Source organism: Accipiter gentilis, chromosome 30 (genome assembly GCF_929443795.1).
Source record: "Accipiter gentilis chromosome 30, bAccGen1.1, whole genome shotgun sequence".
In the NCBI taxonomy this organism is placed as follows: domain Eukaryota; kingdom Metazoa; phylum Chordata; class Aves; order Accipitriformes; family Accipitridae; genus Astur; species Astur gentilis.
The window spans coordinates 5845833-6126843 of NC_064909.1; the positions used below are offsets into that span (position 1 = coordinate 5845833).

A 281011-nucleotide genomic window follows, 5' to 3' on the forward strand; every position below is an offset into this window, starting at 1 on the left:
AGTCTTTTCTTGCATACCTTGAAACTGTTATTTGTTCATACAGTCAGAAACGTTCAGCGATAGTTTCCCTAGTTTGCCAGAGCAAAAGGAACAGCAAGTATTGGAAGAGTGGAACTGTGTCTAGCTTTAATCTTATGTTTCATCTGCCTTCCTCCCTTATCCCGCATCCCTTGTTTCATCCCTTTTCAGACTATTACACTTTGTAGGAGGGACTGTGTCTTCTAAGGCCAGCATTTAGTACATTGTGAGCACAGCAATAACATAAGCAATCAATAATAATTCTACCATGGTGCAGCTAATCAGTAGAGTATGTGCTGCAGCTCATCCATAGTAGATGTAGGGTTTTAATTCTGAAAACATTTCCACAAAGTTGTCTTACATAAATCAGTTAGAAGGTCTACGGTTGTGAAGAGCAGCACATGCATATGTGCTTTTGGGATTAAGACCCAGTAAGCAACAGGGTATTTTTTGTTTTAAGCCTGCTCATTGCATTCAGTAAGTAGCAAGACACCATGATTTTGCTTTGCTTTGGTTTTGTCATCACAGCAGCTTCCAAGAGTTTAGGAGTGAACTGCTCGTGCTGTTGAATAAACTGCAAGCTTTTATTGACTTCAGCTAGACCTTTTAATCATAGTGTTTCTTACCACTACTGCTCAGAAATACTGAATTTTTCCACACAAGAACAAAGACAAAAGGATTTCTTCAGGTAACTTCCTTTACCCCCAAAACCCCAGGAATTACAATGTGTATTTTTAACACGGTGATTGAAATCTGGGCTTTTGTTATAAAGCAAACGCAGCTCAATATGCACCTCTCCCTTCATCCTCTAAAAGCTGGTTAGATGTACCAATCAATCTTTCTGTTGAATATACAATGGATACTTGTTCCACTTGTTCACAAATGCTTGATCGGATTCTGAAAATACAAATTTTTATTACATGGAGAGAGAAAACCAGAATATTAATTTGGAGATTTGAACTAATAACCAGTAATTCTCCATGACTACAGCACTTAACCCACCAGAGTCCTGGGTAGTGGTCCCTTGCCATGGATTCCCTCAGGTATCATTGTTCAAGGCACAGCTCCCACATGCTGTCTTCGTATTACCTCCTTCAGCTGTTCTGTCAGAGCTGATGCTAAGTTATTGTTTTTCAGCATGACACCATTTGAAAATATATCCAGGGCTGTCTAAGGAACCTTTATTTAAGTCAGACATTTCAGCTCAAGGTACGCTAGGCAAAACTGGCCCCTTTTCACCTGCAGTGAACAGTTTTGGCCATCTCTTATTGAAACATCACACACAGTCATGAAGCTCCTTTCATAGTAATTTGAGATCTCTGTAATTGCAGCTGTGGGAAGGCAACATTTGTGAGGAAGAGGTGATGTACCTTATCAAACCAACTGACAGAGTTGCAGGAAAAAAGCAGACAAGCTTTTGGTCCCACAGGGCCTGATCTCAGAAGTCTCATATGGATGGAATGAATTTTGTGCTAAGCAAAGACTGAGCTGTGTTAGTGCCACGTAACAAGGAGGTCTCACAAAAGTCTGTTCATTTCTTGCACATTGCTACAGCTTCAAAAAAAACCCCAAAACCACCAAAACTAATCAGCTTTCTTAAGCATAAAAAAACTAGGATTTCAACTACCCTTAAAACATGGAGGAGACATTTAAAAGTTACAAAACGTTAGCTATTTTGAACAGAGTCTGTGCTTATGATGCTATTCACAGTGTAAAAACTTGCCTAGTTCTGTATTTTTTAGGTTATTTCATATTATTCATAGGTACACAGATGAGGTTTTGCTATGATGAATCAGCTACTCAAGGCATAGTATAGTTTTAGCATAGCATAGCAAGGTTCTTTAGTCTTGAGATGAGGACAGTTTCATTTAATCTCCTACAACACTTGAATGAAGTAAAACCAGATTCTTTCCAGTGGTTTATAAGGTGATTGCTAATGCAAATGATATTATCTCGGTTTCTTCCTACAGTTCATCGATATAGATCAGCTAGGTTTTCCTTGATGTCTTATCCCAAACTGTGTAGAAATTCTCTATGGAATTCTCTACAAAAAAATACTTCTTTACAATATTATTCAAGAGAGCTGCCCTCTCAGAGAGAGGGATTTTGAGAACAACTGTGGAAAGTCAGAAAAGAAAAGATGAAAAAAAGCATTTGTTTTCTAAGGACTGCCTCTACTGATCATAGTCCCGATTTCTTTGCAACGAAGCTCCCAGTCTGGAAGGCTGTGCGCATGTGCAAAGGTCAGGACAGCGTGTGGGAAGTTTGGGCTGTATTTCTTGGAAAGCTTAAGATGAGAGAAGAAGTAATGATGCGGCTCCAGACCTTCCACCTATAGATACATTATGACCTCAGACTTTTCTACACAGTGTTTCAGGAGGGTCTAGTAGGATGGTGGAAATGCAAGAGTTTTGCTGCTTCAGAGTGGAAATACATAGCTGCATGGAGGGGCTCTCTCTCTGTTCACAGATTCTCCCCCTTACTTTGTATCATCCTTTTCAATTCATATGTTAGGGTGTACACATGTGTGATGTACACAAAACTGTGTAGCAGATTTCAGAGGGGTTTGTGGTTTCTAAGGCAAATTGCAAAGTATAATCCCGGCTATTTTTTAACAAGTATTCCCTGACTACAAGACTATTGGCAGAGCCTGCACAAAAAATATTGCATTTAAATGCCTGTGCTTAGACATAAAGAAGGCATTTTGCCAAAATTAAAATGAAAATCATTGGCCAAATTAGCATCGTGTGATCTTAGCTTTAAAATGACCCTGATACTGTATAAACAAGATTACATAAGGGTTCAGAGGTATGTGAAGCGGTTCAGTAGTGCCATCTTGAGGGAAGCTCCTAGATGTCATCTACAATTCCAGATTTCAGATCATCAGCATTTGCCCATGTTTCATTAGTTGGAAAGAAGTCAGTGAACTACCCCAGAAGAACGAGGTACAGTAGATTCCGATATGCATTAAAACATGCCCTTATTTAGCAGAAGGGAAGTCGAAGCCAGCACTAATGCATTTCTATTGCTGCAGAAAATTATAGTCTGGGAAATAAAATTGTAATATTTTGCACTTTTAGCTGTTTATCGCAAAGCCACTTAGTAATACGAATTAAGCCCTACAAAACATTAACACTAATTTAGACCATAAATACCTTTGTGTCAGAAGGGAGCCAGTGGAGGTAAAGAGCTGATGCCAGAGTCTCACAGAATTAAGTTTATTTTCTGTAATCTTTATTTTCATCTGGGATGCAGAACAGGATCCATTTAGCCTAGTCTGTTTTTCAGTAAAATTATAACTATATGTAGGAAATCAGACTGATTAATTTATGAAGTGGCAAATGGTCAGAATTACAAAAGAGGATGCTTACAATTATGATCTGCTTTGCTTTCCATCCATTCCTATCCTTCCCATCACATTGGTCTGGAATTGCCATATACTATCTGGTAGACCAAGATCAGTAAATGTCTAAAGTAGTTTTCATTTTTCAGATCTGTCAGCTGGTGACAAGTAGGGTAGTTTAGAGATCATGCAGATTTTTATTTTTTTTTTTTTTTTTTTACTGGGGAGGGCTCTCTCCTTATTCATAAACATTTCTGCATTTACTGACCAGAGCCAGAAATGGCAGCAAGTGATGGTTTGTATATGGAGTTTCTTTTTTTCCCCCTCCTGTTTCCTTCTTTTAGTCAGAACAGATTTACAGCTCTTAAACCAACACAAAAATAGTGCACCATCTTTAATAGCTTAGATGTAGATGACTTGTTACTTGACATGCACAATCACCAGAGCTGACATATGATTTATTGATTGTCTATGAAAGGACAGGCAGCTGCGAACTTTGATGCTTCTGTAAATATCAACATCACCCTAGTGCAAATGCAGGCAGTGTGTGATCTTACAGCCACACACAATTCCTCTGGGCCCTGCCGGTGGGACTAAACATACAAATTCAAGTCACCTCTTCACAAGATCCAAGCATTTTCATTTCTTGCTGAGTTTACCAGGATCAAGGGCATTTTGCACCTTTAGGAAGCCTTGACAAGTCATAAGACTCTTTGGAAGAAGTAGGAATGGAGAAGGAAGGAAGAAACCTTTCTTTTCTAGGAAGATTAAAGGGAGAAGTGAACACCCCCTTGAATGTAAGTGCAGATAGCCTCAGAGCAATTGCAGACTGAGATCCTGATATATTAGCAAGATATTAATTTAAAAAAAAGATGGCTCTTTGCATAAAGAATAAAAGTTGTGGCAAGGTAAATGCCATCATACTGTAGTGGTAAGATACCTTGCTGTGACTTTTTTGTATCTTGTCATTCCTCAGAGCTGGCAGAGTAGTCAGTCCCTGTATGATACTGTATGCGATTATGTTTTACCCACGTTCTGATGTCAAGTAAATGATTAATCAGCTGAAAAAATAACAAAGACATAGAAAACTGTGGTTCATGAGTCTCCTGGAATCAATTCTTGAAAAACTGCTGAGGAACAATAGTTTTGTGTGCATTCTTTTGAAGTATAATTTGCTTGAAAGATATGCAGAAAATGCATATTTCTGATGAACGGGGAACTGTATATTGACTGTGCCCAGGGTATCAGCACATGCCTTCCTTTTTTTCGCTTCCTCCTGCCTTACATCTGTTTCACTCTTCACCCTGAGTCAGATTCTTGGGAATAAAATGTCATTGGTAGCCTCTGAGCTATAGCAGTTTATGAAGATGAGGACCTGCCTTCTGTCTTCATTGTCTTTTATACCTTATTGTTAATCATTCTAGTGTTTGAAGTTAAATTTTAAAATCAATATTACTATAACAGTGTGAAACTGAAAATTAAGTGAAAGAAATAAAAATGCTAGTGCTTATTAGAAGTGGATACATTTTTCATTGAGAGACATTTTCCTCATTTTCTGAATTTATTAATAAATCTAATTTTCTCTATTCGTTGTTTCTCTGGGAAACTGTCAGAAAAGATGAAAGGACTGTGACTGTGAAAAATATCTAGGACTATATTTCGAAGTCATTGGTATGTGATGATCACTTATATGTGTCAAATCATTATGAATGAAAAGGCTAATAACATTTTTGCTAGGATTGAGATAATGCTTTACTTTTTTCTCTGTGGAACTAAAAATTATTTCCATCGTATACTTCTCCATCAATACAGCATGCGGATAAACAATTATCAAAATTAAAAAACATTAAAACTAAAAAACATTATGTAGTGTTGCTTTTTCACACGGTCCTCACTATAATTAAAAACTCTACTTAATCCTGCTCTGGGAATAAGGTTTGAGTGCATATACCCCCCCCACACATAGAAGGAGGAAATCTATGGGAAGGCTCTCTATTTCTGTACTTGTTCCTAGCCTCCCTATACACACACACACGTGGAAGGAGGCAAGGTAGAGTTAATTTTCTTCATAGTAGCTAGTATGGGGCTATGTTTTGGATCTGTGCTGAAAACAGTGTTGATAAATCCACAGGGATATTTTCGTTACTGCTGAGCAGGGTTTACACAGAGCCAAGGCCTTTTCTGCTTCTCACCCCACCAGCGAGGAGGCTGGGGGGGCACAAGGAGTGGGGAGGGGACACAGCCGGGACAGCTGACCCAAACTGACCACAGGGATATTCCAGACCACAGGACGTCATGCTCAGCATGTAAAGCTGGGGTAAGAAGAAGGAAGGGGAGACGTTCAGAGTGATGGTGTTTGTCTTCCCAAGTCACCGTTAGGCGGGATGGAGCCCTGCTTTCTGGAGATGGCTGAACACCTGCCTGCCCATGGGAAGTGGTGAATGGATTCCTTGTTTTGCTTTGCTTGCGTGCGCGGCTTTTGCTTTACCTATTCAACTGTCTTTATCTCAGCCCACGAGTTTTCTCACTTTTACCCTTCTGATTTTCTCCCCCATCCCATCGGGGGGGAGTGAGTGAGCGAGCAGCTGTGTGGTGCTTAGTTGTCAGCCAGGGTTAAACCGCAACAGGTCTGTATTTCTGCACTTTTTAGTAGCCTCCTTGTTTCAGAAGACTAAAAATACTGTTCAGAAGATCTTTTGTGCTGCACTGGACTGCTGGTCCATCCCTTGGAAGAAGGAAATTTATTGATGGGGAGGGTATGGCAAATTAATATGGTTTACTATGCATATTTGGGAAAACAGTTCATGGATTACAGCTGGATTTCTAGCCCTCCTTACATATGCAGCCTGTCCACAGAAGGCTTTCTAGAGGGATGAATAGGGAGGTGCAGTGTACACTGGAGCTAGCCTTCTGTCCTTCTGTGCCCACTGGGGTAAGGCTTTTGTTTACCTCTGGAAACAGAGGCAATGATTTGCCATTAATGAATAAACTGCCTCTGTTGTTGTTTACACTTGCTTTCTTTTTCTTGTATAAGCAAAGCAAAAAGACCTAAAATGCAGGTGTGAATAGTAGCTGTACGTATTTATTCTATTTCTTTTTTTAACTTGCTCTCTTCTCCTTAGGTCCAGTTCTACAGCCCAGATCCTACCAAAGCCTGATACTAGATCTATGGTGGCCAAGGAAGTATCACAGGGCAGGGGCCACTCATCTCCAGCAGAGCTGTGGAAAATACTTGCAGTGAAACCTCTCAAAGACTTTTCCTGTTTATCATTTTCCTGTTTGTTTTTTCCTTTTCCTGTTTGTGATTTTGCACCTCTATGTAGAAGTGTCTGCATCTGAATAAATGGTCATGACTGAACCCAATCTGCATGCAAAAATGGCTTGTGCCTTGAAAACACACGGAAATTTACATTTTCAATTTATCCTATCCTAGAAATTACCAAAAAAAAAAAAAAAAAAAAAAAAAAAAAAAAAAAAAAAGAAAGAAAAGCTTAGGCTGGGGAGACGACACTAAATGCAACAGAAATACTTTTTTTAAAAATACACAGAACAAAGAAGGAGCTTTTTTTCAGTTTAGTATCTTTATGGGTATCCCTCGCTGCATTTCCCATTATATGCTATCTGAATAGACTGCTACGAAATTGATATCAAAGGAGTATTTGTATCATCTGAGTTTCCTTTAGAACGTTCTTTCTCTTCAATTTCCAAATAACTGGTTTGTGATTTGGCAGTTTCATTTAACTGCAGTTCTTAAACTCACCAGCCAACTAGTAGGTGAAATGATTTTTCTAAACTATAAAATACAAGGTCCCTGTAGTAGGGAGTTCTCTTTATGCTTCTCTTGGCATTTATTTTTCATATTAAATGTCCACCCTCAAAGGAATTGGGTGAAGGATGAACATGCCAATGTGTTTCCCTGACCTACAGTCCAACATCACTGCCTGAAAACTGAGAATCATCTGCTTTATGTTAACTGCTCCCACTGTAGCACTGTTTCCCAAAATCAAAGTCTGTCACAGGTTTACTGTTTCAAGCAGCAGCAGGTGTGTCACTGCAACAGTAAAGTATCTGAACAAAAATTAAGCTTGCACTGATTTTATGCACGAGAAAGTCATTCTGCATTAGTGCATTAATTTAGGAAAACCATTTTTCGATGGATTTGTCCTACTGAATGCGTGGTTTGCACTCCCCTTCTACAGAATTCCTGTGAAACTTAGGGCACTGCCCGTGGGACTCCTTTGCATCATCTCTCCTCAGCCTGACAGATATCTTTTGGACTCCTTATGCAGGCAAGACAGCCGAGTACATATGCTGGACAAAGTAGCATGTATGCATACTGCTTTTTTTCAAAAAGGAGCTACAGACCAGCTTATCCCCTTGCTAGGCCATCCTTTATCTCAAATGGTCCTCCTGCAGGAGGATTACCTCTGTTGTTGGCATGATGTTCTTCTATTCAGCATTCAGCACATTTGCAGTTCTATAACAGCTATAAAGACAAGAGGTGTCTTCAGATTTACTTCAACCAACCTCCTAAACCACTTTTGGCAGCACAGAAAGATAATAGCTAGATGTTACTCATAATTTGCAAAGGCAAAAAAAAATACAAACCTTCTTTCCCCTAAAAGAAAAAAAATCAGGTTGCCATTTCATCTTATTCATATATTTATGCTACAGCCAGAAATTCATACACATGGTGGTGATATCTATTTTGTTGGTACCTAAGTATGACTTTCCCTTGCAGCCAAGAAGCTATTTCCCCTAGAAAGGATCCTGTTGCAGCAAATTTGCTGTGCCAGTGCTGTGCTTTGCAGCCGTTCAGAAAAAGTGCTGAACAATGTGAGAAGAGAAAGAGAAAGCACAGGGACAAGAAAATATTTAGAGCATATTCTAAAAGTACAATATGATAAATACTCCATTTTACCCAGTGAAATATACAGATTTTTGAATAACCCAGAAAACTTCATAGGACTTTGTTTATATCTGACTGTATCTGCAAAACATAAAATTCAAGATTTCCTTTACTAAATGGCAAGATACAAACAGGCACTGTGATTCACTGCAGGGAGGAGTCTACAAGGCTGTACATAAATCTGAACAACAAAATTACACACATGTTTAAATGAAGACTTAATTAGACATAATGTTTTAACTGTCTCCGTGAAATACTGTATTTGATTTGCAATTGCATTTTAACATCAGTTATTTCTGACTCTACATACATTAAAGCCTTATTCATTCATGACTGGTTGCAAACAATAATCTGATAAATATCAGCTTTAACCCCTTGCATGACAGCCTAAGAAAATAAGACCCCGATCTTAACTAAGGTCTTAGTAGGCTATAATAAGACAAAATGATACAAGTTTCTCCTATAATTTTTTGTCAGAGGTCATCAATTTCTATTCAACAAAACCATTATTGATATTTGATGTCGATGAGTTCCTAGTTTACTAGCTAAAAAAAGAATCATATGACACATTAGGCCTATTCTTTTTCTTATGTGAGACCCATAATTAATAGGGCCAAATCATTCTCCACAGATAATTAATTCTCATATAATTCCACAGGGTGACTGACATTTCATGTAAATACTTCTTTGCATAGGAGTATGCAAAGAAAAAGGTCTTAACCGCAGGACACAATGTATTTTGCATCTAGCTAAAGCTTCACATCAGTGTGCTGTTGCAGAGATGTACCAGCACACATTTCCCTACCGAGTCCTCCCCCAGTCCCTTTGCAAAGGGCCGGAGAAACAGTCTGTAATTTGGAAGAGGAAAGGGTTTTAAAATGCTTGAAGAATCTGAATGACCAAAGCCCAAGATTGCTGGAGTTCTGAAACCATATCACGAAGCGTAATGTCTGTGTAACCCTCCCGCAGTGATAACATCTCAACACAGTCTGTTGCTGGTTTTAAGCAAGATGGCTGAGCCAATCCTATACACCAGTGCTACCAAAATGTGCAATCCCGTTCCCTCTTCCTCTTCTCTGGAGCAAGCTCTGGTATACATCAGACTCTTCACTGAGCCGATTGTGTTCACCAGAGCCATAAAAAGTAACAAAAGGTACCTAAAATGTCATGTTAATCAGTACAGCACACTGCAGGAGCAGAGGAGCACCAGAGTTTGCCACACACGTGGCAGGTGTGAGGAGAAGGGGATGAGGGCTTCCCCTCCTGCCAGCCGTGACCTGGCCACAGAGCCTACCTCCTCCAAACCTGCCCACCTGAACCTAATACCCAGGGAACACATTGACAACCACCTTTCCCTGCCCCGGAGAAGAAAAGGAGGCTGGAGAGGACACAAAGCACTCACATGCTTTCTCGTCCCATCTGTCTTCAGAAGCAGATGGCAGCACTTTGCTTGCACGCCCTCACAGAGCGGGCAGCTGTGCAATTAGGCAGTTGCTTTTTCCGCAGAGCAGCTTCAAGTTGAAGTCCTAAAAACGGCAGGAGCATCCCCTCCGAGGCAGTTTGTATGGGCTACTCTTGCTGTGGGAGAGAGAGATACTCTGCCTTACCTCCTAGTCGTCTGGGGACAGAGAGCTTGTAGGTGCAAATTGCTTTTACTACAGGACCTGCAATGAAATCACAGCAGGTGAAAGCTGAGGGTCTGAACCCATTTTAGCCAGTTCTCCTGAAGAAACAAAGTTAGTGAGATCACACAGTGTGTGTGCCTGCACGTCTATCTGTGCTTCTTTTTACCTTTTTTTGACGACTTTCAACAACATTTGGGTGAGGGACAGTGGTCTCAGGGATGTTGAATTCCCACAGCCTCAGGCTAGCAAGAAACAATAGTGTGGCTATTAATCAAAGGAAGGGCTGAAGAGTGAACATTGTTAGACACGGCTGAGGCCTTGTGAAAGCTCAATCTCAAAATACAAATGCAAATATGAGGGTTCATTGGTTCTACTGACTGCACCAAACCAGCATCAATGTAAGTCTTCACAGAGGCTGACTATATAAGGCTGACTGCAATATAAGTCAGCATTTTAGCTCTATAGACCAAGAGGGTTAGTTTCCTGCTTACAGGAAGACAGGCAAACAAAGTAATAAATTATAATATTGTTCACCTTTGCATACAGGTTCTTTCTTTTCCTATAAGATATATGAACAAAATACCCCGTAGATAAAATACAAAAGCTTCATCTCAGTTGTGTTTTTATAGAGCCCCCAGGATTCATGCAAAATGATAGCAAAACCCAAGCATAAATCACAGGTTTTGTGACAAGTCTGCCTGGTACTTAATGTGTAAATTTTTGGTAACAAAGAATGCTGGATTTAGCACCATCCTGGTCAATATAGAGCTTTACAGTTTTACTAACTGCCTTTTGGAAACTATCTAAAAATTGATGTGAAACCATGGGAGTAAAAAAGTAAAAATACAACAGACCTATTAGGTCACCAGATCCATCTATGTGACAGACCAGGACAGTTCTCTGCGACAAATCCACCCAGCCGAGTTTTAGCAGTCTTAGGCAATTGGACAACTAGCACTTTCCCTTACATTATAATTTTTTCAGACCGTATGTTGTGTGCTTCATTTCATTAATTCAACCATATTTTTTCCTCTTCCTTTTAAATAAAGATTGCAGCACTCACATGTCAAGCTGAAGAAGACATTATTCTAACAGTAACATCTAACATCTGTTTTGGCAGGCACTATGGGCAGTTGGCAGCAGCTCTGCAGTTCCCTCCTTATGTAAATGATCATGTGCTGGTGGCTGTCTAAGCTAACGTTGCTGGAAGACAAAGGAAGAAAAAGTCCTTTTCCTTTTACTTGATGCTTACTGTTTAGCTAGAACATAAGGAGTTTTGCATGTTGAGCAGACAGCTTCATTTTCACTGTATGTGGGCCAGATCTGGCTTCAGGGGAACCAAAGAGAGCCCTGTGCAAGCAGGAATATTCACTGAAATATTTATGAAAGAGAAATGATTTTTAGGGTCTTATTTATGCACAGATTTATTTACTGGGAAGAAGGAATGCTAGGGAATGCTGCCTGACACAGGGGCAGGGAGGAAATCGCAATGTGCACCCTTCAGTCAACACAGCAGATGTATCAAACCATTCAAAGATCGGAATGCATTTCTAAAAGGTAGATTCATTGGATGCACAATGATTGTTCAGACCTTTTTTAATATGCCTGTAAAAGATAGCAAATATACAGCCCCACTTACTGTGAAAAATATGGCCTTTGCGGGGCATCACATAGGAAGTATATTATTTACAATTCTCCCTCTCATTTTGTGTGTTGACCACTTGGTATATGGAATAAAACCAGGATAACTGGAGAAACTCTGCCCTGTGTTGTACAAGAAGACAAACCAGAGGGTCCCTTCAGTTTATCTCTATAGATCTCTGACATGCAGCCTGTGAGATCTCAGCACTATAGCTCCTGCAGGGATACAGTTCCTGAAGATACCACTTCTCTGAGGTGTTTTGGGGATTCTGGAAATGCCTCTGCTCCCAGACATTGGGACAGTGCTGTCCAGCCTTCATTCAACTGAAATTTTATCGCTGGCTGCGGTGAGAGCTTGAGTAGACCTAAGGGACTTACCAGGACTGCACAATGCGGTTGTAAATGAGGTCTTCAGCTCAGGAGCAGGTGTTGGCCTGAGACCACAGCTTCACGGTCATTAGCCCAAGGTGTTCTGAGGCATTACTTCCACGCTCCTGCCTTCCCCTCTGTCTTGCTGCATCCTACCACCTTGTATTTTTGTACCTGCACTGGCACTTCCTCAGGTGCATTTTAAACTGGGGCAGGCAGCTCAGATGGCCAAACACTGATTCTACAAGAAACATGGGCTATTTAAGCCTGAGCAAAGCTCTGTGCTAATGTAGCAATACTGCTGGTCCTTAAGTCATTTCAGCAGCTCGCATTTCTTGCCGCAGAACTGCATTGTGCCATGCTGATATACCTCACATGTATTGAGGAATACACCACTCCACAGCTTCAGACTCTGGCTAAGTACCTCTAATAAAGACTGTGCTGTCAGCTACAGATGTTTTTCCCCAGGTCTCAGCATACAGCCTTGCCATCACAAAAAGACCTCAAAGCTGTTACAACCATGACTCTGCGTAGCTCTGTGTAAGTGCTGCCATGCAGTTCAGTCAATCTTGTTTTAAACAAAACCAGGCAATCCTAGTGTTTGACATCTGAGTGACATAAACGTCAGTATGAGAGGCCAGTTGTGATGCTATGTAGTAGTAAGAGCCCCAAAAGAAAGAGGAAACCATGGGGCTTGAAATAGTGGATGAAGGTCTGTTTAGATTTGAGTCTTTCTATGATGCTGCTCTTTGTAAAAAGAAAATCAAAACATTTTACAATCTGGTAAAGTTCATACTTCACCATGTTCATACACAGAAATTTAATCTAATGGTTAAAAAGATAAATTTGATGTAGGTTTAGAGTTGAGGTCTGGGTTCTGTTTTGGCTCAGTTCTAATCTGCAGGTTAATTTTCAACCCCAGATATTCTACATAGCGGGAAACTGAGTTTCTTTGGTTAAGTGGTCAAATTTAAGAGATATAGCTGCTGGGTATGCTCTGTTCCCTCAGATTTCACTGGTACAGTAAGAATGCCCAGTCACTTGTAGGACTAGGCTTTAACCTGTTTGCAGAAATTAGTTTACCTCTTCAGGTGAAAATGCTGCTAATTTCTCCATTTTTCATCAGGGATGTTAGGACACTGTTGCTGTCTGTGCATTGGAGAAGCCTGGACATTTCACTGTGAACTTTTTCTGCATGTTTACACCAATCTTTCTATCTTAATGCCATCTTAAACTATTCTGAACAATAGTGGGGACATGCTGTGCATACTGCTGCGAGAAAAGAGAAAAGAACGAGCAGAAGGACAGTAGGATGCTGAATGGTATGTGAAAACGAGAATATGACTAAGTGACTTACTATTCAAATTGTCTTTTACCGAACGTGTGTAATCAATTCCAGTGCAGTAGGGATGGTTAACATTACAAAGGCTCTAATCATGGATTTCTCCAATATCATCTTTCCCAAGAAGTGGCCTCAGATGCCTGAAAAGCATATGCATGAATTTAGTAACAAAGGCTTGAGGATGGATCACTTTGCCTTTATAAAATGGTTTGTATTCCAGATCTTAGGTGTCCCTGCCATAGTGATTTTATTCTCAGGGAGCAAATGACTTCTTAGTACTTGCAAAACTATGCCTACAAATTGGACTGAAGCCAGTTCTTTGCAACAACTGAGATAACAGTACTAAAATAATTTTGTATTTTATTGCATTTGAGTTTTATATAGAACATAAAATAATAACAGTCACAAGTATGCCTCACAAGGAAATGAAACTGTATTTGGAAAAGTCACCAGGAAAATGATCTATTGCTTTCCAAATTAATTCATGTCCTCTGGCAGCACAGGAGACAACCACTTCAGATTTTTTAGTAAAGAGGAAAATCCCTGTATTCCAGGTTGAACTAAAAATGATAAGCCAAACATTTGTAGCCTTTATATTTAATTTAACAGGGCCAGAAGATCTGTGAGATCTTCACCAGAACTGGTCTAAAATACATTAAATCAGCAACTTTTATTAATTTATAATTTTATAACTATGTATTCTCCCTTTTGGGGAATTTTTTGCTCCCTCAGAAATCCAATTCTCCATTAGTTGTTTCAGCAGAAAAATTCCCACCAGCTCTAGTTCACATCCAGAAATTGCAAACCAGCTCTGAATCACCAAAAGAGGAAGCTTTTTGTGTAATTTCTAATTAAATGTATTTGCATTTCTACCTTGAACTAGAATACTGGAGAAAAAAGCCTCAGGGACATCTAATCTGTCCCAGCTTGTTCCAAGCAAAGAGAAGATGTATATGAGGCTTTAGCTTGCATATAAAATAGTCTATAGAAATGAAAGTTGTTTAGAAAATATGCTAGTTTTCTGAAAAACTGAAAAATAGAGGCTCTAAGCACTGAGCAACTATAGGTATTCCATAACAATCTAGAACAATTCCTTTGAAATTAATGGAGTCTCTCCATATTTATCACACTACAAAGTAACATCAGAACTTGGCCTAATTTCTGAAGTACTTCCAGTACTCATTGCAGAGGGAAAAATCTGTCATTACAGCTCTTTTAAATGAGTTCAATATAATTACATCACAACCTTAATAGCATGTGTCTCAATAATTTTCAAGATTAGTGAAAAACATGGACACAAAAAAAGAAACCTGAGCTTCCTTACATAACTCTTCTATTGCCATTTTTTCTATTGTCATAAGTAGCTGCTTTTCGTTGCTGCACTACAAAAGAAACCTCTTTAGACAGCTTTCTGCTGACTACTTCTTTTATCTGTAAATGCTTTCAGTGACTTGTTCACATATCTTTTTTTTTCTCCAAGCAAAATAATCTTCTATAGCTTCAATGAACCTGACAATGAAAAGCACTAAAGTTGGACTACACAGGGTTGTATCACAGCTTACTGAGAAACACAGGGCCACCAAAAGGAGGTAACTGTAGACAGCACAAGGGTCCAGGATGGCTCCTGCTTTGGTCCTGCCTCAAGGTAGCATCTCATGAGTACCCACTTTCCATTTCAGTAATCCATCTTTGTATAATATGCTTATTGTTTATGGCCATCAAGTAAGGCAGGCAGCCCTCATCCCATTACTATTTTAGCTCCAGGGTAAGGCTTATTTTTCTTATCTACAAAGAGGATATTAAGGAGTGGAATACATACACATAGTTCTCCATAGGTTTATCGTGTTCAGCCTACTACCCTGTCAATCATGCTATTTTTGTTTTGTTATCACTTTTCTTAGTTTAGTGCCATAACCTCGGGCTCTGATCTCATCAGATCTCACAGGCGAACTAGGGTCAGGCCAGGTCAGTATGGGAAACTTCCAAGAAAACTCAAATGTTTGCAGGAAGGAGCACTTTCCCACCCCTGCTGTATTTTTCAGTCTCAGTCAGCACCCAGCAGTACTGAATCAGCAGCAGCAAATGAAGTTAGAAAGTTACAATAGAAGATTTCAACACAATTTCAGTGTTGATAGACTTTATGTCTAGCGTGAAACCCAGCTTGAGTACACTCAGTTTAAAACAACAACAATTATTTCAGTGAGATGGTTCATTTTTCACTTACCCTAAAAGTCTGTGGTTGCCCTCATTACCTGTCTGCAGACCTTTCTGCCATTACTGTATTTTCCCTTCATTGATAATGCTCACTGAGAGCTCCTCGCTCTGACCCAGTACCATCCCTCCTTCTCCTCTAGGTCTACTGTAACTCCTAATGCTTACAGGATCAGGTTCATCTTCCAATTACACTATCAATGACTGCCTTCCTCTCAGGACAATGGCATTTCACTACATTTGCTATACATACTTTTATTCCAGTAGCATATTTTGGTTCTCATTTTATGTCACCACCTGGTGTTCTGTTACTCTGAACTGCTAAAAGCTTTTTGTCCCATTTCTAAGTTGACTAGATTTATGTGGCAAATAAAATAATTTCTACAGAAGTAGTTGTTAAACTATATTGAGACCTTTCTGAATGGAAGTAAATTACCTTAGTTATTAGTTTAATTGTGTATCTTTTTATCATTAGTAGCTTTTTAACCAACTTTATGTTTTATTTGGTTAGGACACCATCCCATGACGATCTATGGTCGGTAACACCACTACAAGGTAAGGAGGAATGAAGCGACATCATCTGCCCTCAGTTTTTGTGTCACTGATTGTCTTTTATTGCCATTCTGAATATTAAGCTCTACACTTCATGATCCTGGTTATGACCTTCCCACCTCATCAGCATTAATGTTTGTCTTATTATCATGTAAGATTCCCCCCCCCCCCAAATGAGAAGTATAAGTCAGGAATGATAGGTCAAGCTCCTTATGACTTGCTGAGGAAACTTGTACAACTCAGTGTTTCCCTTAATATAGTGGATAAGTCAGTTGGCCCTTTAGTGATTTATTTGAAAGTTAAAGCCATTGTGGATAATTTGGAAAGCATATACCACCTTTATTCACAAAGGGTAGTACTCTCTTCTACGCAGGAGTCACGGGAATATTCAGTAAAATATTCTTAACGAAGTAATAGTAATAGAACCTGTGCTTCTGATACCATGACCTGATGCTACTTATATACATTATTCTCAGTTTGTATTTTCAAAGGATAAATAGATGCATGAACAGTAATGTCACTGTTGTCTTGGACAAATCACTGTTTCAGACTATGACTTCCAGCTTCTGGAGCTTTAGTTACTCACAAGTAGGTAGTCAGAGAGTTGGGGAAACAAATGGGCTCATAGGCCGTGCTCTTAGGCACATCAGCCTTAGCCAACATCCTCACAACCTTCCTTCAATTACACTTAGACCATCACAAGAGAAGAAATTATGTAGTGACATAATCTGCCATCAGTTTTTATGTCACTCGATATCCCATCTATAAAATGAGTCTAAATATACTAAAAAAATACACGTTGGAAAATCCTGTGAATACCCTAAATCAACAATTCTGTGTAATGTAGTTTGTGCGTACATAATACATCCCTTAGAGATAGATGTGATGTGTTCATGTGCTTATTAGCATCTTACTCTTTGGAAAGCATTACAGAATAAAAATAAGAGAGTGGGGCCAAATACAGAGGAAAGCACTTCCTAAATAGGTGCGAATTTAGATAACATAGGTTGAACAATTTGCCAAGGATTGCAAATATTTTTTAGAAAAGAAGCAGGACTACATTAATTTCTTTTAAAATTGATTCTTTGCTTGATTTAGATTCTTTCTGTTGAGTATGCAGTAAAACCATGATATTAAAATGTTACATAAATTTTGAAATTTCTGGAGTTATAAACAATGAACAGAGTACATCATTTGAAAACAAAGAGGAAAAATGGACAAAGTACAAAAAGCTTTGTAAAATATTTGCATAGACGTTATGCAAAATGTGCGTTAAAGAAGGTGCATGTAATTTCTTTTCTTAACTCAAGTTTTCTCAGTATATAAATCCTGCTAGAGAGCTTATTGTTTGTTTACATCAAAATTCTGACCCAGTAATGGAACTTTACACATTGCCACAAACAGAAATAGTACTGAAAGATGTAACACTGGGATTTATATTTATTCTAAATAGTTATATACTTCAGCATCAGTCTAAAGTTACCAGTTTTTATCCATTAATAACCACCGACTGTTAAAATGTGTCACAGATTCTGATAGCTTCCACACTGCAAACATGCTGCCTTCTTTTGTCAAGAACCACTTTTAGATAAGGGCGTGTGGCAGATTACTGTTTCTGCTGTTCCTTCCTTGCCATTATGAATCTCAGCATGTAGTCCTCATGACTTACAGAATTTCACAAGATCCTCTGTGTGATGCAAAATTTTCACTTTACATGAACTAAACTACCCCACAACAATTCCCAAGGGACAAACCCTCATCAACTGACAACACTTAAATGTGAGATACAGAATGGAGAAAACTAATACAGCTCCCATCTTATTTTCACAGCTGGACCCTTATGAATTTTTGACCTCAGTCTGTTAGACATTAACAGGACTGATTTTTGATTCAGTGTTTAAGCTTCACTTCGACTTTTTATTCCCACTGCCAGGTGATTACTATCTCTGATCACACTATGAAAGTTTACCAGTCACAAATCCCTATAATGTGTCACCTTTATACTCCCTTGATTTACATTAATCTGATCTACCAACAAATGGACTTATCCGTTTCATTCTGACAAAGTTGATTTATGTTGACCTGTTGACTTTTGTACTTTCTAATGTTACATTCCCTTTGTTAGGGTTCTGACTTTGTGTCAGCTAGAGAGGGCTGCCTTTCCTGCATTTTTTTATCCAGCTGGGAGATATTTCTAAAAATTAGGATGCTGAACTACTAAAATCAATACATTTGTTATTAGTGTGGACAGTACAATAAAGTCCCTTTTCACTTCCTAAGATTTTAGTGGTTTGATTTCCTTCTCACTTTGGTTCATGTAAATCATTAACAGTGCAAATAAAATTATTCATATTACACTGGTGGAAAGGCAGAAAGTTAGAAAGAATTGATGCCTAATTATTTTAAAATATTTAGAGCAAACTTTGGTACCGAGTGGCACCAGAGTGCAAAAAAATAACTCTGCACTCTGTTCAATGCCTGCCTTTGCCCGAACGGGACTCCCAGCTTCCGAGTCCTGCTTCCACTCCTTCAGAAAGAAGAAACATCTGAGCCAAGGCTTTCACTGGAGAGATCATACCCTGATAATCCCAGTTGAGCAGAGATTTATAAGAGAACACCAGAGGTCTGCACTTGGATATCATCAATGCAGCATTGGGATTGTGTGGCCAGGCCTCCCACGATGGAAAGGGATGAGGCACAAATACCAGAGATATATGCATTTTCACATAAAAGTGAAATAAAGAACAGCTAAAAATACTTTAGTGAGATGAGGACTTCATGAAAGCGTCTATTCCTGGTAGCTAAGTGAGATGAATTTTTCCACAGCTGAGTGATGGAGAGAAGTACAGAGAAACCGAGCTGTCTGTACGTTGTGTTGATGACAGCAAAAGCAGTATTTTAATTTCTAAGAACTAAGTACTATACATGGAAAAGGTAGTATGTGTTTTTCAGGCATAACCAAAACAGGCTTTGAGCAAGATTTTGTAATACCATGGTCTGGAAAGCATCTCAAGAGATCATCAAGGCCAATGCAATTAAACCAGAGGTTTTGCTCCAAGACCTCGCCTGATGTATGGGCATTCAGCGCACAGGACCAGATCAGAGTAGTCAAAGTAACCTCCCTGAAATTCATTTTGTATGGACATTGGATCCTTAGCTCCATCCATTTTGCTTTTTTCTCCCAATCCCCTTATGTCCCACTAGTTCCTGACATAGGCAGAGTTTAAATGTAACACTTTGCCCTAGGACTATTGAAATTGTGTATTTTTGGTTCAATGATCAAATCAAGAATCGTCATAAAACAAAGAAAATTTTTTATTTTAATTAAACTGACGTGAAGCAATTTATTTTTAGCTGATGTAACCATTTTTAATCCACCAGTATAAGAACAGTAGATGATGGAGATGGAATAGAGGTGGAGGAAAATGTCTGTTGAAAAGAGTTTTGCATCCCCTTTCCCATTTTTTTGGATGAATTACTGTTTGCTTAAAAATGTTGCTATTTTTAGTACTCTGTTATCTGCATTCCTGTTTCTCCTTTAATTTTACTCTTTCAGTGTTATTTTCTTTCAGGGATTTCCTGAAACTTTTCAAAATCTGTAGAAAAAGCAGTTTGGGGAGGATCACAGGACAGAGGCTTCAGAATTACTCTACTAGGATCACCCAGCCGTGCTCTGTAACCTCACCTGCCTTTCTTATTTTAACTGCAGAAAAGAAGGACCAAACCGGTAAGGCACGTAGGCAACGCCAGGACATGCAGAAGCGGCTGCGATCCTAAAGCCAAGCGTGCCATCTAGTGTTGGGTATGGCTTGTCAAAGGGAAAGCGTTAATTGCTCTCCGCAATGTTTACAATATTTGTAATATTTCCTTCATCACTTACTGGACAGGCTGCTGATACCACGCTTGGGTCTTAAATGTAAGTCTCAACAATAATAATAATAATTTTTCACCTCCAGGATGTCCGGGCAGTATGTGAGACCAGTGTGTGAACGCCCCGTGTTTGAAAGCTGCCAATCAACATCTGATAACAAGCACATCCAAAGAGTAATGACTCTTCTGCAGAAACAGCGAAGCGGTATGTTTCGGCGAATAGAGCTGCCCATCATCACAGTAAATTACCTTGAATATACTGTGGACATGCAATGATCACTTATTTCAGTAAACTGCCGGAACTGATAGCCCAGCTTGCTGTGCAACAGACTGTGACAACATGCTATACTGTTCCTGAAACTCCAGTAAGGAGGACAATATAACCCAATTACCACCTTCATACAACAGCAAAATAGATAATGAAAGTTGAAGACGTGCACGCTGGCATTTTTTGTTCCTTTGGTTCTTGTCAGCTACTCCATATTCAGTGATGAGATAGCAGCACACAGACATTGACGGCCAAACCCACAGCACCACTTTCATTCTGGCAGTTCTCTCCTAGCACAAATACTGTGTTATCACTGAGGAGCATAAACTTCTAACGTACGTTACCATAAAGTTCTCCTAAACAATTGAGAGAATCTCTCACGGCACAGTAAGGACAAGTATGAACACCTGAAATCTGGTACGTTTCCACAAAGATCAAAATGTAAATTCTTTGGGATATGGTGTCATTTCTTCTTCCACTGTTCCATTTTGGGGCCCTCAAATAGAGATGCCAGGAAACATTGTGGGTGAGCAGGGTTGGAGGCAAGAAGTTGTATCGCAGTCAGAGGTGTAAAAAAGGTTGTCTGTGAAAATCTATGGAAACAGTTATCTCAAGAAGATCTCTCATCTTCTTGATGTATTGCTAAAATTAAGGGTGATGTGAATGCAGGCACTACACTGGTGGGCAGAGTAAGGGGAGAAAAAGGAGGGTAATTCAGAGTTACTAAGTCACAATTCCCCGGTTTGTTTAGTGTAATAAACCAGCACTTTTACTAACGGCAAAGTGACTTCATGATACATCTTACCCTGTGTGACTTAGACTGTTGCCAAAAAAGTCACTCAGATTGCCCTCCTGTGGTGCTGTGCGCCCACCACTTTCCTCATGTCAGGTCCAGTGATCCTGCAGCATCAGATTTTGCCAGGTCAGTGAGCTGATCCAACTGAAAACTAACTGGGGGGAAAAAGTTTTCTATCAATCAGATAGCCACCAAAAATGACACCCTGCAGCAGATACTGGGGCAGGAACAGCAGCTTGATCATTCAAGGAAAATCACCCCTTTTAGCAGCAGCCCACAGTTCAACTGGTTTAAGAACAACTGAAACGACACCCAAGACTGCAGTACTACAGACCAAAGTATTCACCAATGATCGTGAGGTGTAGCCCCTCAAGAAGCATAAAATATCAAGGCAGGAGAGTAAAGTTTATTTTGATACATCAATACTAAAATCAGAATTATTTATAGCACAGTGAAAGTGATATTTTTAATGTTTAAGCTGCATCCTTTGAAGAAAAAAGCATGCCTCTTCACACTAAGACTAAATCAAAAGACAAAATGTGTGTTTATTCTCAACACACACATTTTTTAATTTCATTATGTGCCTAAAGGTTTCCTTGGTTGTAAAAATGTGTAGAATAGTGAAACAATGGACAATTAGAAGTTTTCTTCTAATTGAGGGACATCAGATTTATCATCTTCGGTTCAATAAATAATCACTCAAGACTCTTGAGTCTGAAGCTGAAAGCAAGCAGACACATTGGGAGACACTGAATCTGCAGTGATCTTCTCTGATTTAAAGAAGACGTGCCTCCATACAGCTAGGAGAGCACCCACACTAACAGCAGCTTTATTCTCCTGCAGGAACAGGCTGGGAGCCCAAATCCCTCCCTCAGTAGGTTGGAAGTTTCTGTGTATCCTTTTCCCAGCAGTGATCCAGTTCGGAATTCCTTACCTGTAGTAAGCCTGCATGCCAAGGTCAAGTAGGCAATGCACAGCAATTTGTAATGTTCCTCCCAGCAACTATTTTTGAAACCTGTTACAGCAGGACAACTCTGAGAGCCGCACACCTCCTGTAGGAAGCACTGTTTCAGACTTCGATGTGCAGCAAAGATATAGGAGAAATATAATCTCCTTTCTCAATTTCACCACTGATGATCACAGTAGTAATTCAAAGACCAAACTGAGGACTCATTTGCACTGAATATTAATGTAGGTGTAATAGATTAAAAAAAAACTGGCAGGAGTAGTTTTCAGAACAATGTATCTGCCAGGCACAATCTTTGAAACAAATCCAAGTCTAACAGCAGCTTCTTTCCCTTTCTTGAAAAAGGGACTCAATATGATCAGCTACACCTTCTCAAAAGAAAACATTTGGACTCTTTTCTTTTACAGACTTTGATCCAATGTCAGAATGGCAATGATTTCAGTGGGGGTAAGCTCTTAAATAAGGCTCAGGCATTTAACTGTCTTTGAAGCTAGGTGTTTGCTTTTGTGAAGGGACGTACTTGACAGTCTGAAGACGAAAGCCTCTTTTCATGCCAAAAATAGAATAAATGCACCATTTTGGAAAACTGCTCGCAAGGCCCTGCCAGGTTGCCTTGACATTTTGGGGCAGGCATCACCCTGAGTTTCACAAAGGAGCTATTTCCCGTGTTGTTTGGCTCCTCAGTTCTGCTAAAAAGGCTAGTGCAGGTGCTTACATTATAGCGGGGGGGGGGGGTTGCTTCAGATCTAACTGTTTGCTGGACAGAAAGCAGGCTAGTAAACCATTTGTTAAATATCAACAGTCACTATCGACTTATAACCAGATCCTGCAGAGATATAACTCCACTGAAGTAAATGGAGTTCTGCAAGCAAAACACTTGACCTGAGGACTGATTTCATCAATGATTTTAAAGTAGTCTAGTATCAGTCTTCTGAGTCATTCAATCCACCTGGAAAAAACTGCTTTTAACCCGAAGAAACTATGGAACTAAACCTGCCTACAATTTCAATTTTCATGTGAACATACATGTTCAAAAAGCTACAGTGTTTAAATGTGCAATTTCGATGGTAAAATAGTGAGAATTAAATTGCCATTTTTATGCATGGATCCCTTAAGATAATACTTCTAGCAAAACAAGACACCTTTTCCTGTCAATATCCTGAAGTACCCTTTCTCTCTCGTTATACTTCGCTGAAAGAACACTTCATGTCCTCTCCATTACTTTCATGCTTAATGGCATTGCAATGAAAGAAATGACACCTTACAGAATTAGGACCCAGACTAGCATCCCTTGGAGGCTGAGTTTGAGATCATTATTTCTGCTGACACTGTGCAGCTGTTGCAGAGGGTCTTTTTTCTAGGAGCAACTTGGGGTGTTTTTTCATCTTTTTTTTTTTTTTTTTTTTTTTTGCCACAGAAGTCTTTAGTGGGAAGAGGAAGGCATGGCTTGTTGGATCAGTGATGTAACACCAGCTGACAGGTGGGTTTCAGGGAATTCTCTGGGGCCATGGCCTCTTTAGTGGTTTTACCACTCTAAACTCAATTACAGTGGAGTTTCACGCTCCACAGCAAACTCCAGTCCTTTTCTGATAAAAACTCTACAAAGTAAATAAGTCATGATGATGATATGGGTCTACCATTTAATATTCATTGAAGTACATATGTTTGAAAATTGGAAGCAGAGTTTAATCCATTTTCATATTTATATCAACATGAAGCTTTAAAACAGATATCTTTCCTTTTCTCAGAGAATCTTGACAATTTCTAGTCTGACAAGATAAATAAAGATGTACAAAACTCACTTTGAATATGAGGAGAAAACCCAAGGAGATTTAAAATGCAAATCTTAAAGTATATATCCTGAATCTACTCACTTTCAAGAGGGAGCACATCTCCCTTCTGTGTGATTTTCAGTTTGATTGAAATGACATAAAATACTTTAAAGGATCCATAATTCTTGACGCTGTGTGCATAATTTGATCACAATCTACTTACACCTTATTGCACAGTGCACTGATGGTATAACAGGTAATACATTTTATAAAGAGAATTCTACATTTATGACCAATTTCTTCTCTCATTTAGATATATCAGCTTGAAGTAACTTTTCTGTCCTTGATATATGTAAAGTTACAGCAGTCACCAGAATTTGGTTGTGTATAGCTAAGACAGTTAAATCAAAACATACAAAATGAGTAGTCTATAAGAGAACTACATATAAAACTGACAAAATAAATAATACCTCGGTCTCAAATAACTTAAAAAATTCTAATTTGCAAAAAACCACCTCATATAGCATTAAGTTTAATCATTATTTTATAACATCAGACAGGTTTTCCTGCCCATGTTTATGCACTTTAAAGAGAAATTAAAAGAAAGGTGTAGCAAAGTTTTCTTTGTCTTAGGATTTTATTTCAGATAACTGAAAGATAAATGAAGTTGGTGAAAAAAGAGTTAACATAATGATGTCGTCTTTTATTTGACTGAATGTTTAAGCATGGTGTTATGGCTGATGGCACCTTGTTTAATAATGCAGTACATAGCTTCCTAAGGGGACAGGGCTTGATCTGAAAACTGAATATGGTGCACTCTAAATTCTCTTCCCTGAGGAAGGCTGACTAACTGATAAGTGCCATGAGCTAGCGCAGGGACTGATTCTGTCAAATCAACCTCAAATGGAAGGCACAATGTAGACTCTTCTCAAGTCTTAGTGAAGTAATTTGAGCAGACATTTGTGACATTAGACAGTGCATCAACTATGGAATGCTGTAAAAGTTCACTGTCTTACTACAAGGTGGTCTTTAGATGACAGGATAAAGAAATCAGTGCAAATTTGTTAATGTAACAACTTGGAAAAGCATGCTAAAAATGTCACTCTATTGGGATATGTGATAAAATGTATAGGGAAGTGACTGCCAGTTGGGTTTCCTTGTGAATCCTTCATTAGAACTCATGTAAAAGGCATAAAAATAGGGAAATGCAATAAATATAAAATTTGTGTTAGTTGCTATCAGCTAAACTCCTGTTTTTCCTGAGCTAAAAAATTCCAATTGACAGCTAAGGCAAGCAACCAAGAAAATCCATTGTTCAGCTATTTATTTCTCACTTTGGGACTATGTAGTGCTTCTTTTAGTTAAGTCATTAAATTCAACCTTCCAGTACTGAAGTCCTCGAACATCTTGTCTAAATGGGGACTGAACAATAACAGTCAGGAAGAAAATTGAACAGGTTGAGAAGGAGATAAAATCTGTTAATCGGACATAAATAATATGATAGCATGCAAGGACTAAAATTCAGCAAATCAGCAAGAAAGACTGGAAACAGATGGAAATTCCTCAGTAAATACAATGGAAAATGGCAGAAAAAAATTATTTTTTCACATTCATGTTTGCCTCACCTTGTTTTTTTTCTTCAAGTAAATAATGGGTTCTAGTTATAAGAAATGAGGAAAATCTCTGCCAGGTTTCCAGTGAAATATTTGACAAATTGGTACCTGTGAAGGAAAACATGTTACATAAGGAACTGATCCAAGTGGATATAATAGTAAACAATGTTGAAAATAAGCATTTCAAGTTGTAGAGAGGTTATTAGTGGGTATCTTCCAGGATAATTTTAAAAACAAACTTTGTCAAATGTTCTGTGACCTTAACAGAGAAATGACAGTGTGCTGATGAGATGCATTGACAATGCTCAGCTAAAAGGTACAGTAGTACAAAAAAGAGTCCACATGTCTCAGAGAAAGACCTGATGACTGGAATAATAAAACTGTGAAGAAATGGTGTATCACAAAATGCAAGACTGTGCATTTGGAGACTAACGACAAAATCTTTGTTGTAAGCTGGGAATCCATCAGCTGGATAAGGAGAAAAATTTTGGTGTAATGAGTGATCACAAGAGGAGTTGCAGGTGACAATCTGATGTCAGCATGAGAAAGGCAAATGATACCAAGATGGTCTCAGATGAGATTTTTCTGTTGAAGAACTACTAATAGCATTGCGCAACACAGCTGGTGAGACCCCACCTGGAAGCTTTAGGTGATACCTCACTACGAAGCTTTCAGGTCACCTGGTTCAGGAAAGAACTCCTCAAACTGGAACAGTCCTGCAAGAAGAGGCTATCTGATGAGATAATATGAGAAGAGAGTGACCTGTTGAGGCTGATTACAGCTATCATTTCCTTGTAAGAAATATATCAGTTGGGTGCAGAAGGAAAAGAATTTCCATTTAACACCACAACAGGCAAATGAATGACTGGCTGTACACAAGCCAAAGGGCTGCTGGAGGAAATTCCCATGGCCATCCCGTTCTGGAATGTAGCTTCTCATCTGACCGGTGGAAGCGAAAGGGCTGCTACCCAGTACAATGAACTTTGGCAAGGTCAGGAAAACACTTATGTGGTGTGGTATGTGCAGTTGTGTTTGATGCGAAGACCTAGGAGGTCCTTTGCTTATATTATCTTGAGCTGTATGGAGCTCTATAACACCATTTTTATCAGCAATATGCTCAAAGGTACAATTTAGGCCACTATCTGAGAAGTGTCCTCAGCCCAAAGTACTATACAAGTAAATACATTAATAATTTTGTATTAATGGACCATAGGGAGATTTTTCAAAGGCATTCAGCACCTGTAGAACTTCACAACCAGCAATATTAATGGCATTAAATAAAAAATTTGGAAAAGGGAACCTCAGCCACCTTGTTCTGCAGAGACGGAGTAATGATCCAAGCACACTTCCAGTGCAGGTGACACTGACAACTTTTGATTCACATTCAAGCTTTAAATCTTTGAATTCTACAACTTCAGTGTGCAAAAATGGCTGTTTTTCATGGTGATCCTGACCACTTTTAATCCAGGGAAGGGTCAGTAAATCATACAACCTTTTAGGAACAAGACAGACCTATACTAAATCTACCTTTTCCATTTATAGTAGATATCACCTTACTGTAAAGCCAATTGTGTACAGATACACTGAGAGGTGGGGAGAGAGGCTGAGGAAGTGATGATCCCCTAGCTGAGTCTAATTATTAAAGGTCTAACTCAAAGCGCCTACAAGTCGTGATGCTTATAAACGGTAACTGGAATGCAACAGTTTAATTAATATAGATAGCGAGTCACATGAGATAGGGAAATCTTTCTTTCTGCATTGTATTGCAGGATAGTTACTAATATATATTTCATAAATTAATGCAATACATATACACCTATTACACTAATTTTATTCTGTGAAAACAGTTCAACTATACAGCACTTTCAAGATTTCCATAGATTCAACAGAGAGTATGATCAGATTAGCCTGGCTAATCTTTTGAAGGGAGTTGCCTGACAAAAACTTTAAATCCTTATTTTCAGAATAAGGATTTATATTGAAATTGATCAAGGTTTCATTGCACTCAAAGCTTTCCTGTCACTGAGTCTTAAGGGACAAATACTGAAATCCAATATCCTTTAAAAAAAAACAAACACCAAGACTCTTCTATCAAGCATTCTTGCGAACACCTGAAAAACAATTTGATTAAATAACTTTACTATAGGGCTCAAACTCTGCTGCTCAGCTTTTACTTTAATGCCTTCCTCTTCTTAGACCATCAACCCAATGGAACTGAGTCCTGTCCAGCCAGAATGGAGGATACTCAGCAATAGCTTTCTTAGGAAGCTAAAAAAACCCACAAGCAGCTTTCTATTTAAGTAGGAAAAGATAAGAAAATTGCGGTACTCTCCAATCAGAGGAACAACAAGGGGGGGGAAAGACATTCTGATTTTTTGGGGACTGAGGTGGTCTCTCTGTGAAGCAATATGAACCAGTTTTTATTCCACATTTTCAGGTTCCGAAGCAGGATTCACTGGAACTGGTTTCACTGTTTCACGAATAACATCTGTCCTGCAAGCCTCACTAGCATTTGCAGCATGGTCTCAATATGAAAAGAATAAAATAGTCCTCAGATGCCTAATATTTAAGTTAGTAAGATTTCCTACCCCAAAAAGCTGACAGGCCAAGTAATTACATTGACACAGAGCTATTTTTAAGACCAATGAGATTCAAATAAATCAGAATTGGTTCTACACAGACCCCTGCTTTCTATTTTCTTTAATTAATTTACTTTCTTAATTCTGTTCATTCCCTGAGACACAGTGTATCAGTGCTAATGCTCAATTCTAAAGTAAATGCTCAGTTTCAGGTAGAGCATTCTGACTTATATCTGCAGCAAAATGAACTGTAAGTTATGCTGTTACCTAGTGTCAGGATTTCCAAGGTAATTATATTTGGAAGTACCTACACGGCAACTGGTATTAGCTAGGGACCCATATTGGAATTTGATGTGTGATCATTCTACTGCCAACTAATTTATTTAACTTACTTAGAAATGAATTCTTAAATAGCTGAAATAAGGAGCATATTACAAATCATGAAACAACTCTAATTACTAGATGATAAAATAAGCATGCAATGCACAATAATGATATATTTGTAAAGAACAATTTCTCATGTTTGAAGTAATTTATGAATAACTCGTACATTAAATTTTCCTTCTTTGTTTTGTTGCAAAGAAGGATGTCCCATGGAGCACAGGCAGAATTCTAGAGCTGCAAGTCTATAAACGCTAAGTGATGCTATATACGGGAAACCTGAATCAAAGTTCTCTACAATAAGGGCATAAGGCAGTGTACCTTCTACAAATGAGATGTATATTTTACACTGATATGTAACCATGCCACAGATACTTTTACTAAGGGCTGCCTTCTTCAGCCCTGACCAATTTTAATATCCATTCTTACACCTTCTATAGCTTATCTCAGACTTTTTGGTACAAAGAAATTGCAGTGGCTTTCTAGTTAATAAACCCCATCAAGACTTTCTTCCACAGCTGGCTGAAGCAGAAGCCAAAAAATCGAGACAGCTGGTACAATCAAGTTATAAATATACCAACCCCATTTAAAGCCAAAGGAACTTCACATTATTGTAAAGATCCATCAGCTTTGATTAGCTTTCTCATATCCATGGCGCAGAGTTTAGATCAAACTTTGGATGCACCTATGGGCTACTGTTATAATAGAGTCCGGTGTGTGATTCTTATTGCTTATTATTCATCAAGACTGCCAAATCTTTTAGCAACTCATGCAATGTCTCTCCTTTGGCTTTTTGCTTATGAAATAAGACTTTTCTTCTTGCACTAGCAAAACTGAATATCTGCAGCAATGGGGAGAACTTTTCTGTACCTTTCTGTTTGTAATATTGTGTTGGAGGTATAAGGATACTGACATTTTAAAATATTTCTCTGCCCATTTAAGATAAATGCTTTTAAATGCATATCTAGCAAATTTGGAATGGACTTACCATCAAAACTGAAAATGTTCATTATTTATGTTAGAAAGTCATCTAAAAGTTATGTTCACATATGATTGTATGTTATTACAAATTATAAGGGTCATAATATTTAATGCACTACATTACGCAAAAGATCTGATGATGTTCACATCAGCCCTTTCCAGCTAACCTGAAGTGATTTTCTTTGAAATCCTGAACATCCTCCTAGACTACCACTCATCTTCCAAGGAAAAACAGTGCAGAAGTGATGACAGCATCATAAAAGTTTTTCCTCACACTTTCACCAGTTTGATAATGTAGTGTTTGATAATGTAGTGTCATTTTCTTTCACCGAAATAAAATGGAAGCATCCCAAAGTGATGCCAGTGGCTACCCTTGAGGCATTTTGCTTTAATATTTCTATGCCTCAGTTTTCCTATTTTAAAAAATGTACATAATATTCATTCACACCAGCAGGGTGTTGTAAAGTGAAATTTATTATTGTTTGTAAAATGCTTTTAGAGCATCCAACTGGAAGAATGAGAGATATGCAAAACAGAACCTCTTGTAGCTATTATTCTCATACAATTTCTGTTGAATTTATAGAAAAGAAATACTGAATATTCTCAGACAATTATTCTCAAACAATTTGTGTTGAATTTATATAAAATGGCATACTATTTTTTTAACAATATAAAGAAAACTTGGCCATTAACCATTAAAATAGTATGATGCCCTCAGATTTTTTTGCAAATAAACAATAATAAATTAAATTGAAAATACATCAGATAAACTCAGCCTCTGTTAAGATGTAGATGCACTGAACATCTATGTCATACTGACATGTGTTACACGAACACAGGCCCACAGTCATCCTTGCCTCTTCTTGTCAGTAAAACATGTACAAAGCTTTCTAAGCATGTTTTGCTTTGTGCACCTTTAAGCTAAGGAGAAATACAAGACACTGCCCACTAGTTTTTCTTTCTGGTACTTGTTTGTGAATGCTGTCAAATTCACACTTTAAAAGGAGCATCTGAACATAGTTTTCAGAGCGTGAGGAGACCCTCACTTGCTCATTCCAGTCATGTCTGGATCAAATCAAAAGAGGCAAGATCTGCTCTGGTATATGGGACTGGAAGTCAAACCAAGTCTGTGCTTAGCGCTGCCATCCATTCGCTTTGCAACTTTAGTCACAAAACTCTGAATTTTCATTCTGATGACCATAAATTTACTGCTACAGTTCCCATAAGACAGCACAACCTCCTCCCATACAAAACAAGAGAGTCCAGCCCTCTCCTCAGGTGTTGACATTTAGGGTACTGTGAATTAGCCAACACCTGGGCTCTGCATTTTAATCACTTGCACCCTCCATCCTTACCACTCCCAGTTCTGCGCAGGCCCGGAATGGCTGCAGTTTGATCAAAACTGAAATTTGTATTGAAGTTTTTAGTTCCTTCTAGGCCAATGTGTAAACAGGTCAGACCAATATAGAATATAAACTATTACGGACATTCAGAGTAACACATGAGTTTCTGTAAGGTCTTACCTGGATCAGAGCTACTTGCTACCATAACACACAAGAACAAAAGGAAATGGCCAGAATGAATATATGCACTCCCAATACTTGCAATAAAAGCTGGTGATCCAAAGGAAAATGTGTTACTCCAGACCAGAATAAGGAGTTGTGACATTTTCAAGAAATCTGAGTTTAGAAAAATCTGAATAGCCTTATATTTATCTACAAATGTAATAATTAATGTAAAAATAAATGGGTGAACAAGACTCATTTTTTTAACCCATACACCATGATCTCAGTACCTGCAGGTCTGAAGATCTGGACTGGCTTGTGTCCGAACCACAACCCTTCTGGGACTCTTCATACACTTAATGAGCAAGAGATTCAGCTCTATAAAGCACCCAATCAGCCAGGCAGTAGTAATTCTAATGTGATCCAGGGTTATCCCTTCCGTTCAAGCTCTCACTCTAAGCTGGGTACAAGATGGCGGACGCGTGCATGTGGGCACATGTGCGCAGATGCCTCTTCCTGCTCTTTCCTGGAAGACCCGTGTGTGATGCTGGTGGCAGGAGTGGGGAGGAACCTGTGCCAGAGGGACTCTCTCTGCTTGGAGCTGGAGAGAATAACACCCTGCAAAGTTCTTAATTTAAAGACGTTTGGGGAAAACCGATAATGAATCAGAAGAAAACTAAGAGATAAACCGTATTTCTTAGTCCCCAGTCCTTTTATATATTTACACAGTGGGGACAGGCAGTGGCAGCTCTGAAACCTTGCAATCTAACCCCAGGCTCTATTGACTTGGCACCATACTACTTAGTTTTCCCTAAGACCTAATGAAATGCCTAATGCTTGCCAAAATGTTTATGTTTTTAGCTTCACTCAGTTGTCTTCACATTCAGACCTATTTTCTTCTCCTGACCTACCCCTCCGATTAGATTACATTCCTCTCAGTTGTGGGAGCTGGGATTACGGCTGAGCTGGGAACTGGAGGGAATACGGTAAAGCAGTCTAAAAGGGAAGGGGGAATATTTCTGACATTCCTCCTAGTGAAAGCAAGCAGCAATTGACCAAACACGCTGTACATCCACACTCGGCACTTACACACTGGGTGAAAGGGTCAGCCCTTGATCTCTCTGTGTTGCCTTATTGCATTTCCCACAAGGCATTACCTTTGCTGACAGATTCCATCCTTCTCCTCAATGAGGACTGTCATCGGGTCCCTCAGGCTACACTCTTGACTGCTTCAATTGATCCTTTAGTTTGCTTTTATTTCTCAATGCCATGTTATCACTGTTGCTGGGAGTTTGCATGTGCAACTGAGTATTATTATAAGCCTAAATCACAGGTCCTCAGTTTTAAAAAGTAAATACAAATAATTAAAGAAAAAAAAAGGCCATGCAAAATCCTCTAGCTTTTCTTTTGATTGTGTTTAATGTTTCTAAACATTATATCCCTCATTCTCTTCATTCCCCACCCCTCGCATCAAGTAGCTCTGAGTGACTTTCAACCTCACTGCCAACTACTGCAAAAAGAATAAATCAGGTAGCAACTGGTTTCAGCTGAAGTCTACAGTGATTCCTACTGGCATTGCAAAGCTTACTTGAATTCACAAGGGGCTTAAAAAGCACTGAGATGGCAGAGATTGTTGTGGCAGAAGCAACTGGAAAATGTCCTGAGATTGAAACACAGACATATTAACATCACCCTTGTGGACGCTAATGACTTGCACTTTAAAATGCCAGAGGCTCATACTGCCAGCTAAAACAAAGAAAAAAACACATTTTTAGTCTCCAAAGACTTTAGATCTTTCCAAACTCTGAGGGCAAATTCAGCCATAATGTATTTTTGCAGTAGAGCAGGGCAGCTCATGCATGCCACTGGGGGAATCATTGCCTGGAGTTGCTGTAGGCAGTGTAGTCGGTATAGCTAAATAAAACAGCAGCTGAAAACCTTTGAGAGGTTAAACTAGTAATGAAGCATTCTATAATGCAATGCAATCAAACCTAAACAGTTTGAAGGCATATCTTACCGCCACTTGCAACCCTTGTCTTTCTTACTGAAATGTATTTAAGGAAACGCCCAGCAAACACAAGGATTTCAACAAGAGCTTTACAATTTAAATTGACACAGAATTAGAAAAATATTTTAATCTTTTGATGAAGTAACAATGTCCTACTTAGATGTTTCTAGATGAGGAATTCTTTTAAGAGCTTAGTAGTAATGGCAGATTGGAAACTTTCTGAAACTGTAAATGTTTAAAGAGCTCTACTCAAAGAAATGGAAAGGTAACAGGAAAGGAGGAAAAAACCAGATGCTTACAATAAAGAAAAGTCTAGGAAAAGGCTTAGAAGCAAATGCTTGGAATAAAAAGTGAAAAAAAGGACTGGTTTGAGTGGGAAAATAAGTGTAGGATAGGAAAAATACAGAGGCCAAATTAATCCTCAGTATAAATCCAATGATGAACCAAGCCCAAGAAACTTTAAGTGGACTGGAAAAAAAAAGTATTTTTTTTTTTTATTCTTTTTAATTTGTAAAAGAAATAAATGCAAAGTTTTGTTTGCTCACATTAGAAATGTGAGCCACATGTACCTTTTTTGCCTTGCAGATTCCATGAATGGCTAAACAACAAGCAGGGTAAGATCTGTGTGCTGTATGGATTGCATTGAACCTGAGCAACCAAGAAAGTAATTCATACCTTGCCTAAGTGAAAATACATTTTCTTCTTAAGGACAAAAAGTACTGATTAACTAATGTTTCAGAGTTTCCTTAGGGATCTACTCTTACCTCCAAAAATTAAACAAAACATTCCCTTCTATAAATTTTATGACAAAGCAAAAGTACTAAACCAAAAGGGCTTTCTTTCATTTCCAAATTACATTTAAAGTAACAGTAATTCTCATAATAGAACAAGTCTGAAAAAAGAATGTTTTGTCAAAGTCAAGTGAGAAAGTATTGTAGAAGAGGTGAAAACGCAAAAAGATACAGAAGAAAAACTTTGTATGGTCATCTCTGTATCAAATATTCATAATGGAATTCAGTGTTGGTAAGGGAAAAACGTTTGCTCAATGAACTTCTGCATCTGTGCCCCACAAATGCTTAGGCATGTCTCTATCCTCACATACATCTTAGTAAAGATAGGTACATTTAAGTCAGTGGCTGGAGTTGTCAAGTTAGTAGTTAAAAAGTTGAAATTAAAAGGTGAAATTGTGAAGTTTATAGGCAGAAATGAAAACAAAAACCAAAGCCGGACTAAAACAATTAACTTCCTTCCCAAAATGACAAAATAAAGTGTAGTTCAGGGATAAAAAAAGTAACACATACAAAAGACTAAAAATCAGAAGAAAACAGTTAAATTCTGATGGCTAATATTAAGGGAAAAAAAAGAGACGAACTTGCCAAGATCCTTGATATAACGGACCAGCTCCATTCCTCTTTTGACCTATTCTGCCCACAGGTAAACACCCTCCTATTGGAGTCCTGATGAATTCCAACAAATTCACTGTGCATCTTCTAAATTCAAATTTAGAAGTGGTCTTCTAGGTAAAAAGTTAAGATTCCATTTGTTCTTGTCAAAATCTTTTATAGATGCTTGAGCTTGAATTTTGTCACGTTCAGATAACCTTTACTAAAAACTCTGGCAAGATGGAGAGCCTTGACAAAATAATGGGAGTTAACTGTAAATGAACCTGCAGGAAAGCAGGCATGCTTAACATGGTTGTAATTCTAGTTGGTCTTTAAACTGCAAATGAACAAATTATCCAAGATTCAAACACAACCTGGCCAGAAAAACATATGCTAGTACCAAACTGAAGCAAGTGAAGTAATTTAAACAAATATAAATGTTACTGAGCTGATCCATAAGTCCTTGCACACCCTAAAACGCTATTGAAATCCTTACATTGAAGTTCTACAAGGACCAGAAACACAACTTTGGGCCATGACCATACAGATTTCTCTGCATGTTTTAACTTTTTTTTCAGAACAGAGAATGTAAATTTAAAGCACTGTATATATCCCTGAATAAATCTTTGTGGCGTCCGCCTTATTCTCTGCAAAGTGTGTTTTTACTCTGAGTTTAAGCTTTGTATACTTCAAGGAATTGTTACTCCAAAATAAAATTTTTAAAATTATATTGAGCTTACCTCCAGAATTGTGTTCAATGCTGAAAGAAGCAAAGCAAGAACTATTAATAAAGATCATGCTGTGTAGCCAGGGAATATCTAACACAGGAACCCCGGGTACGGATAGCTAACAGTCAGCAGTGAGATCCTTCTCTTCAGCTCCCCTTCTGCTCCCTAGCTAAGAGTCAGGAAAATATTCTACTTGGCCTGAGCATTATAAAGCACTGGAACCTGTCAGCAGTATTTGCATCAATTTTAGTATTGTTCTACTAAAATTTGCTCTTAAATAAGGACTACTATCTCACTAGATCATATTTTAAATACTGAATTTAATATCTAACTTTAGTTTCATGAGCACTTCAAGACAGGATAAAACAGCATCATTGCTAAAACAAGACGTCTAGCCACCATCAGTCTCTTAGCTTCCCACGTCTGCACAGGCCCACTCCTTGTCATCACCTTGTGTTGGCACAAACATTTGTGTGGCTGTGGAGTGTAAAGGGCTGGGGAGATGATCTGGCTTAAAACTAATCCAGACTGATACACCCATCTGGTTCATCAAGCAGCTATGTAAACACTTGTGTCAGCACAAAAGGATGGTGCGGGTGAGGACTCAGAAGCAAAATACGGGTTGAGGGAAATATTTTTAATATATCCTTCTTGCTACGCGTCTCAGAGGGTTTCTCAGCTCTTGGTGACAGACTGATTCCCGCACAGATATCAGACTGCGTTCACATGACAGCCTCACACTTCAATACATACTCCATTGCCTCGAACAGAGCAACCACTTTTTGATGTATAAAGATCAGGCTAAGCTTATTTATTTGATTAATCAAAATTCTTTCAAACTTTCATATATTGCCCTGACTCCTGCTCTGTCCTTGCCTGTCCTCCATGAATTTTTGGGGCTACACAGTAAAATTGGACGGTAACGTTCATTAAATAAGAAGTGTGTTGAAGAAGCGTTTAAGCAGAGAACTGGGGATAGATGTGGCGTGGCAATGTCCTAACCCACTCTCTAAGCAAAGCTACAGGAGCTAATACACGCATACATCAAGCCAATCACAACACATGATGGTGCTCTCAGTGCCAGCAACATCGCCCTCCCCATCACCTAGTGCTGCCCTGACCCACATGGAGGACAGTCACAGGCAGGTCTCTCGGAGGTAACTCTGCATCTCTGGGGAGGGTCCCCTTCCAAGAAAGTCCTCTTGAGCAGCGACAACTCATTCCAACACATGTGAATTTACACGTGCTGAAATAACTTGGTTACTGTTCGTCTGTATCAGCTGACAACACGATCCAAGTAATTTTTTATAAGTGAGCCATTTCCATCGCTTCGTGCTCCGTGACTTTTCTCACTAATTCAGACCGTGAATTAGTTTAGGTCTTACGTACAGCTTTTTAAGAACAGTTTAGGTTTTAAGTAAAGTACTAAGCTGAGAAGGATCTTTATGTAACCTCACTAGATTATAATTTATTTTGCTTGCTATTCCTACCAAATACATTTTGAGTATTACTAGTTAACCCATTCTGAACTTACTGTTGTTGAATAGCAATCATTTTTTAATTGGTGTCACTCACTAAGTCACATGAAGTCACATGCCTTACAAAAGTGTGCCAACACAGTTGTCACCTTTATCAACCAGACTCATAGTCCTGTCAAACAATACCAAATTCATTCAACAAGACTTAACTTCCATGAAATCATGCTGGTTAACATTAACTGTATTCTCAGCATTCAATTCTCTACTGATGAAGTCCATCATCAGTTGACCTGCTACTTTCTTGAGGCTCCATGCTAAATAGCTGTCTTATATTTCATTTCCCGAGTCAACCATCTTATTACTTAAAACAGTGGCAGATCATTCCCGATTCTTTGGAACGTCTCAGATTTTCATTTAAAATCAACGTCATTAGTCCAGACAGGTTTGTTAAGAACCTCTTGGGATGACTTGGTTCAACCTGCTTACATAAAAATATTTAATGCTAAAAAGTAATCCTTTTATCCTCTTCACTGTGGGGTAAAAAAGTTTTATTGTTCATACATACACGGAGGCATCCAGGTTTGTTGTACATTACAACCACAACAATACTAAGTACATGTACATTTTCTGTATCGTAGAAAATTCTGCCTTTTATGCTGAGAAACTGACCTTTTACTAACAGAATTCTTCTTTTTTTCATGTAATGAAAAAATTCCTTTTCCCTACTTTTGTGTTTAATGAGAACAGTCTCTGGGATGAGAGTTTTAATACAACAACTGGATCCCAGCCATCAGGTTGTATAAGCAATCTGAAACCTTTTTGGCTAGATAAACCAGAGAAATGTCTTCATTCTGGAGTATAAGTAGTTGAACAAAATCTATGTTTAAACCTGACAGTTATGTTGCTAACATACTTCCTTGCTTTTTGTTTGCAAATGGTGACTACAGAGTACCTGCATAACAATAAGGCACTACATCAGGTATTGGCCACTGAGAAATTCTGAGTAACTGAAGATTATACAATGCCTAACCTTCAAACAGGATTCAAGGCAACATAGCACAATTTTCACCAGAGCCGCAATCCTAGCACAGTGCATGTTGGAGAGACATCTGGTCCCTTGGATGGAAGAGAAATTTTCCAGGGATCAGATGTAGCCAGAAGCTCCTTTGCATAAAGCAGAAGAGTGGGAAGAATCCTTCAATCTCAGTTTGTCCTGCAAGTTTATATACCTAGTCATACCACTTAAGAACTGGTTATTTTGGGTTTTTTTTCCTTGCTAATGTTTATTCAGCTCAAATATAACAAATATGTGGGAAGAAATTCTCACTGTGAAAGATGCAATATGCTCTTCCCTCTGAAAATAAGCAACTTTTACTGGTACTTTCCAAAGAACAGCAACAATCAAGAAACAAAACAGATGAGGACAAAGGTCTTTTTAAAAATTTTATTTTAAGGCGAATATTCAGTGTATAAAATCAGATTTAGTGGAGCATGAAATTCTTGTCTGAGTCAATGATTTAGTAAAATAATCAAAAAGTGTTTCATGGCTTCATCATGTTTGCCAATAATAAGCAGACGATTTTGCAGAGTGAATCCATGTTTGTAATATTTCTTTCCGCACTGCTAAAAATACCATCTCTTTTGTGTGCTTTCGATTAATGCCTTTAAAACACAAGTTTACAGAAATACACAAATACTTTCATGCCACAAAGTCATGTGTTTAATTTATTAGACAAGTCAAGGAAAAGTGAAAGGGATTTTTTCTTAGGAGATATGTTCAATATGTTAATAATTTTTTCTTCCTTTGCAGGGATCACTTGTGTTGCACCTTGGATAGCCCAATATATTCGACTGCTATTTTAACTTGATTTATCCAGACAGTACCTGCCCTATGGGAAATACTTGAACTTTCCAGCCCTCACACATTGCAGCCATGGGAAAATATTAGCAACACAACCCATGTTGCTGAAACAGGTTACTCTCTCCAGTTAAATGATACCCATTCCAGTCATCCTAATTGAAGTTTATGAAAAAAAAATCTGTTTGATACACTCTGCAGTATTTAATGATAAACATTTATTTTGAGTAGTATAAAAGTGAAAAAGTTAGGAAAACATAAAGTACTCAGAAACCACAAAGAGAATTCAAGCTGTTTGTTCAGCAAATTTGGAGTTTGCACTTGGATTTAAACTTTCATTTGCTGAAAATTTTATTTCAGTTGATCTGACATTCTGTCCCTAACTCACTGTGTGCATGCACAGGTCTAGCTAGAAAGGTGTTTTACTATAAATGTGCACTTCTTGAGAAAAAACGGTTTTTTTCCATGACACAACATAAAAATACAAAACCCATTCAAGGGCCTAAAGCAACATGGACAAGGCAACCACTGAACCCTGCTTATGGAAAGTATATTTACTTGTTTTTTTAAAACTCAGCAGCTCTCACATTCAGGAGGAAATGCTTTCAGAAAACAATTAAAGCCAGGGAAATATACACATTTCCCCTTAATTTAATCTGCCAAAATTCCTTCTCTTTGAAGACAACGTCTAGCAAGTTGTTCAATTTGTGGAAATTTTCTACATGACTAATGGACACTGGAGTTATAAATTCTGCCTCATAACACAACCAGTACTTGCGTTTGAAAAAAAAGTAAAAACTGAGTTGTTTCTGTCCTGCTTTTACAACTGGAAATATTACTCCTCAGTTAGAGGACAGCCATACCACCATTTAATTTGGCACCAGTGGGGCAGAAATGTCCAGCAGGGATGATGGGAAAATAAGCAGATCAGCTGCCAAAAGAACTGAAAACTTTTTCCATCAGTGGCTGATCTGCTTTAAGAGGTTCTTGCTCTCTGCCCTTCCAAATGCTTGTTTATACCTCACCAGGTATTTCTGTCTTCTCGGTCAGTCAGGTTTGCGGCCTTACTCTGAGGGAAGAGAAATAAACAGAAAAATGGGAGTTCTTAACACAATAGAAGCCAATTTGATTATTGTTCATAAAAACAATCTAGCTATCATTTTAGACACCCCTATCATATTTGATTAACCTGAATGAAGCTAAATCAAGTGTTGTGCAGACAAACGAGCTGTATAAGTGTATTGTACCATGCTTTATCTGTCCCTGGCATGTATACCAGTGAGATAGATAAGACATGTGTGAGGTATACATATACTGTATGCATACACCAAGGGACTTCTTAACATTTGTCTTAACGTTAGTGGATTAGGTTTTGCAGACTCTAAGTGGTCTCTGGATTAGCCCTTCTAGATCACCTATGACTAATTGCCCAACTCCTAAAAAAGTACTCATTAACCATTAGGATAAATCAGAACATCCATAAGAGAACCTCAAATATTTTGAACCAAAGCAGAAGCCTAGACTTTAGAGGCTCTCACTTGATCTCTCTTATATTCAGAATTACAAAATCTTTTCATTGTTTGGGATAGGGGGAGATTTGGCAGAAAGAATCAGCCAGCATGCCCACTGATATAAAAACAGCATAAGGACTCTTATGTAAAATAAACCCTGTAAGCTTAGGAATCATGTTTTGTTATAATTTCTCAGTCCAGCTAGCAATCTGAATGATCTCTGAATCATTCCATTCTTGTTTCCAACCAAAAGTTAAAGCATGCATCAAAATCTGAAAACAGTTTATTATATATGGGAGCTCCAGGCAGCTGAAACAGTTTTACCATTCCTGAAATTTGTCTTACTACTTTTCCCCTGCAACATTCATAACAGGCAAACCCTGGGACATGATATTATTTGCAGTACAGCATGTCCACAATTAAACATGTAAAACAAAGGCAACAAGAGAAGAAACTCAACATGTGATGCACATGCATATATATCTTAATCATTACTTCACTATTATTTAAAAGCAACAGATTTAAGATACTGAAGGACTACTAATCAGTTACAGATTAGTTACAGATATATGACTGTTTTGCAGTTTTCAGTAAGAGTACAATATGCAAATCTCTCAACTATATGATTCACTACAGCTCTAAGAATATACCTTCTGACAAAAGCAGCTACCTCAACTTCTCATTTTATGCAGCTTATAGAAAAATTTCAGATGTGACCCAGTTATGTCACAACCATTTTCAAATTGTGATCCTCTGAAAAGTAACTATATAAAAAAAGCACCTTCTTACTCATCATATCTACTCCCCATAGATAGCCAGGATAAGATATGCTGACTTGGTTAGAAAAATAAAGGCTCTACTACTTATTAAAATTTCTACTAACCTTGCAAAACTAACATAGCTGAGGAGAACAGGGAGCTAAATTCTTTTGCATCTTCAGTGGAAATAATTATCCTATACTGCAATACAACTCTAAAAGAACTCATAAAAGATTTTTGGGTTGGATCAAACAATAGCAAAGGCATGCTTTTGCCTGCAGAAACATTTTAACTAACAGATACATACAGTAAGGAATTAATTTACCATTTTATTAGAGATTAAGTGAGTACTGGCCTTTGGAAAGGAATTGTTTTACATGGAAACTGAGCACAATATATGGAAATCAGCAGGACTCTCAAGCAGCAATTCTCCATTTAAATTGTCTATTACCCATCTTTCTCCAGTTCTTGGGTTTGCCTTCTTACTTGTCTTTTTGACAAGACACTTAGATATTATCCTACAAACCTTAAGACTTGGCTCTTTGATTTTTTTCCTTACTACTGCTTGTTCCTGTACCAGTACCTCAGTTTGATTTTATCACCCTGCCAGACCCAGAATCCAGCAAAACAATATGCCATACCATCAAAGTATGCAGTTAGGCTTCCATAAATTCTGAGATTGGCTTAAACTTAAGCAAACTTAGAGCATGGATAAGGGGAGCTTTTTTTCTTGGGGGGGGAAGAGGTGAAACAGTTGAAACTTGAAAGACAAACAGCCCCCAAAGGCATCTGAGCAACAAAATTTAATCTTAAAAGTCCATGAAAAACCCTGATGGATCTTCCCACGAACTTCCTGAAAGTGAGCTGTGCTTACTTTCATCTTGTTTCTGGGAGTTGAATGGGAATCCCTTTTTGTTGTGGTTTAACCCCAGCTAGCAACTAAGCACCACACAGCCGCTCGCTCACTCCCCACCTCAAGCAGGATGGGGGGAAGAGAATTGGAAGGGCAAAAGTGAGAAAGCTCATGGGTTGATACAAGAGCAGCTTAATAATTGAAATAAAATAATAATGATAACAAAAATAATAATAGTAATGAAAATAACAGAGAGAAATAACAAACATGAAAGATAAGTGATGCAAATGAAAAGAATTGCTCCCCACCAACTGACAGATGCCCAGACAGTCCCCAAGCAGCAGCCCCCTGGCCAACCTTTCCCCAGCTTTCTATGCTGAGCATGACGTCCTGTGGTCTGGAATATCCCTGTGGTCAGTTGGGGTCAGCTGTCCCAGCTGTGTCCCCTCCCAACTCCTTGTGCCCCCCCAGCCTCCTCGCTGGTGGGGTGGGCTGAGAAACAAAAGGCCTTAGCTCTGGGGAAGCCCTGCTCCGCAGGAGCGAAAACATCTCTGCTTTATCAACACTGTTTTCAGCACAAATCGAAAACATAGGCCCATACCAGCTACTATGAAGAAAATTAACTCTACCCCAGCCAAAACCAGCACACTTCTCCATCCACAGTCAGCAGCCTTACCAGTTACGTAGCTACTCCCATATCACAGATCTCTCCTTCCTTTCTGTCAAGCTATTCTGTTGTCACCCTTGTCCACTTTCCTTGTGAACAATGTATATATTTGTACCATCTCCACCTCACTTCTATAGCTCTGGAACGTCTTACTTAATTTTCACCCTCTCAAAATGAAACCTGACTAGTTCAGAAAACTTGTTGACTTCAATCTTATTTGCAACTAGAGTTTTCGTGGAGCACCTGCTTTGCTCTATGTTAGGTAACACTGGCCAAATTACAAGACCTGAAAGACACTTAAGTTATAAAAGCTGGAAGCAGTTTTGGATCCTGGAAAATGCTTCAAACAAGGAAATCACATTATTGCTAGCATTAAGCAACTCAAGCTCTAAAAATCACACATTTGTTTTAAAAAGCACTTTTAACATATTTTTTCTCTAAATTCATCAGATGTCCTCAAGTTATGCTGTAAGTTTTTTTGCAAATGAAGCTGAAATACGCATTTTCACAAGTTCTGAGAAATATAAAGAGATTCAACAGAAAAATATGAGGGTTTGCAATAGCAACCATGAGAGTACTTCAAGCTGATCTCACTTTCTCCTCTCAGAACAAAATGGAAATAAGATATTAAACGTGTACTAAAACTTCAGCAAGCACAGATTTAGACTTAGGTTTTCTTCGCTGTCACAGAAAAGTATCTGTATATATATCTGTCTATACCCATAAACATACAGAGAACCACATTCATTATTATCCTTCTTTTACTACCTTGACAGTCGTCTCTTTCAGAGGTGCTATTCCTTCAGCCTGAACTGCATGCCTGAGATTAGGCAAGAGGCTTAAGCCAAAGCTTTCAGTCAGGTTTAGAGAAGAAACCATAGGTTTCTTTCCTGTGTTTGTTCAAGATATATTAAGAATGTATATTCTTCATACCAGAATCTCTTAAGTACCACATTGTCTGAAATCTAAGGTTGTCCTTACTCAGCCATCAGAAATAAAACCAGTATTGATACTAACAATACAAATATGCGTGTATCTCACCATCTTCCCAATTCCAAGGCCTACCTTCCCCCAAAGTCTCAAGTAAACTTCCCAAATTATTCTCTCCATGGTAAACCTTCCCGATAGTCCCATTTCCCAAGATGAATGCAGCCACTAAATGAATGCAGCCACTAAATGAATGCTGGGAACTACGTTGCCTCTCCCCATTGTGCAACACAGACCGTGCACCACACTGAATTATGACCTTAGTGGGAGGATGGATTGCTTACTGCACTGGTGTCATCTGCACAAGGCTGCCTCTAGATGAGGCCATGTTAATTTAAGGAATGGGAGAGAACAGGCAAAAGTATCAGGAGGTTAGGAGCAAGAGGTCCCCCCCCCTACACACCACAAGATGTTTTGTGCCCATCTTAAAACCTCCTGCCCTGAAACCTCTCGAAATGAGGCCCACCTTTCCAACAGGGATTCAATGGCTCCATCAGACAGCTCAAGCGAGTAAAGGGCATCTCAGAGACCCCCGAAGGAATCATGGCACTCACCCAGACCCCACCACACAGCCTGCAAGCACTGACCACATTTGACTTTTTCAAAGTTTAACATCTCATAAGCCTCTTATATGAGACAAAGGCAATTAGCCACAATCGCCGTTATCACCTTACCCTCTGACACACAGCAGACCATCCAAACTGCCTAAAGGCAGCAGTCCTAGGCCAACGTTGATTCTCTTCTGCATGTCCTCCTATATTTCCTCCACTGTTGCAAAGGCAAACGCCTTTGACACAACTTGGATCATTCACTCCGAAAGTTTTTACTGCTCTGATTCTGGGGACATGTGTATAGTGTAACATTAACTTTGGATTTCCAAATTTTCCCAAGCCAAATGCGGCATGAGCTACTTTCTTTGTCTGTTTCATACATGCGGGGTTTTATTTGAAAGACAGGAGAGTGAGCAAAGAAAACTCTAATTACTGCATGTTATTTTAAGTCTTGCTTTGGCAATTTCCATGTCACGCTACATTTCAGTTTTAAAAATTATTAAGAAGTGTTTATAATAAACTCTCAATGAAATTAGCAGAAACCTTATCAGAAATTACAAGTTCCAGCAGAGGCAGCATGCACGTAGGCAATGCTGATCTATTACCTTAAATAACCAGAACCATTCTGTGGTCTTCAAGCTGACCAGGAGGGTTTGGCCCGAGTCCTTACTTTTAAATCCTCCCACCCTCCAGCACAGCATGGCCACCACCAAACCACCTACTGACAACAGGCCCAAGATGACTGATGCAAATTCCTCAAACTATGCCAGGTAATTGTCTGGCATGGTCTGAAACTGTTGTAGAGAATAGAAATTCAATACTAGAGACACAACTCCAGAACCCTGGAACATAACCCGCCACTGCTTAATTATTATCCCCAGGGACAGTCTCCTGGCAATTATTAACGGTAGGAGTAAATTCCCAGGGCAGAGTGAATCAGGCTAAGCAGTAACCTTACAAATACTGGCTCACTAGCCCTAACTCATGCCTTACAGCTTGACAAGCGTCGAACGTCCAGGACGTTCTTACAAATAACGTTCTTACAAATGGGTGCTTGTAACTTTTTAAAACTGGGCCCATTGCCTTTTGATGAGGAGGCTTTGCAAGTCTTTCCAAGTAAAGTGTGATCAGCAATGGCCGATGGTAGTTGATTTGATAAAAATCGACCTGTCCCCCGGAACAAGTATTTGCAATCTACGGGAAAAACAATTCCAGAGTTTTTGCAAGAAAACATGCACTTGACTTGTAAGTACTTATCTAAGTTAATGTTTTATGTCACGGGAACCAGCTTAACTTGCACGCCAAAATGAAACACCAATGCAGAGAGCATCTTAGTAGACATAACCCAGCTCAGGCAGAGATTTACCGTCGGAGAGTTTTTTAACCAAGGTCCTTCCCTCCGCCCCCCACTCCCCTTTTGTTCCCAGAAGGAAGGAGGGGGTGACAAGATTTCGGAGCCCCCCCCCGCAGCCCAGGGCCGCCACCAGGGGCTCCTCCCCCCCCCGCCCGACCCCACGCAAGTATTGCTTTCTCGAAGCGGCCCGTGCCAGCCCACCAGCGGCAGGCCGAAGACGGAGTTTTTCTTATTGCCGACAGGAGCAGGCCGAGCCGAGGGGTTTCTTGCGGGCGCCGTATTTCCACGCCACCTGCCGCGTTTCTCGGGCCGTCCGACCACCCACAGGCGGCCAGCCACAGCTCCGCCCCGCCCCCAACCCTGAGCGAGCGGGAGCCGCCGGGAACCGCCCGCCCCTCCCCGCACAGCCGCCGCCGGGCTCGGGGGGAGGGGCGGAGCCTCCGGGGGGCGGAGCCCGCGGAGGCGCGGGCCGCCCCTCCCCTCGCCACTCAGCCCCGGGAGAGGGGCGGCGCAGCGGGGCCCGGCGGGCCGGGGCGCGCGCGCCCCGCGGCGCCTCGCCGCGGAGGACAGCGCCGCGCGCCCGCGCGCGCCCCGTCGCCCACGTGACTTCCTTCCGCGGGCGAGGGCGGGCGCCACCCGCCCGCGAGACCCCGCCGGGCCAGCCGGAATCGCGCGGAGGAGCCGCGTAAAGCGGTGCCCGACTCCCGGGAGAAGCTGCTGGGAAAGTCGGTGCTTCCCCCCTGCTCCCTTCCGCCTCCAGGAGCGCGGCGAGACGCGCCGAGCCCGCGCGCTTTCCGCCCTGCCCCAACAGCTGACGGCGCCCTCCCGGCCGCCTTCCGCCGGAGCAATTCCGGGTTGGTTGCCGACCGACCCAACCCGGGGTTGGGGCTGCGCCGCCCGCCTTGCGTGGAATATCCCAACAGTGGCGCGGGGTGGGAATTGGAAGCACGCCTGTGCCTGAGCGGGCCCGTTCCGATAGCGGGGCCCGCGGCGCCCCCCCTCGCGGCGAATGGTTCCTCCCGTCACGTGGGCCGGCGGAGGAGGCGCTGCGGCGCCTACCGCCCCCTCTCCCCCTGGTGCGCGTGCGCCGTAGCGCGGCGTCCGGCTCACGTGCTGCTCCGCGTCCGGCGGTCATGGCTGCGCTGCTGAGCTCCGCCGGGCGCCTGCGGGCGCTTTGTCCGCGCCTCCTGCCCCTCCTCCGCCCGCCCGCGGTCCCCGCCAGGTGAGACGCTGCGCCGCGGGGCTGCCCGGCGCTCGCCGGTGGCGAGGCGGCGGGAGGCGTGGCGGGGCCGGCTGAGGCGGCGGTCCCCGTGCCCAAGGGCACCGCCGGCGGGGCCGCCTCGCGCGCCCGCGGCCGTTGGCCCCTGCTGCGCCGCCGCCCCACCCCCGCCCCGGGGCTGCCGGCGGGAGCCCCTCGGCCCGGCTCGGCTCGGCTCGGCCCGGCCCGGCCCGGCGGCCTCTCGCCGCCTGTGCGCGGCAGGGTTAGGTCAGGGTCGAAGGCCGCGGGCGAGCCACGCTTCCCGCCGGCGAGGGCGGCCCGCTCCTTCCGCAGCGCCACTTCCCGCGGTCGGGCTCAAACGAAAGCAGAGTGCGCTCCTGTCTGCGAAGAGCAAAGGGCGCTGTCCTCTGGAGGGTACCGCTGTCGTGGGACCAGCGGTGCAGAGGGGGAGTCGAGGGGGAGACCCGGCGGAGATAAGCAGCGCTGGAGCGCGGGTAGCCGCGCAGTTAGAATCTGGGCTTCTTCCCCGTGCCCGCCAGACTGCGCTGGGTCTGTTATCCGGAGGAGTACCTTAACTCCTTTGCTATGGTTCCCTCTCTTCCATCACGCAGGTAGGGTGGAAAACTCACCCCACCTGTGTGCATCCCTGTCGCTGTTTTGACCACGCTCACGTGTGGTTGGTGCCCTGCAGGAAATCGGGAGACGCAGCCCTTCCTTAACACGAGTACTTTTTTTTTTTTTTAAATGAAAAGAACGTTACTTTTGGGAGAATGAGCTTTCTCTCCAGTGGTGGTGCACTGCAGCTCCACATGTGGGATGTGTTTTGTCTTGAGCACATGCTTCTTGGATGCAGAAGTGCAAAAGGTTCAGCCCTGAATACGTGAACAAACAGGTCAGAATCCTCGTTTGTAGAAACATACGATATTTCACGGTTTTTTGCCCACGCTTTTTTTTAAAATAAATCACCAGGGTGATGTTAGCATTCTGTTATATAGGCAAACTAGTTGCTTCCATGAGTTTTTTCCTTAATTACTTGTCCTAAGCAGGAGGCGCCTTTTGCAGATGATAGCTATGTCAAAGAGTTTGGTATTTATTTTTTGTATTTTGGGTAGCAAGTATGCTGTTACAACTACATGAAGATCTGTGCAAACTTTTTTAACATTAGGGGTTACTTCATTGTCAACAAATTCTCAAACGGTCTGCGAATGACAAAGGTTTGTTTATGATTTCTGAGCCTTGATGGGGTTAGATTTTTGGTTTCCACCATGCCCAGTTTCTAAGCCTTAAAACAGGTAGTTGGGAATGAGTTGAGATGCTTAGCTTTCATTTATGTTAAGTAACTTGCTGTGATTATAATAATGATTGTTAACTAAAAATTTGTATAAAATTAAACAATTAATTATAAATAATTTTAAACATAAATGCCTAGCTAAATAGAAGTTTAGATCTGTTTACTCCAAGGATGTGAATGTTTGCTGTATTTCTTCCAGTGTTTGCCAAACCTACTGAGGATCCAGTGCGAGTAGGTGGGAGGGGGCTTGTGCCTTGTTATAGCTCTGGTGGTCCCACTTAAGTCAATGTAATTTAATGCCTGGTAGAAAACCAGAACAGTGTTCTGCCATTCTAGATAAATAAGTATGTTCAGCAGAGGACTTGTTGAGTTCCAGAGCTGGTTCAGGAGAAAGGATGGGAACAGATGAGAGTCAGCAAGAGAACTGCTAGAGGGAAGTCTCACCAGCAAAATAAGGAGGTTATTGCTACCTGCACTAGCTTTAGTGCTTATCGAACCTATTGTGAGCTGATTTTATGTAGTAGCCTGACAGAAATCCTACCTAAAAAAGTATGTAGTTTTCTGCTGGTTTTAGTGGTTGAAGTGTAACAGATTGTTAAATTATGAAGTTGATGAGAAGGATGCAGCAGACCTGTGCAGGAAGGACCAGGAGCTGGGAAGACATCTGCTGTATGGTTGGCAACAGAACCACACATATAGTTAGTGTCAGATCATGAATAAACTTTTATATGTTGTGGTAATTCAGCTGATTTTTGTTTTCTTCTTAATTTCCTAAATTAGCGTAATTTCCTAAATTAGTTTGTTGCAGGATGTAATGTTCACAGAACTTCATGTATGACTTGATGAAGGACTAACAGCCCTTTTTTTTTTTTTTTTTTTTTCTTCTTTAGAACTGCGTTTCTGGAAAGATCTTGAAAAGTGCTTTATGTGATGATAATTTGGCTCCAACAGCTGGGGTTTGGATTTTAGGTTGATTCCCTGCCCCTCCCCCCCCCTCCCCCCCCCGATACTTTTTTCTTGAAACAAATTATACTCTTCTATATTTTCAAGTATAAATGGGGTCATATGTGGGATAGTTTAGTAATTTGCAGGCTAGGTTTAGTTAACTGTGAGAAAGGTGCTTGGTAGAGAACGCATTCACAGGAAACAGTGGTATTTATTTCATAGCTTTTAGGTTTCAGTCTAAACTGTGAATTATATTGGAGTAAGACTGAGCAGCACACCTAACTTTGTGCGTTCTTTCTGTCCAGTAATTTAATTCCTAAGATAATTTTTCATCTAAAATATCTTTGTCTTACTCTCACTTTACTATATGGATTTAGGCATCCTAGCATGCAAGTGATGCTCTAGGAACAAAGTGTAAAGCAGAGCTAACATTTATGAACTGAAATTGCGCATATAAGCATATACTCTTACTTCATTTTTTACCTTAAGTAACTATTCATTGTTGTTTTTTTTTTCTACTTAAGTTTTACCTTCTGGAAATGGACCTCTTGAAGAACTAGAATGACATATGGACATCATTTAGACTTGCTGTACTTGCTGTTCAGGTCTTCAGATGGTAATTTGAGAGTGAAATGCAGTACGCTGCAGCAAATTCCAAAGACTATTGAAGAAGTTCTAATTGTAATAGGGGGGAAAAAGCCCCACAGTTTTAAGAGTAAATAAATAACAAGGAATAATCCAGCATTTCACAAGAGAACTGGGTAAATGACTATATGTTTATATGCGCTCGATACAGTTGCTTTAGAATACAGTCAGTTCAGAGGCAGATTTGAGACTTTCACAGAAAAGTTGCAAATCTGTTCATTTCTTTAGAGATATGAAACAACAACCATTCACATTCAAGCAGAGATTTTATCAAAGCATTATATTGCTTCAGTTTTTCCAAGGAAGTCCTAACTACCACTGCCAAACTGTAGAGTACAGAAATGATGGTTGGGCTACTTGTTACGCCTGTGTAATTTTAGAGGCTCTCAGAGTATGTTGCTTTTCTGCTCAGAGACGGTATGATACATGCTGGAGAGAGAAGTGGCTCTTCATGCAAATAAGGCTTCAAATTATGTGTCGGTACTTTCAAGTACATCTGCGGTAGAGTGATGACTTTGATCACAGTTGGGCAGAGTGGATATGCTAGAATAAGATAGTCTCCCTGCAGTAACTGATGGTTCCTGTTGCTCTGCTGCGTGTTGCTGCACCGTAGTTGAGCCAATGGAATATACTGTGGGAGTGTTTCCCATTTAATTTTGTGTCAGTTTAATCTAAACTTCTTCTGAAAATGGGTTAGGACAGTAGATGGATGTCCAGTTGCATTGGGTGGTTGAGTAGCAAATTGGATCTAAGTCAAATTTACTATTTCACTTTTCTGCCTCTAGTATGAAATGTGAAATATGCTGAGCTATATGTCATCACTCTCATGCCATGCAATGATAACAAGATAAATAAGCTATGACAGACCAATACAACAAATTTCAGATCTACAACAGTATGCTTTAGCACTGCGCTGATTTATGTGGTACAAATTATTTACTGGAACTTTGTTCATAGAGGCTTCACTAAAGGAAGAGATGGTTAAATTTGCTGCTAGTAGCTGACTGTCAAGAATGCTGTAACAAACCTCTCAGTTGACAAGCGTTCAGAGTAGATTTTGAATTATCAGAATATCTTTTGGGGACTTTTTTCTACATACTCTAGGTGACTGTGTTATGATTTGATGTTACAGCTTGCTGCTGTGGTAAAGCTAGTGTTGGGAAGAATGGTATCTGCTCCATTCTTCCCACACGGACCACCTTCCCATTGCTGGCCAGCTTGTCCTGCTCTAAATCAGGGCGCTCCGTGGACCTATTACTGGGCTGATTTAATTTGCTAGACTGAGGAAAAAGTTTTCTGGCAGATGGCCAGGTTTTATTGGATCAGGTAAGGAACTGATGAAGTCTAGAAGGGTGGTACCACTGGCAAAAGAAGAGGGAACCCTGCGTGATGACTGTGTGATATTAGATCAATTCAGCTGTATTGTTGAACTGCACTTTCAGATGTACAAGTGCTAGGATACTCATCCTGATGTCAACACCCTATCTGTCCTCAGAGAAAAGGAGAACAATTAGGCTCTTAAGGCATAGATCATAAAAGTATAGCTAAGCAGGAAAATCAAGTGAAATCTCTATTTGCAAGTCTCGCAAGTCATCTTTGGCCTTGCTGTCACTTCTATAGTTTGAGATTCTCTCCATTGAATTTAAATACCAGTTTTGATGTGTTCTGTTCAGAGGAGTGATTGCTGAGGAAGTTGATAAGAGGGTACCATGTACAGTGCTTTTCAAGTTGTCTTTGTAAAGACGGTTGACTTTTGGTACGTTGTGGTGTGTTTGTACAAGACTGAAGCAAGTGGGTGAGATGGGAGGGAGAATACCCTTTTAAAGAGTCCTGTTTTGGATCCGAGGGATTTGATTTGAGCTTTGGGTAAGCCATAAATTAAAAACCCCAAATGATTCATGGTTTAATGCATGGTACTTTTTTTTTTTTAATTGGCTGCAAACAAGTTGCTTTTGGCTATCGATTGTCATAGTCAGCAGTCCATCACCAGTGGACAAAAATCTAGAATTGAGTGCTTAATTACTTTATATTAGCAAAATGATAGAATTAATGGGCTTTAAATGCAGAGGAGGTATTGAGTAGACTTGCTTTTGGTAATACTGAAACACTGTTCTGTCATAGTAAAGTTTCACAAGCTGCACTGTTGTTGTAGTTGTATGTGTTTTACCGATGGACATAAAATGTGTAGAGACTTCCTAAGAAATAGCACAAAGCAAGGTTTTTCTGCTTTGCTTCTTGTGAATCACTTAGGCAAAGTTTTTCGATATTCTTCAAGAATATCTACTTAGATATTCTCAGTCTACATAAAGCATAAAATTTTCTCTATTCTTGTAGGATCCTACTGTATCTCATTGGAACAAGGATACAGTGGCCTGAACATTGTGGCTTTTTTTTTTTTGTAAGTGACCATAGCTAAGTTGGGGGAAATACTGTTTAGCAGTCATGTGAATCATACGGGGATCTCAGGTGGTATATTTAGTCTTATGTTTAGTAAATTTAATGACTGTTAAGTCTGTAGTGCTTTTATGTACAGTAGTGAATTTTAAGTTTACCATTATTCTACTTCGAGTATGGCTTGTATTTTGAAAACTATTTCCTACACCTTTTGCCTGTTTAGTTTAGAAAGAACATAACAAAATATTCAGTACTTTTCTTAGAAAAAGTGTAGCAACTACATTAGTGTGGCTCTGATAAGGGGAGGCAAATATCCGTATGGTAGGTCTGTAATCCTTTTTTGAATGTTTGGAATTGGTCAAGTTTTACAGAAAGTAAACTCTCTGCTGCTACCAGGGAGATCACTGAAACCACCTACTTTTTGAGTTTTGGGAAAGACGGGACACTTTTTACTCAGACTGGTGAGTAAGATTTGTTCCTTTAGGGAATCAAAGGCATCGCCTTTAGTCTGCGCTAGAAATATGGATACCATGTAAATACATGTGAGTATGGTACTGGGATTCTCATAAACTCTTGCAAACATAGAAATATTTTACTAGTTAACTTAGTATAAATTTCCCCATGCACACTTCATCTCGGCATGAGTTTTTTATGAGTTTAGCTTCATCTACTTTCCAGACTTTGTAAGCTAAATTGGAGATGAAAAGTTATGGCTAAATGGAGAGTGGTTCTGTGTTGGGATTACAAACATATAATTGGTTATTTTCTTCTATGCAGGCAAGGTCTGAATTTTTAATCCTCACAGTTGTAGAGACAAAGCTGAAAATGGTGTAAAGGTACAGTTATGTAAAGGCTCAAATACTGGAAGGCTACTTCTAATCTTGTGATTGTGGGAGTAGGAGAGAGATCACTTTATAGGGCTTAATGTATCCTTTTGAGCTTCTCTAGGTAGGTACAAAGAAACAGAGTTCTGAAGCATGGTAAAGACAAATTGCATGTGTTGGGAAGGAATCATGTTGCTAATCCAAACAGATCTGAAGTTTATTGTGCAGCTTCACATGCTTGCAAGTATAATGTTTCACATGGAGAGAATCTTAAAGTACCATTTAACGGTAATTTATGAAAGTAAATACTTGGCACCCATTGCAATCCTTGGAGAATTGTCATGCATTTTGCTGTGTAGCATAGCATTTAATTCTGAACAAAGTTAGTTAAAATAATTGGAAAAATATGGTTACATCATAAGATTATATACTCTTAACATCTAGCACTGAGGCAGGATCAGCAATGCCAAGGTCACGTGCGATAGGTAACTTTTTTTTTCTCCTCTCCTAATCTTATTTTATAAGCTTCAAAATGAGAAGATTTGACTGTCAAAGTATCCTATTCTAATATTTAATTATAATTAATATTAGAACAATTAATATTACCAGTGTGATGTCTGATGGATTGGGCACAGTTGCTTCTTTATTTGGAGAGTGGGATGGGGTAGATGGGTCTTTTAAACTTGTGTTTTCCTCAGTAAACACACCATGACAAGCAGAATAATTCTCTCTGTATTTTATCTATGTTGCTTTTGTTAGGAGTTGAAGAATTGTTTTCTTTTTTGCTATGTGGTGTTCATGTTTATCAGTGGCTCATTTTCAGTACTTTTTTTGGTTGGACTGTTGTCTAGCCAATTGTACACAATCTTACATTTCTGCCTTTGTTTTTTGTCCAAACCTTAGAACTTTCTTTGGTCTGTATTGAACTTCCTTTTTCTTGATTTCAGACCATTATGTCAAGTAGTGAAGATGACTCTGAAGTCTGAGGCTCTCCTTCTAAGAGTTTGCCACCATTGTGGTGTTGTCTACAAATTTTATAAGTTTAACTCTTCTGTCATTCAAATTGTTAATGAAATTATTGAATGGACATGGGTTGTACCAGTCTCTTCCCAGTTGGGTCAGGAGATAGCTTAATTTAGAATCCTACAAAATATGTTCCCAATTTTGCAACAAACCCTGATCAGCACATTTTATATATTTGAAAATTTTTTTTAAACAATTACTGCACCCATATTTTTATAACTAAAAGTACATTGTATCTCCATGTTTTGCTTATGAGATCGACAGGTAACATGGTGCCAAAAACCTACACATCAATCTGTATATTTTATTGATTATGCTTCTGTTTTTCTCAAAATTCCATGAGTTTTTGAAGGTAATTCCAAAGGACTGAAGGTTGAGTAAGGCCCATTAATGTGTCTTAAATATAACATATCTTAATGTTTCCAGAAATTATTTAGCTCATTCTTCCCTATTCTTACCTACGCCCACATGTCCTTGTTAAAATTCAGTCATGGCAAAATGGTTAAAATTTACATAGTATGGTTGCAATTAACATTTTTTTGAAAGTTAAACAGTGTATGATCTGTAAATTTTTTTCCATTTTAAGAGGTGTGTGTATTTTCTAAAATCATCTTCCTTGTATTTAGAAGACTTTCTTGCTGCCTTTTTATGTGACTTATGTGACTAAAATGGTTAACATGGCCTTCTTGATTTTATCCTTGGATTTTTTTATTCCCCTTAATTGTGTGTGCTTTCTCAACTTCTAAAACTTAAAGTAGAATCGCACAAGGTTGTTGAAGATTCCTGATGCGTGGATAACTGCTTATTTTGTTAGCTTCTTTTTCTGTTTCTTGGGGAGGTTTTGTCAGTAAGTATGTAGTCTACTGCATTCTTCTGTCTTCACATGATTGCCTGAAATCAAACCTGATCCTGTGTTACTTAATTTAAGTTTGCGTCTCTTTGAAAGCTGTCTTTCTGGTCTGCTTAATCTTTCATATTTAGAATAGTGAGCTCTTAGCATTTTTTTTTTCTCCCAAGTACCATATTTGATAATATCTCTGTGTGTGTGTGTAATTGGAAATGCCCAATTCTGCTGATCTTTCAGAAGGTTAAGTTAGTGTATGAAAATAACACTTCATATAAGAGTATATCATTTTACAGTGTACAGCTGTAGCAATTGATATAGTTAATATTCTAAACTTATAAACAGCATCATGCTAAACGCTAAGCAGGGAGACCTTAGGAACAAATGTAAGTGTAGAGTCCTCTCATGCTGTTAACCAGCATATTTGAGCATGCACATACTGTTTTTATCTTCATACTTAATCTGATGGAGCTATGCAAGTACTTTAAAATGTTTGTGACTTTTGACACATGGAGAATCTTAGAAAGATGGCTTTCTTAAAACAGCTCAGGACTTAAGAATTGTAGATACCAATTAGTTTATGATTACAAGTGTGCTATGTGGCACAAGATATAGTTCAATAATTTGCAAGATACTATAAAACAATAGCCGATTTTTATAGAAAGAGACATTTCAATTTTAATCTGAAGCACAGGAGTTTTTTTCCACTTGTGCTCTGATTGTTAAGGGAAATCAAAGTATAAATTTCTGTGTCACAAAGACAGTAAGCCCTGTGTTGCTGCTTGCTTCCAAAGAATTTTTCCAACCTGACTTGAAGTATGCTGAAAACCTTTCAAGTAGCTTTTTTTAATGGCTATATAAGAGTGGATGGTACCATTTTCTTTCTTTATCTATATCATTAAGATAAAACAAAGATCTTGCAATCTTTACTGTTTGATTCTTATAGCTATCCAGTGGTTAGCTCATAGTTAAGTATTGAAGTTATCTAAATTGTAGACATCTCATTTGGTTTTTACACCAAGAGGACTTAAGATTTAATATCTTACTGTTATTCTTACCTTGTACTACTGGATTTTACTCTAATTAGTCTAATGATTCCTATTTTAGGGAAAGTACCCTGACTGGTTATATGATGAGGTAGGAGAATTGGAAAAGGAAAGAAAGAATCGGGGAAAATGACACCCTGGGAAATACTTCTAGTGAGAGATGGCGTTACTAGTAACAAAAAAAAAAAAGTTTGATAGCATTAATCTGATGAGCTGCTTACCACCAAAAGTGGTGTTTCAGTTTCTTCTTTTTCTCCCTAGTTCCTATGATTCTAGCCATCCATTCCTACTCCATTTCTTTTTTTTTTCTGGTTCATTCTGTTGGGTTTTGGACACTGTGTGAGCCCTTTCCACTCTAACTTGATGGAACAGTAATTGTTTTTTTTGTAGAAGTGGCTGAATTCGTATTGTGCTAGGTTAGTGAGTTAAATAAGCTCACAGAGGGGTCTGAATAAAATGAGAGCTAGCCCAAAGGAATCAGTGAGAACTTGCATCTAGAAGGAGGTAGAACTCAGACTGAAAGAGGGGATCTCTCCTTTTTTGGCAGTCTTTTTTTCCTCTTCTCCAATTCTTTCTTCCTTGTACTTTCCCTAGTCGAAATGCAGATAATTTGCTGGCATCTGGAACATTCTTCAGGAGGAAACTTGAGGTGATTGGGCAGTGTAAAACGTGCCTGCTTGTAAAAGATAATGCCAAATGGTAGTGAGGTTCATCATTATTAAAGAATTTTTTTAATGCCTTCAAAAATAAAACATCTTCTAAACTTTTCACAGCTCTATTAGGAAAGAGATTCTGCTTCAGGCTGGTTTTGTTTAAAGAATTTTACTCCTAGAACTTATGGCCTGCTCAGTTATTAAATCAGGATTTCAAACAGCAAGGAAAAAGGTGGTCTTTGGGCTCCTTCCTACTCACAGGAGGCAACCAGATGGTAAACCACCAGTCTGTTTTCCACCACACTGATACACATGCACCCCACTGATGATTTTTTTCTGCCGTCTAGCAGCTTGCTGCCAATACTGCTGAAACACTGAATTGCCAGCAAGCTTTTTCTCCTCCACTAGGATTCCTCTCCTAGGGCCTTAAACTAGCACTGGTTGGTGAGAAACCAACCAGCAGACATACCTGTGGAAAAGCTCCAGGTGTGGAAAATAACTTTGTAGAGAATGCCAGTACTCCTCACTTCTAGGCTGCCATTTCAACAAAATGTGCAGCTGTTACTACATGGGATTCCTGGAGCATCTGTTAACAGCAGGGAGTACAACTAGGTTTTTTTAAACTACTGTAGAGACCTTACAGAAATTTAGCTGAAGAGGTGTCTACAGAGCCAGATATGAGGGAGGGCAGTTTCAGAAGTTGCTGAATCTTCTTTTTGCCATCCAGCATGTATTACTTCCTTCATATAGGATTCTGGAGGAGGATAGTCTGCTTTATTTTATGCAGTTATAAGGACAATTGAGAAGGGACTTCCAAAAATTCTTGTGTGTAATGATAATTTTACCTGCACAGGCTGATCACAGTTCCATTACAGCACAAATACTATTTTCTTATTCTTATGTACATCAACTTGTTCTTTTTTAAAAAAAAAAGAAAATTGGCAAGCTGTTGTTGTTTTGCTAGGAATAAGAACACTTTCTCATTATGTTTCTGGTTGTCACACTTTATTTTGAGAAAATAAATATTTAAACAAATCCAGTGTTGATGTTTGCTTTACATTGCAGAATGGATGCTTCATGGTCATTAACGTCAATTCTGCAGAATGGGGAATGATCCCGTTGTTCTTTAAGCTATTGTCTAAAACACTGGCCTCTTGTTAGTTTTTGTGTATTTTAATTGAAAAGAAAGGTATTATTTGCTGCCTTGATTTGCTGTGTTCTGGAAGAGATGTCTGTGACTGTTCTTGGAGTGATTTTTTCAAAAGTATGTGAGAGCTTTTGTGAGAAGCCGTAATGGGACAATAGACTTTCATAGCACTTGGATGACTTCAAAATTTTTATTTTTGCGGGAATAGTATTTGAACCATTTAACTCATGAGGTGAGTCCAACTGAAAATCTCAGAGAAACAGTGGTCACTGTGAGAAAATATACGCGACTATATCTTTTTAAGTATAAAGACACAGAAATGAATGACCGGAATTTGTTTGTTTATATCAACATGGAATGTGTTTGAGAAACTGTTCATCAGCAAGAAGTGCATTTTATCTTTTTGACATTGTGTGACTAGTGTAGTTGCAAAATGACTTACAGAAGTGTAAACTCTATTTTTTTGTTTGTTTGTTTTTATTTAAGCAGAAACATTATGTACCAAATACGGTTCCTTACAGTTGCACCTCAGCAGGAGGGAAGTGTTAAAGAAGAACCAATTTCAGAAATTCAAACCAGACGGACCTGGCAGTTTGACTGGGCATTAAATAAACTGGATAACTCTGTCAGAAAAACTGGCCGCATCCCTAAAGTCCTTCTGCTAAAAATCTTCCATGAAATATGCAAAACAGGTAAGTTCCAATTAAAACAAAATAAAAGCTAAATTTAGAGCTGCAATATAATGATTCATCAAACCAAGGAAATTAACTGAAAGAGTTCTGATTTATATTTTGTCTTCGTTGTTTAATCTGCTGCATATGTTGATGAACAGACTTTAAAGGCTGTAGAGATGTTATTTTGCTTTGAATGCACATGCTTACTTTTCCAGGTTTTTTGTCTTTGGGAATTTGAAAGTCTTGTAAAAATTCAGTGTACTTTTAATAAATCTTATCATATTGCCTTGCTTATTGTGGATTTTTAATCTGGTAATGTTACACCTTCCTCGTATAACTGGATTGTGCACTCTGAACAGGGATCATGTCTATCTATTTTACACAGTGTATTTTGAAAATGTCTGTAATAAACCATGCTGTCCTTAAGAGGTTATTTGTTTTAAAATGGAACTATACAGGGAAATGTGGAGGTGATCCCCAAGTTTCCGCATTCCCAGGTAGCTGTGATCATTCAGTACAAGAAAGCTGTATTTTTTTTTTTGATAAAACAAAAATAAACAGCTGAGGCATTGTTCATTCTGACAGATTCAATACCCCTTTGGCTAAAAATAGCCAGACTATATGAATATTTTGCAAACCAGCTACCACAATTGATGAGGTTTGGTACTAGCTAGGATGAATCAATGGAGATATTTGCTAAATATACTCACTAAGTACTACTGCCAATAATTATCAATGACAGCATGTGTTGTTTTGTTTCAAACTTTGCTATGTATTGTTCTGGACTGTTAATGGCTTGTATGCCTGGGATTGTGCTTTTGCAAGTTTTGTGTTTTACTGTTTATAAGCTGAGTCTTCAATTCATGGTCTCTTTCTGTTGAATTTAGTTTTTTCTTTTTGCTTGTGATATCCTTTCGGATTCTGACTGCTTTGTCTTTTTTGGGTATAAACTTATATTTTGCGAGTGCGGGTTGGCAAGATTTTATGTCTCTAAGCTTATCTGCAAATCACAGTTCTTCATGATCTTTAGTTACAGGTTTTAGGAAGTCATATTAACAAAAAAGATTAACTGCTTATAGTGGTTTCCTTTGGCTGTGTAAGTATATTTAAAAAAAAAGCGTAGAACTTCACAAGAGATTTAACTAGGATGGTATTAAAATAAATGACAAATATTTCCATATGAAAAATTCAGTCCTTTTTTTATTAATAATGTTGAAAACTAATTTAGCAAAAGTGTGTGGGGTTAGTTACTGTTGATTTCCTAAAAAGATTTGTCTGTGTTTGTATTGTTCTTCCATTTCTAATTACAACACAAAAAATGCCCAAAGAAGGTTCTTGCTGTAGATCTCATCCTGCATATTTCCATACTCATACTGGCAAACCTTTTCCTGTTTCTTTTGCCTTTCAAGGTATTCAGTCACTACTCTACCATTGGCACTGTGAAACTGGATATGTTGGTGTTGTTATTGCATGAACTAATTGTGTGCAGGGATTTAACAGTTAGTAGAGTATGACTTATCTCACCACTCTATTATGTCTCCAGAAGTTGAAATCCCCGTTTGCAATTTGTACCTATCCCATCTCAATGTTTTAACTTATTTCTCTTCTCATTATTGCTTATTTTTTCCCCCACTACTACCTGTGTCTCTTCCCAGATGAGTTTACTCTGTGTAAGAAACTTTTCTGCTGTACAATGTGCTCTTGAAACATAGTTTACAATAGTCATGTGGTATCCTAGATTTGCTGGTCCTTCTTGGTACCTGAAGATCTAATTCAAGACAGCATATAGCTTTCTGCTGTTGAGTTTTTTTTGGTGTTTGTTTTTTTTTTTTTACTTTATTTTGCCATTATTTTACAGCTGTATAGCTGTTTCTACAGCTCTGTATAATTAAAAATTACACTTACAGTGATCATCACAGCTGGAGATATCTTTATTGGCAACAGCTGCCTCTATGCTGGGTTGCACACAACTTTGGAATACTGGCATGATGATTTGGAAGTAACTTACAAAGCATTAGTGATGCTTTAGACTTCAAGTCATTTTGGAGGTCTTAGTCTTTCAAGTCTGCATGTATGTCTGAGATAGAAAACCTTACAGATTTTTTTTCATTATTTATGTTTTATGTGAGCATTTATCTTGCTCCTTGTTGGATGAAAGTATACCTTCTCTGTGATAAAGGAATAGACAAATTTTTTTTGCCTTTTTTTTTTTAATTTAAAGTATGGTGCTTTCTAAATAAACTTTCCTTTTTATTAGAAATTGCTGGGTTTGCATATAAAGATGTGATTGAAAAAAATGTATGTCTTCAGTTTATTGGGTAATCTGTGATAGATGCTGCAGCTCTGCCTTCCTTTGCCTCAGGAGTAGTAGTGAAGTTCAAGAGAGATGAGTTTATAGTTACTTTTTTTGACATTCTGGGGTTAGTGCAGAAGTCAGAGAAGGTAGACATTCTTACAGCTTCCTTCACTATTCTCTAGATGTAAATTATCTCATTTACTTTATATTGAGCATGGGCAGAAATGGAAATGGAAATTTAAATGTGGAATGTCTCTGAATACCAGTTTTGGAGTAGTATGGAATTGGTATAAAGTATTTTGCCATTTTAGAAATTTACCAGAAAGCTATGTCCCTGTTAGGATGAAATGATCTATGGATCTTGGATTGGGAAATTTAAAGTACGAGATCATCTGAGTTTAGTATTTTGTGTTGTACTTGTAAAAATTTCTGCTCCGCTGAGGTCATTATTGTACTGAATGGCATGTCTTACTGTGAATCTTTCTCATGATAGCACATAATAGTGTCATTGTTTAATCATTTGGGTATCCTGTTCAGTAAAAATCTTCAGTCTTGGAGAAGATTCTTTTTTACACAAAATGCTTAAATGCAGTGGGTCAGTCTTGACTCTTTTTTCTAATATTAAATGCATAATTATTGCATAATTATTTATAAAGAAATTTGTGGTTGTGTTCTACTTGCAGGGTGTCCAGGGAGTAACCAGACCTTGCTTTTGTTGCGAAGTTGTGGTGCTCTTTTACCAGAGGTACTGTCACCTGAAAGAACACAACTAGCCCATATGATATGGGACAAGATGAAAGAACTGGGTAGGTTGGTTTTGCTAGTCCCTCTTGCAAGAACAGCTATGTGCTTTAGTTACTTTCTTTGTAATAGAAGACTGAATGTATTTTAATAGTGTTTAAATGTTAGGTTATAATAGCAAATATTCATTACTGAATAAACGTTAAGTTTTATTATTCAGGTGAGAGACCTATTTCCTATTCTGGGAGTTATACTGACATCTAGGGGTGTTAATAATAAATCTAAAGAGTTGGTTTGGGTTTGGTTTGGTGGTTGTTTTTTTTTTTTGTAATATGCTTAAATTGGACTTTTGCTTGATTTTGATTATTGTAAGAATGTATTTTACTTTTCTGTTAGATGTTGCCTTTATCCGGTGGGCTGAGTATTCCTAGTGCTGCCAGCTGTTTTAGCAGATGATTTTTTAAAGTTATTTATCTATACATGTTGCATAGCCGAACTGCTTCTTGATAGTAATATTGCTGAATCTTTAAAATAAATACAGCTGTAGATGCTGTGGAATAGCATGCACACTAGCATTGATGTTACTGTGCTCTTGTTATGGTTTAGCCTTTTGTAAACGTGTGCTGTTAAATAGATGTCTGATATTTCAAAGGTGGATAAAAGGAAGCAGTCCATAAAGTTCATACAGAATAAAATTGATGTGAAATTAATTACCTGAGAAAGCCATAAAATCATGTTGAATTTGGAGAATCTACATTCACTGACCAGTTGAAATATTTTCTTAGGTGCTGTGTATGATACAAGCCATTATAATGCTTTACTTAAAGTCTACCTTCAGAATGAGCACAAATTTTCTCCGACAGAATTCTTGGCTAAAATGGAGGCAGCTAATGTGCAGCCCAATCGAGTAGGTACCCTTTTATGATATCTTCATTCTTAATAGTAGTATCCATCTATTGGATGGAAATTGTTAACTTCCCCTTTTGTTTTCTGTAGGTTACATACCAGAGGTTGATTGCTGCTTATTGCAATGAGGGTGACATTGAAGGAGCGAGGTATTCTTTTGCATTTATGTTTAAAGGGATTTCCACAAAACCTGTTTCTAATAATCCTTACCATCAATGTTAAAACTCATTTCAGTGTAATTCTTATAAATTGAGCAAAGCAAAGAGGGACTTTAACTATATTTTAACCAAGCACTGAACAGCAGTTTCTTAGAGACAGCTGGAACCTGTACAAGCAAAATAAAAATAAGTGATAGACCAGTGTGTTCAAATCAAATTGTATTCAAGTTGCTCAGAAAATAACTTCTTGTAGAGCCAATGTGAAAAAATGTGAGGTTATGAAGGCTTACTGCCTATGTAAGAAAATAGCTACTGGGAAGGGCATTTGAGAACAAAGTGGGCTAAGGAGCAAATAGGACTAATTCTGGTTTTTGTTATTGTCATTGTTACTCAGGGCTTGCTGGCTATCTGTTTAACATTTTAATTTTAGTAAGGTTAAGTTGCAACAGTGTGATTGTTGGGCATGAGAAATAAGTAAAAGGAAGATAAAAATAAAAAAGCCCAGCCGCACCCTTGTGTCTGCATATTTCAAAGTGACAAATACAATTCATCTGAATAAATGAAAACGACTAAATTATGAGCATGTTATGCAGCATCCCCAAATGTAATTGCTTGGCAACATCAGGATTTGGTTTTGATGATATATTACTTGTCCAGTAGCACAGCAATAGCTCAGTACTTCATCTTTTCCAAAGAAAAAAAATCTCATCATTCATTGTCTTGTATTTTGCAGTAAGATTCTTGGATTTATGAAGACCAAAGATCTCCCCATCACTGAGGCAGTATTCAGTAGCCTTGTGAAAGGTCATGCAAGATCAGGGTAATGTTTAATACCATTTTCTTTTGTTTTCTTTTTGTTTTACTACAATATACAGTGATACTGTACAGAAAAATTACATGCTGCAGAATAGTGTGATGGTTTTGAATAAAAATGTATAGAAGACTGTCTTTATACATTTTTGAAGCAAAACAGGGCTATTTAACAAAGGAAGTAGATTTTTCTTGTGCCTAAAAATGTTGAAGTTTAAGATAAATTACTGTACTTTTTTACTGTTTGAAAAAGAAATTTGCTGCACTTAGTTTTGAACTTTTTCAGGTGTTGAAAGAGTATGTTAAGTAATACAAAAATTACAAGATTTGCACTTTCACTTTTCAGGATTTGCTTACTTAAAATAAGTTTCTCAATGCTTGTTGCAGTCTTTGTTTCCAATTCTAATTAATTTAATGAGGAAATGTAGAAGTTATAATAAACATCATTATGATTAAATCTACCAAGGGTCTTCCATTTGAATTCTTTTAGAGATATGAAGAGTGCAGAAAATATCCTTTCAGTGATGAGGATGGCAGGTGTCGAACCGGGTCCAGACACCTATTTATCACTGCTGAGTGTGTATGCTGAAAAGGGTGATGCTGATAGCATCAAAAAGGTATTGCAAGTTTGAGTTTAAATACAAATTGTTTATCTTTCGTTCAATTTAACTTTGGAATGCTTTCTATCCAAGCAGGAGGAATAATACTGAATATTATAACTTGTTTCCTCCTAGTCTGCAGCAATTAAATAATTTTTTTTTTACCTGAATAGCTGGTTAACTGAAAGCAGCCTCATACTCTATGAAAAATACTTGTCTTTTGATAGTTGCCTTTCACTCTGAGAAGATAAGTTTGCCAGTGAGTGATTTAATAATTCAGGGTTTTATTAAAGAGACAAATAATTCATGTGAGATAGTTATATATTTATTTATACAAATAAATAAAAAGTAAACCTTGATTATCTTTCTCCCATTGAGCCATTCTTTGGCTCCCATTGAAGCCACAGAATCTTTCCAGTAAAACTGAATTTTTTTTTTTGAGAGTTCACACCAACAACTTAGGTATTCATGAAGTGCGGATAAGATAATGCTGCCTTACAGCCCTTTGTGTAGCTGATTTTTTTCAAGTATACTCTCTTACTTTTTTTAAATCACAGAAGTATTCAGAAAGGAATGAGAAAAGAAAATTGGTTTGAGTTTAATAAGTAGTATCAGATGGAGAGAACCAAATCAAGGAAGAGGATGTGGGAAACGTAATATTGTTCTGTGACTTACAAATTAAACAAATCTTAATCAACCAACCTTCTTCCAAATACTAACAAAAAGGTTGATTAACAGTTCTCCCTTTTTCAAAGTAATTACTTTTGAAAGTCATCTCACCATGGGAATACCTCTGGTGTTTTCATATATTATTAGATATTAAACTATCTATTATATTCCTTTTATCTGTCCCTTTTTTCTTTTTACAGTCTAAAGGTGTTTGAGGCCCTCTTAATAGATCTTGGGTATGCTCTCTACCATATTCTATGTATCTAAATGCATGGTTTTAAAAAAGGAAAAAAAACCCAGGTCTTTGTGATTTTTTTTCTTTTTTTTCTTTCTCTTTTTTTTTAAATTTTAATGTATCCTGTTTTGAGTCACTTTGGAGTTTTTTATAATTAAATTTATTCTGGTTTACAGACTCTAGAAGAGGTTGAGAAGACTGAAGGGTACCTTATGGATAGGATTTTGATGCAGGTGATTTTTAGCCTTGCCAAGGCTGGATATCCTCAGTACATCGAAGATATTAAAGAACGCATAAGATTTGAAGGGGAATTAATTCCAGGTATGTCCTTGGTTACTACAGCAGTGTTTTGCTACTTGAGGTAGAGAGGGAAAGCACTTTCTTTTTTCCTTTTTATTTTTTTTCCTCCCAACAGTAACTAATGTTATAAAAAATAGGTAATTTTACACTTTTCTCTTGAATACCTAGGGAAAATACTATTTTTGCCATTAGCTTGTGGATTCATTTGTGCTGCTTTAGATCACATTTTACAAAATTTAAATATAAACTAATTTTAATCATTTACATACAAGAATTAATATATCAATTTTTTTAACTTCTAAAATTCGTTAAAACTTTATAGGAAAGCAGTAAGTGTGGAGCTGTTTCTTCAAACAACACTGTTGTAATTCCTGTTGCGACAGCTCTTTATTAATATCATAAAAAGGGAGACTAAACATCTAATACAGTTTTCTTTACAGTTAAAGTCACTTTTGGATCCAAGTATGCATAATGCGATTGATAACTGTTAATTATACTTCATCCACTTTGTTTTTTGATGTGTCTAGAAATGTGTTTCTCTTATTTAGCATCCTTCTGTCAGGCTGCAGCGGTGATGCTTCTGGAATTTTCGCCATGGTCTTCTAATGGGAAAAGTGAATTTCATTGATAAATGTAAATAATTCTGAAAAAGGTAGTCTCAAATTTGATTGATTAATCATGTTTAAAAGTATGCTAATGATACTTGTAAAACATTTACTTTCCTAGCTTTCAGTAATTTTAGTAGTTTAATGTGAAAATAATTATATGCACTTTTTAAGTTTTTTTTGTTCTTTGTTTTTCACTTGCTAGATGCAATGAACCTGTGTTTGACTCTGATAACTCATGGCTTCGAAGATATAAGTTTCCGTATTTTGAAGTCTTTTCATCATTTATCACGTGATAATATGGACCAGGGTAGCTTCTTCTTGCAACATTGTGTAAATAAAGATATGGTATGCAATGTAGTAATACTTTTTTCTTAATATACTAATATCAGTATATTTATTTAGTTTAATGCAACTGTGAAGACGAAAAATGGTAGGGGTTTTTTTTTGCATGTTTCTTAAAGAATAAAAGAAGGATTTCAATATTCTGTATCAATTTGCATAGTAAATTAAAAAATCACAAGAGTCATGTTTGCCATGTAATAGCCATTTCCTAACCATTAGAAGAATCTTAACATGCTTAACAATTTGAGAAATTGAAAAAATATTAAATTAATTTTAAAAATTCTTTGCAGCCTGTGAACAAGCTGAAGCAATTTTGTACTGAGTTAAAAGAAGCAAAAATGCACTCAGCACCGTTACCGTTTATTTTGCGTTGTGCTTTGGAGGCCAACAAATCAGGTACTCTGCTTATTTAGTTATTTTACATATGCTTATTTAAAGTACTTGGTTACTGTTTAATGATCTTGTGAATGTTTTCAGCCTTGGCCATTGATGTGATGAAGATGATGAAAGAGGAAGGCTTGCCACTCAGACCTCACTATTTCTGGCCACTGCTAGTTGGGTTCCAGAAACAGAAGAACCTTAAAGGTTAGTTGTCTGATAAATGCTCCTCTAGCTTTATTGCAAACCTAGTGTACAAAGCTTTATTAAAACATTGCTATGAGAGTCAGCAGGCTCTTGAAAGTAAATGAAGACCTTGCTGCATGTCTCACTGTTGTAAACAATTTTTCCTTCGGAAAGACTTTTTTTAAAACCTTCTTTCTTACTTAATTGTGGTACAGTTCTACAAATTTAAGGTCTACGCTTGCTTAGAAAATGAGAGGGTGTTTAATTATCTTTGTAACTCTTCACATTCTTTCTGTCTTCTGCTGGTTCTTTTTGCTGCTCATTACATTTTACAGAGTTTACTCTTGAAGTAACTGAAATCTAAGAGAAGAATTTAAAAGTAAGGTTATGTTATTGTAGCTCTTTTAGATGGCAAACCCGATCCTTTTTTCAAGCCAACTTCTTGTTATCTACCTGATAAACCAAACATGAGTTTTGTTACAATAATAAAAACTGCAGGAGACCTTACATTGCTGAATGTGAGAGCCTGACCTGACAGCATACTGATTGAAGGACAGAAATGCTCAATCTTTGGGATTCTTAAGTAGGTTTAAGCATTTAGCATACTTTCCCCTGTTACACATGGGGATGTCTACAGGATATGAATAAGAATTGAACAAATATTAAATTTTAGAGTACAGTATCTAATTCTTTGGTTTGCGTTATTGGTAATTCAGAAAGCATAGTATTGTAAAAAGATGCTTTTAACAGAAGTACTTCCCCCTTGGGGAAACAAAAAACTGTCTTTTTCATCTTATCTCACAGTATAATGTGCTTTAGAATGAGATGCAGAGTTGTTAGTGTGACACTGGGTGACAAACAAAATGCACAAACAAAAAAAAAGTGCTTTTAGCAGACTCTTCATATCGCAATTTTATCTTAAATACACAGTCACATTCCAGTTTGGAAGAAATGCTGAAACAAGTATTCCCTAATTGTTTCTGGCTATAAAAATGTCTCAAGTCTTTTTCAAAAAGCCTTTGTGAAAACAATATTCAGTTTTTATTAACTCCTTAGACTCTGTTCCTGCTAGACTACTTCCCAAGTTTATCTTCTCCCAGGTTTTCAGGTGCTTGAAAGTTCTATGATATTTTAAAAGTCTGGCAATGTTTTAGTTTGGTCCTTTGTGACTTACTTGAAGTACGATGTTGCCAAAAATAAGTAAATTGAAATCAATGTCATAATTCTCTATGTGGATGCTGCCTGCTGAAAAAACATGGTTTCTGTTACTCCATGGAAAATTTCACCGCATTAACACAATTATAAGAGGTGTTGGAAGTATTTTTAGATTTAGACTTAGCTCCCCAAACTGAAGCAATATCGGACTGTTGAGAGAAACTTAAGTTTTCATATCTCTTTTGGTCTTTGGCAAGATCAGAGGTTGCCTTAATTTGGACTCCTACTATAGAGATTGACTATGCTTTGGCTAGTAGTTACTGCTGGAAGCCATGTAAACAACTTGGGAAGAAAACCGATGAAGGAACCCTCAATTTTGGCTTTCTTTGTGATTCTCTAGAGAACCTTTCTTCTTCTATCTGCAAAGGCATTGGATACCTAAACTTCTGTATGGCTGTCTGATGATACCATGGACTTGCAAACATGTTGTTGTAACCTGGTACTTAGTCTCTGAGTTTGCATTGTCAAATGGTAACGTCACTATTGTGTGCATACCTACAAAAGTCAGTGATTTAGCAATTCTTAAAATACATAAGAAGATAGTAAGCAATTTCTTCTGCAGTAAAGAATCAGTGGAATTATTCTTGCTGCAGTGAAACAAGTTGTCTTGTTCTTTCCCATGTGTAAGCTCCCATTCATTTTTTGAAATTTAATAACAAAAAAAGATCCACTATCTAAAAATACAAGCAATCTTTCAATATGCTTGAAAGAAGTAAATAGGGGGGAAAAAAACCCACCCACCCTGAAATTGTTTAATAGAAATAATAGAGCAAAAAATAATGCTGTAGTGAGAACCTAAAGATGACAGCAGATAGTAAATGAACAGAATGGTGCTTTCTAGCAGCAAAAAATAATAGAGATGTGTGAACACAAGTATAGATAGACACTGTATCACATCTCATACCAAAAAAGAGGTGATAATTCCTTTTTCTACGAAGTAGTAATGCCCAGTATGTACCTTTGCATCTCGGTATACATAAGGCTGAAAATGGAAAGAACTTTGTGGAAAAACTATTAAAAATCTGATAGGATGTAGACAGTGGACTAAATTATTAAAGAACACAAATATAAGCAACAACCTATCTAGAACTGCAGGGTACAAATGTCAGAATCAGTATGTGTAATGTGACCCAAACGTTTATGTAACTACTAGCAATGTTTAATTATACGTTTATCTAATGTTTATTGTAACAAAAGCTGACACTGGATATCAAAGGAGTTTCCTTAACTTCTGTATTATGGAACTGAGTTTGAAAGAAAAGTAGCAGTGAAGTGGTGGCTAATGAAACTAAGCAAGGCCATTTTTAAATACACCTTGGAGAACTTAAGCACTCTGAAGTAGCAAACAGCTCTTTTCAGTCATTTTACACATGGAGATAATTTCAGATGGGGCATTCTTGCTTTTATGTTATCTGTTATGTAAGTTGATAATTACTTATTTCCATAGTATTTAAGTAAATGCTGTTAGGCTTTTAGGAATGGAAAGTGCTTGCAGGGTTTAAGAGATCAATATGCAGTGGATCTGAAACTGTTATTGGCACTGAGATTCATTCATCTTGTATCAGATTATACACTAATAACAGGAGGGCCTAGTACAAATAAACAGAAATGTTTGACTTACACATTACTGAATATTTTGTAGCTCCCCTTCATCTCTGTATAATCACAATGTTTTTAAAGACAGTTTTTAGAAGTCGGTTGTGTATTTCACTTTTGTTTTCTACTAAATTGTTGTTATATACACAAAGCATGTTTAGTGAATGGTAATTCAGGTTTTACTTTGGGGAAATAAGAGTCTGAGTCCAGCGAGGGATGACAGTGGTGATTTCACGAAATAACTGCTTGAAATACTGTTTTGTAGGCAGACTTTTCTGGCAAAGAACTTTGAGTGCACCTGAAACTAACAGCACAGCAAAAATATGTTAACTATTATGTTGTTCTCCTGAATGCAACCTCACTTCTCAAAATGGAGTTTTATTTTTTTGTTTCCTTAGAAAACTGCTTAAAGTCTGATTTTACTGCCCTTGCACATGTACAACTGTACGTAACTGCCTTAGAAATCCCCCGTTCTGATGGGACTGCTTTAGGAAGAAGGCATGGCTTACTGTGAGAAACTTAGGAAATGAAAGGTGGACTGAAATGCAAGTCTCACTTTTCACTTGAAAAGCAGCAAGTTACTCTGCTCTGCTACGGAAATACTATGACCATCTTGTAATTCATCTGTTCTGTATTTGTTCTTGGATATACTGATTCGAGGCTGGAATCTGTTCTGTTGTGGTGTTCAAGTGCTGTTTCTAGTATTGACAAAAAGGAGAACAGAAGTTTGGCTGGTTTTTGTTCTCTGTTTCTGTCCTCTTTCCACTCAGTTACTTGATTTTACATACTCAGGTCCTGCAGTCCTTAGATATCTCAGCCCAAGATCTCAAAAACCTGATTCTGGATCAAGCAGGGAGGTGGCCTGAATTGTTTACTGTGGGTTTTAGTCATACCCAGTCTTCTGGATCAGTGGTCTCCAAAGTGGGGTGTGCAAGGCAATCCATTGGGGTGTGAGCAGGCTGTTAATAAGTAAAATAATTATTTCATCCTTTTTTACTTTCTGTTTGTGTGTGTGTTTTATAATGTGCATAATATATCAGTACAGTGGTATGTGTATGTAACTTCTAAATAAATATACATGTACTGGGGATGTGTTCTCAAAGAAGGTTGGGAAACCAGTGTTATAGATAAACGTGACTGCACTTTTGTCTCTCTTTTTTAGTCTGTTCTTTCGTTTGGGGAGAGGGAAGAGCTTAGTGTATTTTCCAATATGAGGAACAAAGAATTTCTAACAGTCCACACACATAATGCTCAAATTCTAATTCATGCATATATTTGACAATTTTATAGTATTTTGATTGAAGTGGGAATGTTTCATTGCTTTGTATCATGAAAGATATTTATGTGACAATAAAGTAGTTCTGCTTTTGGTGAGGTAGGAATCATATACAAAATTGTAGGATTCTGTGTTGGTTTTCATTAAACTTCTATTCCCCCCCAAAATTGTACATCAGCCATCTTAGAAATGAAGAAATGTGTAGCAGCATTTTTTTTTAAGTTTGTGATTAATTTGGCTATGTGCAGTATTATTACTTGTATTGCTCCTTAATCTGCATCTTACTGTTGTGTTGGTGTTCTAATCTTCATACATGTCCTTTCCTAGTCAGGAACTGTGCCCTAGTCGGCATTTGTGACAATGTGTGCTACAATTTGTGACACTAGTGTGCCTACTAGTGAATGGGGATGCTTAATAAGCCAGTTTTCTGCTCTGTTCTAGAGGCATATTTGAACTAAAATCTCCTGAGTTTACCACACCTTGTTCACTATGGTATCTAGTTCTTGGTCTTCAAACTACTTTCTAATGCTACAGATACAGTTATTTTAGAAAAGGTGTCGGCATAATAGGACTTAATGTATTTGCTGGGAAGTTGAAAACATGAAATAGAAACTTGCTGTCAAAATTCGAAAGGTATCAAGAAAGACTTACTGTAATTAATTCTTTATTCATAATTTTGCACATTCTGGGCCAAAATCAGAGTTTTGTTTAAGGCAAACTTGAACAGATGATGCGACTTTAATCTAGTGTGACTTGCCTGCATGTATTTTCAAGTGCTCAAAGGGAATTCACATTTGATTATTTGCACCATAGTGCACTGCATAAAATATTCATGGAAGTGTCACTTTTCCATAGGTGGCACTCCAGGGCAAAGACAGGGAGTTTGGGAAACTTTACATTTTTAAAGTAATAAGTATGAAATGCAAGTTGAAAAAAACATATGCTGTTTGGTACTGGTGTCCTGCAGCAACTGACAAATCATTTTTAGACCAGCAAAAAATGATAATACCTGTATTGGTTTTGACAGGGGTTCAGAGTTTGCTAGCTAGGGTTACTGTAAGAAGTTTCTGCAAATCAGAGGAGTGTGATCAATTAAAAAGCATGACAATATGCTCTAAAACCCTACGCTCTAATTGCTGAACTATTAAGATTTGCTATCTGCTGTCTTCAAATGCATATCTACAGTAGTAATATACAGTCTAGTTATGTGAATTGATCTGAACCCTGTAAAAGTTACAATCTAGCTTCACTGGGGCTTGAGGGACTCCAGCCTTTCTCTGAATTTCCAGTTTGAAGCTGATGCATTGATAAAGTAATCAACCTATTTGCTTACAAAAATGTTATTTGTTTTAAACAAATCTAGAGACAATCTTGAAAGCTTGCCTTGCTCATCAGGGTTGGATACTTGGAACAAAGCTAAGAATGATTATGTATTGAAGAATGCATTTGTATCTTGAATTTGGTTATATACTTTACACCAAATTTCAGATTTTTTAGTGCACAATAATATGGATATTTTGATATATAGCTCTAAAAGATGTTTTGCAAACATGACTAAGAGTAACTGTCTTAAATTCACTGTGTTAGAAAATAACTTTGTATACTAGCAATTTCCAAACTAAGCAAGAGTTTCATGTTTTTGATACAGCACAGAACAGGAAGTTTAGTAAATCTATTTTAAGTTTCACAATTAAGATCTTATTAACACCTAAAATAAGAATGCAGCATTTTGCATGGCAATTTCAAGGACAGAATTGAGGAGACAAGTTCTTGTTTTGAAAAGCAACATTTATGTTTAAATGTTGAGTCGCAAGTTTTCATTTTTCTGAAATGATTAGCCTTACCAATTTTGCTTTGATAGGTATCTTTGAGGTCCTCAAAGTGATGCATGAGTTGGGGGTGGAACTTGATACAGAAACATACACAGACTACATTTTTAAAAATTTTGCTGATACTGAAACTGCCCGTGCCCAGCTGAAGGTGAGTTTACATTTAGAATTCATAAAAACAACTGTTGCATGGCTTGTTTTTCCATGTTCTCTGTGAAGGCTTTAGATCCCAGTAGTGCTCTAAACATGAACTTGGTATGATGAAGACTGTTCAGAATATTTAGATTACTTTTGAAACAGTTGCTGCACTGACAGTTTGTTTACTCTGTCTTTCTTTCAACTTTTCAGAGCTAACCAAAATACTTTGCTCAAGACTTACTAGCTTTCTGTTTTATGAAGTGGAAAACTAAATAAATGAATGATGTCCTTTTTTACTGGGGATTAGAAGTATTACAGTTGTTTCTAGTGAAGTTTCTTTTTTTTTGCTTGCTAAAGAATTCAGAATTACAGACTAAGTTTCTGTCCCACTCTTTCTGCCTTTGGTAACTATGTCTCTTGCAATTGATTTCAATACAAAAGCTGGATAATTTTTGATCAGTAGCAACTTACCTGGCTAGCCATGCAGACTTCTGTAGAGCACCTTCTATGTTTTCAACAGCTATCAATACAAGAATGCCAGTGTCCTTTGAGAAAGAAGTGTTTAAAAATATGAAGTATGAGAAGGTCTTCTCTGTGTGTACTTCCAATGATTGATTGCTTTATCTCTAGGAAAATGACTGCCTGTTTGAAACTGTTGGACTCTCTGTAGCAGAAATAAGATACGAAGCAGCACATGGAAGACTGAACAATGTTCTTTCTCTATGTAAGTATTTTTCATGTATGTTACTATGTACTTGGTAGTAGTGTTGATTGGTTGTAGGCTAAGAGATTTACATGTATTAATATATGAGGTTTAAAGGTATGTTGGAAACTTGAGCAAAGCTTTTGTTATGTGAGGTCTTCTATGATGAGATGTCAGACTGTTTGAAACTACCAATTCTGGACAACATATCATGGTTAAATTCTTTTTTTGGTATTGAACCTGGACATAAGACTTACCTATAAGATATTTACAAATCACAGCTTTGCTGTGATTGTGATAGGATTATAATCCTTTTGTACTTAGAGGGTTTAAGGAAACAATTTGCCTTGCACAATGTTAATCTGTTGGTGTGGGGATTGTTTTTGTTTGCAGCATCAATTACAACAGGATGCTAGTCTTAACAATATGGCTCTGAAGTACTACAGAATTATTAATGAAAGAACCAACTTTAAAGAACTGATTGGCACTGATGTTAACCTGAGAGTGCACTGCTGATCTGTTGGTCATGGAAGTTATGTGTATAAATTTGATGGGTTAAGTATGTGATGAAGTTGTAAGAGCATGTATTAATCACTTTTAAAGAGTTTTCTCCAAAGATTGTTCTGATGCTCGGTGCTTGCAGAAGTTAATATATGTCGTTGACTGAATGTATGGGATGGGATGATTTTCTTGGTTAAGTAGGAATATACGTTTTTCTTCAACATTTAAAACAAATACAGTAATTATTTGCCTAGTATATATACTAAGGCAATAATAAAACACCTAAATTTGGACTAAATCTGATACAGAAAGATATTTTTTTTTAAACAACAGTTTTGTGTCTAAGGTTCAGGGAAAAGCTTAAGCAGTCTTCTGCTGCAATTGTCATTAACTGTTTTATTCAGCAAATATAGAAATATCTAGTCTATACACCATTACTCTGGGAAGCTGTTGTGTTGAAAATGATAAAATTAAATAAGTAATTATTAATCAGTGATTTAATTTTTGTATCAGAGATTTATCAATTAATGAATCTTTAAGATTAACCTTACATTCTGCCATTATTTTGTTTGTTCTTATTACAAAAAAAACCCCTATTAACCATGAAAATTGAATAACTTTGATATTTTTTTTAAAGGATAACTATTAGGAGCAGTGACATTCCTTCTGGAAAGTGAAATAGTTTTGGGGTTTTTTTTTTGCCTACATGAAAAAGTAGACCCACCCCTGCACACTCATTTTGGTTAACTGAAATAATCAGGGTTTAATGTGTTATAAGACACAAATATGTGTGTGCCTGGTGTATGGTAAATGTATACAATATCAGTATGATACAGGCACATGTAGTAGGCTGCATTCTGTCTTACTGTCAGGAAATTAGTCTCACATAGTATATTATTTAGCTGTTGTCTGTGTATTGAATTTAAATCTTGTAGTGATATTTCTGTTGATAAGGCTAGGGTTAATAATTCATGGAGAGATTAAAAATTTCTTTTGAACTTGAGCTTTAAAGGAAGGTACTCCTGTAAATAGTTTACCAAGCTGAAATGAATGCTAGTAAATCTAATTAGCACCTATGTAATGATAAGGCACACATATTAAACAGCTGATTATTTTTTTTTTTGCATTTGGCTCCTTTTGCAGTATTACAAAGAGGGAAAAACAGATGCGGTATGGAAAATAGTTCAAGATTGTCTCATCAGTGTAGTCGGGGGAGGTGAAGGTTGGTTATTAATGCTGGTTGCTATCTAGGTGTATTGATTCAGCTTCTCATGCCTTATAATGTATAGATTTTTGCTACTGACAAGATGAAGACTACGAAGCATCAGCTTAGGAATCTGGGCGCATAAGGCAGTGTACATGAGAGCCGCTTTTCCCCTTTATCATGCCGTTCCATTCCACTTCATTGTCAGCCCCTTGATTTTCTCAGACTTGTTTGTTGCTAAGGAAACCAGGTTGCCGATTGCTAGCAGCAGCTGAGCATACTAAGATGCTTTTCTGCTCGTCTTTTCATGAGCAAAAAGTTTAATATACTACTGGAGGAGGATTTGGATTGAGGGTTTCTTGAAACCAACTTTACCTGAGATATTAAAACTAAAATAAATGTTCCAACATTTAAAACTTTTTAATTTCTAAATGCTTGGAGTTGGAGTTGTTTTAGCATGTTGTTCCTGTGTTTTTATTTCACAGGTTCCTCTACAGCTGCTGTTTTTACGTCAGTTCTCTTCTACCATATAGGGCCCAGTGCATTCCGGGTTTTACAGGGGTTAATTCTATTGTGATAGTGAAATCAGATGATAATAACTTCATACAGGACTTAAATGCATCTACTACTGTATTTTTTCTTTGCTGATGGTGCTGGAATGAGAGACAGCAGTTGTAGAGGAAGAATGTAGAATGATTTGGAATATTTAGCCAAGAAATGATGTAAAGATGAGGACATAGGGCATAACTGTAAATGACCTCTCAGGGATATCTAATTTTAAGTAAGTGTTCAACCAATATTGTAAATGTCAACATTTAGAACTGTGTATCTTCCTCTCTTTTCCCCTTATGTTTAACTTAATTCAGTGGATAGCACTTTAGATGGAACTACTTTTTCTTTCTTGTAGGCAATTTACACAAGCAGAAGCAAATGGCTAAAAAAGTGTCGTTACTGTTTTGAGGTTTTTTGGGGGGGGATCGTGGGGGGTGGTGTGTGTGTGTGCGGGGGGGGTTTATTTTGTTTTTTTCTTTTTTTAATTAAAAAAGATAAAAGGCAAAATTGTAAAGCCTATTTTAAGGCAGCTATTCAGTCTGAAACAATTATCAAACCATTTGCCTCTGGTGGATCTTTTTTTGTTCCAGAGCTAATATTTCAAGTTTTCTTGATTAGGATTGTTTGGGTTTTGTTTTGCTTTTTGGAACATATTTTCTTTAGTCTTGTGCTTTTTTACAGACAAGATGCTTGCTCCTAGTACTAATTTGTATAAAACACTAATGTATTAACTATTGGCAATAAAGGCAATGAAGAGGGAAAAATCTCTCTTTTAGAATATTTGATCCCTTTTGAAATAGAGCAGATGTAGACCTGATAAAACCAGGACTGTTTCAAATACCCTGGTATTTTGTAAATCAAAATTTCAATGTTTGTCAACATTTACTATGCTAATGAAATAGTTCTTCTAATGACACTATTTATGTGACCTACTGACTTGTTGCAGTTCAGGGTTTTTTTTACAATGACTGCTTAGAAACATATCTTTAATTTACAGTGTCTTCAGCAAGCACACCTCCTATTGATATTCGTCAGTTTAGAAACAGCCTTATTTGGGGTTTTAAAAGGTAAGGTTGCTATATGAATACCTCTCTTTTTCTTCTGTAGCAAAGTTCTCTCTCTTTTTTGCCTTATTAAGCACAAGTCTGTGCAGTGTTTTCCCCCCAACTCTACATTTGAATATTTAAAAGTAGGTACTGTTCCAGGTTTAGCAGTTCTGAGGGATATCTTTGTTCCCCTTTGCTCTCCCTGGTTTCCTTGCCTCTGATATATATGAGCATGCCTTTGAAGTATTATATCTAGTAGATTAAAAAACTTCACTCTTATTGTTTGTTCTGTGGTATTTGACAGTATATAAACTTCTCAGGGTAGTAAACATTAAGGGTTTTATCTTTATTCTCTTCTTTGTTTATAAACTGCTATGCTAATGTAAGGTTTCCCTAAAGATTATCATAATTAACCATTAAAGTAAATGAGTGCTTAATGAAGATGAAATACCAGTAGGAGTCGGGTATATGCTATTACATCTGATAGCTTTCTGTGCTCTCTGGGTTAATACAACTCCTGAACGCTCACATTTAACACCTAGTATTGTGCTACATTGCCATGACTTTATATTCATAACCGTATGGTCCCATATTGTTTTAAGCTTATGCAAGTATATGTGAATTAACAAGCATTTCTATCATTTGCTGTTTTCCCCAGTCAGACATTTAGGACTGTGAATTAGGGTTTTTTGCAGCATACCTACACCACTGGGAACCAGAGAGGTCACTTAATATTGCTCAGGACCAGAGTTGGAAGGCTGATTTTGTTGACCAAGTTATTTCCTAAAATTCTGTAATGGCTATGAGATATAACTATGTTTAGGTTGGATATTAGTAAAACATACCAGGTGAATATGACTACAATAATTTCCTAGTAAATTGCAAGTTCTGTCTCGCTGATCCTGCTCTGCCATGGGAAAAGGGGGAGAAAAAGCAAACCAGTGTTCAAATTGGGTTTAACTAGGCCATAGCTGACGTTGACATCCAAGGAATAAATGAAATAATATTTTAGATCCAATGGGCTATTTTACTATTCCTTTTAGTAGTCAGCCCCAGAATCATCTGTTTCAGATATATTAATTAAAGTAACAAGATTTTTGAAACACATTTTTCTCTGTAAGTATAGATAAATTTTCAATTCAAGTAGGACTTGCGCTAGAAAAGCCATACCAATGTTTACCACACACAACCAATGCTAGCATGAAATATCGCTACAACTGGAGAGTTGTGCAGGTGTTCAGAAAGTGATTTAAAGTATCTTTAAAATGTTATCAACTTGTATTGTGAAAACTAGCTGCTGAAGAAATGTACTATCCTCGAGTGAAACAGTTACTCTCTTTAGTGGTGGAACAATTACTACTGTTGTGATTTCAATAGTTGATTGGTTTGGGGTTTGGTTTGGTGTTTTTTTTTTTACTTTAGCTTACTGTTTCCCCCCCCCTTTCCTTGCCACTTGTAAGTGTGGCATAAGTTTTTTTACTTTCTTTAATCTGTCTTATTTGCCTTTATTGCTACCTTGCTTCAGAAGCTATGTACAAGGTTGGCTGTGCCCAAATTTCACCCTTATATTGTTTCTGAAAGCATGACAATTCATGTTTCCTTTTCTATTTTAAACTTAATGGCTAGAACAGCCTGAAAATGAAGCTTGAGGGTATGGTATGATAGGATAGAAGAAAAGAATATTTGCACCTTTTGTAAAGACCACAGCAAAATTTTATGACTAAATGCAGGTCTTGAATGTTCAAATGAACGGAGTTTAGCACTGGCGTACAAAAGTACAGGGTATGGATACCAGAGACACATGAACAATGTCTGTGGCAGACTAGTCTATGGATTTCTGTTGAAGCTGCTCTTCTCTAGTAACTGCTTCGAAGTATTCCCATTCTATCTGCCTGATGTACCATTACTGTTTCAGAGTCAAGTACTTTAGGAAATTGATGCATTTGATATCTGCAGTTCATTGTCATGCTGTCAGTGGTGGAGCAAGTTCACCCAGGAAAGCTTAACTAACCTCCCAGACAGCATTTTATTTTTTTTCCTCTCTGTGTGGATCTGCATTTGACTCGTTTTCAAATACAAGTGGCAGCTGCATAAAAAGAGTAAATGCTTCATAGGCTTGAACCTCCTAAATAAAATCCTAAACATCTATGAATGCTTTTAAGTTTCTGTGCAGCTGTTCAGACTGACATCTTATTTTCCCTTTATGAGAATTAAAGGAAGATAAAATAAGGTCCGAAGTTTTTGTTCTCTTAGCCTTTTCTAGGTTAATGCTGCTTTATGGTTCTTCGAAAAGTTACAACTTCTAGTGAGAATTTTGATGTTCTACAATTATAGGAATATGTTACATTTTTTATGCTTCAGTAAACTGGTTAACATTTGATCTTTATTTGTAACCTGATGATGTACAGAGAACTGCTCTCTGTCAAGTAATGATCTGTTGTATGAGGGGAGAAGTTAGAGTTCTTCCATGTTTTGTTTTCTGTTTTTTAAAATATTATCCATTTATCTGACTATAATAAACATTTTAGCTTAAGTAAGAGATTAGATTACTTTTTTGCATGGTATAAATGCGTTTATAGCTGCCTGTTGTTATCTGTCTATACTAAAAATCTAATTTCAATCCACAGGAGTCTAGATTTTTGCTCTAGCAAATTCCACATATGGAGTGTTTGCTATGTAAAGCGTGACTTGTTTGAGTGAAGCTTATTTTCTTGAAATGCTAAATAGATTGAAGTATAAAATAAAAAAGTACAATTAGGACATGTTAAAAGGTCAAACTAAAAATAAAACTAAAATATATTCTTTGTAGTCTTAGTTATCTGTTTGGATTGCTTCATTATTTCAAGTTATTTAGCAGAAACTATGACCATGTGCAGTATAGTAAAAAGTACAATATTTATTCTGTACAAAGTTGGTTTAAACAATGTGGCAGTTACTGTATTTTAATTTTATTAATAAGATCCTTTGTGTTAATCATCTGTGGTTGGGTTTTTTTTTAAATATACAACAGTAAAATCATTTTGTTGCTTTTAATTTGTTATCCTTTGCTGCCCTCTTCAGCTCAAATGATGTACATCTTTGGAGCAAGGTAAGTGGAGATTATAGTGCTGTAAATAAGATCAAGTTTTTTAGGTGCTGCATGTTTATGATGCTTTACTGTAAATCTGAATTCTGAGCCCAATAATTGTAGAACTGATTAATTCAAGCAAGACTTTTGTCAGTGGCAGATTGTACAACTGTATGAAATAGAGTTCTCAAATAGGACAGTTAAGTGTAATTGTGAAAAATCAAATGTGGTGTTACCATGTAGCGTAGCTTATGCTATGCCAGTTTCTAGATCAATGTTGTTATAGCTGAGGGTAGTATATAGTTGTAGTTTCTGGTACAAAGTCTGCCATGGTTGTGTAATCTGACATCGTTTAATTCCCTTTCCTGCCTGCCTTAAACTTTCTTCCTATTCCCCACACTAGTACTAATAAAATAATAATGTACAATTAGAGTTTTAAAGTTTCTGTCATATAACTTAAACCATTGAAGGTAAAGCCAGATAAAAGAAATCACCTGGATGAAGTCAAGGGGAAGTGACTGATTATCTTGCCCTCCCTGGTATGGACTACATTAGAAAGACACTGTAATATAACTTGGTCAATAAATTTTGTGGAGCACTAGAATAGAGATGTTGGCAGACACTGCCTGGGATGTGGCTACAGAATTTGGGAAGGGATGTGCTGTGCTTTTTGTCCTTTTTTCTTCAATAGTGTACTTGCTGACTAATAAACTAGTACATGGCTTGCAGTATATTTTAGATTTTGCAAAGAAATCTTGGAGTGAAATGGAAATTGTAATTTGGGAAGTAATTAATGATTTATAGAAATCAGGTACAACTTGTGAAGTGAAGGGTTTTTTTGTATTTTACTAATATTTTCTGTTGTGTGAAGATTATGGTGAGAGGATGTTTTTGTCCTCTGCCTCTATACTCCAAGTTTTGCATTTAAAAATAAAAAGGGAGGGTGGGGAGAGGGGAAAAAGGGGGATCTCTTATTATTCCCATTATGAAATTAATTTTGAAGGACAGTCAGGGGACTGAAGTAATGGTGGTCCGTACGTGAAGTAGTATCTAGAATTACTTCTGCTGTTCTCCACAGTGGAAGAAGGATACATTTTGTTGTCTTTGCTAAATTTATGAGTAAATATGTTTATTAACCTTCTAAAATAAGAAATGCTAACTTGGGAAATAAATAGATACTTAGCATTAGAAATAATACCACACATTCTTTATTGGGTATTTTCTGGGTTTGTTTATCCATTTTCTTTAACAATTGAAGGTGACGGTTCCTTTTCTTTTGTCATTACTTAAAACACAGCACTTTGACAGTGGGAATGCATGTCCCTCTAACTTAGAGATTGCATTCTAGAATCACGGCAGATAAAGTGAAATTCTTGAAATACTTAATCTCAGGTTTTAACTAAAGATTATGTAATTTCCATAAGAACAGTCAAATGAATTTTTAAAGTGAGCTAGTTTAGGTTAAAGTATTTCTGGGTAGGATGTGGGGGCTTTGGGGTAAATGCTTCTTTTCCTCTGATGAAGTAAAATCTACGTATTCCTTCAGTTCATATGACTGATGGAATGTGTGCTAAATTTAGTCAAATACAATTAATTTTTATGTATGTATATTTTGTCATTCAAAATTGCACTTATGTACAACAGCTGAACTAGTTATCTTAAATCTAGCAACGCATGATAAATTGTGTTCCTTTATTTCCTTTATGGATTTGCTTCTTTCAAAATAAACAAAAACAAAACAAACGAAAAAGCTTCATGGGCCAATTTCAGCCTTTCAGTAAATTTGAACATAATTGTAGCATCTCCAGGAGCGACACTGGTTAATATTTGCTTTAAGCAATGTCTTATGATAGCTAACTTTCTGTAGAATGATATGTAAACAGAATGCTAGAGTGTCTGTCTTACTGCCATACCTCAGAAAGCATTTCTGTTTGCAATATTTTTCAAGAAAAAAACCTATTATTTACAAAAAAACCTTCTTTGTATTTCTTAGGGAATTACTATGATGTGGTAAAGAATAATACTTTAACAGAGAAATGCTTTATTATTTTGAGAATTCAATTTCAGATACTATTTGTCCTTAGTTGCTTCTTTTGGCTGCAATGTACGATTATTCTGTCTTACCAGATAACAGAACTGTTGTACAAGGATGAACGTTATTGCCTGACGCCTCCAGGACCAACTGGTAGAGTTTCAATTTCTATGATTGTAACTTATCCACAAATCCGTTCTTCTGTGTAATGATGGGTTTGAGGGATTACAACAGTAAACACTGATTGCTTCTTTTTGAAAGTGAAATTTGAAAACATGTTGGGTAAAATCCTGATTCAAATAATCAGAGCATATTTTGTGAGATCCATGAGATTTTTTTTTTTTGAATTATAAGCAAATCTTTCTGATAACGATTCATTTTTCTAAATTTATTGACCAAAATAGAGATTTAGAATGACCACAGTATCAGTGTTTAAATACTTTAAAAAAAAAAAAAAAGGCAGTCTTTCAAGATAGCTTTACCTTCAGTAGCTCTTCTGATTTTGTGAAGCGAAATGGTACTTAACGTCCCATACCTACTTTGAAATAATTATTCTTTTTTTGTATAATCTGACTTTTAAAAAACAGGGGTTTTTTTCCTCTTGTTGGGGGTGGAGGGGCAAGGGTGTATGGGGACAGCTAACCTTTGAGAAAACAACGATTGATGCTTTTCCTGTCCTTGGCTACAGGACCCTATATATTTTTACACTTGCATAGATAAGAAGCTTAGCACTGTTTGCTAACATCTGTTAATCTTGATTTGCATTGGCTAATAGGCAACTTCTTCAGTATTAGTTGATCTAATGGTTAAAATATTTTTTATGTTTTTATATTACAATACTTAATGTAGCTTGCTAATGGAATATAATGGGTAAAATGTACAGAATAAATATGCAAAGTGTTAGAAATCTGTTTTTTTCTTTTGAGCAGTGACAAAATATTTGTGGAAACTATTTGGGGAAGCGGTCAGGAAAGGGGGGGAAGGCCTTGGGCAGTACCACTTCTGTCACACAGTAGTGGAAAAAATAGATTGAAGTAAGATTCTGTACTGAAAAGCTGTCACTAGGTCTGAAAATAATTAATATTCCTTTCACTCACCAGTTAGATATGTGCTCCCAAACCACATAATCTCTATGCCTCAGTGATCATTGTTGCCATTTCAGAGCCTCTCATCAGGGTGACATCTCACACCAAAATGATTTCTTATAAATTAATCTTGATAACATGACAGTCTCGGTAATTTTAGTGGAATGCTTTCTCTTGTTTTTTTCCACAGAAGCTGTTGGCTATTTTCTTTATCACTTGATTGACAGCATGAGTGACTCGGAGGTACAGGCCAAGGAGGAGCGTTTGAGACAATACTTCCATCAGCTGAAGAAGATGGTACCATTTCATTTTTTGCTACATAATGCCTGTCCTGCCTGACATGTATCTATTAGATTTGAAATTGCTGCTTTTAAGTAGAACCAGACCACTTCTCAATGACATGCAAGAGCTAGAGACTTGAATTACATCTGAGATAATTTGTTAGACAAATTTCAGTTTGGTTGTGTTTCAAAACTCATATAATTTTTCCCCACCTCTTGGTACAGAATATAGTTATCCCTGCAACCCTCTACAGCGGCATTTGCAGACTGCTGGACTCCTCTCAAGTTCCTGAATTAATTAAGGTCTGTGGTTCTATAGCAATTACTCTGAAGCTAAAAAATGGAGTATCTGTACTCTGAATATATTCTCCTTTGCAAAATAAATATCTTTATGCAGTGATTATGTGTAAGCCTTTTAACCTTTCCATGATTTTTCAGTGTTGAAGCTGTTTTCATTTCATGTGTGAAATGGATACATTTTAAAAGTGCTTTTTCAAGTCAGTGTAATAATGCTGCAGAATACAGCTTTTTTTAACATTGCAATTATATAATTAACTTCAACATTTTTAGCATGATATGGTTACTTAGAGATTGAACTTTGGGGGGGGATTAGTGATATCTTTGTCTTACTACGTTTTAGGATGCAAGGCTACTGTCTCATAAAAAATCCCTGTCTACAGACGATATTCCCGAAGTAAGTAAATTCACAGAGAGCTATGCTTGTTCTTATTCTAATAATATTTGGATATGGGTTTTAGATGAAGTGTAATCACTAGCTTTCAGATCATGGAAGTATATTAATGTTATTTAAATCTACCATTTGAAGTTCAGAGGTTACTTTCCAGAGTAGGAGTAAAGGCTGTCCAGATTTTCACATAGACCTGATACTTGACCTTGGAGTTGGCTGAGGTTTCATGCCTCAGTTTCCCTGTCTAGTAAATATTTTTTTGAAAGTTCTAGTTAGTTAACAGTGGTGGTGTGAGGCTTCATTCATGCTTGTAGATTACAGTGATCTGCTTGAGTGGCAGGAGCCATATAAATCCATACTGCTTCTAATGGTGGAGCGTCAAGTCTTTATATCTCTGATCTGAGCAAAATGGAGATGGAAGAAGAAATGGGCTTCTATTCCCTACTTCCCTGAATACAAAGAACTGAGTATGAGAGAAATAGTAATGTTGACCTTTGTAGACATGCTACTTAATGCTTTTTTTACTGTATTCTGACTCAAATCTTCAATTAGTATGTACTGTTTTAAACAGATAAAAGCACCTTACATGATTAAAAAATTTCTTAGAGCATGAAAGAAGAGGATTGTTTTGTCTGTCTTTAATAAAAGTGATCCGACAAGTTGTTCAGGGAAGGATGTTTTTGCAATTGACATTCTTTCTGTTACCTCCATTTAGAGTGCTAAATCTGACGTGTCTGCTTTGGAGAAGAAACTAGAAAAGCGAAAAGCTGAAAACCAGCCTATTACAGATGTCTTGAAACAACTCATACACGCTCTTTGTGAAGAAGAGGTATCTTAAGCAATGCAGATATAATTGGAAACACATAGCTATATTTTTAAAGGGACATAAATGACTGTATTATGGAAAGACATAGTTAAGCAAAGACAAGTGCAGTGCTTGAGGTTCCGTGGTTTGATGCTTATAAATCAAACATAAGTGCAAAAAGCAATTAAATCAAAAGGTTAACTAATTTCAGCAACACCTTGAATGGCATGTTTTGGGGTTGCTGAAGTTTGTTTACAATAATCTGCAAAGTGAATGATAGTAACAGCTGTGATAGGTTTATCATACATGCCAAATGTCCTTTCAAGCCATGGCTCCGGTCTCTTATATCTAGATTGTCAAGCAACTGATACATGCACTAGTCATTTGCAATTCAAATATTACTAGGTTGTTAATGCAGGGATTGAAATTCCATTTTCCTGCAGGAGGAAAGCTCTTCTGAGATAAAGGGTCTCTTGCCTTCATTCGGCAGGCGTCCAGCTGTAGTTTACATTCATTTAGTGTGTGTCTGTAATTTGTGGGGTATCACCACACTTTTATTCAGTATCCTGTTCAGTATGATCCTGCCTAAAAAGCTGTATATATAGGAACAGGAACAGTTGTGCAAATGATAGCACAATATTCTGTGTTGCTAAGAATACGATTTAGAGTGATTCTCAGCTGTCTGTCTCTACAGTTTTGCATATGAAATAAGACTAGAAGCAAACACCATTGTAAGTTCAAAGTGGTCAAATGTATGAATAGGAATGTATTAAAAAAAAAAGCTATCTGTGGGATCATTAGGTAGTTTCTTATTCTTTAGAAAGTAGTTTTGGTTTGTGTTTGGCAGTGTACCATGTGAAAATTGTTATGAATGCCAAATAAATAAAAACTATTTTAGAACTTGGTTTAATCGTGTTTATGGTGTCTGTCTGGATTAAAAAAAAATTTTACATTAAAACATGCTAGAAATATAAACGTAAAGCAAGAAAATTTATTTGGAAATCTACTCTCAAAATCTAAAAGATATTTTAGACAAATACTCATTTCTGCTAAATAACTTTCACTCTTAAAATTTGCTAAAGCATTACAGCACTGTTTTCAAACATGATCTTATAATACTAAAAGCACTAAAGCAGTCATGTAACTGCACACTGAACATAGAAGAATCATAATGTCATATTGACTTTTCCTCTAGTTCACATCTTTGCTTTGTTCCTTTTTTTAGAATATGCAAAAAGCCCTTGAAGTGAAAGCCAAATATGAACCGGACATGGTTGTCGGTGGCTATGCAGCCTTAATAAATTTGTGCTGTCGACATGATAATGTAGAAGAGGCAATGAACCTGAAAGAAAAAGTGTAAGTACACCGGCACTGAAACATGTCACAGAGATTTATGCTGATACACAGACCTTGTTGAATTAAGTAGGTTGAGTATTAACCCCCTCATCCATTTTTAATTAGTATTTCCCACCAATGTATGTGCATTTAAAACAGTGGTGGGTGTGGTTCTTTGAAACAAAAAATGTGCTTTGTATAATTGAACATGAGAAGCAGCTACTTTGTATGGTCAGTAGTTATCTTTTTTTATTTTTTAAAAAGGCAAATTGCTATGTAGTCTGTTTTGTTTTTATTTTAAACATGCATAGTGTCTAAATTGAAGTTTGGCTTAATTTAAGGGGGAAAAAAAGTACCTGTATTGTGTGTTAGAAAGCACCTAGAATGTGTTTAGAATATGCTGGACCTATATTGTCTTTAGAATAGTAGTGTTTCTGAGTGACATTATTTTAAGACTATCAACAAGCATTCTACTTAAAATTACTATTTTCAGAGCTTTGTATCTTGGCCGTGAAAATTAACTCCCAGCTAAAACATGCTATGCTTGACTTATCCTGGAGCAAATTCTTACAGATCATCTTTCTATTTGCCCCATCCTCTTTTCCCTTGAAAGCCTCTTTTTGGTCTGATGCTACAGTGAATATAGAACAAGTTATGTGTTACTTTCATGTTCTCTCTCTCATATGCAATCACAAAGTATTTGCTTTGGTTTTATAGTAGGTTAGCAGGCAGGTGCTCATTACACCTTGTTAGTGTTTGAAATTATGTGAAATGACTGAGCTATGAATATCAAGAAATTTGCCACGCTGCAAATAATGGTAGTGTGTTGGTTTTGCCTGTACTACCACTCTTACACAATCCCTATAGTAAGCTTGCATGAAAATTAAGTCTTCTAGTGGAGCTTCAGTGCAGTAGCACAGTTTTACTGATCTGCCTCAAGTGTAGCAGAATATTGCTAAGAAGTGACTCTTTGAATTGTCACAATAAGAAACAACAGAGAAGGAATTAATTTTAAAACTTTCAGAAAAAAGAAAACAAATAAATAGCAGAAACTTCAAAATAGTAGCTTTTAACTTGTTACTATAGGCAAATAGTTTCATATTCTTTATCAAAAAGAATATAGCGTTGCCCCAGCCATGTGGACTGAGTTTTCTTCCCAGGCTTCTGGGAAATACTCTATTTTATGCAATATCTACCAAATAATTAATTAAACCATTTGGCTCTTTAAAAGACAACTTTTGGGTTTTGGGGGTGGGAAGGTGTGTGTGGATAATATTTTTAAATCACATTTCAGTGGTGAATCTTTTAAAGTCTGTGAGATTTTTCCTTTAATACTTACTGTAACTTTTAGTGCTCAATGCTGTTGTTTTGTTATGCAATTTTAAAAATCAATTTTTAAGCTGAATCTGTAAAATGTGAACTTCTGTTGATACAATTCTTAATGTTTTAATTTCTAGCTTCCCTAAGAATTCACCTGTTGCTCTTGACACCGGAAAGTACATAGCACTGGTAGAAGTCTTAGGAAAGCATGGTAGACTAGAAGGTAATCCATTTGCTTTCATTGTGTGTTTCAGCTATATAATAAAGGTATCTTGCCTCAAAAATAAAAATGTGAGTTGATATTAATGGTATATCATGTCCTGAAAAGTGCTTGAACATTTTGCATACAAATTTGCATGTGAATTCAACCAGAGATGCTTGGACAGTGCAGGCCATTAGTTTTAATGGATTGGCAAGCTTGTCATTTACATTTGCACAGCTCAGTGCTTTTTGCGTTTCTGCAGCTAGTTTTTATTAGCATTGCTGTTTGGATTGAGTTTGAAGATCATGACTTATGGCACAAATTGCGTATGTGCCTAGACTAATGGCTTTGTTTTTGCTTAAGAAGGTCTGAAGGCTGAACATAAAACCTATAAACATAACCTTCTCATAAGAGCCAAGTACTGCAAAAAATCATTTAACTTTTTATAAAGTATATATTTTTCTGTTAGTATTCTTTTATGTGTTTGTTAGTGAATTTTATAGTCTATCTGTCAAACTGCCTGGAAATTTTGGCTTTTAATGAGTGTTCTGCAAACTGCCTATTTCGTATTTCTAGATGTTTGCATTAAGCTGTTAGCTTTAATTTCTGTAATTTAGTCTAATATAATTCTGTAATTTACATGATTTGGTTGGTCTTTAAAGGAACTCTAAACTATCATCAACTTTAAAAGGTGGTTCCGAATATTGAGTTCTATGATTTTGTAGAAAACTTTACACCATAAAAGCATGGGCCAAGCCTACCCACAAAATGATATGTTTTTATATAAAACACTATACAATAAAATATAAAAGCTAATGTAACTTCTTTTCTCATGAGATCTTTTTGATATTTTTCTTGGCCTCTTACTGAACTTACTGTTAGAAAAATAATAAACAAAGTTGACGTTTTCCAAATCACAATAAATCAGATCATGACCACCTGTACATTAAAGTAGTTTGAAAAGATTAGCTTGCTTGTAAGAGCATAAATGTCTCTCAGAAAATAAAATAATTCATAAATGTAGCCAAATGTAAAGTGGTCAAACATTCTGTCTATGCAGTAATTAAGAACATTACAAAAATGCACTTATTCCATATACCAAAATGTTTGTTTCTGCCTTACTAATGAAGCTTAATGAACCTAATGTTTTAACATGCAGTCTGTTAGAAAGCTTTCATTGGCTCTCCTTGGCTAATTAGTATCGACACAGCAAACAGGCCCTATCGGTATCAGACCATTAGTCTGGCTGTATATACAGTGTAAACATATCTTTATTATCTGGCCTCGTGACAAGCCATCTGCTGAAGAAACAATGGAGTGATTTAGCAGATGTTAGCATTGAACGATAAAAGCATCCATTTAGTAGAATCTTGCAGCTATAGGGCAGACTATACAGGGTTACGTGGTGCAGAGTGGGCACACAGTTCCTATCTATAATTTGTAGTCAAAGTTGCAGCAAAATGATAAAACCATGCTATTGTGGATTTATAATTGTAGTCTCGTTTAGAAATGCAAGTAGTAATTAACTTGAAATCGGCATTATATGCCAGAATTTACATTCCTGCTGGGTTTGAAATGCTGTTTTAATAGCAGTTTGTTTTCCCTACATGAAATTACCTAAGGGTCTTTTGTGTTGTTTCATTGTAGATGCTATTAACATTCTAACAGAGATGAAAGAGAAGGATGTTCCTATCTCAGACAGAACAGTTGCATCTTTTTTCCGTGTTCTTAATGCCGCTGCCATGCGAGGTGAAGTTGAAACAGTGAATCGATTACATGAGACCATTGTGAACCTGGGGTTGGCAGAAACTGCTGCCCTTCATTCCCCTCTGATTACAGTTCACCTTGAAAAGTAAGCTATGTTTGGGCTTCAAATGAAACAAGTTATGATATTTATTTGTGTTATATGACCTGTGTATGCTATACACAGCTGCACATTCATGTTTCAAAGTGCTCATGCACACATGCATGCACATATAATACTTAAGTGATCTAGGAATAGTAATGAACGAATATGTTTTCTTAAGTCTGTTTTCATTAGTTATACATCACATCATCGTCTCTGGGAACAGCAGCTGTGTTTTATGGACACATCAGAGATGAAGTGGCTATATATTGGAATATGCTTATGAATTGGTTCTAAAGTCTGTTTGACAAGATAGCTATTCAGAGCATGATAGGTATATTCTCAGCTCTTGTGGTTAAGTAGTATGTATTTTCCCATCAAAACAGCATTATTTTGCTGTGCCATCCAGTACATCTCAGGTGAGTTGAAAGGTGGTTGAACACTGAAATATTCTTAATTCAAATAATTTGATGTTATTGCCAATAGACTGCTATGTTGCTGAATTTAAAATTCAAAGAAAGTACTGTCTGGTTTGTCTATTGTGATATTTTTTTTTCCCCCCACCTATACTTTTAATACCATTTAATAGAGAAAAGCAAGTTCATACATTCATTCTGGCAGGAAGTATCTGTAATTCCGTGTGTCATGTTCCTTTCCATAAATTTTCATTGAGGTGTAGGATATTTGAATTGGTGTACTATATAACAATTTCTTACTAAAATTGTGCCAAGAGTCCCTTTTCACTTCCTTCACGGTATGCACAATCCTTTTGTGTTTTTTATGTCATTTATATGGTTGTTGGATTTTAACCTCTTACCGCTAGAGTGATAAATTTCTTGCAGTTTGGTTCAGGTATATGAGATGTTCTTGGCTTAAATACAATAGCTATGAAATAAGTGAATTTTTCATAATATCATGCAGGTCATCTCAAATATGCATACTAATGTTTCTGTTAACATGTAGAGGTTTTTAGTTCTTTTAAGTATTCTGGGTGTGCAAGGTCTGTATAACATTGTCTATATTCAAAATTCTTGTCAAAAAGATGTAACTCTTGGTAGATGCATGTACATTCTCTTCTAAAAATAGTATTTTAGTGTAGTGGTCAACAGTTAAGAATATAGTGTATGTCTTTTCAGTCAGCAACAGTGCCTTGGTTACATCACAAGACAAGGCAGATGTTTATGAAAGTAATTTAACTGCAATCATATGTAACTAATGTGTCGGAAAAATACCTGATACGCTTTGCACTGTGCAGTAAGAGCAGCTGCATTTTACATAATTGTTTTATGCACATTGACATGCAAGTTGTACATGGTGCTACTTGGGTTCTTTTCACTTGAGAGGTAGTATATGATGATGTAAACAAAGATGTGTTCATGTGTGGATGCAAAGGGAGACAGTAAAGTGTTATTTTAGTTTGATTCCATATTTTGGATTATAAAAGTTTGGTAAAACTTTTGAGAAAGGTTGTTGTTTGTTTTGTTTTTTTTTTTAATAAAGAGACTTTTGATGAGACTAGATTTTTAAAGAAGGTAATTCCATACTGTGGAACTGTATAGCTAGAAGTAATTGGTACTCACCTGTATAAGTCTTAATATATTTCATATGTATAAATACAATACAAAGTAAGCTCCTTTGCTATGGTTTTTTTTGGCTGCCTTATGGGTGGAAAGACTTGTTTCCTTTCCAGTGTTAGGCAACAGAAGGGGGAAACTTTTTCCACATACTTTGCTTGGGAGGAGTAACTGAATTTCACTGTGTTTTTTTGTTTGGTTGTGGTTGGGTTTTTTTTGACTCGGAGATGCTAAGTTTTTGAAAGTTATGAGTGACTGAAATAACTGTTAGTCATTTCTTTCAGCAGTAGTGCTTACTATTTGCCATCCTACAGCTCAAGTATCATGCTGAAATGCTGTCATTTAGCTGCAGGTTGTCGCCATGCCTCTAAAATTAGCTCTGGGATATTTTTTAATGTTCCACATCAGTGGTGGTGCTAGCTAGTGTTTTGTGTTCTTAATTTATTTCAAACTTTTTAATTGCTTGTAAAGGAATCTGTGATTTGCTGTTGAAGATTTTAACAATTGTAGGTGTAAAATGTTTTCATCTAGCCCTTTTCTCTGTATGCAGTCCTGAATATTCTGAAATTCTCGTTAAATCCTAGTGCATGTTAAAAGCAACAATATGCAGCAGAGCATGGAAAAGAAAAAAATTGTTGATGATGAACGGTATAACTTGACAAAAGCTAACAAAATCTAATATTCAGTAGAATGGATATTTTGCCTTCAGTGTTTTGAGAAATATTTAACTGAATTAACTAGAGAGAGAACTCATACTACCTTGGGTTTTCCTGAGTAAATTTAAGGGAACCAGCCCCCTGCTTTTAATTGTATGATCTTTATTTATGACTCTGAACAGTTTCTCAAGATAGTGAAATCACATTAAAAATTGACACAGTCCACATGTGGAATCTTGGTCTGTCATTCAAGGTGAGAAAGCTGCTTTGGACAGTATGACAAAAATCATAGTTTCTCAAACCTGCAAGGATGTGAAGAGCTTGTACTTTTTCTTAAAACATGTCTTTCTTTTGAACTGGTTCTTCCAACTGCTAATAATTGGAAAAGGTTGTGTTACCTACACCATATAAAATTTCTTAGGATGTTAAGGATTGTAGTTTTGGCTTTTACCTGGTCTACCAACTGTCAGGGGAAACCTATTTGAATATGAGCCGTTTTACAAAACTGAAGAGGTTTGTGAAGCTAACCTGCTCCTGTGATGTATGATACTTTGGTAATATCTATTTACAGGATGATAAATTAATGGATACAGTAACTACTGTGATTTTTTTTTTCTTTCTCCAAGAAGGCTGCACAAGCTAACTTTCATACAACCAAAAATAGGAATACACATCTTAAAAACTCGATATGGTTCCTGTCTTTTCATTAACATAAATTTGTTTCTGCTCTCCTTGAGTAATAGCACCTCTGAGAAAAGAAACAACAAAACATCTTCAGGTTTGAATTTACTAATTCCCTATATCAGAAATGCTTTTAAGCAGAGGGAAGAAAATTTGCAAGTAAACTGTGAAAACATTACGTTACAGACTGTATGAACAAAATATTGAGTCAGTGAACGCAAGCAGTTAATATCTGTATTTTAAATGGTCAAAAGGCTATAGCTGGATTTTGTTTCTTTAAAAATGGTCAGTGTATTTTAATACAGCATTGTCCAGTAAAGCATTATGTGCTGGTTTATGATTAATCTTACATAAACCCATTTTGTTTAGTTTCTCATGTAGTAGATATAGCGTGAATCCAGTGCCTTGGCAATTTTTCTTCAGTTATTTTCATGGAGTTAAATTCACTTATGATTTTGTTTGAGATGATTCTCTAGCACATACAAGTTAATTGACTTTTAAATTTACTTTTAAAAATAGGCATCTTTTTAAATTAGGTGATATTTTTAGTGGGGGAAATTATCTATAGTGGGGAGTTTGGGTTTTTGTTTTCGTTTTGGGGGGTTTTGTGGGTTTTTTTGTGTTTTTTGTTTTGGTTTGTTTGGGTTTTTTTTGTTTGTTTTTTTAATTTTTAGTGGCTTTATTTCAAATATTTGTACTAAAACTCTTTACTTGTTGCAATGAAATTAGGGATGTTTGGCTCTCTTACTCCATTATTGCAATTAGGAATTTATCATCATTGGTGCAAAGGACAAAAGTGTCTCATTTGCCCTATGGGGACAGGACAGTGATAAGATGATTTTTCGTCAAGGATCATTGGGTCGTAATTAAGTTACATTCATGGCTATTGCTTTTTGAAGGATGATTGGTAAATGACAGGCTTCATGTGCTTGGTACGGACAGTGTTCACTAGGGTTTTTTCTCCCTCTGTCAGAAAATCCTGTTGAGTCTGATAATGTAAATGTGGCATTTTATTCTGAACAAAAGAGCAGGGAAATGAGCTATCTTGTCTAATCATTCAGTTGTTTAACACCGACTTCCAGTTTAGACTCAATTGGCTGGAAAGCACTTGACATGTGAAGTTAGTGCTGTTCGGAACGCATGTTTGAGTAAATTTTAAAGTAAGTGACAGCTAAATTGTACCTAGGGAAATTACAAAGCCTTCAACACAGTTAATTTTTTGGGGAGGATTAGTTGTAATTGCAACACCAGTCTCCTTGAAGATTCCTTAGTATGGCAAATGAACAGAAAAACATTTAGCTCTTTCAAGAGCCCGTTCTCTTTTAACAGACTAATTTTTGTAAAGCTGATTGTACCTCGCTGAATTGACTTCCCTCTACACTAACATCTGCTTCAGATTTGTAGAGAAGGATTTGTTTTACTAGTCTACCCTCCACCCCCACCCCAGAGTCCCTTTTTTCTTTCTACCTCTCTAGTGATTTCAGGTTTGAGAGCTTTTCAATCAGTAAACCCCTTAGGTAAATTGCCACTTCACTAAAGCTTTATGCATAATGTTGCAGCACTTCATTCCAATTAAAATCAATATTTGGAGTCTTATTTTTATCAGGCAGACTCTCTGGTTGGGAAAGTTGTTTATTACAAGTAAAAGGTTAGATTTAGTGCTATGTTCTTGAAGCAAGAGGGGAGTGGCTTGTTGAAATTGACGGGGGATGTTATATCCATGCATGTTATAGCCAGTCTTCCTGCAGACTGTATTCTGCAAACACTCAGACATCTGAGTAATTTTGTCTCTTCAAATAGCTTTGTGTGAGTAAAATTGCCCATGCAAATATTTTGGAAGATTGTGCCCGTAGTATCTTGGACTTCATAGGCATCTTAAACAGAAACTGAAGGAATGCAAAAACTTACAATATTGTAACCCTAGCATCAGTTTAGTTGAAAAATAATGCCAAAGAAGGACTACCATGATTACATAAGGACCAAGCATAATACAGTGATGACTGAGGCTCCTTCTGTCATTCAAAAATAATAGTATATCTTCTTTTTTTTAAAAGAACAAGTTTCAACGAGAGGGAAAAATACACCCAATCTTTAAGTGGAACAGGTATTAGCTCTGAACAGATAATAATTGTGAGTGACTTAAAGCTATAATATCTAGCCAACTCAGAATGAAGCATGGATCATCTGTGTTCACATTTCAAATACTGTTTTGTCCAGACTGACACTGGAAATCAGATTTTTCAACATGGCTATGAGTATATGGGCTTTATTTCCTTTTTGACTCAATCCATATTAATTAAATAGTAATTAATTGGACCAGGCTTTTAATGTAGTAGTGTAGTAAGTATCCTTTGGGAAGATAAAAGGGTGTTCAGTATGCATAAGTTTATACAGAAAGACTGCCAAATATTTTCAAATGTATGGCTGTTTGTTAGCTTAAAATCCTTTTATTAAAATGTGGAAAATCTTTTTTGTGCAGGGTTTTTTTTTTAAAGTTAGTGAGTTATAACAAGAAACACATTAAAATGTTACCTAAACTCAAAATTTGAAGCCTACACTAAGTTTCTAGTTTTCATTTTCATTTATTTTTTAACAGGATTGTAAAAACTGCTTGCAAAAGTAGTTGGTGGTACTTTGGAATTAACTGCAGTTTGTGGCAATTAAGAAAAATACAGTAGGTTGAATAAATCATACAACTCGAGTATAAGCATAAGCTCGATGTTTTTTTCTTTGTAGTAGTACAAACAATTTCCTTGTAGGGGCTGAACTTCTGTATGTTTTATTGTTTTATAGTTGATTGTTGTCAGTTTTATGTTTTATCTGTTTTATAAACCCTGTTCTCTAGTAAACTGTGGATGACTGGTTGATTGCTTGAATGCAACTGAACGAATATATCAGATTTCGATAGATTCAAAACAAATGTCTAGTAAATTAGTGTGTAAGATACTGGCCTCCTTAAATGCAGACTTACTGAGGCACCTTTGAGCAGTATGTACCAGTAACAAGTACAATATTTCCATTTTTATTTCTGTTCTTTGCTGACTTTTTTTCTCTGCATATACCGTATTAATGCCTTCAGAAGTATACATTTAGAGACTAGAAAACTGTTAATGTTCCTGTTTGAATGACATCCCAATTATTCATTCATTTATAGATAGCTTTGACCTAAAAACAGACACTTTAATCCTTTAGGAATACAGCCGAGACAATACTATGGCTGTTTGAGCATCAATCTGAAAAGCTAGATTTATCACTGAAAACTTTAATTTGAATGTATAAATGTTGTTGTCCCTCCTTAGAAATTGACTAGTTTTCTGTAAAACTGGGTTTTTTTAGATGTTAACTGAACTTGCATCTAAAGTAGGAGAAAAATACTGATTATATAAAGCTTTATATCTGTCTATGGTAACTACCATAGTATTTCTCTTTTATGACAGTAATCTAGCCTGCAACATCTACTTGCAGTTTTGAAATTAACCTGTAATTTAGTCTTCACCCCAAATGACAAAAATTCAAATGACTCCATGGGGTGCCAGAAGATGCACTGTAAACAGGGCTCAGTAAGGGGGATAAGGTAGAAATCCATCATCTTAGGTTCATCTTCAGAATGCCAGTATTACTGAATGAAATTAATTCTTCCTCTGTGTTTTACTCTTTAAATATTTAAAATATTAGCCTAGATGAAGATAGTAGCATATAATAGTCTAGTTTATTCTCTGAAAAAGCAAAATTTATGCTGCACAAGAAATGCAATGTGAGGAGAGGACATGTGGCTTGTTTGCCTTGTTTTAACAGTAATGTCTTGATTTGTTAAGGTTCAGTTGATCAATAATAAAAGTTGCTTTGGGAATGCAAAATCATTATTTCAAGTCAGTTTTATTATGGCCTTCAGCTGCTGCTAAGTGATTTTTATTTCTTTTTTTTTTTTTTCCCCTTGCCTACTTCCAAGACCATTTATTTGGTAAGCCTTTTGAAATCTAAATGCAGTCTTATTGACTGTTTGGCTACTTACTACATTTTGTGTGTGTTGTCTTGGTTTGTTTCAATTTCAACTTAAACCTTCCCCTTCAAAGAATAACTTCACATATTGTTTTACCAGTGTTTCAGTGGTTGTCCTCTGTTGGTTTTGTTTTGATTTTTTTTTTTTAGATTGGGTTGTAATCCATTGAAAAAGAGTCTGCAGCAGATGATTTAGTTCTGTTAGTTGCACAGTATAGAATGTAAATTTATATTTGTTATTATTTTAAGTTCCAGATCTGATTGTTTTTATGGCTTTTCAGTTTTGCATTTTAACTATGTATACTTCTGAAGGTGTTAATACTGTATATGTAGGGAAAAAGTCAGTGAAGGACTGAAATAAACAAAAATGGAAATATTGTACTTGTTACTGGTACTTACTGCTCAAAGGCTCCTGAATAAGTGCATTTAGGAAGTCAACATCTTATGCACTCATTTAGTAGTACTGTGGATATATACTGGTGCCATGGCTTTATGTGACATAGAATAGGCCAGCATACAATACATTTTGGTACCTTAATCTGTTGTTGAATAAATTGCAAAAATTACATTTGTATTGCAGAAAATATACGTTGGATTCTGACCTTTATATAGAATGGAAAAATGCTAGCCCTTCAATTGTGACAAAATGGAAATCAATAGATAGAGCTAGTCTGTTAAGGTGTAAAACAAGTATAAAGCAATCTGAAGAACTGTGGTTATCTTAGTTAACTCTTGAGATCTATACTGAAATAAAAATGCTGTGGAAAAATTTTAAAGAGCTTAAAATCTGAAAATGTCTAAACAGACATTTGTAGGTAATATAATGTGCACAATATTACTTATTAACAAGAAAAATAGAACTCTTAAATACAAACTGAAATTTCTGTGGAATTGGGGTTTTGTCACAATAGTATCTAGCAGAACTTAAGAATTTTACTTCAAAAATTAAGTGCATCTAATCATGAAGAGCGTTCACACCTTTGGTTAATTTGTAGTGAACAGTGGTCATGCAATCAAAAATTATACAGCCAAGAGGTTTAACTGTAAAACTGTTGTTCTGTTTTCATTTTGGCTGTCAAGCATACATGGTATTTGTCAGTAGGAAAACTTTACCTGTTATTTAAAAAGAACTGTAGCACATTGCAGGGCGGGGTGGGGGTGGGGGGTGGAATACACTCTTGGATCATAAACTGAATGAGTTTTCCTTGAAACTTTCAAGACTAAAGTGGGTTTAGCACGCACTGCTCCTGCTCGGAATGTTTGATTGTTTTTATTCTTGTTTTGTTTCATTCCACAAGGGATGATATGCCTGCAGCTCTGGAAGCTTTAATCAAGTGTCATAAGAAGTATGGTAAAATTCTTCAGCTTCATAACATCTACTGTAGACTGATAGAAAAAGGAGATGCTGATCTTCTGCAAAAGGGTTAGTTGCATGTAATCAAATGCTGTCTGGTTATATGGGGTGTTTTCTGGAGGCTTTTCTTCCAGGACTTGTATGTCATTTCTTTAAACTTAAAGAAAAGAAAAATTGTTTGTGTTTATATGTGTAACTTTAAAGCACTTAAATGATGCCTACGTTCTTCAGATTGAAAATTGATATTAATTTTAAATGTAGAAGAATCCTAATATTTGGATAATACAGCATCGAACTGTCAAAGGTTATTGCTAATGCTTGTTCTAGCTATGTATATTATTATTATTAAGGAACAACTTAATAGTAACACAACACATCTGTTTTTCAAATAGTTGTGCAGTTAAGAAATCCTATATCCTCACCCTATACAAGTAGAGAATGCCAATATATAGTCTATTTTGTTGAATGTAATTCAAAATAATAGTGCAGATAAACAGAAAAACATTTTAAATATGCTTAACTGCAAAGTTACAAGAAGTTGTGTAATATGTTGTAATCATTCCGTTTGTTTCAAAATTTATCTCCCCATAGCTTGTTCTTGGTGTTCTGTGATGCTTGGAAAATATTAGTGTTAAGAATATTTGACGTATATGTTAAAATGCTTCAATGTATTTAGTAAATTAATGAGTTTTATTCTCTGTTTAGTTTCAGATTTTATAAGCAGAGAATATGGAGATATGATGGCTCTTTATGATCTCTTCTTCGCCTTCTTGCAAACAGGAAAATACAGAGAGGCCAGGAAGGTCATTGAGGTGGGACTTTAACTGTAGTACTCTAATCGCGCAGCTATTTAGACTCTTAATTAGAAACATTTAAAGTTTTTAACCTTTAATTAGACTTGTTCTGATTCATGTTAATAGAATTCAATCCCAATAATAAAAAAAAAAACCTCGACCAGCTTTATTTTGTATAATTACAGCTCAGAAGAGACAGTCTTGTATATTGAAATTGTTTCCTTACTTTTTCAAATTCACTGTTATATATCAAAATGATATTTGCATATTAAATATCGGATTGTGGAACAATTAAATTAAACTGGCGTTCCTGGGTGTAAAGTTGCTAATCCTCTTTCCGAAGGAATTCTTTGTTCTTAAAAGCACTGGAATTTAATTTGCTGCAGACCATGCTCAGATTTATTTGTAATGCTTGTCTACAAGTTAATCAGCCAAACAAGCGCTGTCTGCTACTGTTTGGCATTTAATTTAGCATTTCTTCTCTCGCTCTCTTTTTCAGGATAGTAAGCAGCTTATAGGAAGTGGTAGGTGACAAACTTGGTCTATTTAGGATTAGTATATTTTATCTAGACTTGATTGAAATTGTGCTTACTGAAATTGATAAGTCAAAGGGGCAGCTGCAGAGTCTGCCTAGATTGTGATTATTTTTCTTCTTAACGCAGTTTTATGTTTTTAAAATGCTGCATAAGTTTCCGGTTAATGTGTGGGAGGAGGCATCTTGCAGAAAAAGTATTACTTTGTCCTCATCGTTTTTGTACATACATACACAACTCTGTAACCTCATTTTCTGGGTTTTTTCCTTCCTAAGACAAAGTATGCTTTTTTCCTAATTCCCCGTAGAATATTTGAAATACCAGTTATCCCTACTTGAATTATCTAACAGAATTCTTGTATTTAAAAAAATCTTGGTTTTCTGCTTGTTTTCTGTGGCGGAAAGATACTGACCTGCTGCGGGGTGTGTGGAAATTGCTAAGGACAATGTTGAAGCATTGCTATTTTTGTTCTGAGAGTGTTTTTAGAGCTCAAAGTCTTATAATACAGAAGAATAGAGATAATCAGTATCTGACAGAAGACAACACTGAGGAGTTGAGTTCTTTTTAAAGTGATTAAATCATATAGGAGCTAAAATGATGAAATCTGAGATTTGGAAGTAAAATTAAAGCTAAATGAGTAAAACTGGTACTTGGTGTGATTCAGCAGCTGTTTCTTTGATACTGGCATTTAATTTCTCAAAACTTATATTGGTGTCTACAGCAATGATGAATAGGATAGTAAGCAAATTATCAAATTGTTGGGGCTTTGAAACTTTTGTCATTTTCTTAATAGGTGCCAAATTATCCTGCAAATATTCAGTATTTGGTGATAGACCAGAAATTATTAGTAACCACAAACAGGCACTTAGGCGTAAATCTGAACACCTGATATCTGGAGACTAAATAGAAGTTTTCTCGGCTTTTTATGCTATTTAAAGTAGGTTTCTTGCTCTTACGTAAGTTCTATGAAATACGAATTAGGGCTTTGTATATGCTGTTGAGAAAAAAAAGGTTTTAAATCTGGGATTTTTAGGAGTATAGGAATTTTAGCTACGAATAATATGCATGTATTTTACTAGTGGATAAAGTGACACAAAATCAATTACTATATGGTGTGTTATATTTTAAGTATGCTTTTATTATGTAATAATATGTTAAGTATTTTCAAATAAATTTTTTTACACAAGAGAGGGGGGAAAATCTTACAATTGGTATTTTGCTGAAGAAGAAAATAGCTTTTATTGTTTTAAACAATAAACAAGTTACTATTTGCTTTTTTTTTTTGGTTGGGAAGTCAAAGCCTTAATCAGTATAATGCGGAAGATGGAGTACAAAATATATGTGTATCCTTTTCTCTAGTCCAGTGATTTCTGTGACTAAATTACTTCTCTTGTTGGTCATCTCAGATTGTTTTTCTATTTTCCTTTCTTGTGAATTAATACTCAGTGAAGGTGACCAATTGCTGCTGCTTTTTCTTTTTAGACGCTGTTGCATATTGGATATAGATTATCTTTCAGCATGTACTTTGATCATGTATTGCTGATGGTGTTCAATTGATTTTAGTGATATCATTTGTTTTGAAAGTTATCTACGGAGTAAATAAAGAGGGTCTAAAAGGGTAGTAATGACGCTGGAAAATTTTCCTTAGGAGTTAAGGAAGTGAAGACCATGGAGGATGTTATCATTAAAATGTGCTGTAACTCACTGGAGACCACTGCCTCTGCTTCCTCTTGCTATCGTTAGCAATCAGAGGTACACTAGATGCTTATGTGAAACTTGGTGACAACTGCTGCTTTGAAAAACTTGAAACTCGGAGCCCAGGAGTAAGGAAATAACTCTTAAATCTCAATCTTTGTTAAAATACAACTGGGTGACAATAGTGGGAAAGATTTGAGTGCAATTATAAAAATTAGGTCAGAGTTCTGTATGTATGTTATCAGGTCATAAATGTGTTGTACATGCATATATATAACCTCGTGTTGTGGGATATCATCATAGCAAGAGAGCTGAAAGCTCTGGAGCTCATCTGCTTGCTGAAAGGACAGCAAGACTAAGCAGACAATGATAGCATAAAAGATGACAAAAGGTGACTAGAAAGGAGGTGAGGCAAGGAATACACCTGACTGATGCTAGAACAAGTAAACTGAAGCATGTGGTAGTCTGGTGGTGTGAGTCTCTTTTGAAGTGATGCTAAGTGGAAGAGAAGCTGTGATTGAGAAGACTACGGGGGGGGAATGCAGCTAAGTTCCAAGGCTTCACAGAACTTGGTTGATCAGGTAACAGTTTGCAATGTTGCTAGACTGCGTTGTTAAGCTTTTGAAAGTCTGTTCTCATTTGTTCTGTGGCAGGTAGCTAGAGAAGAAAGCCTCTCTGAGACAGTACCTTCAAATGAGGTGGTCTTGGCTGCTATGTAAAGTAAAAGTCTACTTTATTCTAGCTGTGCCTGGAGATTCCTGGACCCTTGAAGTTATGCTGGTAGATGCTCATTTGCTTTCCACTTGGAACAAGTTCTACCATTGGGTGCTGTAGTACATCAAAGCATGATTTAGTCTACAGTTCTTAATTGCACCTCAACCGATTAAGTTGGCTTTTGTCTTGTGTCCTTCAAAGGTGATCGTATCAAAACAAAGTTGGCACATCTCTGTTCTTTCCCCTTACCGTAAGGTCACGTACTAGCTTGCCTTCCCTTGAAGTGGCATAGCATGACTTCTGTGTCACAAATCTAGCTCTAGTTACTTAGTATTTTTTCCTGCTTACTTGGAAAAGCAGTTTAATTGCCTTTTTTCCTTCAATTTTGTTTTTCGTAAAAAAGAAAAAAGGAAGAAAATTAAGTAAATACATTTTGACTTTAAATTAAACTACATTAAAACCAATGTAGGCTAAAAGAAAGGGATACAAATTTTCAATACAGAGGATTAAGGAAAAAGTAACTTTAAGAAAAAATATGTCCTTTACCTGTCTTCTAAAATGTTGTCTTACTTTAAAAATATCTAATCAGATTTTCTCCTGGAGAGAGGTCTTATGTAATTCTACATATGTGTGTCTCCAGACCTCCAAGTAGTAGATCAGAGAGTCTGGAAGAGTTGCTTGGCCTAGTATTCTTTCAAGTCTGGTATAAAAGTGATAAGAGAATTTTCTAGAGCCTAGTCCTCCAAATCCCTCCAATCTACAGCTTCTTGCCTGTTGCCAGAACTGGACAATTGGAATTCCCTTATGTTTACTCAGTTGTTGACTGCCACGTTATTAACCTGATTGAGCTGATGGTTGAGAGCTGGACTGCTGTGAAGGTCATCCAGGAGAGTGAGAATGAAAAAGGGAATGTTATACCACCTTGGAGGAATCTACTTCCTCCTCCTTTCACCTCTTAGTTCTGTTAGTTTGTTTGCATGCTGCATGGAGATTCAAAGATTTTGCTACTTAAAGTAGTTAGAGTATAGTTGTTATCTGTCATTTTGGTCCAATTTTAATTTTTTTGTCATCTCTGAATTTTGCACTGAGATCTCATACTTGCAGCTGTTTTACGTGCAAGATGGTTGAATATTTCTAGGCTTGCCCTTCTCCCTTCATTTATTATTCATGCTGAACGCAATCATCAAAATACTCTCTGAATCTATGTGTAATTAAGCCCATGTCCATGCTTGGCTCTTTCTGGTAGGGTTAAAAGAGTTATATATCATTAAGTAATGTAACAGTCCTGCAGCAGAGGTTCAAGCAAACCCTTCTATAAATCTACTTAGCAGAAGTGTAAACCAGTTTTTTATGAAGTAGAAATGGGCACTTCACACCTGTGGCTAAAGTATGCAAGGTTTTAAACTGGTGCTAAATCCAGTTCTGCATTGTATTGATAAAATCATTACACCTTCAACTATACTTTATTGGACAGCAAAATACTTCTGTAAAGAAACCAAAACAAGCACCACATTAAAAAGAGTATCAGGTCACTGGCAATTTTGGGTAGGAGCTTATGGACTGCTCTGATAGGAACTAGGAGTTGGTAGAGATGTTCATCTTTTGTTGTTTGACAGGTACTTCTTGAAATCTTTCTAGAACAAATCACATCAGCTATTAAATTAAAAATTTCTTTAATGAAAGAGTAAAAGCTCTTGTTTCTTCTCTGTTTGTAGTTTTACTGGAAACGAAGGCTGAGAGGATTACTAAGAGAGTATCTTAGGGAAAGATGCCAGAACTGTACAGCAAAATTTTTCAGTCAAGGCCAACCTGTACAAGTTTGCTACCACTAGAGGAACCTCCCTTGAAAATGGCAATGCATAGTGCATGGCTTTAGATTTTTTTTAGCCAGACTTTAATTAAAGTGTGATGCTTTCTTCATCTTCTGTTCTCATACTAAATATATCTTTTATATTTAATAGTTAAATATATCATACCATATCTCACATATCAAGACACTTATGTGAAGAATTGAGGGGACAAATGATTGTGAAATATTTTAATGAAATGTTTTCCAATGTGAATAAATGCAAGAAAAGGCATTTGCTGCTGAAATTCAAGACCTGACAAAAGAACTGTTTGGGGTGAGTTTAGTGTACAGGAATATATCTATCAACAGATGTCAAGTTAATTCAGGAGGTAAATAGATTTAAGCAAGGAATTGTGACATCCACTGCCAGCAGACTGCAAGATACCAGTTGCCATTGGATTTAATCTATCATAAAAACAATGAGAATATTTCTACTTGATATTGAGAGATTACAACCTTCTTTCATCCAGATTGCTTTTTTTAAGAGTCTACATCATAAAATTGAGTCTTGCTGATTTTATGCTGGAGATAAACTATGGAGGGAAGATCTTTCTTGATTTGTGACAGCAGGATCTAGGGGGGGGGGGGGGGTATGTGTAATTTAATGATGATTTTATCTAATGTCTGAATTTACCTACAAAGACTAATTTTTGGTCCTGTTAAGAAAAAAGTAGAGGTGATTAGAAAAAAATTTAAATGTTTGTGAATGTTGAATGCAAATTGTATTAGGCAATGGTGGTCTGAGATTGAGGAGTAGTTTGTAGGGGGTGTAATAGCTTTTATTAGAGTAACTGTATACAGCTGAGAGGGAGGGGAAAGGCTGAAGAGCTCTTAGGCACACAAACCTTATAATTACAAGAAAAGATTATTCTTTTTTCTTACTATTGAGTCCTGTTAGTCTAATAAAAGCATTACTTCTCCTTATGAAACTGGACTCCGATACAGCTATTAGCGAAGGTGGATTTTATGTCCATGCATGTGTGTATGTGGGTTAATAAAAAAAAAAAAGGTGCCTACTAGTTCAGTGCACGTTATTTAGTTCTTAAGTATGGCTTTCTTAAAAGAAAGCAAAGGAGTATGTTTCAAATAAGTAAATTTGGTAAAGGAGATGACTACTGAAGAAATTCCTTCCAGAAAGTGAGAGGGTAGTGTGTTTGGAATGTGGGATCAAGGCAAGAGCTGTTTGTCCATTCTTAGCTCCAGGGACTTTGTGTTAGGAGGAGGACACTACTGAGTGTCATAATGTTTTTTTCATTAATCACACAACGTAAAACCACATTACAATGCAAAGAGCAAATTCTTGCTCTGTTTTGACTCTAGAACATGCTTGAGGATTTTGTTTTCAGTAGGGTTTTTGCATATTTTCAGTGTCACCTTTTCTTCCAGACTGATTATTGTTATGAAGTTCTCTTATTGTCTAATGATTATTTTATAATAATACTTTGCTGCGTAATTCATCTTGGAAATTTTACTGGTAAATGCATAATATTCCAATAGTGCTTAAACATACATCAGTCTCGATGATCATGAGTAACGCTAAAGTTGTAAAGCTCTTTCCTATTTTTATTTTGGCATTTTTGGAAAACAATCAACTTTCCTTACATTTTTCTCAATGTCTGCCTAACAAAGTAGTATATATTCCTGTTTCAAGTGAAATAATCACAAGTATTTACTCAACAGATACTAACTGTTTTGATAAAGTCAGTGAACTATGTAACTGACAGAAGCTTTGAGGCAAATACATACTTCGGGGAAAAAAACCCTGAAACCAACAGTAAAAACTTCCCCAGTGGAGACTGTAAGCTTTGTATTTTCTTAATATGAACTACTGCTTTTTATGTAAAAAATTAAACTAGTAGAATTAGGCTCCCTGCTACCTTGGGTGCTTGTAAGATAGGTAGAAAGGAGAGCATGGGCTTGAATTCTAATCACTCCCAACAGGAGAGTTAGGGAGGATAAATATGTAGACGTGTGTCCCTTTTGTCTTTCATTAAATATCTGGTAGTGCAAATAAAATATCAAATACACTATAATTGAGTAGGTTTTGAAGGCATAACTCGCAGTGGAGCAACTCATAATTTTCAAAACTCTGGTGCTGCATTAGAGTACTTGCCATTGTTATCAAACATGAAAAGTAGTCATATTGAAGGTACAGATTTAATTATATTCAGGCTTTCATATAGTTATACCTTGCCCCAAAAGTTGTGCAAGTGTCTGGATGTTTCTGATGAGCTTCTCATTAAAAAAAAAGTGTAATGGGGGTTGGGGTGTGTTGAGTCATATTTATTTCTGGGTGAAATTGCTTACAAAGAACAAAAGCAATTACTTATTTTTTAGAGAAATCCCATCTTTGTTACAAGCAGTTAGCAAGGTTTTCTTTTGTTTAGAGTGAATAAAGTGAATGAGGATATTTTTCTGTGCCACCACCAAAGAAACCATTTTTGAAATCCACGAGAGCTAAAATTCTTTCAAAGTGAACTTGTAGAAAGAGTATTACATTGTTCCCTGCCATATACAGGTGTAGCTCTACTGCCATCCTGGTAGTACAATGACTTAAAGAAAAGCTGAGCTAGAGAGAAGTAATGTGTTTTATTAGATAGTTGATATGATTGCAGCAATAAAGATGCTTTTTGATGCATAGATTATTTTTAGATCCCTCAGTCTTTAAAGCTGCATCTTTTATAAACTTCTGGGCTATTATGTAAAAGTTAGTATGTTTAGGACCAATAATCAAAAATTTAAAAAGTCTGTATTTTCTGTATATCCCACAACGATACTTCACTTACATTATGCTATAAAGATTATAATGTAAGAAATACAGCAAAGTGGTATACTTGTTTCATACATATTAACACAGATGAAAGATTATTTTTAAAAAATAATGTTGATGTAGGTGTTTTAATTAGTATTTTTTTTAAAGTAGTGCATTGCTATTTGAAGGTGAAGGAGTATTTAATAAGAGGCAAAAATATAACAGAAGTGTTAGATAATTTTAACCATCTTGCCTATCAACTAGACTTAGATGGCTACATAAGGTACACAAATTTTATATCTGCATCTTTTAACTTTCTCATTAAGCAGTACACATACTGCTTAGTAGAAGTGAGGACTTCTGCCAGGAGTCTTAACATAGGGGAAGATTCAAACGTAGCATGCAGTGTTTATGTTGTAAAAAACTTTTTGTTCGAGTAAGCTGCCATGCAAAAATATTCCAGGCTTCATCAAAGCTGCATGGAATTTGTGAGATTTTCATAGACGTTTTTGTGGAATCAGGGAAAATCTGTCTTTAAGAACTTCCCATCAAATGTTCTGTTTTCACTGATGCTTATGTTAGAGTGAGCTGTGAGAAATGACATACATCAGTTCTTATAGCTGTCTGTTCAAGGCTGTCTGTTTGGAGAAGTAAAGCATTTTCTTGCAAGACATTGCTTTGGCATCTAAATCTCAGTAACTGGTTCTGGTACTGGTAACATAAGTCTGTTATGGCTGTTGATGTAACTCATCATGAAACATTCTTCTTCCTTTAGCAGCATTAGCTGTCTATTGTTATTACTGGCTTTTTTCAGCTGCAAAGAGAGGAATGAAGGGATCTACCTGTCCAAAAAATACCATCAGAATGTGCAGTATGGATGGCATTTGTAAAATTTGGCTGTTTATTTCCAATATGTTTGAATCGGTGATTATAGTAGAACTGTTACCCTAAGAAAAGATTGAACTTTGGCAAGAAAATGTAAGGATTTAGGAGGAAATATAAAACACTTAAGGTAGAGTTAAACTTGAATGATTAGAATTGGTGTGTTATTCACAGTGAAGTTATACCGTGAAAGGCTAGAATAAGTTGTCCAGGATATGTAACAATTATTTTGCCAAAGAGTGCAGAGTAGTAGTTTGTGTATGTGCCGTGTTGGAAGGTTAAAGCAAGAGTCATCCATCTTGTGTCACGTATATGCCAAACAAAAAATACTTCTGCTGGCTTTTAAATAATTATGCATCTTAAGCCAGCTCTAGCAAAAGTGGTATGGTTCTGGGACATTCTCAACTCTTAGTTTTCTGCAAGTCCTCTCTTTGAACAGTACTACAGGGTTTCTAGTCTGTATGTTAGTTTTTGTGGTTTTCCCCTTAAGTTTTGTGTTTAAAGAGAAAAAAGTTGCTTTAGGCAACTAGAGAGAAGTAAATAAATATTTTCCATATGTCTTCTGTAAATTACTTAACTTTTAAAAAGTTGTTTTGAAAGTAAAAAGAAAAGTTATTGGTCTATTAGCTGTATCAATTACAGAACAGTCATGTAAACAGAACTTGAATATTTCTATCATTGGCTAAAAATCTGGAAAGACATCGAATAGATTCTTCTCTGACAGGTCAGTATTTTGCCAGACAATCTGTTTTCTTTCAGCTGTAATAGGTAGAAATTAGCTCAAATAAAAATGTTAGTGCAGAAAAGATTTTTCTGGTGATTGGACCCCTTCAGTCACCTGTCTGAAGTGATTGGTTCTAGGAAGGAGGAGAACAAATCAAATGCTTTCAGTGTGTTACGATTGTTGTATTCATGTGATTTTTGAGTGCTGCTTGGCAAGAGTTCTTCTGAAGATGCAGCATTTTTTTTCCCCTTTCTGGTTAGTTTTCCTTTCTGTGTGTGAAGGTATAGAATCAGTGAGTAAATTAGTGTAGGGTTGTATGTTGAGTCTCAGAAAGATAGTAACAAATGTGATCAAAAGTATAGGATGGTTTTTATAGGAGGTATGACTAAATAGGTGAGTTCTGCTTAGTCTGGAGAAGAAATAGTGAAACAGGGAATTATTATATATACTACTCATGAAAATAATATGAATTGGAGAGGATAAAGAAAAATTAATTCTGCATTGTCTTCCTGTACAAAATCTAGGGGCTTCAAATGAAGCAAGTGGAAGCTAGGCTGAAAACAAACAAAATGGTAGTATTTTGGTTGTTTTCTGCAGAAGGTAGTTGAGGCAATCCTTTGCCAAAAGATCGTACGAATGATGAATCTTACGGGGTTCCAGGGGCAACCAGAAAAGCTCATGGAAGAGAAATCACTTACTAGAAAGTGTGACCCACTGAACCTGAAGTAGTTAGAGAGTGAAAGAACACTAAGGGGGAAGTATTGCTGGGTCTTCTGTCATTTTATATTCTCCTGTAGGCACTGTTAAGGAGAGGATAACAAGCTAGATGAACCTTGGTTTGGTACAGTACAACTGTTGTATATTCCAAGAAAATGTAAAAGCCAGAAACCTCTATGTTTAGTTTATATGCTGTATGAATTGCTTGAGACTCTCAATGGTTATTTCATTCTTTAAAGCAGTGGATATCTTAAAATAATATTAAAAAACCCAAACAAAACCAGCAAAACACTAAGACTCAATAATAGATATTTTTTTTAGTCCGTTGGAACGGGCAAGATCAAAATTGTAAATGGGAACTTTGAAGAGTAATTAGAGTAAAAGTTTTTAAATTTTTTTCATTATTATTATTCCTTGCATTTTTTTATTCTGTATCTTAGTCTGCTGTATTGTAGAAAGTCTGCTTCCTGCTAAATGCAATGTTTAAAATTCCCTAAGATGGTAAGGGATAAGCTACGAATATGGACTATCAGGCAAGCCCTGGAGATTTAGTTAATCTGACCTAGATGTTCTTTTGATGATTGAGACCTGCAGTATGTGAAAACACTTCTCAATTTCAAAATGAAACACGAGGATATCTGTTGTATAACTCAGCTGTCCTTGTAGTGACAGACACATCAATCATTTCTGAACAGGAAAGGATTTACTATAAAAAGTTTGTAGGTTTGGAGCTGTTGAGTTCATTGGCATTCGGATCAGCAATGATATTGGAAGTTGTAAGTGAATTCAGCATTTGAATTTTACCATGCCCTAAAGAGGATTAGCTACAAATGCAGGCAACATACTTTTTTCTTTTTCATTTTCAAGAGCCTGTTGTGTAAGATGTTAATTCTTGACTTAGTTTTCAGCATATTTTATGTGAAACTGCTTGATAGCTCTTAAAATAAGCATTGAGCAAGTACCTATGAACATATATAACTGGGGGAAAAAAAAACCTAATTGGAAAAAAAGCAAGTACCTGGAAAGCAAAAGTGTGTTTATATATACCACTTTTGAATATTTGGGAACCCACTATTTTTCTGTAACATCTTGTATTGAGTCTATCTTTATAGTACAGTTTAATATATGGGGAAGCTTCTCCATGTTGAAGAACTGTGGGGTTAATGTCCTATTTTTTAAAAACCTTACAATGATTGCAAATAATGATTTCGATGATGGGTAGGATTATATGGCCTAACATTTACTCTGCAAAACACTTTTTCCTATATATTTAGCAAATTTTAACAGTTTTCACTGAAGTTTTTGCATGCTAGTTTTCTGGTGTATGCTGAATTATTTGAGAAAGATGTAATTGTAATAATTCTGTGCTTGGAGAATATGAGAGAAGGAAATTACCTGTTTTAAAAACACAGGATAAACTGATTTCTTCAGTGGTAATTGTTTCCACTGTTTTGGAACTGCCACTCAGTATTTCTCAGTTTTTTGTTCAAACTGCCTCTTTTTTGCAAAGTTGTGTTAAAATTTTGGAAGTTGCACTTTGCATTTCAACAGTAGAGATTTCTTACAATATTAACAGCTAAAAGCCTTCAAGGGTCAAAACACACATTTCTCTGTAGGGATGAACAGACATTTCCTTGGAACCACTTTGAGCTATGTTGATGTGAATGTGGACACCCGAAATGAAAGCAGAGTCCTCTGTAAATGATCTTTGTGCTAAAACAAGAGTATAAAGGAAGTAAATCCAAGTATTCTGTGGGAGGGGAAGGGTAAGAGGTGAAAATGATGGATGGTTTGCACATAGGTTTTTTTTGTATCTCATTTTTTAGACATGTCAGACGTAAGTCCTGGCATGCCTGTGACATGTTTCTTTAAGAACTTTGAATTTTCCTGTGTTTCTTTAAGAATTTATTTAAGTGGAGGAACCAGTATTTTGATTATGGCCTGTGGTACTGAGAATGCACAATGTGGTAGTCTATACCAGATGAAGTTTCCAAGGATTGAAACCTTATTGAGAATGTGTATTCTGTAGCTGTAGTCTGCTCGAAACAACAAAGGAATGAATAAGCAAAGGCTCATCAAACCTGGGAAAATTAATAACAGAAAGAACTGTGGTATATTGACTACTGTACATCAGTTCTTCCATGTACACGCACTTAAAAGTAAGCCTTTGCTCTGTTCTGGGATAGGAATTGCCTTACAGTTAGAATACCTGCTGTCTGCATGGGCAGTATGTTATAATTTTAAGAGTTACTGCTCCATAAATTCCTCGTCTTCTTATTGAGCAGTACCAAGAAAAGTCAATATCTAAAAATATTTACTGTTTTTAGGTATTAATAGTTGTAAGAAAATGGCTAATGTTAGCAGAGAAGAGGTACCAAATGCTGATTATGTAGTTGAGAGGCATTGTTTTCTAGGTGCTAAGACATTGCAGTGGTTTTGAATGCAAACATTACATTGTGAAGACAGTTTGGAAAAATTTGGTGTAACTCTACCATGAGTAATACAAAGGATTACTATGGGTAATAGCAATAATACTCTATTACTGTGGTGGTAAAATTATTTAACCTTTCAGTTCATCTGAAGTGTATTTTAAATCAACTCTTTTGGCAGTGTTTAACTAAATAGAAAAAAAGTCTTGAAGAAAATGACTGCAATTTTTAAGTCTTTCATAAATGCAACCTAACTTGATTATTTGAGCTTCTAGTCTCATTCAGATTTCAAAAAGCAAGCAAAACCTGAACTTTTATTACAAGTACGTGTGTTATGTTTATTTTTCTTTAGAATGTTCTATGTGAATTAATGTGTTTCTTCTTGTGGAAATATTTTAGACACCTGGCTTGAGAGCACACTCTGGAAGGTTGCAGTGGTTTGCAAAAAAGTGTATATCAAGCAATCAGGTATGTGGCTGGTATGATGTCTTCTATGTAACTGTCATGCTATTCCAAGAAAAATTGTGTTGAAATATTTCATTGCTTGGTTTTTATGTTTGTGAAAGGACGTGTGACAGGCTGATGAGGTGAACTTAATGCTCTGTGTAAATGCTGGCGTATACTTAAACAGAAATACTATTTTAGCTGAATGCACACAGCATGTAAGTGCACGTATATAGAAAAAAATAATTGTTTGGCTGAGGTATAACTATGTTCTTCCTTTCTTTTTAAAGATGGAGACTTTGGAACACTTGGTAGAATTAACTCAAAACCTATTTGAATGTGATAGAGATGAGATGTACTACTACCTGCTTCAACTGTGTGGTAAGTGAGCTTGTGATCTTTTTCATGTTGTAATCTGTTTGCATTTGTGTTGGAGATAGGACATAACCCTGAATTGGAGAGGAGTTTTATCCTGATATGCAATTAGCCGGGATAGTGTTTCTGAGGCATTTTAGGCAAGGGGAGAGTGCAGGGTTTTGGGGTTATTTACCTGCAGACCTGAACACTTACATAGAACTTACATAGTACAAGTATTCAAATCCATGCTATTGTCTTGTATCCTAATTTGAAAGTTGATTCTGTTTTGGTTTTTAAGAATGCTTAAAGAAGAAAAACTGTTCATTTGTTATATCTTCATAACTGATAAAGATCTGGTGTTTCCTGTGATTGGATCTGGTTCTGAAAGGTGCATTTTTTTTAAAAAAATTACCAATTCTTCATCAGCCACAAGTAACTTTTGCATCACTTATAGGAACGGAATAGTTTTTAAAGTTGAAAGTTCCATTTCTATGCTACAGACTTGTTGTAGGATGTATCTGTAGTGTTTTTCAATTTCCTCTTTCTGTATTTTTCAGTCTATGGTATTATACATAATAAAAATTTTGGAAACTTTAGTTCTAGTTCAAGTCTTGAAAAAACATTCTCTGTTAAGATTGGGTATGCAGCACTAAACAGTAAATCGGGACATTAAAAAAAAGGCATTACAGGGATTGCTGTGTACTTTGGTAATATGTGTGTGTGTGTATATATATATTAATGAACCATTACAGCAATTTGATATATTTGGTCATGGGAAAACTTGCATTTGAGCTTAAAGTAATTTTAGGCTGTTGCCCACGTATATGGTTGACTAGAACTAGCTATGTTTTAATGCTAAATAAAATACTGTTTGAACCCTCTTTTTCTTTTCATACGGTAATGCAAGAGGCTTCTTACCACAAGCAGAAAAGATGAGTACTTCCACAAAAAAAAAGACCAGAGACCCGTTGAGAACTTTGTTGCTTTTCATCTCCTGAACAGCCTTAGAAAGCTTCAAAACCAAACTGTAGTGTTACCCAATTCTGGCTTTGCACATGCTGGGTCACCATCAAAAATCAAGTAGGTCTGAAAAGCAATCTTGTCTCAACAGGGAGGGAGCCTTCCTGTTTCTCCACTCATCCTGTTCACCTCTGGCAGTGACTAAGTCTGACAGTGCCTACTAGGAAGAGAATCTAAGAAGATACAATTTATCAAATTCTGTCACGCAAAATCTTCAGTCTTCTTTCAAAAGACAAAACCAATTCCATCTACTCAAAGACGCGGAAAACATTTGTGGGTTTCTGTCACCATAAAAGACAAAACCCACGCACATTCCTGCTTTCAGCCATTTTAGATGATCTATCAAAGCTGCCCCATGTACAAGTACAGTAAAGAGTTGTCATTGTGCACCTAAGCCATAACTTCAGATCAGTTTTAAGCATGCAAAAAAAGAACCTACTACCTATTCCAAGCTGTGATCAAAAATGTTGAACACAATGCATTTGGTTTTTTACAATCACAGAATAATTTATGCTGGAGAGAACCTCAGCAGTTTTAGGCCTAGCCCTTTCCCAGAGCTAGGACAGCTTCAGTTATATCGCATCATGGCTTTGTCTAGTAAAGTTTTGTGTGCCTCCAAGGGGGGAAATCAAACGGCCTCCCTGGGCAACCTGTTCCAGGGTTTGATCATCCTCAGATACTCCATTGCTGGAACTTTTAACCATCACCTTTCATCCTTTGCTGTGCACTTCCAAGGAGAGACTAACTTGCTCTTCTCCAACTGTCAGCTAGGTAACTGAAGACAGCAAGTAGATCCCTGGTTAGCCTGCTTTTTTCCAGGCTGCTGAAAACTCGTCTTAGACTTCCTCTTTTATGTCATCTGCTCCAGCCCCATGTTTGTATTGATGGCTGAATTTGCTCCAGTTGCTAGCATCTCTTTTATAGTTATGGAGCCCCAAACTGAAAATATGTCCTCTAGATGGGCCTCAAGTGTCAAACATAGGTACAAACACATGAAAAAGTGTTAAGACTTTCTCTGTCCTACTCTGTTAGCTGCCATAATAATCTGCTTTAAAATGTTATCTGCAGTATTTAGTCCTTAAAACCAATCACTTTATTTGACTTCAGTAGTCACCAAGTTTGCTGCCTTGTCTAAAAAGCTGAAGTGATGCCAGAACCTTGTTGAAAGTGAGCTTGGATCTTGAACCAGCCCAGTTACATATCCATGTGTTTTCCTAAACCCATGCTGCTCCTGGAAAGAACAGAACATTGCACTGTTTCAGTATTGCATTGCAATATTGTTTGCAAAGCTGTATATGCTGCTTTGAAACACCAACTTTATAACAGTTCTAGGGAATATTCAAGTGTGTCATGCTGCTTCCAGCTGGCTGCTCCAGCTTTTCCATGTAGTATGACTTAATCCAGTGGAGCCTAGTCTACAGAAAAGCTGAAGTTCCTTAACTGAACAACGGAAGAATAGCTGAAGAGCTGCTGTTACAGGCTGAGATATTCCCATGTGAACATTTCATTCCATCATCTACTTTCTGACTCTGCCTTTTTGCCTTGCATGTCTTAATTTCTGAGACTCTGAATTAAACCATGGAACAGACAGGTCATAGCGAGCCTATGTTGCTTTTAGGTAGCTGTGAATAGGATCTACAACCAGAAGTCAATGCTGTTCTGGTGACTTATGATAGGAGACATAGGAAACCACCTGCTGTATGTAGTTAAATAGCAATTAACTGTTTTCTTTCACAAAGTCCAGCTTTCTATTTATTTGCAGTTATGTACAGTGGTGTATATATAAATTGCTATTCTTACCGAAAACAGTTAAATTATTCTGTGAATTTGGTAGCAATTTATTAAATTTTTCTTTCAGAAAACTTAGCTTTTACAGTCTTCATATAGGCATTTTTTTTCTTGGCAAAATAAGAGCCTGAAGGCCTAGAACACTTCTTTGACTTGGAAGTGGTAAACTTCTGGGATGTAGACGCTCTAACTCAGTAGCACCATAACCAGAGGATTTCATTTCAAGAATTTCTGAATGGAACTTAGAAGTGGTACCGTAGAATGTTAATTTTTTGTAATAATTTAGATTTTTTTGTAACTTTTTACAATTAACAGTCAAGAATATTAGAACTGATGAGCTAGGACGACTGCTTCTGTAATATTTTTGAACTAATTTCTCATTTATTTGAAAATTCATAAAATCCTTCGGGGTTGTTTTCTGTTTGCATCTTCTGGTGTTCTCTGTGTATTATAAGTAGTTTATAGCTTTTCAAGTTGATGATCATATGAAGCAGAAGTATATGATAAATTGATAATTATTTTCCAAATGTACCTTTTTTGAATCGCTTTATGTATGCATACTCTAAATGTGCTTTTACCTGAAGATTTGAATCTTTTTTCAGAGAACAATGGTGACTGGAGAAAGGCTGAAGCTGTTTGGACTAAAATTCAAGAAGAAAATGTTGTCCCTCGTGAGAAAACACTAACCTTACTGGCTGATATACTTGAAAAAAATGGTCAGGTTGTTCCATTTGAGGTACCTAAGGTAATTGGAGTTTAACTTTCCTAGCTAACAACACTTCTGAATATACCTCTTTCCGTTGAAAAATGTTAACAGATGGCATTACAGTAACTTAAATTTAAGTTTGTTTGTTTTAAAGGTTGGACATGAAGATACTGGAAGTTTAAGTGCTTCTGATGTGGAAGAAAGAAAAATAAGGATGCTTTGCAAGAAAAACAATGCAAAAGGTAAACTGAAAACCACAGCGTTTTTTCCCACCCCCAGCACTAACTTTAAGATATCAATTAGCTATAGAGCAATAGATTCTTGCTGCTGCTTTTTGTTGGTTTGCTAGTATGTTAGGAAAGGTACATGATAATGTCAAGTCAGCCTGTAGTAAAGTTGCCCATAAAGTATTGTTGGTCTGCAGTTCACTTCATACTGTTGGATTAACACCATGTTTTAGACTTTTCAAATGTATCCATTAAACACCAGAAACTAAATTTATATACAGGATTGATGCAAAAAAAATACAATTTTTACAGTTCCCAGAAAATCTAGCTGTTTGGTCACATGTTTTAAGGTGTGAGACATGAGAGGTGTAGTGAGAAGAAAGATTAATATCAACTGAAATAACTGGGGCATGTTTATGGGAAGGCAATTACTTATTAAAAGAAGTTGTTCAGATATTTTGTATTTTTCACTGCTGTTGAGGTCTTAATAGTGAGATCAGATATGGTTCCAAAGTATACTTTAGGTACCTTATTGAAGCTACGGGCGAAGAAATTAGATGACATTAAATGAGATGGGACTATGCCAATCATTGCTCTTTTCCTATTTGGCTTTTATCTCTTAGTCTATTTTCTATTTGTTGATGTTGCAAAACTATCTATTTCTATTTGAAGGGAGGATTATGTAGTTAATAGGGAGGTGTTATGTAGTGTTTTAAGCTTCTTTACAACTAAAATTAAAGTTGTCCATGTTTCTCTAGAATTTGGAAATTTTCCCTCTTGTTCCTCCCCGAAAGAAATACACAGACTATAAACAGAAGATCAAAATCTGTGTCCCCACAGCTTACTGTTTCCAAACCTCTGTGCCTGTGGGTCCCACCCCACAAATAAAATGGCCTTATTGAGAGATCACTTCAGATCAATTCTGCTATAAAAAATGAACAGCTCTTTCGTGCAAACTTCCCTGCCTCAGATAAATAGAGGATTAACTTAGAGATGGGTATTTACCTTTGTATATACAAAGGAGGAGTGTAGTTTAGTGCAGTTCCTTTGGCTTAATCTGTGTTTAAATCATTGGAAATCCATTTCTAGCCATCTCATCCCAAAGCAGGGACACAGAGTCAGAACTAACATTACTGGACCTTTCAAAGCAGGGAGGAAATCAGTCCATTTCTAGCATTTGCCAAAGCGCAGAGCATTTGAATATTCTGTAAATCCTTTTTTTTTTTTTTTTTTTTTGCCTGTACTATGACAAATAACTAGGTATCTCACTTGAAAGCAGATTAGAAAATAGAATTAAATAGGTTTACAAAAATTAATTTTGCTGAATGAGGAAGGTTTAAAATACAAGACACCTAGTCATTTTCTTCTGAGTGTTATCAATATAATTCACAGGTTGGACACAGATTTCTAAGCTTTGAGTTTTTAAAAGAAGAATCTGTCAGTCGTTCACACAGTTAACTTCTGTTGTTAGTAAAATGACCATATAGAGTTATTCAGTCGCAGGAGCACTGATTAGAAGTCTTAAGTGGAGTCTGGATATTTTGTATGTAGGGAGTGCAATCTCATGTTACGTATATGAATTTAAGAATCGTGTTTTATGGCAGACATGATGTTTGCACGAAATCCTTCGTGCTGGTAACTTTTGGAAATTGGAAGAAAATGAGAAATGCAGAAATATTTTCACTGAATATCAGGCAAAATTAATGCAATGCATTTTATAACATTATTCCTAGAAAAGTGTCCTGTGCCTTTGATATAAATCATCAAGTGGAGAGCAGGAAGAAACTAAATATGCCTTGGACCTTGCAGGGAGACTAGTGTAGAAGAAAAATATAAAATTTAACTGCTAACAATCTATGAGGACATTTGATATTGAATTTCAGTAAATTATTTCAGCATATTCTTTTATTTCAAGGTGCAGTATTTGAGAGGAGGTGGTCTAGAGCTATTGGGAATTAAGGGAAAATATGACAAATGTTGGGAAACAGTTCCTTATTGGGAAACAGTTTTCTTTGTCTTAAAAAAAAACACAAACCTATAAAAACTAAGTTGTTGCTTTTATATAACAGTATAATGTAATTTTGATGTGAATGTAATAGGGTAGAATAACTTTTTATCAACATCAGCTTTTTGATAGAAAAAAAGATTGATCTAGTTATGTAACTAATTTAATGAACTTACCAACTCTGACGTGGAGGTATTTTGAAAAATCTATTATTTGAAGTGCTTGATTTATGCAAAGTCATATTTTCATTTTTATCTTGATTCCTCAGTATGAGAACTTGACTATAGGGGATCATGTTACACATATCCCAAACAGTTGCAATTACTGAAACAAATTTGACAAAAAGTCTTGAGAGCTGAGACTTTCTTGGCAAGTTGTCTCTTTTCTAACACATCTTTCTACTTGAAATAGCTAGTATAACACAACATGATTTTGAAACCAAGAACTTTCTCTTTGGAATGCTAATATACTTTAGCAATTTTAGATGCTATCTGAAGTAGTAATAAGCTGATAATACCTGATCGGGCATATGTCTCAATTCAAGACTCATGTACGTATACTTCAAACATGCTACTTGCACTGATGTAAAATAATGTTAAGAAAATAATCTGAATAGGATAATCATTCTGAGGTCAGGACTGACGTACACAACAAAACATCCTAGAACAGGAAAACAATACTGATACAAAGATTTTCAGTTCTTCATTGAACTAGTCATTACAAAAAAGATTTAAATATATTTCTTTGCAGAAATAGATCTTACATTTTTTGGACTGTGATAATTGATGGTAACATACACTTGACATCATGTCTACTGGTGGCAAGGTCCATTTCTGTACCCAGGCAATGGAAAACAATATTCAAACACAGGACAAAATCCTAGTTCAGTCTGAAAACAGCAGAGCTTTTATAGGAATCTCCAAACATAAAGAATTTTTGGCTTTAAAAAATAGGATTTAAACAGGCTTTCATGAGTGGAAAGAACCAACGTATCACCAGTCCACTACATTTTTTTTAAATAATTGGTTACACTTGTAATAGATTATACTAGTGAAAGGTTTTTTGTTATTGTTGAATGTGATTGCTAGTCTACTGGTACCTCAGATTTCAGAAGAGTGGAAGATAAAATGCCTTTCCCATTGAATTTTAAGTGTGAACACTCTGTGAATGCTGGTGTTCAGCATCTGAGCAGTCAAGAGGGTTCAGGATGTTGCAGCAAGCCGAGCTTTAACCTCAGACCTATAAGTAAACATGGTTGAGGGTTTGAGGACCTTTCCTGTGTCGTGCTGTTGTTGTTTCATTGGTCTTTTGGTTTACAGTGCAATCACTATTGTAATGTCAGACATCAGTCATATTCTCTCTCCATCTATCATGTTTCTTTTGTATACACGAAGCTCGCGTACACAGAAGTGGATTTAATTTTTGCTGTGATATTCTTATCATTATCTCTATTCACATATATATATATATATATATATATATATATATATATATATATAAAATGTAGCTCCAAGTGTCCAAAACAGATTATGGATGGCAGTGTTAATTCTAATTATTAACTCAGTGTAAGAGTTTGTTGTAAATAATAAATTTTATGCATAGTCATTTTTGTGCCGACGTTTCAGGAGTTTTTTATGTATACTCTTTGGTTGAAGAAGTTTAAGATTCAAACCAAAAGGCACACCAACAGTGTTGGTTTGGGGAATGCCAGCTTAAAATTCCACAGCACACTGTAGTAAGTGCTATTAGTGTGATGCCTCTTGTGGCAGTAAGATTTAAATGAGTTACCGTTGTCTTTACTTTAAAAGTATAAGAAAAAAAAGTGCTTAGCTGGGAAATTTGTAGTGATAGTCTAAGTATTTCTGAAAAGTTTTAAAGGTTGTTGTGGCTATGATTTGAATTAGGAAAGGGATTATTTTTTGAGTTTCATTAAATGAAACATCCAATCACAGTTTAGATGTAAAAGATCATTTGTGGTTCTTAACACAGCTTTCTAGCATATGTTACAGCCTGGATGGCAGTTTTAGCTGTATGTTTATAGCTGCATAATCTTGTTTCAGAAAAATAAATGACTGAGAAGTGTGCTTATCATTTTTTCCCCCTTTTTGGTAACATCTTTTCATACACTGACAGTTATTGTGAATGCATGAAATAAAACTGTTAATCAGTCAAACAAATGCAGCGTAGTTTACTTGTTAAATATCTGTATATTTGTAAATTGTATGTTTTGTATAAATCTTGTCGAAGCCAAATAATTTGATCTCCCCATATTGGAATCATCTCCTATATTATTTGTTAAATGCTGTTGTGATCATGCACCAGACACTGTAACTTTATACCCCAGAATTAGGTGTTGCTTTAAAAATTCTGAGTCTTCCCCTCCTAACCAGCTCTGTTGGTATTTAAGCAACAGCCACATATATAAAAAGAGCAGTAGCAAACTTTTTGTTCTGTGGAGGTATGTGTCAATTGATTGTTGTATACAAGCAGTTTTGAACAAGCTGTGACCAACAGCTTTGGGCTCAAAGATGTAAGCAGAGGATAAATAGATTTAAGATGGACATTTTCAATGAATAGGTGATTGATTTCGATGATCAACATCATCGCAATATGACATTTCATTTTGGCTTTTTTTTTTTCTTTTTTTAGAGGCCTATGATATTTTCCTGAAAATGCAAGGGAAGAGCAAGTTTCATTATCGTTCTTATACCACCCTTATAAAAGCATTGTTAACACAGAATTGTCTTGAAGAAGCCATCAAAGTGAAACACATGTAAGGCTTTTCTGTGTTTGGGGGATTTCAATTGTTTGGGGAGGTGTTTTTAAATAATTCCTGGATAATTTTCAGGTTAGTCCTTATCTTTCAATGGGAAAATGGGTCACGACTGATAATTAGGAGTTATGGTAAGAAATACACTGGTGTTTCATAGGGTGATATGCCATATATTAAAAAGGTACTAGAGTGACAGTATGTATTGCTAATAGCTCGTTTCAACCAACAGTATCAACAAATGTACTTGGCATCAGAGCTGAAAGTCTACCCTTCTGGCAGTCTGCCTTTTCCTCTTTAGAGCAATATCCAAACAGACAAGATTCCTTGACTTAACTGCCTGTGAGCATTCCCCGCAATGCCCATCCCTGCTCTTGTCCTACCCTACCCACACACCCTGGCAGCTGGCTGCCTGCCAAATGCAAAATGGTACGTTTGACTGTGATGCCAGTGGCTAGGAGATGACCATAAACCTTAGATCCAACTCTTAACACTTCTGAGATAAAACCAACCTGCTGTCATGTATTATTAGAATCACCAGAATCAAATTAACCTTTACTGTGTTGTATGGTATGCCACTTGCTTTAATTATTGCCTGTAACGTGTGTTCTGGTCAGATTATAGGCTTCAAAGTAGAAGTGTTACTATTCATCAATGTAGAGGTAAGAAGAACAAAAATTTAAGAAATTTAAGTCTTTTAGTTTCTTCAGCTAAAACAAGAACAGTGGTTGTCATCAAATGTTTTATCTGACTCAATACAGTGAATTTGAAAGTCCCTGTAGGTAACGTACATGATGCATAGAGCACTGTAAAAATCTAATAATTTTTAGAGGCAACTTAGTTTTTGATGTCTGGGAACAGTATAGTGTAAGATGATGTTTATTGTTTTCTTTAAAAGTGTTTAGACCAAAGAAATGTCTTTCATTGAAAAAGTATTTGAGTTCTGCATTCAGAAGAACAAATAATGTTTTTTTCAAATAGGTAACTGGGCTTTATGGTAAGGAATGGTTGTACTTGATGGATATATGGCTTATATCAAGGAAAAACTAAAACAGTTTATCAGATTAAGCTCCCTGAAATGGAAGTAACTGATAAATCTTTGTAAATAGAAGATGGAAAGGAGATGTTTTAGAAGCACAAAGAATGTTGACAAAGTTTAGGTAGTTTGTTAAACATGCGCAGAAAATATTAATGTATCAAAAGATGTATCGAAAGATTCTTCAGAGAAGAAGTTTGAAACTTTCTACTGAAGGTTTGTACACGCATTGACTGCTTCCCTGCTCCGCAGCTCAAACACATTTGTAAGGAAGATGCACAAAGTATTGCATGTTATCAACAGTAATTTGCCGATTGGAAGAGTGGTTGCTTGTTCCTAGTCTTTCGATGATTCACAATTCCCACTTAGATAAGTGTTTTAGTATGTAAATTCAAAAAGCAGGAAAAAAATTATCAAAAAAATTTAATGACTAAAAAAGCTGGAGATGTGTTTTAAAGGTCTAAGCCTCTGAACCGTGATATATTTAGGAAAAAAGAAAGTAGGATTCAATAAAAGGTTCTATGCTTCTATGCTGGTCAAAGCCAACTATCATAATAACCCCTGTGCTTTTCAGAACTCTCATACTGCATCTTGTAGCATAGAAATGCCAAATAATGACATTCTAAAAAGCCTGTAACAGCTCACTGTTGCATCAAGACAGAAAATGCTTCATACTGGTAGGGCTCATGGTGTTTATCTGTTTCTTTTTTCTAGTAACAAAATGATGCTTACATTAAGCATTTTCCAAAGTCTGTAAGTTTTAAATTATTCACTGAAATAAAGAAAGTGATTGTGTATGTACCAATGGTTGAGGAATAGCAAATCTGTGTGTTTCGCACACATTTCTGCATGCTTGACAATTTTTCCAACCTCATACTACAAAAAGATTACTCCTCTAAGGCTTAAATGTGTGCAGTGGCCTGAAACTTGTGCAACTCCTAATATTTTCATAAAATAAAGGAAAGCTACCTTCATTTATATAAGCTAACATCTTGTTCTTTTTACTCTGCTTGAAGCGAAATTTGAAATTTAAATAATATTTAGAGAGCTTTACTATGAGCATTAGCATAGGTAACAAAATAAGTAATTTTTCTATTTAAAAAGGTCAGGTAATTTTAAAACTGGCCTGAGAAACCAGAACTGAGAAACTTCCATGAGGAAGTGATGTGGTAGAAGGAAATTGCACTCCTACTCCCCATTTGAAAAAAAACCACAAGCAACCCAGAAGGTTACTGATCTGTTGGTCAACGTTTCACATTCCAGCACTGTTTTGAGGAATATTTACTGCATTTAGTCCAAGAACTTTTAAATAGAAATTTAGGAGTATTGGAATGATGGATTAGTTCTGTAATAGTAGCTAACATCTATTTAATCACACTAAAGATTGGAAGATTGGAGAAAGTAAATCCTTTGTTATATGTAATTCACAGTCTCATGCATGAATTGTTGACTTAAGGGCTTTGACAGATGGGACAAGGGGGGGGTGGGGGGGCGAGGCGGAACTGAGCAGTGGGTGCTTAGGCAGGGATTAAGAGGATTGGTTGGGAGAGTAAGAAAATCCCGAGTCCAGTGACTGCATTTGTGAGCCTGGGAGGCTGAAAGTGACTGAGAGGACAGTCATATTGTGTGCGATGTGAAGGATTGTCTTGGGATTGAGGAGAATAATTTAGCAATGACCCTGCTTACCTCCCAATCCGCTCAGCCTCTAAGTTCAAGTAGGTAGGCTGCTCAGTTGTTTGCCACAAGATGATCAGTGAGATTTATCTTGATTGCTGATATGGTAAATGGCAATGCCCCCCTTTTCTGTGTAGAGATTTTGTAATCTAGAAATGAACATTTGTAAAGTTATCCTTATATATTAAAAATGTGGCTATATGTCATTCAGGAACAGGAACATTTTGTAGTATAAGATCGATGTGATTGCTGGTTAGTCTGTCTTGACTAATTTCCAGAGTGTTAGAAAAGCTTTAGCAGTGTTATTAAAGTAAAGATTCTCTTTGCTATAGATACGTGAAGTTTTGTATTACAGGAGGTAAAGAATTGGTAAGCAAAATGCAATTTTAACATGACTAAGGCAGCAAAAGCAGTATGTTCTCTTTAAAACCTGTATACATCTAGATGACAGAAATTTGAAAATTAATCAACCAAATGATACGGTGTTAGTTCATAATATGCTTCAGTTTATGTTTAAAATATACAGTGCTGAAAATAAATGTTTCATTTTTATTGCTGAAAGAATAGTTTTATATTTTATAATTATGGTGACTATTGAAAAAAGAAGAAAAAGTATCCAGCTTAGGATACAACAGAACAATGCAGGGCATGCAGTTATTTTAGTCATCTAATATGTCAGCATTCAAGAATCTGAACCGATTGTTTAAAAAAAATCTTGTACTTTGTTTCTTTTGTTGCTCACTTCCAACTTTGTCATCTGTCAGAATGCAAAAAAAAATTATCCTTCTATAACCATTGACAGGATAACACAAAAGCTGTCTCCAGGTCGATATTTTGCAGCAATATTTTTAACATACGAACAGTAGTTTTTATAATTTCACCTTGGTGCTCAACCATTTATTATCGTATCAGAAGCATGTCAGTAATTCCTTTCTAAATGTCTGCTTCTTTTAGTGCTGAGACCCACATCAAGGGCTTCACACTGAACAGTGCTGCCAGCAGCCTCCTCATCATATCGCAAGTTAGGCGGGATTATTTGAAAGGTATGTCACAATGCTTGACCTTTACGTCACATTAATGCCTCTGCAGATTTTTCTTGTAACGCCCTTCGAATACTTGGATAAAGGAGTCCATTTAGCAAATTACCTGCTTATCAAGAGCCTTTTGTGGTAGCTGAGAGACGTAAATTACTGTACATGCATTTATAATACAGCTTGAATATGAATGTACTTGTCATTTGACCACTTAGTCCAGTTTCCATTCCATTTAACACAAGATGGGTTTTCTTAAGATGAATCACAGCTCTTCAGACATGCAAAATTTGTGCTCCAGAACGAGAGAAAGTACAGGCTTTCAAGTGTGTTAAAATTCACAGCACAAGTCATTTTGCTTTGGAAATTAACATACTTTAGAGCATCTGAAACAATTCCCAGCAGTTGTTTCTTGCATATTGTGTTGGTTGTGTGAGATACCAGATAAGTTAAATTGACTGTTAAATGTGCATGATTGTGCACTAAATGATTATAATATTGATTTAAAAACTTAATCAAATACTTTTTAATAGTTCTCAATACCAATAGTAACAAAACATTCAGTTTGGTTTTCTTTTTAATGTAACAATGATGATAGAAAAGAAAATGGTGGCTGAAGAGTATGTAAGGATACCCAACAAGATGGTGGATGAAGTTTGCAAGTGTGTTATTTTAGTTCTCGGCATTAGTTATTTCGCAGCCTAGAGTTCAGTTCCACAGCATTACATTTTACTTGTTTAGTTGTGCTGTAGAACTCTTGTGAGAGAAACTCTGCAAGCACATAGTTTTACATGTAGTGCTGTGTCTTTTATCCCTGTGCAAGCATAGGTACAGTGTTGAAAGGTATTTTTGTCAGTACCTTTAAGCATTAAAGCAGCTATGTACAGAGAAAATGTATTATACCGAATTGGGGTTTATTTTCATACCAGAAAATCCATTTTTGATTCTGCCATCAGTTAATTTTATTTCATTCCATTATGTGTAGCTTTAGTAGCCCATACCCATGTAACATCATCTACATTAGAATACCTATGATGACCATTTAGATGCATATTCTCACCTTGTACTCTTTCCTGCAGCTGATAAACTTGACTTCTTTCAAATTCCTTCCCCTTTCAGTCTCCAGTCTGATGTCACTGCCAGGCATCATTGACTGAAGTATTTGTGATCAATACAATTGCTTCTCTTGCTCTTGTTTTTGCAGCTTTCAAGGCCTTCACCTGACTTTCCTGTCTGATTTTATTCTAATAATTTTCTGCTTTTTCTTGTCCAGTGTGCCATGAAGTTTTGCCAGTTCATCCTAAATATTACACACCAAAAATCTTCCCTTCTTCAGAACATCACTGATGTCTCTTTATTCTGCCAATCTCTTGCATTAACTACATGATTTCTTTTTAGCCAGCATACTAAATTCACTGCCATGTCAACCCTTTCCCTTGCTGTACACTAAAAGTGTTTCTTTTTTGCACAATACAAAATTTCTCAAGAAGTCTGTGGAATTACATTGCTTTGCAAAATTGTATTTTACTTTATCTTGTGCATTGAACAAGCTTTACTTTGGTAATTTACTTGAACAGTCAGACTTGATCCTTGTTTCTATTTTAATTTGAAAGATACTGCTTCTCTTTTTGTAAGCAAAGCCTTGAAAATGCAAGCTGCTAATACCGGTCATTTTCTGAGGCTCATAGATTACCAAAATAATTTTTGGGCATGGTCTTTTTGTAAATCTTTTGTTGGTGAGCTCCATTTGGCCTACATTCTGTGATGGCTTTCACTTGTGTAAAACTTGCTTTTTTTATTACTTCCTCATACAGTTCATCATCATTCTTTGCTGTATAGTGTGGTATAGTTAAAAGTTTTTATGTAGGTCCACTCATAAGAGCTCTAATATCTTCTAGCAAGAACTTGGTAAAACCCAGATTACTTTAAGAGTTAGAGTCAGAGTTTCACGGTAGGGAATTTGCAAAGTTTATAGGAAAGCCTTTTAAAAGATAAATGATTGGTTTTCTCATGCACAGAGTTACCTGCTTTTAAGTACTGAAAAATCAAGGGATTAAATTATTAATTTAGGCTAGTAGTAATGAATGCTTTTGTGTAATTAAAAAAAAAAAAAAATACAAGCAGAATTATCCAGTATCCTACTATTACATAATTTCTTGCAGTAATGCTGCACACATGCAATTTTCAAATGTTTCTCTGTCCCTGTTCTTGAGAAGGCTGGTCATGCTCCATGCTAAAGGGAGGTCCACACAGTTGGGAGAGAATTTGAACTTGGCATGTATTTTAAGTTTGCTTTTTAAATTTTGGGAATCTTGCCCCTGATGTATTTTTCCTTTTTTTTCCCCTAAAAAAGAAAAGGGGGGGGAGGGATGTGCAGAAAGAAAATTTGCTGTGAAAGAAAGTTAGGTATACCGGATGTTTTTTCTTCCTTTCTTGTGAAAGTTAATATTTGGTTTCTGCAGTACCTGCATATTGAATTGGAATGTTAATGCAGTGGAGTTCAAGTGGGTGTATGTTATGTTAGAAGCGTTATCACTTGGTATTCTAATTATTATCTGTGATTAATCCTGCCTATGCTGGTAAGGAGTAAGAGATTTTTACTGGAGGGGCTTGTCTTTCTCTGTGTGTTTGCTCATGTATAATGTAAATTGACAAGAATCCTGATTAGAGAAATTAGGGTGACTTCATCTGCAGTGGGTTTGGGGACTTTGAGACAGATGGACAGGAGATTGATTTTGTGTGTTTTTAACATAGGTAGTTGCTATAATTTTAGGAGTTCTTGAGGTAACTGTCCAGTTTTGAGTTTATTTTTGTTCTTGTATGGAGACTTGTTTCCCGTGCTTTTATTTAAAAATTAAATGTTGGTAAACAAAGTTTTGGTGCACACTTAAAAGACAAATCTGAATACTAGACTTCAGCAGTTTCAATAATGAATTACTTTTTTAAACTATATTTATTCTTAAGTATGCAACATTTTTGGTTTTTTAGTAAAGAAAATTGATTATAGTTTGGAGAAAAAAACCCTGAAAAGGTCATAGCTTTAAGGTCATAAGGGAGGACATTTATGACACAGCTGCTTTCCTTGAGCTGGCTACTAAAATAAATTAATTAAATGTTAAAAGTATATTAATACTTTTTATTGAGCAAATGTTACAGCGTTTTAACCTGAATTACTGTTGAAAGTTTTTATTTGTGTGTATATATATTAAAGTTATAATTCACTATAGCAATTTTGGGGCTTAAGTTCAGCAAGAGAATCGTTTTCTGTACATGTTTTTGAAAGGGTAGGGTTAATGATACTAACAGCATGGTTGCCTTCTGAACTAAAGTCTGATTTCCTTTTCCCTTATTTCTTTACCATTGTTAGATGCCCTGGCTGTTTTAAAAGGGATGCTTGACAACGGCTTGTTGCCTACTAGACCAGCAGTTACTCTGCTCACTCAGACTCTGGCAGAAAAAGGAGATGTAAAGAACCTGCAAGCACTTAAAACCATGCTGGAAGGCATCACAAAATCAGTTGGTGTATCTGCCTCGCTAATTGCTAATGCTATTGCATTGGCTCATACTAAAAAGTAAGTATTTCTAGGACTAGTATATGTAATTATTTTATGCAGAGCAGCGGGAAATGACTTGTGTTACCCATTTTATTCTATTTCATTCTTACAGTGTTGTAGATTTAAAATTCTGGTCAAGTTGAGCAGTGTGCTGTGCAGTTCTGTTCTGGTATTGTTTCCCAAATACATTTGGGGTTGAAAATAATTTAATGAAATACGGGGATAGCTATGAAGTATCTGGGAGAGCATAAAGTCTTCTCTGGTGGTGTAATTTAGCTTTGATACCTTTGGTCTAACATACGACACCTCACGTGAAGTGTTCTCCTTGGTGTTAGATCAAAAGCCCGATGAAATCTGAAAGTAAAATTGAATTACTTCATCAATATAAACATAAAAAATCTTGAACTTAACACCCACAGGTTATGCATATAACACTTGTTTGAAAACAAAAATGTGCTACCTGTTCCAGAAGTTGAAATGACAAAATATTATTGTGTTCACCCTCAAAATGTGAAAGACAGACATATCTGTGGAGTGGTTTTATACTTTTTTGTCAGAATTATAAAACAATTGGCTGCTATGCTGTTCTAGGCCACAGTTTCAATCATGATAAATATCCCCACACTTCGAGTATCCTTGATTTCAACTGTTTTAATTCAGTATCATGTTCTGCCTAGCATTTTTGTTTTAGTTGATACATTGGTACTGTGCTAGTTTATCCTTTGTATAAAACTGCATGGGGGAAGCACTTCTGGGAGAAAGGGCATACTATGAACTCAGATATCCTTTGCAGGAGCCAGTCTTCAGGAATCCTACATGTTCCATTATTTTATTTCAAACCAGTTTCATCAGGTAGAGCTCCTGTGTCTAACTCGGCAGGAAAGCTGTAGAACTGTATAGTACATAACAGATACCTGATCGCCTCAGGCATGCCAGGCCAGAGAGAATAGTCACTGCAGTGTTTGGAACAGCAAGAGCACTTGAATTGAAGGAGAACCATGCAGGCCAGTGCCAGTAGTGAGCTTGCTATGTTTTCAGCCACTGAAAAACAATCTTGTCTATGAAGGACTGATCCTGTAAATACTTAGATCTCAGTAGTCCTTGGCACAGTTTTAGAGCATTGGCTTTAGCCAAAATTAAACAGTCCAAATAGGAGAGATACTTCGGGATTTGTCTCATAAGCTGCATATTTTCCTATATTTCCATGTTATAAAAGTGTTGCAAAGTCATGCTGTGTTCTTAAGATGTAGATTGGTGACAGGAATAAATAAATAAATCACTGTATGCAGGCACAGGTTATTTAAACAGCATCAACTTTTCTTTTCCTATACTGAAACTAGCTTGGATGTATGAAAAGACTTAGCAGTAGCACAAATAATATGTACCTTACATATTCTTAAATGTATGCAAGCTGTACCTTGAGAACTATGAAAAAGAGATTTTTACAGATATTTTTAATACCTGTTCATTTATTGGTAGAGTCATGTTTCTGATACAGTTTTCAAAGCATTTTTCATAGCTTTCCAATGTGCTGTGTTTCTGCTTCACCTAAAAGCGTTCATCATGCTCCAATGTCTTTTTCAATTAAATTAGTTTTTAGAGTGGACTGATAAGAGATCTTGTCATTTGAACTTTTTAGAATGCTGTAAGTAGAGTTTATACTTTGGTGAATACTTCCTGTGTTATTTTATCAGCATTTGCTATACTTAAGCCATAAGATTAAAAGTGTTTAGACAAAGGTACTAATCAAATGACATTTAGTATTGTCTTGCATCCAAAAAGGCAGGCATGGGAAAAATTGGGTAAATAATTAATTGAATAGCATTTAAAAAAATACGTGAGTTGCATGCATTAATTATTCAGATACCTTCTCTTAATGTTTTGATTTTGCCTTCTAGATTTGCAAAACACATTTTCCTAAAGCAGTTAGCTGAACTCTTCTTTCCTAACGAGGAAAGAAGTGTGTCAAAATTACTTAGGCTTTGTACAGGTGAAAGGTCATAAAAATTTATTTATGGGTTAATTTATTCATTCAGTCATAAATGGTTTCGCTATTACAATATTTGAATGAAGTCATAGGTACTCAGCTATTCCTGGGAAATACAACCTTAATGTAGAAAACAAAATCTTTAATATAATTATTTCTTTAGGTGTAGAAATCTTGATTTCAGAAACTAAGCTAGTTCAATCTCTTTTCCTAGCAATGACCTTGATGCTGCTGTGGAATACCTTGAGCCTCTGCTTATCTCTGGTGCACAGAATCCTGATCAAGCTGTCAAAAATATTTCCTATTTGTTAAGAAAGGTGTCTGAGGAAGGATTAGAACCAGGTTTGGAAAAATGTAAGTTAATTGCAATGATGCTTAAATATTCTGACTAGACAGAGGTGTTATGAAAGAGCCATTACATGTAAAACCTGCTCAGTCAGCATAAATCATGCCTGCAAAGTTTACAAAAGTGGCTTTTCAATCAAAGATTTTCCTTACGTACTCATCATTTTGCAGTTGGTGTGATGGCAGAACGACTGGCCAGTCAGTTTGGAATTTACAGACCTGTCACAGATCTTTTCCTTCAATATGTCAGTGCAGACAGAGTGGATGATGCCAGATCGCTGCTACAGGTAATGACACAACAAGAGAGGTACAGAAATGCTTACAGCTCTTCAAAGGTTAACTGAGAAACTGTCAAAAAGGGGTGTTGTATAGCATAGGCTAGTATTAGTATGCTTTTGAATTACAGTGTGAGTAGCAGTAGCACAGTTTAGACTATTCCAAACTGTGAGTTAGTACTCCTAGTACTAGTAGTAGTAGTGGGTGCCAGAGTCAGAAGGTTTTTTGTCTTCTAACAGCCTGAAAGAAATAAAGGAGAATTTGTATATTGCTTGAAATTCCGTCCAAAGCAAATATTCTTTTCTAAGTTCTCTGCTAGACAGCAGTTGCTTCTTGCAAACCATTTCCTTGCAACTTCTCATATAATTTCTGAAGTGCTATAAACATAAAAGTGCCTTAACAGCTGTACAGTTTGCAGACCAGAAGCAGGCAATGTTTGCTTTTCATGGACCTTATTTCACCCGATTGCTCTAATATTGTATATGCTGTATTCAAGGTTTATTAAAAGCTGAATTTGCTTTCTCTTCCCTTGAGCATCACAGATGCATTAGAAGACAAATGGTGGGCTCTGGGCCACGGTCTCAGCTGAGTTAGCAATCCTCAAGGAATGAGGCAGCTGTTTTCATGCCACTTGTACAGAGCTAAAGACAAAGCCAAGCCAGAGGTGGGATGAACTGTGGGTGATGGGAGCTGCTGCTGGCAGCATGCACAAACAGGCTCCGTCAGGGAGGCTCATCCCAGCAGGTGGCAGTCCAGCAGTCACCCTGATTCTGCAGATTGTTCTGTGTGCTAGGCTCCTGCCTCAGATTGAGGCCTCTTACCATCTCCTGGTAGTGCATACTACTCATTTACCAGGTCCTAAGTATTTTAAGCTGCTAAAGGAGAAGTTCTGCTTCATCCACCAGATCTTTTCTGATAATCCAAGACCATTTTTTGAGAAGAATGCATACCAACAAATGTGTTCAGTTACTTTTCCTACAATGCGAGGTGTATTATTTGTATATTCACTGCTCTGGAATATTACTCATTTATTGCTTTGCCTATCTGGTCCTCTGAGGATTAAATTAAAAGGAGGCTACAATTTTGATATAAAACCCTCTCACTATATAGCATGAAATGTCAAAATGAAAAAAACCTCAAGTTATTTTACTCTTCCTGATTTTTTTGATTGTTCTTTGATTGAAATGAATGAAATTGAATGAGTGAATGAAAATCTGTTACAATTCCTTGCTTTTGTGAAAATAGGGGGGTTTGCATTTTTAAGTAAAATCTGCACATTATTAAAATTTTTCAAAACATGGAATAATTTCCATTCATGTATTCCTAAAACTTCTTATTACAACAGCGTCCAACTGTTGGAATTAAATTCATGGCTCTATAGCATACTTAAAATAACATTGTGTACGCTATCTTGGGGGAGAATTTAAATATTTCCTGTTGAGTGGACATTCACAGATAAGCTTGAGATGAAACTTCTGTGTGTAAGAATTTGGGTTTTATATGGTACAGGAAGAATTTTCAGTTGTGTTAAACAATCTTGACTGCTATTGTGGATCAAGTATTCTACTAATAGGTAACTAGAAGATAGTAATAATCACTGTCCATTATTTGTTATTTTCTTGAAAAGTAGACCACAATCTAAATGAATTATTTTGCTTGTAATAATCTGAAACATTAGTATACATGTGGAGAATTCTTGATTTCAGAAATGCAACTAAGAGTCTATTTAAAAGTTCAAGGAACAGCAACAGTGTCTTTTGTACTCTGGAGGGAGAATGCTTTTACTGACAGAAGTCAAAAGTGGTTTGATATTTCAGCATGAAAGGGGACTGTGGAAAACATTTTTCCAACTAGACTGTCTCTTTCCTCTCAGACCACCTACTGACAGTAGGTGAGAATGCCTAGAATCAGTAATAAAATGTTGCAAGTTTCTCCCATGAATATTTTGCCTCTGATATCATCATAAAGCAATTTTTTTGTCAGAACAGTATGGGTACATTTTTGTCGTAGTTTGCCTGATGGAATGAAGCTTCACACCTTTTCACCTGGACCTTTTAAAGAGCTTGTCAAACCATATTACATATATAGTATATTCATAATAGCATAAACAAAAATTTCTTGTTTACATATGTCTAAAATACTAATTGAATGTAGTAAATTTGTGGTATGTGTATTTGCCCATGCACAGTATTCTCTTCCTGTGCATTTTGGTACTAATAAAATATCTTACAGTTGGTAAAAAGCTCTGTGCATTGTAAGAATTTTAAGACTGACACCTTTTGAGGAATATACACTAAAATATTGTCTTGTATGTTTTATTTTGCCCTTGTTTCTAAAGTAAGATAGATTTTTGATTTATCTGGTCTGTCTTAAACTTTTCTAAGTTCAACTTCTCCCTCTCAAACCCTGTCTATTGCAGTGAAAGCCTTTTATAAAATAGAGATTGAAATCAGTCCTTTGTATGCATAAGTGTAGGTAATTATACTTTAAAGAGAACTTGCTTTGTACATTTTAATTTTTATAAAGAAACGAGCAGTTATCTCCCTGACACCTTATTAAATGTATAATTAACCTTATGATCCCTGGCTCACTTGTGAATGCTTGGCAGTATAATTGGAGAGGAATAGTGTTTCTCTTTTTCATTCTTTTGCAGTCCTAAACCTTGTTTTTGTGGTATGTTGAAGTATTAGTTTAATTCTTTCCCCTTTTGTTTTAAACAAACTTTATACTACCATTTTAAAAACAATGTTTACCAAAATGGTGCATGAAATGAAATTGTTTGCTATGTTCAGTGGTGGTGTTTCTTGGGGGGGAGGGAGAGGAGTGGTGTTGGGGTTGTTTTGTTTGTTTGTTTGTTTTAAACTAATGGTCAGTTATTTACCTTGTAAATGGGTAATACATTAGTATATTATTTTAAACATCTGTAGTTTGAAGTTTTCACCTTAGTCATTTTGTTTATCACTAACCTACTCATGACTGCTACATTATTTCTTTCTTTTTCTTTAGAGGTGTGGTGCATTAGTTGAGGAGAAGAGAACTTTAGTGAGTTTTATGGCTAGATCAGCATCTAAACCTGGACAGGTATAGTATTTTTTTCATGTATATCATTGTATATGTAGCAAAATACTATTTCATCAACCTTTGTTGAAGTGTTTTGGATATTGAACTTCACAGTTGACAGCTTTATGAGGTTTCTTGGGGAGGGAGGAGGTTAGTTTGCAGAGCTGGTTACATTTAAAGGAACAGTTTATGGAGCATGATGGAAAGAAGGGTGTAGTTAATATTTTTCTGTTGTTCCAGTAATTTCCTGCATTTTTGATGTTATACTTTATATCCTACAGACATTGTGCTTTAAATGTTTTACTGCACTATCCAGTTCAGTATCACAAGCTGGAAGTACTTATTTTGTTAGCTACATTGTAGGAATACAAATGCAAGTTAAAAACTCAGCCTCTCTCTAATGATAAAATACCTCTGTTTACATTAAAAGACAGATTTCATATCATGGTTATCGTGGTTTGGGCATGTATCTAGTTTGAGCATCTGTTTAGATTCATGGCTTTGTGCTCATTCCCTATAATTCAAAATGCTCTCATTTATGTGTCTGCTCTACTCCTGTCCCTCCCTCCTCATATGCCCCCCTCAAAGTAAAAAAACAACCAAACAAAAAAAAAAAAAAACCAAAAAAACAACAAAACAAAAAAAACCACCACCCCACCACCCCCCCCAAACAACCCCCACAAACCCCATCACTGAACAACAAAAAAAACAGCCCTAAACACACACGCATGCAAAACCACATGGATTTCTCTTTCATAGAGTAGCAGCATCAGGAGGCAGTTAATACACAAACTAGAATAAATACTTTTCAAATGAGGGAAAATGCACATTTATGGTTTGTGGAACTTGACTTTAAATACTCAAAGATTAAAAGTTCTTCTGTTGAAGTGATGATAAATATGATGATCACCATCTTTTGGTGTCTGTAGAAGAAATTTAAAAACTTGAATTTTTTTAACTTTCAAGCTGAAATTCTAATAACACATAGAAGTTAGTAGCATGTGATAAAGATGTTAGTAATTTCTATAAACTTCTTTTAATTCAAGACCTGAGAGGTTTTGAAACTGGAATCAGAGGTTGAGGGAGGGGGGTTCCGAATTTAAGCACATTAGTTAATAATCTGACTTCTTTTAAGCATTGATCATAGCTACCACTGACCTCTAGGTCAGTGAAGGCTGCCGAGTGGTTTGCATTTTTTTTTTAAATTGGTTGAAATCCTGATATATTCTCATTAATACATTAATTGTTTCCTTTAAAAAAATAAAATTGAGAAACTAATGTTTGTCTTGCTTTAGTATGGATATTAGTCCCGCATTTTGTTTGTTTTATTTTGTGGCTGATTTCTTTGACTATTTGATATCTGCATATGAAATTTTGGGAAGGATGTTATGATGTCTACTTTCAGTTGCACAATCCATTCCTTGATATCAGTACAGTTCATTTCACTTAAAAGTTCTGAAATTATTCTAAATTTGGCAATTTTATTTTGTTGTTTAAGATTTGAAGTTAATGCTTTTTTTTGTCTGTGCATTAAATTTCATAGGCGAAGAAGATAGAGACACTTTTAGAACTGATTCCTGAGCATCTAGATTTGGAAATTGCATACCATTACCTCATGAGATGTTATGGTAATTTACTCTCCTTGGAATAGTTTTTTTTAGTAACAACTCTTGAGACATTCAGAAAGGTCATGGAAACCCTTAGAGAGGGGAGTAGGATCTACACTGTGTAACTTGCTTTACAGTTTGAGCCACAAAGAGGTGGCAGGGTTTGTCTGAGGTTTTTGTTGTTTAAAGTCTGTTTGATCTGTATACTGTCCTAGCTATTAGGTTGGAAAAGCAAACAACTGACACAGTCCTTTACAAAAGGAGCTGTATTAGATTAAAGGATACTGCTACAATAGAGGCTAAGTAGGGACTTTGTGGAATAAAAAAGAATCCATCCTAACCCATGGAGAGCAATACTGTAGAAATGAATGGCTTTTAAAATGAATCTTGCTTTTTTTCCCCAAAAAACATGTAATAAGTATATTGTTTCCTTTTATGTGTGTGTTTCAAAATCGTGATTACTTTTATCAGTAGTATGCAAGGACCTTATTGTTATTAGTGTAGATTCTTTATACCTGTTTTAATTTAGCCAAAGTTAATATTCCAGATACCTTCATCTGGATTTACCTAAATAGTAGATTTGAAGTGCTAATCAGTTCTCTTTATAGTTGAAGCCAGAGAGGAACAGCTCTAAAAATCAAGTTGCTTATTTAAGTATGTTTATTTGCAACACTCACTCTTGGAAAAACCAGGACATATAGCCCCTATGGCAACACTCAGTTGGAAGCTCGCATCTCTTTGCTGTAGTGTCCTTTGCCTTGTGTACTCCGATATGGTCCTCCAGTTCTATTACAGGGAGCAAATATTCTTCACATGTGTATTACAAGCAAAAAGATACAATGACAGAAACCCTTGTGCTCCAGTCTATCACAGAAGAGATAAATAGGAATAATTAAGTAAAATACTTCAACCCCAAACCCACAGTATGGTGTTAAAGGAATAAAAACTTCACTGTATATGAATCAAGTTGTAGAATTTCTCATGATGTAGTATCTAACTTAAAAAAATCACTTGCTTAGTAATGTTCAAAGCAGCAATCACTACCAAAATTGTTTAGCCCTACAGTTCCATGCACAGCAGGGTAAGTTTTTTAACATGTTTTTATAAAACAAAAAAATGCCCTTTGTCACCAGCACTGTACTTGCTGCTATCATTAGCCCTTTACTGCTTTTAGCTCAGTAAAAATACCGTAAGTGAACTAATTAATTTTTTCAATATCCTTTCCAACTACATCATAGTACAACGATTTCATAAAGAGATTGCAGAGAATCAATCACTTGCTCTATTATACCTAAAACAGTGATTAGAATGTATTCGACATGTGAAGCCACACTGTATGTGAACAGATGGTTGCTGTAGTTTCTTTAGGCAGAGATGTAGCTGACTCATAGCAAGTTCTAGAGGAGACAGTACCAGCATGAAGAGTTTGAAAAGCTGTTCCCAGGTTATTCTGTACAAGCATCTCACCTGTATGAGACATCGATTCCACTCCTGTATCAGGTAGAAGAGTGCACATCAGTTACTTGATCCACTTTACCAGGGCTGGACTGGGTCAGTTGTACTAGGGTATCTTTGCATTTTCTGTTACATCTTTGTGTTTTAAAGAATAAGGCGTTGTCCTACTCTGAGGATATTCAGGGGCATTTACTATATTCTGTCCCCACCATGTATAATATGTACAGACCTGTACACATGAACAGCAATTCAGCTATGTCTTCCCCTCATCCCTTCTCTTCCATTTTTGATACTTTCTGCAGCGGTGAGTACGGTAGTCTCATTTGGCTGTTAAAATGATCATCAGCAAAATATTTACCACAACTGAAATTTAGAACGCTGTGCTTAGGTTGTGTTCAAGCCAAGAGGGCTAGAAATAAGATCTTTTTTTTTTTCCATTTCTTTTTTCATTTTACAGTTAGGAAGCTTTAAAACATGATTTCTCATTTTCATCCAAGTCCAACCTTGTAGTATCATCATTTTCTAGGAAACAAATTATTCTCCTGTCAGGTACATTGTTATTTTTAATTAGTTCGGGAAATGAAAGATAACAGAGTACTATTACTACAGTTAGTTACTGTTGCTAGTTATCAAAATAAATGGACAAATAAAACAAGTGTTTATGTGTTTAGCAAATATATAGTAGAATATAGATCACAGCACATCCACAACTGAACAATTGAAGGGACATTTACTCCTTTCTTTGTCCTGTATACCTTCTTGAAAAAGGAAATACATAAAATCACATTTGCATGGTCCATTAAACACAATCTAAGTATTAGCTCTTTTTTGTTTGTTTTCCATACAATAAATACATCTATTTCTTTAAAATAGAAAGTTAATGATTTCTCTTAAACCATCACTTCATGCAGTTTCTGCGGTAGCATCCCACATTCTAAAAGGAGCTCAGCCACTTGCCAGACATGAGTGGGAAGCTTTTTCTCATGAGAGGGACACAAGCTATCCATTTCTGCGTAATTAAAGACTTTTTTTTTCTTTTAGAACTATTGGTTTTATAGCCCCTATGGTTGTGAAGATGGTGTTTCCAAATGTGAACAAGTAAGAACATGAGACAGCTCCCATACTGCAGATGTTTGCATTTTCCCAAGCAACAAAATGCACTTAACTGGACATGATGGTTCCTTGTTGTTTACAAGGTGCTAGGAACTGTTGTACTGCTTCTAGGACCCTGAGGACAACAGTGAAAATGTCAGGGGTCACTTCAATTTCATCCTGATGTGTCTCAAGCAAATATCTGAGCAGCAGAAAAGTCTATGGTTAAGCATGAGTCAATGTAGAAGGAGGAGTTTCTGCCCTCTCCCACTTTAGAGGAAGGAGAAATACACTGCACTCTTCTACAGCTAGAAGTGAGCAGTGCTTTAAATAAATGAAGAACGGATTACTTAAAACCTGTTGCAGGGGATGGTACCTTTTATGGAATATCCAGAAAAAATGTTATTGGTTACTTAAGCAGTTAAGGTTTGTCATAGTGTTAGTGGGTCAGCAAAAATTGTCTCCTGCTCAGTAGGATGAAATAGGTTTTTGTTTGTGTTCTAAAATGAGCATCTGACCTTTGTTTTCTTTGTTCCTTTAGGTTATAGTTTTGATGTACCCAGCACCTGTAACTGTAACAATATTCTGCCCTTAAGGGATTAAATTCTGTTCTGGGGTTCTCACATGCTGAACTTGGGTGGCTTTTGTTTTAGCTTTTGTATTCATTTTTTATTACTTGCTTCAGAAAGAGGCATATGGCTTTGTATTTCACATCCTAGAGTGGTGTGTTCTCACTGTGCAGCTCCTACTCCTTTGTGGTTCCAGCACATGCTTGAAGGAATTGATCATCCAGCCTCAAATAAAAAGGAAAGCTAGAATGGCTGTATATTCTGTTCTTTTATGTGAATTGTCAGTAGCATATGAATAATATCTGGAATATGGTATATTAAAATATTTAGAATATGTTTTGGCAAGTAGTAGGAATGTGTGACATCATGGAGACAGGTGAAAAGAGGAACACTTTACCAATGGGGGGGGATTTTCAGTTTTTTGTTGTTTGTTTTTTTTTTCCTCAGAACTGGATGGGGATGTTGCTTCTGTAAAGGCTGTGTATGAGAAAACAAAAGCAAAGAATATACAGCTGCATGAGCTATCTCTGAAATCTTTAGCAGCTTTTCTGAAGAAAGTAGGAGAGCCTGTCCCTTTCACTGAACCCCCTGTGAGTATTTCTTAATTAGGAAATAGATCTGCAGAATTGTGTATGTTCCGTGTTAATAAAACAAATTGCATGAATAATTACATAGGGATTAAATCTCTGCAGAGACTCCTCAAAGGAGGTAATGTATGAAGTACTGAGTGTTGTAGGAACTATAGTAATCTTGCATTGGACTTGACTTGAAGAAATAAAACCTCTTGGGGCTTACGATATTTAAACTACCTGATCTTGATCAGGCACTCATCTACAGGTGTACTTCTATCAAATGTCCTTGGGACATTTATCTAAGCCATTGAACTTAAAAAGGCTTATAGAATGTTTATTTGATTAACAATTAATGGGGTTTAGTTTGCATTAATTACCTGTTTTCTGTCTAGTACAAGTTGCTGCTTTAGTAGGATGGGATTTTAGAACTGTAGGAATTAACTTTTTTAATTAATAGAAGCTTTGCTTCTAGCTGCCTTGCCAGCAGATATATGCAACTGTGCAAATATATCTTATTTGAGGGTGACAAGTGGCTTGACACTAAATCTGTCAAGACTGTAAATACTTCTTTCACATCATTCCTTTGACTAACAGTCTACTAGTACCATTTTAGCAAAGCACACTTTAAAGACTTACTCTGGGATTCCTCTCTAAACAAACTTTTTATTGCCATTTTCTAGCCACTTTTTATATTCTAAAATAAGTGTTTTTCTATAGTTCTGTGAAGACCTGATTGTATGTTGTTTCTCTGCATTGCTTCATGATAAATGTGATTTTCTTTTCTTAGTTTGCAAAGAATTGGAGAAAATTTTGGCATAAAATATTTGGTTTAGCTTTTTAAGAGCTGTGGATTTTTTTTCTGCAACCTTGACGTAATTTATAATTGAAATTTTATTAGACTGTGTAAATTTAAAACCTAGAATGTCTGCTTCTTACATGTAACTAGTGAAAATAAGAGTGTTTTTTCAAAGTTACTGAAATTATTCATTTTTTTATTTCCCTGTTCAATTTTTCTCTAATGCAGCTTGGTTTTTAAAAATGTCTCAATCTTTTTGGCACAATTGCAGATTGCAGCTAAAAAGTATTTTCTTTTTTAAATTAAATTGATTATATTATTGCATTTTGTAATAGAAGCTTCATTATGCATTTTTGGCAAGGTTTTCCATTTCCTTTTATTCTCTCTGGTGTTTCTCTCAATTATACAGACTTCAGTACAGGTCTAGTTTTGCATGACAGAGAATAATAGATTTGGCTTTTGTCAGGACATAAGATTTTGTTCAGAAGTAGTAACATTTCAGTTGAAACAATGTTGAACTTGTTTATTCCACTCTATTTATAGGAGACATTCAAGTTCTATGTGGAAAAACTGAGGAAAAGAAGATTGGAAGCATCATGAGCAGACAGTCTTTTATGCTTTAGTTGTTTATGAAATTGTTTAAATACTAAATTCAATAAAAATGTAAAAAAGCATGTTGTTCTGTGTTATTTTTAATATAAATCTGTGTTTAAACAGCACTTTCCATAGCTGTAATTGATAGAAACATTAATAGAAATGCTTTAAAAATTGCTAATGAAATATCAAGACTCGGCTTTCTAGGCTATTTCTGGTTTGATGTATGATCTGCTATAGCCTGATTGTATTTTGGCTTCTGTTGATTCACCCAAATACATGTATATCAAGAAAGTTGCTAGAGGTGTATGTAACTGTAACTTCAGCAAACTGTCTTATCCTTTGTTGTTCTTTGCCTGATCAATGTACTTGGGGTGGAAGTATACGGGTAAAGAACGTCATCTCGAGGATTCATCTGTATCTACACAGAAAATAAACACCTTTTTTAGATTTCTCCTAAATGTACTTCTCTTGTGTTAAGTATCTTGTTAGGGCGTTTGATAGTATAGATAAAGACAAAATACTTTTATCTTTTACACTAGCTTGTGTGCTGTAGTGTTATCGAGTCTTCAATTCATTCTCATAACTGTTAGTCCAGTTAATTTTATGGTGTGGTAGGTTGACCCTGGCTGGATACCAGGTGCCCACCAAAGCCATTCTATCACTCCCCCATCCTCAGCTGGACAGGGGAGAGAAAATATAACAAAGGGTTCGTGGGTCGAGATAAGGACAGGAGAGATCACTCACCAATTGCCATCATGGGCAAAACAGACTCAGCTTGGGGAAAATTAATTCAATTTATTACCAGTCAACCGGAGTAGGGAAATAAGAAAAAAAAACCAAATCTCAGAACACCTTCTCTCCACCCCTCCTTTCTTCCCGGGTGCAGCTTCACTCCTGGATTCTGTACCTACTGCTGCCAGCACTGCTGGGGGATGGGGAATGGGGGTTGGGGTCACTTCATCTCACATTGTCTTTGCTGCTCCTTCATCTTCCTCAGGGGAGGACTCATCACACTCTTCCCCTGCTCCAGCGTGGGGTCCCTCCCACGGGAGACAGTCCTCCACGAACTTCTCCAATGTGGGGTCCTTCCCATGGGCTGCAGTTCTTCACGAACTTCACCCCCAGCATGGGTCCCTTCCATGGGCTGCAGTCCTTCAGGCACCGACTGCTCCAGCGTGGGTCCCCCATGGGGTCACAAGTCCTGCCAGAAAACCTGCTCCAGTGTGGGCTCCTCTCTCCACAGATCCGCAGGTCCTACCAGGAGCCTGCTCCAGCGCGGGGTTCGCATGGGGTCACAGCCTCCTTTGGACACCCATCTGCTCCGGCGTGGGGTTGTCCCCAGGCTGCAGGTGGAGATCTGCTCCACCGTGGACCTCCGTGGGCTGCAGGGGGACAGCCTGCCTCACCAGGGTCTTCCCCACGGGCTGCAGGGGAATCTCTGCTCCGGTGCCTGGAGCATCTCCTCCCCCTCCTTATTCGCTGACCTGGGAGTCTGCAGGGTTGTTGCTCTCACATACTCTCACTCCTCTTTTTGGCTGCCATTTCTGTGTGTCCCAGCAACTTTTTTTCCTTCTTAAATCTGTTCTCCCAGAGGCGCCACCACCGTCGCTGATGGGCTCAGCCTTGGCCGGTGGCAGGTCAGTCTTAGAGCCGGCTGGCATTGGCTCTGTTGGACACAGGGGAAGCAGCTTCTCACAAAAGCCACCCCTGTAGCCCCCACCCCCCGCTACCAAAACCTTGCCACACAAACCCAATACATATGGATACAAGAACTGCATATCTGTCAAAACATGCCTTTTAAACAAAGCAGTGGCCATTATTTGCAGGGGTAGTGTTTTTTACTTGCTAGGAGACTGGTGGGCATGCTTTATTTGTATAAATGTGGGAGTAAACCTACTCCCATGTGACATTTTACAGTCCAGAGTTGTGGAATCATGAAAATAAGACACTTATAAATTACAAAGATTAAAGAATACATAGAGAATACATCCTTTATCTCTGTGAATAATGGTGGAAACTCACAAATGTGCACGTTGGTATAACAAATGGAATATGGTGCCTACGCAGTACTTCAAAACAGGTTTTAATGAAATGAAAGCTGTGCATTTGATATCTTTTTTATTGATCTTTACATTTTCAGTTAGTTAACTTTATCTTTCTTAGGTTTTCCCACATAGGCAACACTGTGGTAATTAAAAGTTCACGTGTGCCCCCCAGGTTTTGGCAAAATTTTGAAGATTTGTACTGTAATGTGAATGCGTCAAAGTTAGAAAGAGATTTGGACCTAACTTTTTGAAGTAAAATTTCCAGTTCATTAACTAGTATATTTACAAATACACAGGAAATGCTGTACTTAAAAAATGAGGCATGACTAATCAGAGGCTGAGTAGAGTGGTAAATTTTGCTTTCCAAACAAACTGGATGAATCCTAGCTGTGTCTGCTCCACTGGTGGCGTGGTTTTACAATGACCTTCTTTACTTCATTTCACAAATTGAGATGTTTCTTTTTTCTAAAGCTACGTTACATGTGTTTCAGTGTAATAGCAGCATAATTGAAGACTGTGTCAACTAGTTGGCAACCCTTTCTCTAGTATCACAGCTTTTGTTTTTAGAGGTCATCTTGTGAATCTCTCGGTTGCACAGTGGTAGCCGTGTTGCAGTCGCATCTGAGCGTAACTGGAGGCAATGGGCCTGTATGCTTTTTGAGCTAGGGTAGCACATAAGGTAAGGAAGAGAGTATTACTTGAAGCAAACACCAGGTCATCACAGAGGAAGTTAACAGCAGATCTGTAGATCTTTACATTTTTGGCAAGGAGGTGGAATCTCATGTGGTCGTGGACCAGATGCAATTGATTGTCAGGTGCTGCATCCATCATTGGTCTGTGCTGCGATACTGGCAGGTTGTGTTTGTTGGCTGCTGCCTTCTGAGGCAGAAAAGCAGGATGCAAGGGCACAGCCAGATGCATGGCTGCAAGTGACTAGTGCCTATGCATGAGGTCTGGCCATGCAGGATTACTACTAGTTAGCATCTACATGTTTTTCTCTGAGCAGGTTTGACTTGAACTCTAACGGAATAACCCTATAATTTAATAGTTCCAATTGTGGAAATGGAAAGTAAATTTGATAGCCTGTAACTGAAGAATATAGATTAAATTGTTTTCAGCTCTGAAATTGCATTTTGAGTGACCTCATGGAAAGTTAAGGGCTGAATGAGCTGGCTGCTGAGCTGATTAAACATCAGGGAGGCACTGCGGGAGCATGAGACCAAAGAGTACCAGGGTTTCGTGCCAGCAATGCCAGGGTAGTGGGTGAAGGCGCACACTGATCATTTGGGATCGTGTTGCAATAGCCTGGGCCCGTGGAGCCTTGTGGTAGAGGAGGGAAGGCAGACATTATTCAAAGGATAGGCAAAGGCTGCTATCGTGTGATAGTACGTCTGATTTTCTGTTCCAGTAAATGTTTTCTGTACAATGAAGGAATGATTACACAGGGGAGCGAAGTCTCTCCCGTCTTTAAAATGTGGGACAATGAGGGATTTGTGCCACTCTGGGACACAATCATCTCGGTCTGAAACAAGGTTATACCAGGAAGGTTTTGTAGACCTGGCATTTGTGCTGACTCTTCTAGAATACGCTTGAAATGATAATATTTCTTGTGCATTGGTGTGCTGAGACTCAGCCATTTCAAGCATGAAGAAAAATGCAGTTTAGAAGGTTAGCGTTTCTTCACCAAGTAAGTAGGCACTTTCATTATTTTTTTCATATTCAGAGAAACTTGTAAGGTGACAAAATGCAGAATGGCAGTCTTGCAAACTTGTCATGGTAATTTATATAGTCCAGATACAAAATGTACTCTGTCGTGCGGACCATAGCACGCACCCCTTTAAAGCAAAAAAGAATTATTTGCCACCGGCTAGTGGATAACTGGGATTGTGCAAGATCCAGGCCAGGTGCAGTGTCCGTGAGATAGGAGCGTGCTTTTCCAGTGGCCTCCATGGGAAGCTGAGAGTGCGCTGACATGAAATGACCTGACATGTTACTGTAAAAAGGGAATTGTGGGAGCATGTATGTTTGCATAATAGTGCATCTCATGATTGGGGTTGAGAGGACTGCAAAAAGCTTGCTGCTTGAAGTGAGATGACTTGATCTCACTTCTGTGCCCTGCACCACACTGTGGACTCAGTGCCTCTTTCCCCCACTCCCCGTAAGATAGGGACAGGAGGAGGGTGCTTTTTGGTTTTTGAGCTCAACATGGGAAAAGTTTCCTTTGTTAACTACCGGTATAGTCATTCTGCGGCATGATAATTATATGCTGTAGTTCTATCCTTATCTGCTAAAACAGTTTGTTCAACTCGTTGTCTCCTGAGACCCTTTTCTATAGCAAGAAATGTAGTTTGGTAGGTTAGTAATTGTCTTTAGATTGTTAATACGTGCCCACTGTTGAAAATGGAGTAGCTGAACGGACTGTGTCTTTGGCAGTGACAGCTCAGAAGGTTTTTATAGGTTGAATGCCTGAGTCAGCAGGATCCCAACTGCAGTTTACAGTAACGAGGGAGAATCGTAACAGTGAAGGTAGGATCATGAGTGTATGTATTGACAGAGAAATAAAACGGAAGCGTGTTTACCAGAGCACTGCAGTATCTATTGCTTCTCTCAAAGGTGTGATGCTTCTGGATTCTCCAGGAACACAGCAGAGGAGGAAATGAAAGAAGTGATAAATGTGACCAGGAGGTCTTGCTGTTCAGTGTGAGAAATCTGTCAGCATCTAGAATGAATGTCCAATTTTCTGCACCAGTATATTGTTGCTTTTAAGGTGAAAAAAGTGAGCATGTAAGAAAAAGCTGAGACTGTCATTGAATGTAGCCTTTTTTAGCAAAGATTTCCCTGCATTTATTAAAATTATTTTTATAATTTCTCTGTAAAGGTATTTCCTTTCCAGAATGGCTGTAGCTTCTGGTGGTTTGCCAGTACTTCTGTGAATCAGTAATCGGAGGATACCCAATATCCTTTTAAGTTAGTGGCTCCAAATGAGACTATAATGTAATCTAAGGGCATCTTTTGGAGTAGGAGTGTGCAGATCCTCAGCTACAGGAGCAAAGTTCTGGGTTTCCCTGTAGGTATGTAAATAAGAGCAGATACGGAAGGATACAGAAGTTTAAGGTTTGAGGTTTTTTCTACTGTTTCCTGTAATTAAGAAAATGAGATAATAAGAACTGTCTTAATGCAGTGCCTGCTATAGATGGGGGTTCCACATTGATCTACTTTTAGATAAAACTATTAATGGGAGGTTTCTCTCTGATACTCTTAAACCTATATATTACAATTGGCTAATGCTTCACAATTTCTCACGTGACTACCTTTATAACACTGTGATAAAGCAGCGGTATCTATAGAATTGCGGTTGTTTGCAGTGATAGCTCCAAACCTCTTTGTAGTTCTGCGTGTCTCGTAATTATTTCACTCAGCTGTAAGTGCCAATGAACCTCAGTGTCTCACAGTGAAAGTGATGCATCTTGAAAACCAGCAGCAAACTTAATTCTTGGTTTTGCAAGAAGTTTGCATCTGCTGTTCTTCACATAGTCTGTGACCAGGGCAAATCTGAAAAGTGGCGTTATGGGAAGAGTTGTAGGTAGCGGAGATGAATCTTCAGGGCAGGAGAGGAGGGTGGACTTTCAGATAGCAAACAGTTTGGGCTGGAGGGAAAGCAGGGGGGTATGGACAGGATGAGGTTGGCCTGGCCAACCTCCTTCGAGGTTGTCAAAGAAGGCTCTGAAAGGCTGTTTTACTGGGTGCTGGATTTTTATTTATGGGAGAGGGCCTATGAAGAGTGGTTGTCAAAATACAGGATCACCACAGAGGAGCTCTGACGGGATTGGAAGTACTGGGAAAATACCTAAGTGGGAAGGATGAGAGTTGGTATTGTCGGTGGCAATAAGAAGACCTATCAGTTTCAGCGTGGTGCCTTACGCCTGGTTGGATTAGGAGTCGATGACTATGAGGGGAAGGAGCAGCCCTCAGCTCGCTGGCCGTCGGGGTCAGTGACACACCACTGCAGATCTTTGCCTTTATCATGGCTCCCACTGTCTCCTCCTCAACTGCTTCTCCTTGAGGTTCCCTGGAGAAGAAAATGGTGGCAGCAGCAAGGGCTGCTAAGGGGGAGTTGGCTGCTAAGCTCAACTCAATGAAGAAAGAGGCTGTGAAGGACTGGTCAGAGCTGCTGAGCCAAGCGTGGTCCTCTCGTGCCTTTCCACCGTGGGGAGTCGTAATGGTACTAGTCTTGTAATGACAGCTGGGTAACTGAAGAAACGGGAGCATCGTCATGTGCCAAAAATCCCAAAGGAAGTTTGTTCTAGCAGCAGCCTCTTAAACCTCACACTTCTCGAATTCAAAAGCAGCTGTAGGACTAAGTGCATTATTAGCGTAATTTAGTGTGGTTCTAAGGATGAGTCTTAATATGGGATAGTGTGTAGCATTGCAGCTGTTACGATTTCTGTGCGTGTTCTGATATTGAAGTTGCAGCCTGAGGTGTGGCTGTAACCAAAGCAACTGTGTTAGGTTGCTGAGCCCACTACCTAGCCATACTCTGAAAAACTTTCTGCCTAAACCAAAAATAAATCAAGCAATTGCCAAGTGACCATTGCAGAGTTCCCTGGGATTTCCCTCTGATTAGTTCAGCTAGTAGCATGAACAGTTCATGCGTGGAGGTTAGCTCAACTTTAGATCTTGATTGTCTCTAGCAGTTGTCCATTTTTAGGGCCCTCAGAACCCCTGGTAAATAAAACTACACTCTAAAAATTGGAAATACGATAGAAAGTGTATGCTCATTGGAAAATCCATTAGGAGCCATATATCCGTAGATTTTGCTTAAACAAGGTTTTTGCTTTCCTTCATGATTTTGTTGACTCAGCCTGTATTTCAAACATTAATGTTCTGAGTGAGAGAGCTCGTAATATCACATGTTGCACCAGGTTAACTGTTCAGCAGGAGGAGGAAAAAAACCCTGATAAAGTGCAATAGCTGAAAATAAATATGTATATTGTATTAAATTAATTTAAAAAAAAAAAGCCAAAACCTTTAGTTTTCCATCTTTTTTTTATGTTTTAATGACAGCTGTATTTTTCCTCACCTGTAGTACATATAAAATACTGTGCTCCAATTGTTTTTATGCCCAGGAATACAATTTCTGCATTTGAGTATCTTTCTCACTGTCATCAATAACATTATAGATTTGTCTAAATTCAGCAAGTTAAAACAAGGTTGAAAACTATGTTTCATACCACTAGCTGCAGGGGGCATAAAATTACGGTAATTTGTGGATTTACTATTGTCAGTCATGTTCAAGAGTTTTTTGCAGTGGAAATTTATCACGTGACTGGCATGAACGTACTACAAAGCTGCAAGGCATTTTTCTAATACATAAGCACTGAGAAATTCCCTATCAAGTAAATAAAGCTAAAAATATTCATTCATCTTTCTTATGCCTTGCTTTTAGAAGGGACAAACCTGAAGCAAGTGTGTCCAAAACGTTTGGCAGTGCTAAGCTCTGCTGTAATCAAAGCACTTTTCTAGGTAACAATAATACTTGGCCAAAATGCTTTTTTACATGACTACTAGTAGGAGTTGTGGGGAAGGCAGGGAAGCAGGTACAGCATGTGATGCAAACAGCCAGAGCCACTGTGTGCAGAATTATGGCGGGACTGGTGGGATGGTGCTGGCTTTTTGACTGTTCCTGCTGGCCTGAAATGCCCCCGTGGTTCCGTGGGGGGTGGCAACCTGTGCCTGTATTGGTAGGAATTACAAGCAAAAAAGTTTTTATTATTGTATTAAGGGGATGCTAAAAGAGCAGAAAAGTTGTTGGTGCTCTGCCTTTCTCAGCCGAGATCAGAGTCTCTTGGGGTGATGGCTACCACAGGTTTGATCTCTGACTTACCCACCTGGAAGTCCAATGACTGCCTCGTGTAACACGACATCCTGCAGCTGGTGACAGCTACTTAGGGCAGCACATGTCGTGTTTTTCAAAGTTTTCTGTTTGTGCAGCACATTTTGCTGTTACCTGGTTTGGAACTCCATTTTTTGGCTTTGTGCCTTTCTACAATTAGTTGAAGCACTGCTGCAAGGTGATTAGCTATTTTTAACTATGAGTAGTAGAAGATTGGGGTGTTTGTTGAAAAGCAGTCATTAAGATAATACTAGGTTCTTCTAGGGCACTCTCCTCAGCATCGTGACTTGCATCATGAGAAGGAAGATGTTTACTTGTGTCAAGGAGGAGCTGCTGGTGGAGACTAGACTGGCATAGCAGTGGGGCTGGTTTGGTGGGTTTTTTTCCTGACTTTCTTGGTGAAACATGAAGTCTTTTTATTTTGAAAAAGTTTCTGTTGTTGTTTCCTAAACTCTTCGCCAAGTGCCCAGTAAATGAAAGTGAGCAAAGGTACTGTCTTGAGGAATGATGATGTTAACTGTTAACTAGTATGGTTATGTATTTGTTGCCCAGCACTGGGAATTTATTGAAAATTACATGCTCTGTGCATTTTGTATTTGACTATTTGTGAACATTCATAGACTTCCAATTGCTATGCGTTTGCTTGAAAATTCAGTACTGAAGTAGTAGATGACTGTTTTGTGGGCTAATTTGCATGTGTACAAAATACAAATTATTCTGAGGCAAGTGGCATTGTTTGTTTACTCACCATATGGGTTCTGGCCAGTACTTTAACATTTATGCCTCTAAACCCACTTATTAAACAAGAAAAATTAAGGTGAGGCAGAAACAGTACTGAGATGTGCTAGGAATCTTAGCAAAATCTGATTAGATGCTTAAAAAGGAGCAAAAGACCCAAATGTCTTGTTGATGGCAGATGCTGGTACTGGAGCCATGTTGTGAAGGTTGAGGGGGTCTGTTAAGTTGCAGTTTTTTAGCACTGGAAGCATTAAAAATATCTAATTGTGACCATGAAAGCAAAATAATGCCAACAAAATTTGCAATTCCACACAACTATAAGTTTGATTTAATGACAAACATCAACAAACAGTTTTATAATTCATTATATAAATTGGCAACAGCACTTTTTTAATTATGGATCTGAAAAAAATTTGAGCTATCATAATGTGGTGGGATAACCCTGGCTGGACGCCATGTGCCCCCCAAAGCCATTTTATCACCACCACCACCACCACCCCCCCCCCCCCCCCCAGCTGGACAGGGGAAAGAAAGTATAACAAAGGACTTGTGGGTCGAGATAAGGACAGGGAGAGATCACTCGCCAATTACCGTCACGGGCAAAACAGACTCAACTTGGGGAAATTCATTTAGTTTATTACCAGTCAAACCAGAGTAGGGTAATGAGAAATAAAACCAAATCTCAGAACACCTTCCCTCCACTCCTCCCTTCTTCCCAGGCACAACTTTACTCCCAGATTCTCTACCTATGCCGCCAGCACCACGGGGAGACGGGAAATGGGGCTTGGGGTCAGTTCACCACAAGTTGTCTCTGCTGCTCCTTCCTCCTCAGGGGGAGGACTTCTCACTCTCTTCCCCTGCTCCAGCGTGGGATCCCTCCCAATGGGAGACAGTCCTCCACGAACTTCTCCAACGTGGGGTCCTCCCATGGTGTGCAGTCCTTCAGGAGCACACTGCTCCAGCGTGGGTCCGCCACAGGGTCACAAGTCCTGCCAGAAAACCTGCTCTGTGGGCTCCTCTCTCCACAGATCTGCAGGTCCTGCCAGGAGCCTGCTCCAGCACGGGCTTCCCATGGGTTCACAGCCTCCTTCAGGAACCCACCTGCTCCAGCGTGGGGTCCTCCCCAGGCTGCAGGTGGATATCTGCTCCACCGTGGACCTCCGTGGGCTGCAGGGGGACAGCCTGCCTCACCATGGTCTTCCCCACGGGCTGCAGGAGAATCTCTGCTCCGGCGCCTGGAGAATCTCCTCCCTCTCCTTCTTCACTGATCTTGGGGTCTGCAGGGTTGTTGCTCTTACATGTTCTCACTCCTCTCTCCTGGCTGCAATCACTTAGGTGTTTGGTTTTTTCCCCCCTTCTTAAATCTGTTCTCCCAGAGGCACCACCACTGTCACTGATGAGCTCGGCCTTGGCCGGTGGTAGGTCTGTCTTGGGGCCAGCTGGCATTGGCCCTGTAGGACAATGGGGAAGCTTCCAGCAGCTTCTCACAGAAGCCACCCCTGTAGCCCTCCGCTATCAAAACCTTGCCACGCAAACCCAGTACACATAGGCATTACAACTGTGTGTGTACATACATATATACATAATCTATTCATGCAGATACCTCTACATATAGATGTTAATATGAACACATGCACATATAGATGTGCTTTTTAAAGCTCATCAATTCTGAAAAGGGTTAAGTGGTTTTAAAATTACCTCAACCTGCTGCTTAAACTTTGTTCCCTTAATTAATAGCTGCTAACATATGAAGGGCTTGTCTTGGCTTTTGGAGTATAAAAAAAAAAAAAAGCAGCATGTCACAGAGCTCCATGTACACTGTTTCTTGTCTACTGCCATTAAAATTAGTCATTGTGGCTAAAACCTGAAAGGTTTGTTATTTCTGGTACAAGTGGACATACCAACACCTGCAATTTCTCACCTTTGAGTCTCTTTGCGTAGTGTATTGTCTGTGATTTTTTTTTTTTAAAGGAATTTCATGGGTTTTTTGTTTTTTTGTTTTAGGGGTTTTTTTTAAATTAAAAGGGATGGTTATTGATACTTGTTACTTATTTAGCATTTCTGAATGCATTTTGCAATGAACAAACACAGGATGAAACTTTCAACAGCTACTTACTAATTTAGCTTAGCCACAGTGAAAGCTAGTCCTTTCCAAACAATGAGTTAAAAGTATTTTGGAGGACTGCCACTATCCATGAGCCAATATGCAAAGCAGTGTTTCTATAATCCATTTTCCAGTGCTAAAAAAGTTTGTCCCATTTGCCAAGTGGAAAGAATGCATAAACTTGGAATGGAGGTTGGGGAAGAACTTCCCACCTCTCCTTGTACTAAACACTTTAAGTAATACATTTTTCTTACCTGTTCCTTTACAGATAAGACACCACCTCTAGTACATAGAGGTGTTGTAACAACACACAGTTCTGTTGTCCCCACACAGTACTTTACAGTATCCATGTAACCAACACAGATTTATTTTTTAATCTAAATTCGGTGAATTTTCCTTACAAATATCGTCGTTGCCTGTATTTGACATTCCCATTCCCAGATTTGTGTTTGTATGCAGACCGAAACCCCATAGCCTGTTGCAGTTAGGTCACGCACTGCGCCATTCAAGCAGCAGTTTGGCACAGCTTCGAAACTCTGCAACCGATTAAACATGGTGCCATTTCAAAACCAGTTTTGCACTGACTTGGTTGCCTGCAGTAGCAGGGACCATGACTTACAGCCGAGACCTTTTCCAGATCTGGCCAGGGAGGACACAGGAGAGCAAAGACAGTAGTGGGTGAATCCTTGGGACAGCAGCATTGTTGGACTGGCGGGCAGCGCTCTGCGCGAATGGCAGACCTGCCTTACTACAGTGCTTAAGTCCGTAACAAACTAAGTGTTGTCCTGTGTGGAACGGACAGTATGTTGAGTTTTGGGCAGTGTCTTGCTTGTGATCTTTAGTCTCTATATTGAGATTGCTGCGGGCTGCTGTAACTTTGGTGGTACGGGGAGTGCAGGCAGGAGGGCACACTGAGCTGCTGCTGACACAAGGGAGTCTAAGGAAAAGGAACGGCTACTCTGAAACTTGGAAAGCATAGCTGTGCTGAAATTAAATTATAACATTTAGCCTTGGTTAGAACTCCCGGGAAGATTTCTCTTCCCTCGCTAACCCCTTGTTTTTGCAGCAGCAGCAGCAGCAGCTCTTGCTGTGGAAATGTGAAACCTTTTCTGCACAAAACTAACACGAAGTAGGACGTGAACATAGAGGCCAAAGCATACAGTGTGACCTTCACTGGCCAAGAGGTGCATAACTCCCTTTAAACTTGTACTATTTTTCAACTCCCGGTAGTGTGAGTGGGGCAAGTTGTGTGTCATCCACCCACTCATCCCTGTGCTCTTCCCTGTACACAGCTCCACAGCGTGCTATTGTCAGGCAGGAACACTAATTGCTGGTATTTCAAGGCTCCTATCTTCTTATTGCTAAAGCCTGTAACAATAATCACAGCCTATATTCCCCATCTCTAGGCATCAAGGAAACAAGATATGATCATAGGCAGTGTGCTAATGTAATTGTAGTATATAGAATATGAGCTTTTTCTATGTAAACACAGGCCTGGCCACATCCTATGATAGCTCTTCCTACACTCCATACGATGGCTGTTCCTAGGCTCATCGCTCAAGTCCCCATTATGTATACATCTACCCTTGTCATAACACCACCTCTGAAACACTCACACCGTTTGGTCCTGCTGCATAATGTTAAGAGGGTGGAATTTTAAATTGAAAAAGGCTGTTTAAGTAATGTCAGCAGCCTGACTAATTTCACAAAAGGAAGGAAATTCAAAGTTAAGGCTATGGTATATTCTTATCTAGATGCCTGAAGATTTCTGTGCATGACAATATGCCCCTAAAATTCAGAGCTGTCCCTTATGTCTTTAATTTCTCCCATTGTGTCTCTCCTTTTTTTATTAAACATCAAAGTGAATTCACAACAGAGAGTCAGCCTAGAATTTAATCCTCTAAATACCTTGAAAATAGAGGTTTAGACTAGAAGTACCAATATATACCCTTAAAACTTCAGTGTAATATAAAAGAGATTCTAATCATAACAGATCATTACAAAGAAGAGTAAACCACTTTAAAAAAATTAAGTGTCTTAAATATAATAAAAAGGAATAATTAAGAATCAAACAGGAAGCTGCTATTCTGACAATTTAATGATGCTGAATTGGACAGAAAGAATTGGCTTTGCCATTAAAAGGCAATGAAAATCTGATAATTTCAAAATGGCACTAGCATCAGATCGAGTGGGGTTTTTTTGATATCAAATGCAGCAGCACCAGAAAGAAATGGTAGAATTCACCTTAGAAGAACCTGAGAGTGTTTTGGATTTCTACTGCTGCCCGGGGCTGAAGCTGTTATTTTAACAGACCTGCTTAACATCTTTAGACTAGGGCCTTCCTGGGAATCTATTACCACGTGGAACCTGTGGAAAGTAATGTGGCAGTCCTAATTGCCAAATAGAATAATAAAATACTGACGTTCTTTCATTCTTATTTCTTAAAAAAAAAAAAAGGGGGCGGGGGGCAACTTATGTAACAGTATCAGGGGTGTTATAGCCGATTATAGAAGGGGTTTTCCACTGTGTGCAACATGTAAATGAAAGTTGAGTAGGTGACGTGCTTTGGGTCTCTGTATATAAGCAGAGAGATCTGCATCCAAACATTTAAAATCAATCAAGGTAATCTTATAAAATGCTCACAACAACTATACACCTAATTTGCACGTGCACTTACCATAGCCATTTATTTACCGACTCATTTTCTGAGCCTTTCTGTCTTATGGCTGAGCATAACTAGGTGCACAATTACAAGCATTTTGTAATTGCGTCATTAAATTTTTAATTACTGGAGAGGCAGGTTGGTATTTTCTACCTGAGAATCTTAGGAACCAAACTCGGCAAATTGCTATGATTTGTATTGCCATGGAGAGAGATGTGAATAATAACAATCAATAGGTATGTGTTTATGCTGTAAAAATAATCCAAGAAGGTGAGACAATTTTAGCTGTTACAAGAAATCATCTATCCAGTGAGTAAATACCTCTTTGGGGCATCAACAGCATCTAACTGGATCACAAAGGCAGGGCCTTGAACGACGTAAGCGATTAGAAATGGCACAGAACAGTTAGCAGTTGTGTTTTCCATCCTTGCACGTTCTCCCGAAGCATCAGCGAAGTCTGCCGCGTTGCCTTCCTCGACGCTGCTGGTCAGAGCGCCGAACCGAACGTTGTATGCGCTACAGAAAGTCGTGCCCGGTGTGTGCTGATCCCGTCCTCTCGGAGCTCTCCCCGTTAAGTGCGTGATCGCCGCGCGTTCAAACGCCGTGGACTAGAGCATCAGCTACTGCAAAGTGGGACGGGGCCCTTGACACCGGTGGCCCATAGCTCAGCGTATTTCAAGGCGTGGAGGACTCGTAAGCGCCCGGTCACCTAGAGGAACCGCCCGTCAGACAACCGCCGGCAGGCCGAAGCCCGCTGGCCGGCAGGCCGAAGCCCGCTGGCCGGCAGGCCGAAGCCCGCTGGCCGGCAGGCCGAAGCCCGCTGGCCGGCAGGCCGAAGCCCGCTGGCCGGCAGGCCGAAGCCCGCTGGCCGGCAGGCCCTGCGGCGCAGGGCGGCCCGCCTTCCCACTGCCGGTGTTCTGCTGCCACCCTGTGGCGGGCCGGGCCGGGCCGGCCTCGCCCGCCGCTCCCCGCTCGCAGCAGGGACCGGCTCTCCCCGGGCGGCTGCCGGCGTGACCACAACGAAGGCTGCGGGCTGTCCCGGGCCTCTTGCGGGGGACGCCGTAACCTGCTGCCCCCTCTGCGAGGTTTGCTGTTACCAGTCTTGGTTGGATTTCTGCCTGATGAACCTCAGAGATAAGTAGTACAAGAGCAGGAAGCTGCCAACGATACCCGCCAGGACGAGGTAGCTTACGTAGAGAGGGTGGGAGTCCAGGCCCAGGGCCCGGGTGACCTGTAACCGCGGAAGACACAACATTAGGAACCGCCACAAGATTTTTCATGCTGGATCTGGGAAGTGTGTTTGACGTGTGAGCTTCCCTGGCCCCTGCCGCCCTTCCCCGTGGTTTCCAGGTGGATGCGTCTTTCAGAGTGGTTCGACAGCTGGTTACAGCTACGCTATGTCTAGTGGCTGCGGAATTTCAGGGGAAGGCAGTTCGGCTTCTGAACAATTTCAGCAAGCACGTAGTTGGGGCCTGTGTAGAAATACTTGCCCTTTGTTCTTTTCTTTCTTTTTTTCCTTTTTTCTCTTCCACTAAAAAGAAAGGCATAAAAGGAGTGACACCTGTAGGGACAAATTTAAAATACGCCACATGTAATGTGACTTCACGTATTGGTTTAGTGCTTGCCAGATTTGAGGCCTACAAAATCTACTTATATATGATGGGCATATAAATGGTATTCTAATTGGTTATCAAACATTTGAAACAATTTTTATTAGTGACTTACAAGTTTCCCTGGTATTTGAAAAGTAGTATTTCCAACAGCAATTTCGTATGTGAGGTCAGTGAACTGAATTTGCATCATGCCTTGAAAATTCCATCTGAGAAAAGAGATTTTAGAAACCCAAAATGGAACTGGGAAAAAAAAAAAAAAAAGACAGAAAGAAAGAAGTTGATACACATACACAAAATTTGAGACCTCAAAAACTGCTATGTTGCTGCCAAATACAGCATGGTTTTTTTTTCTAATTTCTTGGCAAACAGAGGCTGTAAACATATAACAGTTTATTATGGGACAAATATGGCAGATATACTTCATATTTTTATGTGGAGATGGAAAATTAGGAGAGCGCTAATATCCATGGCTGTCAAACAAGTCTCACTAGAGCTCAATCTTCATCTACTGAACAGAATTCTTTTTATTGAAAAATTTAGCAAACACGTAAGAATTGAGCCTTTCACTAGTGCTTTTTTAACCAGACTTCTTGTTACCTCATTTTCAGATGGAGAAACTGATGTAAAATGAATGACCTGACTCCACTGTCACCACCCAAGAAGATAATTGCAAAGGTAGGAATAAAGGTGAGTTTTCCTGCACAGGACACACTCAGCCTCACAAAAACCAGTTGCTGATGAAAGCCATCGATGTTTCAGTTCAGAGGAATGGTGGGAGCCTTGTCTTACCTGTCCAGAGGTTTTCTAGGCTTATCACAAAACCACCACTCAGGTAGAATGATGTGAAAAGGACATTGCCGAAGAAGGCTGAAAGCTGTAACGTTGGTAACAGTGCTGCCACCCAAAGTGCCATCGCGCGGGCACTATAGACAGCCAGCCACACCAAGAGGAAGTTCAGCAGGAAATGTTCTGGTTCAGGAATGAGGTTTGCCAGCCAGTAGATGGGAACCCCATAAATTATAACAAAAGCACAGTGTTCTGGGAGCTCCCCTAAAATCTGTTTAGGAAGAAAAAAAAAACAACAAAAAAACCAACAGAGATTAAGTCAAATGATAATTACAGAACCACCTGAGATGTACCTTAATGTTTTTATGGACTGCTCATAAAAACTACAGCAAATACTCCTTTAGAATGCAATCATCTCCCTGTTTGGTGTTGTCAGTGACATGCAAAACCAATCCACAACAGAAATTGAAATCTTCACTAATTTTTTCTCCAGTTATGACAATTCCTATAACTAATTATTAAATTGAGAGCGTTCTTGTTACAGATTAGACATTTTGTTACAGTTTTGGCAGCTTCTGAGAATTTAAGAAACTTTCCCTGAGAACTGGTGTGCTTGATAACAGTAACACTGTTACTGACTCATGGCAACTCTATGTTTTGTCCAAATTTGGTTGAACCTAGTGTGAGATCAGCTTTGAGACAAATTTGGCTGTTGGTCACTTCCTTACTTTGTCCCAAAGGCAGGCCAGTTAGTAACTACTAAACTCGTTGTAAAACAAAAACATGCTTAGAATTTTCTCAAATATCTGAAGATATGTATAGAGAGTGTTATGATTAATTCTTCCAAAGAGGGTTGCTACTATCTTCTAATACTAAGGTTGTAACAAATTACATCGATTTCTCTATGAATAATGTGCAATCTTTGTGACACAATGCAAAGAATATTTTTCTCTGGCAACCACTAATAAGCATTTAAAATCTTGTGCAGAAATGGAAACCTAAATTACAGATGCCATGGCAGGCAGAGCTCATCTAACAGTGGCAACATCACAAAGAAGGGATTTTTCTAAACCCTTGTGAAAAAGAGAATGTGGGGGGTTTTTTTAAAAGTTCTAAATTTATTTCCAGCAACGCTGGCTCTATATGCACTTAATACAATTGTTTGTCTCTGACCAGTACAAGCCCAAACAACTACTGGAAATATCACAGTTAGCATTTTGCCATGGTTGTTTTACCTTTGCTTCAGCATTTAATAGGAATATTTTGTTTTACAGATCAAGACATGTAATCAAACTTTCAAAGATGCTTCAGTGAATAAAATATGCAGGTATGCAAAACTGTCTAAACCCTCAAATTTGAGTTTGAGATTTCTCAAATTTTGGACAAACAACCCAGTGAGAGATTCTTCCTTGGCTTTTCTGGGGTGGGATCTCAGTCGTGATTTATGGCAACAGATCTAAAGTAGTGTGAGGTTTAACCCATTAATGCTAAGGAAGCAAGAATGATAGCCTTAGCTGGCAGACCCAAAATAACAAAATCTGATATGAATGTATGCAACAAGGCTTTGTTTGGTTTGTGCTTTTTAATGTTAAAGCCAGCTGTTTTATTTTCTGGCAACAGAATCAATTACCTTAGCAAAGAAGTATGGACTAACAGAGTACATTCCATCTTCCAAGTCATGATAAAGCATAGCTCTTTCTGAATGACCTGCAGGGTAGGAACAAACAGGTTTGTTTCATCCTAGGGTTGCATTAATAAGTATAATATTTTCATTGATTTAGGAATTTTCTGATTTTGATTGCTTGTACCATTTACAAGAAAACTGACACTTACATTTGGCAATAACATCCAAAATCACTGTGAATGGGATTAGTGCACCTATCATGTACAACAGTGCTGTCGTGTCACGAATAGAGAGTCTGGTTTTGTCATGGCCATAGTACAAAAATCCAATTAATAATGACATGAGAAGGGCCTCAAATCCATGGATTAATAACGTTGAAAGATCTCTGAAGTCATTGGAGACTTGACGACTAGGAAAACAGCAACATTGACCATAAGGTATAGTACTTACTAATGCCAGTTATATTCAGATACATTGCCCCAAACGCTCTGCTAAAATCAGTTCGTGGAACTTGCCAACTTTGAGTAGGATGGGAGGTGGGCTGTCGGATTCTGTAAAGGATTTTACCTAATCAAAGCTATTGGGTGTCTGTAGCTGCCTAGTATTTCAGGTCTGAAATGCTGAAAGCTTGAAGGAAGGCAGTGGGGGTGGGACAGTCTGATTTCAGAGACATAGAAGCAATTACTTCAGTTATAGAAGTCTCTCTGTTAAGGACCTGTAGCGTATGCTAGTAACGGCTGATGCTCGTAGTGATGTTCTACATGTATTAATTCAGTTGATCGTGTTTCTTTTGAGTACATAAGCATGGAACCCAACTACAATACTTACCTGTGCTGGCTATAATCAGTGAAGCCTCCTGGCTTCAAATCTGAGGCAGAGGTGTGAGGATGGCAATGCCTGAGCCTACCATGCGGCTGCCTGGGCTTGCTGAGGGTTGAGTCACCACACTTCAGCACATGTGTCAGGATGGCAGTACCCAAAACTGCGATGCACAGTTCCAGAGCCTGGAGGCTTCTGCTGCTCCTTAAAGCTGCAGGCTTCCAGAGATGTGAGCTGGAGCTGACTGTGTCTGGAAGGAGCCCTGGGGCAGAAAGGTGGGGCTGTACATCTGGCTGCCGTCCTGCTCAGGGGGCTGGGGTGAGCTGGTATAGCAACACCTCTGCTCTGTGACTTGCTCAGGCCTAGCGCTAGCTCTGCACTTTCAGCATGCACTCAGTTCTCATTTTGTGCTTCTTTCTTATGCTTTAAAATACAAACAGGCATGATAAATAACTGTTTATGCTGGAGATAAGGTTACCTTAATAATACAGTGAACTGCTTTAAGACTCCTGGTAACTGGTCACTTGAATGGCGGGGCATGTTGATAGCCTCTTCTGAATTTAAATGGGACCTGCCCAAAAGAAAAGAGAAAAAAAATCAAGATTAGCACAGGCTGTAGCTGTTATTCCAGATATGCTGTACAACACTCTTTTCTTTACCTTTGCTTGCTGAATGTGGTTGCAACATTGTCTCCATCAGTAACTTTCCATAAGAAATCATCAAAATCTTTGACTTTTTCTAGGAACAAGTTGGCAAGAGTATTTGCTCTTTTTCGGCTTTCCATCTCCTTTTCTGCAGTCTGTTTATTGATACTGGTCAAATCAACTGCAAGACATTATTTGACATGAGCCCATGTGCTACAGATGTGATAACTTTATGATGTGTTTAGAATCAGAGATTTCATCGTGAACAGACAGTATGACCTGTGGGCATGCATTAGCTACAACAGTTAAAACTTTATCAGTTACTTTAGGTAATTAGAGAAGAACAGATTGTTAATGTGTATTTTGTCTTGGGAGATGTTTCTTACCTAGTCATTCAATGAATCACTGAGAGATTTCATAATTGCTTATTATAATATTTTAAACTACTATTTCAGATTTTTCTAAAATTAATAGTGGCTTGAGAGGAGTGCTGAGAATAAACAGTTTGAATTTCCTTCCTGGCATGTAGGCATTTACAGTCTGTTATGTGACTTTGCCTTAAATTACATGTTTTTTTCTCCATCTGCAAAATGCTAGGTTTTGTTTTGTTTTGTTTTGTTTTTTTTATATCTTACAAAGGTGCCATAAACTTTCCCTGATACTGAGAAAGCCCAAGAAGATTTTATCTATGGACAACATAGTAGCAGCAACAATAGTTCACTTAGCATTATTTTTTTACTTAACAAAATGATATTTTTTTTAATCTAAACTTATAATAGTATTTTCTAATGCTGACCTTTAGTACAGAGTTACAACACATGACATTTTGCAGACGCTTTCTGAGAGAACTATCGCTGCAAACTTTGTAACTCCTTACATTGGGCTGATCATCTCTGTTTGGACACTTCAGTAGGAGCCCATCAGAGCTGAGTTGCAATCTGTCCTACCTCTTCCCTTCTACCATGGTCTCCTGTTTCTCTATCAGACACACAGCCAGCATTTGTGCATTTCCATCAGGTGCTCCTTCTTGCTGTGGCATCCTCTACCATCCTGTCCCGTTTCCACCTTCCTGTTGCCCACATTTCTCTTCCTATGGGTACTGACTCTGTGCACATTGTTAAATGATCTTCCACCTTCCTTTCTCATCCCTCCCAGCCTCGATGTTGTAGGGGTTTGTCTCTGTTACCAGAGGCTGTAGCTACAAGTTTCCCCAGGACTGCCTCATATTCTCCATTCCCATATATGGGGCTACTGCAAGCCTTCCTCAAGGCTGCACTTGGCTGAGGACTGCTCTAAACCATGGTGGTGACAAAGGTCTTTTTGCAGGCCTTGACACTGAGGGTAACTTCTGTTTATCTCTGCACAGCTGATACCGCCTGCCACATAGGCACAGCCGAAGAGGTTTCTCCAGAGCGTTGCAGCTGGTATCTGTACAAGGTTTCCTAGCCAACTTGAGAGCAAAGACCTAAGGGCTGGAACTGAATCAGCCTCTGTGGTAAGAGACTACTGCCATTAGATTAACAAGGCCAGGTTCCCTTTGCATGTTGCAAAAAACAGAAGAATGGATTTGGAAGCATGTAGTTAACTTTGAGAATAGAAATAAAAGGATTGTTGTTCTGGGTTGGCTTTTTTCTCTTCCAGTGTGCTCTGTTGGGCAGCACTCATCTTTCCTATTTACTGCTCCAGGTGTGTATTATTCCTCACCCTTGGAAACTAGCTTTCTATGTTTCTTGATTCAGAAGTCAGAGAACTGGCTACAGAAAGCAATTGATCAGTTCCTCCCAATGAGGGTAGAAGTTTAACCAGATAAAACATGGGAATAAGTGTGCTAAGCATGTGGAAGAGTTGCTACACCTGGCAGGGTTAGAAAGAGGATTATTTAAAATTGATTCTGTCCATACCTCTTGTTTTTGTTACATTTCCTGTACTGACAAGTAAGGATCTTATTAAAAACTGAACTTGCTGCAGTATTGATTTGAGTCAGTTATAAGGCATTTCCAAGACAGTTATGGTCAATAAAAATCAATGTTAGCTGATACACTTATGAAAGCAAATGATTTCCAGTAACAGTTTTTTATGGCAGTGCTTTATACTAACCATAGAAATCTGCAGGATTGCTGTACTTTGGGCAGGGATAGCCTAGTTCTGTGAAATACTGGACCATGTCTCTAGCTGTTCCAGAATAGACAGTGACTCCAGAAGTCATCAGAAGAACTAAATCAAACAGTTGGAAGATATCTGACCGGGGCTGATGAAGTGAAAGAAGAACTAATCTGTTTCCTCTGGCCAGTCTGGATAACGTTATCACAAGGTTATGTGCAGTAAAACTGTCCAGTCCAGATGTGGGTTCATCAAGTATGAGTATTCCTGCCAAAGACAATAAGTTTAGCTGTGGAAAGCAGCATGTTTGATTTGGAAAATATGTTCTAAGTGAAATAGTGCTAGTGCATGAAATCTCACTGATAGATTCCTTTTTTTTTTAAAGTTCAAAGTATATTTCATACCAGCATCACATAATATTCAACAACGGCAATTTCTTCCACTATCTTACTGAACATGATGACTAAGAGTAATTATGTTAAATCTTATCTTGCTCCCACTGGAAACAACAAATTTTTTTTTTTTCACTGAGATACAGATTTAGGTTCCTTATTAAATTTAAATTCTTCTCTGCAGTTTTGCACTGCCTGTACAAATATCAGGTACATTAATATTAATTAATACACTATTCCTAGTTTTGTATCCTGCCTACTGAAATATTTTAACCTAAATGCTCGATATTTAAACCTCTTGCATTATTCATGTGCAAATACTTATACAGTATTAATTTAGACAGCTCCTCCTCCTCCCAACCTGTGGTCTATTTTGCACCTATTTGCACATATATATGAATAGATATGCGTATGTTTGGATTTTTTTGTTTGTTTGTTTTGCAATGGGTTGTTACAAACTTGAAAGTGTTTTATTACTTTGCAGTGTTTGTGTTGTTACAGAACTTAATGGCCTCAATCAGCGCAAGGCAATGTCTGTACACAGACATGGTTTCTGTGCTGAGGGGTATAACGTGTTTGAAATGTAAAGAAAGCTTTACATGTTTCTCCTAGAACTAATTATTTTTTTACTTCAGTACTAGCACATTTCCACACTAGCTCTATTCCTGAGCATCACTTCTTACAAAAAAAGACTTCAGCTTGCCCCACAATTACAAAAATACAACTATATACAAGTAAAAAATTCTCAGATCCATTTCTCAGTGGAAGAACTGACGGGAAATCTTGCTCAACAGGAGGCTCAGCCAAGTTCAGTAGTGCTTTTGATATATAAGAGCAGATGGGGGATTCAGTCCTGCAAAATCAACTGCAGATTTAGCCTCATGTTTGCTTCTACTGAAGACGATGAAAGTTTCTAGTTCACATGTGGCATGAGCCAGCCACGTCAGTGAGTTGCACAAGACCGCAATGACTGACTATCCAGCCAAGAAAATTACCTTCCCTGTTAACATTACACATGTAAATGGGCTGGGTTGGAGGGAAGGAAAACAATTCTCCATGTTATAATAGGCCAGCAGCCTTCCAAAGTAACTTGTGGCGTGCAGTCAGATAAAAAACAAACCTCATGTTGATATGCACAATCCAGAGCACTGCTGTGAGGGTGACTTCAGGTGACTTTCAGTAGTCTGTGTGATGGTGGTTTTAGAGAGCAGCGGGTGAAGGCTCCCAGGGAGCTCTACCCAGCTCTGTCACCGCTTTTCCAGTGGCAAAGGTGACAGAAGCAAATGTGGGCTGGCTGCTGAAACACTCCATGTACAGAATTATTACTATAATAATTACAGTATTATCTGTGATCAGTGCTGATTTCAATTTAAGCAAATGGACCCACATCCAGTCACTGTGTCTAATTTTTGCTAGGGAGAGGTAACCTCTGGCAGAGGTGGTGCAAGACTTGTTAAGTGTCCTGAGTATGAACTCCTCTAGCTGCCCCAGGGGCAACTGTGTGCATGACTCTTCCCTGAAAGCTCCTGTCTTCATTTACTGCCCCGTTTTCCCCCAGTGGCCTATGGTCGACACAAGGAAGGTGTCAGGGTTTTGCTTACCTGGGTTCCAGAGCAGCTGCACACCGATGCTCACTCTCCGCCTCTCACCTCCCGAAACGCCACGGAGGTACTCATTCCCTACCCTGGTGTTTGCACACTGACGCAAGCGTAGTTCTGCTATAACATCTTCTACCTGGGGGGATCCAAAGGGTAAAAGAGATAAAGCAAGAGTTTCTTTGCACATTCGTGCTTAGATAAAGCTGAAAATACGATTAATGTGGTTAAAATTCATCTGGATATTTCAGTGCTATCTGATCAAGAGACACTTGAAAACAATTCTTGGTTTTAGAGATAACATTAAAAAAGACTCAGCTATCAGCAATTCAGTTCTTCTTTCAGCCTCTTTAATGCTTTCTCTAGATTGTCATTTCTTTATGAGCTTTGGAACAATTGCTGGTTTCTATCTTGAAAGAAGAAAAAGGTTTATAATTCATAATCTACATTAAAAAATGCCAGATTAGCTGTTCTGACTCCAAACACACAGGCTCTCTTGGATAATTCCTGTCAGACACATTTTTGACAACTTTATTTTTTTCCAACAGCTTAATTACCCTTTTTTTCCTTTGTGAGTCTGAAAAAAACTTTGGAAGGCGCAGTTTGGCAACGAACAATAGTGTTTCTCTGACAGTCAGGTGGGGGAGCAGTCGGTCATCCTGCCGCACGTGTGCTATGCATTTCTTAACAAGCTGGGGAGTGCTGGGTTTGTTGTTGATCATGATTTGACCAGACTTGATTTTGCCTCCATGATCACGGCAGGTTATCACATCAAGCAAGGATGTCTTTCCACCAGCTAGATAGAAAAATAAAAATTGTAAATGAAATTAATTTCCAAGGGATCATTTTGAAAAGTGATTTAGTCACAGACAGAGGATAGAAGTTTTTTGTTCCTTAACATCTTTTCCCCAACCCTTCCTGAAGTTTTTCCAAAGCCACAGAGACAGAATTGTCTTGAAAGAAAATACTGACTCTAAGCTCACATTCAGGAAATCTCTCTCCTCTGGAAGGGAGTATGTGGCTTTAACCTTTGTCATTTCTCAGCAGAATTGGGTAGTTTGGTGTTGAGGAAAGCTCCATGAGCTCAAGAAGCAAGATTGTCTTCTTGTTACCTCTCTTTCATTTTTGAAACATAGGTGAAAGGTGGTGTCCTGCGCTGGCTGCAGGGCTGGGATCTAAATGCTGAGCAAGAGCTTGCTTTGTGGAGGGAATTGTGAATTTAGAAATGGCAGCTGGAACAGCTGCATGACTAAGGCTCTGAATAATTATACAGACAACAAGAATCTTAATCATGATTGAAATAAAAATTATTAGGACTTAAATAAGACAAAAAGTCATTTAAATAATTAAGAAAAGCTGGCTCATTCTCTGAGGTAAGAAAAGTAAAACAATGAAAACACCACCTGATTTGGAATTAAATAGCAAATGAATTTTTCCTTTTTGCTGTATGATACTGTATGTAAACACACAGAGCTCTCTTATTATGATAAGATGTCATTGATTTCTAGTCTCCCTGTTGAAAGATTAACTCCACACTTGTTTCTTAATATATACATTTTAAAAAAGAAACCCATCCATCTGTAAACCACATATTGCTCTATTTAAGAGTGACATATTGATTGCCATTGACAACATGAAACCCATCAGCAGTTTGATCCATTTTACTAAGGCATTTGATGAAATAGATGATAAACAGCTTTTAAAAATAGTTTGACTAGTTTGCTGAAAGGGGTTTGTACTCAGTGTATGTTACCTTACAAAGGTGCTATATCTGTAACTTAATATGTTATTTCATCACAAGCTTTTCCTTTTATTGTCAGGAGAATCTCTAAGGTACAACTTCAGTTACATTAAGGATATGTGCTAAGAAAAAAATCCCATGGCAATGGGGAAGACAAACCTCTTTTGTAGAAATAAAGTTAAAACTTCTTTGGTAAATATGCCTTGCCTTTGAGAGAGAGCATCTTCACTGAACCACTGAGCTAACCTGATGTAGGAGTCTAGTGAAGACACAGCATGGGAGTTTTTACCTCCAAAGTATGGGTACTTTTTACTTCAGTTTGACAGGTCACGCATCTGCTTCTTATACCCCTAGATGAGCTTAGACTCAACTAACAACATGGGGTAAAGGCCATCTCTCCATTAGTCAACCTCACCCTGGAGAAGATTAAACCAGTTCCACCAGAAAATGAAAGGAAAAAAAAAAAAAGATGTAAGAAAGCAGAGACCCATTTTAAAGCCAAACTGTCCTGGTTTCAGCTTTAAAACAGAAGAGGAGCTGTCTTTTTTTTCCTCTGTGTTTCTCTTAATTAATCCAAATGAGGTATTTTATCCTGTTAGAATTGTTACAGTCAGAAGGAAATTCCTGCTTATGGCTATGCATAGTTGCCACTGATCTTTCTTATGGGGTCTGGCCTCATTTGTCTGCTATGTTACTGGGTGAGGTCTGCAATTGGCCTGTTTTGAATCTGAGCCATGAAGCTGTTTCTTGTCCAGCAGAGCTGGGACTGCAGGCCACAGTTACAACAATACCCTGTTACACCTCAGGAAACAAATAGCAAATGTGTACAAGTCTTAACAAAATTGGTTTTGAAAAGAAATTTTAATCCCCCCCGAGTATCATTTTTTGTTTCCTCATACATTTTAAATAATGTATTTAAGTGACACATTTCCAATAGTTGTTTCTCAGCTAGATTTTGCCATTCATAAGACTGCAGAGTATTGCTCTTGGCTGTGTACATTTTACCTGAGAGTTGGTCAAATAATGAAATTTGGTTGCTCTTACCAGTGCTTCCTATAATAGCTAGCATCTGACCACTTTGAACTTTTAAATTCAGATTCTGGATTATTGACATGTGAGAACGGGGATCTGATGTCCAGGTCCAGGGCATTTTCATCTGTGCGAGGTTTTCATACCAGGGAATCTGGGATGCCGTGTTAACCTAACGAAGAAACAAACAAGTCCCTTCAATTCAAACAATAAACTCTTTAGCAATACATACCTTCAAAGTTATGATGTTACAAGCAGAGAATATATTAAAATAATACTGTTAATTTTCAGAAATACATGGAAGAAAGTTCTTTTACAGTCAAGTATGGTTTTCATGCTTTGCTTCTTTTTCCGTTAATCACTAAAGCTGTCTCTGTCCTCTGGTGATTTATTGCTATTGTAAATTTCAAATGTTTAAAATTTTTAATATAATTTGAAATTACACAAACCTGAAAATTGTGAAATCCACTTCAGATGCCATGGTGGCACAAAGGGACATGAAAAATTTCACTGGTTCCCTGAAATCCTCCTTGTTAGTCAGCCTCTCTTTGTCTCCTTCTACATACCCATTCTTGCCAGCAAGGGCTCCTACCATCCCTAGCTGGACAGAAAGTCCCTCTGCCCCAGCCCTCAGAGGAATAATTTGACTCAACACTGAGAAAAAACAGACCCTAGAAACAGGTTTCTCCTGTCTTATCCCCTAGCTTTACTAGATATATTTACAATGGAGGGTTTAGCCTGCTGTCAATATTGCAGTCAAGAGCATGATTCTGCTCACCAGACTTCTGTATATTTGACTGTGCAACAGTCATGTGAACTTTGTGTTTGAACTTCAAATTTGTTTGGCATTTAAAATGGCTTGCATATAGAAACAGGCGTTGCTGGATACGCTTCCTGCTGAAAGGAGGGATATAAATTACAACTTTTACCTGGTAGTTGAGTTCTTTGACCTCAAGAACATTTGATTTTCCACTGTATGTGAAATACAGGCTGTTATCTTCTTCAGAACAAAAAATAGTATCCTGGGCCTTGGTCTGGAAAAGTTATTAGGTTAATTACAACAGTTAATTACAATACCTAAAGTGCTGTTGAATTTTGAGTTCAGAAAAGGCAAAGCACAAAGGGAAATATATTTTATGAAATATAACAGTATTGTTGGTGAGTTACTGTAGTGCAAAAGTCTGAAGGGTTCAGATAAGTTATCTGTTAATCAGTGTGAAACGTACTTTGTTCTAGCGGCATGTATGAGGGCCAAACATGCTGTGCTATGCTCTTCTATTTGCTTTCAGTTTAAATGGGATCACTTTCAAAATGGAGATAAATGTTATGCCACTACAAAAAGATTGGACTCTGTTTCTGGTTTTTGAGGGAAAAAAGTACTGCTTCAGCAGTGTTAGTCTACTGGATCAAAATGGTGCATATTGAAATTCATAAGTTATGGCAGCTAAAAATTAAGGTTTACTTGAAGTATGTTCGTTATTGAATTTCACAGAGACTCATTAACTTGGAGGCTTTACAAACAAGTAGGTGTGCAACCACTAGTACAGTCTCTTTTCTCCTCTTTTGTTTATTAAATTCACAGTTCGTCAAGTGGAACTTAGTGTTCTGAGATATCAGTTAAAATAACAGAGTCTCTAACTGGCTTGTTTAACCTTTTGCATGTAGCTGCAATTAAGAACTCTTTGCTGAGGCAGCTTTCTGGCTTTGGGTTTAATTCTATGTGCATGCCAGTAGTTTTTACTCCAGACAGCCATATCTCTCCCACAGCCTTGTGCCTTTCCTACGAGTCAGACTCATATCCTAGCCAAGGCAAATGTACCTGTTCCCTGTACAGCAGACCCTATCTTGCCTGTGGTATCTTTGGCAGATGGTAACCACAACCTTTGTGCGCACATGCTGCCCTCACAGCAAACAAGGTTGATTAATCTTTTCAGTCTAGATACACAGCAGAAAGCACCGTGACACCCAGCAGCCTGAAAAGCCACCCTCCAAGCTGCCCTGCTGCCAAAGCACTCCGCGCTCTTGCTTACACTGAACTTAACTTTTTAAAAAATAGGTGGTCCCCAGCAAATGTGAGGAGCTGGTTTTACAGCCTGAAAGCATGTCCTGGAAAAGCCAGTTCCAGGCGTGCTCAAGGACTTTCTGCTCCATCCATGTGTTTGAAGATCCCCTCCCTCGGCCCCACCACCATGGCACCTTGAGGGCAGCTTGCGTGGCACCAGCCTCGTTGCCAGTGCGCTCTTGTCGGGGCACGAGGACACTTTCTGCTCCTTGTTTCAGAGCTGAAGGAGATAAGGGCTTGCTGCCTGAGAAAGCCTGGTCAGCAGGCTGGCCACTCACCTCTCCCAGCTCCTGAGCAAGAGCTGTAGCTGTGGGATGACTCAGCCCGTCGGGTCCCTCCCCGCTCCCCACAGGTCTCACTCACCGGTAAGCCCTCACATGCCGCCTGGCTTAAGCCAGCACGGTCCAGAGGGACATTTTCAGTGGCTTCCTTCATGCTGGCAGTGGAAGGCCTCGCTCCCTGCAGTGGTTTGACTGCTGGCTCTTTGAAAACTGGCAATCCTTCTCTTCTTGGTTTTGAGGTCAGCCCTTTCCAGGCACCTTCACTGCAGCACCGCTTCTCGCGGCGCGCTGTGCCTCTGTGGCTGGCATGACCCCGCGGACGGGGAAATATTCCTCTCTTCTGGGACAGTAACAGCTCGGGCTAAAGGTACATCAGATAGTGGCTTCAGCTAATGACCTACAGTTGTTCTCGGGAAGAAGGAAGAACTGAGAGCCCTTCTGTTTTCTTTTAGGTGCTTCCCCGGTGGCGACTGCTGGGGGGCACTGACCTGCTCTGACCCGGGGACAGTGGGGAGCTGTCCCTGCCCAGTGCCGGGGGAAGCACAGTGGTGGCAGCGTCAGGCGCCTGGCTGGCAGCGTGAGGGAGGGAGCCTGTGGGGCCCCAGCCCCGGAGGATGTCGGGCAGAGGGTCTCCTGCCCTGGAGAGGAGCAGCAGCAGCGGGCAGGCAGGCGAGGCAAAGGCTGTGGCGCAGCCCTCCGACAGCGTCAGTGTCCGGGGCGTCTCCTACACCGTCAGGTAAGGCTGGGGAGGGCCCCTGCCCGCCAGGAGCTGCTCTGACCAGGGACCACGGGGAGAGTGCTGTGGGTTTGGCTTCAGCCCAGTAAAGATGGATGGACATTGCCCAGGCCGCCAGCCTCGTGGCGCTGGGCCACCCACCGCAGGGGTAGAGTACATGTCTTGAGGGAGGCAGAGCCAGCCTGTCCTCCAGAAGGTTCACCAGTTTTTCTTTACATGTCTCTGAAGGAGGTGCTTTAGAGGCCTTTTCCAAAGATTGTGCCCTTTCCCATTGCCTTTCTTACTGCTGCCAGAATGATAATGTGAGGCCCTAAGAAAATGGTCAAGTGGATTAATGGCTGGCAAACATCGTCAACAAATACAGCCTCAGTTTAAATTTCCCCTTTTGGTTGTAGTCCAAAAGCCCTGTAGCAGTCATCCTGAGAAATCTGTTCAGAATTTGTTTTATCTTCCAGACAATGAAGAAGTTAAAAACTTAAAGCCTGGGGGGGCGGGTGAAGGGAGATTCCCCCCCCCCCCCCCCCAATATTTTAAATACTGCCAGGCTCGCATCCCACATGCAAGTAGCTATAAACCATTCACTTGCTTTACACTAAATTTTTAAATCTTCCTTATTTAATCTTTTTTGATGTTTGTTTTCCAAGAGAACGTGTTGGCCCATGGTGGAACATTTCTTTATATCATAAAAAATGGACCCGGCAAATACTTAAGGATGTTTCTTTTCACGTAGAGAGTGGCCAGATGATGGGGATTTTAGGAAATTCTGGTAAGTTGTTCCAGTACTTTAAAAGAAATAAGATCGGAGTTAATACCAGTGACTTCCACAGTGGTATGAATGTGACTGAGGTCTGTGTTTTAAATAATGAAATTGCAGCTGGTTTTAACCTCTGCTTTGTAAAACCATGGTGCTTGGTTTTCAGAGTTCAGTCTTCTGTCACCTAACTAACAATTATAACTTCAATAAAAGATAAGGTTACTTCTAAACCCAAATGTTTCACTATGCAGTGTGAATTTGTAAAAATTAAATACTAATTTACACACATTCTAGGCTTCCCATTTACTTCCCCTTAACTAGCTGCATTTTCAGGACTTATTATTTTAATGTTATTGAGAAAAAAAATACTTTCTTCTTCTCATATGTCTCCATCCAAGTGAAGCTAGCACTCTTGAAATCATAAAATTCATCTTGTCACATGATTAATTTCTTTTGTTTGAAAGGATCTGGGAAAACAACACTTCTGGATGCAATATCAGGAAGACTTGGACATAAAGACAACTTTGGTGAAGTGTACGTGAATGGGCGTCAGCTGAAGAAAGAACAGTTTAGAGATTGCTTCTCTTATGTGCCACAGGTTGATTTCTACATTTATTTTTGTGCGTTGTGCTTCCTCTCACATAAAGAAAGTAAAGTTGCTAGTGTAATGGAGTAATGTAATCTGACTGTGATTTTACTAGTAAATTTGGTACAAAGCAGTTAATAAATTGTATGAATGAATGAAGGTTGTGCGAGCAGGGGCAAGATCTTAGTTACTACAGGACTAATTGCTTCTTCATCTTCACCTTTTTTTTTTTCAGAGTGATGCTTTGTTAAGCTTCCTTACCATACAAGAGTCCCTGACCTACACTGCTTTACTAACTCTTCAGAAATGCTCTGATGACTTCATCAAAAAGAAGGTCTGTATTTTATCATCTTCCACCAGAAAGGTAGACATGATGTCATGTAATGCTTTTACCAGCAGCACTTTCCATCCATAGCTGTGTTTTATGTTTATAATAAAGTTTTGTAATCCCCACTCTGCAAATGTGGAGAAATTGTCCTGCTGAGGAGTAGGACACAAGCTCTCTGGTGATCCCTGCCTCTGCAAGGGGCTTGTGCTGATGCCCCAGGGAATCACCATTATGCTGGGACAAAACTCTCCCACCCAAAGGTGCAACAGTTATTGCTGCAGGAGATGCTGCTGTTGGTATTCAGGTCAGCTCCCCTTCCCCAGATGGGAAAGCCAGTTCTCTGAGGTGTTCAAGGCCATTTGTGCTGGCACATCTCATGGACAGCAGAGGTGACTTTGACACTATTCTGTCTCCTGCAGCACATGCTCACTAGGCAGAACAGCTCCAAAAAGCACTGGTCTAATAAGCCAGCCCCTACAAGCTATTTTCTTGAGAAATTAGGTGTGTGTCAGATTGTGGTGGGTTGACCCTGGCTGGACGCCAGGTGCCCACCAAAGCTGTTCTATCACTCCCCCATCCTCAGCTGGACAGGGGAGAGAAAATATAACAAAGGGCTTGTGTGTCGAGATAAGGACAGGAGAGATCACTCACCAATTACCATCATGGACAAAACAGACTCAACTTGGGGAAAATTAACTCAATTTATTACCAATGAACCAGAGTAGGGTAATAAGAAAATAAAACCAAATCTCAGAACACCTTCTCTCCACCCCTCCCTTCTTCCTGGGCACAATTTTACTCCCAGATTCTACTTACCACTGCCAGCACTGCTGGGGGACAGGGAATGGGGGTTGGGGTCAGTTCACCACACATTGTCTCTGCCGCTCCTTCCTCCTCAGGGGGAGGACTCATCACTCTCTTCCCCTGCTCCAGCATGGGGTCCCTCCCACAGGAGACAGTCCTCCACAAACTGCTCCAGCATGGGTTCCTTCCACAGCGTGCAGTCCTTCAGGAGCACACTGCTCCAGCGTGGGTCCCCCACGGGGTCACAGGTCCTGCCAGAAAACCTGCTCCAGCGTGGGTTCCTCTCTCCACAGATCTGCAGGTCCCGCCAGGAGCCTGCTCCAGCATGGGATTCCCACAGGGTCACAGCCTCCTTCAGGAACCCACCTGCTCCGGCGTGGGGTCCTCCCCGGGCTGCAGGTGGATATCTGCTCCACCGTGGACCTCCGTGGGCTGCAGGGGGACAGCCTGCCTCACCATGGTCTTCCCCACAGGCTGCAGGGGAATCTCTGCTCCGGTGCCTGGAGCATCTCCTCCCCCTCCTTCTTCACTGACCTGGGAGTCTGCAGGGTTGTTGCTCTCACATATTCTCACCCCTCTTTTTGGCTGCCATTTCTGTGTGTCCCAGCAACTTTTTTTCCTTCTTAAATCTGTTCTCCCAGAGGCGCCACCACCGTCGCTGATGGGCTCAGCCTTGGCCGGTGGCAGGTCAGTCTTAGAGCCGGCTGGCATTGGCTCTGTTGGACACAGGGGAAGCAGCTTCTCACAAAAGCCACCCCTGTAACCCCCACCCCCCGCTACCAAAACCTTGCCACACAAACCCAATACACAGATCTATGAAAGGATTCCTTTTGGCCTCTGTTGAGAGTAAAGATTAGATATGGCTGACCAAGGCTCTTGCTTTCTGTCTTCTCTCTTCACCCTATCTTCTACTCAGTATACTTCCTCAGAATTCATGTGCCTTTCTGCTTCCTTATTTTGGAAACCAGACCAGCACATTATGCTTCATACCTAAACTTCTAGTCCCACCTCTGAACTCTTCATATCTTAATGTCAACTGAAGCTGAAATTCTACCCATTTCAGAATATTCTTTCATTTTCATCTTGCGCACAGGTATCCGAGTTGGACGGTGTTTAGTCTTTCTAAATTGTAATTGTTTTTCAGGTAGATGCAGTTATGGCTGAGCTGAGTCTCAGCCACATTGCTGACAAAATAATTGGAAGCCGTGTTCTTGTAGGAATTTCTGGGGGTGAGAGACGTCGTGTTTCAATTGCAGCCCAGCTATTACAGGATCCCAGTAAGTACCACTGCATGGATTTTCAAAATAAAACAAAGCAGGGTCACTTTGTGCTCCTGCCATGTACCTCCATAAACCAAAATACAAAAGCATTTATATTCTTGTCCTGGGTTCAGCTGGGATAGAATTATTTTTACAAGAAGCTGGGAGGGGACACAGCCAGGACAGCTGACTTGAACTAGCCAAGGGGATATTTGATACCATATGGCATCATGATTAATATATAACTGGGGGAGCCGGCCAGGGGCAGGAGGGATTGTGGCTCGGGAATGGGCTGAGCATCGGGTTCCAAGAGGTGAGCAATTGCACTGTGCATCACTCGCTTTGTACCTTCTTTTATTAGTATTATTGTTATTACTACTACTACTCTCCTTGTGTTGTGCTGTTAAACTGTCCTTATCTCAACCCACGAGGTTTTACCTTTTTCTTCTGATTCTCCTCCCCATCCCACCAGGGGGGAGAAGGAGTGAGTGAGTGGCTGCATGGTGCTTTAGTTGACAGCTGGACTTAAACCACAACAGTTATGTAATTCAGCAAAAGCTAGTCTAGTAATGACAGAAGAGGATGAGCAGTAAGTCAGGTCTGCCGTTAAACTATTAGTTGATCTTCTAAAGTAGACAGTTTTAAAATCTTAGGGACTGAACAGGTTTAGACTTGCATTTATCTATCTTAAGTCTTTCTGGGCTCACCCTTCCTGTGTATGAAATATTGGTTGTGGCACATTAATTTACAGTTTTTGAGCACATCGGAGCCATACATATGCAAGCATTGAGCTTTGAAGTGGTGTAGCTGCCATTGAGCCGTGCATGTGTAAGCACCATGTACATTGCAGAGCCAAAAAAATTCCAATGAATGAAAATCAAAGCAGAGCAACTAGAAGGATTAGCCATGGGAAACAGCACTGTAAATTTTGTCAGTTTTAGGATAGTCTCTTAAGGGTGCCAGAATCTTATGGAGTGAATGTATAGCATGCATTTATTGGATTCTGGAGTCCTCGTAGCAATGCAGATGTGGTAGGACTGCAAACCAGGCAGGAAGGAGCATTTAAATAGAAAAGTGAGGTACATCACTGCTACTGGTGACTCCTGGAGAGTTAGTTCTTTGGGTGTAGTTATGGCTCAGTAAGTTCACTAAACTCTGTAGTAAACACTATAGTAATTCTGTGTAGAAGCTCTCCTCCCCCCTTATCCTGATCAAGGCTGAACTGCCCTCTTCTGTGTTGTGTCTCTTCTATGTAAAAATAATGGATATGACTGTAACTTTTACCCTTCCATGTGCAATAAAATAATGAAGAAAATGCAATAAAAAACCCCACCTCTCTCATCTATGGAATTATATATGCTGTATTTTAACAACTTTTGGTTTGTTCAGAACAAATTTTGTGTGCATATTTAGCTTTAATTCAGATTATAACTTCTAGCTAATTATGTCAGTTATATTTAGATTTGTATACATGCTGAAATTCATCATTATTGTTCTTAGAAGCAGATGTATACATCAAATCTATTTTGGTAATTTTCAGATTTCACCTGAACTTAGAAAAAAAAAAAAAGATTGTGCTCTGACCCTGCAGTAGTTTTTTATGTTCTTATTCCAACTTGTTTAAACTGAAGCACTGAAGCTAACTAAAGCGGAAAGATCCCATCATTGCAATATCTATGCAATATTCTGCTTTACGTGTGGAACTTCACATCTAAAGTAATTGCTATACTATTTGCCTAATTAGCTTCAAAAGCAGAAGCTATAACATTTGCTCCCCACTTACCTGAGTTTTAATGCTATTTCTTGTTATTTCACAGAGGTCATGCTACTTGATGAACCAACAACAGGGTTGGACTGCCTGACTGCAAACCAGATTGTCTCGCTTCTCTCGGAGCTTGCACACAGACACAGGATTGTGATTATTACAATTCATCAGCCTCGCTCAGAACTCTTCAGGGTAAATGATGTCTACTCACTATTTGCTTTTGTTACCAGGCTTTTTAGTACCTAGGTTCTTTGCAGGATAAAAGTACAAGATGCAGGATAGCTGCCTTCAAAGGCTCTCTTCCCTCCCCATTGCATAAAATACAGACTTGTCTTGAACTTTACAGGTCTGTCTTTCTGTCAGTCACAGGGCACTTTGGGACACACACTACCCTGTGAAAATAGTATGCGCACTGACTGTGTGCCTAACCTTTGTGTTATGCAGCTACCCAAATCAAAAACACTGGGAGAAGCCATGTAAATCCCCCATGTGTGCAGGCACTGTAAAAACTAGCACTTATTTTATCTTTACATATTCATATTTCAGTAACACTTGCAACTTGAGACATGATTTGGAATGGAAAGGAAAAAAATAATAATCTTTTTTCTTCTTTGTGTCAAGTGGTGTGGGTACACCTTGGTCATGTGGTAGGGCAGGCCTGTCTTGCTGGGCTTGGGCTGGGGAGAACATTTCTCCTTTCCCATTACTGTTTTGCACTTCGCTCTTCTGACACATCCACCAGCCACCACGTGAATGCAAGGCACCTCTTCCCTGGCTGACTGAATCGGCTGTAAGTGGTCATGAAGCCAGAGCGGAGTGACAGTGCTTTTCTGGACTGAAAGCAGTCCTGGTGCCTTGGGTATATGGATTGATCATAGCTGGTGGAAACCCTGCCCTGGCAAATGTTCATCTGAAGAGCAGTGCTGTTAAAATCCTTAAGCACTTCAGGATAATCTTCCCAACAATTTGGGGATTTTACAGACTGGGGCTATTAAGTGCCAAAGGAGGTCAGTCAGTAAGTGAAGGTGCATTAGAAGTGAAGTCAGAAGTCCACAGTCCCATTTCTGTTTGTGGATTGCCTCTGTATGCTGCTGTCACAGACAGTTTTGAGTACCACTAGTTTTAAGAGCTTAAAGATGTGTCATCTTGCATAACCACCAAGAGGAGTGAAAGAAAGGACAAACTTCCTTTGAGAGAAATATATTAAGTAAGTTTGAATGTGTCAAAACTATTTTTCCTGTCAAAGCATTTTTATTACCAAGACAGTAGCTGTACTCAAGAATTAATGCACTTCTCAGTACATATTGCTAATATATTAATTTGCCCTCCCCCAGTTATTTGACAAAATAGCCATCATGAGCTTTGGAGAAATGGTTTTCTGTGGGAACCCTATGGAAATGATCACATTTTTTAGTGACCGTGGCTATTCTTGTCCTGAGCAATCAAATCCTTTTGACTTCTATGGTAAGTTTGTGTAAGTTGCTTTTGTAAAAATATGGGTTTCCTTTAGACATACAAGTTGTTTTCTTCCCCAAATTAAAGTTTTTTCCAGAGATAGAAATGTGTTTGAATTCTTCCTCAACTTTGTAATTATTCTCAGCTCAGAGAAGAGAGAGAACTGGGCCAATGTAACTGCCACTGGCTTCGTAAAACAGCAGGTTTGCAGTAGGTCTGAAACACAGCAGAAAGGAGTAAACTACAATAAAAAAGGAACCTCAGCTTCATGAAACCTGTGGATTCCTGACGGCATCTCCCTATGGCTGTCTACTGGACATTGGAAAATCAATTTGATCCCAAAACTGTGGAAAGTCCCATGCTCTTACAGACTCTGTGATGCAAAGCAACTGAAAACAGTTGCCTGGAGGGAAGGATGTAGAATAAATATGGAATGACTTGAGGCATCTATTTCCAGAGATGCTGGGTTAGAGGTTTCCAAAAGTTTGGGGAGTTGCTAATACCAGGGTGAGCTACTACAGCAGAACATACAGATGCTTCAGGAGCTGATGATAGCAAGCTGTTGGCAAAAGCTGAAGACTACTGTTTTACCAATTCAGGATGAAAAAAAGTCTCAGCATGAGACTTTAGAAGTGAGGCTAGGTTTTGCTGCAGGGCGTCTGTGTACCTGATCCATGCAGATACACGTTTGAAGAGAATGTGTATGTGTTTGTGTGTGCATGTATGTGTACACATATACATACATGCATATATCTCTCTTTAAATCCAGTATGTATGTAGACTGATTTCTGACAATGCTAGCTGCGCATTAACCAGGGAATTTGATCAATCCAAAAAGCTGCATTCAGAGGAGGCAGTGTTTTCCTATTGTCTAGATGGCATCCTAAACTTGGAGAGAAGAGAGAATGGTTGTTGACATGAAGCTGGAATGGGATGAAGCTGAAAACACTGGTGTGACAGTGAGGATAATTTTGCCTTCATGAATTTGAATAGTCTTGAAAAGCATAGATGATTTGAGATTTAGACCCACTCTTAAAAAAGCTTGGTAGAGAGAGTACTGCATTCTTCAAGTGTCAACCTTTGAATGTGACAAGAAAAGGAAAAAAATACAGTTTAGAGCAAAGAATCATCAGAATAGTTAGTCTTTGGAAAATTGTTAGTTTATATTTTTTGTGTGATTTAATGATGTGAATGAAGGGACAGATTCTGATATCATTTACACCAGAGGAAAATAGATCCTATGTATTGAGTGTGGATTATATTATTGTAATGTCATATGTTGTTTATAAAAAAAGTACAAGTGCATGGTAGACATTGGCTATTTGGTCTAGTGACTAGTCAGTGTCACCATTTTTTTAAAACACACCTGCTTGCCATTTATTTGCTGTGTGAGTTCCAGCAAGGCACACTGGCCAAGTTTCAAAAAGTGCAAAATTTGCATTTTGGATGGTCATATTTATGAAAGTGAAGACTTCATTTTGGATATGTTTACCATTAAAGACAATTCTGCTGAATTCCAGCTTTCAGAACACCAGGGAAGTATTCATAAGTTTAATTCAGTTTTTGAGGACAAGTTAAGAATCTTGGACAAGGCGTCCTTTTCTCTTGTTCAATTTGTATTTTGAAGTTGACCATAATGCTGTAAAACTGAAATCTAAGGATGACAGAAACCTTAGGAATAAATAACTGATAAAGATGTCTTATCAGATGTAGAAGACTAATATAAAACATCAGTAAGAACAGCAATTCCTGAGAATGACAATCTAGCTTTTGAAAACTTAGATAATTTATTGCTGTTAGGGAAAAGGGAAATGTCTAATGCATTTTAGCACTATTGCTGAGTCCATATGATTTCTACAAATAGCACACACAAAGTTCCCATCTTCCATTAAAAGAACCGCTGGTGTCAGGAGTAGGTGATTTTATTAGAAAGAAACATTAACTCTGTGAAGTATTTATTTTTTGTAAGTTTCACGGCAGTAAGTAATATTTTCTTCAGCTGGGGCTGAGCCTGCTAGGGGAATTTGGCCTGCTGAACATCCTCTAACTTCACATTAAAACAGAAGTATGTCTGAGAAGGAGGTGGGTGAAACCCAGTGCAACAATGCCGCAACATCTCAAGTAGAAAAGAGCAGTGTCTCTGCAGCATGAGCTCAGACTAACTGAAAAATAAAGCTCCATGGTTATAGAGGAGCAGGCAGAGGACAAGTGGGAATCAGGGAGCCACGTCTGAGCATTTGTCTGAAAACCTGAGAAATACATGACCAAAAAGTCATCTCTTCATCCTCATTAATGTTCATCCTCAGCTGGTGCTCTGCCTTGCTCTTGGCAGCAGTAGCGCTTCACCGGTGGCACAGCTCTGTGCTGAGCAAAGAGAACGCTAAAGGTCTGACCAACCCATGCTCAGTCCTTGTGTTTCCAGGTAAAGGACTCAAACTTTAGGGTCCTACAGAGGCCACAAACACAGAGATTTGTTGTGGCTGCAACAGTTATTTGTTCATGCTGCTTCTAATGGAAGGGAGGAGTAAAAGAAACCTTGAATACTTTCAGTGGACCTTTTCTTCTTTGGATAGAGGATAGAGACAAGGAAAAGTTGGCTGCAAGGGGGGAAGAGATATGAAGGTAAAATGATGTGTATATATAGTAAACACTTTGTAAATTTACAGTGGATCTGACATCTGTGGACACCCAAAGCAAGCAACGTGAACTCGAAACCTACAGTAGGGTTCAGGTAATTGTATCAGCCTACAAAAACTCGGAGATCTTTGACAAAGTACTGGCAGCCATTGAAAGAACAAAGGGTATGAAAGAGCTGCCACCAATACCGTTCAAAAACAAAGACTCACCCAGTGCCTTTTACAAATTATGGATTCTTTTACGGTAAGACTTTTTTTTTTTCCTTTAAAAAAAATATATTTTTTTTCTTATCCACTAATCTTTCAGGTTTTTCTCCCATATATAATGCACTTTCTTGGTTATTTTGGTCTACCACTGTACTTGTCCCTGTCTTTTTTATTATATCACCTTTTTGTGGAGACTGTGCGTGTAAGATTTGTTCAGAGCTAAATAGTCCACCAACAAGTTGTTAGTCGTAGCTAACAAGTATATTGTTATTGTTTTGTTTCATTATCAGGAGGACAACAAGAAACTTCTCCAGAGATAAGATGGGCATCATCATGCGTCTCCTCCAGAATCTGTTATTTGGCTTGTTTGTAGTATTTTTCCTTCTTAGACTAAGGAATGACCTGGTAAAAGGAGCCGTGCAGGACCGTGTGGGGCTTGTCTACCAGTGCGTGAGTGCCCCCCCCTACACAGGGATGCTCAATGCTGTTGCCCTTTGTGAGTTTCTGTCCTGTATTTTGTGCAGCAGCATGTATTGCTGCCACTATTTTGTAAATAGGAAAAAGTCTTTTTTGAGGATAGTAATTTAAAGTTTCTTAACAGTTCTAGGTAATGTCAGAGCTGATATAGAAGCATGAAATTCAAAGGCAAAGCAACAGAAAGCTTCACACCACAGAAAAAGATTAGCACATCAGAGGGGGTCCAGGTCTACTGCACTTAATGAAGGAATATGCCCTGTTCCCTGCCTCTCCCTTTTACAGCTGGCCTCCGATGGAGGCTTTATTCTGAACTGTGCAAGAGTCCTTAACTTGCCCACGTGTACTGTTATAAAGGCAGCACAAAGTCTAGGTCTGTGGTTAATGTCTTAAGTGAGATCAAAACCAAAGACACGGAAAGGATGGAAGTACAAAACAGCTTTGACAACAATTAAGCATAATTAGAGTTCAGAGAATTATGTGATGATTAAATTTTTCTTAGAGGGTGTTTGTTTTACAGCTGCCGAGGACCAACAATAGTGTCTATTTACAGCCCTAAAAACTGTTCTGCTCATGTAGGGAACACACACTGCTGTCATCACCTGGAGATCAGAGCACCTCAAGAAATTATCCAGTCATGGCAGTTTTTTTCATGTCTTCCATTTGTATCTGCTAAAAGAGAAGGCTGTCCTGCATGCTGCCTAGTTAGGCCTTCTTCATTAAGCTTACCAACTTTTGCAATCTTCTGGGAGCATGTTTAGCATTTATGGTGGGGGAAAAAGTGATCAGACTGGTTGAAGCAGAATGTTTGTGGTATATTCTCAAAGTTGTCTCTGTGCTTCAGGTCATTTTTGCTAGCAATAAGTCTTGGTGTCTTTATTCAATGGTGATTTAATTTATTTTTTATGTATTTAATCCAGTCCCACCTTTACGTGCTATCAGTGACCAAGAAAGCAAAGATGGCTTGTATAAGAAGTGGCAAATGCTTATAGCTTATATAGTACATTTCCTGCCCTTCAGTGTCATCAGCGTGGCGATTTTCAGCACCTTTATATATTGGTAAGCTCTTGTACCATCTGTTGGATTGTTATTTTCTTTCTGTTATCAGTTTCAGTCACCATGTCAGCAACAGGCCTCCTGGCATGGCTTCCTGCTATGGTCTCTCAGAATGATTACAGAGAAAGCTTAAGGAAAGTCAACAATTTTAGCCTTTCTCTTTCAGGCAGTTTTAAAACACTTTCTGAGTAAGTTACCAGTTCTCTAGGTAACTTGGGGAGTTTTAATGGGCCTGGGATATTTATCATTCTTGTGTCATACCAAAAGCAGGAAGCGTCATTTTACATTATATTTAGAAAGACAGGAAATTAGAGAAAAAAGGAAGACAACAGTAGGTATGTGACAGTAACAAAGCTTCTTATTTCCTGGGACATTTGGGGCTTAGCTACAACATACGGAAGTGATGAGAAGTGGATCCCTCTCTTCTACTCTCCAGAGAAAGGCACTAAAGTGGATTTCTGATAGTGAAAGAAAGGGTTTGACTGTAAAGCATGCTTTTTCCCCCTCAATACGTTCATTTTGTTGCATTATTGTGAAGTAGTACCTCAGAATGGGGTGATGAAATACTTCCTCTGTTCATTGCCTTATCTATCATATAGGTCTGCTCTTCTTCATTTCTGTTCCACTGATTTCTCACCTTCCACTTGCTTATTCTGAACTTAATAGAGTTCATGGCTGCTTATGTAAGCTAATAGCAAAGTAATAAGGACCCATTTCTGTCCTTCAGTCTTTTTCTTTTTTGGGGGTTTTGTCTTCCTGATTATGAAAGGAGAGATGTAGTGCACTAAAGTTAATTTTTGTTTTCATGCGACAGTTGATAGTAAAGTTGCAATCAGATGGCAGTCTATAGTAAAATGTGTACAAGTGAATAGCAAGCTTGGATTGTGTCCTGGATGCATGTTCTCTGGTCAGCTGTTGAGAAATGGTGAGTGGATAGACCCTTGTAAAAGACATAAAAGTGCAGGAGCTATTCTGCTGTAGCTGTGCATGTTAGTGCTCTTACTCTGCAGTAAGATGCAGAGTTTATTTAGGCAGAGTTTAGGGCAGTTTGAAAATGGATGAAGTAAAACTGCATCAGATCGCTTGGACTACTGAATAAGAACTTCTGCACAGGGCGCTAGTCTGCCATGGGAATTTTGCAATAGCTGTTTTCCCATCTAGGAAAAACTCAGGGAAAAGATCACTGTTTTCTTCCTCCTCCTGGTCTGTAGCAGGTAATGAGTGGAAGTGCTCAGCATTTACCTAATTCTTTCCATTTGGGATCTCGGTAAGAGTCAGCTCCTAGATGAAAAGACAAAAGCCCAGAGAAGGAGATTCCTGCTTCTCCAGATGTGAGGACTTGGGTGCATGGTTGGGGTTTTTTTTTGTAGTTTGGTGCTGATATTAAAAGTACAGTTTTGTTCAAGCAAGGGCATCCTTCTCTTTGTCCCCTTAGCTACCTGGGCTTTTATTTCTGCAGGCTGTCAGTGCTGCCTGCCCTGAGAAATCCTTTTTCACAGAGAAGCAGAAATTACTCCTCCTCCTCCCACTAAGCATTTAGAGGATGTGCTGGGCTCACCAGAGCCCTTCTGTTTCTGTCTGCTAGTGAGCTGGTTGCTGAGAAGGCAGGCATTTGGAAAGCACCTTTTTCAGGCTCAGTGAGGGAAGGTTTGTGGAGCTCCTGAAGATCATGAGCCACTGTTTGTCACGCTCACTCCTTAACGAACAGGAAATTCATATGGGCAGACTTTGCCCTTGTGCTTTGGTAGCTTCAAACACAATCAACAATAAAGAGTGTGGTTTCAGTTAATGGGTAGTATTTACAGATATTAGCCTCCACATATCTTTGCTATCTTGTTGTTTGGAAGCCATCAGCAATGTGTCAGACTGATTTCATAGTCCCCTTAGACCTCTTAGGGCAAGCAGTTTCTCTATGAATTTTTGAAGATTGTATCTGTGCAGGAGTAAACTTTCCTGGATGGACTAACTTTGGGGGAGGCTTTGATAGCCTCTGGTATGACAGAAATGGCTTGTAAGAACACAGAGTTTGTGTTTGTAGGATCAGACAGCTTGGGTCAGACCCAAACTCTTAACCAATCAGACACAAGGCAGGTCTGGCCAAGAACAAATACAGCCACTTTTGCAATCAAGTAAACATACTCTTTTTATGCAGATTTTCCTAGCTAAAGATGCCTCTGGGAAATTTTTTAACAGTTTATGTCATCTTACCATTCTATTACTGTAATTTCCAAAGTTTTGTTTTTTTTTTTTTTTAATTCTCTTTAGGCTTTCTTCTCTTTCTACTCCTACCCCAGATTTACTAGTATCTACATAGCTCTGTGTCAAGTATTAGAGCACCTCAGAGAAGGTGATACTTTTATGCTGGGACTTTGGAAAGCTGTTTCTTCTGCACCGATCTGTGACTAAAGGTTAAATACCTGCTAGGTCATTGAATGTTTAGTACTTGAAGAGTCACTGTTCAGCCATCTATTTGTAATAGAGATTATTTTGGTGTTACACACAAAAAATGCTACAGGAAAGCCAGTGAGAAAATTAATACTTCTATTTTAAGACCATGTTTGAACATGGTGGATTAAAAAAAAGACATAGGGCCTTGCATTGAGCAATGAAAAAGAAAATAAAAAGTTGAATAGCTGCTTGTTAGCTGAGCAAAGCATGCAGTCTGCACCTAGTGTGAGGCAATTTTGGTATGAGGTATTTTGGAAAAAGAGTAATAAGTCACTATGTCATGTAGGTTTTGTCATCTGTCATATACACTATAAGGCTGAATTAAGTTTGCCAAGCAACTGCTGGGATTTCTTAACTTTTTAACCTTCAGTACAGATTCGGAGGACTTTTTTCCTTCGGTTAGCTAGGGAAAAGCTGGGAAGAGCGTGTTGTATTACAGAGTGCAGGAGTATGGAGGAAATTGCATTTGGATGAATTACATGGGTGGTGAATTCAATTAGTCTTCCATTTAATTGAATATATCCATTTTTACATTTGCATGCACAGTATCAGAAGTGCAAAATTCCATGTTAATTATCTGCATAAAGATGTTCTTTAAATATGTGACTTACATAAATAACTCCCACTGCATAGACTCTAAAAGGAGGAGGATGTTAGTTTAAGGGATTGTTAAAAGCCACGGTGGTTATCTTGAAACAACATGGATTTTTGCTACAATTACATCTTTACATAACCCTCTTTAATCTAGATGGAGAAAACCTAATATATCTGCACTTTTGTCACAGCATTAAGTGGATGTCCTTTATGTTAAGGCTCCGAAAAACATACTAAGGGTTAAGGCATAAACTGTTCACTTAATGAGCTGTAATTGCAAAAAATAAATAAAAACAAAAATAAAAGCTATGTTCCAAGTTTACTACCCAAAAACTGTTTTTTAAATGTTATTTTTGTACAGGACTGCAGGGTTGTATCCTGATGCTTCCAGATTTGGAATTTTCTTTGCTGTTGTCTTAGCATCTCATGTAATTGGTGAACTACTAACACTTGTTATACTTGGCGTGGTTCAAAACCCAAATATAGTCCAAAGCGGAGTGGTGCTACTTAGTTCAGCAGGTGTGATAGTGGGAACAGGACTAGTAAGGTAGGAAAAAGTTTTATTTCATTATGATGGTGTTAATGTTAAAATAATCTACCTACAGAAGAGTTTCATGAACAGTCTGTATTGCAGAAGCACAATAATGCAAGGTAGCAATGGAAGAAAGAAAGAAAGTGCAGCGGTTATCCTTCAGAGGTAGACCTAACTAAACACACAGAACAGACACTTAATAACTTTAGATATCAACAAAGATACTAACATTTTTTTTCACTTTTTTCAAAAAAATCAAAGATAAAACTGAGCAATTAATACCTATCAGCTCAGCTGAATTCTTTTACTTATGCCAATGTTATGACATGAAATGCTATCCTCATTAAAGAAGCCTACCAAAAAAAAGTTCCTACAACTTTTAATAACTGCTGGAACTTACCAGTCATTAAACACTGGGAATGATGGTTTAAAAAAAAGTTGTGGTCAACTATCTCATTAGTGTTATTCTCCAGTTTAGCCACTGTGTCTGTTTTCAGACACTTCTTCTACCTCTGCAGACTGAACTATCTAAAAATAATAAGTAAAAAAGTAGTGTAATAAATACACGGGAAAATTATGATCCACTTGCTCTATTACTGTGCAAATAAGTGGTTTTGCATTGTAATTGCACAAACTTTGAACAGTTTCCCCCTTGTATTTGTCAATACTGAAATTACTGGTTTTTGAGAAACATACCAGAATAAACGTATTATTGTCAAAAGCAGTTTTCTTGAGATGTTGAGCAAATAGGATATGCTCACCTGACATCTTTTCAATGAAAATGAAGTATGCCCAACAATAGATGACATCAAGCTGTCCTCAAGAAAACCGTATGAGTCTTCACAAAGTTGATGATGTTTTGTCTCTTCAAAGATCTCAGCTAATACTTGCTTATCAAATAAAACTAGGTTAATATCTAATTATTTGGTCCCTGCCTAATTTCAGAAAGATGTATGTTTATAGTGACAAGACAGTTACTCCCCCTACCATAGTCTAATGCTTTAATGATGACTTTTAAAAAGTATTAGAGTGGTTTCTAACCTTATTTTACAGTAGAGACATTGCTAGTTGATATTGTGAATCTCTTTGATTAAACTTCATAGGCAGTGAAGGATATTAGAAACAGCATTGAGACTTGCACTGCTGGTTTTTTTCTGTTCATTTGTTTGTATAATTATAAAGTCTTGCAGTATTTTAGGTGCAGAAATTGCCTAGTCTTGTTGAATACTGTAATTTCAAAGTTTTTGTAGTCTGTTTCTCATTATTTTTGCTTCATTTTTGTTTTGTTATTATTGTTCCAGTGAATTGATATTCAGTCTTTTTTGGTTTTGAAGATGGACTGAGGGGGCAGTGGCTTCTTACTTTGGAAGCAGCACATTTTTGCAATTAAGGTTTATATTGGGTCTTGTCATTTTCAGTTTATTACTGCAATGCAAATAGCAAACAACCTCATAGAATTATTTGTGACTATCCATAAACAAGTCAGGGCTGAATGTTATGACACTGTACCAAAGTCAGAGACAGCCTTCATGGTTGTCTCCTCAGTAAGCACTAGAATGGACTTTATGTTTGAAAACACTACAGCCAAGAACCGTTTCTGTAACTGGCTACAACCAAAGATGAGAGCTTGTTTTAATTTGAGGTGGAATTGGCTTTTGGAACATGGCAAAAGCTAATTTAACTTCTCTGTTTCTTTAAGGACCATCGAAGAAATGCCGACACCTTTTAAAATACTCAGTTATCTTACCTTTCAAAAATACAGCAGTGAAGTTCTTATAGTCAATGAATTTTATGGCTTAAACTTCACATGTGGTAAGTGTTCAAAAGAAAAAAAAAGCAGCCTTTAAGTCCATTGTAAATAATTTTAATGAGGTGTCAATGCTTATTTTCCTTCTATGTACAACAAAAGTATCCTGATAAAAATAAAGATAACTTGCAAGTTGTTAAAAAAAGCTTAATAATTAGTAAAGACTATAACGCCATATCAGTAAGCTAGACAAAAGTTTGACTTTTTTTTTTTTCCCCTAACTATTTCTCATTCTTTCAGTTTTTAATTTTCTCTTCTTCACCTGTTCTTTTATCCCTCCTTTGGGGGCACTTTGGAAGGTAAACTCTGCAGCCCCTTATGAGCTTATTGGAGCAGTGTTACACAAATAGAAGATCAATAGAATTGCACAATATAAGATCAAACATCAGTGCAGGGAGCGCTGACAGGTAACACCTGACCAGATGTTTCCTCTAATACTAGTAAGGCTTCAGTTCAAATATGTTACAATGGCATATACTAAGCAGCTTGGATCTGTCAGGCTGTGCTTTGCTGCTTGTGAGCAAGATAACCAGCAAAACATCAGAATCCGTCAGGTTGGCAGGGTTAGTAGCTAACATCCATCAATGGGGGTAAAACTTACTGCTTTGGACCTACCCCAAGATATTTTGGGCTTTGTAGCCAGGTGTCTGTGCTTCTCTCCAAGGCTGTATATTCTTTAGCCATTAATCTCTCCCGTCCCTCTTTATTACAAGAGCATAGATGGCAACTGTTAGAAAATGAATTCATGACTTCGGTAGTGATAATAAACAGCTGATCTTTAACGTGCCCTTCAGACAGTCTCCATTTCTTGAATTTTGGAAGGACTCAATAAATACGAACACTTTAAGTCTAGTCTACAACATTGGGCAACTTAATTCTTGAGGCCTCTCCAGATAGTGTGTTTGAAAAGCCATAAAGCTTTCTCTGTTTGGCATGAGCAAAACAGAAAGCTCCTAGTGACCCTTTACTCTTCCATTCAACAAATATAGCATAGATTAACTGCAGAAACATATGGCTTGTCTGTTCTTATTGCAAAATGATGAGACATACTTCTGTGGGTATAGTTCATCATTAAAATAACATTAGGGCTAGGTATTTTAAATGTATGAAGCCTGAGTTTTAATTTTACTGATTCACCTACTAAAGAAACTAATTTTTTCTTTTGACAGGTGGAGCCAACAGTTCCACTGCAATTAATGCTGCGTGTATTTTCTCTCATGGCATTGAGTTCATTGAAAAAAACTTTCCTGATGCATTGTCCCGGTTCACAATCGATTTCCTAATACTCTATGCTTTTCTACCAGGACTTGCCATTATAGCAATTCTGAGCTTCAAAATAAGAGAGAGAATTATTGGCAGGCAATAAAAAAGTAGCAGTTCTAACAATGTCTAATACTACACTTTCAACTTTATTATGGTTGAAGGCTTAAATTCTTGGATTTTAGATAGATAGAATTTAAGTGATTATACATATAGAAACACATTCATCTTCTCATGTTTGTTTCTGACCGGATGTTTTCCATCTTGCAAAACAATGTTCTCTTAAGAGTGTGAATGGCTTCCTGCTATTGGTATTCCCACCCCACTCCCAAATCAGCCATAATCAACACTATTACATGTTTTAAAGGACATTTAGAATTTAATTTAGTCAGCTGTTGCTGTCAATGTTTAACAATGTAGCAATGGTGCTCTAATTTTTTTCCCAGTATTTTGGTTTTTAACCATTACCAATAAGCAGAGGGGTACAATTGCTAGTAAATCTCGTTTCTAGAATTGTATTTTAACTTCTATGCTTTGTTTTAATACTATTTGGGGGATTTGTAGAAAGAGAAAAAACCAAATATGTGTAAATAAAGACAGAATGAAGAAATCACTTTATGTGTACTATACAACTAATAAGTACAGGATCTTTAAGCAATATAAAAGTTACCTAACATGTTTTTGTCTTGTAAATGATGGTAAATCAGAGAAGACAGTTATGTTATTTATATCTCTTCCTTCTTTTCATTACCAAGTTCTAAACCTTATTTTGGAAGCAGTTTGGGAATTACTAGAATAAATTTTTGTTTCTTAATAAAATGTCAATTTAACTAGGGGGAAAAAACCCCATAAAAGTTGTTTGCTAGTTCTTAGAAGGAATGTAGTTTGCATCTTTGGAAGTTATTCTCATGGGCTTACTAACATCCCAAAGAGAGTAATTTATCCATTTAATAAATATAAGTACCTCTCAAAATTGAAGGCCTAACAGACATAGAATTCCTAAATTTTGTAACTTTTTCATATTCCGTGAAGAAATTTATTACAGAGGCATAGCTAGAGATTTCTTCAGAAAGGTAAGTACATTTGTATCTTGAAATTCCATAATAATATAATTAGTTTAATTTGATAGTTTTGAAATTATGCACTTTGTAACGAAGAATTTGAAATCCTTGAGTTAATGCAAGTTCTCCATTTAAGTGTGAGGCCAGCATTTTTTGGTAATATCTTTATGTGTAATATTCTGAGATAAAAATGTTATATCAGGAAAAACATTTGGTGAACAAATATGTTAAAAATAACACATAACTTTAAAGAGCTTGAAAGATACCACATTAGTTTGTCTTTCCCATTTTTATGTGCATGTAGGGTTGCTCACCAGGGAACATTCTTATGCTCTGGTCTGCCAAGTGACTGTTCAGACATTGACTCTCAGACAACAAGTCTTAGCTCTCAAAAGACACCTCTGGCTTTAATCTAGATCTTGTCTTGCCTATTTTCAAAACAGTACATCTCATACTAGTGAGGTGTCTGTGGACAAAAAGCTATGCCTAGTTTAGGCTAGCATTTCACCAGCCTAGGCTGAATGTGAATCAATTATACTTCTACCATTAACCAAGTATCTGTCAAATTGATTAGACTGACTTCCTAGCATTTGAATATTTGACAGAAATGTCTGTCTTCTAAATTCTGTGCAAAGTTATTACAACATTATATATTGCAAGAAATAATTCCCATATTAACTCTATGATACTGAAACAGAGATAAAGCAAACTTCTGAGTTCAGGTCAAACGTGGTTTTAATTCCACTTTATTCTGCCAGTTTTTGTGGACCTGTCCTATTGAAATACATCAAACAATGATACAAATATATTCTTAAGCTTTGCTTTTTGAATTATATATGCAAAGAACTAGGAAAAGATGCCTAGCCCACTTTACTATGCAGTTTCATATTTTGGGTGTGAAAACTTGTTTGTATTTAAATAATGTTTAGGGCAGAAGCATTTGAAAATAAACCAGATAATGTGTTATAAAATAGGTAGAGCTGACTAATGCCAGTCTTCATATTCAAATCCATCTCTGACCAACCTGGAATTCCTTTCTTACCCCTTTTTAAAACTCTTACGTCAGTACTAAGATATAGTTAAATTTGAACTGAATGAATAAACAGCTCTTTTTATTAAAAATAATAACATGAATGCTTAATAAATACTGATTTTGTAGTTTCATATTGTATGTTTTCTACTGCAACAGATTAAATTGCTAGTGTAATGTTAAAATGATTAAAGTAATTTTGTAAATGTTAAACTGGAGACACCTATAGCAGGTCATCAATCAGAGTCCAAATCCATTTCCTTCCAGGATTTAGAGGCATTTCTTTTGTATTGTTCAAGTTCCTAAAACAGAAACATACATACATATTAATCTAATCTCCTCATGACTAAAAGTTGTAAGATACATACATTAGCTGCTTGAACATTTAAAGCATTTACAAACATTTTTCACTGTAGAAAAAATGTACTATATATATTTTTATCTTTAACAAAATTATACTAAAAGTGCTATAAATTTTGTCACATTCGTTCTCATATAGGGAGCTGGATTTTATTTATTTATTTATACCTAGATACTTTCTAGGGAAGAAGAAATTTTGTCTTAGACATTCAGTTTGAGAAACCAGACTCCCTATGAACATGCAGAAATGTAACACTACATGTGTTTTAAAAACAGAAACCGGAATTATCCAACAGAAACTACTGTTTCACACACACGAAGTCAGAGCCTTTCAAGAAGCAAAATGGATTGGTAGTTCCTTAAGATTACAGAAAAGAAACTAGAAGAGCAAAAGAAGAAAGCCTACCTTTTTTTTTTTTTTTTAAGCGCAGAACTGAAATGAACTTCTCTATATGTCACCAGTGTGACATATAAACTTAGAGAGCTACTAGTGGACCTCAGAAACCCCTGCAGAACACAGGCTTGTCCAGAAAGCAGTAGGCAGAAATATATTTTAGAGGAATGTAATGGATGTTTAGGAAATTGTCATACCATATCTATTCAATCTATAGTACTGGATATTTGTGGAAATGTTATTCATCATTGTTTGAGGTTATTCAGGAAGTGTATTATTCATGACAGACAATGATGCCATGCTTTTACTTCTGTTTTGTTTTGGTTTTCAATTAGTAGTTAAAATATTCTTTCAGGTGCTACTGTTTAGTAGATTGAAAAGTTAGCATCTCTATGTAAAAATAAAATGCAAGCCCAATGTGGTAATTAAAATTATGCATCTTCTAGATAGTAATTGGATTATTAAAAGCAAACAGAGGCTCAAGTTGTGGAGGTATACAGAAAGCTAACTAGGTATGAAAGATGAAGCAGTCTACATTGTGCTATACTTGACATCAGCTGAGTACTACCGAGGTAGACAAATTACCTCATTTTAGTCAAAAGTGCTACTGGGAATTTTGAAGCCTATAATAAAAGTTTCTAGTAATGTTACCAAATAACAATTTCATCTTCTGAATTTTATGTAGTGGTGCATACTGTCAGAAATTATTTCTGAAGATTTTTTCAGCAAAAATTAATTTAGAAAGCACTAAGATTGCTTTTCATTCATTTAAGAATATGAAGGCTTCCAGTGTATTTGCAGGAATATGATACTCTAATGAGGTACTGTTAGACTTAACCATGTACTGCTTGCAAGACAAAATAGTCATCATACCTTACTTAGATCAGGAAAAGAAGTGGACATAAACCAGTGATCAGTATAAATGTAGCAAAGACCTTTAAAAGTGGGCATGTGCTTTATATGATTGATATTCTGATTTTTAATAGAATGGACTTGACAGAGTAAGGGAGGTTTCACTGTAGGTATACAGATACCAGAACTGACAAAAATAACAAAATTCACACCGGGTGAATTTAATAGAAGTTTTAATTCTCAATCCGGAGCATAGAGGGAGGAAGAAGAAAATAAAGGGCAGAGCAACAAAGAAACAATCACCTAAAAATTGTATGGAGATAATAAATGGGATTTTCTCTCTCTCAGGAAATAACTTCAGCAACTTTGTTAGCAGTGCAAAATTTTCAGAAAGCACCACAGATTTATGAGCAGGAAGAGGATTTTTAACTAGTGCATATTCTTTATGATGCTTGCAGGAGTCTAGTTTTACAGTTGAGTAACTCATAGATGACTGACACAGAACATATTGTGTCTAGTCTAAATCTAGTAAGTTGCATTATTAAATACAGCTCTAGTACTTCTGAACTGTTCTCTCTCTAAGCCAGTCTTTACTCAGTTTTTTCACTCCCTCGTTATTAATATAAAGTAATTATGATCTTGGAACATGCTGAACTGTTGGAAACATGCCAACAGTTAGGAATAGAAAGAATACTGTGATGTTTTAGGGAGCACATGTAACCTGGTTTATGCTAAGTAAATAATTTCAATTCTAACATCTCAAAGGCTACAGGAAGGGGTAAAATTAGACAATGAAGTTTTACATATAAAGACAATGCTGCCTGGAGGTCAGTTGTGTCTACAGGTATTACCTAAATAATTAGCCTTACGGATTTGTCATCTGACTAAACTGTTTCAAGAAAGAGGCAGATAATTTAGCAGAATTTATTTTGCTGTAATTTTAGCTAGCTAGAAGGCAATTCAGTGTAAAGGCAATTCAAAATAATACAGAAATGCAAAGTGTCTAAAACCACAGTATACATTAAAACTGTATAGCTATTCCACTACACACAGAAGTACAGAACAAAAAGATAAGTATTTGTTTTGCACACATACCTAGGTAAGATGAGCATTTAAACAATGAGGAATGAAAGAAAAAAAAAGGGATGAAATGGAAGGATATTTACAAAAATAATCTTTAACAGTTTCAGTGATTCAAGAGAAAAAATGTTGTCAGGAGAGTACACTTTTTTAGTTTTCAGGCAAAACAAAGTAAAATAAATCCCCATCCGTCAGAAATGTAATGGAAAAATCTCTCAAATGCAGTTTAAAGATCACTCCAGAGACCCTTTTGAAAAAGGGTACCTTCCTGCTCATAAAGTCCTATACTACAAACACAAGCAGAATTCTGGAATATACTATAACTATACAATCAGCTAAGAGATCCTCTCCCCAAACTGAAAGAAGATCCTACAAAAGAATGTATCTCAAAGTATGCCAAATGTTCACACTAGCATTATGCTTCCTTTGTTTTCCGGGTACCAAGTGTATGGGGCACAGATCAGATTTACAAAGCATTAACTACTGTAATTTAAATATACTTACAATATAAACATTATTAGTGCTAGCAACTTGTCCTAGATGTCTCAACACTGGTATAAAGCAGATTTTAATTTTTTTTTTTAACCTTAATGCTTCTGTATTTCTGTGTTTCTATAACTTCTTCATCTGTCAAATGGAGCAGATCACACCTAATCTCATAAAGGGATTGGGAAGAAAGACTTAACTGATGTTTGTGAGGCACTCAGATAAGATAACAGTACCACACATTCTCAGTGAAAAAAAATTAATACTTTTGTGCTCATTGAAGTGTCTGAATGGCAGGTTGAGAAATAAGGTACACAAAGAATAAGGATGATGAAAAGAAATACTGAACAATTGAATTGAGACATCAGCAAAATAGTATATGATCATGTAATTAAAGACAATACTATAATGTCTACAAACAAGGAGTAAAAATTAAGATCGTAGGAAAAGCCTTAATTGTTGCATTTCCTCAGTTCTGAGGGACTGATATGACTTTTAACTTTATTTTTATTTTTCATGCAGTTACTTACTGAAAGTGCCCTCAATCTGGAACGTGGTGAAAATAACGAAGTACTGAAGCAGGGATTAAAAATCTTAAACACTTAAACTTCAGTAAGAGATTTAACAGTGCTCTAATAACGCTCTTTAAGTCAGTTTAAAAAAACCATAAAATAAATCTTTTGTACCCATTTGGACATGCTTTCTTGTGAAAACAAGAAAGCTTATTCTTGGCAGCTGAGTAAACATCCTAAATAACTTTTTCTCCTCAGTATGAAGACTAGCACTTCTCCCCCTCTGGAGAAAGATGCTACTGCTCTGCTACCCATGTTAAGGTGCCTGTTGCACTTCTCTGCCCAGTAACACTAATCTGACCAAGGAGGTTCATTGCACAACATGCAATCCTCTCTTTTGTTGAATGAGATTGAAATTGTCTCCTGAAGTTCTGCAATATGGTCATGTCAGCAAAGTATGCTGAAAAAAATATGGCTCTCTTTCTGTTGGCCAACACAGTCCCCACCTCAAACAGACAACTGTGGATCTGACACTGAATTGACTTTTAGTTGTGAGTGACATGGTTAATTAGGTTGCTTGTGCTTTAGGGGAAATAGGACTATGCTTCCTTGTGAGATGTTATAGAACTTTCCCTTCTTCTGTTCATGACTTGCTAAAGTCTTAACAGTTACAGCCCCGTTCATTGAGATCTGCTTCCATTACTTCTTGTTAGCTGACACCAAACTACACCAGGCATCTACTTTTTCTTTCTTTTTTTTTTTTTTTGAGTATACTTTATGGCATTAGGCTTCAGCTAAAACTGGCACCAAGCCCTAAAGAAATACCTCTGTGTAACAAGGACCAAGTAATTGTGGACTTTGGCATTGTGCGACACTGACTTCCTAAGCACCTGACTGGGAGGCTAACTGATTCTTTGAGCTCAAGGTTAGCTTCATCATTTGCTTCAAGGAATGAAGCTGCAGTCAAATGTCCAGATGAAGAAGGTCTGTCGTGGTTTAACTCCAGCCAGCAACTAAGTACCACGCAGCCGCTCACTCACTTCCCCCATCCAGTGGGATGGGGGAGGAACTCGGGGAAAAAAAAGGTAAAACTTCTGGGTTGAGATAAGAACGATTTAATAGAGCAGAAAAGAAGAAATTATAATGATAATGATAACACTAATAAAATGACAACAGTAGTAATAAAAGGATTGGAATGTACAAATGATGCACAGGGCAATAGCTCACCACCTGCCGACCGACACCCCGCCAGTCCCCGAGCAGCGATTCCCTGCCTCCCCCCCTTCCCAGTTCCTAAACTAGATGGGACGTCACATGGTATGGAATACACCGTTGGATAGTTTGGGTCAGGTGCCTTGGTTGTGTCCTGTGCCAACTTCTTGTGCCCTGGCTGGCCATGAGAAGCTGAAAAATCCTTGACTATAGTCTAAACAATACTGAGCAACAACTGAAAACATCAGTGTTATCAACATTCTTTGCATGCTGAACTCAAAACATAGCACTGTACCAGCTACTAGGAAGACAGTTAACTCTATCCCAGCTGAAACCAGGACAAGGTCCAAGACCTATTTTTAAGTATTAGCAGTACAAAGCATAACTTGATAGCTAAGTCCTGAAACAAACAAAAACCTCTGAGAAGACATCTTAAGAGTACTTGCCTCTGTGGTAGAGAGCATTTCTAAAGGAAACAGAGAAGACACCTCCATGTACCATCTCACTGTCACAAACACTTAGAAGGAACGAAGGAACAAGACTTTCACGCACTCATAGGTGCTCACAGATGCAGGTGGCATATGTGCAGCTCTATCAACAATATTGTTTTAAAAGATCTCACTCTTATTCAAGTTACGTGTGTACCTAAAATGAAATTAAGTTGACCTTAAAGCATCACAAGTCAAAAAGCTAGCAGAGAATGGAGAAATTGATGACAAGTTTACCATGTTGTTTATGTTATACATGGACTGTATGAAGAGTTAACAGCAAGCTTTACGTTTAAGGCCTAATAAATATGCAAAATGAATGTTTTTCTTCAATCTTGAAAGCCCTGCAGAGAGCACAAAATTCCAGTAATTCCTGGAGAGAATCTGCTAGTTAAGATATACATTAAAAACGTAAATTCCAAAAAGGTCCCCTGGTGCTGTATTCTCTCTCTCGGAGCTTAACTCCAGAGAATGAAAAAGCAGTAAACAATTGCAACAGCACTATCTGATATAAACCTACAGAGTGTTATGTCTGTAGGGTAAGAACAAGGAAAAGAATTCAGAAAAGACATAGTTGAGAAAGAGAGATATGCTCTTGAACAAAGGTACGGTGAGGAAAAGGTAGCCTCAGACAGCTTTCCAGAGCAAAAAGGTCTAAAAATAGAGTGGTACATCTCATAGTTAACTCTGAAAATATTAAGGAGGCAAAATAATATGGTCTAAAAGAAAACACTTTTGTGGCAGAATGCTGATGAGCTGGAGTCTTAACTTCTACAGCCAAAAAGCATCTCAAATACTAGCTGACAGTACATGGGAATGTAAGCCAGTTACTTTCTTGTTTCTGTACATTTTTTTTTAAACTGTTTTCTAATTTTATACTTGAGAATTTAACCTTTTACTCTGCTAGAGCGTACAAACCCTAGCTGCAGAGAAACCCTTTAATCAGGGTTACAAAGTTGGAATTGATTTACTAGATTGCCAGTTATCTATAAATCTATTACAGTATTATTGAGCAGTTCTGATGAAGACTCAGTCAGGTATGCTAGTTCTTCTATCAGACTCAGTGACAGGGGCTGCATTTTGCTTCAGTTGCTATGTTTTTGTGTTTATTTTGCCTTTAAAGCTTATCTTTGAGATAAACAAGCAAACTGGTTATCACCTAGAGTCCAAAGTGACATATTAATTAACTGAAAGTAACCAAGGGAAATAGTAACATTCACTTCAGTGATTTTAAAATATATGCTGCTGTTATATGAAACTTTCATTTTGCATTATGTCCCATTAGCAACATGTTGCATATTGAACATCTTAATATACTGCTCCTCCTACGCAATAGATATCATGAGCTCTATAAAGAATGTTAGACTTACTTACAATGCATTTAAAATCTTCCTTTAAAAATAGGATTTTTGTGCCACTTTTTGTATAACTGGGAAATCCAAAGACACTTCAAGAATCACTGCAACTACAGAGTTCTTTTCTTTTAGATGTATATTGCTATCTTGGTGCATTCCAAATTGAATGAAAATCTTGGAGTATAAAACATTTTAATAATGTGCAAATAATCTTGTAAAAATTGAACTTCATGATAGAGAAGTTTAGGAAATAGCTCTAGATAACAAAAGTAATTTTCTCTTTAATGCTCAAATTACTTGTAGTAGTCCCAACTAAAAGAAGCTACTGGTTTGCAATGTCCTTGAACTGATTAAGATTCTAAAAGCCTGTCTCTTTTGTTTAAAACCAAAAAATTAATACTTTCTTGTATGATTTAATCAACACATACCAGTATCTTCTTTTGCAAGACATAAGTATTATCTAAAAATAACAAACCTAGTACACCATAAAGTTATTTTGAGATATATAGATACACTGGGTATGAGATTACATTATAAATTCCAAAAGCAATGTGCTTTACAAATTTTAATGATTTCTAAGACTGCTCTTGATGTTACCAAAATTCAGAACTGATGCCTACATTAACAGGATATTACAGGTAACATGCAAGTTCAAAGACTGCAGGGGATTCTCGAAATTGCTTTATTCTTTTACATTATTAATGTATTTCTTTGGATCAGGTAACTATGGGTTTACTGCCTTATGCAATCTAACTAAACTCTACAAAAACTTGACAGAGACAGCAGTAATAATCTAATCCTTTGGCTTTCTTTTACAAGCATGCAAAAAGATGAAATTTGCTATGGTATTTTAGGGTTAGTTGAGATTAACTGCAGTGCGATTCAATAAAACTCCCTTTCATCTTAAGAGCGGGGGTCTGTAAAAGCATGTGAGCTCTAGATTGGTACAATCCATCATCTTAAAGCACTCCTAGAAAAACCTCCTTTAACCACAGTAACTTGGTCCACAAAGAAGTTAAATGGTGTACAAATAGCCCACATACATATAAGCTGTGAGAGTAGTGGAACATTTTTCAGTCATTCTAGCAAACAATTTTCTGTGTGTGAAACAGATGAATCTATACGAAATAGAGTTTCCAAACTCAGTATGTGATAATTCTTCCAAACAAAGAAAAATACACAAATCTTGGATTGATTTTAACAGACCCATACCTATGATATCAATGAAGACTGTATACAGTATTTCTACTCACGTGATGTTATACACTGATATCTATAAGGCAATGTTCTGAACTTCATCTAGTTTGCCATAGATTTTTTCTGTAAAATTAATTCACCACAACATAGGGAAATGCAGAAACACTTCAAAATTAGTAAGAAAAAATAAAAGGCCCTTTCCCCACTAAAGGTCTTTCCTGGAATTCAGAGGTAAGCCAAATATCACTCTGTAGAATAACTCTGTTCACTCTAAGATAAAAAGTACATAGCCTGCAAACTCAAGGCAGAAATATTATCATCTCAGTACCTTTCCAGTTTAAATAGTTTTGAAGTAGAAGGACAAAAATAGAAAAAGTAAACAGCCCCCACCCCAAACCTTGATACCACTTCCTAGACTTTCTGCTAGTCAACACCCATATGAGAGTACAGGGTGCAGAAGTGAAAAAATTACTGCCAAGAAAGCTTCACAGCTTTGCTTCAGTATTATTTTAGTGAATAATTCTGGAAAAGAAAGGGAAAATTTGGATTATTCATTTCTAAAGAAACCACAGAGCCCAAACTTTGAGACCTAACAATGCTCTACTAGCTAGAAGTGTACCAATGGAAAAAAAACACCCAACCAACTACTAGGCTGAAAATGGAAGTTGAAGTTATTTAAAAGCAAAACTATGAGCGTATTCTACAATTAATTCAGCAATGCTGGTTGTTCTGGAATACCTGACTGCGAACAGCAGTTGGAGAACTACCACACACCTGGTTTTTCTGAGCTCTCATGATATCGACTTCATACTCGACGTATTGTAAATCCTGTGCAGGGTCCTTGGTATCTTGTAAATCACAGAAACTCTAAAAGAAAAATGACAAAACCCCAAGTAATAAATTTTATCTTCTGTTCTTTTAACAAGAAAATGCCACACTGCAGATCTAATGGAAGTATTTGCTTTTAATACAAATTTATTAAAATCTTGCATTTATGGAAGAATTCTGTGCTATAGGACACAGATTAGATTAAAACCCCCAAATCTTAACATTGGTAAAATGATCAGAAAGTAATAGTGCAGTTAGATCTTAAAGGAAAGAAAATATTCTCATTTTGTAGTTGTTTATTATTCTCTCCTCAAAATGAAAATATCCTTTCTGGCCCATGACATTTGGGCATAGTTAAGGTTACTCTTGCTAGAGCATTTAATACTTAAGACTAGAATTCAGTTCTGGTTACCAGAAACGTTACTTCAATAGCTGAGAAATTGATTACTATCTTTTTGCCAAATACCTGCATTTTCATTTACTAACCTTGAAGGAACTATAACTTTAATTCCAAAGAAGCAAATACACTAATAGAAAGAAACACTATCAAATAAAGAACTTTTTTTAAAATGTTGTCCTGCAGTTTTTGCCTTACTCATAACAAACAGAAAGTAGCAAGAAGGCAATCATACAAATGATAGAATAAAATAAAGCAGAATTAGACTTAATATTAGATGAGGTGATGGAAAAAGAAATTTACAATGCATAAAAATAGCTTTAAAGTTTAAAGCATATTTTGGAACCAAAACAAAAGACTGAGAATCTACTTGGAAAATCTTTAAATCTTCTTTAGACTGATACCTTAGAACACTGATGGAGCTTGCAAGATGAGAAATGCATTCATTTCTCCAGCTGCTTCAGGAGGAGTACAGCAGTTATTGGGTGGGTGGTGGTGCAATGTTTGTTTATTGTGTTTTAAAAAGGCTATGAGGAAAATTAACATGAAAAATAACAGCTCTGTATAGTTTCTGAAAAGTAAAGTTTAGTCTTTATCATGTTGGGGCATACTGTACTGAGAACGGCATCTTAGTGATAATTTATTCTGGTCACAAACCACCTGAAATAATTTGCAGGCTTTGATATGTAGCAGTCAAGTGAGCAGGAAAGAATGAATTCAGATTCCTTCTCACCAAGAATGGAGATCCATAGACTGAAAATTAGAAAAAGCCCAGTTTGTGAACCATAATTTGAGAGACAGTTTCACAGCCCTGACTGACCTCCTCGCCTGCCCAGGTAAGCTGTAGAGCAGGAAATGGACAGGGTTAGAGAACTGTGATACAGTCTAGTACACAAGGAGAAAGCAGCAGCCTGTATTTTCTCAGGTCAAATAGAAAAGAGTTTTGATTTCCTAACAACAGCAATTACTTTTACTGAAAAGAAGTATTTGGGGGTTTGCCTCTTGGGACCAGAAACTTCTGAAATATGTGCAAGATTTATCACTACATAAGCGCCAAGGGATTCTAACTACCTTGCAAATCCAAACACTTCCCAGAGCAAAATGACAGATTTTGGCAAGGAACTCTAACACACTTGCCTCATTCAAAGCCTCATGCTCTAGGAGAACAAGGACCAGCAGCTTGCTGCAGCCAGGAAGAGCTCTCTTCTTGGAACATCATTGTCATTTGGTTTAGATATTAGGGGACATGTGACCTTGTAAAATTCCAAAAACACTGAGTATAGCTTGTGTCTCAATATAATGAAAGGCAATGGTATAACTTTGGAAAAACAGAAGGTTACATCAGTACTTCCATTATTACTAAATCTAGGAAGGTGACTGAAGATGTAGAAACTAATGATCAAAGCACTACTACATACAAATCTGTATCTTTTAAAAATTTATGAATTAAAAAGGTTAGAAGAAACAAACTGCTAAGTGAGACTGAAATTCCAGTCGCTGGGCTTTAAAGAAAAAAAATTAGTAGTGATACTACTACTATTCTGTTTGAAAAGAAGCTGTGCAGCAGACATGTAAATACTGACCTTGGGAGGAAATGTTTTCTCAAATACTTTTTTCCACAGTTCCAAAGGTGTGTTTGCACGCATCTTTCCGATATCACTATCGGAGGCAGGTGGTGGTCCTAAGGATTACAGCACAGCACAAAGTGATACAAGTATGTTGTCATAACAACATAAATTATCAAATAATTTTGGATAATGACCTATCTAATTTAATATTTTATCTTCTACAGTGACAAGCTGCCACAAGTTTGAAAAAACATTGATCTCCTACCATGAAACGATCTGAGTGGTACTGTACATTATATTTTCTTTCAGATTTAAGCTTGTTGGTACTTTACTATTTGAAGTAGTCCCAATACTTTATTAAACTGACAAACCTGCACAAGTAATTCTCAATAATATAAATACTGAATGATAATTTTAAACTTTCTAAGCCATTTCCTTCAATAATCTGTTAAAACTGCTGCTGATGTGCTATAATTTATTTTTTATTTGCTTAATTTTTTTTTCTCGTTTTTAAAAACAATTAAGCAATAAACACAATGAACAGGAAATGACCTAACCTATTTGGCTCAGTGAATCCAGGCCTGCTGGTATAAATAGAGGTTTGCTGTGATCCACCGATACAGACTTGCTAAACAGAAAAAAAGAAAATGTATCAAGTGAGCATTTAGCAATCAATGAAAAATTACATTATTCTAGCAAAGACTAGACTCTTACTGGGCTTTGCATACAAATAAATGCAAATAAAAATCTACTCATTACTAGTGGTAACCATGTTTCTAATCCATCAGTTTTGGAATCAAAACCAAGGAGTTATCACTGTCCTGTGCAGAGATAGGCAGCTGAGACACAGGAGTCGAAGTCCATGAACAGGAATCTTTCAGAGATCACATTTAAGAACAAAAATGTTTTCATGATTAGAATATTTTTATTAGGTACTTTTAGACTCTGGGCAAGATATTTAATAGTTAGACAATAATTACGTTACCTTTTATCATAGCCAAATACCAAATGATTAATAAGAACACGGGCTTTCAGCAGGAGAGCCTCAGATTTACTGGTAAACTAAATGAATCAGAAAACAAAATATACATTATGATCTTCCATCACAGAAATATTACATTATGTCATCCACATAAAGGATTTCAGATAGAGCCTGGCTAATTCCTGACTTCAATAAATTTGGTATGTGTTCACTGAATTTACTAGAATAAAAATCTCACCCTCCTTTTCAAAAGCATGAATGTACTTGTCACTGAATATATAGATCAAGAAAGATTAAATGAAAAACAGTATAAAGAATAAAGAATAAATTTTAAAATATTAATTCAAAACTTTTGAAGTATGCATATTGAGACACAAATCTTTTGCCTAAGACTAATGACTTATTAAGATTTTAGACTACATTAAAAATTATCCAGAATACCATAAACATTTAGAAATGTAATGAATCACTATAACATTGTTCACACATCACAAAAGCAGCTTGACAGTGGCAGAACTGGTACAGATTTATCAGAAAGCAGCTCCCAGAGCATCTTCTCAAACAGCATGCTTATTCCTGTCTTTTGTATCCTATATTTGTATCCTATATCCAGATTCACGTCTTTGAGAAAGAAGTCAGACCCCTACTGTGGGAAATGTAAGTTTCTCCCACTCATTTCAATGGAAATCAGGATTGAGCAGCCGAAGTTTTAGGCTCCTAGTTTTTAATTTTTAATGACAATTAATGCTTAAATACATAAAAAAATTATTAAATTAAGACAGTTGTATTCTCAGTTAACAAAAGATGAAATCATGTGTCAAAGTACAAAAGCTGTACAATTTTACATGGATACAAATGGACATGCTGTGATTATAACAATTTAAAGCAAACATAAATTGTCTGGTAATCAAAATAAGCCACTATTAAATATTGTTTATTACATAAATGATGGTTGATACAATTGGAACCATCTTCTGATGTAGAGAGAGCCCAAGAGGCAGCTTTTTTGGATTGTGAACTTGAGCATGCATGTTTCTGCCTTTACTCAAGAAGGTGATCTGCCAAACACAAAACCAATTTATATAGCCACATAAATACTTCATTGTCCTCGTGGTTGGCAGTTCCTACTCATTACTGTAAAAAAATCCCTGCCTTTACTCTTCCACACTCGAAGTGTGATAATCTGGTATGCTTAACTGCTGTGAAGATGAGCCCTTGGTTCTAAGTTTTTAAATCTGCCAAAGCCAGGTCACTAGATGTAAGTTCGTGCTTCTACCAAAAAGGCCAGTTCTCTATCTATCTAGGGTGATCAGTTTTGCCCATCCTCCTTTCTTGTACCAAAAAACTTTTGCCAGATGTGCAGTAAACTCAATATGGGAACTGAGTTGCCTAACAGATAACTACTTTTATTTAGTTTTTGCTGATACTGGGAATTATGTAGTTTGTTCACAAGGTATATCCATCCATCCCCTGCCAATACCTGTAACCTGTTTGACAGATTAGCCCACCCATGAAGAAAGCTACTGTAAAACCAATCAAATCCTGTTTTCTCTAGGAGTTTTACATTTCTATTTTTAAATTTTTTTTTGTAACACAAATCTTGCTCATCTTCTCTATCCTTAGTTAGAAAGTGAATATACACACCACTAATGATGCTCCATAATAATGTGAAACAAATCGAAGTGTCTTGCTTATTATTTTCCTCATTTCAGAGTCAAACTCCTGAAAAAGTTGATATCGGAACATATACATAAGAAACAAACACCAAAATATTACAGCTAGAACTTTTCATTTTTTTGTATAAACTGCAATGCACTTAGGCTACAATATATGAGGCTTTCAGCTGTCAGCATAATTATATCTTAAGACAGAATCAGTAACAGCCTACTCTGAAAAGAAATGTCACAATTTCCCTTTGTTTCTTTTTTACAGAGGGAGCCTAATTCAGGCAGTATGTTACTCCAGAAAAAGTTTCTTAATTGGGAATGTGTATTCAATTTTCAATTAATTTGTTTCATTTTGATTTAGATTTTTAGAAGTAGAAATACTGCCTACTAGAAGAATAAGGATTTTTTCTTTTTGTGAAAATCGTTAACTTTCAGTAAAAGTTTGGGTATATGCTCTCTAAACTGTAATACCTGCAAGATTTGAAAGATGCATAAAAATACCATTTCATCAATGTTTCTTTAATATAAGATCATACAGACAGCCTTCTCTGAATAAAGTGGGTGAAAACCTGGTCCCAATGAAGCCTGCAGGAGTCTGTCCATAGACCCCAAAGGAATTAGGCTGTTATTCTCTGCTTATTACATGAAAGTCACTGATTTTTAAAGAGGTCATGGCTCAGCATAAAGCCTCAGTGTGACAGAAGGCACAGTACCTTATTAATAAAGAATTAAGTAACTCAAAGAGTCAGCCAACTATCAATGCACTATGTAGTCACCCAGAGAAGCACAGACTGTCAGCACGGCAGCTAAAAACCAAACATACTGTTCTAGTTTCTCATGATCAAGTGCTGCTTATAAATTGAGTACGCATTTGTTTGGATTTTTAACCTCCTGGGAGAGAATCCAGCAGTACTCTGACATTTCTTTCCTCTCCCCTCTAAAAGACGCAATTACTCGCTTGTCTCTAAAAAGTTTGGTACTTAAAAAAAAGTTCCAGACTGAAATGATAGTTTACTGTTCATGCTGCCACAACTACCAAAAAATCTGACCAGCTGACTTGAGACATGCCCCTCTTTCACTGCCATAAACTTACAGCTCCTGTCAGAAGGAACACATGGAGCTGAATTTCTCTCATTATAAAAAAAAGTCATCAACATGATGTTTTCTTGCTTCCCTCTTTGGTCTGCAGCAACTTGTATCTCAACATTTTCCAAATACATCTCAAAAATCATCAGTTTGAGAGTGTTTTGTGAAGGAATGACAGTATGCCTTCCATAATGCTGTTGGATGGAAAGATATTTTTTGTGGTAGAAGGCTGACTGGCTGTACTTTTCTTCAAATGATTACTACTATATTACCAAGATTTAATATATAGAATCTTTACCAGGAATCTTTTAATTATTAAAAAAAAATTAATTATTACTTACATGAAAAATATCATATTTGCTTCCAATTATCACCAAGGGTATTGGAAAAGGGTCAACTAACTCATAATCCTATTAAACAAATATATGACAGTTAAGCAGTGTAAACAAACTGTAGCAGATTCCAACTGTTAAAACAACTGAAAGGGGTTAAAATTAATTCACAGAAGACAAGCTCTATTTTTTGCAAAACCTTAAGTTAGATGAATAAACTTTAATGCAATATCCATACCATATTCTACAATTTTCTAATTTTTTTCATAAATGGTCAGGAAATAATCCCTCTGAGCAGTCAGAACACTTACTGGCAGTAAAGGGCTCTTACACTACATACTCCAGCTCCAACATTAGATGGGAAGGGAAAAGAGGAAAAACCTCATATATTCACAGAACTGCCAGATTGAATTAGTTGAACTGGCTTTTTGACACATTTCCCATCCTTGCATCATACCCAAAGTAATACAAACGCTCAAGAAAATTAAGCTGAATGATTTGCTTGTGTCACGTTTGTCCTCCCCATATCACATTTTCCAAACTCTTAAAAAAGATTTAATGTGATTTTCAAGTGTTTGATACCAGCAGAAAGAGGAAATGTCCCCTAACAACCATGAAAATGTAAATGTTAAATAGCTAACTTCCAATAAAAGTTTTAATAAGTAGATTACAATAATTCTCAAGTTATCTGGAAGGTTTTCCTGTAGTCCATATGAAATGAGAGAATCCCCTTGTGTTCATGCAAGCATTTAGTCAAGCTGCTTTGGTTGCAGCAGTGTGGAAAAGAGATGTGTTGTAGCAGAGGTTGACGTAACTGTTCCCTTCTAGAACCAGTTGTTTCACATACAGGTTAAATGACAGTCACTATATTAGCAAGGAGCTGCACATTCTGCAAATCCTCTACTTTGAGAGGAAAAATAATGGCTTCACTCATACACTGTCAAGGCAAAAGCTTTGAGCAAAACTATCATAACTTAAAGTTGGGTGTATGGTATACAGAAGTGGGGAAAAAAATCAGCTTTAGTTTCTTAACTAAGAAAAAATTAATTCAGGATAACATCAGGAACATTAAAATGGCATGCTGAGCCCTATTTGTCTTTTGACTATGGAATTAATTTTCGACTATGGACTACTTTAGGTGCATCCAGCCTTTGTTAAACAAGGTCTGCAATTGATATACTAATGCTTTATCATCACAGCCAATAATTCTTTATCCAGGCCAATGGAATATGTCCAATCCTTAAAAAAACCCCTCTAACAACCTCATCAATTCCTGTTTATCACAAAAGTATGTTTAGTGATAAAAAGGCAAAGAAAAATCTGAGTAAACTGTCATTTATTTTGACTAAAAAAGATAGTATTTTCTCCCACAAAATTGACATAATTTTTTCTTGAAAAATGATGAAAGTAAAAAGAGAACCAAGGAGTAACATACATTTTTGTTTGCATCCTTTCTGTTTTTGATAATGAAGACTGAATAGAAATTCTAGTTTAGAAGGTACAATTGTGTTCCCTACAGGGCAAGTACAAGTCTTCTCTTCTTAACAGTTAAGAAGAGAATTCTATTCTTTTTACTTATTGAAAAAAGCTTGCAGTTTTCCAATATATAAGCCCCTATATGTAAACTTGACACTGTGGTCATGATTTATGGCCGAGTGTGCTTGTAGGCATTTTCTTTTTGTGAATTACCTTCTCTAAAAGTAAAAAACAAAATCATAATCCAGCAGATCTCAAACCCTACACTCTAAATTTACCAAGTGTTGCATATGTTGCTTTCTCATAAATTTTAAGTTACTTTTAAATTTTTGAGCTATATAAGCATTTGCTGTATTGCAGCATTTTATAGAAGTTACAGTAACTAGATTTATGTGCCAAGTCTTTGAATTGTTGAATACTTATTTATGCATTATATACACACAACATTTGCAGAGGTTTAATGCACAATGACTTTTCATTTCTATTGCGCATAATCTAGTTTAGCTTTTCCAGAGATTTAGTTAGCAATTATGTTTAAAGGACTGATGTTAACATTTCTGAAACTTTATAATTTAATTAGTTGTCAGATTATCAAAAGGCATTGAGTTTGTGATAGACATTTAAATAAATGCAAAGTATATAGTCATGTTGATGGCTGTTATAACTATATTCTTTGCTTAAATTTGTACCTTCAGCTAGTCTCTTGCTAGATGACTTTTGTACATTCTAGTTTTCATCTTCATTTTAAAAAGATGGGGGGGGGGGGAGGAAGCAAACTGCTACTCTAAAACTATTTCTTTTGATTGGTGTAACATGCCATAACAATCACATTAGATATCTAACAAAAAGATATAAGAAACCTTCTTTCCTTGTTTCTGCTCTTATTGAATTTTTATTAAATTGCTATAATTTTCCAGTGAACAGGTTCATCTACATCAAATGGATTTTCAGTCATGCATAAAAATCCAAAAGAGTTGTTTATGATTTTCAAAAGCATTATCTTTAACTGTATAAAGGCCTGTGACATCTGGAGAAAATATTAGAAGTAACTTACTGGATGATCCCTCTGCAAATTGTTCCACATCCTCTGTTTAATTTCAGTAGCTACTTTGGGATTTGTCTTTTCTAGTTTGGTTAAAATTTTGTTCACGTGGTTCCTGGTGACCTGCAGAAGTTTCTCCATAGTAGTCCAGAGTTCGTTAGGTTTGGACAGATCCAATACAAGAACTACAGCAAATGACCTATTAAAAAGGCATTATTTGGTCAAATCTTTAATGCATGAGACAATCAACATTTTCATATATAACCACACCTGTAATACAAATGCAAAAAGCAACAAGTGTGAAAATACAAATGCTAAGATAGAATTAAATGTGACAGCAAAAGAAGATGGCTTTTAAGGATACTCTGAGTTCTGAAGAAAACTTTCCCTTGTCTCTTGTTCAGAACTATTACTTTAGCAACTTTCCATCAGAGGTTTTGGGGGGACTGTATATATCAAACTTTGTTTCTGGAGACTTTGTTTCAAAGCAGTAAAGTATGCAAATATCCTGAGACCATTTAGCTCCTTCTTCCTGTATGACTGGGCACTTCTACTGTTACGTATCACTGCCATCTTATAACTCTACAATCCTAGATGAAGCAGTGTTAGCAAATGGTTAGGATCTTTCTTAACCATTAATGTATTAGAAAGTTCTATACTTCCATTATTCTTTTGTAATATGAAATGGAAAAAAACTGGTTAGAGGCAATATTCTGTGCCACGGACTGCACCAGTTAGCTGGAACCTAAAATGGGTGTATGAGAAAGTCTTGTGAAAGATAAACGGAAGAAGTCAGAGTACTCAAGACATACTTAGCAATTACCAGGCTTTTAAAGGTGGATTATGACGAGAAATGCTTTAATATAAACTCCTCTCCTTCTGAAACCCTGCCTCCCCAAACTCTAACTCCATTAAAGTGCAACTGTAAAGAAGAACACTGCAATTGCAGCCATTTGAATGGATGCAATCATCCCTTCATATTCCATCCTGACTTGAAAAAGGGGATTCCAGAACAGAGTGTATTAGAAAGACTACAAAGCAAAGTGAATGTCCAATTTAATTTTAAAATCCTGTGGGGAAAAAATCTGGTGAAAAGTCTCTTCGTGAAACTAGATATAGTTCATGGAACTTTTAAATAAGCAAAATGCTTGACTACAGACAGATGAGAAAACCAGTGAAAATCACTTAAGCTGAAATGGTAGAATTTTTGACTAGCATGTTAAAATACTGTCTTATGAACAGAAGCGGTCTTACAGAACAATGTTGCTACCCATTAAAGAATCTTAAGACCATCCACATCAGAAGATTCCTTATCAGTAAAAAGAGAAGAAAAGACTGATGGAGGTAGAGCTTAGTTAAGTTCATTTAGACAACAGTGAAAAATGATAGTATATTTCCACCCCCCACCCAAGCTCTTCTAGAAACAAAAAGCTTCACATGCCAAAAGTGGGGTTTTTATTCCTTCTGTCTTAGTCTCTCACTAAATAATGGCATTATCTCAATAGTCAAAACAGCAGCAAATGTACATGATAAAAACTGTATACCTCCTTCTTTTTTTTTCCACAGAATTTAAAACTCACTACCAAAGAAATAAAGCAATGCATCATAATACAAAATTTATCTTTTGATCCATTTGTCTCCTTCCGCTTTCAAATCCATCTTTCTTAACCAGAAAAAACATTAAATGCACCCCCCCCATCACCTTCTCATTTCTTCTTCCTAGCTATTCCATCACTTTTACAGATTTTTCTCACTACATTCTCTGAATTCTCTCTGAATTCCTGTTTCCTTTTGTCTTCAAATAATTTCAATAGTTTTAGTGCCTCTCAGAAATATCATCTCTCTTGTAATGATCTTCTTATCAGATGGTCACTTCACTTCCCAAAAATCCAGAGATTTCTTTGGTCACAATTTTTTGCCTTGTTTTTCACCCTAAAATACCACCCTTCACAGAGATAGCATCTGCATTTGCATACAGAAGTAGGAAGCAAGATTTTATTTTTTGTATGCCCCCAAGTTGCTTTCTCTGCTCTTTCACTGAGCATAAAGATACTATGTCTTCTCTTTTTTCTGTATTTCTTGTTCTATCTACTTAAGGCCAACCTATTTCCTTCATGTTATCACTTTCTCTTGTTGTTGGAGATTGCTAAGAACTTGGCTTAATAGGAGAGAACCATGAAAAGAAAGGTCAAAGCAAAGTATCAGTGGTATTACAACAATTTTTAGAAAAAATCATAAATGTTCTAACTTACATTTTGAAAGAGTTTTCCACATTAAAAGGTCTAGAGATTTACTTACATTTGGAGGAAAGCTGAAATTAACTTTGGAATTCTAATATTAATCACTTACCTTATGTTGTTGCTACTGATTGGTATTCGAATTAGTTCCAGTAATGAGGTTCCACCACCTAGTTCCCAAAAATGAGCTATATCTTTAGGCTGTGAAAGAGTTTCTTTATGTTAGAAATGTGTGCTTCCATGCAACACCAAGAGAAGATCTTCATCTGATAAACTGGCTTTTCATGCAAGTGACTCAGAACAAGAACATATATTATTACACTAGTATTTTCTGAAAAACAAACCGAATAATAAACTCCTGATGTTCAAGAAATCCCATACACCACTTACAAAAGACTCCTGGCATGCCTATGACTGTCTTGATAAATTACTACAGTAAAGTAAAAAAGTCAGGAAGCATGATTAATGATAACCATAAAAAAAATCAGGTTCTCTTCCCTTTCTTTTTGTTTATTGCAGCTCAAGACTACTGCTTTTTAAGAAGTTTGCAACTGGAAAAATAATAACTCTCTAACTTCGCATTTAGTTTCTGGGAAAAGTTTTAAGTGATTTTTATCGTTCAGAGTCAGATTTTCCACTCCCTGCTTCAGTAATAGAAACAGCAGTTACCTGCAGCAATAGTTATTGCTGCTGGGCAGTGTTGTGCTGTGCTGTGATGGGAATGGGTTCAATATTTCCATTAACATAATCTGCAGTGCAAAATTTTGCAATACGGACAAGTAACCCAAAAATTTAATTATGATTTAACATTCTCCAAGATGACTGCTTCTCTCACAAAACTGGTTGTAAAGTATTTTCATCAGTTTCTACTCATTTTGTGTATTAAAGGCATGCATACAATGTTACAATAGGAAAATAAAAGCACTCAAACACAACAAACTAGGTAGTTTTTATAAATTAATCTGATTGCTTTGTGTTACACTTTGGTCTCTGATCTACTGTGTTTTAGTGAGAAGTAAAAACATATTACAGATTAAAATACAAAATTAAGCTAGCAAATTTAAATAGAATTATATTAAAACCCCCTTTTTGTTTCACAAACAATAAACTAAAAAAACCTAAGATTCTTATACATAAAACACATATGTTATTTTTATGTGTGTGTGTGTATATAAAGATATGGTAGACTATACTTTCTGAATACTCACTGTATTGTGTCTCCTTGCCCTTCTTCCAAAAGTATATTCCAAGGCTAATGTTGGCTTTGAAATCTCTTCCCTATGCAAGGAAAAATAACTTCATTTTGTCAAGATCCCCTAAATAAAGCAAGCTAATTCTACAGTTATTAAATTATATTTATCAGTCTGTTCAGAATTTGACTTAGTAACAGCAGCCCAGAGAGGACGCTTTAAGGCAACAGATCTCACTTGCTGAAGACAGAAGTAGCAGCACCAACCTGAATAGATGGCCATTTAAGCTGTCTAATACTGGAGAAGGACTGAAGGGGTCAGATGACAGGTAGTAATAAAGAGAAACAGTTAAGTTTATCCCTAAGTGATCAACTGGTCACAGAATACAACATCTGTATACATTTATTATGAATTATCACACAATATAACTATTGATATAAAATTCTAATCCACAGTTGAAAACTACTTTTAAAAATTTAACACATACCTCTCAAGACACCTCAGTATAATAGTGGTCTTTCCCTGGAAATTAAAAACAAAAAAGAACCCTAGTGTACTGTCATTAAAGCATAAAAGTTGTATCACTAAATGAAACTCACTCACTTAACATTCCCATAATAAAGTACTGGAAAAGCATAAACTCAGGTAATTGTCTGTAGCCTTATAGTGGAAACTTAACGGCCAACTTTCTGTCAGAATCAAGTTACACTATCATTATTATAATTATAAACTAATAGAGATAACAAATACAGTAATAGGAATAGTGGGCTTAAAATCAAACATTAGTGATCAACTTGGCCAACTCTGTTAAACTGCTTAACAGTTTTCAATTATTAATAATACATTTATGTAGTGTTTTGTTTCCACTGGAATTAATTATTACCAATGAGATGGAAATAAAAAGAATGCTTAAAATACAAATAAACATACATAAAAGAATGTCTTTACACTGTTGAAATTCAGACGCTGAGTAACATACCACACTGAAGGGGTTAGCACTTCTACAGTTTACTCTGGTGTCCTTTCCCATCTCAAAAAAAAGTGAATTTCAGGTAAATCTGAAAAGTCACTGTATTTTCTCTAAAAAGGTATTACAAAAGTGCTGATTAAGAGGTTGCACATATACCAATCCTTCTAAAATAAAACCTGTATTCTTAAAAATATGACTCACTTGGTCAAAAAGGCAAATATTTCCTTATTTACTTTACAAATGAATGCTAACAGAAGAAAAATATGAAATTACTAATGACCAAACTTATGGGACAATAAGGCTTGCGGAATCATAAGTTTGCAATCACTGGTAAGGCACGTTCAAATAGGTCTGAATACAGACACAATTCATAGCAGGATGTCAAGGCCTCTATCTACAACAAAACTGGTATCAGTACACTCAAATTGAATTGTTACCAGTTAAACCTTTACAAGGGGAAATTTGACATGTCAAACAATTAGAGAGTAGAATTATTTACGGCAGTTACTTTTACAAAAATTAATGAAGCCAAACCTCAAAGAATTAGCATATCAGTGATAACAATGGTTGAAGTTTTGACTCTCCAAATCATAAACTTGAACTTCTGAATTGTAATAAAGTCTCATTGGTCCACACTCTGTGGAATGCCCAATCTCTGTAGAATCAGAACATGACATATTTTGTCTTTAGAATAATTAAGTGGACCTTAGTATCTGAAAATATCAGCTATTTTCCCTGCCACAAACTATGTTTGAAAAGCACAGAATTGAACAGTATTTAGCATTACCCCATTTTTGTTGCCCATAAATAATATTGATTTTTCCCAAACTTCCACACGCTTGCCATTGTCATCGGGGTTTTCTCTCTTCTCCACTTCAGCTATAGCAAGATCCCATAGAGTATCACTAGTTGGAAAAAACAAAGAAAGGTCATTAGAGAAAAACAATGGATGCTAGGCCATAATTCCTGCAAATATCTAAATGGATAAATGAAGGGTATTGCGGTTTATTATTGTTATCTGTTTTATTATTGTTTCACATCACATGCCTTCTGCTTGTCGAAGTACTTCTAACAAAACCAGGATAAGTAAAATTCCTCAGGTAACTGCAACAGCCGTTTGTGACACGCACTGAGTAAATACCAGCTGTGTGGTGGGAGGTTTTCTTTTGAGTACGTTTAAGACGCCTTTAAAAGGTTTTCTAACGATTACGGCTTTCCACAGCACCCTGCAGCTCAGGCTGGCAGTCTCTGGAGTGGGGAGCTCCCGGCCGCCGCCACCGGAGTACCCGGTAACGGGTCAGTGGACTCGGGAGGGCTCCGAACCTGTCCTCGGTGTCCCGGGGAAGATACTGCTCGGGGAAACGAGGGCTTCCCCTTTTCAGGCTCCCCCATGGCCACCTGCGGGGTGGTGGGTTAGGCCTCCCCCTTTTCTGCGGGGTCCCTGACAGGAGCAACCGGCTCCTTGCTCCAAGGGCCAGGCGTGCCCCCATCCTGCCCGCGGCCCCGCTCGCTTTCAGGGACAGAGGCCGAAACGGCCCCTTCTACGCCTGCCTGCCTGCCTCCTCCAGGCTGTCCTCCCCGGGCACCGGCTCCTTCCCCACACGGCAGCGGGGGCGAACTCCCCGCACGGAAGCCGGGCAGGGCCCCCCGTTACCTGGCCTTGGGCATCGTTCCTCGGGGCCCGGGCCTGGCTCCCCGTCGCCATGGGAACCGCGCAGGGCACGCTGGGAGGTGTAGTTCCGCCGGCAGAGGGGACGGAAGGGGACGGAGGCCGCTTCCCAGCGGGGCCGTGCCGGGGCCTCTCCCCGCCTTCCGGCCCGCCGCTGGGCTCGCCTCAGCCCTCCTCGCCGCCGCGGCGCTGTTCGCCGGCAGCCGCCGCGGCGCAGGGGCGCCCCCTCGTAGCCGGCAGCGACGCGGCGGGCGGGAGTTTTTCTTTGCCGATTGCCCGCCCTACGGCGGGCTCAGCCGCCTCGGGGGTCGCAGCCGCCGCCGCCCCTGAGGTGAGTTAAAGGCCCGCGGCGCTTCCACCGAGGGTCCCGCCGGCCCCCGGGGCGCCGGAGTTGTTCGTGGGACCCGCAGCTGCCTCTGTTTTTCGGGTGCTGAAAATGGCGCACCGCCCTACTACCAGAGTGAGCAGAGCTGGTGTGAAGGGTGGTGGAACTGCTGGGTCCTTGGGGGACCTCCACTGTAGCTCTTGTTGTGAGGAGACAAAATACTTCAGCAGTGGAGAAAGCCAGGGATGAATAAAGTCATAAATGGCGGGAGTCTGTTCTTTTACCTCAGCCTTAAGCGTTGGCTGCTAATAAACTCATGGTTCCCAAGATAGCTTTGTTAACAGTGGAGGGAGTGAAACAAGGCTTGAGAGAGTTCCCAGCCCTATAATAAGTGAACTGCTGTATAAGAAAATAAGTGCAATTATTTTGTAGTTACTGGGGCATACAAATCAACTATTATAAGTGTAACTAAAAGTAAGATGCTGTAACAAACAGGAGATGGGCTAGATTATTTCAAATATGATCTATCAATCAAAGATCAAATCCAAAGATCATGTTAGGGTTGGATTAGAAAGGAGGATTTAAAGGACGCAGTAAAACAGCGGGATGACCCAGCATAACAAAAGGGATATAGGATGTAGGTGAACCTGACAAAACAAGTCAAATATGTCCCATATGTCTGCGAAGTGACCCAAAATCCAGAACAGCAATTACCGCTGACCTTCTGTAGCTGACTAGTTGCTTTGCCTTTTGAGAGACTAGAGAGAGAAAAACCCAAGTAAAATCCTCTCTTATCTGTTTGATCAAAACCAGGAAAGTGGCCTCATTCATAATGATTAACTCAGAGTTAATTTTAACTGTTCTTTCTTCCTTCCCCAAAGAAGGCTTACGTAACTTTCTACAGATCCTAAATAATACTTGTTCTTTAAAAAAGTTTTTTCTAAGTTGTAACTTGTATAATCACTCAGTTTCAGTTCCAGTAACTTTCATATGGTTATTTTTGTCTGCCTGTATTTACTTCCAGGTTTTTACATGGATCTTCTAAAGTATTTGCTAACCCCCTATGGAAACAAACTATGGTCTTGCTAATTAAAATCCAGAAATAAACTGCATTGTTTAGTGTTGTACTGTGGCAGGTCATGTGGATGTCTTTCTAAGTGCATTTCTTTCAACAATTTCATTTCAACGGAATGTTTCTGTTATCTTGGTATATGAAGCCAGTGCTGATCTATATTCAGCAGTTAGAGGTAGTAAAAACCCTGGCCAAAGCTTCTTTGCTCTGACAAAGATAGCAAAACTAAGGTAGGAATTGCTTCTGGCACTGATCTAGTCATGTATTACTGCAACAGCAGGAGTGTAAGACTAAAAAGCAAAGTATTTTTATAGTCATTTACTCACTGGCAGAGAGGTGGCTAATCTCAAAGATGCTGCAGTACAAATCTGAGCTGGGAAACACAATATAAGGGTGTACAATTAGTAAGTTGTACTGAAGGCCAATCTGGAAATTAAATTGGATTTTTCAGTATTTTAAGTTTCACCTTACTCAGTTTCATTTCCTTTGCCCTAAGAAACTGTAAAAAAATACTTTTGTCTTCCTAATTCATTATTACTGAGTTACTAATCACCATAGTTAAAATTCACTCAAGCTAATGGATTGCATTAAGCTGTATGGACTATTAAAGCTCTACTTAAAGCTTTAAGTGGTGCATTCCTTTATGCAAGGATGATTTTTTTCCTTCAGGAAAAAAAAATAAAACCTGTAACTGTGTGAGTTTGACAAGGAACTCCAACAACAAATGCCTACCAGCCTTCTTTTATAGGGAAATATATGCCTCTATTTTAAATATAAATATAAACCAAATTTAAATCTAAAGTAACAGAAAACACTAATTTTGTGGATTGTATTAAAAACTGAAAGCTTTATAATTTTTCTGCTGTACTACAGGAGTTAACGTCTTGCTTGTTTTAGAAATGAGCAGTTTGCTTACTAATACTGCTGCACAAAAATTGACAAGGCAAAGTGAAGTTCAAGTAATATATTAATTTACATTGCATTCCAAATACTATTTTCAAGTCAGTGCGATTGTTTATAGTTACCAGTGATCTTTCAGTGATTACCAAGCTCAGATTCATTGACCATTTAAACTGACTGTTGACACTGACCACTAGCTCAAAGCAAGCACAAAAGATGTTCTGAAGTTCATAATAGCAGGTGAAGTCTCCTTGCATGTGCTAACACATTAATTTCATCCTGAGAATATTTTTACAACCTAGGTTCTGCAAACCTTGAGCATGGGAAGTTCTTCAGCATCAGTCCCAGAAGTCGCTGCTCATTTGACAGCTCCCATTGTATCATCCCTGCTAAAGATCAGAAGGTGAGAAAGGTCTAGTTCCTACCTGGGCTTTAGTCATGGATTAGGTAGCAGGGTATGAATTGTTTTGGTGGATGACTCAAGGTTAAGACTGAGATGTGAAGCACTCATGAAGCTCAGACTGGGTGGGGAAGGCAGAACAGATATTTTGCCTAGACTCTGAAATTTTCCGATTTGCTGTCTTATGTTGTGTGGTATCCTCTAAGTAGCTCTGGACCTAGACTAACATAGAACAAGTTCCCCCGAGACTTGCATAGCTGTGTATGGAAGTGTGCTTGCGTGTGTTGCTTGTGTGTGTAAGAGAGTACTTCCTGACTCTGTTAACTTGAAGAGAAGTGTCTGCTTGATGAAGTTACTATCACTATGGAAACCTCACTCTTGCTGATAAAATCCTGGAAGAAACTTCATTGTTTAATGTAGTATTGTAACTGTTATTCTGAGTGCATTTATTTCATAAAAATTAACACAGCACTTCTGGTAATGTGACTATATGGGATTAATGATGACCTATAATGAGCTGTCAGTGGTACTAAGTCTGGTTAAGTGCTGCCAAAAAAGGGAAACTAATGCATTGCTTCTGGCACTATGATGTAAGGATATACTGCAGCAGCAAGAACTTAACACTAAAAAGCAAAGCAATGTCTAGAGGCAGGAAGGTCAGGAAGGTCATACTCTACTTCATAGATAGTATACTGCTTTATAAAACGGCTGTTTGTAAGGCTGTAAGTGTTAATGAAAACTGTTTAAAAGACATCACCTGTATTGTGTATCATGTTGTTTCCAAATTGAACAAAGATTTTAAAACTACATGAACAACCTCAGTAGCAAAATGCTCCACTTTTTTTGCCTTCTAACGGAACCTGACCTGCCACATTCATTTAAAACTGGACAATTAGTAAAGAATTACTAGCTGGAGTGTTCTAGGTTGACAGTTACCATCATTTCATGGTGACATGAAGATTTTTGTATTTGTCAATTGAAGTTTCTCATCATTGTATTTGAGAAGCTTTAGACTATGACCCCAGTATAACTGATGTAGTAGCATCTGTTTGAATTTACAAACACCATGCCCCCCTGAAATCTCTGGAAGTTAACTATTCTGCTGATTGCAAAGGGATGTTAATTCCTAACCCAATTTCACCACGGTATCTGCATTACTTCATGTGGGGTGCTGCACAAAAAGATGCTGCAGTTGGTGTCAAGGTCTCTTGTAGCTTCCAATATGCTTTCCTTGATGATGGCAGATCGGCCGCCCACTAGGAGGTAAACGTCCTGCTGCTGGCCCTGCGTCATGGAAAGAGAACGATCTAGTGCCACAACGACCACCAAAGGGTGAAAGTTACCAGGAAACTCTTCCTGTATGGCAAATGTGAAAGCATCTGGATATAGTATGTTTGTTATTTGCTTGTAATTTTCAAGACAAAGCATTGGCCCATAGTACCATTCATAAAATGGTGCTTGAGTCCTGCAGTCTGATGTAGCTGTGGCAGGACTTTTGAGAGCTTTCAGAAGAAACATATTTAGGAAGTCAGCTTGCCAATTTGTCTTTCCACTTTTTAAGAGCATGATCCTTTTACAACCTGTATCTCCCTTCCAATCTATTTTAATTCTTCAGGAGGATACTCCCTACCTTTCAGGGCAAACAGCTGAAAATTCCTTTTCTCTCAATATGAATATGTGTATCTCATAAATGTTTAAATGTCATAAAACAAAGGAGATTTTCAACCTTCAAATATTAAAATTAATCATTGTGAAATTACTTCAGTGGTAAGTAATTAAAAGAAAAACAGATGATGAGGGCTAGCAGTAAGGGATTCACGATCCATGATCATTAGCATGAGCAGAATTGGAAATTGTGAAAAGTATATAAATCAGTGACTTATATTTGACTACCTTCTCTATGGCTGGACCTAAATTATCTATTAGAGTATGCTGCTGATCCATTTCAGAGCCTGCAGAAGTGCTTTATTTGCATGGAAACAAAAATGTGAGAATTGGAAGAAAATATGGGTGTAATTTCTATATATTTGACCCTACGTAGCACTGAGAATTGCAGTTGAAAAAGGCAACTGGAAAGTGGTCCTAGGTCCAATCGTGCAGAAGCAGCATTATGTCTTCTGTGTGCAAAAGCATTATATTAGTATTATAGTATGAAATGTACAGATACAAATGAGAAACAAGAAGTACAACTTTTACAAAATATTATTCTGAATCAATGTATATACATTATACACATTATACATGAATTTTGTATGTCACATATGTCTCCAAGTTTATTAACAACAGTTCAAGCATTGGCTTTCTGTGTTATTCTTGTGTTTTGGATTGTGAGTTATTCTTGCATCTGTATTATATTGTTGTTCTGGATTAAAGAAGAAATTAGGTACGGGACCTTGTTTAACAAAACTGTACTAAATACAGTGCCTGTCCAATTTAGATTTTTCCAAAAGGCTGGGGCAGAGAGGAATTATTTAGAAATTTACCAGACCAAGGCTGAAGATGTGCCAAGTAAAATAGCTGTATAACAAAGGCTAGTATGTATCATGAGAATACTCTTTAAATTTGTAATAGTTACGTGATGTGCTTATGGTTTTTTTTAAAGGAGAAACAATTATACAAATCAAACAGTTCATTCTTTTTAGTCCCATAGTGCTTGTATTGCAAATAAGGACGGGTGCTGGAAGTGGAAAATGTTTTGTATTTGACTGTTTTTTTAAACAAAAATTCCTTTTCAAAATGAAGGTTATACAACTTGTATAGTTTTGAAAAATAGAGGTGAAGAGTTGAAGACAGTTTGGTCCCTGAGAAAGTATCTGGAAAACTACTAAAATCTATACAATTGTTCCCAAGGCCACCTTTCCCCATCACTACCAACAGACACATTTATTTCTGAGCTGTAGGCACAAGCCACCACCAGTAAAGCATAATCCTTAAATTGGCTCATCATCATTCCAGTTCAGGCCAGGGCTTTAATTAAAGGGGTCCTCCTGTTATATACCACTGAAATGAATGTAAACCTGTCCGCTTTATGGACTCACTTATGCTCTACATCTTGCAGGTCAAAGTTTTCAATCAGTGTAGAAACCCTGTAACAAAGATTCATTATCATTATACATAATCCTCTCATAACAAAGTGGGACATTTAGTTGGTCTGTTGTTTGCAAGAAGGGGCTGACTCCCCATTTCCTTGAGCTTCTGTCCGCTTTGAGGTGTCAGTAATGCTGGAGCAGAGAGGTGATGAGCAGCTCCTTTCAGCTGATGAAAGTTGTTAATATAGCTGGCAATCAGTAGAGTGATCTCAAGAATCTATAACAGGAACACACAAAACTCTTTGAAAAATAGTGATGTGTTTTGACTGCTGAAAAAATAGCTAACTTTTTAGCAAGTGACAGTCACCAACTGGGAAAGTAGTTTTACTTCATCAAACAAAATAAAGATGCGGAGAGAGGAGATGCCTAATAGAACATTTTTCTAGTGCTCCTTGCAAAAAATGTAATGTTATTTCCATCAGTATGCTAGATACTTTGTCTTCCACAATCTTAAATGACTTAAACAGATGGCTTCTTTCACTTTGAGAGAGATTTTGAAGTCCGAAAGATGACGCTCCTAGAAAAAACTTTCATGATGTGTTCCCTCAGTTTTGCTAGAAAATACCTAGTGCTCAGAGAAGTAAAGATGCTGATAGATAAAAGGAGTAAATACTTCTGGGAGCTTTTTACCATATTTTCTCTTTGCAATCCACACAACCTTGCCTGTAAGGGCACAATCTGAGGGGAAACTTGAACAAATGTATTTTACTATGCTTATTTGTTTGAAGAGTCATGTTTTGGCCCAAATTTATATGTGGAATTTTGTATTCTGTTTCATAAATTGTTCTGACTAACAGAAAAAGACTTTGAAATCTTTGCTTTTTAAAAAAATACAGTCAATCTTACCCGTGAAGGAGAGAGTCTAACTTTAAAAAGCATGAACAGTTTCTTTACCAAACATAAAAATATCCTAGGATTTTTAAGAAAATTTAAGAAAGATTTTTTTTTTCCACATCTTGTGTTCTACAATTCCACTGTAGAACACAAATGTACCTTCTTAAAAATTATCTCTGGTGCTAATCAAGCAAACAGACTAGTTTTAGGTACTGCATATAATTCCTGTCCTTAATAGCCTTCTTTGTCCTTCTATGAAAAATTTGGAATGTTATTGACAGGGACATGAAAAGAAAATGAACACATCAGTATTGTCACTGTTAGCTCTTATATTACTAATTGTCTCACTCTCTAAAAACATCTGGCAAAAGTCAATAATCTGAGAATGCTAGGAATAAAGAAGGTGTTTCATCTTTCACATCTGTTAAGAATCACCCACTAGAAAAAGTAGAAAAGTAGCAGATGGTAGGAAACTGTTTCAGGTAATATACCAACCTTTGGTTTTGTCATGGCAAAAAGGTGTTTTTCAGTTGATCTGTCCTTTGTCTGAGCATTGTTAACAACCAACATAAAATCATCCTGATAGCCTCCGAAAGTCATCAGACTCTTATATGTATATGTAACTGTTAATCGCTTAAAAAAGAAAACCCAAAAAACAAAATGCAAAACTATAAGCAGGACAATGCAGGAAAAGCAGATTATGACAAATACTTTTGAAAAAATAGTTGCACATGTATTTTTCCAAATGTTGTTGTTAGCCTCTTATGAATCTCAAAATTAATTGTAAATTTTGGGTTAGCTTCATTCAGACCTTCACTATGAGGAATTTCCATTGCAGATGATAACTCTTGTAGGTTTGACCTCTATTTCTATTCCAGATTAATTAGATCAAAGATATTATAAGCAGGTTTCAACTCAAGTGTGTAATTCAATTTATACAACTCTTGACTGACTTTGAGAGAAGTTAATCTTAGGAATTCCATTTGAAATCGAAGCAGTGTCTAAATAAAATAAATGGCAGAGTATCAGACATCCAAAGAAATTTAACTCCAGGACTTCTTTTTGTGCAGTGATGTAGGCTGCATACACACAAATGAAATTAAATTCTGTTCTCTTTTTTTTAACATCTCTGATGAAACATAAATGCTCTTCAAGGCTCCTCTGCTTTCCATGCCTCCGCTCTTATTGTTCATTGTTCAACACCACATTAGTGGCCTTTGAGTCTATGATTAGCATTTAATTCATCATTACAACTTATATTAATTTGCTGCAGATGTTCACATTTAAAATTCATCGTAAGACAATATTTGTACAATAACTGACTTAATATCCTTGGTTTCTAAACCTCTTTTTGCCCTTATTTCAAAATAGTGTTTTCTCTACCCCTTGCAACATTTCTGATACCCCTGATCCTTCTTACAGAAAATCAGAATATTCCCTGGAAACTGAGCATTTCTTGAATAGCAAGTAATGCCTGCTGATATTATAAACTGACAGTGCTCTGCAGAAACGCCATAGCTAGCTCTATGAGCACATAGTGTTCATAGAGCTTTCTGCAGTCTGATGCAAGCTCATTGTGCTTGTTCTTTGAACAGAGCTGCTGTTTGCTCTCCTCATGTTCTTTTTTATTTCTTTAACTGCAAAGAAACGTAATGAAAAGGCCCGTATCAGTACAATTATAAAGTTCATATTTTAATTTTCTGATAATATTAGCACTTGCTAATAGCGCCATGCCATTCTGTTTCTTTGCAGGATATAAATTAAAGAAGGGATCTTCTCAGGCACTGCTTTTTTACACTGATTACCATGAGTCGTTTTCTGTGAAAACTTTTATTGCAAATCAAAGAAAAATCAGAGCCTAAAATGACATAATTAAATAACACTGGGTTATTTTACCTACTATTAAACAAAAATAATACAATGAAAATAACAATCTTTTACAGTAACTGCTTTTTGCAGAGTGTATGTATTATGAATAATAATGGAAAATGAAGTCTCCAGGAAAAGAAAATTAATGTTATTGTAAGAACTGTAACTATGGATCTCCTGACATCTGAATGATTAAAACATTAACATTTCATTAAGATATAAAAACTGTATCTGATAAACAAAAATAAATTCTGTGCAAAGACTTCATTACTTATTTCTATTATTAGTGCTACTATTATGATGATAACATTAAAGTGTTTTGAAAGGATTGAATTTTTGCTTTAAGAGAAAGACTAGATAACTTAGCATGATAGGCTAATGCCATCTTTTATGTAGTATGGTGGTGAATCTCTCCATATACTCACTATTAAAATCTACTTTGACCAAAATTAAAAAAGAAATTTCACTCACCATAGAGCTGTAATCTAGGATGCTTATGCCATCTTCATGTACAGCAAACCATATGAAGGACTTCTCAACTGAGGATGTTGCTAAAGGCTACAAAGAGAAATGTTCTTTAATTACTACTTCAAAATGAGGCAGTATGTAAATAATTATTAACTCTCAGCTATTACACAGCTCTCTCCATCCACAGATCTTACTGAAATTTACAGTGGGAGGGAACTGATGTAAAGGAATTGAAGTAGCTGCCCAAAGCTACGTAGGTGACCAGTGGCATAACTGTGAACTCAGCTTAATGCTCTTGGAGCCTCCCTTAGTGCTTAGTCCAATAAAATGTATAGTCTCATTAATAAAATTAAAAAAAAAGTCAGGTGTTTGTTCACTAGCACGTATGTCTACATATGCAAAGAACAGAGTGCTGATAAGCAACTTTATATATATATACTGGGATTACCTAATAAAACATAAGGGGTGAGGTGACAGTTCTGTTTAACATAGCTGCTGAATCATGAGAATTAAGATAATAGTGTTTTAAGAGAAATCGAGAGAGGCCAGCACAGAAGGGACCACTCTAAACATCCTTAACATTTAGTGTTTCTGCAAGGTACAACTTTCACAGGCAGTTAATGATGCCTCTTCTATATTCTACTAGTTATCAGGTAAAAAAAGCCTGAAACAGAAAGGCTATCTCAAACTAAGACGTAAGAAAATGAAAAGATACCACCTATATTAATAATGTAAAACAAGAAGTAAATGTATTGGAAAGTTACTATTATGGTATACTTAGTACTCTGGCTATTACATTTCATCAGTATATGGTTTAAACAAGTTAGTAATTTGACAAAAGATTCAATCAGCACATGTATAACACACTCATTTTCAACAAAAGGGTATTACTATTTGCCAATTATATTTATATTAAAAAACCCCCACCACTCAAACTCAGCGAAGTTTCTTACTTTTGCTGCAAACAATTTAGCACCAAAGAAAGACCATTTTCTGGCTACAGTGAGATAAATGCGCACACAGTCTGCAGCACTGTGCCCTCGCAGAGCCATCCATCTTGTAGACAATCGCTGACAAAGCTGTCTGTTGAAATGAAATATGTAATTTAGTTATTGAAAGGAATTTAAATGCTTACCCATAGCAAGTTTAATAAGCAAAAAAGAATCCATTTGTTAAAATGATAATTTAAGTTAATACAACAACTATCACTTATACGGTATTAAATAAATCCAAAACGGCATTTAATATTTTTATGCACATGAAAATTATGAAGTATCTTCTAATTTCTGCAACATTATGATTAAATATTGATGTAGCAGTTGCAGTATAATGGGAAAAAGTTTAGGACAGCTTTTAATGCGTCTCTACAGATAATCAATCTACCTTTATCAGTACTCAACAGCTATGCCAGTTGTCATTCCAAAAATCCATCCAGCTTGGCACACATCTTTACCTGTGGCTAGTAGTAGATGTGGAAGATATGGCTTAACACTACTCTTTTTTAGTGTATCTGGACGCTGCTACCAAAAAGGGTGCTTCTGATGCATGATGTGTTCACACTGTCTCTCTTCTTTTGCGGCCCTATGGTGAGTTGGTTCAAGAAAATGATCCTATGGAAAACTAATCCTCAAAAAAACCCACCCCAAAATAACTTTCTAGCACAATGACCTGCAGGAATGACTCACCTGGCAGCCACAAGTTTATTAGATGCAGCCCATGAAAAGGGAGGGGAAATGTGTAGTAAAGGAAGATCTTTCACTTGCAGCTTACTCTTACTGGAAGTTTATGAAGTCAAACTGCACCCTTAGCAAACAAATACAAGCAACATGGCAGGTATAAAGTGATTCTTTTCCTGCCACAGACTTCCAGCTCTGGCAGTTGGTAGTTTAAGGACTACCTGAACAGTTCAACAGATGTTTGACTTACCCTCCATAAGTTATGCTATTCTAGGACCTCTTATACTTTGTTCTTTGAAATTAATTGCATAACTGTATTTGTTGTGTGTATATTTCTGAATGTCCCTATTATCTTCTGACTATGTAATAATGTTACTTTGTGGATATGGTGATAGCTTTAAACTTTCTCAACCCTGTAGTGAAGAATGAGGAAAACACTTCTATGATGCTTAATGGACTTGAAAATTGCTGTATCATTGACTTTGGATAATTTATTACGCTGTTCTGCTCTTCTTCATGTTAGTAGATGTTGATTGAAAAGACTTGCAGGTTATTCATTTTACATTAAGTAATAACTTAACTAGCAAGTCCACTAAGTTAACATATTGCCAATGTGACCGGCTGCCAGAGATTACATATTTGAATAGCAAACACTCAGATCGGTCCACATGTCCTTTACTTTCAGTAGTTCTTTAGTCTGTGCACAGACTTAATTTAGATTTGCTCAATAGGAAAAGTAAGAATTTCAAAATTGCTGGGTTTTGTAACACTATGTAGTAACTAGTACAGCTTTTGCTGGAATGCGTGCTTAATGATGGTCCTCTGTTCAGATTAGAAATAGAGGAAATGCGTTCTTCAGTTTAGTAAGAAAATGAGTTTCAAACACAGGTTTAGGCAAGTATGGCAAAAGAGTAAGTTGTATCTAATGACAATTTAAAACTTCCTCATTTTACTCCTAGATTTCTAGAGAATATGAATTGCAAAATACATCTCACCTTAATTGTTCCTCTGAACAACCATGCCTATATCTCTTAGGGTAGAATCTCTCCAAAACTTGTTTTAGTGTTTGATTGGACTTGGACTGGGAAGTGACTTGACCTGCTGGAGTTGAGAAAGGTCGTTCAAAATCTCCAATCTCTACCTAAGGGGAAAACCACAAAGAAGAAACTTTTTTGTTACTCCAGAGTAATTTTCTAGCTGGGTGTTACAAGCTATCTTCTCCTCTGTCTTACCAAGTATAAAATGAAAACAGTTTCTCAATTAATGTATACTTTTCACTGATATAAAAGTCATGCAAGTAATTTTATTTTTCTTATTTTATATTTACCATGGAAAAAGATAAATATCAAGTATAAATTGTACAATTATGTTTACTAGTTCTGCTCTGAGATTGCTAGATCTCCAGCTGACACAAAGCAGTTTAGATTTATTAAGTAACACCACCAAATAACTTTCTCAATAACCTTCCCTTAAGCCTTATTTTTTAAAAATAAAACAGATCTTATCAAGACCATGTCTAGTAAAGTTAGAGTCGTAGGTTTTCATTAAACAGCTGTTACTTTGGTGTATTAACTTGCAGAAATCATATAAGGAACAGTGAATGAAGAAATGGTACATGATGACATGATATTTAATCAAAGAGGGCCTGACTGTGTAGGAGGTAAAGCACATTTTATCTGTAATGGTGCCAACAGCAGCATATGCTGTAAAGCATTTCCACTGAAGTAGAGTTAGCCTTACCCAACAATTCCAGTCTATTTCCTGCACTATCATCTGTAAAAGGTGGAGGTCACTTGACTGTCAGGAAATCCTGGACCAGTTTCTTTATTCTGGTTTTCATCTGTAAAACTGCTGTGTGAGTCATTAATGCACAGGGATTACCTGAGCTAAAAGAGCTGTCAATTCCATTGCTAGTTCTTTGTTTACAGGGAAAAGTCCATTGACTATTTGATCATTTGTCTGATATACTAGCAGCAGCTTCTCTCTGTCTGTCTCCCCATGGACTTGAACTGAAAAATAAAGCCTACAGAAAAGACAGAAAGTTATTAAATAAAGAAGATAGGGAAATGCATTAGCCCTGAGGATTAGCAGTATCGGCTCTGAATGTGACATGTTTTCGTCAGCATCAAAACACATTAGCAGAGCAACACTTGTACTTGAACCAGTGGACAAATATTTAATTTCAGTCTTGCCTTTTTTTTTTGTTTGTTTTGGCAGCCCTGCTCACCTCTTAAGAACTAGAAAAAATTAACTGTATTTTTTTAAAAAAGTTCCCCAGTTACACCCATTTACTATTTTTGTTGCAAGCTTTGAGTCAGCCAATATATTTCAGATGAAGAAACTCTGCAGAAATTAAAAACAGATCTTGGACAAGGCAGAGATGTTATACTTGCTAAACAAACCTATTTTTGTAAGTAAGGCGGACAGTCCTTGTGCCTTCGCATTTCCCAGGGTGCTGTTCTTTGGAGGCTTGCTCCCATTTTGAAATAATGTCACAGATCTAGAAGGAAAGCAATACAAAACTGACTTTGCCATGTATTCCTCTTTGAAAACACCTTTGAATAGAAATTGTCAAATTATTTTAATATCTTGTACCTATTACATATCAGAAACATACATAGCTCAAATTATTAACTTAGTGAAAAATAACTTTACTTGCATTTCTTATTTGGAGCATTTAATAATTAAAGTTTTTGTTGTTTGTTTATCCTGCAACACACACACACACTACCTTTGGAAATGAGCCATAACATGCTTATATGGAAAGGCAAGGTACTTGATTTAGCAGCAGCCAATGAATGTGTAATTATACAGAGTGAGTTATTACATAATTAATCAAATGCCTTTCATACAATCATTTAGGTTGGAAAGGACCTTTAAGACCATTGAGTCCAACCATCAACCACGCCCACTAAACCATGTCCTGAAGTCCCTTGTCTATGCACTTTTTGAATACCTCCAGGGATGGTGACTCAACCACTTCCCTGGACAGCCTATTCCAATGTTTGACAACCCTCTCAGTAAAGAAATCTTTCCTAATATCCAACCTAAATCTCCTTTGCCTCAACTTGAGGCCATTTCCTCTTGTCCTATCTCCACCCACCTGACAGAAGAGGCCAGCACCCACCTCACTAAAACCCCCTTCAGGTAGTTGTAGAAGTGATAAGGTCTCCCTTCAGCCTCCTTTTCTCCAGACTAAACAACCCCAGTTCCCTCAGCCGCTCCTCATATGACTTGTGCTCCAGGCCCGTCACCAACTCGGTTGCCCTTCTCTGAACACGCTCCAGCACATGAATGTCTTTCCTGTAGTGAGGGGCCCAAAACTGAACACAGTCCTCAAGGTGCGGCCTCACCAGTGCTGAGTACAGGGGGATGATCACTTCCCTGCTCCTGTTGGCCATGATATTTCTGATGCCACCTGGCCACACTGCTGGCTGTCGACCAGCACCCCCAGGTCTTTTTCTGCCGGGCAGCTTTCCAGCCCCGCTTCCCCATGCTTGTAGCACTGCATGGGGTTGTTCTGACCCAAGTGCAGGACCCTTGTTGAACCTTGTACAATTGGCCTCTGCTCATCGATCCAGCCTGTCCAGATCCCTCTGGAGAGCCTTCCTACCCTCTAGCAGATCAACCCTGCCTCCCAACTTGGTGTCATCTGCAAACTTGCTGAGGGTGCACTTGATCCCCTCTTCCAGATCATTGATAAAGATAATAAACAGAACTGGCCCCAATGCTGAGCCCTGAGGAACACCACTCGTGACCTGCCGCCAACTGGATTTCACCCCATTCACCACAACCCTCTGGGCTTGTCCATCCAGCCAGTTTTTTACCCATCAAAAAGTACACTTGTCTAAGCCACGAGCTGCCAGCTTCTCAAGGAGTATGCCATGAGAGACAGAGTCAAAGGCCTTACTGAAGTCCAGGTAGACAACATCCACAGCCTTTCCCTCATCCACTAGGTGGGTCACCTGGTCATAGAAGGAGATCAGGTTGGTCAAGTGGGACCTGCCTTTCATGAACCCATGCTGGCTGGGCCTGATCCCCTGGCTGTCCTGCACATGCCACGTGAGCGCACTCAAGATGAGCCGCTCCATAATCTTCCCTGGTACCAAGGTCAGACTGACAGGCCCGCAGTTCCCCAGATCCTGCCTCCGACCCTTCTTGTAAATGGGTGTCACATTGTCAAGCCTCCAGTTGTCTGGGACCTCACCCATTGACCAAGGATTGCTGATAAATGATGAAGAGTGGCTTAGTAAGCTTCTCCGCCAGCTCCCTCAGTACTCTTGGATGGATCCCATCTGGTCCCATAGACTTGTGAGTGTCCAGATGGTGTAGTAGGTCACTATTTCCTCCAGGATTAAGGGGGGTATATTCTGCTCTCCATCCTTGCCTTCCAGCTCAGGGGGAGAGTACTCTGAGGATAACTGGTCTCCCTATTAAAGACTGAAGCAAAGAAGGCACTAAGTACCTCAGCCTTTTCCTCATCTCTGGTGGCAATGTTCCCCTCTGTATCCAATAAAGGATAGATATTCTCCTTTGCTCTCTTTTTATTATTAACATATTTATAAAAACATTTTTTGTTGTCTCTTGCAATAGTGGCCAGATTGAGTTCTAGCTGAGCTTTTGCCTTTCTAATTTCCTCTCTGCATGACCTAACAAGATCCCTGTACTCTTCCTGAGTTGCCTGCCCTTTCTTCCAAAGATGGTAAATACTCCTTTTTTTTCCTGACTCCTAACAAAAGCTCCCAGTTCAGCCAGGCTGGTCGTCTTTTGTGGCAGTTTGTCTTGCAGCGCATGGGAATATCCTAGTCCTGAGCCATTAAGATTTTCTTCTTCAAGAATGTCCATCCCTCCTGGACCCCTTTGCCCTTCAGGACTGTCTCCCAAGGGACTCTCTCAACCAGTGTCCTGAAAAGACCAAAGGCTGCCCTCCAGAAGTCCATAGTGGTGGTTTTGCTGACCACCTTCCTTGCCTCACCAAAAATTGAGAATTCGATCATTCCATGGTCGCTAAGCCCGAGACAGCCCCCAACCATCACACCTCCCACCAGTCCTTCCCTGTTTGTAAACAGTAGGTCTTGCAAGGCTCCTCCCCTGGTAGGCTCACCTACCAGCTGTGTCAGGAAGTTATCCTCCACACACTCCACGAACCTCCTAGACTGCTTGCTCTCTGCCATGTTGTATTTCCAGCAGACGTCTGGAAAGTTGAAGTCCCCCATGAGAACAAGGGCACATGATTGTGAGACTACTACCAGCCGCTTGTAGAATGATTCATCCGTCTCTTCATCCTGGTTGGGTCATCTATAACAGACTCCCAGCATGATATCTGCCTTGTTGGCCTTCCCTCTCATCCTTACCCATAAGCATTCATTCCTGTCATCACAATCGTGTAGCTCTGTACAATCAAAACACTCCCTAACATAAGCGAGCCACCCACCACCTCTCCTTCCTTGCCTATCCCTTCTGAAGAGCTTGTAGCCATCCATTGCAGCACTGCAGTCATGGGAGTCGTCCCACCATGTTTCCGTGATGGCGACTAAGTCATATCTATCCTGCTGCACAATGGCTTCCAGCTCCCCCTGTTTATTGCCCATGCTGCGTGCATTGGCACAGATGCACTTGAGCTGGGCTATCAGTTCCACCCCCAGCATTGGCATGCTGCCCCCAGGCTCATCTCTGTTGGGCCGAGTTTTATCTCCTTCCCCCTTCAAACCTAGTTTAAAGCCCTCTCTATGAGCCCCGCCATCTCATGAGCAAGAATCCTTTTCCCCCTTTGAGACAGCTAGACTCCATCTGTTGAAAGCAAGCCTGGTGCCGGGTAAACCTCCCCATGATCAAAAAACCCCAAATGCCACCGATGGCACCAGCCTCTGAGCCACGTATTAACCAGCTGTGTTTTACTGTTCCTTTCAGTATATTTCCCTGCCACTGAAAGGATTGAGGAAAACACTACCTGTGTTCCCAATCCTTCCATGAATCGCCCCAGTACCCTGAAGTCCCTTTTGATTGCCTTTGGATTTCTCTCTGCAATCTCATCACTGCCAATCTGCACAACCAGCAATGGGTAATAATCAGAGTTCCGAACCAGACCAGGGAGTTCCCTGGTAATGTCTTTTACCCGGGCCCCAGGGAGGCAGCTGTAGGGTTCAGTTATATGGAAGTTAGTTATTGGGCCTGAAAATAGCTCATGGTCACAAGATTGTTCCAGGCGCCTTTAGAAGGCCTTGAACAGAATAAATAAGAAGATAGAAGAAGAAAGATCCCAATTAGGAAAACACAGGTGCACATTCCACGATAAAGGGAACTTGGCACAAACAACCTCAATTCAGGGGCTTATCTTGACCAATTGGACTAAGACAAGTCTTGTATGCTCTGATTAACACAACCAATTATGTCTTATGTTTGTGCGCGTGGACAGTACCGATGTAACCAATCACCGCTTATGCTTGTGCGTGTGGACACCAAGTGCTTGCATGTAGTAGCCAAAGTCTCTCAACAACTTAGAGAATTGTATAAAAATGATTAGCTAAGCTCAATAAACTGGCGACTTTAATCATCACATTGGTGTTCCGTTGTCCGGGCCCCGCACGGATTAATCCCTAAACCCTACAGGCAGCAGACTTCCCTGTGGGATGGGTCAGGTCTGCATATTGGGCCCTCTGTCCCCCTCAAAAGGGAGTCTCCTATGACAATTACCCTCCTTTTTCTTTTTTCAGAGGATGTGAGAATGAGTGGGGCTGCCTGACTGAGCCTAGGCACCTCCCTAGATAGGACTTCATCTACACCCTGATCTTCACTGGCCTGGTCCTCAAGTTCCAGAGCCCCATACCTGTTGTGCAGGGGCAACTGGGAAGGTGAGGGAGACCGGGAGGGTCTCGCCTGCCTCCCCAAGCGGGAACCTGTATCAATTCCCCTCGATCTCGTAGGTCCCCTCCTGCCTGGTGGCAAGAGAGTAGGGGATCCTCCGCTTCTTGTGGAGCCTCCATCTGCTGCCTCTGCCTCAGGGATGGTAGTGTGCGGGTCCACCGATCTTATCTCCCTCCCTCTCAGACTCCCTGGTACTCCTCCACCTTTCCACCTCCTCATTCAGCTCTGCCACCAGGCTGAGCAGATCACCCACCTGGTCACACCTCACACAAGAGGTGTCCCCGCTGCCCTCCCGCACCAGTGACAGACTCAGGCACTCCCTGCAGCCAGAGACCTGGACAGCTTTGACCTCTGCCTTCTCTTTCCGCTGCATGCTGTAGTTTTTCAGGTCCTTTCTAGTAACTGCCATAAAGTTTGTATGACGTTTGCTATAAAGTGCATCAAGAGTTGTTCGCAACCAGCGGTATAGGTGGGTAGGTAGGCAGATGGGGAGGAGGTGGAACAGAGGTCCTAGGAGCTCTGCTGGGCTTCATGTCACTGTTCCTTCATAAAAGAGCCTTCCTGGAAGCGGCAATGTGAACAGCTTCTAAAGTTACATTTAATAAGAAAATAAGTACATTTTTTACACATTTTGCTTTCCATATGGTAATTATTCTGGTAGAGGGGGACAGCTGATTGTGGTGACCTTGCTTGTTTGTTACTCAAGCCTGGCTGTACTGCACCTCGTAACTCAAAAGTGCAGCTGTGAATATTGGCCAAAGGGTGCAAAAGACTATTTCGTAGAAGCACAAAAAATTCAGTATTCATTAGTTGCTAAAAGGCTTGAAAAATATCCAATATTTTACTAAAGCATAGATTATATCGCATTTTGCCACTCTACTGCAAAGAATTTAATTCTAGAAGTAGAGGGAACTATAATTCAGAATTCAGAACAATGATAAGCCAAACATTGGAAACTTCCTGAATTGAACCCTAATTATTCTGTATTTAGATAAGGAGCCCTTTCTTTTTTTAGTTCCCCAGGATCTCCACTCCAATGACTTTTTGGACCTCAAATGGTCATCTTTTGGAGCTATACCAGAAATGTTAACTGAATTCTCTCTAAATGCATGTTGGACTCCCAATTGCTTTTTAAAGAACTGTGATTAGTAGCAGCTTACTTTTTCTTTTTTAACCCAGCTGTTACTTCTCTGAATAATATCAGTCTCCTAGACAAAGGTTTTAAATATAGTTCACTGAATGAATTTCAGCAATTGAAAAAGTGGTATTTTTAAAAATATCTTTCCTTTTATGTTATGAAGAAAAAAAACCTAGACAGTTTTCAGCCTGAAAAATGTTTTCCTTTCTATTGTCTGAAGAGAGCTCTGTAAAATGATGATATTTTATTGTTTTATATGCAGAACTTGTTAAAGGTTTTTGTTTACCTTGATGTTTCCTTGAAGACAGTGCTCTATATCCTTGCCAGAGGGATCATCAGAAAACAGTGCAAATCCTGACTGAGCTGGTTTCCTCATCCCTGTATCCTGGTTCAGGGTGTTCAGAAATTCCTCCACTGTGGTAGAGGCATCAAACCCAACAACCTAAAAAGCAGCCAAAATGTATTTTGCTATCAAACTTATAACATCCCCCTGCCTTAAATCTAAGATTTTGAAAGATAGTACCTCTAGAATAACAGTGGGAATATAAGACCCATTCCATCCTCTGTGAATAACTTATTGTCATTGGAAATTAAAAATTTCCATAAAGGGTCTGGAAAAGATTTAAGATTTTCACATGGGAAGTCAATTTAGTGGAGTTTTTCTCCATCCAAAAAATGATTACCTTCCCAGCAGATTGATTTCATAAACAAAATGCAGTAAGGTACAAAGTACCAAATGCTTCCAAATGTAGTATTTTTATTTTCTTTGTTTATACTGGTTTCTTCATACTTGCTACACTTGAATTTCTGCTACAGAATTTATATAACAGAAAGCAGTCTAATACCTGAGCTTTTTATGACAAATACCACTTGAAAAATGAAAAAAACTGTAATTCCCCACACTTTTCAATATTGTGGTGAAACAAATGAGATCAATTAGTATTTTTTCATCATGTGCAACATCAGAGGGGTATTCAATGGCAGATCTACATTGGAAGATTTGAAATATTTTACAAATGTTGCTCTGTCAGTACTACTTATGTCGGTAATATATAGAGCTTTCTACGGTTTATTTTCCCAAATCTTAATTTTTGTCTGTTATTACTAATATTAAAGTGTTTTAGCAAGAAATGGCAAAGGGCTTTTATACAGATACTAATTGCTGATCTTCACTTAAATCTGTTTTGAGGGTGTTTTCCTGTATTAGACATCTTGAAGGTGTTTTACTCTTTCGGTAAAAAAAAGTCTTGAAAATGGATCTTGGACTTCTGTTTTGGGCTTCCCAGTAGTTGAAATTAAAAAAAATAAAAATCTGCTCAATCTAGCTTCAGAGATGAATACAAGAATTTTCAATACCTCTATAATTGCTTATTTGGTGATCCCACTGAAGTAATTTATGTATTTAATTACAATTTTCATAGCCCTTGGAAGTATACATTTTTGAGCAATAAATAACTAATGAGCAATTATTCCTTTCCTTCTTCGAAATTCAATTTTGAAACCTTTTAGGATGATAAAAATACACGTTGTTTTTTCTGTTTTACTGGGCAAGCAGTAAGAAATTAAGAAACTTAGAGGGGAAAAAAAGCAGAGTTCTTCTGTGACCTGACATGAAAAATTTATTCGATATAGCTTTGATTTCATATAAAAACTTGCTTTCTGTCTAGGAATACTGTGAACTGTTAAAAAACTCTTTTCAGGCAGCTCTCCCAGAAACACAAACCAGGATGTGAAGCAGTATGCATGGAAGCCCATGGAAAGCCTCCTGCAGGCTTTGACTGATGAAGTCCTAAAAGAGTTAAGAATGAAGCTGTGTTCTGTAACAAATACAGTTATCCTTCATGACTAATAATGGAAGTTACAGCTGTGCTTCCAGGCCTTCACTGAGATATTTAACTTTCAAGATATCTGATGAAAGGAAGTGGAATTTAATACCTTTCCCTTTTCTTCAGTCCAATTCATTCATCTGGTGGTCAGGTTACATCAGAAACAGAACTTCTGTATTTCTCACTCTAAGAGGTTTTAATTTTTTTCTCTTTTAAAGATTTTTCCCCAAACTCTTTGTTGATCAAGTCAGATTACAAGTACCTTGTGCTTTTCATTGCTAGCACTGGCACAGGATGAAACTTGAACCATGTTTACCTTAACATTTACAATTCTGTTTTTGATAGACTACTTCATGTATATGCTAACAGCAAGGGGTTGGGAGAGCTCAGATTTTGTAGTCTACCTGACATTACCTGATATATGCCATTCATGAAATGAACTGGAATACTAAAGGGGAGTGAATGGTGGTAGGGGTTCCTTAGAAGTGTGGAAAGGATTTCCATTCTGGAAGGTCTGGCTTCTCGGTCTCCATTCTGCTGGGTACGCTCTACACATCGTTGACAATATATTGCGTATTTCCCAAATTCAGTCCTGTGACAAAAAGAGAAATAAGGCAATTCTTGGGGACTGACTGAAAGGATAGTAAACTGTGAGTAAATCTCTCTGGGGGTGCTGGATGGGAGGAGCAGTCAGATTTCACTCTGTGAGATTTCCAACAAAATTTTCCATGTGGAATTATAATTACTCTATTGAGACTAACAGAATTGTACCAAAGATGAACATGGCTCAGAGTGTTTTGTGTAACTACCATATTTTTGTTTTCATGGTTTTGCAACATACAGAGTTCCACTGCAGAGAATTTTCAAAACAAAGGATAATTTTCCCAAGTGATGCACAGAAGTTACATGTACTACATTTTAGTAGCACTGGAGCACAATTCTACTCAAATTTATTTTGAAAGATATGTCAAAAGATCTGAAATATTAAATGAAAGATTGAAAATAAGGTACTTTGGAAAGACTAGTTGACTAGCTGGGTAGTAATATTCAGGCATACCTGGAATCTGCATTCTTCTTTAAATGAAGTTTAAGAAGCCAAAGGAATGGGTGCTGGGGCAGAAAGAGTCCAACGCAGAGAGCCAAGAGCTGCAAGCCCTGGACAAAAGGAAGACATTCACTGTCTTAAACATTTTACAGTGTAAAAAGTAAAACTTCCTGCCGTGGCTGCTGGCCAGCAGTGCAGCTTACTGTGCCAAGTTGAGTAACAGACAGCTGTAAATAGGAATAAAAAAAACAAAACACAGAGAAAAAGCTGAGTAAATAAGCATCACCTCATTGGAAGGCCAGAATGCTCTCTTTCTATTTACTTGTGTACAGCAAGTTTCTTTTGGGGCTGGAAATGGGAAAGCTGATCAGTTTGTATAAAAAGCAGTTAATACACAGGAAAAAAATAATAAGGCTGCAAGGGCAAGCACTAAGAAATGAGGAAAAGCCTGTGCAATTTTAATTCAGGTCTCCTGTTACATATATTATGAAGCAACCCATAAGACATTTTCCTCCTACCAAGTAGATGGTAACTATTGAAAAAACAATTATTCAATATTTTGGTATATTTTCATTGCTCAATATGTATCCATAGGCTTCACTTAATACAGACTGCTCTCATGTACTCTGGATATACATCTACTAACATTGCAACTAATTTTCTCACAATTGTATTAATGCATCATAGGAATGCAGGAAGACACTGCAATAGAAGCAAGTGTGGGAGACTACAGCATGAATTTAGGACTTAAAAAAATTAGTGTGAGGCTGCAAACGTTTTAATGAATGTGTTAACTCTTAAAAATCATGCCAGTGAATTATGTTAGCAACAATTTATTTATCTGTATCAGAGGGAAGGCCTTCCCAGTAGTGCAAAAAGTACCAAAGAAGGAATATGGTTAGTTTAAATTCCATTAGCCATATGTAACTTCAGTGTGTGCTAATTGACATGAACGTGCTATGTCTGTCATAAAAGCTTTGTGGATGTTTTAGTGATGCACATATACTGGCCACATCCCAGATACAGGCTGTTTCTAGATAATAGGTATGTCTGCTCGTCATGTTCTACTTTCTGTGGCAAGAGAAAAAATGTGTCTTATTACAAAAGCCTTAATATGGTAATTTCCTTTCTCATTTTCTGATCCATCTCCTAGTTCTGTAGGTATTGCTCCATCATAAGCACTATTGTTCCGGTTCTGTTAATTCTATGCAAACTGTAAGTACTGGCTTTCCTTTCAATTTCAGTTCATTTGTTACATATTTGGATACCAGTGAATAGCTGGCAGTGGATAAAGTAAAGAATTTTAAGTATGTATTTATAATCTAGCATGCAGGGTGCATGCAGAACAGTGTGACATACAAGAAGTGACATCTATCAGAAACCCTGAGTGTATCTGAGATTCCACAACATGGCACTACAACTTTTTCTTCACGCTCATGCTGTGCAGACATCTGCCATGTGGTTTAGCCCACCAAGCTTCCTGATGCAGCACCTCTCTTAGGAAAGATGCAGTAAGAGAGAATTAGGTTCCATACATGATGTCTTACTCAACACTTAACTTGAACATAGCCCATTGTATGTCCAGCTTTTAAAAACAGCACAGGCACAGATACATTCTGTCACCAGACACATGTACTTTGATGGAGGATAGCATCAGCTTCATTTCAGGAAGACACAGCAGTAGTAAGATGTTAGTTCAGGTTTTTATCTGATTTTAAGTAAGCAGATGCTACAGAAGAGCAAAGCCTCTTTACATTCTAAACAGTCTGTGTAGTTCCTTCACTGCTCTTGAAAAAGATACTATTAAAACAAATACTGGGTTACCTGTATTGGTCCTGCCTGGTTTTGTGGATGTCGACGTCTTGTCTGTTTAATAAGCTGACAACAGATCTCATTTTGAAGTTCAGGATGTGTGAGGCAGATCTGCAAAGCACTTTGGGCCAAAGATACATGGTAATCAATGGCAGGAGAGTCAACTGCAGCATTTATAAACAACTGGCAGGTCTAGATATAAAATAATAAGCAAGTGAGTTTACATACAAAAAGCTCCAACAAATCATTGAGACGTTCTGTATAAGAAAAGTATGCTATAATTGAAGTCACAATTAGTCAGTTTACCAGTAGACTAAGGAAACCCTGCTGACTCTGCAAAAAGGGGTGAAAAGGGGCCAGAATGGATGAAAAACTATACAGGCAGACTTAAGATAAAAACACCTCTTAAAAAACAAGCTTTTCACTCTGTATATAATGGAGTGAGCTCTAGCAGGAGTTGCAACAGTTGTGGTGGTAGGGAAGTTTAATGACATGCTGAACATAGCTTACCCCTCTACAGGACTTTAAAATGCTAAGTGTACAGCTGTCAAAGGCAGTCAGTGTAAAATGCTCGTGCAAGTACTGAGCACAACATGGCAGAATACACAGAGATAAGAAAACCGTAACTCAGAGCCATTTGTTTTACATCTTGGCTTTCACTGGTATTTTTACTGTGCGTTAAGTATAACCTTTCCTATCCCCAGTACTGTCTTAGGGTAGCCAGGTGTTAAGCATTTGTTGTGCTGTATTAGAAGAGAGCTTATGTATCACTCATTGCATTTACTCTATATAATAGCTGATGAATTTTCAAGGTATATAAACAAAAAGCAAGAAATGGATGGAAGCCCATCTATTTCTAGTCTATCTGAAAATATGTGGATGCACAGGACTAATTTTTGTCAGCAGTGGAATAACTGAAACATGACTTGATCTGTTTCTAAATCAATTCCCTACCTGACTTTTAAACTTATTTATAAAAAGTTTCAATGAAGGTCATACAAGTTATCTCTTTCTCATTTATTTATTTTAGGCAAGTGTCTGTGATTTGAATTAGGTCTGAAATTACTTCAGAAAGTGATTTCCAAATAGGTATAAATTTATTTTTATCAGAGGAGTACATTGCCTTTTAAATTTTTACGCTGCAGGACTGCAGAAAATAAGATGGATGTACTTCTTATCTGAGAGTTCAAGTATCTCAGAGAAACAAGCTGGGAAGTTTGCCTACAATTGTCTGTCACTGAACATATGGTGCTTTTCTTTAATTCCTTTCTAGATCTGAACCATTACATCAAAATTCTCCAGATAGTTGATACTTCAGGGAATTTGGTCTTTAGACTCGTATAAGTTCTGTGAAGAAAGTTCATTTATCCAAGCTCCATGCCTCCCAACTTGCACTTTATTTCACAACATACAGAAAAAGGAAAAGCAAGATTTTATTTTATCTCTAAAATAGACTTTATAGCCTGGCTATTAATTAATGTTCAGGAGTAGTTTTACCTGGGTGAGGGCAGGAGAGAGGAGAAAGAAGGTTAGTGGCATTGCAGCATACCCCCTCTCATAGATATCAACCACGTATCTAGCCTTTAACTGGGAAGGATAGAAGGTCTTACTGGCACACAAAAATCCTCAAGAAACTAGCTGCAGCACAGCAGTTATGAACCGTTATATGTCTTTTAATCATAAAGCCTTCAATACTACTGGGAGATATACATATGTGTATTTTTAAAGGTGTATGAAAATCTTTTAAACTGAATTAAAAAAACCTGTTGTGAAATACTTTCAGTAATTTTACTCTGTAATATTCTCTCTACTTATATTACTAGAATACCTAATCAGTCTTAAGGATAGCTACTTCATATGAAGAAAAGATTTTCTTTTTGTTAAAAAGAGCAATGGAACCTTTGCCTTCTATCTCAATTTGAAATAATCCATGACTTGCTTAAACTTAAACTTTGCTTTGTTTTTCTTCCGTTTTTTAAAATGTCTTCTAGCTGATTTATCTACAACAAAACTTTTGCCTACCATTTATTCTTCCTGAAATCTAATTGAAAAAATAGCATTTCAGATACAGTTCTCTGAATAGAGATCCATCCATGCTGTTAGGTTCTCTGGGGCTTATGAACTTCATGACAAAATTATTATCATCCATGATGGCCATAGATTTTTCTAGTAAATTGCCCTTTATCAATTACCTCAGTAGAAAGGTCAAAAGTGGAAGCCTAAACAGTTCCCTCACAACTAAAAGTGATCTTTTTACATTGGAAGTGATAGTCTTTGGTGAGATAATACAGGGGCATTCTGCTACCGTCATTAGTCACCTCCACTAAAGATAAGAGTAAACTTTTTTTTTTTTTATCTGTTGAACATCTCTAGTAAGCCAACTAGTAGCCATTCTTCAGCTAAGAGTTAAAATAGTAAGTCATTTAATAAAAAAGGCATCTGCTATGGTTTTACCTTAAATAATTTAATTGCTTCAGTTTGCAAAGCTTCTGATGGTAATGTTGTAAGAGGGGAAGTAATTCCTTCTTTGCTGTGGCAAAGGGTAGGATGTCTCCAAATCTGAGAATCTAAATAGATGAAATATATAGGTTTTGCAATTAATTCAGTTCGTAAGTACATTCAGTAAAGAAGTATTAGTAGATTAGTATGTTGAAACAAACCCAAACTTACTGGTATCGCCTTCCATATTTAATAATTTGCAAATAAGTTGTTCAAACTCAGATCCAACATTTACACTGGTACTTCCAGCAGCAATTGTCAGATGATAAAGCCACATGTCCTAAAGTAGAAAAACATAGCAGCTCACTGATTCCGTGTTGGAAGAAGCTGCTTCATCAGAATTTTGCTCTCAACCTGAAACACTACCATGCACTCTCGTTGAAGCCCAAAGGAGTTTGCCTTTGAATACACCTGTATTCATGGTCTCTCTGTTACAGATATTAAGCAAGGAACATTGGACAAGGCTCTCTTCAGAAGTCTTTTACCCTCAGAAATCATGGCTAATTATCAGGGCATTCTTGCTTTCCTCTTCAGAAAGATTAAGTGCCTTTTTATCACTGTCCAGTCCTGCTAACCTGGGGATAAGGCCAGAAAGCAAAATGAGGTCTACAAGATTACTTGAGGACAATGAAGCAATAATAATAAAAATGGTTTTAACCATACCTCTTATTTCTCCTTCACTTCAGTAGGGCAGTCTTCCCTACTGTTAGTCTTATCAGTGAAAATGGGTAACAGTATCCCAAAACCTCTCAGGAAGGTCTGCTACAGGTCTGTCTACAAGTTAGTGTAATGTGAGCAAAATTCTCCAATTACAGCGTATTTGATATTATGCACCATCTCCTGCTTATTTTCATAAGCAGCCTGCTTATTTTCATTTGTTTTAAAAAGGATTACCCATGATAGCATTAGTTTGCAGACAAACTCTGATCTATGTTAATGAAGCACGACCTTCTTGCTTATTATATCAAACAACAAGCCAGATGACTTGCAGGTCCCCCTCCTCCTCCTCTTTAAGAAATATTCACATCACAGCACCATTGTCACAGACGTGTTACTGAAACTCAATAAAAAAGACCTTTTATTACCTTCTCGTGTTTGGATCCTATAAGAAGATAAGTGGGTCCTTGATCTTTGGGGTGGATAACAACAGTGTAATGTGTTGATAATAAACTGCGACCACTAGCCTCATAATCTTCATCAGAATCACATGATCTATCAACTTCTTCAACCTTTGCCTCAAAAAGCTTGATTTGACCAAGAGGAAACTAAAAGTAAATATCAGAAATGGTGAGAACCTAGCCTAGAAACTTTGATTATAATCTTGTTATTTTAGAGGACAGCAGTGTATTTCAGAGGACAGACGTTCAAACATCAGGATGTTCAAAAGAGTGTTATTTAACGGTGTAGCGAAGAAGCCTTGGCTACTGTTTCTGTGTTGTTTGTGATGTCTAGCAATGCTTAGTGATTCAGCAGAAAAAGCGGGGTGTTTGTTTCCCTTCAGTAAAAGGATAATTGGGCACTACAGTAACTAGCATCTTATTTGTGCCACATTCAAGTGGAAGCCTGAAGTAAGTTTTCTTGAAATATCACCACCAATGAAAAGCAGATGAGGCTTCTCAATAATACTGTTTAAAAATTGAAAATACCATACTGGAGAGTAGCTGGCAAGTTTGATTCAATCTGGGGTGGGCTTCTTAAATAGTGATTTGATAAAGTGAGCTGTTAATAATATGATCATTTTGAAGAAAACATCACAGTGGTGGCTCTTTATTCCAGTGCTCTCACTAGTAAGGATTAAAGATGTATGTGGTGATTTGTATTTTCTGTGGTGCTTCTGAACCATCCGACTTTTTGAACCAGGTAAGATTCTGAGAATCAATAGATGCTATTTCACATACAAATAGTCAAGACTGATTTATTCATGAAGTTTAACTAAAACACAGTTGGCTGATTTTTTTAATTGGATTCCATTTTGAAAGGAGGCCACTTAAGTGGACTCCATTACTGTATTAATCACTGCAGATTGTGTAATTTGTTTCTGCACTGACACATTCAGCTACAGCAAAGATGTTTTTAATTAGCGAATTGTTGAACATTAGAAATAAACTAGCTTTGGAAAACTTTTCATACATATTCTGCTTACAAAAGCTAAATTCTTATTCTATTACAAGCTAGCAAATTAGTTTCAATTTTGCTTTAAAAGGGCAGCAAAACTTGTTCCAAATGTGAGGGAAATACAAGAATCCAGCAAAATTCTTAGATGCTTCTAAAGGGCATGCTAAGCTCCCAAAATCTTCAATGGTAAAAATGTGTAAATTCAGACACTTTAGATATTTCTTCGTAGGAGAAAATGCAAGTTAATTTTAATATCTCTGTAAGATGAGCTAGAAGTTAATAGTCCAGTCATTTGATTCCCCAGCCCTATATTACACTTTTTAAAAAGTTAAAATAAAATGTTTTGATAGATGGTTACTGTTACTCATATAGTTCTAGAAATAAGATTTAGTTGAATGTTTAAAAATGGCTAAAAGCGGAAAGGATAACAAAGGGAATAATTAGCTTTATACAAAGACTATGAATTACTGGGTCCAGTGTGATTATTTGGTTAGATTAGAAGTAACAAACAGATTTTCTGTATTTATTTGAACTGTTGTTTATAATGGCTCAGTGGACTTTTACCATTTTTTCAAGTGTCAGCAGTCTTTTTGGTAGAGCTAGGTAAAACGGGTATGAATCAAATACTCATAACCTCAATGGTATTAACAAGAATTCTTGTAGAAGTTTCCAAAATCTTGTTCTTGACCCACCTCGACTGAAAAGATGTTTCTTGATGACAAAATACAATGCCTTGGGAGCAAAAGGACAGGTGAAATGTATGACCAATAAGTGTCCTTTGTCCTGTCTCTGTAAGTAAATGTGACTGGAAATATTAGGACCAGCAGTATTCAGAAGGGTGGGTAGAGAACTAAAGGTCAGGCCCAATGTGGAAGAGCCAGGTCTTGCTCTTCCTTAGCTCCTTGTGTCCTACAAGATATAGGATGTTGGGAGGTTAACTTAAAGCTAATTGGATCCCATTTCTTTCTTTTCTTCCTCAAACAGATATTTTCCCTAGGTTTTAGAAATAATTTTCTCATCCCTTTCTTTTGCTGTGCTCCATCTCCGTTTCTGTCCATGTCATCAGTTGTAGACAGTGAGCTACTTTTCTGTAATCCTGATGGGGAATGGGAAAAGATCCCCTCCACAGACACACATCTGCAAAGCAGCAAACTCTGCATCTTGCTAGGCTTTTTTTTTTTTTTCCTCTCCTGCAGCACTGTGGAGGTACAGTGACATTCCAAAGAACAGGACTTGGAAGTCATTTGAGGGGTAAAAAGAACATTTAATTTCTTGAAACTTGCAGTCACTGCCCACTGCAAACATACATTAGAAAGGGTCAGCTTCCAGAAGTAAATGACAGCAAGGTCTTTTCTGGTAAGTCTCGCACCTGTCAGAAAGGGAGACTTGAACTGTCAGCAAATCAGTGTCCCCCTTCGGCTAGGTATAAGAAGATGCAGAATATATATCATGTCCTGTAGGAGAAGGAGACCAATGGGCGTGCCCTGGATTACTGTCTATTAGATTTGAACCTTCCAAGTTGACAACTTGTAAAGTCTAAATGTTTGGCAATCAAGATAAAATGGGCATATACTACCCAGGGCAACTGTACCTTAATAAAGCTGTAACTTACTGTTTAAAGTCTTACTGTTTAAAGTAACAACTTTAGTATGTTATCTTCCATTCACTAAGAAAACAAGTAAAGGACCTACCTTGTCTTCTTGATTACGGAAATAATACAGAATTTTTCCAACTAGGGTACACCAAACTCTTTTGGAATATCCATGTTTCACCTGAAATTACAGAACATTAGGAACAAGCAAAGCCAGAAAAATACAAACTACATTTCACCATCTCTGAACTTTGGTTATGTTGGGAATAAATGCCTTGGTTCAAATTTCTTTCCACATTACTAAACAAATAATTAAAACTGCGTAACTCTATTAAGGGTATAAGAATTAAAGCATCAGATGCTTGTCTAAAGCCTAGTAAGGCCAATATGAGTTTTTCATTTGGCTTTGGATCAGGCCTAAATTAGTGGAAGCTAACAAAATGGAAGAATTAAAAGAGAAAAATTCCTTTTATACAGTATTCTTATTATCTTGAAATAATCTGTCCTAGTGAGTAATACAGAAAAAGAGAGCACCCACTGAAATAAGGTACGTCAATTAGGTACTGAAACATAAGCTGAACTAGGATACCCCTGAAGTGCAAATGGAGAACTCATCACAGGAACTAATGAATTAAAAAGACAAAAAGAAAAACAAATCAAATCAAAGAACCAGAAGAAAAATATTGGCTGAAGTAGGCGAGTTGGTGGTCCTTCTGGATTGTTCACATTGTAAAGTGCTGGGAAACCAAATGCATGTCTGTTTTGCTTATATTTAATTTATTGTAGGGCCATTTTGATCTAGATCCTATTCTTAAGAAATATTGAATAAAGCAGATTGGGGGAAGAAAAGTGTTCCTACCTTTGTAAGTAACCCTTTCATGGTTGGCTTGATATCTGGCTGTATGAAAAGTGGGCTGGCAGCCTGTATTTTAAGAACATTCTGTAGTACTTTGATCCATTCTTCTAAGATGTTGGGAGAATCTGCAGTCAGGTAGTATGTTCGTTTTTCTGTGGTCAGCTATGTAGTAACAGAAGAGTTGAGCTTTAAGAACATTATACATTTGACCCTACAGTGTGGGGGTTGTAACATAGAATCATAGAATGGTTTGCGTTGGAAGGGACCTTAACGATCACTTAGTTCCACCCCCCTGCCATGGGTAGGGATGCCTCCCACTAGACCAGGTTGCGCAAAGTCCCATCCAACCTGGCCTTGAATGCTTCCAGGGATGGGGCATCCACATCTCTGGGCAACCTGTTCCAGTGCCTCACCACCCTCACAGTGAAGTTCTTCCTTACATCTAATCTAAATCTACCCTCTTTCAGTTTAAAGCCACTACACCTTTTCCTATCATTACATGCCCTTGTAAAAAGTCCCTCTCCAGCTTTCCTGTAGGCCCCCTTTAAGTACTGGAAGGCTGCTGTGAAGTCTCCCCAGAGCCTTCTCTTCTCCAGGTTGAATAAACCCAGCTCCCTCAGCCTGTCTTCAGAGGAGAGGTGCTCCAGCCCTCTGATCATCTTCGTGGCCCTCCTCTGAACTAACTCCAACAGGTCCGTGTCCTTCTTATGTTGGGGGCCCCAGAGATGAATGCAGTACTGCAGGGGGGACCTCAAGAGAGCAGAGTAGAAGGGAAGAATCACCTCCCTCGACCTGCTGGTCACGCTTCTTTTGATGCAGCCAAGGATATGGTTGGCTTTCTAGGCTGCATGTCATGTTGAGCTTCTCATCAACCAACACCCCCAAGTCCTTATCCTCAGAGCTGCTCTCAATCCACTCATCGCCCAGCCTGTATTTGTACTTGGGAGTGCCTCAACCCATGTGCAGGACCTTGCACTTGGCCTTGTTGAACTTCATGAGGTTTGCACGGGCCCACCTCTCAAGCCTGTCAAGGTACCTCTGGATGACATCCCTTCCCTCCAGCGTGTTGACTGCACCACGCAGCTTGGTGTTGTCAGCAAACCTGCTGAGGGTGCACTTGATCCCACGGTCCACGTTGCCGACAAAGATTTTAAAAAGCACTGGTCCCAATACCGACCCCTGAGGAATGCCACTCCTCACCGGTCTCCACATATACTGTAACATATACCACCCAATGTAGTTTCACAACCTTGGGGGCATTATTTTCCCCGAAGTACTTTTCATTAACAAAACATTCCGTGGCCAGGCAGAGCAGACAGACCCTTTATAGGGCTTTATCTGAAAAGTTCCAGGACAGCAGAGTTGAGAAAACTCAATTTATCTCCTTTCAGACAAACAACTTCTCTCAACCCTAATGGCTGGCCCCAACACCACTCTTTGTATCTCAGATGTGATGACTTGACCTTTGTAGCAATACAAACAAGACTACATGTAGGCCTTTTTATAGTTTCTGTAACTGAAATGATTTTTTTGGTTTCAAACAAAGGGCACTGATTAATTCCAAGTCCAAGCTTGGACTTCCAGTGCAATAGGGACTGGAACAAGGGGTTGGTTTTTGGGATGGAGGGAATAGATACCCGCTGAAACACAGATGAGAAAAGCAGGCACCTGAATTGTTTGTTTTCCATCACCCCTTTCAATGTGGCTAGATGCATTTAACTCAATTTGACCTTGAGGTTTTCGAATGACATCACTCTGTATGGAAAGAATGGAAAAAGAATATTTTAAATCTACCAACAAATAGAAATAATTAGTTATAGAATTCATTTAAACATTAATCTTGATAAATAGTTCCTAGTTAGACATTGAGTACCTTGTACACCTCTTGAGGAACTGAGTCCTGAATCACTCTCTAACATCTCAGAAACCAGGAATACATTTCTTTTCCTTCTAGCACGCCTAGATTCTCAGTGAAAACAATCTAATATTAAATAGCAGATAAGTTACATGTACTTACGGGAGATTTGTAGTATAGTAATTCACCTCCTTTAAGCACAAACCACCGTCGTTTCCAGGTCTTTACTTTACCACCCATTTTTAACAGATACCCAGATTTTTCCAAAGGTTCCTGATTATTTAGAAGTTAGATAAAAAGTAGTTAGGTACACATATATACATATACCCCTCAGAGATATGTATAAATACACACAGAGAGAGATATTTTAATGACTTAAAAGCATGCTAAATAATAATTACAGTATTTGATGAGACTTCTAGTCCAACAACAAAGTTTTTACAAGCATCATTAAGACAAACGCCATGCATGTGGGATAACTAATTAATATCCCTACTTACAGTTATAGTACATGGAGGGAAGTAAGTGATTTGCCCAGAACTATATAAAAAAATGAAGAATACGATGATTCCTGATTGTACTTTCTAATTATTTATATTAAACAAGGAACGAAATGAATACAATGTAAATGTATTTTTTTTCCCAACTTCAGGGCCTAACCTACAGACCAGATATAGAGCACTCTAATTCAGAGCTCTGCACAATACATACTTTTAGTGCGTACACCTGTGGAACAGAGTTCACAGTTTTGCTCTGTGAAGAAAGCTTAAAATCACCATCTATCTTCATCACCAGGCAGTCAATCCAGTATGTTAAGACACTAACTACTAACACAGGCCATTAAAAAATTCCCAGAGACATAAAAATACCCCACAATGGTTTGGTTTCTTTGACCTGTCCTTGCATGTTGCTCTACTTATGATTTCTCTGATGCGTAAAGTTTTCCCTGTATGAGGAAACTATAGAAACGTATTACTGCACATAGATTTCTACTGATGCCTCCAGCTCCTTCACTGGAATGCCGTTCTATTTCCCTGAATATTCAAATAATAATTTTAAGCTGATTTTAGTATTTCATATGCAATCTGATACCAGATCTTGTTCCAAGAAAGGAAAATCTTAAGTGCTTTGAATTGTCTTCTGGAGTTGTCTACCTGTTTCCGCTCATTACACAGAAAGCTTGGAATTATCCTCCACTTTCCATCAATCATTATAGCCTTATGTGGCTAACTTATTGTTGGTATATTTTGCTATTTGTACTCATAAGGCAGTCTGTGAGTCAGCAAGACTATTGAATATAGAGATTTGGTAGCAGCCTTTGAACATAAAGGTACACTTCTTCACAGAACTTCAGTACTCACATTTTTTCCATTATCACTAGATGAGGAAGAGGTCTTAGGAAGTTTCTGCTCTGGCTCTGAATAGTCTGTATCTACTGAATATGCATCTGGAGGAATAGCATAGTCACTTTCTGAGGTCACAGAAGACAGAGACACACCTGCATTAAAAGAAGAAAGATGTTTCTTTACTTTTTTAATTAGAAACAAATTAGATCAGAATATCCATGCAGAAAGAATATCTGAGTAGGATCTGCAGGCAAACACAAGTATCAGCATAAATCCATCAGGAACCAGGCATTTTTTAAAATATGAGCATATCAAACTATTAGCACAGTGCTAATACCCAAATCCCATTTTCTTCATAATTAAGCAGAGTTTAAGTCACTTCAAATGAAACACCAAATAAATGTCTTCTATATATTATCAACTTCTGTTATATTACTACAGCTTTTTTAAGGAGGGAGTTAGTGCTGTGCATCACACTCACTCTAGAAAATGAATACAGGATCTTTAATTCAACTAAGCAACTTTCCCTTTCCCCCTTCTATCATTCAGTCTAGTATCTGAATTTCTCATGCAGCTGCTTGTGTATAAAGCTGTGCTAAAGATCTGCTATATGCTGAAGCTGTAGGTGACTGTCTTTATTTTGCAATTAGTATGAATTTTTATACTGATGTTTTCTAAAAATCTGAATTTCAGATTTCAGGAATTTTTTTAGAGTTTATTAGCTTTAATCCTGAAAAAAAATGCACCCTGTTTTCAATTCTAGTGAATCAGCAATAAAAATTCAAACTACTCCTTATTCATCATAGAAATAATTATTTTCAAACATGTGAACATGTCATTTTGTAAGGACTAGTGTTCTACGCCGAAAGGTTACTCTCCAAGATTGAGGTGAAGATGCTTTGTTTCCTTTGTTTCATTCATTTCCAAACTAATTTGCAAATTATATTTAAAAAAACCCCAACTTTTCTCATTTATTGCTTTGGTAAGCCACCTCGGCTTTCAGGGTGGGTTCTTCTCTTCTCATGTAGGATCTTTAATAACAAATATGCAGCAAACTAATTATGCACCTAGTGAAATTTGTGGCTGCCTAGATTTTTAAACAGTGTGTTCTCAACAAAGATATGTACATTTATGTTTTGTGGTTAAGAAAGGCTTCCATGCATGAAACAATGCAAGGACTATTTTATGAGAAGAAAGCATGAACAAAAGGAATGGTTCCATTTTACAGACACAAATTGTAGGTGAAACCAGGTATTAAATTAGCTAATTTACCTTTCCTGTTGTGCAAGCATGTAACATGAGATGCCTCTGCAGCCACAGCACTGGTTTTTGCTCAGCAAGAGGGAGCTCCTGGGAAGCAGGAACTATGGGTCCTTTTCACACTAATGTAGCAAAACCATAACTGCACCACTGGAAACAGGACTCCAGGCCAGGTATGGCTGGCAGTGGAAAACTCCTAGTGGAAACATGGCTATATCTACCTGCTCAAGCGTGACTGAGCAGAGCTCCTGCTAACTGGGATTTTAACATGTGTAACAGAGACTACCAAATAATGTTATTTTGCATTTCTAAAGCAATGCATAATGAAGGATCTTGACACTTGGCCTCACTGGCATCTTACATTTTAGTCTCCCTTGGTTTACCCAGCGAAGAAATCGCAGGGATATAACATTGATACTGTCACCCCATGAGGAAGCATTATATCTTTCAATGTTATGAAGCATACTATTTTCATTCTGCAGATGGAAACCACACAATTACCTAGAGCTGTGAGATTTGTCCTCCACAAAGACAGAACATTACTGGATTCAAGTGTTTTAACTAAATCTTTGCACAGGACCTTGAGAAAATCGCTGTAAAAATTAAAGAAGTCCTTTACTGCATGAGTTGACAGAACCAAATACTCTGTTAAGGGAACTTTTCCACCTGCTTTCTGATCACATGAAACTGTTACTTTGTTTTATAAACTTGGATATATATGGGGTTTTTTTATGATGGCAATTACTTTTTTCTACGTCATTTTTACCTACCTACAGTTAAAGGTCATAGGAAGTCCTTGGCATGAGAGTATAGATAGAATTGAGCTTCTTTCTTTAAATGTACAAGTCACTTTTCCCTCATGACAACAGCCAGCTACTAGATTAATGCCTTAAAAAGACATCTCTAATAACAGCAATAAAAAGAAAGCCATGTATAACAGTCCTTTCTCCTGCTTGAGTAATAGATCTAGGCTTTGATAGCTGAGGTAAAAGCCTAGATTTAAGATGTCCATGCTATTTAAGGAAGAAATCTATTTCTAAGAAGATCATTTAAACTATCTAGTCTTCCCAACTTACCAGAAGTTACTCCTTTTTGCCTACCTCGTTTCATAGCCCGAGGACTACCCGGACCACTTCTACTTCGAGAATCAGACTCAGAAGTCCTTGAGCTGGACCGAGAGCTGTCTTCTTCCTCAGATCCTGACGACTCATCTATAAATGGGCTGTTGCTTATTTGAGTTGCTTTCTGCAGAAATTAGCACAACATTCTTTGATACCTTGCAGAAAGGGTATCAGTCATTTCCTTAAAAGTGTGACAGAGCTCTGCTGGCTTCATAACATTCAAAGCTGTTCTTACTTGGGTTGTGAGTTTTGGCACACAAATATTAACAGAAAACTGAATTCCCTCTGCCCTCTGTGTACTCAACCACCCCCACACTTTAAAACTGAAACCTGAGGTAGCTCAAGGGGTGGGTCTTTCCAAATCACAAAAGGCTGCCAGAAAACAAACAATGCTGTGATTAGTTACTGCTGGCTATCTGACTATAAACAGCTTTGGCACTGACACAAAGACATTTCTGCACATAGACACCCTTTTAATTATGGCATTGAACACCATGTTTCTCTGTTTAATAATTAACAAGCCTTTGGAAAAAATCAGCAAGGAACCTAAGAAGAACTGACCTGGGCTAGTAACATTTTATAAGCAGCAATAATTTTTTTTTCCAGCTATTTGACATTTCCATTACTTCTGGGGTTCTGTGATCTCTAAACATCATCTTATGACATATTTGGCATGGTAGCATCAAATGTGAAACAAGTTCCTGAATGTGAAGCCTAGTGGTATTTAAATATTTCCTTTAAACGTTAATACAGTTACCCCTTTCAAAGTGGTGTAGACAGGAGTGGTCATATTCTTATATATCAGAGATGTATATAATCCAGATATGGAGTATGAAGTTAGTGAAACAGCACCTAAAAAAGCAACATATTTCATAAATGACCTTCCTAATTTACCCCTCAATTAACCAAATTAAAAGGTAATTTTTTTGCATTGTATAACTGCTATAAAAAGCTAACTAACTCAACTGTTTTGGATTTGAGATTTATAGCTTTTTGAAATTTACAATGGTTTTAAGGAGTATAAATAAATTGTAGTCATGACCACTAACCCTTTTTAAATTGGAAGTTTATTCTCTTACCTTGGTACCTGGTATAGAATCTTCAAAATGAATTGCAAAGAAAACTGGAGTGAACAAAGTACAAATTCAGCACAAAGTCTGGAAACAAGGTAATAGAAGACAATGGAAAGATAACCAAAGATCTTCTAGGTTTTAAATAGCAGATAACTTCATCTTCACAAAAATATCTTAGAAGAACATGGGACATTTGAGCCTTGCTTGTAAATCACCATTAAGAAGAGAGTTCTTGTTGATGAGAGAATGAACAGCTAAACCACTTACTTTTGTTAAGATATTCCATGCTGAAAGCTTCAGACATCCTTAAACCAGATTTCGCTACAGCATAAATTCTGCTTTCCTATACAAGCAGAATGGATTTGATGGTAGATAATTAAAACACAACAATTACTTTTCTTCTGTTTAGCCTCCCCATAGCCTTCTAGTCTTTGTGTTAGTGCAACAATGTGATAAAATGGTTGATAAAATGGCATCATCAGTAGCAGCTGAAAAATGCTCTCTTGTTTTATATGCCATACCCATCATATCCATAGTCTGTTTCAACTTTTTTTCACACAATGCTTGCCCTGTAGGTAACTTATTTTTAAAAATACTATTATCAGAGGCCAAAGAAGCTATAGTGAGAATATTTTTCAATGGAAGATTGTATGTTAAGAAGAAAGAAATGCCATTAGGAGGCAACTTTTCAACCATTTTGTGTTAAAAGGCCAGGATAAGAAAAACTATAATGAAAAAATATGCAATAAAATATATACATAGAGAAGCTGTTATATTAAAGCATTATTCATTTTTGAGTCATTAATACATCTCTGACTGTGGAACTGCAGATTCAGTGAGTCCTGACAGAGTTAATTTTGGATTTTGTGTAAGACATATTAACATCTATTTTAATTCCCTTATTGATGGCTTTAGAATTTTACTTGGAAATGTGATCAATAACTTCTGTAATCTGTAGTTTAGTCAGTCTGAAGTTAAGTCTTCTGCCGACTTAATTGTCTAGATTGTGAGCGGTACAATGGTTATAGCAAAGGCATTGACACCAGTACTCTTAGGCTCTAATGGTGTTAAGATAAATAAATAAATGCAGTCACAAACATTACCTTCTTTGATACACTCAAAAGGACATATGTAACTTAGATCTGACATGAAAAATATCGGTCCTATCTACAAGAATAGTGACTATGTTTTTCAACGGCAGAAATACTGCGCTTCAAATCAAACTTGCCTAGTTCCAATTAAGGTAACACCCTGTCTTGTCATCAAACAGAGAATAAGAAAGGTAGAGGCAACAAAAATCATAGAAGAGAGGCACAAGAATGAGTTAGTTTCACCAGTATGAAAAATAATTATACTTACCCAGGATGGAAATCGATGTAATGGAGGGGTTGGAGGTTTGTTGCTAGCACCCTTTTTTGTTGTATCACAAGGTTCCTGGGCTTCAGCATTTTGTGTTTCAGTGCAGTCATAGGTAAAAACTCCTTCATCGCAACCAATCTCCATTTTCTCTAAAATATCAGTATCTTCTCCATCCACCAGATCAATGTCTGTTTCCTGAGGTCTCCACGGACGTATCATGCTTATGGCATTTCTATTTCTACCAAACATCCTGTCAGAACTCAACTGGGGCTGGCTTAGATGTTTCTTTGCTAATGCTGAATTTATACTAAATACATTGGGAGTCCGTAACTTTGGAGGTGGCAAATTTGAGGGAGAATCTGATGGCGTTGTGCATTGAGAACCCGCAGAAGTTGCTAGAATTGGGTGTTTGGGTGTCAGAGAAGGGGTTAAAATTGGACTTGGGGTATTTGCCTCACTGGATGAGGATGAATAATCTAGCCTCTGAGACTGAAATTTCTTATTCAGCTCATCTGAAGAACTATCTTGGTCTTTCTTTTTACTTGTGAAGTCAGAGTTGCACTTTCCACCTGGATTGTTCTGGCCTTTTCTTTGGGACCCTTGCTGCCAGGAGTATAACTTCTTCTGCTGAGTCCTCTGAACACCAAAACTCTCTTCTTCAAATAGAGAACTACTGTCATCAGATGCTGTCAAATACATTTCACTTCCCACTCTACTGTACCTTGCATTCCCCTCAGATGTGTGGCTTGAAAGAGTCGATGCACACCTGGATTTCAGTCCTTTATTGTCTCCTCCATCCTCGTCTGAGCTCCAGTCACTCCCAGTAGTGCAGGAGTTCTTTGACATGTCACTGTCTATATCTTTGGATGAACAGCTTGTTCTCACATTTTTGTTCTGCTCTGATCCAGAGGAACTTTGTTGCAATGACTTCTGACCTTTATTGGCCTCGTGTGCAGGACCAGCAAAGGTAGTTTCCAGGATATCCTTCTCTAGAGGAGAAATATAATGAACATGAGAAAATTACTTTAGCAAACTTGACTGCTGAAGGATTTTGTCATCATTTCTGCAAGTAGTAAGTAGGTAATAATTTCAAATGCACAAGCTCATTTAAGTTTTAAAATATTGTAAATAATAAACCTTAAGAAAAATATTGTAAATTTTTGAATGCAACTGAAGTTGCAATGATGTTTCCCAAAAATTGTACCAGACATTACTCAAAGTTCTAGCCAAACTAAAAATGGCAATAAATGTAAAGATAAGCAGAGTGGAACCATATTTTAAGGTAAACCACATATGTATGAAAACAAACAAACAAACACCCCCCCCCCCCAAACCCCAAAGAATTAAGAGGGTATATAAATTTAGCTGCTTTATTAAATCTAAGGAAAAATCAAAGTTTAATAAAAGCTTGTCAGAAAAGATTTTCATTAACAAATCAAGTATTCTGAGCATTTCTACAGTGTTTATACACAGAACTTTCTTCTGCAAGCTGTTATTGTATTCCCAGTGGTGAATGCTTAAGATACACAGGAGAGGCTCATGAAGGATGCTTAGGGAAAGATGCTGTATTAAAAAGAGTTTTGCTTCTGCTGTTCAATTTTACCTGGTTTTGCAAGACAGAGCTATAGCTTGCAGCACATCAGTGACATCTATGTGCTCCCCCTGAGTTAAAACAGATGCAAGAACTAGGGCTTTTCTACAGAGACACTTGGAAAAGTTAAGGTTAAATAGCTGTATGAAGTTAAAGTGGATTAGATAAGCCAAAGATTTTAATTTAGTCCACATAAAAGTAATGAAGTCACAAAAGTTGATCTGTTTCCATCTGGGCAAGCCTAAGGTTCTATTTCTTATACTTTCCCTTGAAAAAAGATTCTTACTTCAATTCCCTCATCTATAAAAATGGAAATAATAATACATACCCACCTTTACAATGAAGTTGGTATAATATAAATATACAAAATATTAATAGGAAGTACTTCAGTGTCTGATTTTCTACAGAACTCAACTTGCAATTTTGGGTACCATGATTAACTGTGGAGAAAATGCTGAGGTCATAAATAGTACTGTGGGACTCAAATGAAGGACTAGAGCAACAGTCTTCTTCCTGAGCTTTTCACAGCTTAAGGGAAGTACCAAACTGCAATGGACTTGCTTACGTTTATAATAGCTTAACAGCACACCAATTTGCTGGCATCACCAGACTTCAGGGCTTGTTGGGGAAATTGTATGAACTGATCAGGGACCTCTCTCCTTCTCTGGATAGGAAACGATGGTGCGAAAAGATGCCTGAGACTCCCTTCTGTTATTTCTGACTTTGATCATACTAATGAAAGATTACTGAGTTGATCTCATTGAGTTAGGGCATAAAACTAACACTGGGACATCAATGATAGCATAGACAAAATACAGAAACTGGACTTACGTGAGAATCTACACAGGCATAAAAATTAACAGCCCTCCCTGGGGGATTGGCAGCTGTAAACTCCTTACGCTATTGGGGAGCAAACCCGGGCCACAACAAATCCTTTCCTTTGCAGCCAAAGTACCTGTCAGCCACTGCATGCTGCCAAACAATGTATTAGCGGTATTATGGAGACTCTAGTGCTCAACAGGATTTCTTCCTAGTTATAGAGACTAGCATTAAAGAGGGAGAGAGTACTGCTATGTACTTTGAAAATAGCTGGTTTGGATACACTGACATAATTGTCGATTTTAGTTTTCCACCTGTGTCAGAATAAAATGGCAGTATTGGTGACTAAGTACCTAGCATGTTTTTGCCTTCAGTGTAGTCTGACTCTTTAGATGAAGACTTGCTTATTTCTTCAAACTTAGGAGATGGTTGAGGACTTCTTGCTCTATTTGAAAAGCATCCAAAAGTCAAACTGCTTAGTCGCTGAAACTCTCCAGGTTTTTGTGTTGAATTAACCGATTTCTTGCCCGTAGCTTCTGAAGAATATAATTCAGAAATCTTGTGTTAATGGGATACAGCAAGTTATGCTACCTGTCTCTTTACTTTGCAGTGTGAAGTGGTTTTTTTTAAGATAATTAAAATTTAGCAAAAAGATAATAAAAAAATTACAAGAATAAAAATCTACCTGATACCTCCCCATGTCAAAAGAAACCCAGAGCTACATTTCAAGTTCTTAAAGATTGATTTTTTACCATACAAAGAAAGAAAAAATTCTCCCTTAACAATTTCACAGCAATAAGGTATAAAACATGCACTTAATACAGAATGAAAACCTAGTGGAAATCCCTGATTTTATTCTGCTGTGACTGAAATTAAACCTGTGGATTGGTTTAGGATATATAATATGGGAAAGACTTTAGAACAATAGTACTAAAATATGTGATGGCCTTCCCTTCAGATAAAAATATTAAGAGAATCTGTAATACATGCTACAGCAAATATAAAGGAATAAGTTAGCAGGCTTAGAAGGTATGTATGGAGGACTTCAAGAGAAGGTGAAAGCATAAAATGTTTAACTGCCTCGAGAATATGAAATCTGTCCTTAGGGACAGCTATTCTGCCAGAAACTGATAGGAAACAATGCTATCCATCCCTGTTTATAAAAAGTTCTGTGACAGATCCAGGAACAAAAGGCCCTTATCCATACCTGTAAGCTGTTTAAAACAGTACCACATGATCATAATATATAGCCTGTTACCAGCATGGACACTGCAAATGGTAATAAATTTCTCAATATTTTTGAGCATATCAGGAAATGTGTGTTGAAACCAGCTGACAAATTCTTAGTGTCTCAAAAAGCCTTTGACTAGATCTTGCAGAAGAGGATGACTAAAGCTGTTAAGTGCTGAAGTATATAGAATTGCTACTGATCAAAAAATAGCAAAGAAACAAACCAATCCAGTTTCCCCATTAACACAGAGGTGCATCTTAGTTTAAAAGCTTCATATTGTCTATGTATGTATTTGTCCTGGTTTCGGCAGGGACCGAGTTAATTTTCTTTCTAGTAGCTGCTATAGTGTTATGTCTTGGATTCAGTATGAGAAGAATCTTGATAACACACTGATGTTTTCAGTTGTTGCCAAGTAGTGTTTAGACTAAGTCAAGGATTTTTCAGCTTCTCCTGCCCAGCTGGCAAGAAGGCTGGAGGGGCGCAAGGAGCTGGGAGGGGACACAGCCAGGGCAGCTGACCCAAACTGGCCAAAGGAATATTCCATACCATATGACATCATGTCCAGTATATAAACTGGGGGCAGTTGACCAGGGGAAGTGGATCGCGGCTTGGGGACTGGCTGAGGATCGGTCAGTAGGTGGTAAGCAATTGCATTGCGCATTGCTTGTCTTTCTTGGGTTACATTTCACTCTCTTTTTATCTTCATCATTATTATTATTATTTTGTTTTTATTTCAATTATTAAACTGTTCTTATCTCAACCCATGAGTTTTACTTGTTCTTAGTTCTCCTCCCCATCCCAACTGGGGGGGAGGAGTGAGTGAGTGGCTGTGTGGTGCTTAGTTGCTGGCTGGGGTTAAACCATGACAGTATTTTGTAAATATTTGTATTTTCATATATTATGCATATTACAAGTGTACATGCATGTATATATACACATATACATACATTTCTAAATGTCTGTGTATGTACATATATACATGAGATACCTTATCAAGAAATGAGGGCTAGGTAGCAAAGTAACAAGATTTTCAGATGATAGTTAAGTTGTCAGGTCAACTAAGTATGGAGAGGACTGTGGGAACCTTCAGAGAGACTTAAGAGTGAACAGGCAACATGGTGGCAAATAAAATTCAACTTTGATTAATGCAAAATAATGCTCCTTGGAGGTGATATTCCCCTTTCCCATATTTACATTTTATTATTTTTAAATTAACTATATCCACTTAGAGAGGAACCTGGTGATACTGTGGCTGAATTAAGGTTTTGGATCACTGTAGTCAAATGTAGTACTTAAAAAAATCTGATCAGAATTCTGATTTCCAGCTGAGCATTTGCTAGAAAAAGCAGATGCAGACTGACATTCATCTATTCCTTAATAGTGCTAGGACCACCTATGCTATAAAGAAGTGAAACCAAAGATCTGACATAAATCCAGTCAAATCTTACTACTTGCAGAACCTTTTAAATAACAGACACCTGTTCACCCAACAAAAAACAAGCTGTGACTTCTTTGTATTTTTAATAAAAATTAAATTATTGCTTATCTAACAGCTTCATGTACAGTCACTTTGATGTTAATTCATACTAACTGAAATATTTGTGATTTCACAGAATATTTCAATTATGCAGATGCACAAATTAATAGGGAATAGAAAGAAGTATGCCAGATATAGAGAAGTTTTTAAAAGATTTGTACATTTACCTTGCAGTTTAGATTGTACTGTTTTCATCTCTTTGGTTTGCTTTTGGTTGATCAAGCGAAGGTTCTGATTTTCCACCTCTAACTAAAAGCATATAAATGTAATCTCAGCCACCAGTGAAACAATTTTTAAAGTCATTACATCATTCAGATTTTCTATGAATTTCTGCCTGACTAAGGATAAAGCTAGTTCAAATGGTAAGCTCCTCTCAGCTACTTCTCTTAATGCCAGTCTAGGCATTTGTTTATTCTGAATAATGAAATTCCCTGCAATGATTATTTGCTCTACTTCTGTTAAAATCATTCTCCTGACCAAGCAAACCCAAGACTGCTTTAAAAAGCCTTCATAATTAAGAAAAAAAGAAATCTGCATTGGCATTTTTAATGAAGGCAGAAGGCTAGAATTACAAACTTTTATGCCACATGGCAAACCTAAGAGCAAGCAGCGGAATTAGAGGAAATGATGGTGCTAATGCCTCCTACCACTCCACAGCAAAGATTAAAAAAATAGGTACCGAAAAACTTTATACAGAGCAGAAGACCTTCTACAGGAAGAAAAAAAAGAAGAACCCACTGCTATAGCCCACCACCAGGAGGTAAAAGATGTTGGTTCAAACTCCAGCAAATTATGCAAAGGGAAAGTCTGAATCTGAGTATCCCATATCACACAGACGGGAGCCAGCAATACCACTTTCCATAGGGTGGCACTTAGCCACCTCTGCAAAACTAGCTTGAGATTCTCCATGTTTCAAACCAAGTCATATTTAATTTTTTCTAAACTTTTTCAAGATAATTTTAGCTAAACTTAATTGCAGTTGTATTCAATGATTTCAAAAACTCCCCTCACAAACTAATAGTAAATGTTACTTCTAGTTTCCTACTTTAAAAATAATGATTTAATTGTTTTTCAACTGGAGTGAGTATAATTTCCAGTTAACCACAACAGAGTAGGATTTTAACTTTTACGGGCAACTTTAAATTCTATACACACAAGGGAGGAGAAAGCACAGCTGCACACCAAAACTGGCAGCCACAGGCAGGGCAAAGACATGGTTGTGTCACCACAGCAGAGAAACAAGGGAGACAACTGGTTTCTTTTGAGAATAGAACTGGTGCCCCTGAAACTGTTCATGATTAGGAGTACTGTGGGCATTGGAAAATAAAAAATTATCAAGTCCTTTTTTCTGCCAGGCCCCAGCAGACTTGGTCAGCTTTCTGGGGATTATTCACACTTCAGGCATCTGCTTGAGCAAGCTCAGTTTGCCAGCTAATCTCTCTCAATTAGTGGAGATAAGCAGACCTTCCACAGAGCAGTTACAGGCCTTTTCTCCATGAAGAGGACCCAGATATATTAGCTGACCAAATTAAGATATCAGAATTTAAGTGACATGGATACTCTGCTCTCTGTGCTATTGTTTTCATGTTTCCTCTTTCAAGCAAATAACTATATAGATCAATGAAACTGGGAAGCCTTTTTTTTTACTACGGCACAAAGCTCTTTAACAGCCAAAAAGCCTAAGGGATATCCAGTCACACCATTATATTTTCTGTATAAGTACTGTAGCAAGAGTTATACCTCATGGAGCTTGACTGTCACCCATTCTTTTATTTTAGCTGCTTTTTCTTCTATGATTTTTGCTTCTTGCAGTCTTATTTGCTTCTGGAAAAAAATTGACAAGCATATTTTTCACTGAGTATTACAGTCTGCCTGAGTAGTACCTTCAGACACAAATGCTAAGATTGCTTGAAGTAATTCAGTCTCCTGGGCAATACATGGTGATTTAAAAAAAAAAGATGAATATGCCCTTCACAAAGGCTGCCATTCCTTTCTCCTCTAGGAAAAATGAAAGCTCTTCAGAGGAGACAGTGAAGAGGAAGAACACCTTTCCCCTCTTAAAAGTTAGATGTTCTTTCAAAGGAAGCCAGAGCATAATTTTCAAGTGAATAAACCTTATTCAGATGATATACTTCTAATGGGAACCTCTTTAATCAAACAACAGAAATAATGCTAAACTTTTCTGTCCTCTATTGATCTTAATTTTTATTTTCCTTTTGTGTAATTAGGAATGGAACTGATGCTCATCTTTTATTACACCATTATTTCTAACCTGTTCTTCAAGTTGTTGCTCCAATTTTTGTATTATGTCATTTTTATCTTGTATCAGGATCTCCAGATCTTGACATCTTTTATATAACCTGGTTTCTGATTCGCTCGTTTGAACATTAGCTGCTTTTAATTTTTCTTCCATGACCTGCACCTATTTGGAAGGTCAAACACAAGACTTTAACAAACATAATACTCCAAGTTCAAGGTAGTCATTTAATCACAAAATGGACTGTTAAAATTGCCCCCACACTTAAGATTCAAGACAACCCTGCAAAGTTCTGACGCCTATTTGAGAAGAAATTCCAGAGTTCCTTATGTCACCCTAGGCATCTCATACCAATAGGACTAGCAAAACAGTGATAGACCTTATACGGATTTTGTTAGTATCAGTGAGAGGCTTCTAGGTTTGTAACACAGAAGCTGTTAGAAATGCCAATATGGGAAGAATGCAATGTATGTATAGGAAGTTGTTGATAGGCTTAATAAATGATGTTTAAATAAACAAACAATTGCACAGTGTGAAAAAAACCAACAACTTAACACAAGCATGCTAAAAAATGGCTAAGAAGTACTTAGCTTGGAGTCAGGAACATTTTCTAACTCCACATTAGTACACAAACATCTTTTTTCTTACAATTTTCAGCTTCTATCTGTCTCACAGTAAGATACAAAGGATTTTTAGGTAATACCAGAGACATGTCCATAAAATGTCTGCAGTAGCAGTATCTGCCATTTGGAATCAAAGGCAACTTTGGTTAAATATTTAGCCATGATCTCATTCTTTAGCTGATGTAACTTCTACAAGAAGAACAAACAACATGGAATAATCCTATTTAGAGACTGTATTGGATAGCCTCGCTTTATTTTCTTACAGATTTTCTAAAATAGGTCACTGTTCCTCTCCTTTTGTTTCCATGTGCGTTGTATATCAAAGACGCAAGATGCATCAATGAAGAAGCTATTACGTGTATCGATTTTTGATTTGTGCTGTTACCTTTGACTTTATTGAACTGAACTGGATATTGAGCAGAGAAAGGTGTTAGAACATCTCTGTAAGACCAATTAATAGATGTAAAAAGAAACTGTATTCTCCCTTTTAAGCAATACCTAAGAAAAATAGCAATTTTCTGTATTTCCCTTCATTACTATAACATGCACATAGCTAGTGGAGTTATTTTTCTATTTATATATATACCTGCTGAAAAGCTCTCTCTGCTTGACGATCAGCATCTATAACTTGTTTCTCAAGCTGCTGCATCTGTAGATACATAAAAACATGTAGTAAAATGACCGTGCCTTCTGCCAGAGATACCACAATGAAACGTATTTTCATGGTCTGTTTTGAAAAAAGAAAAGACAGGTTGTGTGCAGGAGCGTAAAAATAAATAAAATGATAAACAGCGTGTCAGACTGGGAAAATAATTCATCATTATGACCATATTAAAACTTTAAGATTCTTCTACAGAAAAAAAAATTAATACAACTTTTCTTCATAGTATAAATTTGTGGCTGCTATATGACATACCACTTTTTTCCCCTGCAACCAAGAGTAGACATTCCTTTGACAATAGCCCTGAAACTCTCCTCATGCAGGCTCATAGTCTTAGAAAGTGCTAAGCTCCTTCATGTCCTTCGAAAACTGGCAAGAGCACAGGCTACTTGGCACATTATACAATATGGCCGCTAATTCTTCTGAAGTTGACAAATTTAGCTCTTGGGAAGAATTGTGCTACAAGGCCTGTCCCAGACTCCTCCACCCTCTGCGTGAAAGAAGGAAGTATGTGGCTGAAGAGACACAGTGGACGCAGGTGCTCCATGGAAAAAAAATGTGAAAATCCACAGTAGAAACAGATGATGACAGAGACCAGCATAACATGGAGGAGTGCAGGTCACTTTTGAGTGGTGAGAGACCCTGATCCGTTACTTTATAATGATGCATAATAAATCACAGGCACAACCTTTGCCGTGGGCCTCGGAAAACCCCTGCATTTTACATGATTAATTTTGAAAGCTTTTCCAACAATATGGAAGAGAAGAGGCCAGAAAGAAATACTTTGTTTATATTTTGTTACATTTTGTTAAGAGCTCTCTAGTCTGCTTTTGGTGAACAATGCAATTATGACTTCTTTAAAAAGTAAACTGTGGTTTGAAATAACACTAGAAGGTATGTAAGGTATTCCATGACGTGAGGACTTACAGGTTCTCAGGAAATACCTAGCTAAGACTTCAGTTCATCTGAACAGGATGAAACATTAAACAATTAACATTGGGATACTCAGTATTCAGCTTCAAAATTGTTCATAGAAAAGCATATCATACAAATAATGCAAATGAAAACCATTTATTCCTTTTCCAGCTTACTGCTTGGTTTTAAAATAATCAGTTTCATTCTGTCCTGCTTGTACTCGATTTCTGGCATCTTTCAGTTTCTTTTTCACTCTGTCTCCTTCTTTCTCTTCCCAATTATGTTGTCAATCACATGAAACAGTTTTGTGTACTTTTAGCACCTCATCCAGACAAGGACACAGAGTCATCATTTTCTATCAATCAAAAACTGAAAATGGAGAAAATGAGTTTTCGCTAACATAAAAAAAGCTGTGACTGACCTTCTAGTACTTTCCCATACAATAAAAAACCCCAAAGTCTACATCATAATACCACAACACACCATTAATACAAGAGCAACAAACATGTCACAATATGCCTGGTTATGGTCGGGTCCCCAACGAGTTGTTTTGCAAGAACACTTCTCAGGAAATTATCATCCCAGTCAATCGCGTACTAACAGTCTGGACAGCTGGACAGAGATATGAGCCTTCTTTGTTCCTCTCTGGTCACATGTATTTAATTTCATATTTATATGACTTCATGTTGAGATTTTAACTTTGAGATTAATTTTTAGAATTTTGAATTCTAAGGTTACTTTCCATCTGTCTTTCTGGTTTTACGTTCAAATAGAAGTTTGGTTTACAAGACTCACTTTAATATCATTTTTAAGACTTTCTTTTTTAGTTAATTGAGGATTCAGAAATCGAGGTTATTTCTGAATATATGGTCAGCTAACATTCAACTGTAGTAAAAGCACTATGCTAAACCAAGTAGAAGTGCAGCTATTATATAAATAATGAATGCTGTTAATATTCTATAGTATTATGACAGAAAACTCCTTCAGATATTTATAATGTGAAATTCATTGTTGATGAGTAGCAAGTTGTTCATCAGTTTTCACAGTGAAACAATTTGTAAATGCATGTGATTGCCATGGCAGTAATTGGCAATTTATTTATGTCCCATAAGTAAAATTAATTTCATCTGTAAGGTCGTATCAGAAACCTAGCAGATTTAATTAATGGAAATAAAACCTGAAAATGGCACTTGCCAGGTCCACTCAGCTGCCACTGCAGCACAACTAGGTCTGACTTGGCTTAAACCCGAAAACAACTAGTCTTTCTAGCAGTATCTAATAATCACTGAATCACTTTACAAGCATTAAGCAGTAGCACTGCTCTTCTACAGAACAATCTGAGTGCTGGATAATACAGTGCACTAGAGACCTAAGTTCCTTCCACGTTTCTGCACTGAAACTGCACAATGCACCTCTTGCTAGGACTATATACTATTGCACAGGACCAGGAACATAATAATATGTTCATGTACACTACTGGGACAAAGAATATGCTTTGAAGAAAGCTGTTGCTACGATGAATATAAAGCTAGGAGCCAAAGGAGCTGAGAGAATAATTACCAAGAAAAAAAGCATTCAGAGATTAAAAATGGAAGAACAAGGTTTATTTTTGCTTCTTTAAGAGTTAACTATTTCAAGAAGGTATGCTAAGAAGCTTTGCGTAATCTCAAAGTATGGATACGTCAGTCAGCTTCCTGGCAACAACTTAATGAGGCTTTATTTGGAAAATTTCTAAAGGGTCTTCAATTTATTTGAGGAAGCTTATGTTAAAAAAAGTGCAAACTATATTATTAAGCAAGAATGGAATACCATAGTTACCAAACATGAGCACTCCTATTAAATTGGCCACCATTTCAATAATTTGATGCTACATAACAATTACTAAGTCCTGATCTTCCCTTTCTTTAGAGTTTATATAGGTTTGTTTTGCAGTGCCTATTGTTAACAATAATGAAACTTTTAAAATATGTAATTTTTTCTCCATTTGCATAAATAATCTCTAACCAATCCACAAAATGGTTTTGCCTGAAAAATGAAATTTAAATCTATACTCTGACTGCTTTACTACTCTATAGACCTGTGAAGTTAATGAGAAAAAATTATTGCTTTAGGATACTCTGAAGGTTATCAAACTTGTTGGGCAAAAGATTGGAACTAGTTCCAAGGGAAGGATTTCTCTTAATGAAGAAAACCTAACCTTAAATCTTCTTAAGTTAGTAAGAAGTTTGGTAGCAATGATCACAGCATTACTGAGAGAGAGGAGAGAGAGAAGGTGAAAATAACGTGATTGGACTAATAGCTAATAGTTTAAATCACAAGTCATGCTTTGAACTTGTCAAGAATGAAATGCAGTGGCAAATTCTCTTTACCCAGTGACTATAAAGACAATTTCAGATCATGGATAGATAGCTTATGATCCTAAAATAATTTTTTTTAAAAAAGGTGAATACTACCTAAACTTAACCTCACAATGGAAGCGGCAGCTAACTGTAGCCATATCCACATTTGGAGGCAAAGGTCAGTGTGCTTTACAGGTGCCGAAGAACTCTCACCTATGGCTGCAACTTGAATATTGATGACCAACTCTGACTTTATATAGAAAGTGATTTGAAAAACAGAAAAGTCTGTTGAATTAGACATCTGTCCCACCAGCCTCCCTCTATATACATCTATGCAAAAACAGTATCACTGGAATTAAATGGTCTATACCAGCTGTTAGGCTAGATATTTCTTGAACAAACTACAGTCTGTAGAATATCAACAGACATAAAGTTGGCTTCCCAGGAGAAACGTGGAGGGCCAGCATGTAATTGATGACATCTGGCACGTGAAGTATATTTAAGCTTGATTTTCTATCATGTCCTGAATTAGATATCTTGAAATAATGCCCCAGTTCAACAAACCTCTTGTAAGGAATATTCAGGTCATGCACACCTATGATTGGTGCAGGCTCTTTCCAAAATTCATTTAAGAAGTCAAGGGTGTCCTGTCATAATCTATACTGGTTTTGGTTTTACAGTCTTAAATATAAAGAATAAATGTTTTAGGCCCATGAACAAAAAATACATGCATACTGACTAAAGAACAAGATCGGCACAGGTACAGAAGAACAGACTGCTACTTTAACCTACACTTTCTCGTTCTTTTTTTAAATGTAAAAATCCTCTTATAATTTTAAGAAAATGTGCATGCTGCATCAATTATCTGAATTATGGAAAACAGTATTTATTGTTAGAAACAGAGTTGTTTTTAAACTTGGTAAGGAAATAACCACTCTACATCTGACACTCATCAAATTGAGCTATTTTTTGTTCAAACAATGAACAGAGAAATGCTGCATGTGAATAAATACTGAATGCCTTGAAGAAACATGGTAGCAATAAAAACAAAGAGGTGTACTGCCTTGGAGGTCTGGACATTGAAGCACAATACACAGTCACTGGGAATTTTTGTCAATACAAAAGCGAATCATATAGCGATTCTTTTTCATAGGTCACCTGGAAGTTTCTTGACTGTATTCAGAAATATTCAACATATATTTTTGTGCAAGTAAAGAAATTTTAATTTTATTAAGACACATATTGCATGAAATCACCAAAGGGTATAAACTCAAAAGTCATCACTCATAAATTTCAAAAATACTCCTTTTGTATGTATATATGTGTATATATACTTTCATTTATATACATATATATACAGATCAGTGTTCCTGTAATGTGCATTGAAGAGAAATTACAGCACTAAGTGGATATTTCTCCTGATATTTGAAATAGTTATAATTTTAAAGGAAATCTTTTATTTTATAAATAAAAATTATTGGAATTCATTCCTTTTTGAGATCTGAAAATGTATGTTATTTACAGGAACAAAAACCTGATTTTTTATCCAGGTCAATTTTCAACGTAATAACTTGTCCCGTTCACATTTAAAATTTACATTACAATCAGTGCACAATACACTGTCTCCTCATTTTTAATATTATAAACAACACAGTTGTATCACATAGACTTTTTGGAAATTTTTTGAAATAAATACAGGAAAAAATACGACCATTAACGAACAAAAAGAAAAGCATCAGTTCTCTGTAAGCCTTTCAAAGCATGCTGGTAATAGGTCAGAGTTTTCAAAAATGAAAAATGAGTTAAAACCTAAAGTTTCTAAAGCAGAAATACAGTCTGTCTATTGAGTAAGTGCAGAACCTCCAGTGACTTGAGAATGGTATGTTTAGCATCTTTTTTCCTTGCATTTTAATTTTTCAATTCTTCCTCATCTGAAAAAAGGCCCAAACCATCTGTGGTCGAAAAATTATGTTCCACATAAAAAGAACACTAGTAAATCTGTCCATTTTTAGATTTTGTGAACTATCAGTCCTCACACCACATAGTACTTACAAAACCAAAGAAACATGGGTATATGGTTGCTTCTATAAATAAACAAATAGGAGAAGCAGGTGAGGGATAAACACACCTACACTGTCTTTCAAAGGTGCAAGCAGATATAAACTGGTGATGAACAAACATAGGCTGGAAATTAGAAGACCCTCATTCTCCACACTGACTAAAAAAGATTTTGGAACTGCCTTCTAATAGAAGCTATAAAGGCAAAAGATCTTACTTTTTATGTGGTGCTTGATAAATCTATAAATGGTTTGAAGAATATGCCTGCCAGCTATTCCAGAGCACTGCATGTGACCAAGATTTCCCCTTTTGGTTCTATATTCCTACGTTTAAACCCAAGTATTTCAACAAATCTCTGCATTTCCTTAAGAATAGAGGCAGTACTACTCAAAAGTCATCTGTTTGGCAGTGGCTTTGACAACCACCAGTTTTCATGTTTTAAAATAGGCTATGCCCAATCTGTACATGTATAAAGCCTTGCATACATTTGTTAGTTAAAAGCAATGGTAAAACAGTTTTAGAAGCATGACTTACTCTTTTTACAAAAATGTCTCTCTTCTGGTGGTTTAGCTTAGGAAAACAAAGTAATATTCCTCCTACTTCTGTAATTCATTTATTAAAAAGCTGAATGGGTATGTTCCATCCATATTTTTAAACACTATTCCTTCTGTTTTGACACTCATTTCTTTTCTACGTATTATGTATCTTCCATAAGGACAGTGCTAAATCTTTATAAACTACAACAAATTTTAAAATATGACCTGACCAATTAAGCCACATAGACAAAGCACATAAAGAATAGAGATGTAAAATCAAGATAGTAGTATTTCACAGGAAAAATAAACAAGAAGATAATTTGTAAACAAGGAATTAGCACATGCCTTGGGTAAGATATATTTTGTTCTTTACTGGATGATTTTTTTATCCCAAAGGCAAAACAGTAATTAGAAGGACTTATCTTTTATAGAAAAGCTTTGCATTTTAACTAATTAATAGAAATCCATCTTGTCTTATAAATCTAGGAAGTGATATTTCAGACCTACCTATACTTATAAAATTAAATAAGCCTTCAGTAAAAAATTAATACTTTGGCACAAAAGCTTTTCCCTAGAACAAGGTGAAACCTATAAAAATATTTCTCAGTGGTGTGGATTTAGTCATCAAAATGAAGAACTGCTCTCTGAACCCAATCTTCTTTTTGTCATAGATCTGCCCAAAAGGGTTAATGCTAAAGGGGCTCAAATGTTCCTTAGGCTACTCACAGATCAAGCATGGTGAATTTTCTTCACTATTTTACTGGTTCATAGTATATGGAATTTTACTGTTTGTTATTATTTCCTACACGAAAAAAAAATCTTTAGATGAATTAGTTATCATCTGGCTTAAATCCCAAAAGCTACAGCCTTCTTCTTCCCTCACATCCCACCTGAATGCCCACCCAGGTTATGACTACTGCAGAACCCAGCTTAGTGCTCACAATCTGGCAGCTCACAAGCTGCCACTTTTCAGTGCACTCCCATTTTTTCCTTCTCCTATCTTCTCCATTTTTAATACCAATTAAAAGGTAAAAGGCTACAATTCTTCTCAGGAACAAAACAGCATCAACTATTCCTCTGCAAATTTGCCATCTAACAAACTCGTCCTCTTCATTTATCACTTTCTCTGTTCGGACTGTTCACCACAGGGATTTTCTCTGCCTCAATCGTGGTCAGAAATATGGAGTGTAAAAGCAGTTTGGGTCTTTGAGGACAACTTGATATATGTATGTATGTATAAAAACACACACATACATACACATATATAGACTCCTCCTGCTTCTTCTGAAGATGGCTAGTAGTTCTGCAGTCTTGATGTGCAGAATCACAATCCTGTCCACTTCTAACTACCTCAACTTCTGGCACTGCTCTCCTAGTTAGGCAAAAGGTATTTCTTACTTGCACATCTCTCTTAACTCTTGTTTTTAGCGCTTCAGCTCATTCGCATGAACTATGCTTAGCACAAAAGCCTTTCCTTGGAACAAAGTGAAACCTACAAAAATTATCAGTCTCCCATCTGCTCAGTTTCCAAAATGATCGGGCTCAAAATTTTTATCAGTCTCCGTGACATGAGACCAGTTTTACCACTGAGTTATATTTTACTTCTTTCAAGTTCTTTTCAATATTTGAACAGGATTTTAAGAATAATTATTTAGCTCGAAAGGTTTTCCTAGTGCTCGTTAAATGAGTGAAAAGTACATATGAAAAAACAATCTTTCGCATTTCAGCTGAGTTCATTGTAGTAAAATTAATGATTTCTTCTGGAAACTATATAAATTAAAAATATAGAACAGAAAAGACCAGGGAGGAAACTCTTCCAGAATTAGTAGTCTAGGACAGCTGCCACTAAATATACAAACTTAAAAAACTTAAATTCACCAGCGGGATTTGGGGAGGCAGTGTAGTGAAGGACAAATGAGCAGCATTTAATGTTGGCTGAATAATTGTGCTTTTCCCAACACCAGTCATAGGACTTTCCTAAGCCTGGTAAAATACTAGGAACGTTCACTCTTTCTGGCTGTCGTCTTTTCCAACTCAGATCTTGTCTTGATAGTTAAACTGCAGAGACACAATCAAATAGAAATTATGTAGACCATCACTCTAGCACAATTATAGACATTATAACATTAAAAATCTTGGAAGAGTGAAGATACTGTTTAGCAAGATGGAAGAATGTACCAAAGCACTTTGGCAGGCAAGGTAAAAAGTCTCACACAGCGCATAAAATGAAAAGAGAAATATATCAACAACTGTTTGTTCATCTGTATTAAAAGGCAGCTGCCTGCTTTGTTTTGTTTTGATCATTGTACTGCGATTGTGGAAATTCTGCTACTTCTGTCCCACTGAATTGTGAGTTCTGATTAGAGCCACCACATGAACATCTGAAATAGGAGGCCTTCTTTCCATGTCACTGCCTGAGAGGTGATGGCTTAAGAATCAAAGGTCCTGCTCACTGCCAAAGTTTAAAAAATTGAAAACTTCACTGAAACTGAATTTATTCATGAAATTAAAGTGTATAGGACACCTAGGAAACACAGATCATAAAGCAGCAGGAGAATCCAAAAATACATGCACAATGCAGTTTGAAGACATGACAACGGATATTTAAAGCCTGAAAATACTCTCTGAGGGAACGAAAATTAAATGCATAATTTCTAAGAGCAAAAAGAGTTCCCTCCATGAAAAATGGAGAAAAAACATCTTGTAGCTCTTACAAGTGAAATGCTAAACAAGTATTAGATCGGCTAAGGATCTGCACAGGTGGCTGCCCACTATGACAGCTTCCACAACTTCCATCAACTTCCCCATCTCAGGTGGGCTGGAATAGTATACAGATGCCCTTGTCTCTGTACCACCAGAGGGAACATACTCATACTCTGGCCTCACAGCAAGGGCTGTGCTCTTCATGCCATTACGCAGCCTGGCCTCTACAAGAACAGCTAATTTATTGGTTCTTGACTTCTCTTTTTTCTAACCCCCCCACGCCCCCCCATCTTCAGCCTCCTTAGAAAGAACGTACGTTTAAGATGTACAAAACCAACTAACAACCCACACACACACTGTTATAAAAAGACATGGCATAAACCTAATAATAGACATGGGATAAAAATGAAATTACAGGACAAAAGTTATAGGTATTAAAAAGGTGTAAACAAACCTAAGATTCTAACCATATAAACTTCTAACTTTTATTCTCTAACTCTTGCTTTCTCCTGTTTCTATCTTCCTAATTGCATCTAAATTATCTTCTATGACAAGAAGTTTTTTAAGAGCAACTGAAATAATGAAAAATAACCTTCATTTGAATAATTTTGGTACTATGGTACTTTGCTCCCTTTTACTTTGCCCTTCATAATCCTTGGAATGCAAATGGAAATACTCATTGTGCTTTTTTACAATTTTCATATTGGCAATCACTGCACAAGTCAAATGCGTTAGGGACTTTTCCTCTGAAAACGTTAATCTTGAAATTGTCATGCAACAGATAACAAAACACACTGCATCTCATTTTGAAATGTCAAATGACATACCATAAATATGACTGCGAAATGAATGAAAGTACAGTGGGACATGGATTTAGCTGTTGGTTTGTAAGACAAAGTCAGGAATGTGTTATGCTTTGGAATATATTGGAAATAGTATTTGGCCTAAAAATCAGTTATTATTCAATTTTCATAATCTGTACAGAAAGTAGAAATAGTATTGCATTTATCATGTACACACTCAGTTCCCAGTTGAGCATGTATACAAAGAATATCCAAATGGAAGGTTAAAAGCAAACAAATCAATACGTACATGAAAATAATCCTGTCTCTTAATCATTTATATTTGTTGAAAATCACTCAAAGCATAAAATAATCACCCTCAGCACTGCAGGAAACAAACTTGGAGACGTTCATGTGAATGTTGAGTATTACTGGACAGCCCATAATGCAACATTTGAGATAGTGCCATATTCAGTCCTTATGGGGTCTGATGAAAGAAATTCAGTGGAGGCTGCCCAAGTGGAAATTTAACACAGCTATGTAGTTCTTCTACTAAAATGATTTTTTAGTGGTAGGAAAAACATTAACTTTGTACCTGATGTTGCACACATATTTTAGGTGAAAAATGTACTTACTATGAAAAGAATGAAGGTCACCAACTTTTCCTATGATGTGAAATGCTAGCTAGGAGCTAAACTTGCAGTAGAATACTGTAATCTTTTATTCAACAAAGGTTTTTTTAGTAAACTCTGAACATACATAGGACTCAAGCTACATTAAAATAAATGCTTCTACTTAAAAATCAGTTCCACAGCCATCCTAAATTTGGTGTACTAGGGATACTTTCTACATCATTCCTTAAATTCCTGTAAAGACCTCTCCCACTTAGAGCAGCAGCTTCTGCTTAAAACTCCAACAAGGTCTCTTTCTTTGCAAGATTTATAAATATAGACACTACTTGGCAAAATGTAAACAAATAAAACCCAAACAAATAAACAACAGTGAATGGATTAGTTTTCTGAAAACATTGTATATTCCTTTGCTCTGCTCCCTTCTTCTCCCCAGGTTCACTAAAAAATTTAAGTTCTGGTAGCTGTACTGCTGAAACACGCTTACAATGCAAACTCCTCAAACTCCTCAACCACCGAGGTTCAAGGATGAGTACTTGCTAGACTTACAAACCCCAGTAAATAGTTTGTTTTTCTAAATTAGAACACATCTATTAGGAAAATATACTGAAAACTTCCCATGTTGATGGTTCATTTATTTGCAGGGGCACTATTAAGTAAAATAATTTTGCAAAGGTATTTGATTTCTAGTGTATAAAAAGTATTTCGATTAATCTACTGCCCGAATATATTTACAGAAGCACATAGGTTAAAGAGAGAAATAATGAAAAAGGATAGATTCAAGCAAACCCTTATTAAATTCTGTTTTAGACTAAGTTATAGAACAAATATAAGGGGAAAAATCCAATGGCAGTTTCTGACAAGTCATACACACAGTGTAATAGGATGTAAACTCCTTTTCCTGATTCCCTGTCTTGAAAAGATACCTCTCAAATACATGCAGAGGAGGAAGGCTGGAGAATTACCAACAATTCATTTGTCTTATCTTCTTGTAGATACCACTTGTTTTGTCACAGTATCACTCTCACTCTGTTTTCTACAACAATTACATAGTTTAATACCCATGAGGGTTTTATGTCTGTCACACCATAGTACTGTGATTTCTGTTGCTATTTTGAAGCAGAACACTGTCTGGTGCTATTGTTCAATGTTTTAGTACACATTTCATAGCATAAAGATGATTGCAAACAAAACCACAAATAAAGGCCTGTGCTAATCAAAGTATTAGTGAGAATTATTTGTGTGCTTTGTGAATTTCTTTCCTTCTATAACAACAAATCTAGAAACTACCTATAAAGGCTGACATCAGCTGTATTCTCTTGTCATTAGTATCGGGATGCCCATCAAGTACTGGCCAATCAGGTTTTCATTATTCACTTTGCTATTTCCCAAATATATTTTTGAGTAACAAATGCATGCAGTTTAATTTCAAACTAGTTTTTACAAATACTGAGAAATGTTTGTCTAATATAAAAAATAAAAATATGTGAAAAATAATCACTGGTTTGTTACAAAAGAAACCAACATAAGAATAAATACAGCTAAGACTTTAGTGCCCATTTGGAAAATTGTTGGGTTTGAACTGTGCAAGACTGATAAATTTGCAGATGAATATGGTGTAATTTTGTTGAGCTCTGACCAGTCTTTGATGCATGTCCCAACAGAATTCCAGTTTATGAATGAAAGATTCATCTTAAAAAGTCAAAGATGAAGTGAGAAGAAGGATCATTTTTCATGAAGTCTGCTAATGCTCTGCTCTGGAGAGTAATATATCAAATTATCCCAACTGAATACTTTTGGACCTGTGGTCTTCAGAAGAAAATATTTCTCCCATTTTTACCTCCTGTAAACACTTCACTTTTTCTAAAATTTCTGAGAAAGCTAAGGTAAACTAAAACAAGAGGGCAGTAAGGTGACAAGTTTTTAAGATTTTTTAGCTATTTTGGAGTCCAGTTTCTCACAGATGAGAGAGAATAAGTGATTTTCCTTTGAATTCTTTGTTTCAGGCACAGTGCTGAAGATTTGTGATTTTATCCCTCTTATTCTGTTTCTTTTTAAATGCAGACTTCTGAAATTATATGATTATGCATACATTTCTATTAATTTAAGAGGCTATTTCCAGCAGTTAAGAGCCTGTAAATGCAAACGGTAAACTAACAAAGTGAAAAGTCAAATAGAAAACATTCAAACTTCTAAAATCTTTTTAACTCAGATAGTTTTGTGAAGCGCTGTTCATGGATCTTAACTTTTTGTTTGCCAAAACTATAATCATCAGCAGCTGCATAAAACATAGTAGTTACAGCTGCTGGAAAGTCCCTAGAAAAGTCATGTCCAGTGTTTAGCGACTTGACTTCCATCCTTAAATACAGTGATCCAAACGGGGTGAAGAGACAGAAGAGATATATGACATCTAACAGACCCGACTGTGTAAGCATCCAACAATCTTTTGAGTGTTATAGCAGACAGTACTGTACTCTTTGATGTAAGTTCTCCTCCAAGACTGATGATAATGATTTATTAACTCATCTGTGGGCCTTGCTAACTGGAATGAAGGACCGAGGAGTTTTCCTTTTTTTTTAAATTTTTAAATGAAATTTCAAAGGATGGCATTTGTACAGCTGGTTGTTCTTTCAAAACCCAATATTCTGCAGTACCTGTTCAATGAGAGTTTGTCATACAGAAAAACTGCAGGATTGATAAAACAATTGAGAGTTTTCAACTACACTGCCTTCTAATAGTAATATTTTTAGTCATGCCAAAGCAGAGCTATTTGGAGTACTAACTGTAAAAATATGATTCCAGTGGAACTTGGTATTATTCAACAATGATTTTACATTGCTGTAAATTTTCATGTTCACTTTAATAAAAAAGACCCACTTAATGAAAAAAGTCTAATCCAGAAAATATGAAACTTCTTTATTCCATTTTTTTCCCTCTCAAATTGAGGTTTTATACCTCCATAGAAGAGATAAGGGCACGAATAGATAAAATGAATAGTAAAAAATTGCCAAATGATATTCAGTCAAGAACTGGATGATATAGTTGAACCAACTATTGATCTCTAAGTCTGATGTCTGTAGTAAGCAAATTAGTGGAAACTATAAGAGCGGAATTAGGCAGCATGTGGGTAAGTATGATAGACAAGGGAAGAGTCAAAGAGGCCCTTATAAAGAGGTGTGTTGGCTCACAAAGGTATTGAAGTTCTTTGAGGGGATCACCAAGGCTGCAGATAGGGTGGATCTGGTTTATATAATTATTTGGATTTTGGAAAGCGTTTAAAGGGAACAAACAGCCATGGGGTAAGAGAGAACGTCCCTCCATGAATTAAAAAACTGGCTCAATAAAAATAGTAGGTTATTGACTACTTCACAGTGACTGGAAGCTGTCAATGGAGATCTGCAGAGATTTGTTTGGGGTGCATGCTGTTCAGTGTAGACATCTCTTAATGAGCACTGGACAAGGATTTTGATGGTATTTTGTTATTCAGGATAATAGAAGCTTTCTGACAAGAAAGATTTACAAAAAGGTCCTTACAAAATTTAGTGACCAGTCAATAAAATAACAAATGACACATAACATAGAAATCTAAAGTACTTTGAGAAAGATCCTGGAATTAACATAGGTATCTCCATGAAAACATACTTGGTGGTTAATTTAGCTGTCAAAGAAAACAGTGTTAAGCATTGTTAGGAAAGGAGCAGAGCACCTAACTTTGTACATCATCCACCGCTCTTCATAAATACAAAAATATATGTTTCTTTCTGATTTAATACTATTTAGTTCTTGTCCCCACTGAAATATAGTAAAACGAGAATGATTGAGAGAGAGCAAAATGTGGATGCTAAATGTATTTATGGCTCCAAAGGGAGAATAGATTCACAAAATTCACAAAAGAGAAGCATTAACATAAATGTATAAAATAAAGGTATTGTCACTCTAACATACTATAAAATGATCTGAATTTTATTTTTGTTTTGTGGAGGGAGCAAGTGATGGAAAATTTAGGTCTAGGGTAGTTTTGACAAAATAACTTTTTAATGAGAAATTAATTGAAGTGAATATTAATGGTGACATAGTTCCTTACAATAATTCTCTAAAATGTTTTGTTTCTTGTACTCTTTTAATTGCCTTGTTCTGTCAAAATGTTACCAGGTAAATACAATGGTGTTTTTTTTATATTTCATATATGGGCTCAATTATGGTTGACTGTTGGGATACACATATTTGAACATACTAAGTGAAATGTTTCTCTATTGCAAAACAAAGTATATATTTAAACAATATTCTTCAAATTAATACTTTTCAACTTCCCGGGTCCCTAGACTCAGATGACTAGCCATAGTTGGAGATGTCTTACTATAGGAAAAGGAAGTCTGGTAAATTATATGAGTCAGTAAGGAATACTGGGGAAAATAATACTTTTGGATTTTCTCCCCAGTGATTTCTGTGTGTTAAATCAGATCTTAAATACTTAGGAAAATGTGTTAAACATTAACTTAGACATTGTAAAAGTGAGTACTGGATACATATTTTTCTCTGCAAGAGAGTTGCCAGTGTGCTCTTATTTGAAAATTAACATTTCTTGCTGGCAAAAATGATGTGTGAAATTCTTTCACAACATTAAAAGATACCTGTTTTCCATATATTTTGTTTTAAAATGCTTTTTTCTTCTCCTGAAAAAATCCCAGCACTTGTAATCTCAAACCGTGACATGTGATCAGCCCCCATCATCAAATAAAATCATTTATACAGCATTAAAATTCATACCACAAGACCTACCTTTTCTGCTAACAATTCTCTGATCTTGCTTGCCTGGAGACGAAATTTCATTAACTGTGACTCCAGAGTTAAACATCTTTCCTTCCAGTTTACAGTACCTTCTGGCTCTGAAAGCTCAGCCATATTTATGCTGGAAAAAGAAAGGGAAAAAAATCCCCATGTCAAATTGAGTCTGTATTTAAAGTCTGACTTTTTATTAATATACATACTAACTTATTTTATATAAATCTCATGAATGCCCCCAAACTTGGTACATGTACAGCTTCATAAAACTTAGTAAAAGTACATTAGTCTACAAATGCCCTTATAACTGGGAGCTTTCTGAAATCTGTGTTGGTAATATTTAGGTTTATCGTATTTTAATTTCTTCAATTATTTTGGGGCTGCAATATGTTTTCCTTGATAAGCAGAGACACATCACACATTTTAATCTTCAGTTACTGTATACGTCCCTGCTTACATAGAAGAGGCTTGTAGAGAACTGAGCTTTTGCTAAGAAAATACCTTATATAGATTTAACTACCTATGAGTTAGTAGCACATTTGGTTTTATGCAAGTTTAATGTTTGGCAGATGACTCTTCAAAAAGTGTTTTAAAATTCTTATGCTTAATCAAATTGCCTTTAAAATTTAATATCCTCAATGAGATGCAAGGGGGAGATTATGGTTTCAAATGTAAAGGCAGGTGAGTAAATGGTCCCTAATGGATCCCCCACATGAAAAACAACCCCTTTACATGAGCTGTTGCAGATCGCAGGACATCCTGGTTCATGCATGTTTCAGGTTCAGATCTGTGCTTTTATCTATATTTAACTGCTCATGCCTTCTGTAGATTAATCTCAGTGCCCTTTTGGACAAGCACTGCTGGAAAAATTATGCTGGATGAGAGCTGGCTCATCATGGTTTGAGTCTGAGAAGCCAAGAAAATCATCTGTGTGTAAGCAGAAGGACTGGGCTCTGTTGTATTCCAACTATTTGTAGACAGCTTAATAAAGATGAAGTGGATGGCTGAATGTAACCGTTCAGTCCAAGAAGCTCCCTTGCAAGCAAAGGCCCTGGCCTTCGCAAGGCTCTGAGCATGTAGGTTTGGCTTTGAAAATAAAGCTTGACTTCCCCCTAAGTATTCAATTTATCTCTGAAATAACAAACAGCCACAAAAACACCATTCAGGGGAAGGCAGCTGGAAGATCACAACAAACAAAAAATTACCAGTCGTAAGATTATGCTCTATGTTTGTCACCTTTGTCATGGACAATGAGACACTGACAAGGAAAGGCAACCATTTTCAGTGTGATGAAAGAGGCTGGCACAGGAAAATGATGCATAACATAGATCTCTATAATGCAATTCCTGATCCACTTAGCATGGATTAATAAGCAACATCTTTGGGAGCCCCCTCTCCCCATGACTACTCCAGTCCTTCAAAAGCCCAGGTTCAAGCACTCCCTTTCCTCCTACTGTCAGAGGAGGCAGCCCCAGTTCCCATCTTTCCCCAACTCTCATCATCTAGAGTGGAAGGACCTACAGATTCATCTTTTCCACTGTTCCTGACAACAGGAAGAAAAAAGGAAAAGGCAAAGCATCACAAGAGAGACCAAAGTCATGAGTAGTATTCCAAAAAGTCCTTACATTTTCTTCAATACATTAATATTTTCTAAGTATCTTCTAAATTTTCAACGTCTCAAATTACTTTCAAGCTCATCATAGCTAAGCAGGTGAAAAACTCTGTCTCAAAACTTTCCTTCCTTTCACATACCCGAATTTTTTATTCCTTTCATTGCATATCTTAAGTTAGAAGAAGAGGATCACCACAATCACTTGTCTGAAGGTAACTGCTCCATTCTTGACTCTCCCTCTCAGTCCTGCACGCTATGATTCCAGCTGTTAAGCCTGAGGTTACAACCACCCCTATTCAGGACCCCCCCCACTCAGGAATCCCCATGGAATTGCTAGGATTTAAGCACGTTATTAAAATAGCTTCCTGAGCCGACCCTACAACACCCGAATTCTAAACTTTAGGCATGCATTCATTTCAACTGCAAGCCTTCTGGGTGACTGATGTCTTTCACCATTTCCCTCCATCTTTTAATCCCTGGACTGTCAGGGAACCAGGTTGCTCACCATTGTCCTGTCCCTAATCCTCGCTCCTCTCTCCTTGTGCAGAGTCCCCACGTTCAAGGGAGGAAGGTGGCACTTCCAAGCAGCAGCTTCTGCTTTACAGAGGAAGCAGAAGTTTCACCTGCAGTTTGATTTGGACAGACAGCCTGGATTCTCCTAAGTAACAAGGAATGGGAATTTCCTATTAGACTGTCTATTTAGGATTTTTTACAATGTTTTTCCTTTTTGACTAATTACAGCTACGTAAGACAAGAGATTAACTCAGCCACCATCTGGTTAACAGTAGGATATTTCAGTGTGGTAGTGAAAACACAAACAGATCAAGTAGTGAAAGAATTTTTGCTTTTTGGTAGGGCACAATATTACAGGGTGGAGTTAAAAATGTTTGTCTTTCAACAGACAAAACATTTGAGTAGATGGATTTCTAGCAGCGAACAATGTGTCCAGCCAAGTAGTTTCTCAACGTCCAAGCTAATTAATATTCTACTGTATAAACATTACAGATAAAAAGTTTGAAAAGAACTCTTTTTATTGTGGGTTGTTTGTTAGAGATTATAATAATTTGCTTCATATTTTCCAACAAGCCAATGGGTTCTGGAAATATTTACAGGCACATAATACACTGTTTACAATTGCAGAGTGAATGATCTTACTTTGAATCAATGACTTCCTGTTTCTTGTTTGATTCCCCAAGGGAGGAAAAAAATGAGTTCATCTCTCTTGGCTTAATAGAGTACTCTGAATCAGCACTCAAACCTACACAGAGTCCTCCCCTTCTTCCTGCTCCAGTTCCCACCGTAAAGCCCTCCGTTTTCCCTAAGTCTTTAAAAATAAGATCTTTTGAAAAGTAAACTAAAAAAGCACACATTAAAGCGGTAAGTTCTAATTATGCCATCAAAAATTAACTGAGACAAGTTTGACAAGTCTGGAAAGATTAAATTCGTCTTTTTCATTTTTTAAGTTTATAAACTTCTTCATAGGCTTCAAGAAGTCAGAATGTCACATTCTCCTCGAAGGGATTGATATAATTTCCTTTTCTTTGCTGTCTGCTTGGAAATTTTCAAAATACATTTCAAGGGGGAAGGAGGGAACAACGTTGTAGCTTTTTGAAACACGTTAAAAATTTACACGTTCCTGATCGCACTGTCAGTGTTTTCCTCTGCTTTTAACAAAATGCTGTGTTTAACTAAACACTTTATATTCTGTGTCTGTATGTCCTTCCTCTGTTGGAGAAGGCTTGGTAAGTCCTTCTCTTTCGACAGGATTGGGTTTGCACAGTACATGGTGGGCTCCCTACACCATCCTAAAATGTTCACCAGCCCAAATGCATTTGGACCATACCTCTTGAATTTCAGGCCCCTTTCTTCCACCCTTTTCACCCGAACTCGACACTTTCAAATAGTTTTGGATCGATAAATGTTGGACTGGAGAAAGGAAATGATGAGGCACAAAGCGGACCTGTTTGGGAATCAAGGAAGTCATTCTCAGGTCTGTTGCTGGCAGGGCCCTTACTCATGTCGAAACACTGGTAACTTTATTTTCCATTTGACTCATTTTGCATAATTCTGTGCTCAAACTGTAGCCTAAACTATTAAGAACTTCCTTCAAAATCCGACTTACAAATGGGTTTTCTGCTGCTTCCCAGCTATTGACGAGGTTGTTCCCGTGAAGCAACGCGTCAGCCAGGGCTCCCCCACTCCAGCACCGGGCGCAGACCCCGGCAAACCCTCCCGACTTCGGGGGCCAGGCTGCCGCCTCCCACAGCTCATTACGGAGCCTCTGCCTGCGCGGCTTCCCAAGGGAAATGGCACAACCCATGGCTCATCTGCAGAGCACTGTCAAACGCGCGCAGCAAACGACATTAAAGCACAGAAGGTCATTTTACGTCCGTTCTCCCGCTGACAGCGATTTTAAAGGTTGCGGTGTGACATCACGTTAGGTACAAATGTTTAACTTTTACGTGACATTCTGAAAGCCGGCGGTGTAGATTTTCTGAAAATATCTTGATTCTGCATGTTTGCTTGGAACCTGTGTTCTTCTCGCCCTTCTTTCGGGGGGGTGGGGGAGTGGGGACAGTGGGGACAGTGGCAATGGCACTGCCAACCGGACGAGAGGAGCCCGGACCGTAGGGACCCTAAAGCGACCTCAAGCTCGTCGGCCTTCTGCTGCGGGGACACCGCCTGACGCACCCCCGGGTACTGCACTCACCGACACCGCGGTGACCTAACAGAACGTCACCCTCCACCGTGACGGCGCCGCGTGACGCCATCCGACGCCCGACGTCGCCACCCGGGGGCACCGGGCCGGCTAGTCCCGCCGCGCCCCGCCGGGGAAGAGCCGGGCGCCGGCCCGGGGGCCGGCCCGGGCGCTGCCGCCCGCCCGGCGCGGCGCCGCTCGCAAAGGGAGGGAAAGAAGGGGGCAAGGAAAGGGAGGTCAAACCTGGCCGGCCGTGGCTCGCCGCGCTGCCGCGCCGGGCGCCGTCCGGGCTGTGGGCGCTGCGGGGCCGCGGCTGCCCGCGCCCCTCGGCGCCCGCCCCACCATCCCCGCGGCGAGCGGCGCGGGCGCCTGAGCGACGGCCGCGACGGCCACTGAGGAGCGGGGGGCCGCGGCCGGGCGGGGCGGCCGGGCGGGGCCTGCGCGGCTCGGCGGCGGCGGCGGCGGCGGCGGCGGCGGCGGCGGAGGGGGGGGCGCTCGGCAGCGGGGGGGGGGCCCGGCCTCGTGGTCCTGCCAGCGGGGTGGGATGCCGGGGCCCTCGTCCCGCCGCTGCTTCTTCCTCAGACGGCCGCTGGTTGCGGGCCGCCGCCTCACCCGCGGGCTCTGGCCCCGACGGGCTGCCGGGGCGGGAGGGCCCGGGCGGAGGGCGGCTGGCCGGAGCCGCCGGGCCGCCCTCCCGAACCGCGGCACGGCCCGGTCTGTGCGGGGACGGCTGGCGGGAGCCTGGGGGGGGGGGGGATCCGCGTGGGTGCTGCGCGGGATCGGCCGCAGCCCGAGCTTGGCCTCCCTCCGCTCCCCTCGTCGGAAGGGACGGCCTGCCTCGACCCCCCGCCCTGTTTTTTAAGTTCGTTTGTGAAGCAGGAATTGACCTTGCGTCAGTTTCTGAAGGGGAGACTAGCTAGGAGGAAGCATCCGCTTGTCCTGAAGCTCGTCGCCTCCAACATTGGAGCTTACTGCAGTTTAAATTTCACCTTTTGTGGAAGGTCATTTGTCAAGTGAAAACCGGAGGGTTGGAACCGTGCAGTCACGGGGGTAGTGGTGGGGATACTATGGGGTGAACGGGTCTCGCAGAGTTGCTTGACACACTTCGCATTTTAGTACTAGGGAGGGTGAAGGTGAAGCAGCAGGTGCAAGTGCTGGTGAGGCATGTTGGCAGCAGGCTCTGTGCCCCCTCCGGCTGAAAAGACCTGCGAGTACGTCTCCGGTAACCAGCCATCTCGGTCTCTTCTGAAAGACTGCCGCAAGTATTAAAAAGTATTTGGAAAAAGTAATCGATATGTTGCTTGTCTGGCACGTACAGGGGTCTTCCTCATCTACACGTCGATTTGGACGGAGGTTTAGGGATTGTATTTTGTTTGGATTATGATTTAGGGAGGCAAAATGTTTTACAGATTCTTGCGGTGCATAAACAAACCACACTTCACCATTTTTCTGGTGCTTATTTCTAGTGTAGGTGTGCAGTCGTCTTGTCTAAGCTGCTCTTTCACAGTTGTCTGTGAGTCAGTAAAAGTGCAGGTTTTTTTTAATTTGAAAAATAAAAAAGGTCTTAAAAGCTCAAATATTCCTCCACTGGTTATACACACAATTTCATTTTTTCCTATTCAGTTCAGCACAGCCTCCAATTTTCCACTTGCAGTGACCTTAAAGTATTGAAACAACTTCACTGAAACTGCTTCTTTTGCTAGTGCTTTCTGAAGGGCCTTGTGTTTTTTTAAACACGTGTTGCTGAAAAACTTCTTAAAAACTTGATAGCTGGTATAGCAAGAAGTGAATTGTTTTCTACCCCATACCTTCTGTCTAGAGCGTTCAAGCTACATTAAAAACAAATCCACTTAAAAATTTTAGATTAAAAGATGTAGCCAAAGAATAAAAATAATTTGGTTCCTAACAAATGGTATACAAAATGATTTAGCGTTGGTGTTTGATGAAAACTTTGGCCATGCCGCTTCCTTGAATAGTGACACGTTCTCTCTAGATATACCCCAGAGTGCAGAGAGCGTTTGAATTTGGAGTGCTCTGAGCTAAGGAAAAGCGAAGCCCTACATGAATGACATGCTTAGACCGCAAGAGGGAGAGCAAAGCCTGTTCACTACATGAGCGTTTCTTTGAGAGTTTGTTTTGTGGATTGACATTTTCTTTGGCCTCAGATAATAAAAATGCTCTGCGGTCATGCAGCTCTCGATACTGGTGCGTAAAGAGGCATGAAAAAATGCTCCAGAGGAAGAAATAGGGATATTCAGGATTTTCTCTCAACTACCCTTATCTGTAAAGTCTGTAGAGGTGGCTAGAACCTGTGTTCAGTTACTGAAGGGAATAAAATTACCAGTAGAACAACTGGGAGGCATAGAACAAAATACAACTTTATTTTGTAATTAGAATGCAAGGGGGAAAGCCATAGATCTTCCTGTCACAGAAAACTACTTGTACACAGAAGCGCGGTCTCAGGAAGAGAGTTGTTTCTCCTTGCTGTTGTCACTGATGGAAGTTACATACAGTAATAAATCCGAGGTGGAGTCTTGCAAATATGTGCAGCAAATGCAAAAAAGTGGTGCACAGTACGTTGTAGAAGCAAACTGCAAGACCAGGTATTTGCACCTTGGAATGATCATCTGTTAGCTGGCTCACTACAGAAGTAAAGCAAAAGCAAAACACCGTGAAATACTTGCCTCTCTAATGCGGATTCTAAGTATTAGCCTCTAGATGTGGGCTGAAGATGTGCTTGTTGTGTGGTTTTTACTGTTCATAATTGACTTCAATGCAAGAAAGTAAGTTCTAAGTTTCTGGTTGTCTTACTAAACAATAACCTCATTTGTTTTGAAGTATTATGAACACTGCATTGCGAAACATCCACTCCAGAGCGTGGAAGCTAATCCAAAAAATGCCACTAGCTCCATTTCAGAGATGATCAAGTGGTTATCAAACCTGCAACTAGAATGTAAAATTTGGGGTTTACGAATATGTAGAATGCGATTCTGACATGCTGGATCAGAACCTTGTCCCCATCAATGGAGCTTTTTCTGGTCCTCTCACATAAATAAACGTGGAACCATGTGAGTTTAGGTATTTCAGATTGGTATGTGTGCCTACAGTTGGAAAATATATTCCAGAAAACATCTTGTGATTCCAAAATTTTACATTATACAATGTCTTCTCTCAGTTCGTTTCTATGTGGATTCTTTGAAAGGATGATGTATGTATTTGAGACTTGCAGTAGAGAAAAAGTTCCCATGATACTGTTTATACTAGTTGCAATTACGAAACTGTGATATAAATAAATAGATCATCTTCAGGTGCTGTTCAAATTAATTAAAAAGTATCTTGATCTTTTGTGACAAAAAACAGCTTTAAAGGTTTTATTTAAGTGGAGGAGGGAAAGGGAGAAAGATCATTCCTGTTCAATTCATGTTATTACCATGACATCTTAAACTGTTGCTCTTTCAAGGCTATGGCTTGTCTTTCAGTGATAGAAGAATGGCATCTTATCTAAATAGCCTCTAGTATTTGTGCTTTGGTACCTTTGAATGGAAGAATCCATGGTTACTTCAGTTACTAATAAAGGCTTTTTCTACATAAAAAAATATGGCTTAGGAGAGGGTCTATGGCTTCCCTTTAAAAGCACAACCTTTTTAAATGTTTGGCGCCACAGAGTGGTAAAATTCTATATTGCTCTAAATT

The 281011-nt window shown here is 37.7% G+C and overlaps 5 protein-coding genes across 7 annotated transcripts; 2 read left to right on the forward strand and 3 right to left on the reverse strand.

Annotated features, from left to right (window-relative positions):
* The first annotated feature begins 45984 nt into the window (after positions 1 to 45984).
* On the forward strand, positions 45985 to 139333 carry LRPPRC (leucine rich pentatricopeptide repeat containing). Of its 2 annotated transcripts, none has more exons than XM_049833789.1 (38): positions 45985 to 46099; positions 57398 to 57600; positions 60562 to 60684; positions 61405 to 61526; positions 61616 to 61674; positions 62417 to 62503; positions 62984 to 63110; positions 64173 to 64317; positions 65107 to 65249; positions 65537 to 65642; positions 65724 to 65831; positions 71759 to 71877; positions 72495 to 72588; positions 75822 to 75891; positions 78931 to 78958; positions 81065 to 81122; positions 82245 to 82351; positions 82561 to 82638; positions 82976 to 83029; positions 83739 to 83852; positions 85054 to 85184; positions 86621 to 86706; positions 88333 to 88537; positions 96740 to 96864; positions 97501 to 97607; positions 110284 to 110352; positions 110619 to 110709; positions 114096 to 114238; positions 114354 to 114441; positions 119081 to 119204; positions 122866 to 122954; positions 126310 to 126514; positions 128698 to 128837; positions 129000 to 129115; positions 132111 to 132185; positions 133708 to 133792; positions 137335 to 137477; positions 138799 to 139333. In XM_049833789.1, the coding sequence occupies exons 1-38, from the start codon at positions 46011 to 46013 to the stop codon at positions 138853 to 138855; spliced, it is 4113 nt and encodes a 1370-aa protein (XP_049689746.1). In that variant the 5' UTR covers positions 45985 to 46010; the 3' UTR covers positions 138856 to 139333. The 2 variants fall into 2 exon arrangements, with proteins under 2 accessions (XP_049689746.1, XP_049689747.1); XM_049833790.1 differs by lacking the exon at positions 45985 to 46099 and adding an exon at positions 46881 to 46988.
* A 14054-nt stretch (positions 139334 to 153387) lies between these two features.
* Positions 153388 to 167225, reverse strand: ABCG8 (ATP binding cassette subfamily G member 8). The gene is made up of 13 exons (XM_049833924.1): positions 167063 to 167225; positions 165567 to 165671; positions 164653 to 164809; positions 162425 to 162663; positions 161874 to 162006; positions 159878 to 160147; positions 157796 to 157961; positions 157615 to 157707; positions 156527 to 156726; positions 156324 to 156400; positions 154697 to 154964; positions 154020 to 154147; positions 153388 to 153525 (listed from the first exon to the last, which is right to left on the reverse strand). Exons 1-13 carry the CDS (start codon positions 167132 to 167134, stop codon positions 153388 to 153390), a joined length of 2046 nt encoding a protein of 681 aa, XP_049689881.1. The 5' UTR covers positions 167135 to 167225.
* A 369-nt stretch (positions 167226 to 167594) lies between these two features.
* On the forward strand, positions 167595 to 186458 carry ABCG5 (ATP binding cassette subfamily G member 5). The gene is made up of 13 exons (XM_049833389.1): positions 167595 to 167716; positions 168361 to 168482; positions 168935 to 169068; positions 169292 to 169390; positions 171333 to 171465; positions 173265 to 173404; positions 174547 to 174676; positions 177334 to 177547; positions 177801 to 178006; positions 178905 to 179043; positions 182444 to 182629; positions 184314 to 184426; positions 185591 to 186458. Exons 1-13 carry the CDS (start codon positions 167595 to 167597, stop codon positions 185785 to 185787), a joined length of 1935 nt encoding a protein of 644 aa, XP_049689346.1. The 3' UTR covers positions 185788 to 186458.
* Positions 186459 to 187459: 1001 nt separating this feature from the next.
* DYNC2LI1 (dynein cytoplasmic 2 light intermediate chain 1) lies at positions 187460 to 211300 on the reverse strand. Of its 2 annotated transcripts, none has more exons than XM_049833840.1 (13): positions 211138 to 211300; positions 210271 to 210388; positions 209001 to 209035; positions 208532 to 208601; positions 207436 to 207524; positions 205099 to 205285; positions 202578 to 202646; positions 201128 to 201205; positions 199487 to 199563; positions 199059 to 199129; positions 198517 to 198614; positions 196483 to 196575; positions 187460 to 188074 (listed from the first exon to the last, which is right to left on the reverse strand). In XM_049833840.1, the coding sequence occupies exons 1-13, from the start codon at positions 211149 to 211151 to the stop codon at positions 188009 to 188011; spliced, it is 1065 nt and encodes a 354-aa protein (XP_049689797.1). In that variant the 5' UTR covers positions 211152 to 211300; the 3' UTR covers positions 187460 to 188008. The 2 variants fall into 2 exon arrangements, with proteins under 2 accessions (XP_049689797.1, XP_049689798.1); XM_049833841.1 differs by lacking the exon at positions 211138 to 211300 and adding an exon at positions 209493 to 209593 and having other exon boundaries at positions 210271 to 210379.
* A 4733-nt stretch (positions 211301 to 216033) lies between these two features.
* PLEKHH2 (pleckstrin homology, MyTH4 and FERM domain containing H2) lies at positions 216034 to 277650 on the reverse strand. Its single transcript, XM_049833850.1, has 30 exons — positions 277562 to 277650; positions 273006 to 273135; positions 258190 to 258252; positions 256996 to 257145; positions 256464 to 256547; positions 254891 to 254972; positions 252309 to 252491; positions 249546 to 250534; positions 248454 to 248529; positions 247871 to 247965; positions 247093 to 247237; positions 244748 to 244884; positions 243549 to 243659; positions 243200 to 243286; positions 241535 to 241693; positions 240776 to 240856; positions 238055 to 238234; positions 237141 to 237249; positions 236925 to 237037; positions 234483 to 234662; positions 232671 to 232768; positions 232028 to 232205; positions 230074 to 230229; positions 224188 to 224285; positions 223667 to 223808; positions 222781 to 222926; positions 221063 to 221192; positions 220113 to 220199; positions 218268 to 218405; positions 216034 to 217155 (listed from the first exon to the last, which is right to left on the reverse strand). Exons 2-30 carry the CDS (start codon positions 273126 to 273128, stop codon positions 216973 to 216975), a joined length of 4503 nt encoding a protein of 1500 aa, XP_049689807.1. The 5' UTR covers positions 273129 to 273135; positions 277562 to 277650; the 3' UTR covers positions 216034 to 216972.
* Positions 277651 to 281011: the final 3361 nt, after the last annotated feature.

Excerpts from the sequence above, each read along its gene's own strand:
- LRPPRC (XM_049833789.1), top strand. The coding sequence starts at position 46,011 with ATGGCTGCGCTGCTGAGCTCCGCCGGGCGCCTGCGGGCGCTTTGTCCG. Across the intron at positions 61,527-61,615 it reads CTAATGTGCAGCCCAATCGA|GTTACATACCAGAGGTTGAT; the intron begins GTAGGTACCCTT and ends TGTTTTCTGTAG. Across the intron at positions 64,318-65,106 it reads TGAAGGGGAATTAATTCCAG|ATGCAATGAACCTGTGTTTG; the intron begins GTATGTCCTTGG and ends TTCACTTGCTAG.
- ABCG8 (XM_049833924.1), bottom strand. The coding sequence starts at position 167,134 with ATGAAGGAAGCCACTGAAAATGTCCCTCTGGACCGTGCTGGCTTAAGC. Across the intron at positions 164,810-165,566 it reads TCAAAGAACTCAACTACCAG|GTTAACACGGCATCCCAGAT; the intron begins GTAAAAGTTGTA and ends TTTCTTCGTTAG. Across the intron at positions 154,148-154,696 it reads CCTAGAAAACCTCTGGACAG|TTCCATTTTGGGTTTCTAAA; the intron begins GTAAGACAAGGC and ends TTTTTTTCCCAG.
- ABCG5 (XM_049833389.1), top strand. The coding sequence starts at position 167,595 with ATGTCGGGCAGAGGGTCTCCTGCCCTGGAGAGGAGCAGCAGCAGCGGG. Across the intron at positions 167,717-168,360 it reads GGCGTCTCCTACACCGTCAG|AGAACGTGTTGGCCCATGGT; the intron begins GTAAGGCTGGGG and ends TTGTTTTCCAAG. Across the intron at positions 182,630-184,313 it reads GTGGGAACAGGACTAGTAAG|GACCATCGAAGAAATGCCGA; the intron begins GTAGGAAAAAGT and ends TGTTTCTTTAAG.
- DYNC2LI1 (XM_049833840.1), bottom strand. Across the intron at positions 202,647-205,098 it reads ATTTGCAGAGGGATCATCCA|GATTATGAGTTAGTTGACCC; the intron begins GTAAGTTACTTC and ends TTTGTTTAATAG. Across the intron at positions 188,075-196,482 it reads TGAGAGCTCAGAAAAACCAG|GAACTTGAACAATACAAAAG; the intron begins GTGTGTGGTAGT and ends TTTCTGTTTTAG.
- PLEKHH2 (XM_049833850.1), bottom strand. The coding sequence starts at position 273,128 with ATGGCTGAGCTTTCAGAGCCAGAAGGTACTGTAAACTGGAAGGAAAGA. Across the intron at positions 247,238-247,870 it reads TCTACACCACTTTGAAAGGG|AAAGCAACTCAAATAAGCAA; the intron begins GTAACTGTATTA and ends TAATTTCTGCAG. Across the intron at positions 244,885-247,092 it reads TCCTCGGGCTATGAAACGAG|GTGTGTCTCTGTCTTCTGTG; the intron begins GTAGGCAAAAAG and ends CTTTTAATGCAG.